The following is a 288,358-nucleotide window of genomic DNA, read 5'->3' as shown; positions in this document are numbered from 1 at the left end:
GCATTATCCTATTTGATTGACTTTAGATTCAACAAAAGTTGTCTCTACATACCGGTGCACACATCAAATGATGCATCCTCCTTTATCATCCGGTAAGCAGCATTTACCACTACAACAGATACAGAGTTAATTCTGTTGGCTGAGAAAGTTTGGTATCCAATCACCATGCATGCATACTTCACTAGATCATCCTTGATAGAATTTACAGTCATGCCTCGTGAGTCGCTCACTGAACCGGTGAGCTTGGACATTTCAGTTTTTCTTACCATCCTCAGGGCTGGCACTTCCCCTGTGTTGTAGAATCTGGTGACTGCATGAATTTCCTGCGGTGTGATATCATGTGTTCTCTCCAAGTACATCTTATCACCATGGACTCTGGTCAGAATGATCCTTATATGATCCTCTATGAAATCCTCCAGGAAGTAAACAACATTGTGGAGCTTTTTCTTCTCCAAAATATTAAACTCCAGTTTGATCTTCTTATCTTTTCCACAAAATAAACCTAATTGGCTGTGGATCGCTAGAGACTTTAGGTCTTCAATCTTGCAATCTATGTAGTCACAAATTCCCTCTTCTACTATCACACCAGCTGAAACTTGTGATAGGGCATTATACTTAGACTTCCATTGAATAAAACTTGCAGACTCGACAGATGCACTAGAACTGGTAAGAGATGCGAAAGCCATGAAAGAAAATTGAAGAACTCGAGAAATACCTTTTGAAACACGTGAAATTAGGGCTTGCAAATTCTCCTTCACTTCACACTCCGTCAGTTGTTGAATCACCACTTTGTGTTCTCCACTTAACTGTTTCCTCTTTGAATTTCAATGTCCTTCGTGGTTTCTCAATTTCTCAAAATCTCTGCTCAAATCGCCATTTCGTCGCTTTGCTCTTTGAAAAAAATTTATTCGCTTGACAATTGATAGTGAGAAATGATTTGAAAAATGCTTTTAAACATATTCCTCACTTACCATCATTAATGCTCCTCCATTAGGGCATAAACCCTAATTTTCCTTTTTTGCCATTTCTGGTCTTTTGCCAAACGACAGGTATAACATACCGGTTAAGGTCTTTTACCGGTGTAAACTGGGGGTTTGAAATATTTCGCCATTTGCTCCCCCTAAGCTTTTTGAAGCTTAGTTTGTTAGTTCCGTGATTTCCACACTAGGTGTAGAAACCGGTTCCTCTTGTAGCAGCGCTGGTTTCTCCTTCCTGATTTTGTTCATGTCCACTTGTACAGTGTCAACATCAATGTTTCCTTTCGGAGTGACCGGTATAACATCAGATATGTTCTTTCTTGATCTATAGAATTTGGCAATGTGACCCGGTTTGTTGCAGTTATAGCAGACCAATCCAGTTGCTCTCCAAGGTTCATTATTCATGTTTCCATTCTTCCTTTTGCATGTTATAGCAATGTAACCAAGACCATGACAGATCATACAATTTTCTCTCCATTCGATTGCTGCTTGATAACCACTGCTTCTTGGCTAATGATTGAAGGCATTAAACCGGTTGTGATTCCGGTTCATAAAAGGTTCAGGACCAACTCCATGGGTCCTCTAGGGATATCTTCCAATGTTATTCATAACAGACCTGCATTCAGATGCTCTATGCCCATACTTGTTGCATGCATAATAGTTACCATCAAATCTATAGGATCTAGGCTTATCATTTAGGAAATAAGAAAAATTGTTGTAAGCCTTACTCCTACACACATTTGCAGTATGTCCTTCTTTAAGATAGTTAAAGAAAATAGGTTTAAACTTTTGCTTACCTTTATGCTTTGATGTTGGTTGTTTATTTGATGTTCCATCATTTGTACTAGAGGTCTCACCTTCCTCATGACTGGAATAGCCAAGTCCATTAGTATTCTTGACCGATTTGGCAGATTCAAGCTTTTGCTCTAGCTTGACAGTACTCTTGTTGAACTTAGCAAGTATTTCCTTTGACTCAAAGAGTTCTTTGGAAATAGCAGCATTTGTTTCCAATAGGTTCTCATTCTCAGAGATGGCAGTGTTCAGTTCTCATTGCATGTCTTCCTTTTCCACTTTGCTTGCATGGAGTTGAGCATTTAGGGCACTCATCTCTTGTTTCAGCTTAGAGATCTCATGATCTATTTCTTTCACTCAATCTTTAGCTTTCCTCTGGTTCTCAAGCTCTTGACACATCCAGATAGTCAGTCTTTCCAACTCCTTTCTCAGGTTGGAGTTTGATTCATTCAACTTATTTACTTCAGCAATTAGGGCTTCCATGTCTGCTTCATCTAAAGAACTATTTTCATATAGTTCCATCAGCTTTTCTGCATGTTCTCTCCTTTTTGCTTGAGATGCCTTGTATTTGACCATAAGATCATCATAGGCTTGCTCAAACTGAGTGAGCTAGTGGGTAAGTTCCCTCAATGTGTATTCCCCCATATCTCTTTCAAAGTAGTTAAACTTATAGAAAGGTAGGCTCTGATACCAATTGTTGAATACTAAGAGGGGGGGTGAATTAGTAAGCCAAAAATCTTTGCACTTAAACACATTGCAAGATTGACAGTAAACTGGTAAAGCAGTTTAGCAGATAAACCGGTTAACAAATATGCAAACCAAATATCTAATAATTCATTCACCCATAGAAGCACAAACACCATAACACAAGAGATTTTGATGTGAAAACCCAAATGGGAAAAACCACGGTGAGACTGAACTCACAAGTAACTATTTGTAGAATAGGAACCAGACCGGTTAAGGTCTTACAATGTTCTTTACCAGAACATATCCTGTTAGGAATCTCATCTCTATTAGGAGATAAGTCCGATTAAAGACTACCTTGCTAGAGGATTTTAGATCCACAGATGTGAACCAACTTATTAGAGGATTTACAAAAGGCTTTTGGGCCTACCTGGTTAAGGGCTACAGACTTGTCAAAGATGTGAGTAATCAACGTGTTTGATCTAGCTAGTTGCACAGACTGCTTGGTTAGATCCTTAGTAGCTCATTTCTAATGCACTTCAGCATTACTTTAGTCTTCTACACATTCATATTCTCTCCAACACCTCAACCACCTTCAACCCTATCAACAACATAAACTTTTTCTATATCCACATCAACAACCTAAAACCCTAGACATGATGTCCTTATAAAGGAATCTGATTTCATGTTGGTCCAATAGGATTACATTACAATTTCCTAGGTTCAATGAACCTGGACATACTTGGTACCACGACACAAAAAGCACCCTAAATGTGTCAGCACTGTGAAATAATCGGTGGATGGTAACTCATCACAAAATGCCAGTTGGTAACTCATCACAGAGTATTACCGGTTCATACAAAATGCCGGTTGTCAGTTTGACAAAAATAAAGACTGGTAAAAATGTGTTATGCCGCTTTAATCCCCTAAACCGCTTGGAGTCAACATGCCGCTTCAGACCGAGAAACGCAGTCTGCAAAACATCAATAGTCTAAAGACTATAATACAATATACCAGTTGGAACAAATACCAGTTGTGCTCTAACTCATACATATAAAGAGGATCTCAATGCAAGTGTGTGCCCATCAATGACAATCATAACATAAACATAAAAAATGCCAACAATCTTCCCCTTTGGCATCGATGGCAACACTTAGGAAAATAAAAATTTTGACATCTAAGTGTTTTACAACAAAATCATGCCACTAGCAAAATTGCTCCCCCTAAGCATATACACTATCCCTTTAACAATACAATGTATAGCACTTTTGCTTATAGAGCATAAACATTGAGATATTCAGAGCATATAATCAAAATTTTGATTACCAAATACTTCTCCAAATAGAATTCTTCTCCCCCTTTGCCAACAATGACAAAGTACAGCGTAACAACCCTGTTTTCATTTGATATTGAAAAATAATAAAAGTTTATGACAACAAGGAATGATACTTGTCAAAAATAGATATAAAGTCTTGCAAGAATTGTTTCATCGACAAAGACCAGGACTCAAGTAGGGAGGTGGCTACTTCTTTCTCTATCTGCATCTGGGAGGCCTGTTCTTCTATGGCATCAATTGTGCTCATCTCCTGTGTAACTGTTAAGGCATCCAGGTTAATATAGCACTTCTGAAGAATTTGGAATCATGGGAGTAGAACCAGTTGTAGCTCCTACAAATCTCTAGACCGAGTGTTGATCTCTTGCTCCATTTTTGCTGACTGGATGCGAAACCGGTGAACGTTTTGCCCATAAGTTGTAAAGGAATCATAAGGCATCTTGAATTTGCTCAAGTAGGACTACAAGTCCATTTCATGTTTTTTCTTTTGACCTAGTACATCATCATAGAATAGATGGGGTTGGCAGACCTTACTGACAAGTAGATTCCCCTCATCTAGAGCATCCCTTATATCCTTTTGTTCTTTCTTCAGTTCAGTCTAGAGCTCATTCAACTTCTTCACGAGAGTTATATTAAGAGCTTTTTCATGCTCTTTCTTGACATTATCCTCTGCCACCTCTTCAAGGCTCTGCACCTGATCATCCACTGCTATGCATAGGAGTTTGAGTCTAGCTAGTGATGAATCAGTGTTGGGAAGATTTGTACCAGGTATCAAACAGGTAAGCGTATCCACAGCCGTTTGAATTATATCTTGCTCCTTCTTTTGTCAAATGATTTCAAGGCACTCTTGAGCAACCTTGATGCTCTGCATTAGCTACATTTCACTTGCAGACTGGAGATTGATAAGACTGGAGAGATTAGTTGGTTTGGCTTGATTCTTGGTTGTCTTCGGAGTCTCCATCTGGGTGCTCTTCTCCACTTCTCCTGCCTTGTCGTCTTCCACTTTCTTCTTCTCTACTTCTCTCCTCTTCTCCGCTTCCTTATTCTCATCTTCCTTCTTCTTTTTCTCTGCTTCTCTCCTATTTTTCTCTTCTTTTTCTTCCTCTTCCTTCTTCTTCTTCTCTGCTTCCTTCTTCTTGTCCTATTCCTTATCTTCTTCTTCCTTCTTTTTCCTTTCATCTTCTTGCTTCTTTTTCTCTTCTTCATCCTTCTTCTTATTCTTCTCTTCATCTTTCTTCTTCTTCTCTTCTTCATCCTTCTTCTTTCTCTCCTCTTCATCTTTCTTTTTCTTCTCCTCTTCATCCTTCTTCTTTCTCTCCTCTTCATTTTTATTCTTCTTCTCTTCTTCATCCTTTTTTCGCTTCTCTTCTTCATCATTTTCCCTCTGCTCTACCTCTTCCTTTGCTGCTTCCTGATTGTCCTTGGCTTGCTTACCAACCTGTTTAGCCTATTACTTCTATCCTGTTGCCTTAGATGGTGTTTCCTGAGTAACATCCTCAACATCCAAAGCATCGATATCAATGGTGTCGATCAGTTCAACGACCAGATTTCCTTTATCATCAAATACTTCATCCGGTTTGGATATAACCGGTTCTTTTTCAGCTTGCTAGTTGGCTAGATGCGCTTTGTGAGTCTGGATAGTAGTTCTCATATAAAAATGAGTGTCTTTTTTGACATCATCAACTCTACCTTCTAATAGCTAGAGTCTTCTCCTTCTAGTGAAAAAGCGTCCGTTATTTTGGTCAATAACATATAACAATTCAGAATTTGATAGGTTGGGAAAGTACTGTGCAAAAACTTTCTCCCTAATTTCTTGTTCCTTTTCTATGGCAATGCGCCATCTATTGTCTAATGATATATATAAAGAATATGGTGTCTAAGACTTAATCTCTGAGGGTGACCGGTCATTAACACATAAATATTGAATTATTTCCTTTTCAACTACTTCCTTTTCATCATCATTAAAGTCATCAAAACACTCAATTAAGTCATTTAGCACTTTTCTCCTAACATTCTTTATTGCTCTTTGACAATGTGTCAAAGGTTTATAGGAAGGTATATCTATATTTACCAGTGTAGATGATGTCGATTCATTCTTTGTCTTCCTCTTTGCTTGACGTGTTTTTTTTGGCTTTTCCTCAAACATAGTTTCTTCTGAGTCTGGAGAGGTATTCCTTGTCCTCCTCTTTCTCTTGAACACTTTAGCTGGTGCTGCTTCTAGTTTCTTCTTGGCTGGTGACCGCTTGGTCACTTTTGAAGTTACAGTAGTAACCAGTGCTAATGCTGCAGGCACTGCCTTCGCCTTCTTTATTGCTGGTTCTTTTTCTTTCATTGTTGGTGGTTCCTCAACTGGTGCTATCCTCTCTAGGTAGGTGTCAGTTCTCTTTGCCTTAGGATCAAGCAGTGAGGCAATAAGAGTAGAGGCATACCCTTCCAGCATATCATACATCACCTCATAGCCCATTGGCTCCACTTCTTTCTGTCTAGGCTCAACAGCCTCCATTATGCATTTATCTACTTGGATGGTGAAGCAGATATTGTATTCATATTTCTTGATGATGTCACGTGATATCCTCACTCTTTGGCTCATTTTCCTTCTGAACAAATCAAAGTACTTGTTCAGAACATTACGGTAGCTAGTTCCAAATTCTTCAATGCTTTCCTTGATTTGCTTGGTCACCGGTTGGTCACCAGACCATTGAACATCTCCTACTCTTGGAAAATAGCCTTGAAAATAAAAGAACAACCCAACCAGTAGTTGTCCATACTTGAACCTAAGTGCATTATCTTGTTTGATCGACTTTAGATTCAACAGAAGTTGTCTTTGCATACCGGTGCATAGATCAAATGATGCATCCTCCTTTATCATTTGGTAAGCATCATTTACTGCTGCAACAGATACAGAGTTAATTCTACTAGCTGAGAATGTTCGGTATCCAATCACCATGCATGCATACTTCACCAGATCATCCTTGATAGAATTTATTGTCATTCCTGGTGAGTCGCACACTGAACCGGTGAGCTTGGACATTTTAGTTTTGCTTACCATCCTCAGGGTTGGCACTTCCCTTGTGTTGTATAATCCAGTGACTGGATGAGTTTCCTGCGGCGTGATATCATGTGTTCTCTCCAAGTACATCTTATCACAATGGACTCTGCTCAGAATGATCCTTATATGATCCTCTATGAAATCCTCCAGGAAGTAAACAACATTGTGGAGCTTTTTCTTCTCAAAACTATTAAACTCCAGTTTGATCTTCTTATCTTTTGCACAAAATAAACCTAATTGGGTGTGGATAGCTAGAGACCCTAAGTCTTCAATCTTGCAATCTATGTAGTCAGAAATTCCCTCCTCTACTATCACACCAACCATAACTTGTGATAGGGCATTATACTTGGACTTTCATTGAATAAAACTTGTAGACTTGACAGATGCACTAGAACTGGTATGAGATGCGGAAGCCGTGATAGAAATCTTAAGAACTCGTGAAATACCTTTTGAAACACGTGAAATTAGGGCTTGTTGATTCTCCTTCACTTCACACTCCGTCGGTTGCTGAATCACTGCTTTGTGTTCTTCACTTGACCGTTTCCAGTTTGAATTTGAATGTCCTTCGCGGTTTCTCAATTTCTCAAAATCTCTGCTCAAATTGCCTTTTTGTTGCTCTGCTCTTTGAAAAACTATTCTTCACTCAAAAATTGATAGAAAGAAATGATTTGAAAAATGATTTTAAACATATTCCTCACCTACTATCATTAATGGTTCTCCATTAGGGCATAAACCCTAATTTGTCTTTTTTAACATTTTCGGTCTTCTACAAAATGACAGGTATAACATACCGGTTAAGGTCTTTTACCAGTGTAAACTGGGGGTTTTAAATATTTCTCCGTTTTCTCCCCCTAAGCTTTTTGAAGCTTAGTTTGCTGGTTCTGTGATTTCCACAGTAAGTGCAGAAACTGGTTCCTCTTGTAGCACTGCTGGTTTCTCCTTCCAGATTTTGTTCATGTCTGCTTGAACAGTGTCAACATCAGTGTTTCCTTCCGGAGTGACTAGTATATCATCTGATATGTTCTTTCTTGATCTACAGAATCTAGCAATGTGACCCAGTTTGTTGCAGTGATAGCAGACCAATCCAAGTGCTCTCCAAGGTCTATTGTTCATGTTTCCATTCTTCCTTTTGCATGTTGCAGCAGTGTGACCATGACCATGATAGATCATACAATTTTCTCTCCATCCGGTCGCCACTTGATAACCACCGCTTCTTGGCTGATGATTGAAGGTATTAAATTGGTTGTGATTTCGATTCACAAAAGGTTCAGGACCAACTCCTTGGGTCCTCTGAGGATATCTTCCAGTGCTATTCATAACAGACCTGCATTCAGATGCTCTATGCCCATACTTGTTGCATGCATAACAGTTACCATCAAATCTATAGGATCTAGGCTTATCATTTAGGAAATAAGGAAAATTGTTGTAGGCCTTACTCCTACACACATTTGCAGTATGTCCTTCTTTGAGACAGTTAAAGCAAACAGGTTTAAACTTTTGCTTACCTTTATCCTTTGATGTCAGTTGTTTATTTGATGTTCCATCATTTGTACTAGAGGTCTCACCTTCCTCATGACCGGAATAGCCAAGTCCATTAGTATTCTTGACTGATTTTGCAGATTCAAGCTTTTTCTCTAGCTTGATAGTACTCTTGTTGAACTTAGCAAGTATTTCCTTTGACTCAAAGAGTTCTTTGGAAATAGCAGCATTTGTTTCCAACAGGTTCTCATTCTCAGAGATGGCAGTGTTCAGTTCTCATTGCATGTCTTCCTTTTCCACTTTGCTTGCATGGAGTTGAGCATTTAGGGCACTCATCTCTTGTTTCAGCTTGGAGATCTCATGATCTATTTCATTCACTCAATCTTTAGCTTTCCTCTGGTTCTCAAGCTCTTGACACATCCAGATAGTCAGTCTTTCCAACTCCTTTCTTAGGTTGGAGTTTGATTCATTCAACTTATTTACTTCAGCAATTAGGGCTTCCATGTCTGCTTCATCTGAAGAACTATTTTCATATAGCTCCATCAGCTTTTCTGCATGTTCTCTCCTTTTTGCTTGAGATGCCTTGTATTTGACCATAAGATCATCATAGGCTTGCTCAAACTGAGTGAGCCAGTGGGTAAGTTCCCTCAATGTGTATTCCCCCATATCTCTTTCCAAGTGGTTAAACTTATAGAAAGGTAGGCTCTGATACCAATTGTTGAATACTAAGAGGGGGGGTGAATTAGTAAGCCAAAAACATTTGCACTTAAACACTTTGCAAGACTGACAGTAAACTGGTAAAGGAGTTTAGCAGATAAACCGGTTAACAAATATGCAAACCAAATAGCTAATAATGCATTCACCCATAGAAGCACAAACACAATAACACAAGAGATTTTGATGTGAAAACCCAAATGGGAAAAACCACGGTGAGATTGAACTCACAAGTAACTATTTGTAGAATAGGAACCAGACCGGTTAAGGTCTTACAATGTTCTTTACCAGAACATATCCTGTTAGGAATCTCAATCTCTGTTAGGAGATAAGTCTGATTAAAGACTACCTTGCTAGAGGATTTTAGATCCACAAATGTGAACCAACTTGTTAGAGGATTTACAAAAGGCTTTTGGGCCTACCCGGTTAAGGGCTACAGACTTTTCAAAGATGTGAGTAATCAACGTGTTTGATGTAGCTAGTTGCGCAAACTGCTTGGTTAGATCCTCAGTAGCTCATTTCTAATGCACTCCAGTATTACTTTAGTCTTCTACACATTCATATTCTCTCCAACACCTCAACCACCTTCAACCCTATCAACAACATAAACTTTTGCTATATCCACATCAACAACCTAAAACCCTAGACATGATGTCCTTATAAAGGAATCTGATTTCATGTTGGTCCAATAGGATTACATTACAATTAACTAGAATCAATGAACCTAGACATACTTGGTACCATGACACAAAAAGCACCGTTAATGTGTCAGCACCGTCAAATAATTGGTGGATGGTAACTCATCACAAAATGCCAGTTGGTAACTCATCACAGAGTATTACCGGTTCATACAAAATGCCAGTTATCGGTTTGACAAAAATGAAGACTAGTAAAAATGTGTTATGCCGCTTTAATCCCCTAAACCGCTTGGAGTCTCAGACCGAGAAACGCATTCTACAAAACATCAATAGTCTAAAGACTATAATACATCATACCAGTTGTTCTCTAACTCATACATATAAAGAGGATCTCAATGCAAGTGTGTGCCCATCAATGACAATCATAACATAAACATAAAAAATGCCAACAATCTTCCCCTTTGGCCTTGATGGCAACACTTAGGAAAATAAAAATTTTGACATCTAAGTGATTTACAACAAAATCATGCCATTAGCAAAATTGCTCCCCCTAAGCATATACACTATCCCTTTAACAATACAATGTATAGCACTTTTGCTTATAGAGCATAAACATTGAGATATTCAGAGCATATAATCAAAATTTTGATTATCAGATACTTCTCCAAATAGAATTCTTCTCCCCCTTTGCCAACAATGACAAAGTATAGTTGAACAACCCTGTTTTCATTTGATATAGAAAAATAATAAAAGTTTATGACAACAAGGAATGATACTTGTCAAAAAGAGATTTAAAGTCTTGCAAGAATTGTTTCATTGACAAAGACCAGGACTCAAGTAGGGAGGTGGCTACTTCTTTCTCTATCTGCATCTGGGAGACCTGTTCTTCTATGACATCAATTGTGCTCATCTCCTGTGTAACTGTTAAGGCATCCAGGTTCAGATAGCAATTCTGAAGAATTTGGAATCATGGGAGTAGAACCAGTTGTAGCTCCTACAAATCTCTAGACTGAGTGTTGATCTCTTGCTCCATTTTTGTTGACTTGATTTGAAACCGGTGAATGGTTTGCCCATAAGTTGTAAAGGGGCATCTTAAATGTGCTCAAGTACGACTACAAGTCCGTTTCAAGGTTTTTCTTTTGAGCTAGCACATCACAATAGAATATATGGGGTTGGCAGACCTTGCTGAGAAGTAGATTCCCCTCATCTAGAGCATCCCTTATATCATTTTGTTCTTTCTTCAGTTCAGTCCAGAGCTCATTCAACTTCTTCACCAGAGTTATATTAAGAGCTTTTTCATGCTCTTTCTTGATATTATCCTCTACCACCTCTTCAAGGCTCTGCACCTAATCATCCATTGTTGTGCATAGGAGTTTGAGTCTAGCTAGTGATGAATCAGTGTTGGGAAGATTTGTACCAGGTATCAAACAGGTAAGCGTATCCAAAGCCGCTTGAATTACATCCTACTCCTTCTTTTGTCAACTGATTTCAAGGCGCTCTTGAGCTACCTTGATGCTCTGCATTAGCTACATTTCACTTGCAGACTGGAGATTGATAAGACTGGAGAGATTAGCTGGTTTGGCTTGATTCTTGGTTGTCTTCGGAGTCTCCATCTGGGTGCTCTTCTCCGCTTCTCCTGCCTTGTCCTCTTCCACTTTCTTCTTCTCTACTTCTCTCCTCTTCTCCACTTCCGTATCCTCATCTTCCTTCTTCTTTTTCTTTGCTTCTCTCGTATTTTTCTCTTCTTTTTCTTCCTCTTCCTTCTTCTTCTTCTCTGCTTCCTTCTTCTTCTCTTGTTCCTTATCTTCTTCTTCCTTCTTTTTCCTTTCATCTTCTTGCTTCTTTTTCTCTTCTTCATCCTTCTTCTTATTCTTCTCTTCATCTTTCTTCTTCTTCTCTTCTTCATCCTTCTTCTTTCTCTCCTCTTCATCTTTCTTTTTCTTCTCCTCTTCATCCTTCTTCTTTCTCTCCTCTTCATTTTTATTCTTGTTCTCTTCTTCATCCTTTTTTCGCTTCTCTTCTTCATCATTTTTCCTCTACTCTACCTCTTCCTTTGCCGCTTCCTGATTGTCCTCGGCTTGCTTATCAACCTGTTTAGCCTATTACTTCTATCCTGTTGCCTTAGATGGTGTGTCCTGAGTAACATCCTCAACATCCAGAGCATCGATATCAATGGTGTCAATCAGTTCAATGACCAGATTTCCTTTATCATCAAATACTTCATCGGGTTTGGATATAACCAGTTCTTTTTCAGCTTGCTAGTTGGCTAGATGCGCTTTGTGAGTCTGGATAGAAGTTCTCATATAAAAATGAGTGTCTTTTTTGACATCATCAACTCTACCTTCTAATAGCTAGAGTCTTCTTCTTCTAGTGAAAAAGAGTCCTTTATTTTGGTCAATAACATATAACGATTCAGAATTTGATAGGTTGGGAAAGTACTGTGCAAAAAATTTCTCCCTAATTTCTTGTTCCTTTTCTATGGCAATGTGCCATCTATTGTCTAATGATATATATAAAGAATATGGTGTCTAAGACTTAATCTCTGAGGGTGACCGGTCATTAACACATAAATATTGAATTATTTCCTTTTCAACTACTTCCTTTTCAGCATCATTAAAGTCATCAAAACACTCAATTAAGTCATTTAGCACTTTTCTCCTAACATTCTTAATTGCTCTTTGACAATGTGTCAAAGGTTTATAGGAAGGTATATCTATATTTACCAGTGCAGATGATGTCGATTCATTCTTTGTCTTCCTCTTTGCTTGACGTGTTTTTTTTGGCTTTTCCTCAGACATAGTTTCTTCTGAGTCTGGAGAGGTATTCCTTGTCCTCCTCTTTCTCTCGAACACTTTAGCCGATGCTACTTCTAGTTTCTTCTTGGCTGGTGACCGCTTGGTCACTTTTGAAGTTACAGTAGTAACCAGTGCTAATGCTGCAGGCACTGCCTTTGCCTTCTTTATTGCTGGTTCTTTTTCTTTCATTGTTGGTGGTTCCTCAACTGGTGCTATCCTCTCTAGGTAGGTGTTAGTTCTCTTTGCCTTAGGATCAAGCAGTGAGGCAATAAGAGTAGAGGCATACCCTTCCAGCATATCATACATCACCTCATAGCCCATTGGCTCCACTTCTTTCTGTCTAGGCTCAACAGCCTCCATTATGCATTTATCTACTTGGATGGTGAAGCAGATATTGTATTCATATTTCTTGATGATGTCACGTGATATCCTCACTCTTTGGCTCATTTTCCTTCTGAACAAATCAAAGTACTTGTTCAGAACATTACGGTAGCTAGTTCCAAATTCTTCAATGCTTTCCTTGATTTGCTTGGTCACCGGTTGGTCACCAGACCATTGAACATCTCCTACTCTTGGAAAGTAGCCTTGAAAATAGAAGAACAACCCAACCAGTAGTTGTCCATACTTGAACCTAAGTGCATTATCCTGTTTGATCGACTTTAGATTCAACAGATGTTGTCTTTGCATACCGGTGCATAGATCAAATGATGCATCCTCCTTTATCATTTGGTAAGCATCATTTACTGCTACAACAGATACAGAGTTAATTCTACTACCTGAGAATGTCCGGTATCCAATCACCATGCATGTATACTTCACCAGATCATCCTTGATAGAATTTACTGTCATGCCTCGTGAGTCGCTCACTGAACCGGTGAGCTTGGACATTTTAGTTTTGCTTACCGTCCTCAGGGTTGGCACTTCCCCTGAGTTGTATAATCCAGTGACTGCATGAGTTTCCTGCGGTGTGATATCATGTGTTCTCTCCAAGTACATCTTATCACCATGGACTCTGCTCAGAATGATCCTTATATGATCCTCTATGAAATCCTCCAAGAAGTAAACAACATTGTCGAGCTTTTTCTTCTCAAAACTATTAAACTCCAGTTTGATCTTCTTATCTTTTGCACAAAATAAACCTGATTGGGTGTGGATAGCTAGAGACCCTAAGTCTTCAATCTTGCAATCTATGTAGTCATAAATTCCCTCCTCTACTATCACACCAACCATAACTTGTGATAGGGCATTATACTTAGACTTTCATTGAATAAACCTTGCAGACTTGACAGATGCACTAGAACTGGTATGAGATGCAGAAGCCATGATAGAAATCTTAAGAACTCATGAAATACCTTTTGACACACGTGAAATTAGGGCTTGTTGATTCTCCTTCACTTCACACTCCATCGGTTGCTGAATCACTACTTTGTGTTCTTCACTTGACCGTTTCCAATTTGAATTTGAATGTCCTTCGCGGTTTCTCAATTTCTCAAAATCTCTGCTCAAATTGCCTTTTTGTCGCTCTGCTCTTTGAAAAACTATTCTTCACTCAAAAATTGATAGTGAGAAATGATTTGAAAAATGATTTTAAACATATTCCTCACCTACTATCATTAATGGTTCTCCATTAGGGCATAAACCCTAATTTGTCTTTTTTAACATTTCCGGTCTTCTGCAAAATGACAGGTATAACATACTGGTTAAGGTCTTTTACCAGTGTAAACTAGGGGTTTTAAATATTTTGTCGTTTTCTCCTCCTAAGCTTTTTGAAGCTTAGTTTGTTGGTTCTGTGATTTCCACAGTAGGTGCAGAAACTTGTTCCTCTTGTAGCACCACTGGTTTCTCCTTCCAGATTTTGTTCATGTCTGCTTGAATAGTGTCAACATCAATGTTTCCTTCTGGAGTGACTAGTATATCATCCGATATGTTCTTTCTTGATCTACAGAATCTAGCAATGTGACCCAGTTTGTTGCAGTGATAGCAGACCAATCCAGGTGCTCTCCAAGGTCTATTGTTCATGTTTCCATTCTTCCTTTTGCATGTTGCAGCAGTGTGACCATGACCATGACAGATCATACAATTTTCTCTCTATCCGGTCGCCACTTGATAAACACCGCTTCTTGGCTGATGATTGAAGGCATTAAACCGGTTGTGATTTCAATTCACAAAAGGTTCAGGACCAACTCCTTGGGTCCTCTGAGGATATCTTCCAGTGTTATTCATAACAGACCTGCATTCAGATGCTCTATGCCCATACTTGTTGCATGCATAACAGTTACCATCAAATCTATAGGATCTAGGCTTATCATTTAGGAAATAACGAAAATTGTTGTAGGCCTTACTCCTACACACATTTGCAGTATGTCCTTCTTTAAGATAGATAAAGCAAATAGGTTTAAACTTTTTCTTACCTTTATCCTTTGATGTCAGTTGTTTATTTGATGTTCCATCATTTGTACCAGAGGTCTCACCTTCCTCATGACTGGAATAGCCAAGTCCATTGGTATTCTTGACCGATTTGGCAGATTCAAGCTTTTGCTCTAGCTTGACAGTACTCTTGTTGAACTTAGCAAGTATTTCCTTTGACTCAAAGAGTTCTTTGGAAATAGCAGCATTTGTTTCCAACAGGTTCTCATTCTCAGAGATGGCAGTGTTCAGTTCTCATTGCATGTCTTCCTTTTCCACTTTGCTTGCATGGAGTTGAGCATTTAGGGCACTCATCTCTTGTTTCAGCTTGGAGATCTCATGATCTCTTCTTTCAACAGATCTTCGGCTTTCCTTTGATTCTCAAGCTCTTGACACATTTGGATAGTCAGTCCTTCCAACTCCTTTCTCAGGTTGGAGTTTGATTCATTCAACTTATTTACTTCAGCAATTAGGACTTCCATGTCTGCTTTATCTGAAGAACTATTTTTAGATAGCTCGATCACCTTTTTTTTATTTTCTCTCCTTTTTGCTTGAGATGCCTTGTATTTGACCATAAGATCATCATAGGCTTTCTCAAACTGAGTGAGCCGGTGGATAAGTTCCCTCAATGTGTATTCCCCCATATCTCTTTCCAAGTGGTTAAACTTATAGAAAGTTAGGCTCTGATACCAATTGTTGAATACTAAGAGGGGGGTGAATTAGTATGCCAAAAATCTTTGCACTTAAACACTTTGCAAGACTAATAGTAAACTGGTAAAACAATTTAGCAGACAAACCGGTTAACAAGTATGCAAACCAAATAGCTAATAATGCATTCACCCATAGAAGCACAAACACCATAACAAAAGAGATTTTGACGTGAAAACCCAAATTGGAAAAACCATGGTGAGATGGAACTCACAAGTAACTTCTGGCAGAATTGGAACCAGACCGGTTAAGATCTTACAATGTTCTTTACCAGAATAGATCCTGTTAGGAAACTCAATCTCTGTGAGGAGATAAGTCCAATTAAAGACTACCTTACTACAGGATTTTAGATCCACAGATGTGAACCACCTTGTTAGAGGATTTACAAAAGGCTTTTGGGCCTACCTGGTTAAGGGCTACAAACTTGTCAAAGATGTGAGTAATCAACGTTTTTGATCTAGCTAGTTGCACAGACTGCTTGGTTAGATCCTTGTTAGCTTGTTCCTAATGTACTCCAGCATTACTTCAATCTTCTACACATTCATATTCTCTCCACCACCTCAATCACCTTCAACCCTAGCTACAACATAAACTTTCACTATATCCACATCAACAACCTAAAACCCTAGACATGATGTCCTTATAAAGGAATCTGATTTCATGTCGGTCCAATAGGATTACATTACAATTTCCTAGGTTCAATGAACGTAGACATACTTGGTACCACGACACAAAAAGGACTGCTAATGTGTCGACACTGTCAAACAATCGATGGATGGTAACTCATCACAAAATGTCGGTTGGTAACTCATCACAGAGTATTACCAGTTCATACAAAATGTCAGTTGCTGGTTTGACAAAAATGAAGACTGGTAATCCCTCAAACCGCTTGGAGTCAACATGCCACTTTAGACCGGGAAACACATTCTTCAAAATATCAATAGTCTAAAGACTATAATACAACATACCGGTTGGAACAAATACTAGTTATGCTCTAACTCATACATATAAAGAGGATCGCAATGCAAGTGTGCATCCATCAATGACAATCACAACATAAACATTAAAAATGGCAACAATTGTCACTTTACAAATAGGTCTCTCATTCCAAATAAATGAGGATTTTCAAAGAATAATAATTACATTTAAAAATATTTTTCTACAACAAATAACTCCAACCACATTTACATGTCCTATTCTTTTCTTCCAACAACCTACAATAAATCAAAAGCTTTGACCATGGAGTGCTCACCTCCCAGCCTAGGCTAGTGGCCACCCCTGAGCTTGGAGAACCAAGCCCTATATAGGTTACACACATGAAAACAAAATAAACAAGAGAAAACATTTCACAAACACATTCCCAACCTAGGGCTACACTGCACCACACATTGTGATGTCTTTTCAAGGGTGGTAGTGGACCAAGTACCCTGAGGAGACTGCAAGTATGGTAAAACACAAAGCCACCTCATGGCAAACCAAATATATCATAAGTATAACAACCCCACATTTTTATGCCCCCCAAGGCATTCATGCCTTATTTCCCTCCTTATGACCCCCAAATGCATAAACAAGCCATGCAGCAAGGGTCACATAAATATCCATTATGATCACTCTCATAACGAGAGCCTCTCACTTGAGGGTTATCAAACTTCTACCACCCACAAGACCATCCTCTCTCCGAAGAGTAGGAGGCCTTGGTTACCTTGAAGCACATAAAATGCATACAATAAGTAAAACAAACAACACAAATAATTTTCTAAGGAAAACATACAAGAAACTAGCCTTTTTACACAAGCAATTATTTTCTACATAACATGCAATATGAAAAACATTACAAGAAAGTCAAACCAACCTTCAAACTACCCAAAGGTATGCTAGATTAGTTGAGGATGAGCAACCCAAATCCATAATCCCTTGCTTCTCTACACTTAGCCAAATTCCCAAAACCAAATCTATCTTTTTTTTTTCAAAAACTCTTGTCTCCAAAAATGGAGAGTGGATGATTATCCACAAAATCTCTCATTCTTGCCTAAAAACGTCTCCATGAGAGTTCTCATAGGTTTCTAAAATTGGAAAAGGAAAAGTCAGAAAAAGATCCAAAAAGATCTCTCATCAAAAAGGAAAGTTAACAACTTAGGTGATGCCTTCTAATTTTCAATTTTCGCTCAACTTAGGAAACCCACTTTTTAGGGTGTCTAAATGGTCACATGGGTGTTGAAACATGCCTAAAATTACTCCTAACCCTTAGGTAGACCTTATGGGCTTTAGGAAACACTCTTAAATTACCCCTAGGTGTCCATTTAACCCCTTTTAAACCCCTCTGAAGTTGATTTTCGGGTCAAACTTAAGTTGACCACCCCAAAGATTCTCTTCCCAAGGGAATTATGGAATCACATTAAATTAATTAAAAAAGCTATGGTTAAACAACTCCCTCCAAGAGACAATTTAAAAAAAATCAAAACATAAATCAACACGTGTCAAGTGACACAATAAAAATACTTTTACAAAATTATACATGAAATTTTGTCTCTTGTTGGATTTATACAAATACATAAATTCAATCTAACACACATGCAATATCCACTTTCACAAATAAAATACTATATAAATGGGGTGTTGTCTCTCCAAATAGAGAAACCCTGGTTTTACGAGCGTACATAGGTCTAGGTTTGGTTCTCCATAATATTTCCATGGTCACATGGATAATTTTCCTGTGCATCTCAATTACACATTAGTAATTCCAAATAACCTTTTATAATATAAAACACATGAATAAGAATACACATCAAACACTCTACATACAATATACATTTAAACAAATCAATACATCTTACATCCAAACAACTCCACATAAGCAATTATCATAATTCTCATAATTTTGATCCACACATAAAACATGCATCCTATTTCTATCATCATAGTAAAGTCCTGCAAATCCAATAATGACATATATCATCTCAAGTTTATCCTATTCTAGGATCATGTAGAGTTCTATATCATAAAGCATATAAATGAAGCATCAACATATAGCAATGTTATCCAAATCATGGAATCATATGAGTTCTAAATCCCTAATGCATAAAAATAAAGCATCCATAATAGTCTCAACATAAAAATCCCTAAAATGCTAGACTTAGTCGGGGTAGGGCCTCACAAAGCACACATCTGGTATAGTTTTTGGCAAGATTTTTGGACTTTAATTTTTGTATACAATTTTGAATTTTTCTCATGGGTGTTGCCATCAATGCCAAAGGGGGAGATTGTTGGCATTGCACACTCCAATGAGAAATTGTGGGTGATTGAAGGTATTGTCATTGATGGCAACCTTGCAATCCTATGGCACCGACAGACACCGACACTGATAGACTCTACACCGGCAGATAGTTTACCAGCAGCGACAATGATGATTACTGCCACCCCAGCTGACAAGATTTTATTTATTGCATATTGTATTTAATTCTAATATGTTTTTGTAAGCCAACAAGGTGTATTTTAATATGACTCTTATATAAGTATGAGATCTTGTAGATCATTTATGCAAAGTGTGAATAGGTAGATGCGAATATGGGAAGATTATTATGTGAATATTAAGGCAGATTTTGGAGTAAGGTTTATGGTTACTATATGAGCTTAAACCGGTACTGAACCTGGCATAGCAGATGCTAAACTAAATCGGTACATTATATTGGATTTATATAATCCATTCTACAAGTCAGTGAGACTTCCCTTTTTGTAATTAAGTAGTGAGCTTTAGGCAGTTGGCCTTCCTACATGTGCAGACCCCTTATTGTAAGTAATATCCATTCATTGGCCAGTGAGTGAATATTGTGGGTCACAAATCCCTTCGAGGTTTTTCCCACACTGGGTTTCCTTGTTAAAAATGTTGTGTTATGGTGTGCTTTCTATGTTGTGCTTATTTTTCTTATTTACTGCATTAATTCTGGTTTACCGGTACACTATTTTGAAATACAATTTATTTAATAAGATCAAAAAATCTATTAACTGGCAAGATATTGATCACCTCCCCCCTCTCAGTATCTTTGGGAATCCTAACACTTCTGACATGTTTGGATCAATGGAGTATGTTTGATTTTATGTGTTACATGTTCCTTGAGCATGTTTTGGTCATTTGGTATTGACTTGGTAATCGGATGCTATCATACACTCTTGTAAACCCTTACCGACATTGGTTTAAGGTTTAACTACCAGAGCTTTTACTAAGGAATCTTGATAGGATGCATACGTGGTGTTGTGCGGCTTCTAGATGGATTTTAGGATGCTGAAGATGTTCTTTGATCATGCTTCAACTACTTGAATACATTACTTTGGCATGGTGGACCCAGAATAGTTTGGGTTCCTATCTAGGTTATGGACCAGTATCGTGTTAACACATATTCTACACATTACTGCGATGTTTCAGGATGTTCTATGGATTGGTTATTTTTGTTTTGATCTTAAGCCAACATGGAATATCATTGTAATATGGATTTATGTAATGATCTTATTGTAATATATTTCAGGTGGCCAACCTAATTGGTTTAGGCCTTAGGGTTGGTATAAAATGATGTAAGATCTCATTGTAAAAGATAGGATGGAAATGGGAAGAGATGTTCATGGTCTTGAAATGCAATATCATATGTGAAGGAGATTTGGTTGATCATAGGTGATCGATTTGGGATTAAGGAAGAGGTCAAAGGCCTCTGGTATTGAGCTTAACTGAGACCGTAATGAGGCATGGTAGATGCTATCTCTAATAGTTCATTATTCTGGATTGTTGTCCATCTATCTTGAGGTGGTTATAACCTCTCTATAGTAAGTGAGACTCTTTTGTAATGAGCAGTACGCTCTAGGTAGTGTTCCTTCCTACATGTGAAGGTCCCTCATTATATCACATACTTTTCGTAGAAGTATCATCTGACTGTAGGTAGGCTTCCCACCGTGGTTTTCCCCTTTCCAAGTTTTCCATGTTCAAATCATGGTGTTATGTGGTATGTTTGCTTTGCATTGATTATATGTTTAATTGTTAAGTTATATTGTTTACCGGTATCTATTTTTGCTTTACTGATATTTAATCTGGTTAAAAGTTATTAAGTGGATTAAATGTTATAATCTATTTGTAGACACTTGAAAATAATTATTTTAATTATTTTTAAATTCCTAACATAATTAATCTATTAATTATATCAATTTTTAATTCTCCTCAATATTAATTAATTATAATTAATATTGTCACTATAGTCTATTGATTGATTTATTTAATAAATCAACCCCCTTTTTTTCTTCTAAAAATCCTCAATATTAAATCTTCTCAAATTCCTCCTCTTAACTAATTAATTTCAATTAATTAGTTAACCTAAGTGATTCTTATAAATCACCTTTTCCTAATCCATCATTAACCTAATAAATTCTTCTAGAAACTCCCTAAGCTCACTTAGCATTATTCCTCTAACTTTTAATTCCCTCCGCTCATTCTCTCTCCTAGTCAAATCCTCCTACAAATCTTATCTACCCTAATCTCACCTATTCTTTCGTCTAATCCTCTCCTAATGAGTTGCTAGTGGCTAATCATCATGATTAGCCACAAAGTCAATTCATTTTCCCTTCCATCCAACCACTCTCCTAAAATGCCCTTTTCCTAGGTGAATGTGAGATTTTCAAAATCTCTCATTCCTCTAGGCATCTCATCTTCCAAGGATTTTTTATTCCTCCTTATTCCTCCAATTCCCATGAGCATCCCTTTTGAAGAACTTTTAATTCTTCCTTTCCATCCCTCTAGATATATCTTATCCCTTTCTCTTCTCAAGGCACATTGGGAAGCATACACTTCCCACACTTTACGTTGGGGCATCTATTTCTTCTTCTTCTTCTATCTTCTACCCATCGCCAAATTTGTCACTGCATAAAAGAGGGGCAAAATGCAGACACTTAAAATAATTATTTTAATTATTTTTAAATTCCTGACATAATTTATTTATTAATTATTCCAATTTTTAATTCTCCTCAATATTAATTAATTATAATTAATATTATCACTATAGTTTGTTGATTGATTTATTTAATAAATCAACCCCCTTTTATTCTTCTAAAAATCCTCAATATTAAATGTTCTCAAATTCCTCCTCTTAACTAATTAATTTCAATTAATTAGTTAACCTAAGTGATTCCTACAAATAACCTTTTCCTAATCCATCATTAACCTAATAAATTCTTCTAGAAACTCCCTAAGATCACTTAGCATTATTCTTCTAATTTTTAATTCCCTCCACTCATTCTCTCTCCTAGTCAAATCCTCCTACAAATCTTATCTACCCTAATCTCACCTAATATTTCCTCTAATCCCTCTCCTAATGAGATGCTAGTGGATAATCATCATGATTAGCCACAAAGTCAACTCCTTGTCCCTTCCATCCAACCACTCTCCTTAAATGCCCTTTTCCTAGGTGAATGTGAGATTTTGAAAATCTCACATTCCTCTAGGCATCTCATCTTCCAAGGAATTTTTAATTCCTCCTTATTCCTCCAATCCACATGAGCATCCCTTTTGAAGAACTTTTAATTCTTCCTTTCCATCCCTCAAGAAATATCCTATCCCTTGCTCTTCTCAAGGCACATTAGGAAGCATACACCTCCCACACTTTACGCTGGGGCATCTATTTCTTCTTCTTCTTCTATCTTCTACCCATCACCAAATTTACTGCTTCGTAAAAGAGGAGCAAAATGTAGACACTTAAAAATAATTATTTTAATTATTTTTAAATTCCTGACATAATTAATATATTAATTATGCCAATTTTTAATTCTCTTCAATATTCATTAATTATAATTAATATTATCACTATAGTCTGTTGATTGATTTATTTAATAAATCAACCCCCTTTTATTCTTCTAAAAATCCTCAATATTAAATGTTCTCAAATTCCTCCTCTTAACTAATTCATTTCAATTAATCAGTTAACCTAAGTGATTCCTACAAATCACCTTTTCCTAATCTATCATTAACTTAATAAATTCTTCTAGAAACTCCCTAAGCTCACTTAGCATTATTCTTCTAATTTTTAATTCCCTCCACTCATTCTCTCTACTAGTCAAATCCTCCTACAAATCTTATCTACCCTAATCTCACCTAATATTTCCTCTAATCCCTCTCCTAATGAGTTGCTAGTGGCTAATCATCATGATTAGCCACAAAGTCAACTCCTTGTCTCTTCGATCCAACCACTCTCCTTAAATGCCCTTTTCCTAGATGAATGTGAGATTTTAAAAATCTCACATTCCTCTAGGCATCTCATCTGCCAAGGAATTTTTTAATTCCTCCTTATTCCTCCAATCCCCATGAGAATCCCTTTTGAAGAATTTTTAATTCTTCCTTTTCATCCCTCAAGAAATATCCTATCCCTTGCTCTTCTCAAGGAACATTGGGAAGTATTCCTAATGTACCTTAAGGAGTGTGGAGACAAGAAATGCCTTTAAGACATATCTCTTGGTCTCCACACCTCTTCTTGGGCCTTGTGTGGGCTCACAAGGAATCCTGACCCTCCATCTTGTGTCAATCCTAGCCCTTCATTTCTCCTCCTCTCTCCCTATAAATTGGGGTCTCCATTCCCTCACATTTCATCTCCAATTTTAGCAAGTTCATGCTACGAGTTTGTGCCTAGGAAATCCATCTTTGCATCCTTATCATGCCAAAGTTACTCTTCATCCATACTTAGCCATATTATCTATCTCATCCTTCAAATCCATCACATCCATTTGTGCACAATGTTGGATAGCCAACCACATCAAACCATCTAGAAGAAAATTGACATCATGTTGGAGGCATTTGGGCGCACTTCGACTTCATTTGAGCTTCATCCAAGGGAGAAGGTAAAGGTTTGCAAGGTAAAATCATTTGTCTTCATCTTTTTTATGTGATTTGACTTATGCTTCATGTTTTTTTATATATTTTAGTGTTTTGATTTGTATGCTAACCATCCAAATCCACCTTTCTTCTTTTTCCTATATTCATTCTGGCATGCCCAGTGGGACCCACGTCCCTAAAAACTAATGTTTTTTGAGTTTTTTGTGAGTTTGCAAGTTGCAGGTATCAGAATAGTGTGAGAGACTGCAAATCAGCACGAGCGATTCGGGTTCAGCATGACAAACACACCTCTTCAACGTGTGCACAAACGCATCAAAGCGAGCACAAGCACACCAATGCGACCGTTCTTAAACTTCAAAAAACTTCCCACTTTCTATTTTAAAAAAAAAATTACTCTCTATTTGTCTGTTCGATGCATGTGCAGGCATGTCAGTGCAGGCAGACGCATTTCGGTGCGAGGTAAAATTAACCAGCGTGACCGTTTTCAAAAATTCCCGCCCTCAGCATAAATTTTGTTTTTGAAATTTGAATTTCAAAATTTAAACTACTAACCCTTTTTCTTTGTTTTCAGGATTTCAACGTGGGCACAGGTGTTTCAACGTGACAGACATGTATAAAATCACAATTCTATTTGTTTTAATTTCTTTTTTTTTTTATTATTATTTTTAGTTTTTGTCATCTACAGCGCGTACGCAGGCATTTTGGTGCATGCGCAGGTGCTTCAGCACGACTGACTGCATTTTAGCATGCGCGCTATATGTGCAGACCAATGACTACCGATTTTCCTTTTTTTGAGTGCTGCATCTTTTCTCGATCATCCAAGACCTAAGAAACACAAAATAAACTACTAATCTGAACTGTTTTGCAGGTTGCCTAGGAGTCCCAGCCAAATATTGTATCTTTTCTTAACTAGGCACCTAGATTTAATTAAAGGATAAATGAACCATTGTCTTGTGTGTTTTGTGAAAAGTGTAAAGGTAGGAGAGTATGCTCTCATCTAGCTAGACGATCAAAAATCGAGACCCTCCAAGTTTTTCATGTTTGTTGCATGCTTACCTTTAGTGGGCCTGCCCTCCCAAATTTCTCTTTGAGAAGGTAAGAGGGGAATGGCTCAAGTGAGTACACCCAGACCTGGGGTTCCCAACTCACTATAATAAATAAGTCATTGATGATGAAAGGGTCAATGGTTGGGGCTATATGAGAGTTCACTCTCATATTGGGTTCTTAGTAGGATCCTAGAGATCTCAATCACGCTTCTGTGACTACTAAGTTCTTGGTGCTTCTTTCGGCTATAGGCCTCAATTGAACTTGCGCAACTGCGAAGGGTAGCTCCTAATGGGAAGACATATTCAACACCTTGTGCATAGTGGCCAAAAACCTTCTAGTCATTGGTGCAGGAGGTTAGACCTCCGAAGCCACCCATATTTTTATGGCCCTTAGTAGAGACACAAAGTTCACCATGAGGATTTTTCATGGGAATTGATGCTTGGCTGCCCTAGAGAAGTGAGTGTCATGCAGGGGAGCCAGTGGGGTCAAGCATTTAAGTGTTCGCTCTAGGTAAGCATAGCTGGAAAACCGATTGGGATCCAATGACTATTGTCCTTGCGAGCCTTAAGAATGTTGTACATGAGCATGAGTGTCTTTGAGCTGAAATTCATTTGATCATTGTGTTTTCTTTGCTTAATACTTGCTTGCCAAGAGTAAACTAAAAACACATCATTACACTCAAACACTTTGCAAAATCATTTGTCTAAAAGTAAACAATCATCCTAGTCACTATCCACACAAAGTCCTAATTGCATCAAAATTTTGTCTATTTCATGTTTCATAAACCTAAGTTGTATAAGAATCTTAAGTCAATCCACTGACCTATCAAGAAGAAGAAGCTCACACAAGCACAACTCATTAGATGTCAGAAATTTTGGTATACAAACCGCAAACACTTTCTTAAACATAGGACATTCTTGCATCATTACCATGACTACGTCCATCGTCATAAAAATGAGTTTGATGCCAGTGATGAACTAAGAGTCTGTGCCCTCCATCAAGGTTTAGGTTTGTCTTTCAACACCAACTATCATTAAAATTAGGGTGGTCATGTCCCTTCATACAACTTGCCATCCGAACCGATCATCTATTGAGTCATGTTCATGCCAAGGATAGCCTAGTCACCAAATTTCTTCTAATAATCACTATCATCCCTCTTCAATCAATCATCCTCAATCTTTTCCTAAGGACTTAGCACATCAATCAATCACAAAATCAATCACCTTCAATTATCAAATCAATTCTCAAAATCCAAATCAAATCATCCTTTAATCCAATTTAACCTCACATTAAGGTTGCATGCCTTGTGAGGTTTCATTTAGACCTCATCCTTAATCACTTGGCTTTTTGTGCTTGAAGAAGAATCCTCTCCAAGTACCTTTGACTTATCCTTTGAGTCAATCAAGACCCTTAACTTATGCCTTTTCTTTTCTTAGGGTCATTAGTCAACCTTTAGTTAAAAAAAAAGGCTTTTTAATCATCATTCTAAGGTCTAAATTATACCCTACTTGGTCATTACCTCGCTTGTGGTTTCATCTACCACCTAAGATCCTCATCCAAGGACTAAGGTGTCAGTCCTAATCAAATCTAGGTTCTAATCCAAGGACCCTAACAATCAGCAAAATCCTTTTTCATCAAAGACAAATCCAAAAATCCAAAATTTTCACTAAGTCCTCTCATGAAAAATTTCCTCCTCCAATCTTTTCTAAGGTTATTCTTGTATGGTCACAACTCGATCTCAAAAGAAAAAGATAGCTAAACAACAATATGGTATTCCAGACATTAGTGTCCTATATGAAGATCCTACACAAGATCCTACACAAAGTGTGCAACCTAGCACTCAAAATCAAACGCAAAATCGTAATATGGTTGACCAAGATGAACTCTCTCCAGAAGTGCAAACTTTCCTAGCAGACTCTTATAATCAAGAGATGATTGATAAATTTATCTAGCACAATCCTACTATGCTTCTAAAGACCCTCCTTGAAAATGGAGCTCAACTCCCACCAAATTTTGATAAATCCACCCTTGGTCAACAACCACAACGAGACCTCGCTCCCACGTAGAATGATGCACCTGTTATTCAAAATCAATCAATTACGACCCCGCCAATCATTCAAATTCAATCAATAACACCCGCAACACCTCCCCCGTGGTCTCCATTCCACCTTCTTCCTCCTTACCATCTATACCACTATCAAATCTGATCTTATCTATTCTCCAACATGCCTCTATACCATCTTCTTATACTCAACCATATATTTCTATTCCACAAACTTCACTTCCTATCAACAATGTCACTGACCTCATTTAGGCTACACTTAATCCCGTCACAACAATTTGTGGGCCACAACCAAGTGTCACTCAAGTCCCTGCGACATTGGTCATCACATCTCACAATCCCACTTCCTCATCATATCAATATATTAGTGGTGGTGCACCTTCCATGACTCATCCAATTCTAGGGGCAAAAACAATCCATCATTTGTAAAATCCACAACAAGACCTCATTAAAGAAATTCAAGACATGAAAAACATCATCAAGGACATGAAAGAAGGGACTAATAAGAGGAAACCTTACTCATTTGAGGAATTTTTTCCTTGTCCTTATGACCCGTCTATATCAGTTGCACCCTACCTCCTAGGGTTTGAGATCCCTAAATTCACCAAGTATGAAGGCAAAGGGGACCCCCGTGACCATGTCCAGGAATTTCATATCCTATGCCAAGAAGTCTCCTATAATGACCTATACTGTCGAAGGCTCTTCCCTAAGAGTCTCACAACAGATGCCCTGGCATGGTTCACAGCCTTACCATGACGTTTCATTATCTCCCTTCCAGACTTGGCAAAAAATTTTGTGGCTCACTATGCCTACAACATGGCTAATGATGTTTCCATGATGGACTTGTGTAACACAAAGAAAAGGCCTGGAGAGACTTTTGCCAACTTCTCGCAAAGACGGAGACACCTCATCAAGAAATTCCAATGGGACATGCTAGAACAACACCAAATTGAATTATTTCAAAAGAACCTGGTGCTCGAACTTTCAAGACCTTTGACATCTCAATGTATCAAATCTTTCCAAAAATTGACTGATAAGGGCCCAACCCTCGAACGTGTCTTGTTAGAGGAAGGAACCTTGAAACACTACCAAAGATCAACTCAAAATTCTTCCTCTTATCATAATGATAAACCAAAATTCTGGTCCAAGAATAAGAACATGGTTAATGATGGTGTAACTGATGCAAAATAGGTCTAGACCGTGGCCACTCCTCCAAAACCCACCACCACTAATTATCAATTCAACAATCAAAATAATCAAAATCAATCCCAAAAGCATCACAACAATGTCTCAATCCAGGGGCAACCACCTTGATCCAATAACAGGACTCCAAGAGACTTCACTCCTCTTGCTAAGCCTATTGAAGTGGTGTTTCAAAAGCTTGTTCAAGTAGGCATAGTGGTTTTCCTGATCACTCGCCTGTTTGATCCCAATAAACCCAAACCTAGGTGGTATAATGAGAATGAATATTGTGAGTATCATCGTATCAAGGGACATGATACACGAAAATTCATGAAGCTTAAAATCTACATACAAGATCTCATTGATAGGGGTGAAGTTGAAGTATCAAATGCAAAACGTGGTAATAACAATGACAAAATCATAATGTACCAAGAACCCTTCTAGAAACATGATAAGGGAAAAGGCTCATCATCTAACATAGTGAACTATGACTACACTAATCACATAACCAACTTTGACTCTTTAGTGGGTTGCATTGAGCCTGCAGATAATCATGTTAATGTCATAACTATCCAAAGAGTTAATCCCCCCCCTTCCCAAAGCAGACCTAATCCTGCTAGGATAGTCATTCAAGGTGCTACACCTTCCACCCCCTGCTCTTAGAATGACTGCAATGTAACCATGCGCTGAGGTAAAGTCACTGTCCAAGGAGCTCCTCCCCCACCAAACCCTCCGCCCATGTCTTCCACCTGCCAATATGACCTCCTTGACCAACTTGGGAAGACCCTCACACAGATCTCCATTCTAGAACTTCTCAAGACTTCCCCTATCCATAAAGAATTTTTGAAACAAGCCCTCCTAGAGTCTCATGTTCCTGATAATATCAATGCTACCTAATTCCAAGATCTCATTGGAAACCTTGTTTCCCAACAACACCTTGTGTTTACTTCCAATAATTCTCCTACAAATGAAGGCCATAATAAAACTTTGCACATCGAAGCCCTTATCCAATAGCACAAGGTCAAATGTATCCTGATAGACGGTGGGTCCGGACTCAATCTGTGTACATACAAGTTAATAAACCAATTGGGACTTTTTGAGGACCTGGTAGACACATTGGGAAGGATCACAATAAAAGCATATGATGATGCAGAAAGAGTTTCAAAGGGCATGATCACCTTACCTCTTCAAGTGGCCCCTATCACAATTGAAACCCCTTGCCAAGTACTAGATCTTGATCTCCCCTACAACATCCTTCTCGGTGGGCCATGGATTCACTCCTTGCAATCGGTACCCTCCACCTATCACCAATGCATACAATTCCCCTTCAATGGAAGAGAGATCACTATCAAAGGTGATCCACAACCTTTCCAATATCGCAATCTCTTAGAGGGGAAACATCCATACTATTGCACATTAAATATACCCTCACCAACTCCTCCATCTGACACATCAAATATTGCCTCCACCTCATCCCAACCAGACACACAAATCAAGATCTTGGATAATGGCTATGGAGAATACAAATTGGAGGATGTCTTATTAAAAGGCAACCTCCCCCTGTCTTCTAAGTCATTTGGCAAACCAAAAGAGCTCAAAAGAGATCAGAAACTGGTCATACAATGCAAAGATACCACCTTCCAGCAATGGGGCCCACTTGAAGAGGAGAGCCTCAATATAGATGTCTCTTCATGGCTGTACCAGGAAGAAGATGAAGATCCAACAAAATATCTAAAAAAATGTATCCAAAAGCATCAATTATAGTTGAAAAAATGGGTTACAAAGGACACAGCTTGGGACCAGAGGAGAAAGGAAGAAAAGAACCCATAAATCCTATCTCCTACAAGTTCAACAGAGGCTTGGGGTACACCCCAGTGCTTAAGATTACTATTGTTGGTGCCCCTTCAAGTCCTTCCTTGGATATCGAAAACTCTGATGAAGAGGAGTTCCATGAAATGCCTTATGAATATGAAAATGATATCTTCTTTGACACTCATGTCAATGACATCACCCCCATAACCTCTCCCATTTCACATGAGCTACATCTTGTCCATCCTGAACTCATAGAATGGGGCCAACAAGACAAACCCACTTTAGATATCTACATCGATGATAATGCTATCATTACTCACCTAACTATGCAAAATTTGGAAGATTGCAACTGAGTAGATGGTATTCAACTACATGAAAAGGGATACTTTGGTAGTTAGGTCAATGCCCTTAGCCACAAAAAAGATAATCAAAGGAAAAACATGATTCCCTAGGTGAAAACCTCTCCAAGGCACCTTTGGATGAGCAAAAAATAAAAACAAAGGGTGTATCCAAAAGTGAAAACCTGGAAAAGGCACTTGATGATGAGGGACTTGACCTCCCTACCATTGGTTACCTTCCACAAGACAAGTCAAATTTGTCGATAGAAGAAACAAATAATATCAACATGGGCACCGAAGACATTCCAAAAAATATGCTCATTGCCAAGTCCCTCACAGAAAAAGAGAAACAAGACTTCATCAATTTCCTTAAAGAGGTAAAAATCAATTTCGCATGGTCCTATGCCAATATGCAAAGTTTAAATCTTGACTTGGTGGTTCATAATCTCATTGTCCACCCAGATACAAAACTTGTAAAACATAAGATGCGCAAAATGCATCTGCATATTGCACTCTTGGTCAAGGTAGAACTCCAAAAGATGTTGGATGCATAATTCATCAAACCAATAGACTATGCTGAATGAGTCTCCAACATTGTACCAGTCGGCAAACCCGTTGGGGGCATCCGCATCTGTACTAATTTTTGAGATCTAAATAAGGCTTATTCTAAAGATGATTTCCCACTCCCCAACATAGATATAATTGTGGACCTTACAATAGGGCATGAGATGCTATCACTTATGGATGGATTTTATGGATATAATCAAATTAGGATTGCAGATGAAGATCAACATAAAACTGCATTCACAACACCATGGGGTACTTTCTATTACCGGGTCATGCCTTTTAGCCTCAAAAATGTTGGAGCCATATATCAATGGCATGACAATGATTTTTCATGACCTCTTGCATAAAATTATGGAGGACTATGTGGATGATCTGCAAGGCAAATCAAAGACAAGACAAGAACACATCTCTATCTTAAAGTAGGTCTTTGAAAGATTGGAAAAATAAAAATTGTGCCTAAATCCTAAGAAGTGTGTTTTTGTTGTCACATCAAGAAAACTACTAGGTTTCATTGTTTCTCGCAGAGGCATCAAGGTCGATCCTGCAAAGGTAAAAGCCATCATGGAAATGCCTCCACCAAAAACTCTCAGACAGTTGTGCAGCCTCCAAGGGAAACTCCAATTTGTTAGATGTTTTATTTCACAACTGACAGATAAGTGTCATCCATTTGCACACCTATTGCACAAAGACACAAAATATTTTTCAAAAACTAAAAGAATATTTGGCATCACCTCCAGTGCTTATGCCTCCTACTCCTAGAAAACCTCTTATTTTGTACATATGTGCTACTGCAGTGGCATTGGGGGAGACAGATGATCAAGGGAAGGAACATGCCATTTACTACATCAGTCAGACACTAGTCAGGTATGAACTCAATTATACCCCCATTGAAGGAGCATGCCTAGCACTGGTGTTTAGCACACAAAAACTTCGACACTATATGCAGAACAACAAAACAAAACTGATTGCTAAGATTGACCCACTTAAATATCTCTTGTCAAAAGCTATCCTCACTAGCAGAACCACTAAATGGGTCATGCTATTAAGCGAGTTTGACATTGAATATGTAGATAGAAAAGCAATCAAGGGACAAGTCATCGCAGACTAGTTGGCTGACACTCCACTTCCAAGTGACCATCCTATTTTCACAAAATTAGCAGATGAATTCATTATGAGTGTCACCACATCCTCCACATGGCAATTATACTTTGATGGCTCTTGCACCAAAAATGGATTGGGGGTAGGAATACTACTGATCACATCTCAAGGAGATTGCATCCCAAAGTCATACAAGATAGCTTTTGCATGTACCAACAACATCCCAAAATATGAGGCACTCATTACAGGATTATGCTTGGCTATCTAGTAGAAGATACGAGAATTACAAGTCTATGATGATTCCCAACTTGTCCTAAAACAAGTCAATGATGAATACCAAACAAAAGATGACAAACTCCTTCCCTATCATAGCATGGTTGAAGATCTTAATCAGCACTTAACAATAATCAAGTTTGATCAAGGCCCGTGAACAAATAATAGGGTTGCAGATGCAATGGCCACCATTGGCTCCCTCCTTCAAAGGCAAACACATAGTCAGAAATGCGAGTTACTGGTCGAGCAACTATTTATACCAGCATACGATCTACTAGAATCTGAAATGGTGTGTGTACTCGTTGGTCCCGAGTCCCCCTAGTACTAAGAAACCTTCGCTTTCCTAAAAGACAACACCATTCCCCCACACCTTACCAAAACCCAACAACAAACCTTCATTCATTGATGTGCTCATTACACCATCCTTGGAGACACCCTATTCAGAAGGCATTTTTATGTTTCCCCCTAAGGTATTTAGATAAACAAGAGGCAAAATGGGCATTACATGAAGTACATGAAGGCATCTATGGGGCACACTCAAGTGGGCTCACTTTGGCTAAAAAGATTTTGAGAATGGGATATTATTGGCCTAAAATGGAAGTAGATGCATATAACTATATGAAGAAATGCATCCCTTGCCAGCAACACGGTGATAAGATTCATGCGCCATCACAAGAATTGCAGTAGTTCATTACACCTTGGGCCTTCTCACAATGGGGGCTCAATCTCATTGGGAAAATCCACCCCTCATCCTCCAACGGGCATAAATTCATTATCACTTCCACCAAGTATTTCACCAAGTGGGTAGAGGCTATCCCTCTTACTTTTACCACTGGTAAGCAGATATCCAAATTCATCCTGAACTACTTGATCTATCGATATGGCATTCCAAAAGTTATCATTACAGATAATGGCAGACAATTTAAAAACTAGGATGTCAAAGAACTCTGCCAGAAATTCAACATCCAACATCGCTTCTCCACCCCATATTACCCCCAAGGTAATGGTCAAGTTGAGGCTTCTAATAAAACCCTAATCAAAATCCTCAAAAACATAGTCAATTAAGTTGGTTGTGATTGGCACCTCCAACTTCATCCTACTTTGTGGGCCTATCGCACCTCCATCCGCACACCCATAGGTGCCACCCCTTATTCCCTTGTCTTTGGCTTCTAAGTTGTCCTCCACCTTGAGATCGAGATCCCCTCTCTAAGGGTATCTCTGCAAAATATCCTACCAGATGAATAATACAGAATTGCCTGCCTACAAGACCAAGAATTATTAGATGAGAGGCACCTCAAGGCCTTGAACCATCTCCAGGTATATCAAAACCATTTACGCATGAGTTATCACAAGAAAGTTAGAACCCAAGAATTCCAAATTGGTGATCTTGTCCTCATGGAGAATCAGAAAATCCTTTAGGAAAGAAAAAAGAAAGGCAAGTTCGAGCCTAATTGGCTTGGACCATATGTAATCACAACAAAATATGGATCAGGGGCCTATCAGTTGGCTACTCCTGAAGGCATTCCTCTAGATGATCCAATAAATATCATGCACCTCAAAAGATTCTATGCCTAGTCCTCAGAAAGTCTTAAATTGTCAAAAAAAATAAAAAAAATAATGAAAAATACATAAAAATAAGAAAAAGATCTTGAAAAAATCACCACTCTAGTGAAAACCTGGCAAACAGGCACCCAAAAAAAAAACATCAATTTTTCGATCAATGAAAACCACTTTGTGGCACTATGGACAAGTACCTTGGTGAAAACCTCCATGTAGGTGCCAAGGTAAATAAACCGGATCCATTGTCTATCAAATCGGTGCTCCAATCACCCTCCAATCCAATCCACCCATCACAACATTCCTTCTCTTCCACCTCTTAATAAATCACGCGTATGATGATGAGTCTATGCCTAAATCATGAATAAGGAATGTCCCATCAACTGAGCTTGTTTGCCTCTATGTGAGCTTCATGAAGTCTTCAGAATAGTCCTAAGTCCACAAGTTAATCTTCAAGGCCATATGATCACTTGCCTAATCCAAAAAACCCACCTACTCTATGCTTTTCCCTAGGGATAAATCCTTCCCTCGCCTAACAACTTAATCCTCCACCCTAATCCTACTCTTGACAAGAGGTGTCAGTTGGTCATGAGTGAATGACTTGTTTGATTTCTTAGATTTTTCATTTTAGACTTGCATTTTTTACCCTACGATTGCATCTATTTATGACTGCCCGGATTTTCCATATCCAAGTATGTTTACAATAGGTGCATACTGGGGCATATTTTCATAGCATGGCATATTTTGGATCTCTCTTGTATTAACTGGTGACCTGGTACTAGTGTTTATCAACACTTACCCTCTCATGTACAAGAGGTATTGATGTGTTTGAGGGTTTCCTTGCACGTACCCACAACTTTGTATTATTTCTCAACACTTACATAGCTGTGTGTAAGTAATTCCCATTTGATTGTGACTTAGTCCATGCCTTGGGTTTCCCATGGGATCCCATTTCCTATAATCAGTGTTGCAAGTCACCTGGGGCAATATCAAACTAGGTTGGCTCTCCATATTTTTGTGCACAACTTTCACCATCATTCCGTAAAGTCCTAATCTAAGAATCCCATGGAGTCCTCAATTTACCCCATTCCCCATCTATTCCATATTCTTCTATTTTCTATCTAAGATCATTGTATTATTATTGGCATATTCCCTCTTTGGATTATTCATTCACTTTATCCATGTAGGTGGCATTATTCATATAGATTTCATTACTTATTCATTTCATTACACTACTCTTTTCGATTGTCATTTTTTCACAAACATTTATCACATAGGTTGCACTTAGATTTATCACATACATCATTTACATATCATGATATTACATTCATTCCTCATATAGATTGCATCATAAATCATTTACATCTACATATCCATCATCATTTACATATCATGACATTACATTCATTCCTCAGATAGATTGCATCATAAATTATTTACATCTACATATCCATCATACATTTGCATATGCATCATATATACACATCAAAAAGCATGATCACTTATCCTACATCCATAAACATGTAAGTAGCATATCATAGGCATACATATATAAGCATCCACACTGCATCACAAATAGGTCAGCACAACATATCTATAATTACATCCATACATCACATCACAAGAAAATAAAGGGAATCCATCATAATAAAGTACACGCATCATCCATCATCACAAAATCATATATATATATATATATATATATATATAAACTCAAAAGGGATGAATATGTCTATCATAATACAATGATCACCTCAAAGGGTCAAAAGATGATACACAAGCCAAAATGGAGCTAGATCTCCCTTCCTATCTCCCCACCCCCCTTCGTTGTACCTCCTCCACCTGAACCTCCTGCCTCCCCTCCTCTCAGTGGTCTAAAACCCATCAATCCACCTGTCTGTTGGCTCTGTGTGGGCTGCTAACTCTATGTCCTATGAGATCGCACACTCTCAGTGTACGAGGCTTCTCATTGTGCCACATGTATTGCTCCATGATATAATCCCCTATAGTACTCTACCTCCCAAAATGCCCTCGCCACCCTATCCCATTGTTGCATAATATCAGCGTATATTTGCCCAAGCCATGTAGGAACCAACACCTGGTGAGTTGCATCCCTCTCCCTTGTAGGCATATCACATCTGCCTCAGCCCTCTACACTCTACTCCATAGCCCCTCTAGCTCATCATCTTGCTAACGGATAACATCCTGAAAGGCCCCTATAGATGTCCCTATTCATGCTTCCTCTAGCATCTGCTCAGAATCCTCCCTCTCCTACCTCAGGGAATCCACCTCTGTCCTTGTTGTATAAAGGCTCTCTATCAAATCTACTATCTCCCACGTTAGCCGCTCCACCTCTACCTCCAGACTCTCCCGCCCAGCTCTCTCTATTTGTAGCTCATCCTCAAGAGAATGGAGCCTCACTCAGGTAGTATCTTGCTCCTACTGCACTCTGTCAAAGTCAGCCTGTGATACCCCTCCCCTCTCCTCTTCTTGTGCCTCAGGAACATCCATAGGTACATCATCCTCTCCCCCACCACCCACGGCCTCTGTGGCCTCTCCTATTGGTGCTCCCTCTCTATCTCCCTCTCCCTCCTCTGGATCCCTCCTCCATACCACCCTGACTCTCCTCTGTTGTCTGCCAACACCATGCCCTGCACCAACCACAACTCTCTCCCCTGGGCCATCATCCTCCCCATCAACTACCTGGTCCATAGCCGGTTGTAGCTCATCATCCTCCAAAACCCTAGGAATAGTAAGATGTACTGGCAAGTGCCCCTCCCACCAGCTCCTATATCCTCCTGTTGTCCCTGGATCCTCCCCTATCCCCATTCGCTCATCCTAGACCAAATGAGATACTGTCTAAAAATTGGTTCTGCCATCCAATGGACTTGTCGTTGAGCCCCAATATCTCACCTCCCGCATAATCCGAGGATACATTGGGATGTCCCCCACTATATCCTAAACCTATCCAAGTTGTCTCGCCACCCTGAATGGTGCATAATACTCCATAATATACACTGATCTGCCAAACATCCACATCTCCACCCCAACCTAGTGTAGCTGCCAATCACCCCTCCATCTCTCACACCCCAAAAAAGGCCACCATGTAAACTACATAATCTCATCCAAAATCTAGTGCCAAAACCATACATATCCTACCTGAGTATAGTGCAGCAGGCCCCTTTACCTATCCACATATGGCTATCAAGTCTGCCTGTCCTATACACCCAGCGGTCGAGTAACCGCAATGTGCTCCCAAGCCCAGATGTGGAGAAGTGTCACCCCTGTGGACAAACTAGCATACTCCCTATACAGCACTAGATGCATTTCATGATATAACTGAGCTAACATCGTAGCTGCCCATGCATACTGTATGCCATCATGAACCATGAAATAAAGACACCTGCTCCATCCAACAGGAAATCCATGCCTGCCTAGATCAGGTATAATCTGTCCACTCAAGAACCCACAAATCACAAGTACCAAGCGAGGAATCCACCGAATACCCATTGCCCTACCCAAGTGCATCCTACTCCTATCCAGCATTGGTGGGGTCTCATACTCACAAACCTCTTAAAGATAAAAATTCGCTGCATCCAAGTGGTACTTTGGGATGACGCCACGAATGGGGATCTTCAAGATCCTCCATACATCCAAAAGGGTCACTATCGCCTCGCCAGTAGGAAGATGGAAGGTGTTATACCTACTATCCCACCTCTCAACTAAAGCTATCATCATCATAGTATGAGCCCAAATCCTTGGCCACCTGCCCACATAGTGCAATCCTAGAGTAGCTAGCACCTTCAACTCATCACGCCCCAACTCCTGATATAAACTTATAGTAGCAGGCCAATGCTCCCTCGAAGCCAATGACCCCATGTTCGCCTGCATCCAACAAACCAATTCATTATTTCCATGGCCCCAAGTCCTATTCTACCCTTTGGAATCAACCCTACCCTCACCCTATCCCAAAAATTCTAAACCTACGCCTAACCTCCCCCCTCCCGAGAGCACATGCTAATTTGTCTAGCACTTGCACCAAAACTGTGGTGCTCACACCAATCTGTAGGCGCTCGCACTAACAGAGAAACCAAACCCTCCCAAACCCTCTCTACAGCCCCTGTCAACATGAGTGCCTATGCACCAACACAAGCGCCCACGTAAAACCTTGAGCGCCCGCATTAAACTTTTCCCCTTGCTCGAAAAACCAATTCTACCCACCTCCTCCCAGCAAGTGCCCGCACTATTAGCTAGTGCTCACACTACCCCAATGCCGCATGTTGAAAAAGTGATCAACACATGCACCTCGCCAAGTCTATGCCCTAAATTTAGCCCTAATTCTTCCCCTACCTAAAAAGATTCAAAAGGGGGGATGATCTTACATACCGGTGGTCCATAGGTAGTGGGTTTGTCATACCATCGGATCCTCTCAGCACGATGATCACGTGTAGGAATGCGATCCATCTCTCCTTCTCCCCTTCTAGGCTCTGAGTGGCTCCAAGGCTTGTGTGTAACAATGACTCCTCATTGGGCCCTTTGTGGCTTATATGGGCTCCCTCAAGGGCCGAGTTCCTCCGCGGTCTCGCATCTTCTACTTTTTCTTCTAGATTTCCTACATCTACTTCCTATTTCTTTTCCACTTATCTCCTCCACTCAAATTCTTTCTTCTTTCTTTCAAGAATTTTTCGTCAATTTTCTTTTGACAAAATTCTCAAGGGGGCATACACCTCCCATGCTTTATGCTGGGGTATCTATTTCTTCTTCTTCTATCTTCTGCCCATTGCCAAATTTCCCACTACATAAAAGAGGGGCAAAATGTAGACACTTAAAAATAATCATTTTAATTATTTTTAAATTCCTCACATAATTAATTTATTAATTATGCCAATTTTTAATCCTTAATATTAATTAATAATAATTAATATTGTCACTATAGTCTGTTGATTGATTTATTAAATAAATCAACCCCCTTTTATTCTTCTAAAAATCCTCAATATTAAATCTTCTCAAATTCATCTTCTTAACTAATTAATTTCAATTAATTAGTTAACCTAAGTGATTGCTACAAATCACCTTTTCCTAATCCATCATTAACCTAATAAATTCTTCTAGAAATTCCCTAAGCTCACTTAGCATTATTCTTCTAATTTTTAATTCTCTCCACTCATTCTCTCTCCTAGTCAAATCCTCCTACAAATCTTATCTACCCTAATCTCACCTAATCTTTCCTCTAATCTCTCTCCTAATGAGTTGCTAGTGGCTAATCATCATGATTAGCCACAAAGTCAACTCCTTGTCCCTTCCATCCAACCACTCTCCTTAAATGCCCTTTTCCTAGGTAAATTGAGATTTTCAAAATCCCACATTCCTCTAGGCATCTCATCTTCCAAGGAATTTGTATTTCCTCCTTATTTCTCCAATCCCCATGAGCATCCCTTTTGAAGAATTTTTAATTCTTCCTTTTCATCCCTCAAGAAATATCCTATCCTTTGCTCTTCTTAAGGCACATTGGGAAGTCTTCCCAATGTACCTTGAGGAGTGTGGAGACAAGAAATGCCTTTAAGGCATATCTCTTGATCTCCACACCTCCTCTTGGGCCTTGCGTGGGTTCACAAGGAATCTTGACCCTCCATCTTGGGTCAATCCTATCCCTTCATTTCTCTTCCTCTCTACCTATAAATTGAGGACTCCATTCCCTCACATTTCATCTCCAATTTTAGCAAGTTCATGCTGCTAGTTTGTGCCTAGGAAATCCATCTTTGCATCCTTATCATGCCAAAGTTACTCCTCATCCATACTTAGCCATATTATCCATCTCATCCTTCAAATCCATCACATCCATTTGTTCACAATGTTGGAGATCCAACCACATCAAGCCATCTAGGATAAAATCGACATCACGTTGGAGGTATTTGGGTGCACTTTGACTTCATCCAAGCTCCATCTGAGGGAGAAGGTAAAGGTTTGCAAGGTAAAAGCATTTGTCTTCATGTTTTTTATGTGATTTGACTTATGCTTCATGTTTTTACTATGTTTTAGTGTTTTGATTTGTATGCTAACCATCCAAATCCACCTTGCTTATTTTTCCCATCTTCACTATTAACAACTGATTCACCCCCTCCTCTTAGTTGTTCACCAGTTATCCTAACATTTTAGTCATTTGTATTCATCTTATTTATATAGTTCCACATCCTCTCATATTTTTCACATTCCCTTTCATAACAAGAAATGAATAGAAACCCTAAAATTATTCCCTGACTCTCTTTCACAAGGGTTAGTCAAAGAGAATCACTCCTTTAGGTTGTTTTATATTCCAATGTATGAATGAAAGTGGAGTTAGGTCTTAATACTAGCCAATTTCATTTTGATCCATCATAGATTGGTAAGATAACCCCATTACTAATATAGATGTAATAAAATTTTTGTATTATTCACCATGATAAAATATTTGTAGGTAGTAACATTGGATATTTTTGTAAACATAAGCATTTGTATCTCAACTTGGGTTGGAGGAGCATAAGTAAACCAGTTTCACAACTACCTAAGTTCATAGTGTTTTCATCCACTATGTTAGATATGCTACATAGGGTATCTACACCATCTTCATCATCTTGAATTAACTTCCTTAAACTCTCAATAAAGGGGACTACCTCTTCATCCAAGTATTCTTCACAAATTGTCAAGAAGATTTTTCAATTACTTGCCAATCTTCATGAATTCTTAATTTGACACTTGTATTAAAGAGTCATCCTCATAATGAGAAACATTAGGGAAAGGAATTTCAGTAGTGTTAGGCAAGATAGGTGTTGGATTAAGAAAAGATGATTCAAAAAAACCCTTAGGTGGGAATGAGTTAACACTCAACTTAGGCTCAACATTGATAGCATTTAAACCATAAGTTTATAACTTCTTCTCATATAAACATTGGATTTACAAAAATAGGGTATGAAACTCATAAATAAGTATAGGCTCTAACAACACATAATTTCTAAATTACGAAATAAAGAAGGAAAGCTAGAGACAAGGGTAAAGGAATTGGTTTATGCTTCCAATGCCCTTAATTAATTGAAATAATTTATTATAATTCATATTAATTATAATGTAATAAACCAACCAATAATATGAGATGATAGCAATGATGCATGAATAATTAAATAAGTACTTGAATTATGTGATATAGAAACGAAATGATTAATTAACCACCTATTAATATAACGAGAGCTAAAAATATGATGATTAATCTGTTAGAATCTTTGATACTGGAGGAAAACTGAGAGGGGGGGGGGGGGTGAATCAGTTTTACACAAGTTAAATAATTAATGCAGTTTATAAACAATTTACTGGAGCACAATTTAAACAACACAGTGAAAGATAAAGCATGAAAGCACAGAACACACAACACCAATATTTTGAAATGGAAAATCCAATAAAGGGAAAAACCATAGTGGGAAACCCTACCCATAGTCAGATAATACTTCTACAATAGTATGTAAAATAATTACAATGGGGATTGTACTTGCAATTAGGCCAACTACCTGGAGTTCATTGCTCATCACAAAAGGGAAGTCTCACTGACACATAAACATCATACTACAATCCAGAGAAAATGAACTGTGGAAATAGCATCTCCTAATGCTTGATACAGTTTCGGTTAAGCACATATGTATGCCCTACAACTCTAAAACCTTCACAATCCTTTGATGAATGATATATCTCTATCACACAATTACCTCTCTTAGATAATGAAAACATAACCATACTATACCATCCTATACAAATTACATGAATAAGTTGCCTAAAAATATAGATCATCAACCTTGACAACAAGGTCAGCTAAACCCTAAGCCCATAAACCATAATTAAAAAAAATTCATCACACAATACCACCAGACCAATATTATGATTTACATTACATAGAATGGACCTATTTCAAATTCCCAAACAATTATATCCACTGGAAATTACGCTAAGACCAATTCCAACATGTTTCACTAACCAATTGAAACCCTTAGTGCAAATAACACAGAATAACCAACCAGATCCAAATAGGATCACCAAATCATCACAATAGCCAATGCGAAGCCACCAAACAATTAGGATAGATCAGGAACATCTTCAACACGTTAGGAACCATTTCTATAAGCTAGGCCAAAATCCCTTAACCAAATCATCGAATATCACCAAGCGATACCAAGAAATATCAACCGGTAATCCAAAACATAAGTGATATCTTCCGAAGGGCCAAATCATGAACCAAATGAATGTGAAACATAAGTGAAAAAAAAAAAAAAAAAAAAAAAAAACAAAACCAAAGGATCAACATATATCAATTCAAGGGGTTCCAAGGGTCACTAAAAGCCCTGAAATTCAAAACTTATTAGTCATAATGGTAATGGCATAATAAGACCCCAAAGGCTACAAAAATTTCCAATTATATATATTTATAAAAATATTTTTGAAGTTTAATAATGGTATTTAGATCATTAGTACATATGAGGTTGCCATTCAATTGGAACCTAAATGCAACAGTTTCCCTAATCAAATCAAGTATGAGGAGTTAACTAAAAGTATGATAGGATACCTCTGATGCTAACTAAGACAATACTATTTGTCGGGGTATATTATTGATGAGGCAAGTCAAGCAAGCTAGTTAGACATGAGATGAAGGTGCAATAAACAAGAAAATTGAGATAGAGACAACTCAAGTTAACTTTTTAAGCTATGCAAAATTACAGTGGTTCGAGAACTAGGACCACCATTTGAGGCACCAATGAAGAAGAGTTAAGAGGCACTCTTGCAAATCTCAAAAAGAAACATTAACCTATCCTAATGAATAGGTACCTTAAGAATGTGGTCATGCTAGGTTGCTTATTAAGAACATTATTAGGGAATTCTCCTACCAATGCAAGAAGCTAGTGTTGGATAACCTTGAAGATAAGGACTGAAATGGTGAATGACAATCTCCTTGATAAGTGAACCCTAGTAATAATATAGATGAATTAAATAAGAAGAAAGGAGACACAAATCTCTTGAGTTAAAACACGTAATTGCAATAAACCCTAAGTTCTTCCATAAGTTAGATAATTGGGGAAACAAGCAAAGTATAGTCACAACTAGTTTCTTTATGGGAAGATCATTTTGAGAGGACTAAGTAAATGGCGAAAAGGGTAGAGATGATTTGGGAACCATGCAAAATCCCTATTAAAGTACAAAGAGTTTAGAAGAATCATGATCTAATAATCAAGGAGTGATTACCTTATATCCATTCAGAACCTAAGGAGAAAAGTGCAAACCAATCATGTCTAGTAGCTAGACACAAGACAATATGGAACACACTTTATCTACCTGGCAACCAAAGTAGGTTTGTGAAAAAAAAATAAAATTATGGCACTCAAGTGTGGAAATATGTGAAACATTAAGTATGGATGGGACAACATGCAATTGGATAAGGCTTATCGAAGGATAGCATAAGTAATATTATAATACCAAAGTTTTAATTAGAATTAGTTGGCAATGTAAAATGTTTATTAAGAACAATGATAAGGATCCAAATTATGTGGTTAGCTAAGGGAGAACTTGGAAATTATGGGAGTCTTAAGACATTGATAATTATTGGACACCTTTATGTTATGTCGTAAGTGGGTAACTTGATATTATGATGATAAGGTGGTTTATTTGGATTGAAGATAAACAAAAGTTTTGATATTCCGGAATTGCCTAGCAAGTAAATATAAAATAAGTAATATGGAAAGAGATAATTTCTTTTAAAATTTAAATTAAAAGGTGAGTGTTGGTTTCTATGTTAGTCACTTCTCGAGTGTAGAGCCCCTTGTTTTCATAGTTGCATAAGTGGAGTAGGAGAGAATAAGTCAACTCTCTGCATCATTTGAAATAGTCATAGTGTGTAGGGAGTAGGAATTAGTTGCCGAGTGTTATTATTCCACCCTTATTTGTTCTTAACCATAAGTGTTAATAACTTGGCAACATGCTCCTTCTTGATGGGAACAAATGGATGATTAGAAATGAAAATACAAGAGCTAACGAAAGGTGCTAAGAGAACAGATGATGTCCCTAGTGAAATTATATGATTACATTATACGAAATCCTAAGTGGTTCTAAGTATACAAGTATCGATTTTGTACCCAACTATCAACCTCATGAGTAAGAAAGACATAAAAGTGTCGATGCATGAGTTACCATGTATCATTGAACCAAGATTTAGCATATTGAGATGTTTAATGGAAAACCTAGAAGAATTGACGAAGAATGGTAGAGTTAGTACAATCACCTGTTAGGATATAATTATGGATGTTAATAACCCTAAATAGATAGTGGATTATATCAAAAAGTGTTGCTTGTAATAGTAAACATGTGAAGGTTAAAGGGAACATGATCTATAAAATGATTGCAATCTCTTGTGTATAAGATATTTCATAATAATAAAGGAATATAAATGATCTAAAAAACTTATGAGTCTAATAATCACTTCCTAATGCACTCAAGACGTCTGATCTTGGGTGATGTGTTGTGGTTACTCCCTATAGTGTGGCTAAAATGGTCACCTTGTTTTGATTTGATTCAACAGTGTTTTCGACTTTCTTTGAATAGTATATTGTGACCTTGGGGCTACTAATTTCTTTTATATTTATTTAATTTTGATGGAAGGACCACTAAATTTATGGTTCTTTTCATTGGAGCTATGGTGCTTGCCATGTTGCTAACTTTAAAACTTTTTAATTGCCGACATTTTTCTTCTTTTGATTGGACTTGGCAAAGGTAACTTTTATTTTGATCTTTTAAAGTGTCAAGTGGTCATTTTGAATGTTGATATAGCTAGCCCTAGTGATGTGAATTGTGTAATGTCTATCATGTTCGTTGAACCACTGATAGTGTGTCAAGGGAGAATACCACAAGGAGTGAAATTAGGAACAAGGAACAAATAGAGAGTATTATATCAAATTAAGATAAAGGAAGGAATATCCTCTTAAATGAAAATCTTTTTACGAGTAATCTAAGCAAGAAAATTAATGACAAAAGTGTGATCTAGACCTAATAAATTGTGAAAGTGTTGATAATTGTAGACCTGCTAATTTGGCATGTGTATGGAGATGACTGCATGGATGATATCTAAATTAAGTATAATTATTTTTCATTACTCCCTTAGAATGGGATTTTTATATACCTTAATATTCGGGTTTGCGATTAATGTAACCTGTGTGACTTAAACCTTGGTGCCTAGAAGTCTAAACAATGTAAGCCTTGAGGTAGAAAACTACCCTATTTATGGGCAGATTGGAAGAACTTAAACTTGGATATACCTTGTTGCCTTATGATGTGGAAAGAAATCATGCACCTAGGGTGGTCGAACAAATATGTAATTAACACCCTTATGAGGCACCTTGATATAAAATAAGAAGATTCACTTTGGATAAAGTAAGTTATGAGGTCAATTATCTTGGTAACATGCAATGGTTGAAAATTGCAGGGGGATAAACATGTTTTTAACAAATCCTTAACAAAGTATGACTCCTAGAAAATTTAATATGTAAACTAATATGTGTAGCCTAGATCATGGAAGATGATGATGTGTTGTATTGATATGTTTTGGATGGTGTAGTAACTTAAAGTAAGTATGGAATGTGTAAAGTAGAACTTAGGGAAATGTAATAAAAAAATGCTAAGAATTGTACCTTATGAAGGTAGTAGGCTATTACATCAGTAAATTGGTTTTAGTATTGCATCATTCTAGTAGGCAAGATAAGATTTAGAGTAATCTAGTGAAATTGTGGGAAATGTTATATTTAGTATCCTAGTCATGCGACTTCTAGGAGTAAGTCGAACTCTAGGGGAGGAGGATGTAGAGCCCCACCCCGATCAAGCTCTAGTTAACTTAGTTGACCATGGTTGACCATATTATTAAATGCTATAATTCAATAGGATGGGCTATGATAGACGGGTAGATTAGTGGGAAAACTAATTGAACTAGGTTATGATATCATTTTATTGTAGTGCCCCTACCCTAGTCAACTTTGTAAAACTGATTTGACCTTGGTTGACTTTTTATAAGGCATTCTTGGATGGTTGTTTTACCATTATGTAATGTTGTAGTCAGATATTATGATTATTGTGCGTACCTATTAATGTGCTTCCACATTGATCCTTATGTAAGTTTAATTGTTCTTCTAATTCTTATTATTAATTTCGAGCTAACACCTTCATTATATATATATATATATGTATGCTTGTGTGACTCCTGGTTGCAGGAGATTGCAGGTACAGTACCACCTAGGTGCGAGGTTCGTCTTCACCTGGATTCGCAGGGTTGGGTATACCTCTTTCCTCCTTAGAATTTGGATAGGTGGTCGTAAAACCTTCATTTTACCCTAGTCGTGCTCAAGTAAGTGTCATCGGTGGTCCGTCAGTTTTCCTTTTTGTTTGGGTTTGCAGGTTGTGTATTTGGTTGGATTTCTTGGGTTGCGTACTTTGCATGTGTTAAAACTAAGTATTTAATCCTAAGTAATTATTTTGATTTAATGTGGTTCATTTACGCATTAGTAATTAAGAAACTAAAGTAAATATGTTTCTTTTATAAAATTAATCATTAATTAAAAATTTCTCTATTCATGTTTGTAGCAAGTTTAATTTAATGGTTAATTTTAAATAATGAATTTATTTAGTTTATGCATTTTGAAAGGAAAGATTTAAATTTATTTGAAGTAGAAATAATTTAATCTCTTTTGCATTTTGGAATAGAAAGGTTAATTTTAATTATTTAAGAAAATCAATTTTGATTAGAAAAGCAAGTATATATATATATATATATATATATATATATATATATATATATATATATATTTGATATAGTGTGAAAGATTGATTTTGGGATCTTATTTTAATTAAAAATATTTTACCCTCATTAATAGTTTGAAATATAAATGTTAGCTTTGTTAATATTGAGAAAATTAAAATTAAATGAGGGAGAGAAGCATTTTGATTTTTAATTAGAAAAGCAAGTTTAGAATATTTGAATAGTTGAAAATAATGATTTATTTTATTTTATTTAAAAGATGTTTAAATTCAAAAATAAGGGATTAGGTCAAATATTCTTCTATTTACCCTAGGTTTAAAAATATTTTTGGGGAGCATTTTTGAAAATATTTTTGGAGAAGGATTTTTGGAGGAGATTTGGGCATTTTGGGAAGGAAGGTTTTCTTGAGTTGCAGGTTGGGCTTTTCATCAGATCTTGCTAGGAATGCAAAATGAGGTAGGATTCAAATGCATCTCTTTGATTCCTTGTGTTATTGGGTTTGTCTTTCAAAAAAAAAAAAAATATTGGGGAATGGTTGTTCTTGATGATTCTTGCTTAAAATCTCCATGAATGTTCTTAAATTTAAGTTTAAGTTTTAGGAATATTGGTTGTTTTTGGGTCAAGATTGGTTAAATGGAGTAGATAAATGGGTGTAAATCCATCTGAGGTTGCCAAATATGGTTTTGTGGCTGAGAAAATTGGCCTATTTGAAATTTATTCAACAAAGTTTGTGTTTTTTGAAAACCAAGATTATTTTGGAAAAATTTTCAATATTGTTTTTTTTTTTTTTCAGTAAAAGGTCGAGGCCAAGAATTTATTAATCATTTAGAATTATACACTACTCCACTCATGCGGGTGTCGGTAGGAAAGAGTGGAGGCAAGAAAATCTCCGGCCTTGTCCGGGACCATAGTCCAGCAAAATATTTATACTAGTTTCAGATTTAATACATCTTCACCCCGAGCTAGGGTGATCAGGTGAGGAGTATTTTATTTCCTCCCCTTACAAGCCCAAAAGTATAATTTTTGAAAATCAGTTAATGCTTCCATCAACTTCTGTCGGTTAGGCTCAGAGGTTGATCTTTGATTGTTTATGCTCTCTCCTTAATTATCCCAGATATCTTGTTTGTCCTACATTGTTATATCTCAAATGCTTGGCAGATCTGTTAGTGCAATTCAATCATTTATATCATATGAAAATTCATTTGTAAAGTTAGACTCTGCCTATCATGCAATTTCCTGTGAAAACCAATCTTTTCAGACCATACAATAAAGAATTTTAACAAAAATAGAATGGAGATTCTGATTGCGATTAGGCTGGAGCAAGATTTGACCATTATGTTAGCCAACCAAATAATCTTAATGCTACCAACTTTTGTTTATGCTCCTGGATTTGGCCTTCGTAAAGGATCAAACCCAGGCTACAAAAATCAAGAGTAGGTGCAGGATATTCAGGCAAACCAATCCTCCCAGCCTAGTAATTTATTAGTATCATCATAAGCCAACTTTCATAATGTAAAACTGTTGATCTATTCTTCAAACAATTATTGTAGCCCTGTATAGCTCTTATTTTGATATCGCATTGTTATGACTATACTAAGGTAAGAGACTATCCAGGCTACAATAAATGAAGTTAAGCCATTTCTTATAATTTGAAATTCTTGCCGGCCACTTTCGGACTGGGATTTTTGAATATAAGGATGTAGGAAAACACTTCAAAATCTTACCATGTTTGCACTGTCCCAATTTACTTGGTTGATGAAGCCTTAATTCTACCAACACTGCATTTGCCTCTTTTGAATTCTTAGCCTTCAAACCTAGACTTTATGTTCCAACTACTGTTTCCCAGGGCCATTACAACCGTGGATATCTCAAAAGGAGTGTTAGCTGATCAAAAAAGGAAAATAAGCAGATACTAAAAATGTCATTCATAAACCCTTGCTCTTCTTACTACGACATTTAGGACAGCTCATAAGCAGTATGTAAACCATCCTTATGTTACTATATGTATATGTCTATATACATGAAGATATAGGTATGCGTTCGATCAAAAAATTCAACCATATAATCTAGTAAAGTCGAAAGAGTGTATTAAAAGCATAGCCTATTCTAATTTTATGTCTTAACTTAGGACTATATTTGCATACCTATTCACATATTAAGTCATCTTGTAGATATATTAGAGAGTGTTTGCCTAAATTCAGCCTTAACCCATATTAACAAGAACCACTGGTTCCGCATATACAGTGATATTTTATGCTACCAGATAATTATCAAACCAATCCTCCTTTGTTGGAGGCTTCACATGCATTAAGCAGCATAGAAAATCCATGCTTCGCCTAATCTCTTCCTGTCGAGATCCAAAATTGTCTTCCTCCCCTAGCTTTAAGATGGGGAACCTCGGTGGTGGTCTGTTATTTCTTATGAGAACGTCATAGTGTCTGGGCCAAGGGATTGTGAGATTGTCATCTATATTGAACAGAACCATGTCTAGTTCTTCCAGAATGGATGGAATAAAGATGTTTCTACATAAATTCCTTATATTATCTCTGTTGTTGTTGAAATGCATGGCTACTGCGAGGAACATTGCATCAATGTCACTATTTCCCCTATATCTGTCTTCATTCTGAAGGAAATCCTTTCCTAGCACCTTCTTTACTGCATAAATGACTACTTCATGTGGGAGTAAGATAATCTCATTTAGGCATTTTTTTGAAATTTCCCCACAGAAGGCCATTTGCCTCTTATCACTCTTGAGTCTGATGATTGTATCCATTTTCTAGTTTGAGTTTGAGGGATATGGGTCTATGTTTTAATATAAACGCGAGCCAAACTAAATATCAAGTTGTAATCATTATTCAAAATGGCAACATGTGTTTTCGTGCCATTTCAGTTATTGATAATCCAAGTTAACTTTTTGTTAATTGTAAAGATCTAGATCGTATCTAAAAATCTCTTTGATGTCGTATTTCCTTTTAATGATTATCAGATGTTTCGTAGATTGAGATCATGCTTAATTTATCATTAATTGATTCATTTGAGATGACATGCTTCAGAGGTCATATCAGTCCTATCCTTCACATGTTTCAATAATAATTTTGGATATCAAAATCATCGGAACTAATGAATAATCTTCCTTCTTAATTATGCTATTAAGTCTGTATAGAGGATCAAGCCTTTTAAGGAGCATCCATGTCGATCTCCATAAATTTAGCCAGTCTGGATCAATGCTTTATATTGCTCAGCTATAATAAATTCTACTAGAGAGTGAGCTAGGTATATAAATGCATTTTTATGAATATTCAAATATATAATAGTATATGTATACCCAAATGTTTATGAAAATATATATCTATTTGTATATATATTTGTATGTATGTAGGTATATACAAATATATCTATATATATGTGTGTGTGTGTGTGTGTGTGTGTGTGTGTATGTATACATATGTATATATCAAGATATACCATTAAACAAAGATATATATTTATATACATATATATATATATATACATATATATATATATATATATATATGTATATATATATATATATGTATATATATATATATATGTATATATATATATATATGTATATATATATATATATGTATATATATATATATGTATACATATACATATATATATATGTGTGTGTGTGTGTATATACATATATGTATATATGTATATATATATAAATGGATAGGATATACTTATATATATGTATATATATAAATATATATATAGATAGGTATGATGTACATATATATCTACCATATATATATGTGTGTGTGTGTGTGTGTATATATATATGTATATACATATATATATATGTATGTATGTATGTATGTATACATATATATCAATCTATATAAGAATATATTCAAATATATATGCATATATATATATATATATATATATATATATATATATATATATATATATATATATATATATATATATATATATATCCGTGGGCATCTTTGTATGTGTATATTTTGACTGGGTCTGAGCAAATATGTAGACCATTTTGTCTATGCCTTATCTATAAATGTATAGCTATATAAAGTTTACTTATCCAACTTGTTCCTTAATGGTAGAGTCTGATATATTAATTGTTGTCTTAGTTATCCCGTCTGCCCCTAAATTGGTTAGAGCATCAACAGCCAGGTTTGCCTCTCTGTATGTGTGGTTGATAGTGAAATCTAAGAGATAATTGAGTAATTCTAATGCTTTATCAAGCATACCTTTGAGTTTCCAATTTGACATTCCTTTAGTCCTAATTGAATTAATTATTAATGCTGAGTCACCTTCAATTTCTAATTTACTTATCCTTAGTTCTCTACACATCTTTAATCCTTCTATGAGGCTTAGGAATTCAACAGTATTGTTGGTGGTTTGTCCTAAGTGAATGGATTTAGATCCAATACTCTTCTCTTTATCTGAATGTATTATACATCCTTCCCCTGCAGTACTAGGGTTTCCTCTAGATGCTCCATCAAAATTTAATTTGAACCATCCATGCTTTGGAGGTTGTCACTTGCATGATTTCCTTATTTCTTCTTTGTTTGTTCCCATTTTCCAAGTAAAAGGAGGGATTTTTATTCCTCTCCATTGCTTTCTAATAAAGTTGTCCCATTCTATGAATGACTTTCCATGTAATGGAATGTTCATATTCCTATTATTGGAGGTTTTAGTTATAGCCACTTCTATTTTAATTATGATTTTTTCTACTTGCATTTCCTTTTCTTGAAATATTCTTCTATTTCTTTCTTTCTAGATCTCCCATATTACTATGGATGGGCTGCAGATCCATAAATTATGAAATAGACTTTTTTTCTTGATAATTGGCCAGTATGAACACCATTCTATCAAGGAGGAGCTAATAGCCCCTGACCATCCCAGCTGTGCCATTAACTAGTACCAACATTTTTGGGTATATTTGCATGTCATGAAAATATGATCACTTGTTTCATCATCTTCCTTACATAATAGACAGATTGATGGTCCTTCATATCCCCTACGTCTGAATTGATCGGCAATAAGTACTTTCCTTTGAATTGCCGCCCAGGCAAAGAAGCCTGCCTTTGGAAGACACAATTTTTTCCTACACAGTTCGATTGGGATGTGATCTTTGGTGACTTTTGCCTTATTGTATATGCTCCTGAAGCCATCTCTGCAGTTATAGTGCTCGTCTTTAGATTTTTCCCATACTAAAATATCATCCCCTTCTCTAAATGAAATCATTCGATGATTAAGTATCTTTTGCATTTCTTGGAATTTGATTTTAGGCATAAATGGATGCATGTTTTTCTATTTCCATCCGAGTGCCAATTTTGGTTTAGGAATTGTGTAATCCTTTACATAATTCCCCCAAAGGTTCTTTATTTGATGCTTGATGTTGGATGTATCCATCAATACATCTATTGGAGGTTGATCCCCCCAGGAGTCCTCCCAAAACAATGCCAATTTGCCATTGTGGATGTCCCAAGCCAGATGATTTGTTATGATGGGGCGACAATCTTTCATAAAACTCTAGATTTGTGAACCCTTCTGCAAGTGTTTTTCCCTGAATATTGCCTCCTTATGGCTGCTTGCCAGATACTTATTTCTTAGGATTCTATCCCATTTGGCATCGGATGAGACATATGTTCTCCAAATTAATTTTGCCCCTAAGGCCTTGTTTTGCCATATTAAGTTCCTTATACTCGTGCCCCCATCGCTTATGTCTCTGCAAATTTTATCCCAGGATATCAGTTTTATTTTGTTTTTGTATTCTGTTCCCTGCTAATAAAAATTTCTAATAATCTGGGATATGTTCTTATAAACTCCTAATGATATAGGAATGCAAGATAGAAGGTAAATGGGTAGTGCCGATAAGACTGATTTTATCAATGTTATTCTACTTGCCCCTGTCAACCAAAGGCCTTTCCAAGACGAGAGTCTTTTCTTGATGCACTCAATGAGGTGGTCCCAAAGCTTGCTGGATCTTGTTCCTTTATCTATTGGTATTCCTAAATATGTGCATGGTAATTGTCCAACTCTATACCCAAGCCAACTAGCTATTTTCTTTTCCTCATGTGTGGACATATTAAAGCAAAAAATTTCTGATTTTTGGATATTTACTAATTCTCTCGATGCTTTCCCATATGTGGTTAGGATTCTTTTGATTTCCTTAGCCTCTTGAAGATTGCCCTTTCCCAATATCATTGTATCATCTACAAATTGTTGATGTGTACAAGGGTCTGCCCCTGTTGTTATCTAAATGCCTTGTAGCCTACCTCCTAATCTTGAGGCATTGAAGGCTCTACCTAAGGCTTCGGACATTATAATAAATAAGAAGGGTGAGAGCAGATCCCTTTATCTTAAGCCCCTTGTTGCTTCAAAATATCCTTCTGGTTTTCCATTTATCAAGACCGAGTAACTGGGGCTTGAAATAGATCTATATACCCAGTTAATCCATTGTTTATTAAAGTTGAAGGCTTTCATACAGCTACATATGAAATACCAGCCTACTTTATCATATGCTTTCTTGATATCAAGTTTTATTAGCATATTTGGTTGTCTTTGGTTTTGTATGGAATGAATAGCCTCTTGTACAATAATTATCCCATCCAGGATTGATTTGTTAGGAACAAATCCTATCTGTTCTTTAGAGAAGATAACTAGTATGACCTTTTTTAATCTATTAGCCATGATTTTAGTTAATAATTTATATGTCATGTTGCATAAGGATATGGGTCTGAATTCTTCCCATTTTGAGGGATTTTATTTTTTTGGTATAAGTGCTAAGATTGTGTTGTTTATCTCCTTCAAAAAATTGCCTACATTTCTAGTTGCTTCTAAGGCATCTAACACTTCATCACCTATAATATGCCAACATTTCTGATAAAAGCCAGCAGGGTATCCATCTAGTCCAGGGTCCTTGTCCCTTGAAAATTGAAATAGAGCCTGTTTTACTTCTTCCTTGGTAATTTTAGCATTAAGCATCTTATTATCCTCTTTTGATAGTAATTTAGGAATGTTTTTAATCAAATCTCGATTGTGTGGGAGATCTGAGTATTCCCAATTATTCAACAAGTTTCTAAAGTATTGGGTTTCATCCTTCACAATCATCTTTTGATCTATGATAATCTGGTTTTCCTCATTGGTTATTTGCGAGATCCTATTTTTGGCTCTCCTCAGCGTAACACTATTATGAAAAAATTTAGTATTCTTATCTCCATCACTCAACCAAACTTCTTTGGATTTTTGTTTCCAGAAAATTTATTCCTTGGCTAGAGTGTCCTCATACTCACCTAGGAGCCTTTTCTTTGTTTCGTATAAGACTTGATCCATCCCATGTTGAATTACTTTTGTTTTCACATTCTCCAATTCTTTTTCAATTCATAATTTTTCCTCGAAGATGTTCTTAAATCTTTCCTTGTTCCAATCTAGTAATTTATGCTTAATTTCTTTTAATTTTGAATTTAAACAGAACATTTTGGAACCCTGAAAATTACTTTCTGTCCACCATTTTTGCATGTTGGGGAAAAAATCCTCATGCTTAAACCATATGAGTTCAAACTTGAATGGTCTCCCACAGGTTCTCAGTTCTCCCATCAGTTCCAGCATTACTGGAAAGTGATCAGATCCTGACCATGGCAAAACAGAGGCTTTCATCTTGGTTTGGAAAGAAGTTAGGTCCCCTTTGAAGAAGAACCTATCCAATATTTTGGAGATGTTAGAGAAACCTGATCTCCTGTTATTCCATGTGTGTGAATCTTTGTCAGTTTTAATTTCTAAAAGGTAATTATTATTAATCCATTCCATAAAATCTTTTTGATGTTGCCTTATGATTTTTGATCCTCCACGTTTCTCTGATTGGTGGAGAATGGTGTTGAAATCTCCACCTATAATGTAGTGTGGAGCCATTTGATTTGTTAAGAATTGACCAATTTCTAGCCAAACTGACTTTTTCTTCTCCGTAGTAATCGGGTCATAGATATATATGATGATAAATTTTGTATCTCTATTAAGTGCTTTAATTTTACCCACCATCGAGTGTTGCATCTTGATATATCCTGTATAATTTATTGTGTTTTTCCTCCATAATAATGCCAATCCACCTAATGCCCCAATGGATTCTATTGCCTCTATCTACCATTGGTAGAGGTTCTTACAAAATTTGGACACATCTTCCTAGTTTAGTTTAGTTTCTTGCATCATGACTATATCCATATCAGATCTTTTTAAGCTATGCTCAATCAAGCGCTGCTTACTAGGGGTGCCTAGGCCCCTTACATTCCATGTCAATATTTTTATACCAGCTTGGGGGCTGGCGGGCTCTTTCCTGGGCAAAATAGGGTTGTTATTTTGGTCTACCCCTCTGCTTGCCCATCCAATTTCATTTTGTCTAAAAAAGACTTTTGACCTCTCTTATTGTTGCTAGGTTTGCCACAATTTGGGTTCTCTTTGTTTCCTTCTATCGGCATTATACCCATGTTGGGTGTGTCCTCGAGATTGACATTTGATTCCCAGTTTCTTTCCTCCTCTTGCATGTTAATTAATTCCTTGATTATAAAGTTTCTTTCTTCTAATTGATTCATCCCTTTGACCACCAGAGAGGGGTTATCCATGTATTGAGTCTCAGGAACCACTTCTTCTTGTTCATTTATATTAACTATTTCCTGAGGCATATCTACAATGTGATCATAGTCTTTTGAGGGGATGTTATTTTCTACTATCTTGGCTTCCTGAAACAGTTTGTCTACTATTTCTTTTGCAAATTTCTCCATTAGATTGTCAATGACATCTCCCAATTCTTTTTGGATTTTTCCCTCATTCGGCGTTATATGGGTCTCATTTTTATTGGCAAATTTGGGTGTATTATTTCTAATCTGGGTGTTAGGTGGTGACCCCTGTTTATCCCCAATCTGTGAATCCGTAATGATAAAGCCTCCAATGTCATTGTTGAATTGGATGTTAACCTTGTTAGTTGGTTTCATTAGGTTCCCTGTATTTCTATTCTGGGTCTTTCTAACATTAGGGTTTAAACCACATATCTCCTCCGCAATCTCACCATTAAACCATTTGGGAATTAAGTTATAATTCCCATCCATCGTGTTGATGGATATATTCCTTAAGTGATTAGTGCTTCTTTCTACATCTATTAGTATTTTAATGTCGGATTTGTTCGACCAGTTTTTTTCTAGGGCAATGAATTTACCTATGTTGTTGCCAATGTCAATAAGAATCTTGACATGCATCAGTTCCATAGGTAGGCTGTGAATAATTATCCATCTAGACTCTATGCTAAATTCATGTCTATTCGAGTCAAATTTAGGTTTCCAATCAAGAAATTTAAAATTCATTCCTTTGAAAAACACCTGTTCACCCTCTAGTAATCTAGATTTTAATGATTCCTTAATGCATTCAATGAAGATGAAATTATTGGTTAAAGATATTATACTTACCTAGTTGTGGAACGTTTCTCTCCACCAATTCACTATTTCTAATGAGGATTGCCCACTGCCTTCCCATTTTGCAAATAATTCGTGCTTAATGCAGTAATTTCTTAACTTCGTGGTGGTATTTGGGGCCGAGATTTGGATGGGCTCCGACCTAAGGTTTTTTGAATTTGTGGATATCTATTTTCTAATAGGGATTTTTGGCTCCTTCCATGTTTTTTGCATTACATGAGTGTTATTAATATTGGTATGATGTGTGGGTTTTCTGAATCTGGATGGTTTTATTAAACTCTCTGCCTGGATTCTTCGAGGTTCAGGTTGAGACCATTTTGGTTCTGCCTTTGAACCTAATGGCACCCTGTTTGCTTTCGTAGCGAAGGAGGGAATTTGTGCAGTAATGGGGACTGCCCAAATATGGGCTATGTCCAATGTGGCCCTAGCCATGCTTTTTTCTGTATTAATGGTTCTCCTGCTTCGAACCACTTGCCATGGTTGGTCCTGCAGAGGGGGAGCCCTTCCAGATGTCGACGGAGCCCCATTATCATGCGTTTTGTTGTCTCTATTTCAAAAATTCGCACTATCAAGGATTCGTAGAGCCATCTTATTATCCAATATTACAGAGACTGTGAATAAATGAAAATTGGGGGTGTAGACACCTAAAATTGTCCAATCTAATTAAATAAATATTTTATTTATTTAATTATTTTAAGCCTAATTCTTCTATTAATTAAATAAATATTTATTTATTTAATTAATTCATTTACCCTCTTCTAGCCTTATTTCTCATTTAAATAAATATTTTTATTTATTTAAACTATCCTTTTCCTAAATTAAATAAATATCTTATTTATTTAATTAATTCCACTTCTTTTATTACTTAAATAAATCTTTATTTATTTAATTAATTCATTAACCTTTTCTACCTATGACACACGTCATTCATCTCTTAATTCCTACACTACCTACCCTCTCATTATTTTCTTATTTCCTCCACCTACCCTCTAATCATAGCCGACCATTTATCTTTTACACCTCTCAATCTTATCCCTCCATTTCTTATAGTGTCTTCTATATAAGGAGATGCTTCCTTCATTATCAACAATACACATTCTATGCATTCAACCCCTAGACATACACATTTTATTCAAACATCCTAGCATTCGATCTTTCATATGCGATCAAGCCTACTTGCAACCACATTCCATTCTTTGTTGAGCTCTTGCGCACATATAAAATCTGAGAGCAAATATATCAAGCAAGATCAATGGAGATAGGAAGAATGGAGATTCAAGCCCTATTAGACATGTGATGGTATAATCTTTGTGATTTCATTTGATTTGCATTGTCTTAGGTAATCTTCATATGTTATGGTGGATCTTTGTTGTTGTTAAGCTAGGGTTTTGTGGTTGAATCTATTTAGTCTTTCAATATTGTTGTTATCCATTTTCACCATATACATTTTGGCATGCCCCGTGGGACTAGGATTTTTGTTAGATCTGTGTTTTTTGGAGGTTTTCCTAACCATTTATTGTTGTTTTGTAAAACAATTTGGAGAATAACATTGTGCAGCTAGGGTTTTGAACATAAAATCAAGATCTTGGAGAGATTCGATCATATCTCACAAACGGCTTGGAAATTTTGCACCAAATTGTTTTTGCAAGTTGAAGATGGTATCAAGAGATCTCAAAGAAAAATTCAGATCTATTGGAGCATATTTTTATTTTCTATGAATTTTTTTATGAATTTTCATTAAAAAATTATTTTGAGAGCAAATGAGAGAATTCTTTGGATTTTCTTAAATTTTTGGAAATCTCTCATAATTATACATAGGATCTGTTCTTTGTGATTTTAATTTTGATGCAAAATATTTCCTAAAAAAATGGATCTTTAAAAATTAGGGTTTTTCATTGTTTTGATCAGATCTCACAAAAGGCTTTGAATTTTGGCATCAAATATTTTTTGCAAGTCAAGAACATTCTCAGAGATTGATAGTAAAAAATTCAGAGTCTTTGGTGCATATTTGAAATTTATATGAATTTTTTTATGTATTTTCATGAAAAATTCATTTTGAGAGAAAATTAGCAAAGTTTTCGGATTTTCTTATATTTTTGGAAAGCTCTCTGATTTATACATAGACTGTTGGTATTTTGGTATGATTTTGTCATTGATGTGAACACCTACTAAAATACTAGCACTTTGGAGATCCAGCAGCATTCACCGACAAGCAAGTAACTATTGCACAGTTACTGATATAATGTTCACCGGCAAGATATAATGTTCACCGACAGGATATAATGATCACAGACACTTGGTAATGTCAAAGACATTGTGTGGGCACTTTGTTTTGAAGAATTAAATCACTGGTATAATCATATTTACATATTTGCTATTACCGACAAATAGGGCCAAGATTACCTAGGGTTACACTGGCAGGTTTATCTTTTCTAGATCAGCATGGTACGCTATGAAGATGATTTATTATTGTTGTAAATGCATTAAGTCGACATGTTTAATCATTTATTGCATCAGATATTATATTGTTTGTAAAATGTTTTTATTGTAATATCTTGTAGAGCCGACCTACTAAAATTGGTCTTAGGTTATGGTATAAATGTAAGATCTTATTTGTAAGATCGAATGTGCAATGCGAAAAAGAATTGTGTGAAGGTATATGAGAGATTAAGCAGAGGTATACATGAAGAAATCATTTGAAGGTGAAGCTAGGTTTTTGTAGAAGCATATCAACATTACACCGGTACTGAATCCAGCATATGAAGATGCTATTTTGAGCAGTACATTCTTATTGGATTTAACCATCCAACTGTAGTCAGTGTGACTCCAATTTTGTGATTGAGCAGTGACCTCGAGGCTGTTGGCCTTTCTGCATGTGCAGACCCCATTTATGTACACTTAATATCTGCAATAGTATCATCTGATTATGGGTAAGGTTTCCCACCGTGGTTTTTCCCCTTACAAGGTTTCCACGTACAAATTTTGGTGTTATGTGTTGTGGATGACTTTGTATTTATGTTTCATTCATTAATCTTTACTGGTATTATAATTTACTGTTAACACTGTCTACTGGCATACTTAACTGGTTTACCGGTATTAAGCATTAAGTTGGTTAAGTGGTTTTTGGTTTGAATTTATTAAACAACTGATTCACCCCCCCCCTCTAAGTTGTCTCTGGGACCTAACAATTGGTATGAGAGCTCAGTCCTCTTTTTATAGAAGTTTAACAACTTGAGGAGATCCAATGTCTACTAATTATTTCAAGAAGGATAGTCCTAAACTTGATGGAACCAACTATGGGATATGGAAGTTCAGAATGGAGACACATCTGAATTGCATTGGTAAGGACATCTGGGAAGTTACAAAGAATGGTTATACTACTACTGTAGCTGGTCAGACTACTCCAACTACCTTAGCTAAAGATGAGGAGAATGATTGCAAAGAAAGAGAAGCACTTTTAAGCGCATTATCAGATCAACAAATCATGGGATTATCATATAGGTCTACTACTAAAGCTATTTGGGATCATTTGGAAACATTGAATGAAGTAGATTCCACAGTCAAGATTGCAAAACATGAAAGCTTCCGAGTTAGGTATGAACAACTGAAAATGGAAGAAGATGAAAGAATTTCTACTTTTATGGAAAGAGTAAATGAAATTGTTTTGGGTATTAAATGTTGTGGAGGAACCTTGAGTGAGGATGAAATTGTTTCAAAAATCTTAAGAGGATTACCACCGGCATATAAAATGAAGGTTACTACTATAAATGAGTTGAGAATAATGCTTAATACATTAGTAACTAGGGATACATTGATTGGAAAACTTTTAGCTTTTGAAACTGAGGAATTTGGTCCTGTTGTTACTATAAAGATAGATTTGGCCTTTTAAGCATCAACATCATCTACTCCATCATTTGACAAATCAGATTGGAAATCCTTTTATGCAAGAGAACTTGAAGAAACTAGGAAGGAGAATGAAGAGCTTGAAGAACTTGAAGCACTATTTGCAAGGGAAATGCCAAAAGGTCCAGTTGGAAGCAAGTATGAAGGTAAAGCACCCTTTAAATGTTTTAACTACAATTAGATTGGTCATATGGCTTCGAGATTCCTTGATAGACATGTTAGGCTAAGAGAAGAAGCTATAAGAACCTACAAGCCTAATCCTGAATATCAAAGATACATATTTAAGAAGAACAAAGACAAATCTTGTTACATTGCTGATGAAGGTGTGACTGATGATTCTGATGAGGATCCAATAGACAATGGATGGGTTTTTGTTGCTATAATAGAAGATCAACCGACACCTACTGCTCAACCGGTAGAACAAGCCCTGGAAGCTAAAGTTGAAGCAAAGGATGAATCGATCATTGACTTGGGATGATCACATCATATGATAGGAGACAAAGGTAAATTCTTGAACCTTCAAGAATACAACGGAGGTTTAGTAAGATTTGGAGATGACAAAACCTGTTCAATCAAAGGGAAGGGTACAATATCTCTTGATGGTAAGCATAACACTGACAATGTCTACTATGTTGAAGGATTAAAGGATAATCTTTTAAGTGTTGGTCAATTGGTTGAGAAAGGATTTCAGTTACAATTTAAGAATAGAAAATGCAAAATCATGAATAGAACTAGTTTGGAAATTGCAACCGGTAATTAGACTAGAGGTAATATCTTTCATTTGAATAACAGTGAAAAGACATGCTTGATTGCACATATAGATGAAAGTTGGTTATGGCATAAGAGACTCTGTCATGTAAACTTTGATTGCATTGTGAAGATTAGTACTTCTAAGGTAGTTAGAGATCTACCTAAAATTGTGAAACCTCATAATACAATTTGTAAGGAATGTCAATTTGGTAAACAAGTTAGTGCTAGTTTCAAAAGTATTCCAGAAAAATCCAATAATTTTCTTGATTTGATTCACACTGATTTATGTGGTCCAGCTAGAACTAAAAGCTTACATGGTGATAGATATTTCATGCTAATTATTGATGATTATTCTAGAATGTGTTGGGTTACTTTTCTTAGAGAAAAATCAGAAGCACTTGGAAAGTTCAAACTGTTCAAAGCAATGGTTGAAAATGAAACTGGTAAGAAAATCAAATGGTTAAGATCAGATCAAGGAGGAGAATTCACATCCAAGGACTTTAATACATTCTGTGAAGTAAATGGAATCAGAAGACAATTATCAGCATCTCGGACACCACAACAGAATGAAGTTGTTGAAAGGAAAAACAAAACTATCTTGGATGCAGCAAGAAGCATGTTATCAGAAGAAAATCTACCACATGTGTATTGGAGAGAAGCAGTCAACACAACCCTCTATACATTCAACAAAGTTCACATCAAATGTGAAACCGGTAAGACCCCTCATGAACTATGGTTTGGTAATACTCCTAATCTTAAGTAATGATCCTAGAAGTGATGAAGGAATATTTCTTGGTTATTCATCTAAGAGCAAGGCATATAGATGTTTTAACAAGAGATTGCAAAAAATTGTTGAGAGTACAAATGTAAAGATTGATGAACAATTCAAAGGAACTTCAAGGTATATAGACTCTGAACCGGCAACAGAAGTTGTGACAAATGAACCTACACTAAATCCATCAGTATAGAATGAAGATCCAGTTACCTCGATACCATCTAAGGATTCCACAATAATTGAAGAACAACAACAAAATAAGACACCTTGGTATGTAAGATTAAATCATTCTGAAGATCAGATAACTGGAAACAAATTTAAAGGAGTTATGACAAGAGGAAGATTGGCAAATGAAGAGGTATGTCTTATTTCTCAAATTGAACCATCATTTGTTAATGAGGCATGTGAAGATAAATTTTGGATTAAAGCTATGGAAGAAGAATTAGGACAAATTGAGAAAAATAATACTTGGACATTAGTTCCCCAGCCTAAAGATAAAAATGTAATTGGAACCAAATGGGTATTTAGAAACAAACTTAATGAAGATGGTAAGGTTGTCAGAAATAAAGCAAGATTAGTGTGTAAGGGATATTCTCAGAAAGAAGGAGTTGATTACAATGAAACCTTTGCACCGGTAGCTAGAATTGAGGCAGTTAGATTATTCTTGGCTTTTGCAGCTCACAAGAACTACAAAGTTTATCAAATGGATATTAAATGTGCATTCTTGAATGGAGATCTTGAAGAGGAAGTCTATATTGAACAACCTGATGGATTTTCTTTGACAGATGACTATGATATGGTTTGTAGGTTAAGAAAATCTCTGTATGGATTAAAAGAAGCCCCAAGAGCTTGGTATGCAAGGTTGGATAAGTATCTTTTAAAGACTGGTTTTACTAAAGGAAATGCAGACAACAATTTATATTACAAAATAACTAATGATGACATCTTGATTATAGAAGTATTCATTGATGATATAATCTTTGGAGGAGAAGATGGATTATGTAAGGAATTTTCTGTTAAAATGCAGCAAGAATTTGAAATGTCTATGATTGGAGAAATAAAATTCTTTTTAGGATTGCAGATTTCACAAACTGATAAAGGTATATTTTTGAGTCAATCCAAGTACTTATAAGATTTAGTAAAGAAATTTGGGATGGAGAACTCTAAACCGGTAAGCACACCTATGACTATAAATGACAAATTATCTCAAAGGGATGAATCTACACATGTTAATCCAACTAGATACAAATCTATGATAGGAGGTTTACTATATTTGACACAAATCAGACCTGATATTATGAATGCAGTATGTATTGTTTCTACATTTCAAAGTAATCCTAAGGAAAATCATGAATCGACAGTAAATAGGATTTTTCGGTACTTACAAGGCACTGTAAATCTTGGATGATAGAAAAAGAACCACCGGCGCAGCATTCTTTCTTGGAAAGAGATTAGTTTCTTGGTTAAGTAAGAAACAGAGTTGTACATCTTTATCAACAACAGAATCAGAATATGTTGCAGCAACAACTAACTGTACATAGGTACTATGGCTTAAGCAAATGTTGAAAGACATAAAGTAAAATGCAAGGAACCTATCACTATATATTGTGATAACACTGCAGCAATTGATATATCTAAGAATCTGGTATTACATTCTAAAACAAAACATATTTCTATCAAACTGAATTTTCTAAGGGAAAAAGTTTAAGAAAAAGAGATAAAACTGGTTTATGTGAATACTAAAGAATAGCTTGCAGATATTTTCACAAAACCTTTGCCTAAGGAGACTTTTGAATATCTCAGAGATTAGCTTGGAGTCATACCACCACCGGTAGAAACCTAGAAAGTTGATGATTATCATCAACCGGTAGAATTGAAAGACAAATCTTTTACTCCATTCTCTGATGAGGAAGCTACTTCTCAAGGGGAGTAGTTGGTATATTGAATTGATTGGTATTTTGTATATGAACTTGGTTTTATTATAACTTTGGCATTTGATTTCAAAGGGGGAGAGATATCTATGGAAAAACACATTATCTTTTTATCTTTTAAGAGACTGGTATTGAAAATCCTTAGATAAATAGATGTTACTCCTAGGGGGAGAGATTGTTGTTTAAGGGAGATTGTTGGTTTTTGGTATTTGGCATTTCTGTTTAGGCACTTTGATGGTTTTTCCATCTTATGTTGCCATAAATGCCAAAGGGGGAGATTGTTGGTATTTTGGTATGGTTTTGTCATTGATGTCAATACCTACTAAAACACTAGCACTTTGAAGATCCAGTAGCATTCACCAGCAAGCAAGTAACTATTGCACAGTTACTGATATAATGTTCACCAACATGATATAATGTTCAACGGTAGGATATAATGATCACCGACACTTGGAATGATATGGAAGACACTTGGTAATGTCAAAGACATTGTGTGGACACTTTGTTTTGAAGAATTAAATCATTGGTATCTTTTCCAGATCAACGTGGTACGCTATGAAGATGATCTATTATTGTTGTAAATGCATTAAGCTGACATGTTTAATTGGTTATTGCATTGGATATTATATTGTTTGTAAAATGTTTTTATTATAATTTCTTGTAGAGCCGACCTACTAAAATTGGTCTTAGGTTATGGTATAAATGTAAGATCTTATTTGTAAGATCGAATGTGGAATGCGAAAAAGAATTGTGTGAAGGTATATGCGAGATTAAGTAGAGGTATACACGAAGACATCATTTGAAGGTGAAGCTAGGTTTTTGTAGAAGCATATCAGCATTACACTAATACTGAATCCAGCATATGAAGATGCTATTTTGAGTAGTACATTCTTATTGGATTTAACCATCCAACTGTAGTCAGCATGACTCCCATTTTGTGATTGAGTAGTGAGCTCTAGGCTGTTGACCTTTTTGCATGTGCAGACCCCATTTATGTACACTTACTATTTGCAGCAATATCATCTGATTGTGGGTAAGGTTTCCCACCATGGTTTTTCCCCTTACAGTGTTTCCACATACAAATATTGGTGTTATGTGTTGTGGATGACTTTGTATTTATATTTTATGCATTAATCTTTACCGGTATAACAATTTATTGTTAACACTGTCTACCGACATACTTAACTTGTTTACCAGTATCAAGCATTAAGTTGGTTAAGTGGTTTTTGGTTTCAATTTATTAGATAACTGATTCACCCCCCCCCCTCTTAGTTGTCTCTGGGGCCTAACATAGACTCTATTTTTTGTGATTTTAAATCTGATGCAAAATCATTCCTAAAAAATCGGATCTTTGAAAATTAGGGTTTTGCATTATTTTGCTCATATCTCACAAGCTTCTCAGATTTGTTGCAGGAATTTTTTTATGCGAGTTTGGAAGACCATCAAGACTGTCTAGTAAAAATTTCATATTTTTTGGATCAATTTTGCATTTTATATGATTTTTTTATGATTTTTCATAAAAAATTAATTTTTGGAGCAAATTAGCAAATGTTTTGGATTTTCTTACATTTCTGGAAATTTTACAGGTGGTCTTCTTTTATGACGAATCAGATCTTTGAATTGGTAAAAAAAAATGCATTGTTGAAGGCCCCTATTTCAGAAAGTCTTTTGGATCTAAAATTTACCTAACTTGTGTGCTTGCGGGAGGGGTATTATTGCAAAACTACTAACAAATCTTTGTTGCAGAATTTTGGCAAGGGTTTTTGATCTTTATTGTGTGCCTTATTTCCATAGACTAGCAAACACTTCAATTGATGCACTAAAATTGAACTAGTGTCTTTTGTGTCTTGAGCAATAGGCTCTTTTCGTTTAATCTTTAGAGGGCCTGTCTCCTTGTGTGGTCATTAAGACTACTAGTGAGGAGAGAATGACCCAAGTGGTATTGAGGAAAACCCACCTCTTCTGAACCACTATAAACAACTATATTCATGGTGAAAAATATGGATAATGTGTGCTGATTAGTTCATACCGACACTATGTCTCCCCATAAACCCGTTTGATCAAATTTATTTGATCAATTGTAGGGCATAACCCCTACCAACTGGGAGCCTTCTATATTTATAGAGCTGAAAGTGCCGCATATATGGCCACACGAGCGGATGGACTTACTAGCACCTTTTTGTTTTAGAAGCCAAAATCCTTCTAGTTGTTGGGGTGGGAGGTCGGACCTCTGGAGCGACCCACACACATACGGTTCTTAGTAGAGATACAAAGTTCACCACGGGGAGTTTTCGTGGGGATTGATGCTTGGCTGCCCTGAGAAGTGAGTGCCGAGGGTGGAGCTAGTGGATTCAAGCATCTAAGTATCCACTTTGAATAGTGTAGCCTCATGTGGGAATCAACAACTATTGTCCTGGTCAGCCATAAGAATTGTGCTTGTCTTATTTTGAACATTCAAACATTCAAGACCAAACATCAAAACATCGTGTCTTTTGTGTCTTCAAGTGTATGCAAAACAATTTTACATCAAACAACACACTTTTCTTGGGGTCATTTTGATTCTAAACACTTGAAAACACTGAGTCCTCATCAACATTGTGTCCTCTTGTCACGAAAAATAGTAAAAAATTCAGATTTGGTCACAACAAGTCACTTCACAGATTGGAAAAATTGCACAACATCTCAGAAACACATCTATGTCTAATAGAACCATGTTTATGTCATTTAAGCACGTCTGTGTCTGACAAAATATCATCTGTGTCATTTAAGAGCATGTGTGAAGTAGACAGACATGTCTGTGTTCAGAATTGAAAAACTTTTACAGTCCAACAAACAAGAACAGTCAGTTTCAGACTTATTGAGCTTCCTAGGTATCTCTCTGGGTTTTCATCTAGAATTCAACCTGTCTTTGGGTCTCACAAAGTCCATCATTTTTCTACACCTTACATTACATTCACATTTGTCTAAACTTGAGTCAAAAGGTTACTTGCTTGTCCTCATCATACTTTGTCAACACATTACATACAACAACATTTTGCTAAGTGGTCCCTCATCAAGGTCTATCACCTTTAGGTCTCATTTGGTCTTACTTAGAGTCAAGGTCAACTTACCTCATCAAGAGAAACTATCATCTCTTTGGAAGTCACATCTACTCTACTACATACATACTTGGTCTTACACTTTGGACATTGCAAGTAAACTTTAGATTCATTTACATTCCATCCAACTCTTGGTCTTCCATACTCTTTTCATTTTCATCTAGTCTCACACATCTTGGTCAATACCTAGTTCATGGTTGAAAACCATTCCCAAAAATCTAGGAGAGAAACTAAAGAGGCTCAAGAGTCCGCAAACATGAGTTCCTATGGATATGACAATGATATCTTTTTCAATTCTGATCATACTACATTACCTAACATGGATGCTTATAGAAACATTCCAAATGTTGAGCACATGGACACTACAAACAAGAATGATACACACAATGACAATATGGACAACTTTTCAGTACATTCAATAGAAGTGGAAGACACCATTATAGGTCCCCGTTTCAATCGATTGGTTGAAGAAATAATGAGGAGAGATAGACAATATTTCTTACAAGTGATGACACAAAGTGGAGCCAAGATCCCTCATGATTTTGACATGTCTCAAATAATGGAAAATTGACCTTTGCAACAAAATCACTCCAAAATGGATCAAAGGAGGCCTAATAGTGGAGGCAATAGAGGACTACATCTTATGCTTGTATCACCATCATCTTTGTTTCAAAAACCAGAGGTCCCATACACACATGGTCAACCATATGATACTCACCTTCGTAGACCATTATGGAAGTCTTATGCAGAAAAATATGCTCAATCACATACCAATGCTAAGGATCAACAACCAAAGCAATTGGATATCCAAAGGCATGCTCAAAATTTGGACACAAGGAAACCTCGCATCCAATTTGGGGGCAACACATTAGAACAAACTCATGACATGCTTGTAGAGTATGGTATACATGGACAAAACAGATATTCCATTCCTCATCATGACTCTATACCAAGTGGTCCTTATACACAACATCACTATAGACCTGCTCCATATGAACATGTGTATGATCAATACCATCCATATATGCAACATGATCCTCCTCCACCCGGTCCTTCAGGCTTGGGATATGGTCTAAGAAGTCGGTCTCCACCTAAAAACAATTTGGAACAACAAATTAAGGACTTACAAAAGAAAATGGAGGACATAAATACACTGAAGCCAACTTACACAATGAGAGACATATGTCCCTATCCATTTGACAAAATCATTCCAATGCCTCCATTTAATACACACTTTGTGACACCTAAGTTTGATAAGTAGAGAGGAAAAGGGGATCCTAAGGCACATATAAGACAGTTTTTCATAGCTTGCATTGAGGCAGTAGCAGAAGAGACATATTTGATGAGATTATTCCCACAGAGCTTAGGTGATCAAGTTATGGAATGGTTCTCCCAACTTCCACCCGGAATTAAGTCATGGGGTGACTTAGCAGAGACATTTATCCAACATTTCTCATACAACATAGAGACAAATATATCAGTCACTACATTGTGCAACACCAAGCAAAGGGATGGAGAGTCTTTTTCATCATTTTTACAAAGATGGAGGAATCTAGCCAGCAAATGCTCCTATGAAATTCCCCAAAAACAAATGGTAGAGATGTTCACCCAAAATGTTAACAAAGACATTGGTTATGACCTAAGAAAAGCTTGCTTGACCACCTTCAAGGACATCATTGAAAAGGGCTTAGTGACAGAAAAGGTCCTAATTGAACAAGGAGTCATTAAGATATTGAAAGAAAATAAAGATGACTTTAAAGGAAAAGATAAGCCAAGATTTTGGAATAAAAACAAGAACATAGTCAATGATGGTGTTGTGGATGCCAATACAGTATGACCTAAAATCATTTTTTTTCGATCAAGCTCTACAAACAATCAAGTGAATACTCAAACAACTTCCAAATCGCAAAGGAAGTACACTCCATTGGGAGAACCACTTGAGTCAGTTTTCAAGAAGCTAGTGGCAAACAAAATAATAACAATACCAGATTTGCCTCCATATGAGCCAAAGTTTAAACCAAATTGGTGGAATGATGATGAGTATTGTGAATTTCATAAGAGCAAGGGTCATAAGACAGGAAATTGTCATCGGTTGAAGAACATCATACAAGACCTTATTGATAGAGGTGACATTGAGATTGAAGGGCATTCATCCAATCAAGAACATGAAATGTTTAAAGAACCATTCCCAACACATGACAAGGGAAAAGGCAAAGCCACAGATGAGTAGACCAACTATACTAGAGCATCCTATAACTATGATTCAACTGTCAATCACATTTTGATGGATAATTATGTCTCTACCATTATCATCAAGGACAAAACACCTGAAAATTCTACTCAAAGACATAAAGTTGTCCTAAAAGGCATTGGATCTTCTTCTGAACCTACCTCTGAATGTAATGTTACAACTCATCGAGGTAAATTCACCTTGCAAGGTGCTCCAACCAAAAACATAGCTTCCACATCAACCAAACCTGTGTATGACCTTGTAGAATAGTTGGGGAAGACACCCGCGCTTATCTCCATCCTTGAGCTTTTATGCATATCCCCCACACATAAAGCTATTCTTGACAAAATTTTGAGAGACACCTCTGTCCCTACTGATCTGAATGTGGACCAGTTTCAAGCCATGGTAGGATACCTTTCCATTCCACACTCCCTTACATTCACAGAAGTCAATGACACCTCCGTGAGTCAACCACATAATGCACCTTTACACATTGAAGCCTTCATACACAAACATCGAATAAAACGAGTCTTGATAGATGGAGGAGCAGGTCTAAACATTTGTACATTGAGCACTATTAAACAATTGGGATATTCAGATAAAGCTATGAATTCTACAAACAAAATTACCATCAAGGCATATGATGATGAAGAGCATTCATCCAAAGGCGTAGTCACCTTGCCTCTCAGAGTTGGGCCAGTTACAAAGGATGTGGTTTGTCAAGTCTTAGACCTAGATCTCACATACAACATATTGCTAGGACGTCTATGGATTCATGAGATGAGAGCAGTCCCATCTACATACCATCAATGCATTAAGTTTCCACACAATGGAGGTGAAGTGACCGTCAAAGTTGATCCAAATCCATTCATATATTGCAACAATCTCTGACCTAGATCAGAAATAACAATACCAATCAATCAGGAGGCTATTCCTTCTTCAGCGTATGTTAATCTAGAATCCCTGAAAGCTTCTACATCAAAACAAGTAGAGATCAAAGAAAAGATCAAGATTAAAGACTTGGGATGTGGTGAGTATATCTTTCATGTTGATCAACTCCCACTATCTCCTAAGGTATTCAGTCAATAGGAACAATCTATAAACAATTTGCAATATCAAGGAATTGGGTGTGAACCACATAGTGTTGTGGCTACTAAGTCTAAATGCAAATCTCCTCTAGTGGTACAAACACCTCTTGATATCAATATTTCTAAGAGTGGTTCCAACAAAGAATCTATTGACTGTATCACCAACCCTCTTGAGAATTCACATAGCCTTACCATTTCATTCACTCATTCCATTTTCACTCCTCTCCTAGACTTGGATCAACAAGAATCACAAAAGCCCTTACTAATTGGGGATCAAAAATTAAGCTTTGAAAAGAAAAATCTAAAAGTCAATAATAAAGAAAAGTCCTTTAGTCCAAATCAAAATCAAAAGCTACTGGACTCCACAAAAATCAAAGTCAATGATAAAACTCCTATGAAGCAAAAAGAACAAGAGTTGATCTCCCCTAATATCAAAATAACTGGGGGCAAAATTTCTAAAATTTTAAGTCAAAAAGAACACTTGTTGATCCTAAGTCTCCATCATGCTATCCTACTTTCACTTCTTTTCACAATAATAAGCCTTCATAACTCATCCAATTGTTCCACACATCCTTTCCCCTATGGCGATACATCATGGACCTATAATGGAGCTTCCTCGAAGGACTTTGTTATCAAGGATGCCCAAACTTCTTCAGGTGACACACATATGGGCCTGTGTAGTCCACACACTAGTAATTCTATCTCAGTTCCTTTATCAAGGAAGACAGTCACTCAAGCTACATATCATTCAGTCAAGGAATGTTGCAGTTACAATCATAAAGTCAAGCTCGCACATTTGAGGTAAGTGACTTAGTTCTCAGAGAAAATCCTAAAAATTAGCAAGATAGAGAGAAGAAGGGCAAGTTTGAACCAAATTGGCTTGGTCCTTACATCATTACAACGACCTTTGGATCTGGTGCATATCAGCTCTCAACTCCAGATGGCAAACCTTTGGAGGATCCTATCAACAACATGCACCTTCGCAGGTTTTACACATAGATCTTCAGAGTATCCTAATTCAAAAATACAAAAAATATATTAAAAAAAATTCAAAATACAAAAAAAAAAAAAAAATATCAAAAAAACAAAAAAATCATAAAAATAAAAAAATCGTTACCTAGTGAAAACCAGGCAAATAGGCACCTTGTAACACAAAAAATAAATTGAAAAAAAATAAATTTGAAAAACAGAGAAATAAATTCGTCCAACGATGAAAACCACTTTGGTGGTGCCCTGGGCAAGTACCATGGTGAAAACTGGGTCACCAACGCCATGCGTAGAGACATTGCTCCTCCCTCCTTCAGGATTCCATTTCATCCTTTCACTTTGCACACACTCACAACCTCTTCATCCATAATAAACACCCATTCCCATCATGGCTTGTTATTGATCTACCTAAGATTGGTTAGCCATTCATAATAAACCTTCATTTTCACCCTTCCCATCCATAATAAATCAGCTCTTATCTGTGGCTAAGGCAAATCCTACATCTAGTGATGGGTGTGGAACTGAGAGCATCACACATTTCGAGGAGTACAGTTTCTTCCAATTTTCTCCAGTCTATCCATGCACAATCCACAATAAAGCAACATTTGCATCACGATCCACAATAAATTTTTGTCTTCTCCACAATAAAGTATCGATTTCATGATTTCAGTCAGTTTTAGATGAGACACAACAACAACAATGGGCTTCAACAAATCAAATCTTTCAATAGACTCAAATAGCATTATGGTTCAGTGCCATCTATCCTTTTGTGAAAGTAAACATTATGACCACAATCAACTGGATTTATACAAGTGACAAGTGACACTAAACTTGAGGACTACAGTGGAGGTTGGTGTTAAGTCTTGGTTTTCTTTTGATTTTATCTTTCTAGTGATATGTCTTTTAGCTCTTCCAGGATGTCTCTGACTAGAGATTTTATCTCCAGGATGTCTTTGACTAGAAAAGCGAGGATGGGGTATCGTCACCTATTTTTCTTTATTGTCTGTGGATTGTCTCTTAGTAATGCTATGAATTGTCCAAGGATATGAGGACACTGTAGCTCTAGTTTGAACAGGGGCATTCCTTGTTTGTGACTTTCTTATCTCCATGCAAACAGGTACAATGATTTTCTGGGTTGAACATATGCCTAGATTGTCATAACCTATCTTGCCATAATAAAACTCAATGACAATAACGCACAAGAAGCTCTTTCACTTTCATATCTTCTATCTTCCATCCCCCTTTCTTGATTGACCTCCATCGTCCTTCTTAAGTCTGTGTAGCCTGCTATCACATGACTGAGTATAATGACACACCAAAAATATTTGCATTTCATGTAGCTGCACCTGCATTACCACATATTAAGCATTTCATACATACATATAGATATCACAATTGCATCACATCCTACACAAAACACATGTTAGCACATTTTACATTTTCATCATGTAAATAATCATTTGCATTCTCATATTCATCTGCATTTCATACATTCACATTTGCATTGGCATAACATCTAAAACATAAAAAAACAAAAATATTGCATTTCATCATATACATATTTACATCCACATCATATGCATCACATAGAAACATACATCGTGAAACATCTCATCACATAGGTACACATGCATATAGCTTCCACAAGAATGAATCTCATATATATATATAATCATAAGTGTCATGATACAATGATGTCAAAATACATATGGCTACATTGCCAACCCTCGTGTCACCCTATCCAGATAGAGGAATCCACTGATCACTCCTGCTAGTACCACTGGTAGAGCCAATCCTGTCACTGTCATGGTGTCCCAAGCCACATGTCCAGCCCTCATCTCCAGTCTTGGATCCTGAAACACTCATCTCAGTGCATCCCTATCTCCATCTCAATGGTAAGGAACTAACTCCCCATCGATCAATATCCTCAGTATCCTATACACATCCTCTAAGGTGACTGTCATCTCACCCATCAACAAATGGAGCATGCATGTCTCAGAGTGCCATCTCTTAGCAAGTGCAGTCAGCAATCCCATGTTCACCCAAAACTTAGGCACATACAAAATATGTCGCAGGTCCATATCCTGAACCATTGCTCTCTCCTCAACTGTCAGCTTTGCTCGCAAACTTTGAGTCGACGGGAATATCTCTTGTGACTCCAACATAGGTAGGTCCTCCTACAAGTCAAGCAAATCAATCATGTTAGTCATAGTGGCATTCCCTATTCATCACAAAATGCTTCTTTTTATCTCAGTACTTATGATACTCTATCCTAGTGACACTCACTGTTCATCACAAAGTGTTGCTTCTATCCTAGTGGTACTCCCTGTTCATCACAAAGTACTACATGTTTTGCACTCCCTGTTCATCACAAAGTGCTGCTCATTTTTTTTTGCACTCCCTGTACATAACAAAGTGCTTCTCATACTAGTACTCCCTATTCATCACAAAGTACTATGTCTTGGTACTCATTGTTCATCACAAAGTGCCTCGATCTATCTTATCCTAGGGCCTCTGCTTGAGTGTATCCTCTTGAGTAGTTTCCTAATTGGCAACGTATGTTCTATCACAGAATTGTCAATCTTAGCCCTATCTGCTATCCTAGTCTTCCTTAGAGGACCTGCTTGAGTGTATCCTCTCAGCAACTTATCCAATCGACAGTGTATGTTCATCATAGAACTGTCGATTTAACCTAGAAGACATAAATGCACATTTTTAATACAAATGTGCCTTCATGACATAAACGCACTTACATATTGCACAAACGCATCTGCTCTGCACAGATGCACCTAAAATACATAGACATGCCTATGCTCTGCACAGACATCCCTGCTCTGCACAAACGTGCCCACACAACACAAACACACCTGAACAATGCAGATGCACTCACATTTGACATAGATGCCTTTTCCTGTACAAACGCGCCTAGCACAAACACAGATGTGCCTAGCAAACCTAGATGCGCCTGGCACCAACACAGACATGCCTCACCATTTTTTGACTTTGTTTGACATACCTAAACATGCATTTATTTCTCTACCTGGCATGCATTAATGACAACATTTATTGTGGCAAAGTACAAGGAGGTTTTGTGGTACTTATCAATTCTCCTGCATCTATTGGCCTCTAAAATCGGCAAACGCGATTGAATCTATGAACCAATGTCATTGCTACTAACTACTGCTATTCTATTCTCTCTCTACACTCTAATCTCTTGGATGTGTGGATGACAATGAGGATGTATTCCCCTCATGGTCTATTTTATAGACTGCCCTATCCCTAGTCCTAGCCCTAGCCCTAGCCCTAGTTTCCCAAGTCAGTCTTCATTATCCCGTGACTCTGTCACTCTATCTGGTCAGTCCATTCTAGCCTTTCTTTTTTATTGAGAGATTGTCTATGATCTTTCCAAACATTTTCATCCAATCTCTTGAGGGGGCATATCTTTCCCATCTTGGGGCAACTTTGTATCAGTTCATCTTATCTTCTTTGAAACAACGCGACAAGCTGCATTGTCTCAAAGAGGGGCAAAATGTAGACACCTAAAATTGTCCAATCTAATTAAATAAATATTTTATTTATTTAATTATTTTAAGCCTAATTCTTCTATTAATTAAATAAATCTTTATTTATTTAATTAATTCATTTATCCTCTTCTAGCCTTATTTCTCATTTAAATAAATACTTTTATTTATTTAAACTATCCTTTTCCTAAATTAAATAAATATCTTATTTATTTAATTAATCCCACTTCTTCTATTAATTAAATAAATCTTTATTTATTTAATTAATTCATTAACCTTTTCTACCTATGACACATGTCATTCATCTCTTAATTCCTACACTACCTACCCTCTCATTATTTTCTTATTTCCTCTACCTACCCTCTAATCATAGCCGACCATTTATCTTTTACACCTCTCAATCTTATCCCTCCCTTTCTTATAGTGTCTTCTATATAAGGAGATGCTTCCTTCATTATCAACACTACACATTCTATGCATTCAACCCCTGGACATACATATTTTATTCAAGCATCCTAGCATTCAATCTTTCATATGCGATCAAGCCTACTTGCAACCACATTCCGTTCTTTGTTGAGCTCTTGTGCACATATAAAATATGAGAGCAAATATATCAAGCAAGATCAATGGAGATAGGAAGAATGGAGATCAAAACCCTATTGGACATGTGATGGTATAATCTTTGTGGTTTCATTTCGTTTGCATTGTCTTAGGTAATCTTCATATGTTATGGTGGATCTTTGTTGTTGTTAGGCTAGGGTTTTGTGGTTGAATTCATTTAGTCTTTCAACATTGTTGTTTCCACTTTCACCATATATAGGGGGTTTTAGTTTATTTTTGTTTTATTTTATGGGGTTATTGATTAAATTGAAAATCAAAATTTATTTCTAGGTTGGAGGGCGGGGAACCGAGGCTCAACCCGTGCCTCCTCCCCTGCGCGGATCGTAGCTCGCGGGGTTTGCGACCATGTTGGTGGCCGTAGAGCCCTGCGACCATAGGGTGGCTGCAGCGAACTGCACCCACCGTGTGGCCACAGGCCCTTGTGACCCAGCGGTGACCGCAGGTTTCCTCGCGTCCACTGTGTGGATGCCGTGGGACCTGCGTCCGTCGTGGTGGCCACAGCCCTGTGGCTAGGACACGGCCGCCCCACTCCCGTGGATGGGAGGTGGGCCTGCGATTGTGCTCATCTCTTTATTTATTTTTTTAGTTTTTTTTTGTTTTATAGTTTTTAAATATTGATTAATTATTATTAATATATATTTTATTAATGAGGATTAATATATATATATATATATATATATATATATATATTAATTAATATTTAATTTGAAAATTGTGTATTGTTAAATTATTAATTGTTTATATTTTATTAATCAGGGATTAATAAATATATAATAATTAATATTTAATTTTGGTATCTGTCTTAATAAGGAAGTATCTTTTTGGAGATAGATAGAATATTATTTTAAATGGAGAATTTTTGAAATAAAATATATTTATTATTTGGTAATTTTTAAATAATATATTATTCAGGAATATATTATTTCTTGATTTGAATGATAATAGGTCATCTGGGAATTTTAGAAATGGAATACTAAAGTATACGAGTAAATTGAAAAAAGAAATATTTATCATTGGATATTTTAAAAATTTAAATGATATGTTATTAGAATTATTGGAAATTTAATAATGTATCAATTGGAAAAGTATTGGTAAGTTAATGATATTTTCATTTAGTGAAATAAATGGTTTAGTTATATTTTTCCTTTGTATTGAGAAATAGAGAAATGGTAATAATGCAATTGTGGTATTGTATTCACCTTGTAATGGTGGTTTTTCTGTTAATGTATTTTTGAAAGCTTAGATCATTTAGAAAACTTGATCGACTTTTATTGTTTAAATCAATAGGAGAGAAGATTGTCTTTTCCGGTTGTTGCCTAGGCAAGTTTAATTTTTGTATTCATTTTTGCTTAAGCAATGGCTAGACCTTGATTTGTTTGATTGGACTTTGTCGTATGGATTGAATTGGGGTACATGTGTCTGTCCTTGGTCTCGAGTTTGACTGTTGCTTGTGATGGTGTTATAACTGGTCATGTCCTTTATGTGGGTGTCGAATGTTGATTTGTGGTTGACTATAGTTGGTCAGGTCTCTAGTTAGAGTACCATCAGGAAATGTACCTTTGTATTTACTTTTATTATGTTCAGTTGGATCCTTTCCTATTCAGAGATCATTTATGTATTTATTGACCGATGTGGTCATTTGTATATTGGCTATGTTTGCCTTGATGGCAGGATTGTAAATGATGTGAACCCTATGTATTATTAACTTATTTAAATGATTAGAGGGGTCTTGCAGTTGAGAAAACCAAGAGATGTAGCCCCTTTAGGGGTGAACTCCGATATCAATTTGGTGTTATGTGATGCTTATGTTCTTGTATTTCCTGTTTTAGTTTTAGGATGCATGGATGGCCTTATGATAGAATGTATAAAGTGGATAAGATGAAATTTATCGTAAATGCATGTATTCAGTCGTCTTTTAAGTGCAGTAATGTGGATCATGAAAGAGTGTAGTTTTGATTAGCAGAATGTATTCAGTTATTATTAATGAAAATAAGTATGGATGAAAAGATCACATTAGTTTATGATGAAATTAAAGTACGTTTTGGAACTAGATGCATGGCATGTGTTTGATGTAAAATTGAATGTAATGAATAGTTAAAAATTATTGGATGAACTCACCATGGTATCTATATTATTAACCTTAATGGATGAACTCGTCATGTTATCTAAATTGTAACTCTAATGGATGAACTTCATTATGTTATCTACATTTTAACCTTAATAAATGAACTTCATCATATTAGCTATATTTTAACTATAATGGATGAACTCATCAAGTTATCTATATTTTAACCTTAATGGATGAATTCATATGTTATCTATGTTTTAACTTTAATGGGTAAATTTCCTCATGTTAGCCTCATCTTCAACCATAATGGATGATTGTGTCCTATTATCTATAATTTTAATTTACTCAACAAATTATATCCTTGTTTAAAACAATAACATGAAATTAAGTTAACCTGCTTAATTGGATCAAATGTCGTGAATAGAGTTAGATGTTAAAATAAGTAATCACATTGGGAAACTCCTTAGGTTTTGTTTAGTCTTCTGTTGTGTTATCTAAGCTTTTGATAACTCATTGTATCATTATGTTGTGTCTCATTTTAAAAAAATATATATTTGCACTCCATTTGTGTGTTTTAGCTTTATCCCTTCGGGGTTTCCTGGCGGGGTATTACATTTACCTTGCGGTGCATATTGTGATGCATTATGGACATAGATTTATATGATCTAGTGTTTGGATAACATTGATATGATTATGTCATTAACTTTGATTTGCAGTACTTTATTTTGATGCTTGAAATTATGGATGCATTCTCTATAAATGATTTAATTCCATGTTATGATGATGATGCCATTTAGCAGATTGTTGTATGTGGATGTTATCAGATAATTGGATACTTGATTTTTATAATTAAATTTTTATGTGATGTCTGAATTGTATCCATTTTGATAATATTATATGTGATTTTTGGAATTACTAATGTGCAAGTGAGATGTGCAGGAAAATTATTCCATGTGATCATGGAAACTATTCGGAGAATCAAGCCTAGGCCTATGTGCGAATGGGAAGCTAGGGGTTGTCTATTTGGAAAAACAACCCCTCATTTGTAAATGTGTTTTAATTTGTACATGTTATGCTTGGATGTGTGTTTAATTTGGAAAATGATTAATTTATAAATTCCAAGAAAAGGGACATTTTCCATGTGTGTTTTAGTGATGTTCAATTCTTTTTATAGTGTCACTTGACACGTGTTGTAGGATGAGTTGGCATTGACATGTCTCTTTTAAGGAAATCTATTTTACCAATGCATATATTTTCAATTATCCTAAAAAGGTCCCAAGAATGTCTTGTTTAGGGTGCCATAAGTAAGGTCAACTCAGGGTTGACCCGTAGGTAAACTTTGGGTGTGCTTTCAAGGGGTTAAACCAACTCCTAGAGTCAGTTTAGGAGCCTTTTTAGTGGTCCATATGATGTACCTATGGATGAAGGTAAAATTTAGCCATGTGTCCACTCCCTAGGGCCTGTTTAACCTCCCCAAAAATTGAGTTTCCTAAGTTGGCCAAATTTCATCTTTGGAAGAGCCTTCCTAGGTTAAATAACCCTCCTCATGAGTGGGATTTCTCTTCCCCATTCTTTTTACCCTTTTTGAGGTGCCTTGGTTAGGAAGTGTGTAAAGTGTTGGGAAGACCAACCAATGGACATCCTTCACCCTTCCCAAGTGGGTTGGAAAGAGTGAGGAGTGTCTTCATAGGGAATAGTTTGGGAGGGAGAAGTTTGATCACCAACTCTCCTTTTTGGAAGTTTTTGGTAGAGGATTTTGGCTAAGTCTTGAAGGAGGAAGATAGGGGATTTGAGTAGCTCATTTCCAAAGGATTCATCACCCTTTTGTTGGAAGATTTGAGGTTGGTTATTTTCTAATTCTTGTATGTTTTTGTGTTGTTGAAAGTTTTTGTTATAAGATGATTTCAATGTGGTTACTTGGTGTGTGGGAAGATTGTTGAAGTTCTTCCCTATGATTTTTTCCTCCTTTTTGTTATTGTGTTTCTTTGAGTTTTGTTTTTGGGAGTTTTCAAGGCCAAACTCACCCTTGGGAGGGTAGAGTGGCCTTGGGGTGAAGGGTTGTTTGACAACCTATGAGTGAGAGGCTTTCTTTGGAAGATAGTGAATCACAAGGAATTTTTGTGACCCTTGCTGCATAGTGATTTGTTTATGCAATGGGGGTCATAAGGGGAGTTTTGCTGGCTTGAATGCCTTGGGGGACATAAGGGATTATAGGGGCAATTTTGGAACATGGATGTTTTTATTTGCATCCTTGTTATGGTATTATGTTCTCTACTTGCAGAATTCTCATCGAGGTACTTAGTCCACCTTCACCCCACTTGAAAAGTCACATATGTGATGTTGTTTAGCCTTCGGTTGGGAGTGTGAAAGTTGTGAAGTTTTCTTTCTTGTATGTGTTTGAATGTTTGTTTCCCATCTAGCCTTGGTTCTCCTAGCTCAGGGGTGGCTTCTTGTAAGCCTAGGTTGGGAGGTGAGCCTCCATGGTCACAACCCTAAAGTTTTTTTTTATTGTAGGTTGCTTGGAAAAAAATTTGGCTTGGGAAAAAGATTTGGAAGAGAAAGCTTTGATATAATCCTATGTCCTAATGTATTTAGTTGCAAAAATAAATGAAATGGATAAGTCCTCAATTGGTAGAAATGAAGAGGCTTGATTTTTTTGTAACTTTCCTATTTGTGTAAAGGAAATGATAAAGAAGCAAATGTATTTAATTTGACTAGTTTATTTTTAAAAAAATAAAGAGAAGAGAAAGGCTTTTGAGTTATTTCATTGTATTTGTTATTGCTTGAAAGATGGAAGAAATATGTTTTTGTTTTATTTAGTTAACAAAGGATGAATATATTGGAAATGGAAGAAAAAAATAGTTGTATAATTAAGTAGTTTCATTTTACCTATTAATGTTAATCTGCAAAACGAAATAAGTGTTAGAGATGTAGTTAAACAAAAAAAAATAGATACTATTTATGTCTATAGTTTTGGAAAGGAAATGTAGGAGGAAAAATAATTTTAAATGTAGTTTTATTTCAATATTCTTAAAGTTTGTATCTGGTTTTTTTATTTATCAAATGAATGTGGAAGAAATAATGTAGTTGTTAAATAATTTACTTCTGTTATTTGTACTTTTTTCTAAATATGTGTAACAGAAAGTAAATGTGTAGATTTAGAAATATTAATACATTTAAATAAATATATTTGCATGTAGGATCAATTAATCTAAAAATCTACAATTTTGTATCTATCAAATATGCTATAATAAGAAAATTAAATAAAACAGGTGTTGCATCTAAGACAAAAAAAGGATTTCATATACATTTAAACTAGAATCTTCATACACTTAATATTTTGATTAAAAAGATAGATTATTTAAATCTGAACAGATATATTGGTGCATGGACATGTATATATATTTGCATATATATATATATATATAAAGTTGAAGTAAAAAAAATTTAAAAGAAAAAATTTATGTGAAAAACGTTGAAGCACGGGGATGGGGGAGCCGAGCGCTCAAACCCCACCCCCCGCTGCCACTGTGGTCCTATCCACAGTGAGCGACACCATCACTGTGGGTAACCACAGTGCGTGACATGGCCGCCACTGTGGGTATCCACAGTGAGTGGCACCGCCATTGTGGGTAACCACAGTGCACGGCATAGCCGCCGTTGTGGGTTTCCACAGTGGTATGGTTAAGCCGCCCTCCTATCCTCCTCTCACCTTCGGCTGCCATCCTTTGGGCTTCGCCATCCCTCTGCCATGGCCGTATACCCTACAACAAAAGAAAAGAGAGCAAAATAAAAGTAGACCCTAATCCCAATTTCGGGTTAGGGTTATGAAATAAGGAAGTTAAGGTAGGAGTAAGTTGGTTTTGTTTGGAAAAGAGAGAAAACCCTAAATAGGGTTAAATGAATAAAACTATATTATATTAAGAGAGGATTTGAAATTTGAATTTAAGTGATTAGGAAAAGCCCTCATTTTAAATAAGGATTTTTAATGTAGAGGGGTTTTGTATTATAGGATAATTGATTTTTCCTTTTTTTTAAGAGTATAATTGAAGTTATATTTCTTTATGTAGATACACACACACACATATGTGCAAGTATATATCTACCCATATATATATATATATATATATATATATATATATAATTTTGATTAACTTTTATTAATGGGTATTTCAATTACAATGAACATTTAATTCTCTAGAGGGGGGTAATTTAATTGGATATGACTAAATTATATTTTAAGGGGTTGATAAACAAAAAAAAAACAAAAAAAGAATATAATTTTGAATAGGGTTGTATTTTAAAAATGAAGTTAAATGGGGAAACCCTTTTCAAATAAAGGAGAATTATAAGGAATTAATGTGATCACTTTTATCTTAGGGGGTTTTAAAATATAATGAGGCATAGATATATTCTTCATGGAGGAATTCATAAAAACTTGGTTTAAGTTATATAAATATATTTTTTTGGGAATTTTAATGGAATATATAATTAGATGGGATATTTTAACAAAGGTTATCAAATGATTATTTTGTTTGTAAGGGGGTATTGTAGAGGAGTAATATATTTGTAAAATAAATCAATGGACTTGATCTTTTGGATTTATTTAACCCAAGTGGAACCTTTTAGTAAACAATTTAATTAATATAATGGCATTAGACACTCTAGTTTTTTTTACTCAATTAATTAATGCTAATGCACCGATTTTGTATTATTATTGATTTAATAGATTTGTTGGCATTCTACACTCTAGTGAGAAATGAAGGTGTTGTCATTGATGGCAACCTACCGGCAACCTTTAGGAAACCACCCAACATTCATTTGGTAAAGACACCGGCAGACACCGACACCGACAAACACTTACCGACAACGACAACAATGTATACTGGCACCCCAACTGACATGAATAAAGTTTTGTTTATTGTATTTAATTGTAAATATCTTTTGTAAAGCTGACATGGCATGTTGTAATACACTCATATATGTATGAGATCTTGTAAATCATTTAGATGGATAGATAGATGTAAAAGATGGATATGGCAAAAGTGATGAGCGAATATTAAGGCATATTTTGTATAAGGTTATGGTTATAGTATGAGCTTAAACCAGTACTGAACTTGGCATAGTAGATGCTGAATTGTAGAACTACATTATATTGGATTCTCATAATCCATTTTGTAAGTCAGTGAGACTTCCATTTTGTAGATTGAGCAATGAGCTCTAGGCAGTTGGCCTTCCTGCATGTGTAGGCCCCTCATTGTAAGTAATATCCATTCATTGGCCAGTGAGTGAATATTGTGGGTCACAAATCCCACCGAGGTTTTTCCCACACCTCATTAAACATCTTGTGTTATGGTGTGTTTTCTATGTTGTCTTTACTGTTCCTCTTTACTACATTAATTCTTATTTATCGGTACACTATTTTGGAATGCAAAACACTTAATAAGGTTAAAGAATCTATTAATCGGTTAGATACTGTTTCACCCCCACCTCTCACTATTTTTGGGACTATCATTATTCCTAACAATTGGTATCAGAGCTTGGTCCTCTATTTTCAAAAGCCTAACAACTTGAGGAAGATTCTGACATTGGTACAAATGGAGAACTTAAGAAAGCAATTGGAAGGAGCTCTTGTGGACTATTATTCAGAGAAGTTGAAGAATATCAAACTTGAAGATGATCTGAGGACTGCACAAGAATTCATTCAAGGACTTCAGGAGTATCTCACTATTGCAAGAAATAATAGAAAAGAACTTCATGAGAAGATGCAGAGTGATGATGATGAAAAGGAAACTCTTAACGAGCTTGTGAACAAATTGAGGCAAGAAAACATGACTATGATAAATGAAATGCAAGACATGACTATGAGATTTTGTAAAGACATTGAAGACAGAAAGAAGAATGAAAATGACTTGACTAGGAGACTCAATGATGCCAGAAAAGAAAATCTAAGAATCGGTCATGAAAATGATATGTTAAAGACAAATTTGATTCACATGGAACATGATAAAACTAAACTGATGAGATAGATGGAAATTTTGGAAAATGAGTTGGCTATTATGAATCAACATAAAGAGAAATTCAAGAAAAGTTCAGAAGAACTTGATGATATGCTGAAAAGTCAGAAACCTAATGTAGGTACTAACGGACTTGGATTTGAAGTTGGAGAAAGTTTTGGTACTACAAACAATCAGGGTCACAACAAACTAGTAAGAAAACCTAATGCTTACAAATTTAATGGGAAATGCTTTAACTATAACAAGTATGGTCATAGAGAAAATCAGTGTAGATCTAGAAACAATCAGAACATTAATACACCCACCGGTCAATGTTCCAAATGCAACAAAGTTGGTCACAATTTAGAAAACTGCAGAATGAATGTAAGATGTTATGTTTGTGGAAAATGTGGACACTTATCTAATCAATGTAGAACACAAAATGGCATAGGATATGGAAAGGCTATTCAAAAGAATAATGTGACTTGTTATGTTTGTAACAAGATTGGACATATTACAAAATTTTGTAGAAGCAAGACTTCATTGGCAAACAATAAAGGACTCAGTTTGAAAGGCAAAGAGAAGGTAGATGAGGTAAAGTAGGAATTTTCAAGACAATGGATTAGAAAGAGAGATCAAAATGTTGATGAGACTATTCCATCACCGGTAGAACAGAGTATTACTCCATCGACAGGCAATTCTTCATCCAACTTAGAACTAACCCTTTGGGGGTATTTTAGCAAGTTGAATATCATGCAAATTGCCCTCGGTAGATGGTGAGAAGATAGATTTCTTCTTTACTGATAGATTTGTTAAGTTTCACTTAACCTACAAGCATTTAATGCAGTTGTTGGAAGAAAAGATATTATAAAACATTAGTTATCCCTCTTTTTCAATTCACGGAGCATTCAAACTTTCAGAGAGAATGAAATCCGGGCAAAGGCATCCAAGGCGAAGAAGTGAAGAAATTTCTTTCAAACACTCAACCATTATCAAACAGATTAAGGTATTTTTCAATGGCTTCCTCCTCTGCTCTAGAATTTATTGCAAACCCCACTATTGTGGAAGTTGTGAAATGCCCTAGGCCCGTTTTTAAGATCATTTCCGAGATAGAGAAACAAGATGATTCCATGGGTGCTTTTTCTAAAATTCCAAAAGGTGTTGCTTATGTTGAAGACCCTAGAGTTTATATTCATTGCAATATTGAGGAATTAGGTTATGAGGAAATATTGAAAATGTTTAAAACTATTATCTATGATAAAAATGGAAATGTAAAACCCAAACACAAGGTAATTGAAACTTTAGGTTTTGTGAAAATCTTGGACATCCTTGAATTTCCTAAGGAGGTAGTAAGAATTGTCCTTAGTAGAGTTCATGGAGAATTTCTTTGGCTAGATTCAGTTTGCAAAATCACTAAGGAAGCAATTACGGTAGTGACAGGTTTACCCTCCACCAGTAACAGGCCAAATAAGACTAAGAAGGTTCCTAATAACACTATCATGACATTAACAGGAGCAACATATGACAGTAGATCCCTGAGAGTAAATGATGTCAAGGATGAAAATGTCAGATTCATAAGCATGATCCTAGGTTATAAGACCACACATGCAAACCGACTCAACTTGGTATCTAGTCTTTGCATTAAAAGTGCTTATGATATGGTGAATAATGATGCAAAAATAGATATATGTGAGTGGCTAAAGGATGAAATAATAGACAACCTGAAAAAGATAAAAGGAGATAAGAAAGGAACATTTCATTTTGGCAATCTTTTGGTATGTCTTATATTATATTTCATAAAAGAAGTTCCCAATAGTGGAAAGAAAGATTTTGGACATGATATACCAGTACGCAAACAATCGCTAGAAATCTTCACCGGCATGGGCACTGACAAGGAAAACAATATAATAGCATACTTCAAAACCTTCAAAGAAAAAATGAAAACAAGGGAGAGACTACCACAAAGTATAGTAAACAAGTATAGCAAAGAAATATGTTTTATGATTAAGAAGGATGAAATATGGATGGAGGCAGTTCTTCCTAGAACTGTATGGGTAAATGAAATGGGGTATGAGGCAGATGTAAATATCATTTAAACTTATGCTAAAGCCCTATTAGAGGCACCTAGAGAACCAGAAGAAAAGGTTTTTGGTAATGCAGAATCAATTGAGAGTGATGTACAAACTTTGAAACAAAGGAAGAAAAGAGAAAAGTACATAAGAAGTGCAACAAAACAAGCAAAGGAAATAAAGAAAAATGTCTTGAACATAACTGGAATTAAGGAAAGTGACCTAGAAGGATGACAACTAGAGGCACATCTCTCACTGGTTGGTACATCATCAGAAAGTGAAATACCTACAGAGTTTAAAAAAGTTGATAGGAAGAGAAAACCTTCACTGGTACCCTCTCCTCCACCCAAGAAAACAAGAACACCAAGGCAGAAGCAACAGGCAGTGAGAACACCGGCAAAGAAGTTGAGACCAAAGAAGAGGAAACAAAAGCAGGTTATACCACCTTTGGATAACTTATTGAATGAAATCACTGATGCCGACAATTTATCAAATGTTATCAAACTGTATAATACATTCACTGATGCAGAAAAAGAAAGTGTTGAGAACAATATAATTCTACATCTAGACATATATAAGAAAGTGTTAATAGAAGTTGTATATGAATTACCTAATGAATTGTACAGAAGGTTAGATGCTATAAGGATTGTAGTTATGGAGCTAGATAAGAAACTAAAGATTGGATAACTTTTGGTTGTTCATCTGGTTAACTCTATAGAAGAGATTGATGAACTAATTAGTGAAGCTAACAGATTAGTTTTCTCAAGTGGTCACTGGCATGTGAGCCTAATGGCTAGTAGAGTCAATGAAATTGTAGAAGAAATAATAGACAAATGGGATGTATTTTTTGTTGAGAAGGAAAAAGATAAAGAGTTGAACCGAGCTAAGAAAAATTTCAAAGTTTATCAGAAGGACATAGACAAGGGGAAAGGTAAAATTGGTGGATTGCCAAACATAAATGTGACTGACCACCTACCACCACCACCTTTGGTTACTACACCGACAAACACTGAGGACACACCGACTACTGAAGATGTTAACACAACACATGAGGACACTAACCCCGAGTCAGAAATTTTATACACAATGAACATTGATACTCCAGAGGTGAACATTACTGTGGATAAGGATAACACAGAGGCACAGGATAATATTGCTAACACTGAAAACATTGAGTAACCGACAAAAAATATTGAGGTTGGAATACAAGCAGAGAAAATAGTGCATACAGAACAACCTTTGGATAGTGAAATGAATACTGGTAATATAGATACTGGCATGGAGAAACCAACAAAGTCAGAGATACCAGTAGTGGATAACACAAAGATATCGAAAGTAGATAATACAGAGAAACCAATAGAGAAACTGGTAGATACATAGGTACACATTGAGATAGTAGAAACGGTAATCACTAAGAAGCCTAAACCATTGCTAGTTGAAACACAAGCTCAAACTGATCCACTAGCGGTTGAAACAAGCAAATTGGTTGCTAGTACTAGAAGCACTAAGATAGTAAAGGGAGTTGGTCAAACATCTAGTATTGCATTGAGCGAATTCAGACTTACAAATGTGACTAAAGTACTTCTGGACTCAATAAAGAAAATAACGGATTGTAATGCATTGGCCTATAAGGGAATTGATGACACCATACCTATTCTTAAGATGATTGCACCAAAATACAATTTAGATCAAGTAAAGGATTCTTTAGGTCAGCTAGACACATTGTCTAAATTCATTTCTGGAAATATACTGATAGTTGATCAAATAAATGAGGAAACATTCAAGGAGAAAATGGAAAAGGAAAAAGAAAAATTCTTTGAGGAAACAATAAAGAAGTGCATGGAATACATTAACACACTTTTACCGGCACTAAATAAAATAATTTTGGAATACAAGGAACTGTGCAAAGATACATGCAAGACAGATCTATTAATAGTGAACATTGAGAAGGAAATAAGCAAAGTTCAAAAGGAGATAGATGATATAGCTGATAATATCATTGGTTTATCTGAACCTATATCAGTTATTGAACAAAAGATAGTAGGATTTGAAGAAAAGATGGAGAAGTTAGAGAATGAGAAATAAAGGATCAAGGAAAAAGCCAGAGAGCTTAAGCACAAACTTAGTCCTAAATTAGACAACCTTATCTCTCTGAGGAAAGAGATCTCTGATGCATTAATTCAAGGTCAAAAGTCACCAGAGGAGCATATGCATCATCTCACAGGTATAATCCAAAGCACTGAGGCAACCATGAAGGATAGTAGCAGGTTCATGCAGAGCTTAAACTTGGTCTTGGTAGACATATTTCAGATTGTAAGCAACCGGTTACAAACATGAAGATGAAATTCTATACTCATTTGACAATTTTTGACAACCTTTGTCATTGATGTCAAAGGGGAAGTAGTAGATAGAGAAAAATGGCTAAACAAAGGAAATCATCTACTCAGGGGTAGCACAATTTTTTGGCAAAATTTTTGGACTTCATTTTTGGAAACAGATTTTTGGATTTTTCTCATGAGTGTTGCCATCAATGCCAAAGGGGGAGATTGTTGGCATTCTACACTCTAGTGAGAAATAAAGGTGTTGTCATTGATGACAACCTACCGATAACCTTCAGACAAAGACTTGACATTCATCTGGTAAAGACACCGATAGGCATAGGCACCAACAAACACTTCATCGGCAATGACAACAATGTATACCGACACCCCAGCCGATATGAATAAAGTTTTGTATATTGTATTTAATTGTAAATATCTTTTGTAAAGCCGACATAGCATATTGTAATAGACTCATATATGTATGAGATCTTGTAAATCATTTAGATGGATAGATAAATATAAGAGATGGATATGGCAGAAGTGATGAGCGAATATTAAGGCAAATTTTGTATAAGGTTATGGTTATATTATGAGATTAAACTAGTACTTGCAAAGACGTCAATCTAGGATCTAACCCTAAACTACTCTTTATTCATAAATAAACTTAAAATTTCAATCTCTAAGCATATTTTATACAAGATATAAGCAAACATTGAATATATCATAATAATGCACATGAATAATACAATATCCAATACTAAGAAGTTCTTATTTCCTACTTAGGCTTCCAAATTGCCTTGAGAATATATAAGAAGATGCATCTGTCGATCTTTAGTTTGAGTCAATTCCTTCTATCTTTTGAATGCAGACGAGAACAAGAATTAGGCACTTTTTCCGCCCAACCTTGAAGCTTACGCTTCCCCAGAATTCTTGATCAATCAATAATACCCGACCCTGCACGAATTGGTTTAACCAAAGAATTCGAAAGCAAGAGGGAATCTGGTGCGTGCCTAGATAATATATGCATTTTCATTTTTCCTACTTCATTCTAAGAAACAAGTATTCACTATCATACTAGGATGTGGTAGAGAGTATAAATAAGGAATTTCCATCTTTTTCTACGGATAATTCAAACAATAACTCGGTCGAGTATATGCCATGCACATCAAAATAAAAGTTGGAAAAAACAACTATTCTCCCTAAAACATCCACATTCGGCACCCGTCCCGAAAGGTAAATTTTCTAACTCAAGCTTAACCCTAGCTTGATTCCCTCAAACACAAATTCTATTGAGAATACAATCTTTCTTTTAAAACAAAAATAGAGATATCATTTTTCCTTACTAATCATTACTTCTCTAATATATCTATTGAAGACAATCTTTCACATTTTTGAAAACGATAAACTTTTATAAGCAATAATCTTAAAATCAATCTTTCATCTAAAATAAAGTACATACAAAAGAAGGTGTTATACATGTATGAAATTAATCTCATATATAACCTAAAGTATGCAAACACATTCTTAAAATAGAATTAGAACTAATTATTTTTATGCAAAATACACTATTAACAACATCTTTTCTCCAAATTCTTTTCTTTTATTCCACAATGGTTTACAAAGCATTTCAAATAAGATAATAATAATTGCTACCCATTTGGACGAACATACCTACTATCTAAACTTCCATTTCTACACATTTTATACCAAATATAACAAATAAAATAAAACATAACAAAGGATTCTAACCTCTTGGAAGAGACTTAGAGTGGATTGTAAGATTTTGACCTTGTTGTTCTTCGTCAAATGATTCCACGCCTTGGTCACAAGTCTCTCTCTCTCTCCAAATATTCTTATCTCTATCCAACTATTCTTCTCCTCTATATCCAACTATTCTAACCTTCCCTTCAAGAAATTATCGCTCTTCTAATCTCGTGTGAGAAAGAATGCCCAATGTGTGTGTTTATACATCTATTTATTCTAATCTTTAGCTATGTTTGCTGCTATCCTTTGGGTCTTATTTACTGTTCCACTATTTCTATTGTCATTTGGTTGTAACTATAATCTCCACGTAGTTCTATGAATTAAATACCACCCTTGTTTTGTGGCAAGCTCGAGTCTTTTATTGTTAAAAACCTCCAACCATTTCAGTTGGAGCTTGATTGTTGCATCAGTCGAACATGGAATCTGTCGACTTCTCAGCTTATCCATTGAAGAGTCACGTTGCATGCCAACTCATGTTGCATTCCAAGTCACCCACAAAGGGGTCATGGGAGTGTTTAAGTCTCCATCGTGCTCTGGCCTCCATAATTGCTTTGACAATGGCTACCGTGGGTGGAGGGAGTCTGCTAACAAACTGACCAAAGCGGCTCTTCCTTCGGCCTCAAACGGTCGACTACCTTAACCCACCACCTTTTACTATTAATATGTTTAATATTATATATATATTAAATGGATTTTCATTAATATTAAACATTAAACTTTGTTTAATAAATTCTTTGATAAACCCCCCCTTTTTTTTAGTAAAATATATAAATTGGATTTTCATTACATAATTTAATTTCAAAAATACATATACAATATTTACATACATGTTTACAAGTACATAATCAAATTATTATTAGAATTCACACACACACACACACACACACACACACACACACACACACACACACACACACACACACACACACACACACACACACACACACACACACACATATATATAATGCGTATATATTTTTAATCTCAAATGATTACGTATGTATAGACAAAATTCTTGACGAAGTCAAATTTCACGATAATTGGATAATGATATATGTATATGATTGAATAAATTTCTCATATATATATATTATACTATTATTCAATTTACAAAGGTAAACTCATAAAGTACAATTTTCATACATTTATACATATCTAAAAAGAACATTAAACCTAGGGTCAATATTCATTTTTTTTTGAATCGTTTATACATTTTATCTCTTTTAACAATAAAGCATAATATTTCACAATTACTCACACAACTTAGATTTAATTCAAACACTACTCACATCATGCAATTAATGCACATGTATAAACATTTAAATCAATCTACTTCTCATTCCAAATTCATCATTTCAATTTGAGCAAACACTCAAATAAGGTCATTTAAATCATTCATATTTTCAAGATGCAAATTATAAATCCTAATGTGGTGTGTGAGAGATTCCCTTTTCCATCGAAGTCATTTAGTTAAAAGCAATTCTACCTGATTCATGTTCTCACCTTCGACCTCCTTCAATTCATCATGCATTACTTGCACTCAAAAATTTATCAGTATTGACAAACCCAAAAGAATATTAAATGTCGAATTTCATATGAATTGCAGGAGTAAAAAGCATACTATATTTCCTCATACTAGATTATGAGTGATCTAATCTATTTTAAATTTCAAAATCACATTACATCTTTAAATTCTACATTATTAAATAAAATGATTCGTGACATCCTTCCCCTCTTGGAAGAGACATCGTCTTGATGTCTTGCCACTCATTAATAATCATAAAACCATAATATCTCACAAAATATCAATCTTACCTCAAATTCAAATAATAATACCAAGAGCACACAGGCTATTTAAGTTTACATCATAAAATAATAATAATTGTTTCAAAATATCCAAAATTAAATAGCAGTTATTTCCTAAGAAAGCAAATGAGGAAAGTGACGGTCAATCGTCTCAGCATCCTCCTGTGTAGCACTATCCTCAGAATATTGGTCCCACTTAACCTTATACTGAGTGAAATCTCTACTACATAGCTTCACACTACGCTGATCTAGGATTTGGATGGGCTCCACTAGCACCACCCCTGGATCCTGAACCTATAAGGATTGCCAATCAAGAATATGAGATGCATCAGCATTGTAAGGTTTCAATAAAGACACATGAAACACATTATGGATTTGACCTATAGCAGGGGTAAAGCTAATCTATAAGAAACTGGATTGATAACCTCCAATACATCAAAGGGTCCCACATATCTTGGAGCCAATTTTGATGATTTTCCAAATGAGATAGAGCCCTTATGAGGTTTGACTCTCAAAAAGACTTTATCTCCTGCAGTGAATTGTTTAAAAGTTCTATTTTGGTCTGCATAACTCTTTTGTCGGTCAGCTGCTTCCTTCAATCTACTCTTAATTAACACCATCTACTCATCCATTTCCTTGAGTAAATCTGGACCAATAATGATCCTATCCTCTAGTCTGTCCCAGCTGATAGGTATGTGACATTTTCGTCCATAGAGTGCTTCAAAAGGTGCCAAACCTAATGATGCATGAAAGGAGTTGTTATTAGCAAATTCAACTAAGGAAAAGTACTCCTCCCATTTGTACTATTGATCCATGCAATACATTCTCAAAAGATCCTCCACTACTTGATTAACCCTTTCTGTTTGGCCGTCAGTCTAAGGATGATATGCTGAGCTAAAATTTAGCCTTGTTCCCAATGTTGCATTCAATGTTGTCCAAAATCTGGAAGTCATCCTGGTATCCCTATCAGATATTATAGTTTCTGGAACTCCATGTAACCGAAAAATTTCTTGCACAAATTTCTTAGCAAGAACAAATGACCCATCTTTTAGATTACCATGTATAAAATGTGAAACTTTAGTCAACTTCTCTACCACTACTAAGATAGTGTCATGCTTATTCTTACTCATTAGTAATCCTTGGATGAAATCCATACTGATTACCTGCCACTTGTATTTTGGTATAACATGTTGAAATAGAAGTCCTGCTGGATGAACATGTTTAGCTTTTACTCTTTGACATTCTAGACATTGTGCTACATACTCAACCACTTCTTTCCAGAGTTTAGGCCAGAAATACAATGTTTTCAAATCAGCTACCATCTTTGTTATTCTAGGGTGTCCTGAATAAGGTGTATTGTGCATCTCATGTAAGATCAACTTTCTCAACTCTCCTCCTTTTGGTATATACATCCTTCCTTGGTATCTCAAAATACCCTCTGGTTCTATCTCATATCCATCATAGCGATGGTCTGAAGAGTCTCTTTCCAAGGCTTGTTTAACTCTTATATAATTTTCATCTTCGAAAAGATTCTGCATCACTTGTTGCTTCAAATTTGTCCTTGTTGTAACCATTGTAGATAGGTGTCTTCTTCTGCTGAGAGCATCAGCTAATCTATTTTCCTTCCCTTGGATATATTCGATACCAAAGTCATACTCACTTAGAAATTCAAGCCACCTTCTTTGTCTTGCATTTAGGTTAGGTTGTGTAAAAATATACTTCAATCCTAAATGATCCGTTTTAAGCTCAAAAGGCTTCCCTAAAAGATAATGCCTCCACATTTGTAATGCATGCACAATAGCTAGTAGTTCTAAATCATGCAGAGCATAATTCATCTCATATTGCTTTAGCTTTCATGATTCATATGCAACCACCTTTCCTTCTTGCATCAATACTACTCCCACACCTTCACCCGAGGCATCTGTAATTACTACAAAATGTCTGTTGGGATTTGGTATTGTTAATATTGGTGTTGTTGTCAATTTCTACTTCAGGAGTTGAAATGATTCCTCACACTTCTCAGTCCATTCAAACCTTTTTTCCTTTTTCCGAAGTGAGGTAATTGGTGCCGCTATCCTAGAAAATCCTTCCACATATTTTCTGTAATATCCAACAAGTCTCATAAAACTTCAAACTTCTAAAACATTCTGGGGTGTTGGCCAATCTACTATTGCTTCTATCTTTGCAGGATCAACTAAAATTCCTTCAGCGGATATGACATGACCTAAGTATTGCACCTTTTCTTGAAAGAAGGCACACTTAGAGAATTTTCCATAAAGTTTACGATCTCTCAATCGTTGCAAAACTATCCTCAGGTGCTTCTTATGTTCTTCTTCATCCTTAGAATAGATCAATATGTCATCAATGAAGATTAAAACAAAGTCATCCAAGTATTCTCTAAAAATACTATTCATGAGGTTCATGAATGCTGCTGGGGCATTAGCTAAACCAAATGGTACAACTATGAATTCATAGTGCCCATACCTTGTTCAGAATGCAGTCTTAGGAATGTCTTCATCTTTAATCCTTAACTAATGATATCTGGATTGAAGATCAATCTTGGAGAATACAGATGCACCTTTCATTTGATCAAATAATTCATCTATCCTTGATAGAGGATATCTATTTTTGATGGTTACTTTATTCAACATCCTATAATCAATACATAACCTCAAAGTACCATCTTTCTTCTTTACAAAGATCACTGGTGCACCCCACGGGGATACACTTGGTCTAATAAAACCTTGCCTAAGCAATTATTCTAATTGAACCTTAAGCTCATACAGTTCTATTGTTGTCATTCTATATGGAGCCTTAGATTGTGGCTCCATTCTAGGTAAGAGTTCTATTGAAAAATCGAACTCTCTCTTAGGTGGTAACTTGGTAAGATCTTCTGGAAAGACATCTAGAAATTCTGCAAGGACAGGATAATCTGTAGGACTTTTCTCTACATTATTCAAATCATTAACCATGACGGAAATGATGGAACATCCTTTTCTTTGGGCCTTCTTGAGTTGCATTGCCGAAATGTATCTCAATTCAAGAGGATTTTGAGACCCGAAAATTTCAACGAAATTCCCAAAATCATCCATGCAACTAATGACCTTATCTTCATAGTTCACTATGGCCTTATGTTCAATCAACCAATTAATACCTAAGATCACATCATATGATCCTAGTGGTGCAACATAAAGGTTAACTTGGGTTTGGAAACTAGGAAGTTCTAATTCACTGCAAAATAGACAAGTATCTACCCTCTTTTTTGCTCAATTTCCATACTGAACCACCCATGAATTTGAAATATAACCAAGTTTAACAAATATTCTAGAAACTACTTGTGGATCAATAAAATATTCAGTAGCTCCCATATCTATTAAAATAGAAACTGTTTGTCCAAAGAGCTTACCCATAATCTGGATAGGTGCGGCTTGGAAATTAGCTTGATGATTGTTGACAACAACATGAATTTGATGTTGAGGGGCTCCTTGCTAATATGCTCCTCTCTATGCTGGGGTACGTTGTGGACAATTGGAGGCGTAATGACTCCCTCCACAATTATAACACCCATCCCTAGGACCAGGATGGCCACCTGACCTTCCTCTGTCCATATTCTATTGAGCATTGGTGTTATTGTTTTCTTTCTTATTTCCATCTTGATTCACTCTTCCTTTTTCCTGGGTGTTAGGTCCCCTCTTAAGATTTCTTATTTGCCGATTGTTTCCATTGTGGTTCCTTTGAAAATTTCTATTCCCAAAATTCGGTTGGTTGTTCTCATTCTTTCGAAGGTTCCCCAACTGCTGTAACTTCTGCTCTTGCTTAGTTGCCTTTTCAAATACCTCCACCATAGTTAATGGATTATGGATATCCACCTCCACTCCTAGATGGGTTCTTAAACCCAAAATGAACTTCTTAATGTGGAACCGTTCATCCATCTGGTATTGCAGAACATACTTAAGGAGATTAGTAAATTTCTCCCAATACTATGTTACCATCATACTACCTTGAGTAAGGTTTTAAAATTCTGTCATCTTCTTGTCGAAGAATAACTGTGGAAGCCACCTTTTCCTGAAGGATTGTAAAAACAAATCCCAAGTGATCTCTCTTGGTTGTAGTTTCCTTTTTGACTTTTCATTGTCCCACCAAGTAGCAGCTTCACCAGACAACTGATAAGCAGCCCAAACTGCCTTGGTTTCATTTGACATGTTGTGGAGACCAAAATATTTCTCCATTTCAATTACCCATGCTTCTACACCATCGCCAATTGTTTTTCCATCAAACTTTGGCGGGGCTATCCTTTTCAAATCCTTTGCCAGCTCTTCTTCTATTCTGGCTTGGTTGTCGGGTTGCTCCTCAACCCTTGGGACTTCTTGTTGGACTTCTCCGACCCTTTGAACCTCTTGTTCGAGATCATTCATTCTTGCACTTTGCTAATTGAGCAGATCAAGAATTTGATCTAACCTTTCATTCCCATTACTTGACCCTGCCCTTGTGGTTCTTGAGGCCATTTCTATTTATTAATTCTGCAACAGGGAGATGTTGATAATTCTTAGTGATAAGAGACATATTTGCAATGTTATGTCTTTCATAACTTTTATAATATTCCCTAACTTATGGCTTTATAAAACAACTAGAGAGTTTTAATACTCCTATTGAATATTTAAGGAAAACAATATAAATTTAAAATATAACAATATCAAATAATTTCACTCTACTTCATTTCCATTTACAATATAAGTTAGGTTCAAAGTATATATAAATATCATTAAGAAATACACAATTTTTAACTCAAAATACAAAAAAAAAACATCTTTATTTGATAATAGAAGAGAATACATCTTTATTTTATAGTAGAAGGGATTACATCCTTATTCGGTAATAGAAGGAAAGACATTTTTATTGAAGTGTTGTAACACGTTACATCACTCATCGAGAGGAGTCAAGGAAGTGGATTCTTTCAACTCATTAGGACTTAATGGGGTATATCCTATTGATTCAGTCTCACTTAGAGGGGTATAGTCCTCAGATTCTTCAGAACTGATCACTATTGGCCTGATAGGTGAATATTACAACTCAGGCTCTTTTTCTTTTTCAGGGATATTCTTCTCAATATGATATTCGGTAGGGTCCTTTCCTATTACAACACTCTCTTCTAGGACTTGTTTCACTTTAAAAGGGGCGTCATCCATAACCAGCTTGACAGGTGATTGAGGATCCTTTTTAGCCCTCAAGTAATGGGCATACCCTACTACTGACTTTCAGGCTGTCTGCTTGGTACGAACCATTTCTAAAATGTTTAAACAAAAAGCTATTAATTTCCAGATTTTTCTTAGCGAAGTGACTCATATAGGTCCTAGTGTTATAAACTTAGGCTTTGATACCAAAATGTAAAGACGTCAATCTAGGATCTAACCCTAAACTACTCTTTATTCATAAATAAACTTAAAATTTCAATCTCTAAGCATATTTTATACAAGATATAAGCAAACATCGAATATATCATAATAATGCACATGAATAATACAATATCCAATACTAAGAAGTTCTTATTTCCTACTTAGGATTCCAAATTGCCTTAAGAATATACAAGAAGATGCATCCATCGATCTTTAGTTTGAGTCGCTTCCTTCTGTCTTTTGAATGCAGATGAGAACATGAATTAGGTTCTTTTTCTGCCCAACCTTGAAGCTTACGCTTCCCCAGAATTCTTGATCAATCAATAATACCCGACCCTGCACGAATTGGTTTAACCAAAGAATTTGAAAGCAAGAGGGAATCTGGTGCGTGCCTAGATAATATATGCATTTTCATTTTTCCTAATTCATTCTAAGAAACAAGCATTCGCTATCATACTAGGATGTGGTAGAGAGTATAAATAAGGAATTTCCATCTTTTTCTACAGATAATTCAAACAATAACTCGGCCGAGTATATGCCATGCACAGCAAAATAATAGTTGGAAAAAGCAACTATTTTCCCTAAAACATCCACATTCGGCACCCGTCCCGAAAGGTAAATTTTCTAACTCAAGCTTAACCCTAGCTTGATTCCCTCAAACACAAATTCTATTGAGAATACAATCTTTCTTTTAAAACAAAAATAGAGATATCATTTTTCCTTACTAATCATTACTTCTCTAATATATCTATTGAAGACAATCTTTCACATTTTTGAAAACGATAAACTTTTATAAGCAATAATCTTAAAATCAATCTTTCGTCTAAAATAAAGTACATACAAAAGAAGGTGTTATACATGTATGAAATTAATCTCATATATAACCTAAAGTACGCAAACACATTCTTAAAATAGAATTAGAACTAATTATTTTTATGCAAAATATGATATTAACAACATCTTTTCTCCAAATTCTTTTCTTCTATTCCACAATGGTTTACAAAGCATTTCAAATAAGATAATAATAATTGCTACCCGTTTGGACAAACATACCTATTATCTAAACTTCCATTTCTACACATTTTATACCAAATATAACAAATAAAATAAAACATAACAAAGGATTCTAACCTCTTGGAAGAGACTTAGAGTGGATTGTAAGATTTTGTCCTTGTCGTTCTTCATCAAATGATTCCACGCCTTGATCGCAAGTCTCTCTCTCTCTCCAAATATTCTTATCTCTATCCAACTATTCTTCTCCTCTATATCCAACTATTCTAACCTTCCCTTCAAGAAATTATCGCTCTTCTAATCTCGTGTGAGAAAGAATGCCCAATGTGTGTGTTTATACATCTATTTATTCTAATCTTTAGCTATGTTTGCTGCTATCCTTTGGGTCTTATTTACTGTTCCACTATTTCTATTGTCATGTGGTTATAACTATAATCTCCACGCAGTTCTATGAATTAAATACCACCCTTATTTTGTGGCAAGCTCGAGTCTTTTATTGTTAAAAACTTCCAACCGTTTCAGTTGGAGCTTGATTGTTGCATCAGTCGAACATGGAATCTATCAACTTCTCAACTTATCCACCGAAGAGTCACGTTGCATGCCAACTCATGTTGCATTCCAAGTCACCCACAGAGGGGTCATGGGAGTGTTTAAGTCTCCATCGTGCTCTGGCCTGCATAATTGCTTTGACAGCGGCTACCATGGGTGGAGGGAGTCTGCTAACAAACTGACCAAAGCGGCTCTTCCTTCGGCCTCAAACGGTCGACTACCTTAACCCGCCACCTTTTACTATTAATATGTTTAATATTATATATATATATATATTAAATGACTTTTCATTAATATTAAACATTAAACTTTGTTTAATAAATTCTTTGATAAACCCCCCCTTTTTTTTAATAAAATATATAAATTGGATTTTCATTACATAATTTAATTTCAAAAATACATATACAATATTTACATACATGTTTACAAGTACATAATCAAATTATTATTAGAATTCATACACACACACACACACACACAGATATATATATATATATATATAATGTGTATATATTTTTAATCTCAAATGATTACGTATGTATATACAAAATTCTTGACGAAGTCAAATTTCATGATAATTGGATAATGATATATGTATATGATTGAATAAATTTCTCATATATATATTATACTATTGTTCAATTTACAAAGGTAAACTCATAAGTACAATTTTCATACATTTATACATATCTAAAAAGAACATTAAACCTAGGGTCAATATTCTTTTTTTTTTGAATCGTTTATACATTTTATCTTTTTTAACAATAAAGCATAATATTTCACAATTACTCACACAACTTAGATTTAATTCAAACACTACTCACATCATGCAATTAATTCACATGTATAAACATTTAAATCAATATACTTCTCATTCCAAATTCATCATTTCAATTTGAACAAACGCTCAAATAAGGTCATTTAAATCATCCATATTTTCAAGATGCAAATTATAAATCCTAATGTGGTGAGTGAGAGGTTCGCTTTTCCATCGAAGTCATTTAGTTAAAAGCAATTCTACCTGATTCATGTTCTCTCCTTCGACCTCCTTCACCTCATCCTGCATTACTTGCACTCAAAAATTTATCAGTATTGACAAACCCAAAAGAATATTAAATGTCGAATTTCATATCAATTGCAGGAGTAAAAACCATATTATATTTCCTCATACTAGATTATGAATGATCTAATCTATTTTAAATTTCAAAATCACATTACATCTTTAAATTGCACATTATTAAATAAAATGATTCGTGACAGTACTGAACTTGGCATAGCAGATGCTGAATTGTAGCAGTACATTATATTGGATTCTGATAATCCATTTTGTAAGTTAGTGAGACTTCCATTTTGTAGATTGAGCAATGAGCTCTTAACAATTGGCCTTCCTGCATGTGCAAACCCCTCATTGTAAGTAATATCCATTCATTGGCCAATGAGTGAATATTGTGGGTCACAAATCCCACTGAGGTTTTTCCCACACCAGGTTTCCTCATTAAACATCTTGTGTTATGGTGTGTTTTCTATGTTGTCTTTACTGTTCCTCTTTATAGCATTAATTCTTATTTACCAGTACACTATTTTGGAATGCAAAATACTTAATAAGGTTAAAGAATCTGTTAACCGGTTAGATACTGATTCACCCCCCCTCTCAGTATCTTTGGGACTATCATTGGTCCTAACAAGTTTCAAGAATTAATTAAGTTATAATGAAGAGATTATAAAATTTATCAATGATTTGGGGTAATTTGATATCCCTTTTCTTAAATAAATAATTGATATTAATTCGAGAAATTGTATTAATATCAATTTAGTAGAATTGGGCCATTTAAATATGATAAAATGTAATCAAAATTCAAGAGGGGCTTTTGAGCGAATTTATTTAATATCTAAAAGGATATTGTCCTTATAAATTCAATTTATTATGTTCGGTTAATAGGAGTTATCGTAATTGTTGCGTAAGTGAAAAATCTTATTCTATAGCTTAGGAGTTAAAGTTGAAGCCTAAGACTTCTAGTTAAATTTTAATTCATCAATCACTTTAGAAAACCATTTTTATATATCAATTAAGATTTTGTTTGGTACAACTTGTTAAGTTGTCACATCTAATTAAGTGTTATAAAAAAAAAAGTGTCTAACAACATTATATTAATTAAATTGTTTACCAAAAGATCAAGTCCATTGATTTGTTTTACAAATATATTACTCCTCTACAATACCCCCTTACAAACAAAATAATCATTTGATAACCTTTGTTAAACTATCTCATCTAAATATATATTCCATTAAAATTCCCAAAAAATATATTTATATAACTTAAACCAAGTTTTTATGAATTCCTCCGTGAAGAATATATCTATGGCTCATTATATTTTAAAACCCCCTAAGATAAAATTGATCACATTAATTCATTATAAATTCTCCTTTATTTGAAAAGGGTTTCCCCGTTTAACTTCATTTTTAAAATAAAACCCTATTCACAATTTTATATATGTGTGTGTGTGTGTGTGTGGGTGTAAATAGAAACATACACAATTACACACACACATATATACAGAAACAATATATATATATATATATATATATATATATATATATATATATATATATATATATATATATATATATATATATATATATATATATATATATATTGTTTATCAACCCCTTAAAATATAATTTAGTCATATCCAATTAAATTACCCCCCCTTAGGGAATTAAATGTTCATTGTAATTGAAATACCCATTAATAAAGTTAATCAAAATTAAATATATATATATATATATGGGTAAATATACTTGCATATACTTATATATATATGATTATCTACATAAAGAAATATAACTTCAATTATACTCTTAAAAAAAAGGAAAAATCAATTATCCTATAATACAAAACCCCTCTACATTAAAAATCCTTATTTAAAATGAGGGCTTGCCCCAATCACTTAAATTCAAATTTCAAATCCTCTCTTAATATAATATAGTTTTATTCATTTAACCCTATTTAGGGTTTTCTCTCTTTTCCAAACAAAACCAACTTACTCCTACCTTAACTTCCTTATTTCATAACCCTAACCCGAAATTGGGATTAGGGTCTACTTTTATTTTTCTCTTTTTTTTTTTTTGTTGCAGGGTATACGACCATGGGAGAGGGATGGCGAAGGTTGAAGGATGGCGGCTGAAGGTGAGAGGAGGAGAGGAGGGTGGCTTAGCCATACCACTGTGGTTACCCACAATGATGACAACACCACTCATTGTGGTTACCCACAGTGACAACATCCCTCACTGTGGATAGGACCATAGTGGTGGTAGGGGGTGGGGTTTGAGCACTCGGCTCCCCCATCCTCGTGCTTCAACGTTTTTCACATAATTTAAAAAAAAAAAAATTATTTTAGCTTTATATATATATATATATATGCAATCAATAGGAATATGTCTATTTTTGAATTTATTCAAATATATGTATATTTTGTATATGTTTATATATATATATATATATATATATATATATATTTATATATATGTATATATTTATATATATGTATATATTTATATACATATATATATTTATATACATATATATATTTATATAAATATATATACATGTTCATGCACCAATATATCTGTTCAGATTTAAATAATCTGAACTGTTTAACTAGAATAGAAAAAGTTACAAATATAATTGTACAGGTTTAAATAATCTATCTTTTTAATCAGAATATTAAGTGTATGAAGATTCTGGTTTAAATGTATATGAAATCTTTTTTTTTGTCTTAGATGCAGCACATTTTTTATTTAATTTTCTTATTATAGCATATTTGATAGATGCAAAATAGTAGATTTTTAGATTAATTGATCCTACATGAAAATATATTTATTTAATTGTATTAATATTTCTAAATTTGCACTTTTACTTTCTGTTACACAAATTTAGAAATAAGTACAAATAAGAGAAGTAAATTATTTAACAACTACATTATTTCTTCCACATTTATTTGATAAATAAAAAAACCACATACAAACTTTAAGAATATTTAAATAAAACTATATTTAAAAGTATTGTTCCTCCTACATTTCCTTCCCAAAACTATAGACATAAATAGTATCTCTTTTTTTTAGTTTAACTACATCTCTAACACTTATTTCTTTTTGTAGATTAATATAAATAGCCAAAATGAAACTACTTAATTATACAACTATTTTTCTCTTCCATTTCCAATATATTCATCCTTTATTAACTAAATAAAACAGAAACAATTTCTTCCATTTTTTCAAGCAATAACAAATACAATGAAATAACTCAAAAGCCTTTCTCTTCTCTTTATTTTTTTTGAATAAACTAGTCAAATTAAATACATTTGCTTCTTTATCATTTCCTTTACACAAATAGGAAAGCTACAAAAAAATCAAGCCTCTTCATTTCTACCAGTTGAGGACTTATCCATTTCATTTATTTTTGCAACTAAATACATTAGGACATAGGATCATCTCAAAGCTTTCCCTTCCAAATCTTTTTCCCAAGCCAAATCTTTTCCCAAGCAACCTGCAATAAAAAAAAACTTTAGGGTTGTGACCATGGAGGCTCACCTCCCAACCTAGGCTTACAAGAAGCCACCCCCGAGATAGGAGAATCAAGGCTAGATGGGAAACACACATTCAAACACACACAAGAAAAAAAAATTCACAACTTTCATACTCCCAACCCAAGGCTAAACAACATCACATATGTGACTTTTCAAGTGGGGTGAATGTGGACTAAGTACCTCAAGGAGAATTCTGCAAGTAGAGAACATAATGCCATAACAAGGCAGCAAATAAAAACATCCACAAGTTCCAAACTTGTCCCTATAATTCCTTATGTCCCCTAAGGCATTCAAGCTAACGAAAATCCCCTTATGACCCCCATTGCATAAAGAAATCACTATGCAGCAAGGGTCACAAAAATCCCTTGTGATTCACTCTCTTCCAAAGAGAGCCTCTCACTCATAGGTTATCAAACAACCCTTCACCCCAAGGCCACTCTACCCTCCCAAGGGTGAGTTTGGCTTTGAAAAATCCCATAAACAAAACTCAAGGAAACACAATAACAAAAAGAAGGAAAAACTCATAGGGAAGAACTTCAACAATCTTCTCACACACCAAGTAATCACATTGAAATCATCTTATAATCAAAAATTTCAACAACACAAAAACATACAAGAATTAGAAAATAACCAACCTCAAATCTTCCAACAAAAGGGTGATGAATCCTTTGGAGATGAGCTACCCAAATCCCCTATCTTCTTCCTTCAAGAATTAGCCAAAATCCTCTACCAAAAACTTCCAAAAATTACTCAAAAATCTCCAAAAATGAAGAGTGGGTGATCAAACTTCTCCCTCCCAAACTATTACTTATGAAGACACTCCTCACTCTTTCCAACCCACTTGGGAAGGGTGAAGGATGTTCATTGGTTGGTCTTCCCAACACCTTACACACTCCCTAACCAAGGCACCTCAAAAAGGGTAAAAGGAATGGGGAAGAGCAATTCCACTCATGAGGAGGGTTATCTAACCTAGGAAGGCTCTTCTAAAGATGAAATTTGGCCAACTTGGGAAACTCAATTTTTGGGGAGGTTAAACAGGCCCTAGGGAGTGCACACATGGTGAAATTTGGTCTTCATACATAGGTACATCATATGGTCCACTAAAAATGCTCCTAAACTGACTCCAGGAGTTGGTTTAACCCCTTGAAAGCCCACCCAAAGTTTACCTACGGGTCAACCCTAAGTTGACCTTACTTATGGCACCCTAATCAAGACATTCTTGGGACCTTTTTAGGATAATTGAGAATATATGCATTGGTAAAATAGATTTTCTCAAAAGAGACATGTCAATGCCAACTCATCCTACAACACATGTGTCAAGTGACACTATAAAAAGAATTACACATCACTAAAACACACATGGCAAATGTCCCTTTTTTTGAAATTTATAAATGAATCATTTTCCAAATAAACACACATCCAAGCATAAAATTTACAAATTAGAACACATTTACAAATGAGGGCTCGTCTCTCCAAATAGACAACCCCTGGCTTCACATTCGCACATAGGCCTAGGCTTGATTCTCCGAATAGTTTCCATAGTTACATGGAATAATTTTCCTACATATCTCACTTGCACATTAGTAATTCTAAAAATCACATATAATATTATCAAAATGGATACAATTTAGACATTGCACAAAATTTCAATTATAAAAAGCAAGTATCCAGTTATCTGGTAACATCCACATACAACAATTTGCTAAATGGCATCATCGTCATAAACATGGAATTAAATCATTTATATAGTATACATCCATAATTTCAAGCATCAAAATAAAGTATTGCAAATCAAAGTAAATGACATAATCATATCAATGTTATCCAAACACTGGATGATATAAAATCTATGTCCATAATGCATCACAATATGCACCACAAGGTAAAATGATACTATAGCCTGGTTCAATTACTTTTCCCACTAATCTACCCATCTATCATAGCCCATCCTATTGAATTATAACATTTAATAATACGATCAACATGGTCAACTAAGTTAACCAGAGCTTGATTGGGGTGGGGCTCTACATATACATTTCGAATTTTTTCTAAATCAAACTTTTATAAAAATGACTTGTAGAGTATGAAACTAGGTGTTGCCTAATTGTAATGCCCCAAGCTTTTATTTGAAGCAGTAATAGATAAGAATCAAGCGAATAAATTTGCTACATTGCAAGTGTGATATTTATGTGTCACATTGCACAATTTCACGTGCACAAGGTGTTGTAACAAAGCACAATGACACGTGAAAAAAATGAATGCACTAGAGAAAAAGAGTCTATATCGAGATGATATAATTATTTTTTAATTTGGATAAATAATTAAGAAAAAAATTGATGCTGAATGAAAAGAGTAATATTTTAGTACACACAAATTTTCCTTTTTAGTGAAAAATATTATACATCAAAAATAGTTAAAAATATGTTTTTGCACGAAAGTTTCAAGCTAGAAATATACACAAAAAAATGAAAAAAGGTAAAATTTACTATATAAAGTGTGATGTCTTGTGTAACTTCAATTTTAGCATTTTATCAACAACTAAATTATACTGTTTACTTTATAAGAAAGTATGTTCAAATAATTTTTTAAATATTTTGAAAAATTACAAACATAAAAATCACAAAAAATAATATATTTTGTTAGTTTTGTTAGGCCCAATATGGAAAGCTAATGTACTGAGAGGGGAGGGGTGAATCAGTACTTCAAAACTTTTCTTCAACAATAACTTTACTGTTATGCATAAACCGAATAGTGCAGTAACATAATATAAAGCTAAAACAAATAGATAACAATCATACATGATTCACTCCATAACACATATATTTTGGTTATGCAGAAAATCTTGGTTAGAGAGAAAAACTGCGGTGGGGATGGCACCCACAACTTCACTACTGCAATAATAAAGGTTGCTCGGTTAGAGCTACATGTTTAGCTATTTCTGATAGCTTACCCTATTAGGAGTATCAAGATCTGTTAGATCTACCTTGCTAAAGGATTTTACAACACTTAATCTAAATGTTGCACCTAGTTAGAGGCTTTACAATTTATAGACTTGATTAGAGTCTTTTACCCTGTTAAAGGTTTCTATTACAACTTCAAAATGTTACAATAAATCATTACAAATATCTGCAGCTTTACATCTGGAATTTTAAAGCAGATTGTATGTGCTCAGAATAAGATTACCTTGCTTATAGCATACCTCGGTAACCCATATAGTAACTCGGTAAACCCTTCTATTTACTCTGTTCATTGACTATTCTTTGAAATCCTTCTCAGTGACCTCTGTGTCTCTGTAATAGTCATAACACTTAGTGCTTTCACATGTCTTGCTTCATATATTTCTATATCTTCCTTTCTATCATGCTACATGTATATATCTGATCTTAATCTATGTTGTATAAATAGATCTCTTATGTCGGTGATCCATTCATTGCTTCGATCTTACAAACATGTTTTATCGAATGAATAACCATGCAAAATATTTCATTGGTTAGATGACCTCAAAATCATACACAATCTTTAAGTGCAATTTCCAATGTGATAATGGTTAGATGTTCCTTGAGCTTGTAACACATTTTCATATGTATGTCCAGGTTCAATAAATCTGGTAACACGTTTCACTCTGTGTATATCAACTCGGTGTGTCATCTTTGCTTCTTGGTAGACATGGAATGATATCAGTAGACAGCTCGATGTATACTACGCTCTGAGACTACTTTCTTCTATAACCGACTAGACTGTGCATACAGACTGAATATTTCGATAGAGATAACCAACTAGAGTATATAGAATAACTTTGAACATAAAACTAATGGCAACTTGATAAGTAGTAACAATCTCCCCTTTTGACATTAGTTGAGATGTTTGACAAAAACTACTTTCAAAGTTATGACTCAATAATATATATACTTGCAAAATTTGACCATACTGACAATATATACAATAGTCAATGAAATAGTAAATCCAGATAACTCTCCTTATCGTTATACTGTACAAAACTCTGATTTTGCATGCTCAGTGATCAATGTTTTGTGTGCACTTGTTCTTTGCTTACTGTTATGGTCACTGCTCGGTACATTGCTCTTGGATACTCTGCTCACTTGGCTCGGTAAACTCCCCCTGTATACTATACTCCTTTTGTTTGATATTATACTTTGATGCTTTGAATACTATATCACTCCCTCTTTTTGACAAACATCAAGACTTAGTTACCATTTGGTGGAGGCAACTGGTCAAAAATGGATTTGTACTTTGTCTATGCTTCGGTGAGAGCGACAGAGAGGGCATCCTTTACATTGTCCATTAAAGAATTCTACGCTTGAATATCAGCCAATAATGATATTAAGCCATCTAAAGTGCTTACCTCTTGTGTAGTAGATAAGGAGGTGGCTCGGTTGATCTATTCTTGGATGGATGAAAGATGAGGAAGGAATAATGTCTTAAGTGTCATTATGTCCATCCTGATCTTGTGTTCTTCATTTCTTAGGTCCAATTGTTGAGCCATGAGCTGTTGTAACTTTGTATAGAAATTCTGAACTGAATTTGGCTCTGTGGTCAACTTATTTGAGATATCGGTGATCTCTTTCTCAATTGCTTTTGTTTTATTTTTTATGTCTTTGATGAATAAAGAAAATGTATAGAGTTTCTAAAATAAATAAAGAATGTGCTTGAGTTGAGGGGACAACTCAGCAATAAATTTGACAAGTTTAACTTTGCCAATAGCTATAGCTTTCTATACCTCTTCTATTATTTTTGCAGTGAGCTCCTTGTCTTTTAACTTGCTCAAATATTCTGATGCATCTACTCCAGATGTCTCTATCTTTGTTAGGAGTTCATCCAATTGAATGTGGATGGCTGCATCTATTGACACTGTAGCTTCAGGTAGCATATCTATTAAGAGTGCTTTCACCTTTTGAAGTACTTTATTTTTCTTTTGAATCGCCATTTGCTTCTCTTGTTCAACCTTTTCTTTGCATAGTTCACCGAAATCAATGAGTGCTTGCCCCTTTAATTTTGATATGTCTACATTGGGCAACACTATTGGTTTTGACAAATCAACTTTAAAACTATGCTTTTTCATCTTCTTTTCTTTACCTTTCACCGATTGAACTAAGACAATGGCTTGTGAGGCTTGATGACCCTTGATAGGTTGCTCGGTAGAGGCAACACTTTGATAGGTTTCTTTAGCCTCTATAGAGTCCTTTGGTGTCTTGGTACTCGGTGTCTTAGTTACAACATTTTCAGTGCTAGAAGGTGCTTGAGATGTCTGTTCTTGAGTAGTACCTTCTCCTGTTGTAGACTTGTGACCTTTGGTGCCTTTATCTGTATCTTGAGGGACTTCGATTGAGATAGGTTGATTAACCAGTGGATAAGGCTGAACTTGTTCCAAGACTGATTCACTGGATACAAGTTTTGCATATGCACTGCCTTCTATCATTTCCTATTTCAGTGCCTCTGTATCCATAATATCTTCATCTATTTGAATGGTGTCAGCAGGGTCTTGCTCAGTAACATCAGGATCTTGCTCGATGACATCAACAATTTCAAGTGTAGCTTTCTCACCAGCATCCTTGATTTTAAATATTTCCTACCACTTTGCTTTTGTCTCATTTTCCACTTCAATATATAGACCATTCATCAATTTTAAGGCTCTTTGTTTGATGAGAAACTTTGTATTGTAGGTAGTCAGATGTTCTTTTATTTCAGCTACCGACATGTCTGGAAAGAGATGTACCAGACTTCTTTCTTGGATCTATTTCTCCAAGTCCATTGCATACTTCCACCTATTGTCAATATGTAAATATAATTCATTTGGAAGTGACTTAGATAGTTCCAATGGAGCCAACCAGAATTTTAGAAGTGTGCAGATGACAACTTCTTCAATTTGTCTCTTTTCATCATCATTTCTGGTTTGATACTTAACATATCTGAATCCTCCAAATCCACCATATTCTTTTAGATTAGCACAAAAGTTTTCAACACTATGTACATTTACCTTCTTGCTCTTAACAATCTGAAATTTGCTTGCATCCTCAGATTCGGTGTCACTAGACTCTTTTGCCAAAATGAGTCTCAGAGTAGATTTCTTGTAGGTCTTTATTACCTTGGGAATAGTAACACTCTTTGTTTCCTTACTTGGTGAAGCTATAGATGCTCTAGTGTTAGGTCGCTTTACTGGAGGAGTTGGTGAGGCCTTTGATGAATCTAGTTTCTTTCTTTTCAACACTTTTCCCTTAGGCAATTCAGTGCTTAGTGTTATAGCTGCCTCTTGGGCTTCAGATTCCTCTTCAGTAATGGTTATAGTGCCTTTGATAGGTTTGGAGGAAGAATCTTCTTTGAATTTCTCTAATAATGCCTTTATCATCTTTGTTGCCTTTCTTGTAGCTTTGGGTACTACAATGCTCATTTTTACCTTTTCCTTTACTTCTTCATAGGTTCCATACCTCAGCTTGGTAGAATGCCTTGGTAATGTGAGAAATGCATCAATTTGCTGTTGTGTGATGTCAAAATCAATCTCGTAACCCATAGGTGACAAAGATTGAGTTCTCAATTCCACAACATTCACATAATAGTAATCAATGTCTACTTCAAAACATATGTCGTTTTTGTATTTCTCCACTAGCTGGGGTGGAATTCTATACCTGTTATGCATTTTCTCTTGAAACTTATTGAAGTAATCATCCATAATATCATTGAAATTATCTCCTAGCTTCTTAATGAAGTCATTGATCTGATGGGTGATTGGTCAGTGTAGTTCCCAAACAACTTTACTGACTGATGGAAAGAATTTTTTAAAATAGAAAAACATACATACAAGTAGTGATCCAAACTTTAGTGTATTAGCCAAGTTGTTCTTCTTCGGCTTCCTGATGGTGTTCAGATTCTCAAATAGGTTTTTTAGCAACACCTCACATAGATCAATTTTCATGTCCTTTTTCACAATTTTGTATGCTAGGTCTACTGCTGCACAGGGTACACTATTTTCCCTTGTCGATTGGAAGAAACAGTAACCTATTACTCTAATGGAAAATTTTAGTTCTACATCAGTGAAATTGTTCAATTTTAATCCTCTACAATTTGATTCCACTCTGATTAAACTGATCAATTCCTTCTATGATATCATCTTTTGAGCTCAAGCATGATCATAAATAGGGTAACCGGTAATTAGATGAATGATTTCCTTGGTAATCTTAAACGGTTGCTCTTCTAGCCACATGAAATCATCGTGAACTCTACTCAGAACAAACTTGACCCACTAGGGTTTGAACACACGGGGATAGGTTAGGGCTTTAGTTAATCCCTTGATCTTAATATGCTCATATTTGCTATTCAATTTATCATCTGTGCACAATTCATCATAGGTGTCTTTGATTTCAACATGACCGAGTTCTTCAACATGACATTTGGTGAAGAATCTCACATCCTCAACTAATAACACTCTATCCGAGATGAGTGAAAATGCGGTTTTGTCATCCGGTTCTGATGCAACTTTGGGAGTTAAAGAGTATTTTAGTGAGGGCTTTTCAACATTCTTGACAATGATGGGATCTTGGATCTTAGGTGCCATTAGTAGATTTTAGATAAAAACTAACAAAAGATCCTTAGGGTTTTAGGATTTCCAAACGGCAGATGCTTCACACTTAGTAGATAATAGCAGCTTGATAAGATCGGTAAACCAGCTTAACAATATATTGAGATTGATGTAAATACCTTGAATTTTGCTTTGTAGGAGGTTTGATCACCTTAGATTCACTTTTCTCTGCTCTCTCAAAAACTTGGTAAGTAAAAATGACCGCAAAAATGCTTTAAGTACATAATATACCTTATTAGGCTCTGTACGGGTTAGGTCAAAAAACATTAAATGCACTCAGTTCCACTAAACTTTCTTTCCTTTTGTGCTTTAACCAAGTAACCAAACTTCCTTCATTTACCGACTTGACAGGTTTCCTGTATAATGCTCCAAAAGACTTTGATAGAATTTCAATACTTACTAATACATCTTTAACTATGTAGATTTTGACTTAAGTACATAATAAAATAGGAACTGTTAAGATTTAACCTTGAGAGAATGCAGTCCCTTCATACCTTTACCGATTAATTTGGAATAGGTGCACCTAACTTGGTAGGTAAGGTGCTTTCTTCATTTGACACAATTTCCTTCTTTTTCCAAATCATCCTTAATTTGTCTTTTATTTCTTCAATGTCTTTTCTAGGTTGATCTTTGCAATCTCCAGCTAAGTGTCCAGCTTTGTGACGATGAAAACATGCCATACCAGAATTTCTCCATGATCTTCAATTGTTCATTGATGTCAACACCTACTGGAACACTAGCACTTTGGAGATCCAGCAACATTCACCAACAAGCAAGTAACTATTGCACAGTTACTGGTATATAGTTCACCGATAGGATATAATGTTCACCGACACTTGGAATGATATGGAAGACACTTGGTAATGTCAAAAACATCATGTGGACACTTTGTTTTGAAGAATTAATCATTGGTATATTCATATTTGCATATTTTCTTTTACCAGCAAATAGGTCTAGGGTTACACCAGCAGGTTTATCTTTTCTAGATCAGCATGGCATGCTATGGAGATAATTTATTATTATTGTAAATGCATTAAGCCGACATGTTCAATTGGTTATTGCATCAAATATTATATTGTTTGTAAAATGCTTTTTTTGTAATATCTTGTAGAGCCAACCTACTAAAATTGGTCTTAGGTTATGGTATAAATGTAAGATCTTATTTGTAAGATCGAATGTGGAATGCGAAAAAGATTTGTGAGAAGGTATATGCGAGATTAAGCAGAGGTATACATGAAGACATCATTTGAAGGTGAAGCTAGGTTTTTGTAGAAGCATATCAACATTACACTAGTACTGAATCCAGCATATGAAGATGCTATTCTATGTAGTACATTCTCATTGGATTTAACCATCCAACTGTAGTTAGTGTGACTCCCATTTTGTGATTGAGCAGTGAGCTCTAGGTTGTTGGCCTTTCTGCATGTGTAGACCCCATTTATGTACACTTACTATCTACAGTAGTATCATCTGATTGTGGGTAAGGTTTCCCACCATGGTTTTTCCCCTTATAGGGTTTCCACCTACAAATATTGGTCTTATGTGTTGTGGATGACTTTATGTTTATGTTTCATGCATTAATCGTTACCAGTATAGCAATTTTCTGTTAACACTATCTACCGACATACTTAACTGGTTTACCAATATTAAGCATTAAGCTGGTTAAATGGTTTTTGGTTTGAATTTACTAGACAACTGATTCACCCCCCCCCCTCTCAGTTGTCTCTGGGACCTAGCAATTGGTATTAAAGCTCAGTCCTCTTTTGCAGAAGTTTAACAACTTGAGGAGATCCAATGTCTACTAATTATTTCAGGAAGGACAGTCCTAAACTTGATGGAACCAACTATGGAATATGGAAGATTAGGATGGAGACACATCTAAATTGCATTGGTAAAGACATTTGGGAAGTTACAAAGAATGGTTATAGTGCTATTGTAGCTGGTCAGACTGCTCCAACTACCTTAGCTAAAGATGAGGAGAATGATTGTAAAGCAAGAGAAGCATTTCTGAGCACATTATCAGATCAACAAATCATGGGATTATCAGATAGGTCTACTGCTAAAGCTATTTGGGATCATTTGGAAACACTGAATGAAGGAGATTCCACAGTCAAAATTGCAAAACTTGAAAGCTTCCGAGTCAAGTATGAACATCTAAAAATGGAAGAAGATGAAAGGATTTCTTGTTTTATGGAAAGAGTAAATGAAATTGTTTTGGGTATTAAATGTTGTGGAGGAACCTTAAGTGAGGATGAAATTATTTCAAAAATCTTAAGAGGATTGCCACTGGCATATAAAATGAAGGTTACTGCTATAAATGAGTTGAGAACAATGCCTAATACATCAGTAACTAGGGATACATTGATTGGAAAACTTTCAGCCTTTGAAATTGAGGAATTAGGTCCTGTTGCTACTATAAAGATAGATTTGGCCTTTAAAGCATCAACATCATCTACTCCATCATTTGACAAATCTGACTAGAAAGCCTTTTATGCAAGAGAACTTGAAGAAACTAGGAAGGAGAATGAAGAGCTTGAATAACTTGTAGCACTATTTGCAAGGAAAATGCCAAAAGGTTTTGTTGGAAGTAAGTATGAAGGTAAAGAACCTTTTAAATGTTTCAACTGCAATAAGATTGGTCATATGGCTTCGAGATGCCCTGATAGACATGCTAGACTAAGAGAAGAAGCTAGAAGAACATACAAGCCTAATCTTGAATATTAGAGATACAGATTTAAGAAGAAAAAAGACAAATCTTGTTACATTGCTGATGAAGGTGTGACTGATGATTTTGATGAGGATCTTGTAGACAATGGATGGGTTTTTGTTGCTATAACAGAAGATCAACCGGCACCTACTGCTCAACTGGTAGAACAAGCCTTAGCAGCTAAAGTTGAAGTAAAGGATGAATGGATCATTGACTCAGGATGCTCACATCATATTATAGGAGACAAAGGTAAATTCTTGAACTTTCAAGAATACAATGGAGGTTTACTAAGATTTGGAGATGACAAAGCCTGTTCAATCAAAGGTAAGGGTTCAATATCTCTTGATGGTAAGCATAACACTAACAATGTCTACTATGTTGAAGGATTAAAGCATAATCTTTTAAGTGTTGGTCAATTAGTTGAGAAGGGATTTCTGTTACAATTTAAAAATGCAAAAATGCAAAATCGTGAATAGAAGTGGGTTGGAAATTGCAACCGGTAATCAGATTAGAGGTAATATCTTTCATTTGAATAATAGTGAAAAGACATGCTTGATTGCACATATAGATGAAAGTTGGTTATGACATAAGAGACTATGTCATGTAAACTTTGATTGCATGGTAAAAATCAGTACTTCCAAGGTAGTTAGAGATCTACCTAAAATTGTGAAACCTCAGAATACAATTTGTAAGGAATGTTAATTTGGAAAACAAGTTAGAGCTAGTTTCAAAAGTATTCCAGAAAAATGCAATAATGCTCTTGATTTAATTCACACTGATTTATGTGGTCTAGCTAGAACTAAAAGCCTACAAGGTGATAGATATTTCATGCTAATCATTGATGACTATTCTAGAATGTGTTGGGTTACTTTTCTCAAGGAAAAATCAGAAGCACTTGGAAAGTTCAAACTGTTCAAAGCAATGGTTGAAAATGAAACCGGTAAGAAAATCAAATGTTTAAGATCAGATCAAGGAGGAGAATTCACACCTAAGGACTTTAATACATTCTATGAAGTGAATGGAATCAGAAGACAATTATCAGCACCTTGGACACCACAGCAGAATGGAGTTGTTGAAAGGAAAAATAGAACTATCTTGGATGCACCAAGAAGTATGTTATCTGAAGCAAATTTACCACATGTGTATTGGAGAGAAGTAGTTAGAACTGCTGTCTATACATTCAACAAAGTTCACATCAAAGGTGAAACTGGTAAGACCCCTCATGAACTATGGTTTGGTAATACTCCTACTCTTAAGTATTTCATAATTTTTTGAAGTAAATGTTATATTAGAAGAGATGAGTATATTGGCAAACTTGATTCTAGAAGTGATGAAGGAATATTTCTTGGTTATTCATCTAAGAGCAAGGCATAAAAATGTTTTAATAAGAGATTGCAGAAAATTGTTGAGAGTACAAATGTAAAGATTGATTAACAATTCAAAGGAACTTCAAGGTATATAGACTCTGAACTGGCAACAGAAATTGTGATAAATGAACCTACACTAAATCCACCAGTATAGAATGAAGATCCAGTTACCCCGGTACCATTAGAGGATTCCACCGTAATTGAAGAACAATAGCAAACTAAGACACCTCGGTATGTAAGATTGAATCATTCTGAAGATCAGATAATTTGAAACAAATTTAAAGGAGTTATGACAAGAGGAAGATTGGTAAATGAAGAGGTATGTCTTATTTCTCAAATTGAACCATCATCTATCAATGGGGCATGTGAAGATAAATTTTGGATTAAAGCTATGGAAGAAGAATTAGGACAAATTGAGAAAAATAATACTTGGACATTAGTTCCCCGGCCTAAAGATAAAAATGTAATTGGAACCAAATGGGTATTTAGAAACAAACTTAATGAAGATGGTAAGGCTGTCAGAAATAAATCAAGACTAGTGTGTAAGGGATATTCTTAGAAAGAAGGAGTTGATTACAATGAAACCTTTGCACCGTTAGCTAGAATTGAGCTAGTCAGATCATTCTTGGCTTTTGCAGCTCACAAGAACTACAAAGTTTATCAAATGGATATTAAAAACGCATTCTTGAATGGAGATCTTGAAGAGGAAGTCTATATTGAACAACTTAATGGATTTTCTTTGATAGATGGCAATGATATGGTTTGCAAGTTAAGAAAAGCTCTGTATGGATTGAAACAAGCCCCAAGAGCTTGGTATGCAAGGTTGGATAAGTATCTTTTAAAGATTGGTTTTACTAAAGGAAATGCAAACATCAATTTATATTACAAAATAACTAATGATGACATCTTGATTAGAGAAGTATTCGTTGATGATATAATCTTTGGAGGAGAAGATGGATTATGTAAGGAATTTTCTATTAAAATGCAACAAGAATTTGAAATGTCTATGATTGGAGAAATAAATTTCTTTTTAGGATTGAAGATTTCACAGACTGATAAAGGTATATTTTTGAGTCAATCCAAGTACTTGAAAGAATTACTAAAGAAATTTGGGATGGATAACTCTAAACCGGTAAGCACACCTATAACTAAAAATGACAAATTATCTCAAAGGGATGAATCTACACCTATTAATCCAACTAGGTACAAATCTATGATAGGAGGTTTACTGTATTTGACACAAACCAGGCCTGATATTATGAATGCAGTATGTATTGTTTTTAGATTTCAAAGTAATCCTAGGGAAAATGATGAATCAGCAGTAAAAGGGATTTTCTAGTACTTAGAAGGCACTACAAATCTTGGATTATGATATCCTAGAGATGAAAATTTTGATCTATGTGCATGCACAGATGCAAATTGGGCAGGAGATGTGGTGTTACTACTTATCAAATTTCCTTTAGTTTTATATACAAAGTCATTCTATATACTCTAGTCGGTTACCACTACCGAAATATTTAGTCGGTGTGAACAACCTAGTTGGTTACATAAGGGAATCGGTCACAAAGCTCAGTATACACCGAGCTGTCTACCGAGTGTTATTTCATGTCTACCGAGCAGTAAAGATAATACATCGAGTTGATATACACCGAGTGAAACATGTTACTGGATTCATTGAACCTGGACACATATGAAAATGTGTTACAAGATCAAGGCACATAGAGCCGTTATCACATTGGAAATTGCACATACAGATTTTGTATAATTTTGAGGTCATCTAACCAATGAAATATTTTGCATGGTTATTTATTCGAGAAATCATGTTTGTAAGATCGAAGCAATGAATCAGATCACCGACATAAGAATTCTATTTATATAGCATGAATTTAGGGTTAGAAAGTGGTGTGAATGTGAGAAATGTGTGTGCATATGTGTATGAAGCAAGACTTATGTGATACATGAGAAAACACAAAGTATTATGACTGTTACAGAGACACAGAGGTCACCAAGAAGGTTATCAGAGAACAGTCAAGGAACAGAGTAAACAGAAGGGTTTACCGAGTTACTTTATGAGTTACTGAGGTATGCTATAGGCAAGGTAATCTTATTTTGAGCACATAGAATCTACTATAGCATTTCAGATGTAAAGTTGCAGATATTTGTAAAGTCTTATTGTAATATTTTGAAGTTGTAAGAGAAACCTTTAACAGGGTAAAAGACTCTAACCAAGTCTATAAATTGTAAATCCTTTAACCAGGTGCTACACTTATAAAGTGTTGTATAAATCCTTTAGTAAGGTAGATCTAACTAATCTTAATACTCCTAACAGGGTAAGCTATCAGAAATAGCTAAATGTAGCTCTAACCGAGCACTCTTTATTATTGCAATAGTGAAGTTGTGGGTGCCATCCCCACCGCAGGTTTTCTCTCTAACCAAGAGTTTCTATGTAACCAAAATATGTGTTATGGAGTGAATCATGTATGATTGTTACTCATTTGTTTTAGCTTTATGTTATGTTACAGTAGTTTTTGGTTTATACATAATAGTAAAGATATTGTTGAGAAAAGGATTTGAAGTACTGATTCACCCCTCCCCTCTCATTACATTAGCTTTCCATATTGGGCCTAACAATTGGTATTAGAGCTTGAATCTTGGAAAAGGGTTTAACTACCTAAAGAGAAAGATCTTATCAATGGAAGGCTATAAACAATCTAAGAGGATTGTGTATCTACAAGAAGAGCTGGATAATGCAAATCAAGTGATTTCAGACATGCAAAGGCAAATGAAAAAATCTCTGAAAGTAAGGAGAATATTATCTGATGACTTGCAGGATTCTCAAGAGTTAGTGGAACAAATTGAGACATCATCTGAGAACAGTATATCTGAAAAAACTGAAGAAATGATTGGAATGTTGAAAGAAAAGAACAAAGCATTGGCTGATCAACTAAAAGCAATGAAAAGAGAACATGAACATTTCAGTACATAGATGACTGAAAATCTAGATGCATTAAGGATAGCCGAGGATAAAGCAATAGATCTATAAAGAGAGAAACAACAACTTGAAGTCTTAGTATCTGATAAGAATGATGAAATCATAAGGCTAACTGGTATTCAACAAAATCTGACAAATCAACTAGGTTATACACATCATGAAGCAAATCTGAAAAATGATGAGAATTAAGCATTGAAACTTGAAGTATCAAGGTTGAGCAATGAACTTGAAATAGAGAAGAAATCCAAGGAAACACTGAAAAAGAGTTATGAAACATCAAAGATGTTGGATGAGCAACTGAACACAAGATGACCCTACAAAGAAGGAGGACTCAGTTACAAAGGAAAAGACTCTACCAAGAAGGAAATTTGGTTACTCGGTTAAAGCACAAAAAAAGGGAAAGAAAGTTAAGTGAACCGAGTGCATTTAATGTCTTTGACCTAACTTGCACGGAGCCCAATAAGGTATTTTTGAGTACTTAAAAGGTTTTTCGCAGTCATTTTCATTCACTAAGTTTTTGAGAAGTAGAGTAGAGCGAATCAAGGCAATCAAACCATCTTCAAAGCAAAATCTAAGGTATTTACATCAAATCTCATCACATTGCTAAGCTGGTTTACCGAACTCATTAAGTTGTTATTATCTGCTGAGTGTGAAGCATCTGCTATTTGTTTAGTTCTCAAACCCTAAGGTTCCTGTGTTAATTTTTATCTAAAATCAAAATGGCATCTAAGATCCAAGACCCCATTGTTGTCACAAATGTAGAAAAGCCCTCACTAAAATACTCTTTGACTCCCAAAATTGCATCTACACCAGATGACAAAACTACTTTTTCACTCATCCCGGATCGAGTCTTGTTAGTCGAGGATGTGAGATTCTTCACAAAATGTCATGTTGAAGAACTCAGTCATGTTGAGATCAAAGATGCATATGATGAATTGTGCACAGATGGTAAAATGGATAGCAAGTATGAGCATATCAAAATCAAGGGATTGACTGAAGCCCTAACCTATCCCCGTGTGTTCAAACCCCAGTGGGTCAAGTTTGTACTAAGCCGAGTGCATGATGATTTCATGTGGCTACAAAAGCAACTGTTTAAGATCACTAAAGAAATCATTCATCTGATCACCGATTATCCTATCTATGATCATGCCCGAGCACAAAAAATGATATCATAGAAGGAATTGATCAGTTTGATTGGAGTTGAATCAGATTACAGAGGTCTAAAGTTGAACAATGTCACTGATCCTGAACTCAAATTTGCCATTAGAGTAATTGGTTACTGTTTCTTCCAATCGGCAAGGGAAAATAGTGTACCCTGTGTAGTAGTGGACTTAGCATACAAAATTGTTAAGAAAGGCATGAAAATTGACTTGTGTGAAGTATTGCTGAAGGACTTGTTTGAAAATCTGAACACAATCAGGAAGTCGAAGAAGATCAACTCAGCAAATACTCTAAAATTTGGATCACTACTTGTATGTATGTTTTTCTACTTTGAGAAGTTTTTTCCAACAGTCGGTAAAGTTGTTTGGGAACTACACCGACCAATCACCCATCAGATCAATGACTTCATCAAGAAGTTAGGTGATAACTTTAATGATATAATGGATGATTACTTCAGCAAGTTCCAAGAGAAAATGCATAGCAGGTACCGGATTCCACCACAACTGGTAGAAAAATACAGAGATGAAATATGTTTTGAGGTTGACATTGATTACTATTATGTGAATGTTGTGGAACCGAGGACTCAATCTTTGTCACCTATGGGTTACAAGATTGATTTTGATATCACACAATAGCAAATTGATGCCTATCTATCATTGCCAAGGCATACTACCGAGCTGAGGTATGGAACCTATGAAGAGATGAAGGAGAAAGTAAAAATGAGCATTGTAGTACCTAAGGCTACAAGAAAAGCTACAAAGATGATTAAGGCATTAACTGAGAAATTTGGAGAAGAGTCTTCCTCCACACCTGTCAAAGGAGTTCTAGCCATCACTGAAGAGGAAACAGAAGCCCAAGAAGTAGCCATAACACTTAGCACCAAATTGCCTAAGGGAAAAGTGTTGAAGAGAAAGAAACAGGACACTTCAATGGCCCTACCGACCCCTCCAACAAAGAGACCTAACACAAGGGCATCTGCTGCATCACCAAGTAAGAAACAAAAGCCTATTGTCGTTCCTGAGGTAACTAGAACCTACAAGAAATCTACTCGGAGACTCATTTTGCCAAAAGAGGCGAGTGATACCGAATCAAAAGATGCAAATAAATTTCAGATTGTGAAAAGCAAGAAGGTAGATGTACATAGTGTAGAAATTTTTTGTAATAATCTAAAGGACTATGGTGGATTTGGTGGATTCAGATTTGTCAAATATGAATCTAGATCTGCTGATGAAAAGAGGCAAATTGAAGAAGCTGTCATTTGCACACTTCTCAAATTCTGAGTTGTCCCATTAGAAATATGTAATTCTATTCCTACGAAATTATATGCACATATTGAAACTAGATGGCAATATGCCCTAGACTCAGAGAAACAAATCAGAGAAAGAAGTTTGGTGCATCTCTTTCCTGATATGTCAGTTGATGAAATAAAAGAACATTTGACAAATAGCCAAACTCAATTTACAGTAAAACAAAAGGCCTTGAAACTGATGAATGGCCTGTATATAGAAGTGGAGAAGGAAACAAAAGAGCAATGGAAGACCATATTTCAAAGAAAGAATGCTGGTGAACAATCTACAGTGGAAATAGTCGATGTCACCAAACAAGACCTTGATGTCACCGAGCAAGACCCTGCTGTCACCATTCAAATAGATGAAGATATCATGGATGCAGAGGCACCTGAACAAGAAATGATAGAAGGCAATGGTTATGCAAAACTTGTCTCTAGTGAATCTATTTTGGAACAAGTTCAGCCTTACCCATTGATCAATCAACTTGCTACAACCAAAGCTCCTCGGGCTACAAGTGAAGGCACCGAAGGTCAAAAGTCTACAGCAGAAGGTACTTCACAAGAACAAAACTCTCAAGCACCTTCTAGCACGAAAAATGTTACAGCTGAGACACCAAGCACTGAGACATCGAAGGACACTACCAAGGCTAAAGAAACCAACAAAAGTGTTGTCTCTACCAAGCAACCTACCGAGGGTTCTCAGGCCTCTCAAGCTATTGTAGTGGTTCACCCGATGAAAGGTAAAGAGAAGAAGTTGAAAAAGCATAGTTTCAAAATTGATTTATCAAAACCGATAGTGTTTCCCAATGTAGACATCTCCATATTGAAAGGGCAAACACTCAATGAATTCAGTGAACTGTGCAAAGCAAAGGCCAAACAAGAGAAGCAATTGGCCATACAAAAGAAGAATAAAGTACTTCAGAAGGTAAAGACCTTACTATCAGATATGCTACCATTAGCTACAGTATCAACTGATGTAGCCATCCATATTCAATTAGATGAACTCCTAAATCAGATTGAGACATCTGGAGTAGATGCATCTAAATAATTGAGCAAACTAAAAGACAAGGAGCTAACTGCTAAAATGATAGAGGAAGTATAGAGATCCATTGCTATTGGCAAGGTAAAACTTGTCAAATTTATTGTTGAGTTGTCCCCTCAACTCAAGCACATTCTTTCATTATTTCAGAAACTCTGCACATTTTCTTTATTTCTTAAAGACATTAAGAATAAAACATAAGCAATTGAGAAAGAGATCACTGATCTCTCAAATAAGTTGACCCCCGACCCCAATTCAGTTCAGAATTTTTATACTAAGCTACAACAGCTCATGGTTCAACAATTGGAATTGAGGAATGAAGAACACAAGATTAGGATGGACATAATGACACTTCAAACATTATTCCTTCCTAATCTTTCATCCGTTCAAGAACAGCTAAACCAAGCCACTTATCTCTCTACTACACAAGAGGGAAGCACTTTAGATGGCTTAATTTCATTATTGGCTAATATTAATGCACATAATTCTTTAATGGATAGTGTAAAGGATGCACTCTCTATCGCTCTCACCGAAGACAAGACAAAGTACAAATCCATTTTTGATCAGTTGCCACCTCCCAATGGTAACTAAATTTTGATGTTTGTCAAAAAGGGGGAGTATATCAGAGTATATCATCAAGAGTGTATAGTATTCAAAGTATCAAACAACCGGAGTGTAGTATACAGGGGGAGTATACCGAGTAGAGAATGAGTAGAATAAGCAGAGTATCCAAGAGCAGTGAACAAAGGAAAGAATAGTGATTACAGCGTATTTATCATTGAGCACACATTACAGAGTTTTGAACAACATATTGATAAGGGGAGTATATTTGATTATACTATTTCAATGACCAATGTATATACTGCATGTTTAGTCAAATTTTGTAAAGTATACAGATTTTTGAGTAATGACTTTGAAAGTAGTTTTGTCAAACATCTCAACTAATGTCAAAAGGGGAGATTGTTACTACTTATCAAATTGCCATTAGTTTTATATACAAAGTCATTCTATATACTCTAGTCGGTTACCACTTGTTGTCTTCAAAATCTGATTCCCTTTAACATCCTTAAAATAACATGGCTTAAAGCTTGGTTCTGAAGAGACATCAAAGATAGGGAAATTCTCAAGACAACATATGACAAGATTTGATTAGACCTTCTACACTTCGGGCTTACTCAGAGCCCAGGTGGGTATACCTTTGTGAATTTAAATTCACACTTTCAAACATAAATCCACAGCAAACCAGTCCAGAAAACTAGTGAATCTATTCACCTTGAAATCAACTGAAAACAAAGAATGAAAATTGTACTTAAGTTCAGCATTTCGATCAACAAAGCATGCAATAAACAACTTCAATTAATACCAGTGCCTTATCCAAGGTTAAGAGTCATCTAAACTCAAATAAGACTCCTCAAACAAAACATCTTTATGCTTCCCGTCGGCTTGGTTTCTATCAATCCTTGTATATGCCTGACACCTACAAGAAACTCAAGCATTCTAAACCAAGCTATGGTCATCAAAATTCAAAGTTCCTTCCAGAGAGTCTACTGCTTTGAGTGGTCCCCGCCTCTTTAATTTCCCTCCTAGAGAGAAAAGCTAATGAACACTTCTACTAAAATTGCTTTGCAATTCCATTCAAACAGAACAACCCTGGATTATTCAGAATGAAAACAGTAAACAAATTTGTGAACAAACTTGAAGACAACACAGAGCTTTACTCAAAACCGATGGTCTGTATATTGATATTTAGTTCAAAAAATATTACAAGAAATTTTGATTCTCCATTAGACTTAGAAAAGCTCAGATAAATTTCTACAGCGTTTTCTTACAGTTTTTTGCGATTCCCCATCCTCTAGTCCTAGTATCCATTTATAACAACATGGATGCACAAAGCTTCGGACTTCTCGAGGAGAGTTTGTTACAATCATTTCTTTCAGAGTAAAGAGGTTACAAAATTTTCGCAAAAGCAGTTACAAACTCTTTTCAGCCTCTGCAGTTTCTTCAACAGTTTGTTCAGTTGCAACCTCTTCTATCTTTTCAGGGGCGCTCTCTAACTGTTCTAGATCATGGGTGGCATATTTAATCATCCACTCATTATACACTTCTTCTGTTAGCCGTGAGAAATTAATCGCTTTATCTTTAGTCTTAGTCAACCTTTTCCAAGAATTTCTCATTTTGTTGACTTTTGAATTGAGAAAAGCATAATGCGACTTAATTTTTTCTATCTCCTGTATTGTCACAACAAAGAAAGAAGCATCATCAAGATCAATGATTCCTTTAATTCTTGCTGACAATTTAGCTTCTATCTCCTTGAGCCACATTTGTTTGTCTTTTTACTAATCCGGGCTAGCAAAAACTCTTGGGAGTAACTCAAAAACTTGGTTAGTGTATTCCTTCTTGCACAGATTAACCTTCCTATCCACATTATCCACCTTTGCTACTAGTTGTATTAAAATTTTAGCAACATCAAAAGTGGATTTAATGATGGGATTGGCCCTTTCCTCATCACAGGATACACACATAAACTCTAAATCTTGCTCCCTAGGCCTCCATCTGTCAAAAATAGGCATCAAAATAGGCTTGTCTCTCCTGAGCTCATTCCATATTTCCATAATTTTACCTACATTGTTGTAGAGCAATGAGGCATTTATTTTATCTGCAAAACTGGAAATTGTAGCCCTTACTCTCTCCTCATACTTCTTTGCATACAAGGCCTGGGCCTGTTTCAAATTTCTAATTCTTGGGAAGTGATTTCAATCATTTGAGAGCTGGAGGGTGCTGGAGATGGTGGAAACTCAATGATAGGGCTAGTAGGTGGAGGTCTTGCAGGAGAAGAGGAAATCATCAGTGTTGAAGACTCACCTTGATGGTATTGTCCAGTCAACTAGCTCTGCAGCTTGGCAATGATGCTATCCTTACCTCTTATCTCCTCCTTGGCATTTTTATAGGCCTTTAAAACTATTTCCAACTTGATTTGGAGGGCCTCTTTCTCTTTGGCTTCCTTCTCTGCTACTGCAACACTGAATTTTGCAGTCTCCAACACAGTGCTAGCAGCCTCCACTACCCCTGTACTCTGCACTCTCTTCACCATCATTCCACCAAGCTAACTTGACCCTGGGGTGATGAAAAGGGTCAGGGGTTTTAGGTAATTTCAAGAAAATATGTTTTCAAATGCTTCACACTCCTTGCAGTTACCTAGTGTTTCCAAGGCACCTTAATGGTTTTAAAAGGGCAAATCTCAATCCACTCTCCACAATGACTCCTAAGGTTGTTAAACACCTATTCCAACCCAATCCAACAAGATTAAACTAGTTTCAAAGGTTCAAGTCTTCACCATACTCTTAAACCCCACTATGTCTGCTACTAGCCCTAGAGCCTCAATTAGGCCACCTGAGGCTGAAATAAATTGTTTTCTCCAACTTTTCCCAAATAAATCCAAAAAAAAAAATATTTTTAGACACCCTTTTCAGCTTACTACAACATATCAAAGATTGAGGGTAGGTTGTTTTGGACCGTACCTTTGATGTCCTAAGACTCAGACAAATTTGCTTGCCAAAAACCCAAGTTTTACAAAGCAAGTGTAAGAAATAATTCTTCCCCAATATTGAAACTCTCAACAGTGTTTAGTTATGCCTCAAAACTAAGTAATATCCAATAAAATTGGTTCTATGTGCTCTTTTAATGTGCAAACCCCAAAACCCTCACCATTAGGCTCCAAAACTGAGGATTTTCTAATTAAGACCTTTCCAATCACTTTCAGGGCTCATTCAAAGTCCCTAAACCATCTCCTTGGTCATATTAACCAACTTAAATCATCAAACTACCCTCTCCAAGAGGTAGATCTTCTGCTGCTATAAGTTTGCTATGCTTCCTACTCACTTCTCCCTCATCAAACTCATGGTGTACACCTGTTAAAACACACTTCCTACAAATGTTTTGGTTAGGATCATAATGTACATGTTAGATAGAGCCTTCTCTATGAGAAACATGACCTTACATCCATAGAAGGGCTCCAAATTGCATTTTGGGCCTTCAATGCCAATGACACAACTCAGAAAATTTTAGGACAGTCAGCACAAATGAAAAAATATGAGAAAAACCTGCTACAAAATCATTCCAAATCACTTATTACAATGTTTAATGACTTCCCAAGGCTTATACCATGAAAGATCAATCACTTTCAAGCAACAAAACACAAGAAATTGCAAGAAAATGAAGGTTTTATTCACTTTTTCTGTTAAATCCGTACAACATCCGTACTGTAGCATCCAACCCCACCAAAATGGAATTACAAGGTTTTATAATACCTTCCCCTAACTTCCCAAACCGAAATCCATCAATTATTCATGATTAAAATGCTTAACAAACAAGTTTTTAGCTTTTCCCCCCAAAATGACACTAGCCACTATTTTCAAATTTTTGAATTTAAAACTCTTATGAAATGGACTTCTACCCCAACCTAATGACTTCTAAAGCATCAAAATGATTTATCAAATAGTTCTAAACACCTTTGAGACCCTTACCAATTCTATACCCATGAAATCCTATATTTGGTCCTATGGCCTTATTAGGTCCATTAGGACAATTAATCATTACATTAGGATCATTACAATAAAATGCCATAATTGGCTTCAAGACATCATAATTGAGTTTATTAGACCCATACACCTCCTTGTCATGCTTCCATGGTGTCCTCCAAGTTGTCTTCATGCCTAGTGCCCCTGCACCATGGGGTGTCTTTGCTTTTCTTGCTCTCATTTCTCTTGAGAGACCACATGACAAGTGCAGCATTGTCCTTATTGAAAGTAACCCCTTCCATAGGCTTAGTCTCTTTTCTTACTGCATCTAGTACTAGGGCATTTGCAATATCCCATTCAGGTAATATAAGCACTCCAGTTTGTGCTACCATGTCTCTTCCCTACTCAGGGGTGATGGTTTTGAATTCTTCCATCATCTCTTGCTTTATTTCCTCTTCCACCAGGACTGGATCTTTATTGGGCTACTCAACCTTTCTTGTTTAACATCTAGCATTATATACATCTATGTGCTATTTCCATATAAACTGCATAAATGCTTCTGATGTGACAAAATTGTTATCAGCTAGAAAGGCACTACTTGCCTGCTTTATCTCAGGATCCCACTCCTAGCCTTTAAGTTCAGTGGAGGTAATATCTATTCCAGCAGCAATAGTTTCTTCTGGCATCCCTTCCTCCACTTCATCATAGGTGTATGCAATTTCCCCCAGACTACCCAATTGTATGAGTTGCTCAGCTGCTGCTTGCTCATTCCCTATATGGATAGGGGATTGGGATGGGGAATACAAAGGTGTATCTGACTGTATTTCTTTCCCCACACTTTGCTTCTTTGGGCTCTCTTGGATGTCAATGACATCTTGTATCTTCCTCTTTCCTTTAGAGGTAGAGGGCTCCCCTGTTGTGGGCACTAGCACACTATAACCTGATTTCTTATGCAGTGTGTAATCACAAGGAGGGATTGGCTTGCTAGAAGGTGTCCTACTAAGGATCATTCTTACCTTCTTAGGGTTACTCTTAATTACAGCTTCCCTTTTCTCCTTCAGTGTCTGCATGACGTCTTCAAAACAAACAATCAAAAACTTAATTTTTTCTTCCAGTGGGAAAAAGCTAGACAATGGGTCATAGCTAGCATCAAATTGATGCACAAAATCCAGGGCTTTTTTATAAGCCACCCACTTTTCTTTCCTTAGCTCCTGCTCATCTAAATAAAATTCATTTCTGACGAGGTCTTCAGGAAACTAGAATTGATGAGGCCTACCTCTGGATGCTACCTTCTTCCTAAACATACTGTTGAAGAAGTTCTCTGGATCGGCACACCTGGACACTACAATGGATAAATGATAAGGGTTGAGGAAATCCTGAAAGCAATTCCAGCCTCCCTTTGTTATTACAAATTGGTGGGCTATGGTAGCTGTAGGGAAAATAGTCCATTTACCCCTGCCTGTCAACTCTGCCTCTTGCAAGCCACCAATTTGTCTAAGGATCTCCGCGATTCCTACTTTGAGAGGGACCTGGTAAGGTAACAAAAATGGGGTGCCCCTGAACCGAAAAACTCTGAAAACTATGGAGACTGGATATAAATAAATGTCACCCCAGTTATGAACAATTTTTATGTTCTCTGCAAATTCTTTTGGTCTTACGAATTCTAGAAGAACCTTGGGGATTCTTGGGTTATCAGAGCAGAGGAGAGTCCTTATTTTGAATGCAAAATATTTATCAAACTTCAAAAAACTAGCATCCTCTCTATCCCATGACAACATAGCACTCCATAATTGTACTGACATTTTCTGTCCTTCCTTCTCCTTAACCAGGTCTAGTCCACTGGCAAAATAATCACCTCCTTTAAAGAGAAAAAGATGCATTAAGAGTGAGTACCATCCGAAAGGCCTATCCACCTTTCCATTCTTGATTCCTATCAATCCTCCATGGATAGCATCAGCAATAAAAGAGGCATAATCAAATGTGATTGCAAGAGAAGGATTCAAAATCTTGGCAATCATCAACAAGTAATGATTTGGCATATTGGCTTCAGCATCTTCTCCCAAAACTTGGAAAAGTGCCCAATACATTCCTTTAGCCCTCAGGGTGAACATACTTAATGAGAAGGGCTCTCGTGTGTTGGGTCCCACAACTGTTAACCCTCCTATTTTCACAAAAAATTCCTTGAGAGGCCCATTCCTGAGATGACTCTTCTGTGCACCGTAAACCTAGGCTAATGCTGTGAAGTTTATAGGTTCTAGAAAGTTTCTAAACTCATTAAGCCCAAATGCTATCCTAAACTCTTTAGCATTAATTTCAACAAGGGTTTTCCTATTTACATCCTGAATGCTCCTTATGACTAGATCATAGTTGAGCGCAATTTGGGTTAGCAAATCTGTGTCGATAAATACTCCTGGGACAACTAATTTCCCAACATCTAGTTCCCAGATACAGTTTTGCGGCGTAGGAGAATTTCTCATCCCGAATCCAACTTTAAACAACCCCAACCCAGACAATCCAACCTGTAGGTCTCTCAACCAATTACCCTTGTGATATAATCCTTCTCCTATCTTTAGATGGGGAGCCTTGGGCACTAACTCTTTTGCCTTTACTGCCTGATTGGTTGACATGATCAACTGTTCTAAAAAATCATCACAAACACTCCTCTCTAAATAGTTAACCTTACCAGAAAATTCTCTTTTAGGAGCCATTTTGAAAATGCAAGAAATAAAAAAAATCTGCGACGAATCAATTATCTTATTTAGAACACTGCACAAGAATTGCTACACAAAAATATGGGAGAACCTATTCTTTGCTTGAGGGAATTTGCTCTGCAAATGAACTGACTTGCTCTGTATTTGAGGAAAATAACTCTGCGTCTGCTCTTCTACAAAATCCTTTAAAAGATATCTTTACTTGGTTGTTAGGATATCAAATATTTATACTCAGGGCCTTAACTACAACATTGATCCTGCATGCTTCGGCGGTCCCTTCAAAATTGAATTCCTACAAGAATTTATATTTTCGCTCCAACGGGTCACAACATTCTTGCAAGTGTTTCATTCTGCTCTTTCGCAACTTCGCGAAGCATAACTATCGGGCAACTTAGTCTTGCAAAATAGCGCCGACCATCCGATCAAAAGAAACTTGATCGAACGTTAGATTAACTAACAACTTTGGCTCCGCACCAAGTCCTACTTTTCTACTGGCTACATGATACCACATGGCATCCAACCATTGGCCTTGAAGTTCCCTTCGCTTTCCACTTGATACTGGCCACGTGTCTTTCTTTCATACCGCTGGTTCCACCTTGGCGGGCCCACACTTTCTTCTTAGACCACGTGTTATCATGACACGTGGACGGCTCGCATTCACTCTCGCTATTTCATGGGGTATAAAGGACGGGCATCTTACCCTTGCAAAATAGCACGGGCCATCAGATCATCTCTTAAGCTGATCGGCTTTTAATCCTCTGAAAAGGCTCTCAAGAGGGGTGGGCCCGCTGACTCATCGTGAACACCTAGCGCCCGGTCACTTTCGGAGCTGACTTGTCACCTTCTTATTTGCCAAAAGGAAACCATGGGGCCCCACCTTTCTCATAACAGCTATATCCTCCAGGTCATCATCACTTGTGACCTGACTCAGTTCTGGGGCCTGCCTTTTAGCCTTTAATCCTGACCCGCTGACTGTTGTGACTTGTGCCACATGCTGCCAACTTACTCGCTATCAACTACTAGTTGGACCGTCTATGTGGCATGCCATGTGTTTTTTGCAACTTCCTTGGTTTTAAACTATGCGCAACTTCGCCTAGCGAAATAACGCGAGCCATGGATCCATCCGCGAGATGCGCACTAGTTACTGGACCCAACAACTTTAGAAGAAGAAAAATATATAAGGCATAAAATTTTTGATTAATTAACATAACCGCCTAGGCAAACAACAAGGGGGGACACTTCTTGCGACCCCATGACCCATTACTTAAGTAAATAAAGTAACAAAAGATTAGAAACTAGAGGGTTTAGAATGAAACACAAGAGGGTTTAAAATCAAAAACCCTTAAACCCTTGAGGTCTAGAACAAAGTTGAAGCATTCGGAACTACACCTTATTCAAAAAACCAACAAAACCATAGCCAATCATGAAAAAAGAAAAACCCATTTTAATCAGTGATAATAGTGGCTCTGACTGGGGATGGTTGATCGCAAGGTCAACACAAGAAAACTCAGAAAACTCTGGAGAAACAGTCCAAAACACAGACTAAAATAGAAAAGTAGGAAAGAAACAAAATATGTACAAACAAAGGACCTACCATGCATGGACTTTTAAGAGAAATAATGCTTCAGGAATTGTCCATGCACTGGAAATTCCTGCATTTCATCATCCATATTCTTCAAAAAATATGAATCCTTACCATTTAAGTTGCAAACCACAAAAGGGCCAATCCATAATGATTCAAATTTCTTATGCTTTCCTTTGTCCTATCCTTTTGCATTCCATTGAAGAACCATGTCATCAATTTGAAACTTCCTTAGTGATGTCCTTTTATCAAAAAGATACTTTGATTGCAACTAGATCTTCTGATTTCTCTTATGGGCAGAAGCCCTAAGCTCCTCCATTTCTACAATTTGGATCATTCTGTTTTCCATTGGTTCAAATACCTCCATATCTTCATTCCACAAAAACTTATACACTGGAAGAAGGTTATTTACCGACAATCTGGCTTGAGCACCATAAACTAATTCAAAAGGTGACATTCCAATGGATTTCTTAACTGTCATTCTATCTGCCCACAGAGCTAACTTCAACTTTTGATTCCAAGATTTTTTATTTTCTTCTAGGATTTTCTTGATGATATTCAACAAGCTTTTATTGCTGGATTCTACTTGTCCATTCCCCTGAGGGTGATAAGGTGAAGAATATGACATGAGTATACCATGACTAGTACAAAAGCCTACAAATTCTTCTGATCTAAAACATATGGCATTATCCATCACCAATTTTGCAGGTGTCCCAAATCTAGTTACAATATTATCCATCAGGAGATCTATGACAATTTTACTAGTAGCTCTTCTTGTAGGGATAGCTTCTATCCATTTGGTGAAATAATCAGTGGCCACTATGATCCATCCATGACCTCTCCCTGACTTCTCAACAATTTCTCCAATAAAATCAATACCCCACTGAACAAAAGGAGCTTCTACAAAGACTGGATTTAGGGGTAAGGCTCCTTCATACTTGAGCTTGGATGAGAATCTTTGACATGGATCACATCTCCGAACGTATGCATGGGTATCTTTAAATAAGGTGGGCCAATAATACCCAGCCTGTATTATCTTACCAGCAATAGTCTTAGCAGAATAGTGACCTCCACATACTCCATCATGCATTTCAGTCAACACCTGTTTAGCTTGAAATTCATCCAAACACATCAGTAACTCTCCATCTCTTTTTCTCTAGAAAAGATCACCCTGAATGAGCACATATTTTTGGGACTTGAGTTTCAAAGTTCTTTTCTGATTATATGTCATTTCTTCTGGGAGTGTATCACCTCTCAAAACTTGGATTATCTCTATGTACCAGGGTTGCCTCTCAATACTAGTGACCAAAGTATCTCTAACCTCAACATTGTGCATTTCTACATTCATGAGTTTCAACTCAGTCATGAGCTTAGCCAAACCTAAACCTCTCACCAATTTGGTGATTTTTATCTCCAAGTTGAATTCTTGAATTCTATTAATCCACCGGCATCTCTTTCTAGTAACTTCAGACTGAGACAAAATATCTTTAACTGCAGCATGTGGGACATAAGCAATGATATTTGCATTCACTAAATATGGCCTAAAAGCCTTTACAGCTTTAACTAGGGCATAAGCTTGTTTTTCCATGATTTCATATTTTAGTTCTGCTACCTATAAAGATTTACTATAGAAGGCTATGGGATGTTCATATCCTTCATTATCCTTTTATAGTAATACTGCAGCCACCGTATTATATGAAGCAAAAGAAAACAGAGAAAAAGACTTACTATAATCAGGAGATTTCAACACTGGTGCCCCCTGGATTGACTTCTTAATCTTAGGAAAAGCTTTTGAAGCTTCTTGATCCCAATGAAACTTTGTGTCCTTCTTAAGTAATTTGATGATAGGCTTCACTATCTCTATGAAGTTTGCAATGAATCTCCTGACAAAATTTACTTTACCTAAAAAGGACTGGATACCTTTCACATTTTTAGGTTCAGACACCTTATTGATTGCTTCAATTCTTTTAGGGTCTATTCTCACCCCCTCCTTAGAGACTATGTGTCCTAGTAGCTTTCCTTCAGTGGCCACAAAATGACATTTCTTGGGATTCAGTGGCACTGCAAACTCCAAGGCTTTATTGAACACTTTCTCTAGATGCCCACAATGATCATCAGCTTTCTTAGAGAAACAAGTTAAATCATCTTGATAAACCACCATGATGATGTTTATGAATTCTTTGAAAGCTACATCCATAGCTCTCTGAAATGTAGCTCTTGCATTTTTTAATCCAAATGGCATTCTCACATATACATAAGTTCCCCATGGAGTAGTGAAAGTTGTTTTAAACTATTCAGACTCCTTTACCAACACCTGATTATATCCTGAGAAACCATCCATCATGGATAAAAGATCACATCTTGTCACTCTTTGTAGCATAGCTTCCATATTTGGGGATGAGTAATTATCTTTCAAGGAAGCAACATTTAGATTCCTAAACTCTACACACAATCTGATGTCTCTATTCTTCTTCCTCACCGGGACCAAATTGGAAACCCATGAAGAATGCCTTATTGGTTTGATAATCCCCCCTTCTCTCAACTTGGTCAACTCTTATTGCATTTTAGTTTCTAGCAAGGGATTAATAGGCTTTTGTTTCTGTCTGAAAGGCTTAGCATCTGGAAGTAAAGGAACTTCATGCTGAAAAAGATCTTGTCTATACACCTTTAGGTCTTCATAAGACCAAGCAAAGACATGCTTATACCTTTTCAATAAATTAATAAGGTTATTCTTGACATGAGGGGGTAATTTCTTTCCAATATATACTAACTTAGGGGATGATTCTGTCCCCAGGTTTACCTCCTCTAACTCTTCCAACTTGGTGGTAGACTGCTGATGTAAATGACTATCATTATAACTAAACATGCTCTCCAGCTCTACTAGCCCTTTAGGTATTTCATTTGTCTCCAATTGGACAACATCATTTCCAAACACTGTCTCTCTATTGTCTACCACTTCCACTAATGCATTACAATCAATTTTTTGTCCATCATAATCATCAACACATTGGATAAACCTGAGAATGTCTTCATCATTAGCAAAAACTTGCCAATTATACACATTATTAGGAATAGAAGGCCTAGATTTTATTTCCACAGTGGAAATACCGGTTAGTGTTGCATCATCATTCTTCAAAGCAACATTAGCTAGGAAATCTGCCATAATATTTTTTGCTCACTCTATCCAGTTAATAGAAAATGCATCAAAATGCTCAATAACATCCCAAACAGCATGCTTATACTGCTTCAATCTATCATTTTTGGATGCGTATTTAGATTTCACTTGAGAAACAACCAATTCTGAATCCCTCATTACTTTCAACAATCGGATTCCATGCCTTTTTGCAACCTCAAGTCCTAGTAATAGGGCTTCATACTCTGCAGTATTATTTATGCACTGGAATGCCAATAAAAATGAGCATTTAAAAGTTATACCTGACGGGGACACAAAAAGAATCCCTGCTCCAGATCCTTCTTTGGAGCAAGCTCCATCAAAATACATCTGCCACAACCCATACTGTTGTGCTTGTAGCTTGACTACAATGGGGTCAGTATTCTTCAATTGAGGTGAAATTGGTTGAAGTCTAAAATTATCTAAATCTACATCAATCATACAATTAAGCATACTAGGGTCTACATTTTCAATTACTCTAGGAGCTCGTGGCTCTCTATATAATTTGACCTGATTACCACCCATAGGAATCCTACTGCTGCTACCCATTGTCTAGAAAGTAACATACCATAGTGGGGCTTAGTGTCAATAACAATAACATCCATTTTGTAAGTGGCTTCAGGAAATGCTGCTATTTTTACTTCTACATCTTTCATTGTACCTGTCACAGGTACTTCTCTGTTATCTATGGCATAGCATTTCCCATACACAGTGGTTACTGATAACCCTAATTCTTTCATAACACCATAGGGCATTACATTAGCAGCAGCTCCTAAATCTATCGTGCAGTTTTTAATCAACCGGTTATTGACTAACAAAGTAACATAGAAGGGATCTAACTGAGAAGGCTCCTGAGTGATAGTGATTCCAACATAAACCTCTGGGGTTTGGAACTCTTGATCCTTTCCAACTTTAGCTAAACCAGTAGGTAATACTGTGTCACTATCAGATATACTAGATAATAAAGACAAAGCTACATCCTTATGTTCTTTAATCTTTAGCAATTCTACTAATGAAACAGTGACTTTCATTTGAGTTAAAGCTTGGGCCATATCAAATGTAGGATTATTGCATTTTTCAGTATTAACCCTAACTTTTTCTGTTTTGAATTGACTTGCCCTTTTTACTATCTCTGCTCCTTGTACATCACCAACATTTTTATCATCTATGCCTTTAGGTACATGCTTAAGTTGTTCCTCTTTTTCTTGACTGACCTTAGGAAAAGTAGCAACATTGCTTGATGCCCCCCTTTTTGTGACTTCTTTTACAAACATAGAACCTAGCTCACCTTGATCAGTGTCTCTCTTGGTGCTTCTCAGATTATAGTTATGTTTTGCTTTGGCAATTGCAGCCTTAGTGAGATTTCTAACTTCTTCCTCACTGAGCCTTCTAAGATGAACCTCTTCATCTTCAATTGTTACCACATTCAATGTAGGATGCCAACCTAAGGCTAACTATCCTTGCACTAACTTTTCATTATCTAGCACATCACTGTATTCACTTTGCATGGATTCCTCATCACTTTCTACAATGGTTTCAAACATATTAATGTCAGGCTCTGCTTCTGGTCTCATAGATTCTTCCAGAGCTTGAGCCACTGCACACTGATGAGGGGAATGTGGTCCATCACAAGCAATACACCAAGGAGTATTTTCTATATTGTGAATAGTTTTCCCTTTCAAGGGATCCGATGTGTCTTGACTTTGGGTAATTTTGGGCTTCTCAATTTGGGGTTTACCAACCTTCCAATTTGTATTATAGGGCATATCATGTAATCTAGGGGGTCTATCTTGCTAGTTATAATGAGGTTTATCATTTTTGTTAACCTTAGCAATCAGATCTTTCATAGCAGTAACCAATTTCTCTATTTTATCATCCTCTTTAGTGACTTTATTAGGTTGTTGTTTGGTTTCTTGCCATAATCTACCATTTGTCGTTCTCCCTAATTTTCTAGATGCTTTTCTATTACTCTCTACATTTATGGCAATTCTAAAAGCATCTCTCAAATTATGGGGGTTTTTATCTCTTAAGATATAAGCCATCTTGGAATCAAATGCATTGTAATATGTATTAAGACACATGTTGTCATCTAGCCTCATCACTTGATACAATCTATGCATAGCTTTCTGGAATCTAGCATTGAAATCAGTGACCATTTCATTTTCAGATTTTCTAATGTTATTGAACTCATTCTGCATGAAACTCACATTAGTCTTGTCACCATACTGCTCTTGAAAGCAATTCTTAAAATCTTCCCATGAACCTATGCTATTTACTAGAAGACCTCTGTACCAATCTCTTGCATCATCAACCAGGGATTGAATAAATAGTTTCATAATAACATCTTCATCTGCTATCTCATAATCATTTATTAAATCCCCAAAAGATTTCAGATGTTCCTCAGCACTAATTGCATTGTTCCAAGCAAATTTATGGAGTCTGTCTCTTAGCTCAGTGGGAACATGATTTGGATATCTTGGGATCCCATCAAAAAATAATTGTCTATATTGTTCCAGATTGATGGGCCTTCTTTGAAAAGGGGTAATAGCACTATTATTTCCCATGGTCATTCTAGCTTTTGGGATTGGAGATTGAGGTCTTGGGGTGTACTGTTTATTCACAGGTAGTTGGTTTACTGAGGCAATATTGGCCTGTACTGCAGGTTGAACATTAATCTGAGGAAATGAAATGTGTTGGGGATTAGGCTTGCTAAAATATTCTGATGGGAATGCAATAGGGGGAGCCTTTAAGTAGTTAATCTTTCTTTTTACTTCTTGATTCACTGCTTCTAACTCAGCCTTTTCCATTTCCATTTGGAGATCTTCCTTTTCCCTCCTCATCCTTTCCATCTCTCTCTCATGTGCTAGAATCCTATGAGAGATATCTTCTGCACTTTTAGACTCTATTCCATCATCTACCCATTTCTATTTTCTTTTATCTAAATTAGCTTTAGGAGGCTGGGAGTCATTTAATACTTCCTTAATTGGCTGGGCTACTGACTTACAAGCTTGACTAGTTTTAGGGATTAGGATTTCCCTAATCACAGGGCCTTCCTCATCACTCTTTTCTTTCTCTTTTGCAAGTACTTCAAGATCAGCTATTTGTCTAAGAAGCCTATCTCTTTCCATTAATTTGGCTTTAACATCCTTCTCCTTATTTGCCTCCTTTTGGACTCTTAGGGAGATTAAATGATGGACTCTTTTATTTAAATCTTCAATCTCTTGAGACACTTTATCCTCATTAGGGAAGTTTTCTTCAGAGTCTGATGCATTAACTTGATCTATGTCAATCAGACTAATGTTCCCATCAATTGTCCTAGGAATAGAGTGCCTAATTACATTTGAACTAGTTCTATCTTTTGCAGAAACACTAGCATGAGATAGATCTTGATTTAAAATAGATGCATCATCAATATTTCCAAACAATCCTGAATGAAAACCTAAGATATCATGCTTTGAATCTCTAGAAGATGAATTAGACTTTGCATAAACAGGTCGGTCAAGCATCTTACTAGTAGTATTGTTTTTCTGCACCCAAGCAGCATTTGATGGCTCATGCAACACGGATCTCTTCTGGCCTCTCCATGACTGTTCTGGGACCTTCTTGCAAAGTTTCATGAGGATGTTTCTTCATGATCTTGTGTTTTTTGCTCCTTGCATCTTGCTTGTCTTCCTTTCAGAAAGACTTGTATCTCACAAGGACTGGTTCAAAGTAACAGAGTCGCCACCCACAAAACTATGGGAAAAATGGAAACAAGCAATATTATCCGCAAACACACACAATAATTTTCTTTACAAACCTCAACACAGATCTATGCTTATATTTTTATTGTAACTGTCCCCAGCAGAGTCGCCACTTTTGTTGTCTTCAAAATCTGATTCCCTTTAACATCCTTAAAATAACATGGCTTAAAGCTTGGTTCTGAAGAGACATCAAAGATAGGGAAATTCTCAAGACAACATATGACAAGGTTTGATTAGACCTTCTACACTTCAGGCTTACTCAGAGCCCAGGTGGGTATACCTTTGTGAATTTAAATTCACACTTTCAAACATAAATCCACAGCAAACCAGTCCAAAAAACCAGTGGATCTATTAACCTTGAAATCAACTGAAAACAAAGAATGAAAATTGTACTTAAGTTCAGCATTTCGATCAACAAAGCATGTAATAAACAACTTCAATTAATACCAGTGCCTTATCCAAGGTTAAGAGTCATCTAAACTCAAATAAGACTCCTCAAACAAAACATCTTTATGCTTCCCGTCGGCTTGGTTTCTATCAATCCTTGTATATGCCTGACACCTACAAGAAACTCAAGCATTCTAAACCAAGCTATGGTCATCAAAATTCAAAGTTCCTTCCAGAGAGTCTACTGGTATGAGTGGTCCCCACCTCTTTAATTTCCCTCCTAGAGAGAAAAGCTAACGAACACTTCTACTAAAATTGCTTTACAATTCCATTCAAATAGAACAACCCTAGATTATTCAGAATGAAAATAGTAAACAAATTTGTGAACAAACTTGAAGACAACAGAGAGCTTTACTCAAAACCGATGGTTTGTATACTGATATTTAGTTCAAAAAATATTACAAGAAATTTTGATTCTCCATTAGACTTAGAAAAGCTGAGATAAATTTCTGCAGCGTTTTCTTACAATTTTTTGTGATTCCCCATCCTCTAGTCCTAGTATCCATTTATAACAAAATGGATACACAAAGCTTTGGAATTCTCGAGGAGAGTTTGTTACAATCATTTCTTTCAGAGTAAAGAGGTTACAAACTTTTTGCAAAAGCAGTTACAAACTCTTTTCAACCTCTGCAGTTTCTTCAACAGTTTGTTCAGTTGCAACATCTTCTATCTTTTCAGGGGCGCTCTCTAACTGTTCCGGATCATGGGTGGCATATTTAATCATCCAATCATTATACACTTCTTCTGTCGGCCATGAGAAATTAATCTCTTTATATTTAGTCTTAGTCAACCTTTTCCAAGAATTTCTCATTTTGTTGACTTTTGAATTGAGAAAAGCATAATGTGACTTAATTTTTTCTATCTCCTGTATTGTCACAACAAAAAAAGAAGCATCATCAAGATCAATGATTCTTTTAATTCTTGCTGGCAATTTAGCTTCTATCTCCTTGAGCCACATTTGTTTGTGTTTTAATTGATCCGAGCTAGCAAAAACTCCTGGGAGCAACTCAAAAACTTGGTTAGTGTATTCCTTCTTGCATATATTAACCTTCCTATCCACATTATCCACCTCTGCTACTAGTTGTATTAAAATTTTAGCAACATCAGAAGTGGATTTAATGATGGGATTGGCCCTTGCCTCATCACAGGATACACACATAAACTCTAAATCTTTCTCCCTAGGCCTCCATCTATCAAAAATAGACATCAAAATAGCCTTGTCTCTCCTGAGCTCATTCCATATTTCCATAATTTTACCTACATTGTTGTAGAGCAATAAGGCATTTATTGTATCTGCAAAACTGGAAATTGTAGCCCTTACTCTCTCCTCATACTTCTTTGCATACAAGGCCTGGGCCTGTTTCAAAATTTCTAATTCTTGGGAAGTGATTTCAATCATTTGAGAGCTGGATGGTGCTGGAGTTGGTGGAAACTCAATGATAGGGCTAGCACGTGGAGGTCTTGCAGGAGAAGAGGAAATCATCAGTGTTGAAGACTCACCTTGATGGTATTGTCCAGTCAATTGGCTCTGCAGCTTGGCAATGATGCTATCCTTACATCTTATCTCCTCCTTGGTATTGTTATAGGCCTTTAAAACTATTTCCAACTTGATTTGGAGGGCCTCTTTCTCTTTGGCTTCCTTCTCTACTACTGCAACACTGAATTTTGCAGTCTCCAACATAGTGCTAGCAGCCTCCACTACCCCTATATTCTGCACTCTCTTCACCATCATTCCACCAAGCTAACTTGACCCTGGGGTGTCTTTGCTTTTCCTGCTCTCATTTCTCTTGAGAGACCACATGATAAGTGCAGCATTGTCCTTATTGAAAGTAACCCCTTCCATAGGCTTAGTCTCTTTTCTTATTGCATCTAGTACCAGGGCATCTGCAATATCCCATTCAGGTAATATAAGCACTCCAGCTTGTGCTACCATGTCTCTTCCCTGCTCGGGGGTGATGGTTTTGAATTCTTCCATCATCTCTTGCTTTATTTCCTCTTCCACCAGGACTGGATCTTTATTAGGCTGCTCAGCCTTTCTTGTTTCACATCTAGCATTATATACATCTATGTGTTATTTCCATATAAACTGCATAAATGCTTCTGATGTGACAAAATTGTTATCAGCTAGAAAGGCACTACTTGCCTGCTTTATCTCAGGATCCCACTCCTGGCCTTTAAGTTCAGTGGAGGTAATATCCATTCCAGCAGCAATAGATTCTTCCGGCATCCCTTCCTCCACTTCATCATAGGTGTATGCAATTTTTCCCAGACTACCCAATTGTATGAGATGCTCAGCTGCTACTTGCTCATTCCCTATATGGATAGGGGATTGGGATGGGAAATAAAAAGGTGTATCTGACTGTATTTCTTTCCCCACCCTTTTCTTCTTTGGGCTCTCTTGGATGTCGATGACATCTTGTATCTTCCTCTTTCCTTTGGAGGTAGAGAGCTCCCCTGTTGTAGGCACCAGCACACTATAACCTGATTTCTTATGCAGTGTGTAATCACAAGGAGGGATTGGCTTGCTAGAAGGTGACCTACTAAGGATCATTCTTGCCTTCTCAGGGTTACTCTTAATTACAGCTTCCCTTTTCTTCTTCAGTGTCTGCATGACATCTTCAAAACAAACAATCAAAAGCTTAATTTTTTCTTCCAGTGGGAAAAAGCAAGACAATGGGTCATAGCTAGCATCAAATTGATGCACAAAATCCAGGGCTTTTTTATAAGCCACCCACTTTTCTTTCTTTATCTCCTGCTTATCTAAATCAAATTCATTTCTGATGAGGTCTTTAGGAAGCTGGAATTGATGAGGCCTACCTCTGCATGCTACCTTCTTCCTAAACATACCATTGAAGAAGTCCTCTGGATCGACACACCTAGACACTAGAGTGGATAAATGATTAGGTTTGAGGAAATCCTCAAAGCAATTCCAGCCTCCCTTTATTATTACAAATTGGTGGGCTATGGTAGCTGCAGGGAAAATAGTCCCTTTACCCCTGCCTGTCAACTCTGCCTCTTGCAAGCCACCAATTTGTTTGAGGATCTCCGCGATTCCTACTTTGAGAGGGACCTGGTAAGGTAACAAAAATGGGGTGCCCCTAAACCCAAAAACTTTGAAAACTATGGAGACTGGATATAAATAAATGTCACCCCAGTTATGAACAATTTTTATGTTCTCTGCGAATTCTTTTGGTCTTACGAATTCTAGAAGAACCTTGGGGATTCTTGGGTTATCAGAGCAGAGGAGAGTCCTTATTTTGGATGCAAAATTTTTATCAAACTTAAAAAAACTAGCATCCTCTCTATCCCATGCCAACACAGCACTCCATAATTGTACTGGCATTTTCTCTCCTTCCTTGTCCTTAACCAAGTCTAGTCCACTGGCAAAATAATCACGTCCTTTAAAGAGAAAAAGATGTATTAAGAGTGAGTACCATCCAAAAGGCCTATCCACCTTTCCATTTTTGATTCCTAGCAATCCTCCATGAATAGCATCAACAATAAAAGAGGCATAATCAAATGTGATTGCAAGAGAAGGATTCAGAATCTGGGCAATCATCAACAAGTAATGATTCAGCATATTGGCTTCAGCATCTTCTACCAAAACTTGGCAAAGTGTCCAATACATTCCTTTAGCCCTCAGGGTGAACATACTTAATGAGAAGGGCTCTTGTGTGTTGGGTCCTACAACTGTTAACCCTCCTATTTTCACAAAAAATTCCTTGAGAGGCCCATTCCTGAGATGACTCCTCTGTGCACCGTAAACCTGGGCTAATGCTGTGAAGTTTATAGGTTCTAGAAAGTTTGTAAACTCATTAAGCCCAAATGCTGTCCTAAACTCTTCAGCATTAATTTCAACAAGGGTTTTCCCATTTACATCCCGAATGCTCCTTGTGATTGGATCATAGTTGAGCACAATTTGGGTTAGCAAATCTGTGTCCATAAATACTCCTGGGACAACTAATTTCCCGACATCTAGTTCCCAGATACAATTTTGCGGGGCAGGATAATTTCTCATCCCGAATCCAACTTTAAACAACCCCAACCCAGACAATCCAACTTGTGGGTCTCTCAACCAATTACCCTTGTCATATAATCCTTCTCCTATCTTTAGACAGGGAGCCTTGGGCACTAACTCTTTTTCCTTTGATGCCTGATTGGTTGACAACGTCAACTGTTCTAAAAAATCATCACAAACACTCCTCTCTGAATAGTTAACCTTACCACAAAATTCTCTTTTAGGAGCCATTTTGAAAATGCAAGAAATAAAAAAAAATCTGCGACGAATCAATTATCTTATTTAGAACACTGCACAAGAATTGCTACACAAAAATATGGGAGAACCTGTTCTTTTCTTGAGGGAATTTGCTCTGCAACTGAACCAACTTGCTCTATATCTGAGGAAAATACCTCTGCGTCTGCTCTTCTACAAAATCCTTTAAAAGATATCTTTACCCGGTTGTTAGGAAATCAAATATTTGTAGTCAGGGCCTTAACTACAACATTGATCCCACATGCTTCGGCTGTCCCTTCAAAATTGAATTCCTACAAGAATTCGTATTTTCGCTCCAATGGGTCACAACGTTCCTACAAGTGTTTCATTCTGCTCTTTCGCAACTTCTCGAAGCATAACTATTGGGCAACTTAGTCTTGCGAAATAGCACCGACCGTTCGATCAAAAGAAACTTGATCAAACGTTAGATTAACTAACAACTTTGGCTCTGAATCGGGTCCCGCTTTTCTATTGGCTACATGATACCACGTGGCATCCAACCATTGGCCTTGAAGTTCCCTTCGCTTTCCATTTGATATTGGCCACGTGTCTTTCTTTCATACCGCTAGTTCCACCTTGGCGGGCCCACACTTTCTTCTTAGACCACGTGTTATCATGACACATGGATGGCTCGCATTCACTCTCACTATTTCGCGAGGTATAAAGGATGAGCATCTTACCCTTGTGAAATAGCATGAGCCATCGGATCATCTCTTAAGCTGATCGACTTTTAATCCTCTAAAAAGGCTCTCAGGAGGGGTGGGCCCGCTGACTCATCATGAACACCTGGCGCCCGATCACTTTTGGAGCTGACTTGTCACCTTCTTATTTGCCAAAAGGAAACCACGGGGCCCCACCTTTTTTATAACAGCTATATCCTCCAGGTCATCATCACCTGCGACCTGACTCACCTCTGGGGCCCGCCTTTTAGCCTTTAATCCTGACCCACTGACTGTTGTGACTTGTGCCACGTGCCACCAACTTACTCATTGTCAACCACCAGTTGGACCGTCTATGTGTCATGCCATGTGTTTTTTGCAACTTCACTGGTTTTAAACTACGCACAACTTCACCTAGCAAAATAACGTGAGCCATGGATCCATTAGCGAGATGCGCACTAGTTACTGGGCCCAACAACTTTAGAAGAAGAAAAATATATAAGGCATTAAATTTTTGATTAATTAACATAACCGCCTAGGAAAACAACAAGGGGGGACACTTCTTACAACCCCATGACCCATTACTGAAGTGAATAAAGTAACGAAAGATTAGAAACCAGAGGTTTTAGAAAGAAACACAAGAGGGTTTAAAATCAAAAACCCTTAAACCCTTGAGGTCTAGAACAAAGCTGAAGCATTTGGAACTACACCTTATTCAAAAAGCCAACAAAACCATAGCCAATCATGGAAAAAGAAAAACCCATTTTAATCAGTGATAACACCACTACCGAAATATTTAGTCGGTATGAACAGCCTAGTCGGTTATAGAAGGAAATCAGTCACAAAGCCCAGTATACACCGAGCTATCTACCGAGTGTTATTTCATGTCTACCGAGCAGTAAAGATAATACACTGAGTTGATATACACCGAGTGAAATGTGTTACCAAATTCATTGAACCTAGACACACATATGAAAACGTGTTACAAGATCGAGGCACATAGAACTGTTATCACATTGGAAATTGCACATACAGATTTTGTATAATTTTGAGGTCATCTAGCCAATGAAATATTTTGCATGGTTATTTATTTGAGAAATAATGTTTGTAAGATCGAAGCAATGAATCAGATGACTGACATAAGAAGTCTATTTATATAGCATGAATTTAGGGTTAGAAAGTGGTGTGAATGTGAGAAATGTGTGTGCATATGTGTATGAAGCAAGACTTATGTGATACATGAGAAATCATAGAGTATTATGACTGTTACAGAGACACAGAGGTCACCAAGAAGGTTATCAAAGAACAGTCGAGGAACAGAGTAAACAGAAGGGTTTACTGAATTACTTTATGAGTTACTGAGGTATGTTATCGGCAAGGTAATCTTATTTTGAGCACATAGAATCTGCTACAGCATTTCAGTTGTAAAGTTGCAGATATTTGTAAAGTCTTATAGTAATATTTTGAAGTTGCAAGAGAAACCTTTAATAGGGTAAAAGACTCTAACCAAGTCTATAAATTGTAAATCCTTTAACCAGGCGCTACACTTATATAGTGTTGTATAAATCCTTTAGTAAGGTAGATCTAACTGATCTTAATACTCCTAACAGGGTAAGCTATCAGAAATAGCTAAATGTAGCTCTAACCAAGCACTCTTTATTATTGTAGTAGTGAAGTTGTGGGTGCCATCCCCACCACAGTTTTTCTCTCTAACCAAGAGTTTCTGCGTAACCAAAATATATGTGTTATGGAGTGAATCATGTATGATTGTTACTCATTTGTTTTAACTTTATGTGATGTTACAGTAGTTTTTGGTTTATGCATAACAGTAAAGATATTGTTGAGAAAAGGATTTGAAGTACTGATTCATCCCTCCCCTCTCAGTACATTAGCTTTCCATATTGGGCCTAACATGTGGATGATAGAAAAAGAACCATTGGAGGATAATTCTTTCTTGGAAAGAGATTAGTTTCTTGGTTGAGTAAGAAACAGAGTTGTACATCTTTATCAACAGCAGAATCAGAATATGTTGCAGCAACAACTAACTGTACAGAGGTACTATGGCTTAAGAAAATGTTGAAAGACATAAAGGTAAAATGCAAGGAACCTATTACTATATATTGTGATAACATTGTAGCAATTGATATATCTAAGAATCCGGTATTACACTCTAAAACTAAACATGTTTCTATCAAACAGAATTTTCTAAGGGAAAAAGTTGAAGAAAAGGAGATAAAACTGGTTTATGTGAATACTAAAGAACAACTTGCAAATATTTTCACAAAACCTTTGCCTAAGGAGACTTTTGAATATCTCAAAGATCGGCTTGGAGTCATACCACCACCGGTAGAAACTTAGATAGTTGATGATTGTCATCAACTGGCAGAATTGAAAGATAAATCTTTTACTCTAGTCTTTGATGAGGAAGCTACTTCTTAGGGGGAGTAGTTGGTATATTGAATTGATTGGTATTTTGTATATGAACTTTGACATTTGATGTCAAAGGGGGAGAGATATCTATGGAAAAACACATTATTTTTTAGGAAAGATTGATAGAAAGATTGGTATTGAAAATAAATCTTTGGATAAACACATGTTGCTCCCAAGGGGAGAGATTGTTGTTTAGGAGAGATTGTTTATTTTTGGTATTTGGCATTTCTGTTTTGGCACTTTGATGGTTTTTCCATCTTGTGTTGCCATCAATGCCAAAGGGGGAGATTGTTGGTATTATGGTATGGTTTTGTCATTGATGTCAACACTTACTGGAACACTAGCACTTTGGAGATCCAACAACATTCACCAGCAAGTAACTATTGCACAGTTACTGGTATATGGTTCACTAACAGGATATAATGTTCACCGGCACTTGGAATGATATGGAAGACACTTGGTAATGTTGAAAACATCATGTGGACACTTTGTTTTGAATAATTAATCATTGGTATATTCATATTTGCATATTTGCTTTTACCAGCAAATAGGTCTAGGGTTACACCGGCATGTTTATCTTTTCCAGATCAGCATGGCATGCTATGGAGATGATTTATTATTATTGTAAATGCATTAAGCTGACATGTTCAATCGATTATTGCATCGGCTATTATATCATTTGTAAAATGCTTTTTTTGTAATATCTTGTAGAGCCGACCTACTAAAATTGGTCTTAGGTTATGGCATAAATGTAAGATCTTATTTGTAAGATCGAATGTGGAATGTGAAAAAGATTTGTGAGAAGGTATATGCAAGATTAAGCAGAGGTATACACGAAGAAATTATTTGAAGGTGAAGCTAGGTTTTTGTAGAAGCATATTAGCATTACACCAGTACTGAATCCAGCATATGAAGATGCTATTCTGTGCAGTATATTCTCATTGAATTTAACCATCCAACTGTAGTCAGTGTGACTCCCGTTTTTGTGATTGAATAGTGAGCTCTAGGCTATTGGCCTTTCTGCATGTGCAGACCCCATTTATGTACACTTACTATCTCCAGTAGTATCATCTAATTGTGGGTAAGGTTTCCCACTGTGGTTTTTCCCCTTACAGGGTTTCCACGTACAAATATTGGTGTTATGTGTTGTGGATGACTTTATGTTTATTTTTCATGCATTAATCTTTACCCATATAGCAATTTACTGTTAACACTATCTACCGATATACTTAACTGGTTTATTGGTATTAAGCATTAAGTTGGGTAAATGGTTTTTGGTTTGAATTGACTAGACAATTTATTCACCCCTCCCCTCTTAGTTGTCTTTGGGACCTAACATAACAATCATACATGATTCACTCCATAACACATATATTTTGGTTACGCAGAAACTCTTGGTTAGAGAGAAAAACTGCGGTGGGGATGGCACCCACAACTTCACTACTACAATAATAAAGGTTGCTCGGTTAGAGCTACTTGTTTAGCTATTTCTGATAGCTTACCCTGTTAGGAGTATCAAGATCTATTAGATCTACCTTGCTAAAGGATTTTACAACACTTAATCTAAATGTTGCACCTGGATAGAGGCTTTACAATTTATAGACTTGATTAGAGTCTTTTACCCTGTTAAAGGTTTCTCTTACAACTTCAAATTATTACAATAAATCATTACAAATATCTACAACTTTACATCTGGAATGTTATAGCAGATTCTATGTGCTCAAAATAAGATTACCTTGCTTATAGCATACCTCTGTAACCCATATAGTAACTCGGTAAACCCTTCTGTTTACTCTGTTCATTGACTGTTCTCTGAAATCCTTCTCGACGACCTCTGTGTCTCTATAAAAGTCATAACACTTAGTGCTTTCACATGTCTTGCTTCATTTATTTCTATATCTTCCTTTCTATCATGCTACATGTATATATCTGATCTTAATCTATGTTGTATAAATAGATCTCTTATGTCGGTGATCCATTCATTGCTTTCATCTTACAAACATGTTTTATCAAATGAATAACCATGCAAAATATTTCATTGGTTGGATGACCTCAAAATCATACACAATCTTTAAGTGCAATTTCCAATGTGATAACAGTTAGATGTTCCTCGATCTTATAACACGTTTTCATATGTATGTCCAGGTTCAATGAATCTGGTAATACGTTTCACTCGGTGTATATCAACTCAGTGTGTCATCTTTGCTACTCGGTAGACATGGAATGATACTCGGTAGACAGCTCGATGTATACTACGCTCTGAGACTACTTTCTTCTATAACCGACTAGACTGTGCATACTGACTGAATATTTCGGTAGAGATAACCGACTAGAGTATATAGAATAACTTTGAACATAAAACTAATGGCAACTTGATAAGGAGTAATAAGTTTACATCATTTCAAATTTCAAAACATATATTTTACTTTCTATTTATTCAATTTAAAAATTTGAATCAACATTGGCCATTTCCTTTATAAAAGTGTGACACAACTTTGTGCTTTTACCCAAAGGAGAAAAAGCAAAGGAAAAACATCAGTAGGCAGAGAAAGTCATTCTCAAGATATGAGAAATTTGTAAGTGTTACAAAATTCATGTGTAACGAGGCTTTGTCAATTGCACTATAAACTTGGTCTATCATTGTAAATCTCTGAGTGGGTGCTTAGAGCAAGGGTATGTGCTCCTTTGAGTAGGTGCTCATAAAATTAGGGGTTGGTGCTCCTTGTGTTGGTGTCCTAAACATTGTCAGCTATTATTTACTATGAGGCTGGATTGGAGTAGTAAACTCCAGCAGCTATTCTCACCAAGGTTTTTCTCACATTGGGTTTTTCTCGTATATTATGTGTTGTGGTTTGATTTGTGTACATGTGTGTTCTCAATTAATTTGCAGGTTCAGTACTTACACACATAGTTAAAAGTTTTAAAATACACTATTTCACCCCCCCCCCCCTCTCAGTGTTCATTTGTGTTCTTTGATTGGTATTAGAGCCTAGGTTCCCTTATAGTAATATCTTTCTCTAGCTTGGATAGATTTTGCTTTGTGAACACAATGGATAGGAATGAATCCTCATCTTATAAAGCACCTATGTTTGATGGCACCAACTATGCCTTCTAGAGTAGAAGAATGGAGACATATTTGTATTCCCTTTGGTTTGATGTCTGGATGTTACTAAAAAATGGATATACTATTCCTCAAGTTCTTCCTACCGATCCTGATGCCAAAAGGGAACATGAGAACAATCTGAAAGCTAACAATGCAATCTTAAGTGGTCTATCAGATATAGAGTTTGTTAAAGTCATGCATTGCATATTAGCTAAGGAAACTTGGGACAAGTTGCAAAATATATATGAAGGAGATACTATTGGTATTAACCAGTGACTGAGAGGGGGAGGTGAATCAGTAAAAATAGTTTATAAACAATAATATTCCAAACTGACCGATTTGCAACTACCCTTTTTAAATTAACTTAAAATATTGCATTAATCATGAAGGTAAGAATATTGAAGGAAAGAGATTTGTATGCATCAAATAAACATCACATAACACCAACAATTATACGTGGAAACCCTCGGTGGGAATAACCCACAATCTCTTTTATTGCAGTAAAAAGAGTACTCAGTTAAGAGCTTACAATCCTGTTCCTTCTGAGAACATCACCCTATTAAAAATTACTGGTATCCTATTGAGAATACCTTAGAATATGTTAGGATTTTACACCTCCTTCATGGAGCAACCCTATTAGGGGATTTTACAAATAGGGCCGATTAAGTTTCACCCTATTAAGGCATTTAATCTTCTGCATTGATTAGAGAGCAACAAATCATTGATCTGATGATGACACTTTTCTATCAAATAGATCCGCTCTATATATGCTTCAATCTCTGCTCGGTGATGAATTAACTGATTCATTAAGGAATCCTTCTGCCCTTAGCTTGTTCTTCACCTTACTCTGATTTTCAATCTCTGCTCACTCAAAACTCCCATGACACATGCAGATACAAAATGAAGATGAAAAAACATTTTTATAGCTATATTCAATCTTGGCACTAAATTTCCCTCCCAAATTTGAACTAAAAAATCATTCTATGTGCCAATCTATTCATTCCACAAATCTCGTTGATTTTATTAGTGAGACTATCCAGTCATGTCACAAATCTTGTCAGTTCTCTAGCAAGCACTTCGGATTCCACTAGCTCTTTCTAAATTTGTTGGATTTACATGTTAGCAAGCCAAACATGTTGATGACTTTGTGTGATTATCCTTTTCACTTCGCATGCTTATCAATCACTGTTATGATCTACTACTAGTTGCTTCCTTTATATCGGTGAACTTACTTCACACAAATCAACTACTGGTTGCTTCCTGTAAACCGGTCTCTGTTGGGATCCAAGAACACTGAGAGGGGGGGTGAATCAATGTTCTACTGGAATGAAGAAATTTAACCTTATTAATACAACAACTCAGCAACTGGTAAACATAAAAGAATATAACTATAAGTAGCAATGCAACCATAGAGATGAACACCATAACACCACAAATTTATACGTGGAAAACCTCAAAGAGGAAAAACTACAATGGGATTGGAGACCCACAATATCTATCCACTGATCAGATGAATAAATATTACAATAAGGGGCCTACACATGAAGGAAGGCCAACAACCTAGAGCACACTTCTCAACACAAAATGAGTCTCATTGACTACAAAAAACATTAGACAATAATCCAGAATGAAGATTGAACTGCAAGTATAGCATCTCACATGCCTGAGTACAATTCTGGTTAAGCTCAATACTAGACACCTTAAACCTCTTCCACAAACCCAATTTGATCACCTATGATCTACCAAAACCTCAACATATGATTACAACATTATTCACATACAAATTATCCCATAACCCTGACAACTCAACGATGAATAGTAACTACCAAATCAGTACTGAGAGGGGGGGTGAATCAGTACAGGCACAAAAACTTTACCTGTACCGGTTTGATTGTAGACTGAAAACTACTAGCAATCCCAAACATTGGTCCAAACCAAACAACTACCGGTTAAACACAGTGCAATGGTGAAATAAATGAACTGGTCAATCTTCTTAGCTTTTTCATACAACCTACTCCCCCATTTCCACTTTGTCCTTATGCATAAATAGATAATCTATTAGTAGAGATATAATAACTTGCTAGATCAACATGATTCACCGCTTGACAGAAAACAACAAAGCATCACATGAAAAAGACATCACATATGACACACATATTTTTCACGTGGAAACCCAATTGGGAAAAACCATGATGGGGGTGAATACCAACAAGCTATTTTGAACACTTTAGAAGTCTGCTCTGTTAGAAGCCTAGTCTAGTTAAAGACTATTACATCAGATTTTGTTAAGAACCGATCCTGTTAGGGATCACCCGGTTAAGAGATGGCTAGAATACCTGGTTAAGGATTAAACCTTGTTACAAATTACCTTGTTAGAGGATTTTATGAACTCAATGGCTTTGAGTCACCCTGTTAAAGGATTTACAGCAAGCTAGTTAAAGCTACCCTGTTAAGGGATTTTCCAACTGTTAAAGTGATTAGAGATCAATAGGTATTACAATGAACTAGTAATAGCACTCAATGCCAATGTAGATCCGCTTTAGTTTCTTCCTTCTGCATACAAACTATGCATGTATCAATCCTCTCAACTGGTCTGACAAGAATCACGTATCTGTGCACATAGATACACACACAACATTTGCCAACAACCTCAGCATGAAACACAACATCGGTCTTATAGGAAACAGATAGGTCGGTAGCAAAAACCCTAAACCCTAATCATTTAGGTTGAGAAATTTAGGCAGCTCAATCTTGATCATTGAACACTTTGCATTTGAATACAACGGTCTTGAACAAATCTCAAGACAATCTCCATCATTCATTCTTCACCGCTTCATGGAGGCAATAAGCCATCATATGTTCTCCAGCATTTGCAGAGACTTCGCACATTCCTGAGGTAGATAGGATCAATCCCCTTCATGCAAGATCCTTCACACGCATGAGGCTGATGTGGCAACATGATCTGATCTCTATCATAATGCTACCTCATCGCATAATGTCATCAGTTGAGTCACATAGGCTCAAGACACTCTAACCGGAAACCATGAGGCTAAGACTACCAACTGGTAGTCATACCATATTAAACCTTAATAGAGAACATTCCATATGTTGGTTCACATTACATCATACTGGTTCACCTGAACAAGCATATCACTTCTTCTTTTGCACATATACCGGTTCACAACATTATACTAGTTCACTTTTCTAGTTGCTTAACTGGTAGTTGCCTAACTGGTTCACTCTTCAGCATATTGTCGGTTCACTCTCCAACATATTGACATCAATGACAACATAATATCATCATGTCAACATACTATGCACAAATGCCAACAATCTCCCCCTTTGGCATTGATGACAATATACAAAGATATCTCTCTTTTTGCATCACATCTTCTCCTTAGTACTTCTCCCCCTTTGACAACAATGCCAAAGTGGAGGTACAAGCTTCCCTGTTCGACTATGCTGCTCCCCTGAGGAGTAGCATTCTACAACACATCAATCTTGAAAAGATATAGGAAAGTAAGATCTAATTGATGTGGAGCACAAACCTTTATATTACCTCTTGAAGGGGTAGCACCCCTAACTCACCTCTCAGATAGGAAAAAGTAGCCTTTGATAGAGGCTTGGTGAATATGTCTGCTAACTGCTCCTTACTGGAAACATGTTCCAATACCACCTCTTTGTTCTAAACCTTTTCCCTCAAGAAATGATACTTGAGCTCAAAATGCTTGGTTCTAGTATGTAAAACTGGATTCTTGAAAATGTTAATTACACTTGTATTGCCATAGAATATACTTACCAGTTCAGATATAGGAACTTTGAAGCCATTAAATACATGCTTCATCCAAATAGTATGGGTGCAATTCATAAAAGCTGCAACATACTCCGCTTTTGCTGTAGACTGAGAGATACAACTCTTCTTTTTACTCATCCATGAGACTAGTCTACCACCGAGAAAGAATGCACCACTGGTTGTGCTCTTTCGGTCATCCACATTACCAACCCAATCAACATCTATGAACACCTGCAGGTTGAAATCATCACTGTATGGATACCGTAATCCATAGTCAATAGTTCCCTTTAGATATCTAAGAATCCACTTGACTGCCACTAAGCGGGATTCTCTTGGACTTTTCTGAAACCAGGTGGTAATACCCACTTCATGTGCAATGTCTAGTCTGCTATGCTCTACATAATGCAACTTACCAATCATTGATCGGTATTCTTTCACATTTACCAATGCTGAGTCATCCTCCTTTGATAGTTTACAACTGGTTATCATTGGTGTACCAACCAGTTTGTTGTCTTCCATGCCAAAGGTCTTCAATACCTCTTTGACATACTTGGACTGAGTAATAAAGATTCCATCTTTCATTTGCTGAATCTGCAGTCCAATGAAGAACTTAATCTCCCCTATGAGTGACATTTCAAACTCCTTTTTCATCACATCAGTAAATTCATGACTGATCTTGTCATCACCACCAAAGATTATGTCATCAACAAATACTTCACAGATTAGAATCTGATCTCCTTCTAATTTCAAGTAGATATTTCTATCTTCACTTGTTCTTTCAAATCCAATCTTCACAAGATGGAAGTGCAAGCATTCATACCATGCTCTAGGTGCCTGCTTCAGTCCATACAAGGCTTTATGTAGCCTACACACTATGTCATTGTCTTCTGATAGGGCAAACCCATCTGGTTTCTCCATATATACCTCCTCTTCAGGTATTCCATTCAGGAATGCAGATTTTACATCTATTTGGTATACCCTGAATCCTTTAAAAGCTGCATATGTAAGAAGAATACGAACTCCTTCCAATCTTGCTACTGGAGCAAAGGTTTCTCCATAGTCTTCTCCTTCTTCTTGGGCATATCCTTTACATACTAGTCTGGCTTTGTTCCTTACCACTGTACCATCCTCATTTAGCTTGTTTCTGAAAACCCATTTGGTTCCAATGACATTTTTATGCTCCGGTCTGGGTACCAAAGACCATGTGCCATTATTTTCTATTTGGTCAAGCTCCTCCTCCATTGCCTTGATCCAGTCTTCATCTTTATGTGCCTCTTTGAATGATTTAGGCTCAAATTCAGAGATCATACATAAGCTTTCTCTTACCTTTCTTCTTGTAAGAATTCCTGCATCTTTGTCTCCTATGATCTTCTTTGGATCATGATTGAGTTTGACATACCTAGGTATGTTCTTAATAGCTTCCTCTTGCTTTTCTTCACCATCCTCATCTTCATCAGCATCTATCGGTGTAGGAGCACAATTGCTGGTATTGGGTTGATTTGCAACCAGTTCCCAGAAGGTTACTACCGGTTCAAATCCTACATGCTCTTTGCCAGTTTCCTCTGACTTCTCAGAGTCATCAACCCTAACATTGATGCTTTCAACAATTCTCTGAGTCCTATTGTTGAAACAGTTTAGAGCTTTGCTTTTAGTGGAATACCCTAGGAATATTCCCTCATCACATTTAGCATCAAACTTGCTCTGATGTTCACTCCTCTTGATATAACATTTACTATCAAACACTCTGAAGTAGCTTACCACTAGTGTCTTACCAGTCTAGTGCTCATAAGGAGTCTTATCCTTTCCTTTCTTGATGAGTACCCAGTTCATTGTGTAGACTGCAGTTCTCACCACTTCTCTCCAAAAGGTGTGAGCGACCTTTCCTTGGATCAACATAGTTCTAGCCACTTCAACCACAGTCCAGTTTTTTCTCTCTGCTAACCCATTCTGCTTTGGAGTCTAGGGGGTAGATAGTTGTTTCTTGATGCCATACTCTTTACATTATTTGTTGAATTCACCGGAAGTGAATTCCCCTCCTTGATTAGTTCTAAGGCATTTGATTCTTCTACCACTTTCCTTTTCTACCAGTGCTTTGAAAGCTTTGAACTTTCCAAAGGCTTCAGACTTGTCCTTCAAGAATGTAACCCACATCATTCTTGAGCAATCATTTATAATAATCATAAAATATCTATCTCCCTGCACACTCCTAGTTTTCATAGGACCACACAAATCAGTATGCACAAGATCAAGTAAGTTGTCAGCAATGAAAGATTTACCTTTGAAGGTTGAGGAAGATATTTTCCCTAGTTGACATTCTCTACACAAAGGATTTTCTAGTTTTCTCAGCATCAGCAGTCCTCTAACTGCCTTGATCTTACTGGCCTTTACTATGTTATCAAAGTTTACATGGCAGAGTCTCCTATGCCATATCTAGGTATCATCAAACTTAGCCATATATATTTTTATTCAGCTGAAATAAATTACCTTTGTTTTGCATACCGGTGGCCATCAGTTCACCACTCTTTCCTTTGATTTTGCAAACTCCATTTTTGAATTCCAATGTGAGTCCATTGTTATTCAGCTAGGCAACACTCAATAGATTGTGTCTGAGACCTTCCACCCAATACACATTGTTAGCACTGCTCTTTCCATTTAGAGAGATGGGCCCTCTGCCTTTGACCATACATGGTGCATCATTACCAAAATCAACCACCCCACCATCATACTCTTCCAGAGATATAAACTTGCTCCGGTCACCAGTCATATGGTGAGAACAACCACTATCAATAATCTACTTAATGGAATTATCAAAGCGGGAAACAAGAGCCTTCTTGTCTGACACATCTTCCTTTACTGCAACAAATACAATATCTTCATTTTCTTCATCTTCTGATTCCTCATCTGTGACACCTTCATCAACTACTACAAAATAGTTTCTCCAGTTTCCTCCTTTGAATTTCTTGAACCTTTTTGGTTTGTCCTTGTTGTCACCATTAGGACAGTTTATAGTGATGTGTCCTTTCCGGTTACAAGAGAAGCATTTCAAAGGAAGTTTACCTCTGTATTTGTCGGTTCCCTTAGGATGTCTCTTAGCAAGAAGAGCTTCAAATTCCATCAGAATCTCCTCATCATCTATTTCTCTGCTCTCTCTTGGTTCACCACTGGTGCTTGCTTCTTTAACTTTCCCAGATGGTGCAGTAGATGCTCTAAAAGCTGATTTAGTCTTCTGAACACTGCCATCAAAACTATTTAGCTCATAGGCTGTTAATTTTGTAGTGATGGAGTTTAGGGATACCTTAGTCTTGTCTATTTATCTTAACTCTTGAATAGCAGCAACCCTTATTGCATAGACCAGTAATAAGGACCTCAAGACTTTACTAATAATAGTAGAATCTTCCAGTCTCCCTCCTACACTCTTGATGTACCCAACAATAGTCTTGATTCTTATTCCATATTGTTGAATGGTCTCACCTTCAACCATCTACATGTCTTCAAACTTCCCTCTAAGGCTTTCTTCCTTAGCTTGTTTTACATGCTCATCACCGCCATAGATATTCTCAAGAGTATCCCATACTTCTTTGGGATTTTCTTTATCTTGGACATCAATAAACTCAATGTCAGATAAGCTACTGAGTAGGGCTATGACTTGCCCATTCTCCTAGATCTCTCTCTTTTGATCATCTGTGAGAGTACTAGTAGGAATAACATAAGCATTCTCAATATAGCTCCAGTGTTGAGCACCCATGCTTCTGATGTATATCTTCATTCTATCCTTCCATATTTTGAAATTATCTCTATTGAACTTTGGACCTTCCCTCTTCATCATTACAATAGGATCTTTCCCTCAAGCGGTTAAGCTTACAACACAGAGGACTTGGAGGATGTTGTGATACCAATTGATAACTCAATGATGAATAGTAAGTACCAAACCGATACTGAGAGGGGGGTGAATCAGTACAGGCACAAAAACTTTACCTGAACCGATTTGATTGCAGTCTGAAAACTACTAGCAATCCCAAACACTAGTCCAAATTAGACAACTACCAGTTAAACACAATGCAATGGTGAAAGACATGAACCAGTCAATCTTCTTAGCTTTTTCATATAGCCCACTCCCCCATTTCCACTTTGTCCTTATGCATAAACAAATAATCTATCATCAGAGATATAATAACTTGCTAGATCAACATATTTCACTGCTTGACAAAAAACAACAAAGCATCACATGAAAAAGACATCACATATGACACACATATTTTTCATGTGGAAACCCAACTGGGAAAAAGCATGGTGGGGATGAATACCCACAAGCTATTTTGAACTCTTTAGAAGTCCGCTCTGTTAGAAGCCTAGTCTGGTTAAAGATTGTTACATCAGATTCTATTAAGAACCGATCTTGTTAGGGATCACCCTGTTAAGGGATGGCTAGAATACCCGGTTAAGAGTTAAACCCTGTTATAGGTTACCTTGTTAGAGGATTTTATGAACTCAATGGCTTTGAGTCACCCTATTAAAGTATTTACAACAAGTTGGTTAAAGCTACCCTGTTAAGGGATTTTCCAATTGTTGAAGTGATTAGAGATCAACAGGTATTACAATGATCTAGTAATAGCACTCAATGCCAAAGTAGATCTGCTTTAGTTTCTTCCTTCTGCATACACACTATGGAGGTATCAATCCTCTCAACTGGTCTGACAAGAATCATGTATCTCTGCACATAGATACACAAAACATTTTCCCACAACCTCAGCATGAAACACAACATTGACCTTATAGGAAACAAATAGGTCGGTAGCAAAAACCCTAAACCCTAATCATTTAGGTTGAGCACTTTAGGTGGTTCAATCCTAACTATTGAACACTTTGCATTTGAATACAATGGTCTTGAATATATCTCAAGACAATCTCCATCGATCATTCTTCACCCCTTCACGGAGGTGATAACCCATCACACGTTCTCCACCATTTGCAGAGACTTCACACATTCTTAAGGTAGATAGGATCAATCCCCTTCATGCAAGATCTTTCATGCGCATGAGGATGACATGGCAACATGATCTAATCTCTATCATAATGCTACCTCATTGCATAATATCATCGGTTGAGTCACATAGGCTCAAGAAACTCTAACCGAAAACCTTGAGGCTAAGACTACCAACCAGTAGTCATACCATATTAAACCTTATTAGAGAACATTCCATATGCTGGTTCACATTACATCATACCGGTTCACCTGAACAAGCATACCGCTTCTCCTTTTGCACATATACCGGTTCACAACATTATACTGGTCCACTTCGCTAGTTGCTTAACCGATAGTTGCCTATTTGGTTCACTCTTCAGCATATTTCCGGTTCACTCTCCAACATATTGACATCAATGACAACATAATATCATCATGTCAACATACTCTATATAAATGCCAACAAACCCATATACATACATGATCTCATTTCTCAATCTACAAAGAGATCTTACATCATATTTATACCAACCCATGACCTAAACAATTAGGTTGGCCACCTAAAAGATAATACAATACATTCATAACTTAAACCTACAATCGAATGATCAACCAAGTCAGCCTAACACCGAAACAACATAATCAAATCAATGAATCCAATTGGTTAGGCATCAAGAGCATCAACACACACGTTACATAAACTGGTCCATAACCTAGCAGAATAATCACTAGACCTATAATAGGCCGTCATAAGCTAAATGAAACACCATGAACAACTAGAACACATACATGATAACCATCACCATCTAGATAAGCTTCTAGAAGCCACACCAACACCACTTATGCATAATATCAAAAGATTCTCAACAAAGCTCTATCGATAAAACCCTTACTGGTAAGCAAAAGGCTTAATAGAATGAGTGATAGCTTCCAAATCATCAAATTTTGAACCAACTGAATGTGATACACATTAGGAACACATGAATAACCAATCCAAACCAATTTTATAGACCAAAGCATACCGAAGAATACTGGATCAACATGATCTTACCAACTAGAAACCAATCATCCTATCGGGACCAATCGGATATTGGTAAACAACCAAAGCAGCTAGAGCAGTCGGTGTTTTCATCAATGACAAACATCAATGCAACACATAATCAATTCCTCCAAATTTCCAACAATCTCCCCCTTTGTCATTGATGGCAACACTAGATGTGAAAAACATCCAAGTGCCAAGAAATGTGAAACAAGTCTCCCCCAATGGAAGACAACCAACAATCTCCCACAAAATGATATGACAATGAGGTTTAGAACCAATTAACCATCCATAGACCTAAACCAAACTCCCTCAATGGGATACAACCAATCTGAAATTTTGTTCCTCCCCCTTGTGCCAATAATCTCCCCTTTAGACTGATATCTATATTAAGCTATGTTTTACACATAAATATCTCCCCCCCTAATGTATATAACTCCTTAAGTTTTTCACATGAATATCTCTCCCCTTTTGACATCAATGACAAAGATTTGACATAGATATTAAAGCAAAATCATAAACCACTGAATCACAAGACTAACTACTCCCTCTGAGTAGTAGCATCACCACATCAATCTTGAATGAATAATAGCTCTGATAATGCATACCGGAATGATGCCAAATAGCATCATTAAGTTCTCTATCGGAGGGGCAGAAAATCTTAACTTGTCTCTCAAATACTCAAATGATTCCTCAAACCAATTTGACTTCATTTGCTTCCACCTACTCCTTCAAAAAATTATACTTGATAGAAATACCAGATTAATTCATATGTCAATACAACAGAGTTATCACAGTGAATAACTACCACTACATTACAATCCAACTTTATATCCTTCAACATTTGCTTCATCCATAGAACTTGTGTATAGTTAGTAGCATCAACAACATACTCAACTTCAGCAGTAAATAAGGAAGTACATGACTATTTCTTGCTAATCCATGAAACAAGTTTCTTTCCAAGAAAGAAAGATTCATTGGATAAGCCTATCCAGTTACCTATATCTCTATCGCAATCTACATCTGAACATGTTCAAGGTGTAAGCTCATCATAAAACAAAACCATACCAGAAAATCCTTGAAAATATCTAAAAATCTTAGCTACCGGAGCAAGGATTCAACATAATCAATTCCTTCCTTCTAAGAATATCCATTGCAAACCAATCAAGCCTAGTTCCAATAACATCCAAGTCCATGTGTTGTCCTTTTCTAACTGATCCAATTCCTCTTCCATAGCTTTCATCCAACATTCATCCTTACAAGCTTCAATTACTGATGCTGATACAATTAAAGAAATTAAGCATGCCTCATCAGTTGCCAACTTTCTTCTTGTCCAATTATCTAAACTTTTGAATGATTCAACCTTACATACCTAGGAGTCTTCTGACTTTCTGTTCTTCCATGATCTTTAGTTACTATGTTCACTTTATTTTCAAATTTATTTTAATTATCTCTCAATATTTTCTTTTAATATCTAAAACTATTGAATATGGAACAAATAGATAAAGTTAAACTTGCTAGCACATCTCACATCGTTAGAAACAATGACCCTGAAAGACCCCTTATTTTGATAAATAAAGTTCCCTTACATATTCACACATTACAACAAGAACCAACGTGAAGTCTGTCGAACTGCACGAGTTCTTTACGAACCAATTATTTAATTTGTATTAAATACATAATATTCTTTTATGAATTTCTGTGTTAAGTCATAGACAAAACATTGAATTAATATTATAAATGATAATGAATCATTCGGGAGGGGAGAGAAGTGATTAATAAATTGACAATAAATAGAAGAATTTGATCTATTTAAACATGAATCTATTTATGTTTCTATTTTCTGAATATGATACTTTTTGGATATATTTATCCATATCCAGTCTTATTCTGATTCTGGCATTCTCAATTTCAAGAAGTTTGGCTCCAATAAGTAAAGGGGTGGAGAAAGCCACTAGTTATGAATTAGGTATAAATCCAATGGGAGATACCTGGATCCAATTTAGTATTCGTTAATATATGTTTTCTTTAGTTTTCATTGTTTTCGATGTGGAAACAGTCTTTCTCTATCCGTGGGCCATGAGTTTTGATATTTTGGGTCTATTTAATGATTTGGCACATGAATGATTTGGCCTCAACCAATCAATCATAAATACCAATCAATAGCAGACCCTACTATCTATAGGCGATCTAAACTTTCCTCCCATGACTACTATAAGAGAACCTCCCACCCCCCTTTCAATATAGGGCAATAGGTATTCCCGTAACTGAATAGTAAGGCATTTAGGAGAGTAACTATAAGAGAACCGACCCATAACCTTCACTATCATTAAGGAGAGGCAGGCTAGCAGGCTGATGCCATAAAGAACTATTGCCCACTTGTTATATTGCAATGAATTGATGGTCTATTTTCATGACAATCCACTTGACCCACCTGTTGATTGGGCCCAAACTAGGGCGACCAGGGTTCGAAGGCAGCAGACTCAACATCTATAGAAGGGGGGTGGGAAGCATAGCATGTTAGGACTTCCCCACATTGATGAGAGGAGCGATCACATTTCGGTAGGGATAGTCCACTGCCAACAAGGATAGTACGGATACGTAGATAGGGTGGATAGGAGCCCTCGATCTTCAATTCAAGCCCCTCTACATGCATGCATGGGAATATTATTGTACTCGGAGAGATGACTTCCAGATTAGAGATAATGAATGAAATAGGAACCAATGAGATAATATACAAGAGAAATCTCAAAATCAAAATATCGAAATAAATATAGCTCCGTAGCTTCAACTTCCTTGTGGACTACAGTCAACAAAGGCACTTCATAGTATTTTTGAAAGGATTTAATATTATCCAGATCATTCATTAGACGAGGGCTAGGGATCCATTAGGAGAAACAACTGGTCTGCATCTTGACACAATGGGCATCTATCGGGGAAGGAACCATATCAAAGAAAGCATCTGCGCCATCTACGTCTATATATTGCAAAACATCTGCACCATCGACATTGCGAAAGGAAAAACATCTGGATACACACTAGTTGCGCCAGAAAGAAAAACATGGGTATCTATATTTGTTCAAGGTCCATCACCAGAGGGAATGCTATTTGTATCTGCATCTGTGTAGCATGAGATCATATTAATAAGCCAATGATGGGACAAACACATACATTAGGATTTGTACCTGCACAGGGATCAATCCATTGGAGAAGAAACAACATTTTGGGAGGGATCTCTGTATCCACGGCTCACAACTCCATTCTGTCTATTGTGTTGTTTTGGGGAAACCCCCCACCCACCGAAGAAAGGCGGGGTTTACAGTAGCAGACATGCATATGTCATAGACTGGTTCATCATTTTATTCTAGTAAAGGTGTTACCAGTTCAATTAAGACCATTTCCACTATAGGTTCTCGCTCTGATTTGACTTCTATTATGCTCATCCACCTTGACATTAGTGCTTTCCACAATTCTCTACAATCTTTTTTTATAACATCTATACGCTTTTCTTTTATTAGAGTAACCAAGAAATATCCCTTCATCGCATCTAGGATCAAACTTCCAATTCATTATCAAAGATTCTGAAATACTTAACTATAGATGTATGACCAAACCATAACTTATAAAGTGTCTTGTTGGTAAACCAAACTAGATCCAAGATCCAACAAATCTTTGTTGATTAACCTTCAAACTGACTTCTCCAAAGATCTAAAATAGGCTTTTAGACCACTACCAAGGGTAATGCAAGATTTTCCATTAATTTGCCTCCCCTAAGGTGAATGCCTTAGTTACCGGATAAGTTTTCTACCGGTGCAGGAACATTCTTCTCTGTCGGTTGAGTAACCGGGGTATATCCTTCAGACAAATGAATATCTAGGGCAATTGATTTTGTTGGTTGAGCCTCAAACTTCATAACCCACTTCTTCTCATGTTCCTTGTGAATGTCATGAACCTTCTGCTTTCCCTTCTCATTAGATTTATCACTTCTTGCCAGTAGGTTCTTGCTTATGCAAAATTTATCAATATGTCCTACTTTGTTGCATATATAACAAGTGACATTATTCTTCTGAATTGTCTTACTATAACCTTGACCATTCCTTGACCTTCATTGATTAGCCATATGTCCGAACTTTCCACATGTATAACATTTCACTTTTATTCTACAATATTTTGTCCTATGACCATACTTCTTATAATTTGAAGACTGACCGATAAGTGCATTATTATTCTAATTTTCTTTATTTCTACAATGTCTTTCCCTATGACCAAGTTCTGATACTTAATATAAGTACAGATCCAATAGGCAACAAGATGAGAGGGGAGGGGGGGGTGAATCATACAAACTTAATCATCCATAAAACATCAGATTCAACCTCGGTAACATATATATCAATCATATAACCAAAACTGTCAAACATGCAAACTCAAAAGCATATGAACAATATAAACCTCATAACACCAGATTTAACATGGAAAACCAAATAGGGAAAAACCAATGTGGGATTTTGGACCCACTAAGAAATATACTCTTCTAGAGTATGCTCGGTTAAAAGCAAATCCTATTAAAGATTACAAACACATTGCTAGATGTGACCCGGTTAAGGGATTTCCCTCAAATCTGTTAGGATCTTCACCTTGTTAGAAGTGACCTTGTTAAAGGATTTCAAACACTCAATAAGAATGTCACCTTGCTAGAGGATTTTTTAAATAAGACTATTAAGTACACTCAGTTAAGAGATTTTCTACTACTTCTCAAAATAACAGTAATAAAAATATGTCTGCAACTTCACATCTAAAAATGCTAAAGTAGATTCCTATTTGTTTAATACAATCTAGACATAGAACTAATCTTGTCTATCTGTTGGGCTCTATACTCTGTTATCAAAATAGGTCTTCAAGCTTCTGTGCTCAGTAATCACTATGTAGCATCCCTATGCATACACTTGCCCGCATGCATTGTTTATCAACAGTTTCCTATTTATAAACAATCTTCCAACCACTTAATCTCCTTGATCACATTTCCCATGATCAATCATAGCCATCAGATCTTCAATCTTGTCCAGGTTCAATGTATCCTTCGATCTGAAAATGTTTTACCCCACCTTGGAACTTGTGTTAGGGTATTGCGGTTCAATTTGAGCTGTAGATCTTCCTATTGAATTTCCATTGCCTTAGATTCATTAACAAACTTCTTCCACAACTTACCAATCATTGATCTACTCCAGCTCATCAACTTTCTTCATTAAATATCACATGTAAACATTTAATGCATTCTGTTATAGCTCAGTTGTAACTCGATAAATACTAAACTTCACTCGGTAGACATTTTGCCTTCATTAACTGATAGCGATAACCTTAGGGTTTAACAACTAGGTTCTTTAGGGTTTATCGACTAGGTTCTTTGCTCGGTAATATAGTATAGTATTAACCTTTCAAACAATAGCATATGTAGGATATCAAAACAATATAAACATCATGATCTCATCATTGTCTAACTTGGTAATAGTTGCCCATTGAATAACTTATCCCCTTATTCGTCATATTCTTTTTGTATCTTTTACCAACATCTTTATACTCATCAAATCATACTTCTTAAGATATGGCAACATCATACTGAATTAGAAAATCAATTTCTTGACATCAATGACAAAATAATAATATTAAGACAGTAATGATCCTTAATCAATTATATCCATAGTCATCAACAACCTTCTCAATATCCTTATTGAAATGCCAACAATCTCTCATTGTCTGTTATAATGCAATATTGCCAACAGGTTCTTGCTTCTGCAAAATTTATCAATATGTCCTACTTTGTTGCATGCATAACAAGTGACATTATTCTTTTGAATTGTCTTACTGTAACCTTGACCATTCCTTGACCTTCATTGATTAGCCATATGTCTAAACTTTCCACATGTATAACATTTCACTTTTATTCTAAATATTTTGTCCTATGACCATACTTCTTATAATTTGAACACTGACCGAGAACTGCATTATTATTCTGATTTTCTTTATTTCTACAATTTCTTGCCCTATGACCAAATTTATTACAAACAAAGCATCTACCATTAAATTTATGTGCATTGAGCTTCCTTACCAATGACCTCTGATTTTGGTTGACCTTCTGATTGGATTTGTTATCCGTATTTGCAGTACCAAAGCTTTCTCCATGCTCAAATCCAAGACCTCTAGTGTCCCTTTAATCCTTCAATAATTCATCAAGCTTAGAAGAAATAACCTTGAACTTATCTTTGTATTCATTTGCAACAGCTAGATCATCTCATAGGATTGTTACCATTCTTTCCAATTCTTGCTTATTGTTCTGTGATTGCACCAATTCAGTTCTCAACACATCATTCTCATGTGCCAACCTCATGCATTCCTCAGATCCGTCTTTCAGAGATATAGAAAGATTTTCTTCATTCTTCTTCTAGTCTTCAATCTCCTTGGACATCCTCATAGTTAGGGTTTTCATTTCATTCTTCATGATAATCTTCTCCTGACTTAGCTTTTGACATTGTTCCTTAAGGGTATTCTTCTCTTCATCATCCTGATTTTGTAAAAGTTCATTTCTTTTAGCTTGAATAGATGACAATCACTCCTATAGGATAAGAATGAATTCCTTTGCAAAATTAAATTCATCTTGTAACTTCAACCTCTTCAATCTTTCAGCATCATAATCTTCAAGAGATACTTGAAGTTCCTTCCTTAAACTTATCTCCATAGATTCCAGATATAGGATCTTCCTCAAGCTGTTAGACTTACTCCAAGGCACAAAGCTCTAATACCAATTGTTGGGATCCAAGAACACTGAGAGGGGGAAGTGAATTAGTGTTCTACCAGAATGGAGAAATTTAACCTTATTAATATAACAACTTAGCAACCAATAAACATAAAAGCATATAACAATAAGCAACAATAAAACCACAAAGATGAACACCATAACACCATAGATTTATATGTGGAAAACCTCAAAGAGGAAAAACCATAGTGGGATTGGAGACCCACAATATCTATCCTCTGATCAAATGAATAAATATTACAATAAGGGGCATGCACATGTAGGAAGGCCAACAACCTAGAGCACACTGCTAATCATAAAAGGAGTCTCACTGACTACAAAAAACATTGGACAACAATCCAGAATGAAGATTGAACTGCAAGTATAGCATCTCCCATGCCTGAGTACAGTTCTAGTTAAGCTCAATACTAGAGGCCTTAAATCTATTCCACAAACCCAATTCAATCACCTATGATAGACCAAAACCTCTGCATATGATTACAACATTGTTCACATACAGATAATCGCATAACCCATATACATACATGATATCATCTCTCAATCTACAAAGAGATATTACATCATATTTATACCAACTCAGGACCAAAACAATTAGGTCAGCCACCTAAAAGATAATACAATAAATTCATAACTTAAACCCACAATCTAATGATCAACCAAGTTGGCCTAAGACTGAAACAACATAATGAAATCAATGAATCCAACTGGTAATGCATCGGAAGCATCAACCCACATGTTACATAAATTGGTTCATAGCCTGGTAGAATAGCCATTGGACCTATAATAGGTCACCATAAGCCAAATAAAACACCACGAATAACTAGAACATGCAAATGATAACCATCAGCATCTAGATAACCTTCTAGAAGCCGCACCAACACCAGTTATGCATAATATTGAAAGATCTTCAACTAAGCTCTGTCGGTAAAACCCTTACCAGTAAGAAAAAGGCTTACTAGAATAAGTGATAGCTTCTGGATCATCAAATCCCAAACCAAATGAATCTGATACACATTAGGAACACATGAATAACCAATCCAAACCAATTCCATAGACCAAAGCATAACAGAGCATACCAGATCAACATGATCTTACCAATGAGAAACCAATCATCCTACAGGGACCAATCAGATACCGGTAAACAACAAAAGCAACTAGAGCAGCTGGTGTTGCCATGAATGACAAACATCAATGCAACACATAATTAATTCCTCCAAATTGCAAACAATCTCTACTCACCGGTGGAAATCTTCAATCACCTATTTCTTACCAATCCACTATAGCCCTTTCCTGATTGGTTGTGATGATATTAGAGCCAGTATTTGCCATCAATGACAACCTCTAAGTACCTAAAACTTAATCATGCTCACCATGAGGCCAAAAATCTCTCCCTTTGGAATTGGTGGAAAAACATCTAGCTGAATTGAATAGGAATTTTCCCCCTATTCCAGTTCTTCCCCTGTTCTTTGCCTTCTCTACCTCCACCAGTACTACTCTACCTCTACCAGTGGTTCTCTACATTCTCTGCCTCTACTTGTGTTAGGATTAATGATAGTCCCAAAGATACTGAGAGGGTGGGTGAATCAGTATCTAACCGGTTAACAAATTCTTTAACCTTATTAAGTATCTTGCATTCCAAAACAATGTACTAGTACATAAGACTTAATGCAGTAAATAGGAACAATAAAGACAACATAGAAAAAACAAAAAAATACAAGATGTTTAATGAGGAAACTCGGTGTGGGAAAAACCTCGGTGGGATTTGTGACCCACAATATTCACTCACTGGCCAATGAATGTATATTACTTATAATGTGGTGCCTGGACATGCAGGAAGGGCAACTACCTAGAGCTCACTGCTCAATCTACAAAATGGAAGTCTCACTGACTTACAAAATGGATTATGAGAATCCAATATAATGTACTGCTACAATTCAACATCTTCTATGCCAGGTTCAGTACCGGTTTAAACTCATACTATAACCATAAACCTTATACAAAATCTGCCTTAATATTCACACATCACTTCTACCATATCCATCATATGTCCATCTCTCATATAAATGATTTACAAGATCTCATACATATATGAGTCTATTACAATATACCATGTCGGCTTTACAAAAGATATTTATAATTATATACAATAAACAAAAGTTTATTCCTGTCGGCTGGGGTGCCAGTATACATTGTTGTCACTATCAGTGAAGTGTCTGTCAGTGCTGGTGCCTTTATTAGATGAATTTCAAGTGGTTTTGATAGTTCTGATACTTAAAGATAAGTACAGATGACAAGCTAATAAGATGAGAGGGGGGTGAATCATAAAAACTTAATCTTCCATAAAAACATCAAATTCAACCTCAGTAACATATGCTTTAGTAATATAACCAAAATTGCTAAACATGCAAACTCAAAAGCATATAAACACCATAATACTCATAACACTAGATTTAACGTGGAAACCCAAATAGGGAAAAACCATTGTGGGATTTCGGACCCACTAAGAAATATACTCTTCTAGAGTATGCTCGATTAAAAGAAAATCCTGTTAAAGATTACAAACACATTGCTAGATGTGACCCGGTTAAGGGATTTCCCTCAGATCTGTTAGGATCTTCACCTTGTTAGAAGTGACCTTGTTAAAGGATTTCAAACACTCAATTAGAATGTCACCTTGCTAGAGGGTTTTACAAATAAGACTGTTAAGTCCACTCGGTTAAGAGATTTTCTGTCACTTCACAAAATAACAGTAATAAAAATCTATCTGCAACTTCACATCTAAAATGCTAAAGCAGATTCTTATTTGCTCAATACAATTTAGGACTTATTTTGTCCATCTGTTGGGCTCTATACTCTGTTATTCAAATAGGTTTTCAAGCTTCTATGCTCGGTAATTACTATGTAGCATTCCTGCGCATACACTTGCCCACATGCATTGTTTATCAATAGTTCCTTATTTATAAACAATAGCTAACTGCTTAATCTCCTTGATCACATTTCCCATGATCAATCATAGCCATCAGATCTTCAAACTTTGAGCAGGTTCAATGTATCCTTTGATATGAAATTTTTTTACCTTGACTTGGAACTTGCATACATTTCTTGGAACTTGTGCTAGGGTATTGCGGTTCAATCTAAGCTGTAGATCTTCCTGACGATTTTCCTTTGCCATAGATTTTTTAACAAACTTCATTCAAGACATACCAATCATTTAATCATATCTAGCTCATCAGCTTCCTTCATTAAATAATGCATGTAATCATTTAATGCATTTTGTTATTACTCGGTTGCAACTCGGTAAATACTAAACTTCACTCAGTAGACATTCCGCCTTCATTAACCGATAGTGATAACCTTAGGGTTTACTAACTAGGTTCCTTAGGGTTTACCGACTAGGTTCTTTGCTTGGTAACATAGTATAGTATTAACCTTACAATCAATAACATATGTATGATATCAAAACAATCTAAACATCATGATCTCATCATTGTCTAACTCGATAATAGTTTCCCATTGAATAACTTATTTCTCCCCTTATTCATCATATTCTTTCTATGTCTTTTACTGACATCTTTATACTTATCAAGTCATACTTCTCAAGATATGGCAACATCATACTGAATTAGAAAATCAATATCTTGACATCAATGACAAAATAATAATATTAAGATAGTAAAATATCCTTAATCAGTTATATCCATAATCATCAACAACCTTCTCAATATCCTTATTGAAATGCTAACAATCTCCCCTTGCTTGTTATAATGCCAACAATCTCCCCCTTTGGCATTGATGGCAAAACCAATTGATTTGACCTAATTGATTCGGATTGCTGTGAGATTCTGAAATACTGAAATTCTCTCCTTCTGTCATCAGAATTCTCCCCCATACATTAGTCTTCTCTTCTTTTCTCTTCAGTCTTCTCCAATCTTCTCCACCTTTGACAACAATGCCAAAAAGTAAAGAACTAAAACATAATTTCATCCTGTATGAAGTGATTTCCTACTGTTATGTATCAACTTAGTCTCGGCCAGAGCATTTATGTCTTCAATTCCTATTCCCTGTATTGTTTCCTGCACACCTTTAGAAAACCTCCTAAAGTGTGTAAATCAGCATCAACTCCTAAAAGATATTCTGTAGAGTCATCGAATTGATGCCTTCACCGAACTCGGTCAGTGAGTAGAAGATAGGGGTAGGACCCCTAACTTACTTCTGAGACACTGAAAAGTGTCCCTTGGCAATGGCTTGGTGAAGATATCTATTATTTGTTCCTTTGTTCTAACATACTCCAACACTACTTTCTTCTCTTGAGCTTCTTCTCTAAGATAATGATATTTGATAGAGATGTGCTTTGTCTTAGAGTGCATAACATGATTCTTTGGAATGTTAATGGCACTAGTATTGTCAAAGAATATAGTTACTGGCTTGGTAACTTTCTCATTTATACCTTCCAACAGTTGTGTGATAAATGCTATGTTGGTACAATTCAATGCTGCAACAACGTATTCAGCTTCTGTTGTTGACTGTGAAACACATCCTTGTTTCTTGTTAAGCCAACTCACTAGTCTTTCTCCTAAAAAGAAAGCTCCTCCACTTGTGCTTTTTCTATCATCAATGTTGCCTGTCCAATTAGCATCAGTATAAACTTTTAAATCAAAATTATTTCTTTTCTAATATACTAAGCCATAATCTTCAGTGCCTTTCAAGTATCTGAAAATTCTCTTGATTGCTGTCATGTGTGTTTCCGTAGGATCTACAAAGAATCTTGCAACTATACCTACTACATGTGCTATGTCTGGCCTGCTTTGAACAACATATTGCAACTTTCCAATCATGGATCAGTAAAGTGTCTCATCAACAGATGCAGATTCATCATTCTTTGATAGTTTACAATTGGTAGTCATAGGAGTACTTACTGGTTTTGAATCCTACATTCCAAATTTCTTCAAGATTTCCTTTATGTACTTGGATTGAGTAATGAAAATCTTATCTTTCATTTGTAGTATCTGCAAACTTATAAAATACTTTATCTCACCCATTAATGACATCTCAAATTCTTTGCTCATTTCATTTCCAAAGTTCTTACATAGAGAGTCATTTCCACAGAATATAATGTCATCAACAAATATGGCTGAGATCAGTATTCCATTTTCATCATTCTTCATGTAAATATTATTGTTTTTACTTGTCCTTATAAAACCAATCTTGATTAAATAAGAGTGCAATTTTTCATACCATGCTCTAGGTGCTTGTTTCAGACCATATAAAGCTTTGTTCAATTTACATACCTGATCTTTATTCTTGTCTTCAACAAATCCTTCAGGTTGTTCAATAAAAACTTCTTCTTCTAATATACCATTCAGAAATGCAGATTTGACATCCATTTGATATACCTTGAAATTATTGTAAGCAGCATATGCCAACAATGTTCTTACTCCTTCTAGTCTAGCCACAGGTGCAAAAGTCTCACCATAATCAATTCCTTCTTCTTGGGCATAGCCTTTGCAAACTAGTCTAGTTTTATTTCGAATGACCTCACCTTTTTCATTCAGCTTTTTTATGAAAATCTACTTTGTACCAATTACATTTTTGTCCTTTGGTCTAGGGATTAGTGTCCATGTGCCAATCTTCTTGATTTGATCAATCTCTTTTGTCATAGCATTTATCCAATCTTCACTATTAAATGCCTCTTTCACTATTCTCGGTTCAAATTTAGATATCATACATGTGTTCTATCTCAGTTTGTTCCTTGTCATCACTGGATCATCCTTATCTCTTATAATCTGACTTGGTGCATGATGTCTTCTGACATACTTGGCTAATATAGGCTTGGTAGGCTCTATATGATCTTCTTCATCACTCGGTAACTAAATATTCTCTTCATTTCCTTATGCATTTTTCTCGGTAGGACTTGTCAGTTGAACATAGACAAATTCATCATAATCTTCTGGTTCTTTGGAATTTCCTTCATCATTTCTTTCTGCAAATTCATCAATTTTCACATTTGCACTTTCTACTATTTTGTTAGACGATTTGATCAGACATTTAAATGCTTTACTTCTAGAAGAATAACCAAGAAATGTTCCTTCTTCACTTTTCTGATCAAACTTGCCATTTCTATCATCCTTGTGTACATAGCATCTACTTCCAAAGATTTTAAAATAACTCACATTAGGTTTCTTGTCATACCAAATTTCATAAGGTGTCTTCAAAGTACCTTTCTTCAGTTGTACTTGGTTCAGGGTGTAAACTACTATGCTTATTGCTTCTCTCCAAAATGTTTGTGGCACTTTATTTTCAATCATCAGGGTTTTGGCACAATCTACAATAGATTTGTTTCTTCTCTCAGCTATTCCATTTTGTTGTGGAGTTCTCAGTGCAGAGACTTGTCTTTTTATACCATGAACATTGCAGAATAAGTTGAACTCATTAGATGTGAACTCTCCTCCTCTATCTAATCTAAGACATTTCAGATGTCTTCCTGTTTCATTTTCAACTCTTGCCTTGTACCATTTAAACATTTGAAAAGCTTCTAATTTTTCTTTTAAAAACATTACTGACATCATCCTTGAGTAATCATCCACAAATAATATGAAATATTTATCACCATAATAACTTTGAACTTTCATAGGACCACAAAGATCAGTGTGCACAAGATCTAAAATTCCCTTAGAAGTATAAGACTTACTTGTAAAGCTTGATCTTGTCATTTTGCCCATCTGGCATCCTCGACACATAGAATTCTCAGGTTTTTCAAGACTCGGTAGACATCTTACTCGGTGCTTCTTGCTTATTTTGATCAAATTATCAAAATTTACATGACACAACCTTTTGTGCCATAACCAGGTATCATCTATCTTTGCATACAGCCACTTATTCCAAGTTGAGTCAAGGTGAAATGTGTTACCTTTTTTTTGTGTCCCGGTAGCAGCTAACTTTCCATTCTTATCATGAACTTTGACAATTCCTTTTTGAAATTCTATTTGGTATCCTATATTGTTTAGTTATGCTACACTCAACAAATTGTATTTCAAACCTTCAACCCAATAAACATCATTGCATCTTGCATTATCAAGAAGTATTATAGATCCTTTACCTTTTACCGGACATGGTGCATCATTACCAAATCTTACATAGCCTCCATCATAGTCTTCTAACATAACAAACTTGTGTTTATCACCTGTCATGTGATGTGAGCATCCACTATCTATGATCCAAGAATCATTAGTATTTATGTGAGATATAAGGGCTTTTTCTTCATACCTTTCTTCATCTAATCCATCTTTGATAGCCACATAAACTACTTCCTCTGTATTAGTTTCATCTGATTTATCATCATTGGATTCCTCATCGGCTATTAAGCATGACTTTCTATCTCTTCTTCTAAAGTCTTGGTGTCCTCTGTAATGATTATCTTTCTGTCTATCATCTCAGTAATCTCTCTTTTCAGTAGAATTTTTGTCAGGATAGTTAGAAGCCATATGTCCTATCTTATCACAATTGAAACATTTCAAAGGTAGTTTTCCTTTATACTTAACTTTGCCTCTCGGTAACCTTCTGGCTAATAGTGCTTCAAACTCTTCTTGCTTTCTGATTTCCTCATACAGTTTGTCTACTTCCTCTATGTTCTTACAAAATCTTTCACTTGCTCTACTATGATCTCCTTTAGAGTACTTATACTTTCTTTCATTGTAATCATTAGATTCATCAAGATGAAAAGAACCAAATGTAGATTCAACTTTATTTACCGATGACCCACTGTTATCAAAGTTACTTAACTCAAATGCATGTAGCCTACCAATAGTAGCATCTAAAGAAACTGGCATATTAGGTACATACCTCAATTCATTGATTGTAGAGACTCGGATTGCATAAGCTAGTAGAAGGGTTCTTAACAACTTACTTGTTATATCCTTTTCTTCAATAGTTCCACCCGCTTCTTTGATTTGATTGACAATCTCCTTTAGTCTTGTACTATACTGGGTTATGTTCTCACCTTCATTCATCCTCATAGATCCAAGTTGTCCTCTTAGACTATCCACTTTTTCTCTTTGAACATGTTCATCTCCACCATACACAGATATGAGCTTGTCCCACATTGCCTTTGCATCATTGCAGCCTTCTAGATCATTAAACTTTGAATCGGTCAATGCAGATGTTATTTCAATCATTGATTCTTGCTTTGCCTTTGTCTCTTCCATTGTCAATGGATAGGTGCTCGGTGTGATGAAATCATTTTCCAGGTAATATACAACATATTCTCCAATTCCTGATAGGTGCAGCTTCATCCTTTTCTGCCATGTAGAGAAACTTGACTTGTTCAGCTTTGATGCATCCCTCTTATACATCTTTGGATCTTTGCCTCAAGTACCTTTAAACTTTTTCTTCCGAAGTCCAAAGCTCTGATACCAATTGATAGTTCTAATACTTAAAGATAAGTATAGATACCAAGCTAATAAGATGAGAGGGGGGTGAATCATACAAACTTAATCTTCCATAAAAACATCAGATTCAACCTCGGTAACATATGCTTCAGTAATATAACAAAAACTGCTAAACATGCAAACTCAAAAGCATATAAACACCATAATACTCATAACACTAGATTTAACGTGGAAACCCAAATAGAGAAAAACCACTTTGGGATTTCAAACCCACTAAGAAATATACTCTTCTAGAGTATGCTCGGTTAAAAGAAAATCCTGTTAAAGATTACAAACACATTGCTAGATGTGACCCAGTTAAGGCATTTCCCTCAGATCTGTTAGGATCTTCACCTTGTTAGAAGTGACCTTGTTAAAGGATTTCAAACACTCAATTAGAATGTCACCTTGCTAGAGGGTTTTACAAATAAGACTGTTAAGTCCACTTGATTAAGACATTTTCTGTCACTTCACAAAATAACAATAATAAAAATCTATCTACAACTCCACATCTAAAATGCTAAAGCAGATTCTTATTTGCTCAATACAATTTAGGACTTATCTTGTCCATTTGCTGGGCGCTATACTCTATTATTCAAACAAGTCTTCAAGCTTCTATGCTCGGTAATTACTATGTAGCATCCCTATACATACACTTGCCCACATGCATTGTTTATCAACAGTTCCTTATTTATAAACAATAGCTAACCGCTTAATCTCCCTGATCACATTTCCCATGATCAATCATAGCCATCAGATATTCAAACTTTGACTAGGTTCAATGTATCCTTTGATCTGAAAACATTTTACCTCACCTTGGAACTTGCATACATTTCTTGGATCTTGTGCTAGGGTATTATAGTTCAATCTGAGCTGTAGATCTTCCTACCAATTTTCCTTTGCCATAGATTCTTTAACAAACTTCATTCATGACATACCAATCATTTAATCATAGCCATCTCATCAACTTCCTTCATTAAATAATGCATGTAATCATTTAATGCATTCTATTATTACTCGGTTGCAACTCGGTAAATACTAAACTTCACTCAGTAGACATTCAACCTTCATTAACCGATAGCGATAACCTTAGGGTTTACCGACTAGGTTCCTTAGGGTTTACCGACTAGGTTCTTTGCTCGGTACATAGTATAGTATTAACCTTACAATCAATAACATATGTATGATGTCAAAACAATCTAAACATCATGATCTCATCATTGTCTAACTCGGTAATAGTTGCCCATTGAATAACTTATTTCTCCCCTTATTCATCATATTCTTTCTATGTCTTTTACTAACATCTTTATACTTATCAAATCATACTTCTCAAGATATGGCAACATCACACTGAATTAGAAAATCAATTTTTTGACATCAATGACAAAATAATAATATTAAGATAGTAAAACATCCTTAATTAGTTATATCCATAATCATCAACAACCTTCCTGATATCCTTATTGAAATGCCAACAATCTCCCCTTGCTTGTTATAATGCCAACAATACAAAATCTGCCTTAATATTCGCATATCACTTCTACCATATACATCATATGTCCATCTCTCATATAAAAGATTTATAAGATCTCATACATATATGAGTCTATTACAATATACCATGTCAGCTTTACAAAAGATATTTATAATTATATACAATAAACAAAAGTTTATTCCTATCGGCTGGGGTGCCAGTATACATTGTTGTCATTGTTGGTGAAGTGTCTGCTGTTGTCAGTGCCTTTATCGGATGAATTCTGAGTGGTTTCTTGAAGGTTTCCGATAAGTTGCCATCAATGAAAACACCATCAGTGTAGAATTCCAACAATCTCCCCCTTTGGCATTGATGGCAACACTCATGAGAAAAATCCAAAACTGTTTCCAAAAATGAAATCCAAAACTTTACCAAAAATGTGTGCTCTCCCTGAGTATATGATCTCCTCTGATTAGTCATTTTTCTCTATCCACTACTCCCCCTTTGACATCAATGACAAATGTTGTCAAAAGTTGCCAAATGGGTGCATAATTTCACCTTGAAGTTTGTAACCGGTTGGTTACAATCTGAAATATGTTGGCCAAAACCAAGTTTAAACTCTATATGAATCTATTGCTGTCCTTCATGGTTGGCTCAATTCTTTGGATTGTACCTGTGAGATGATGCATATGCTCCTCTGGTGATTTTTCTCCTTGAATTAGTGTCTTTGAGATCTCATTTCTTAGAGAGATAAGAGTATCCAACTTAGGACTAAGTTTATACTTCAACTCTCTAGCATTTGTCTTGATCCTTTTTTTCTCTTTCTCTAATTTCTCCATCTTTTCCTTAAATCCTATTATCTCTTGCTCAATAACTGATATAGGTTCAGATGAACCAATGATATTATCAACTATATCATCTATCTCCTTTTGTACTTTTCTAATTTTCTTTTCAATATCCTGTGTTAACAGATGTGGCTTGCATGTGTCTCTGTATAGTTCCTTATACTCCAAAATTGTTTTATTCAGTGCTGGTAAAAGTGTGTTAATGTATTATGTGCACTTCTTTATTGTTTCCTCAAAAGAATTTTTCTTTTTCGTTTTCCATTTTCTCCTTGAATGTTTCCTCATTTATTTGATCAACTATTAAAATATTTCTAGAAATGAATTTAGACAGTGTGCCTAACTGACTTAAAGAATCTTTTACTTGATCTAAATTTCATTTTGGTGCAATCATCTTAAGAATAGGAATAGTGTCATCAATTGCCTTATAGGCTAATGCATTACAATCCATTATCTTCTTTATTGAGTCCAAAAGTACCTCTATCACATTTGTAGGTCTAAATTTGCTCAGTGAAGTACCCGATGTCTGACCAACTACCTTCACTATCTCAATACTTGTAGTATTAGCAACCAATTTTCTTGTTTCAACCTCTAGTGGATCAGTCTGAGTTTGTATTTCAACTAGAAATGGTTTGGGTTTCTCAGTGATTACCGTTTGTACTATCTCAATGTGTCCCTATGTATTCGTTAGTTTCTCTATTGGTTTCTCCATGTTATCCACTATCGGTATCTCTATCTCTGTCTATTTCTCTGTGCCATCATCTACACTACCAGTATTTGTTTCACTATTCAAAGGTTGTTCTGTATGCATTGTTTTCTCTACTTGCTCTGCTTCTATTCCAACCTCAATGTTTTCTGTTGGTTGCTCAATGTTTCAATGTTACAAATATTATCTTGTGCCTCTATGCTATCCTTATCCACAATAATGTTCACTTCCTAAGTTTCAATGTTCATGGTGAATAAAATTTCTGACTCAAGGTTAGTGTCCTCATGTGGTGTGTCAACTTTTTCAATAGTCGGTATGTCCTCAGTATTTGTCGGTGTAGTAACCAAAAGTGGTGGTAGGTTGTTAGTCACCTTTATGTTTGGTAATCCACTAACTTTACCTTTTCCTTTGTCTCTGTCCTTTTGATAAACCTTGAAAGTTTTCTTAGGTTTGATCAACTCTTCCTATTTTTCCTTCTCTACAAAAAAGATATCCCACTTTTCTATTGTTTCCTCTACAATTTTATTGACTCTACCTACCATTAGGCTTACATGTCGGTGACCACTTGAAAAAAATGATCTGTTAGCTTCACTAATTAGTTCATTAATATCTTCTACAGAGTTAACCGGATGTACCACTATAAGTTCTTCAATCTTGAGTTTCTTATCTAGCTCCATAACTACAATCCTCTTAGCATCTAACCTTCTGTATAATTCGTTAGGTAAATCATCTACAACTTCTATTAACACTTTCTTATATATGTCTAGATGTAGAATTATGTTGTTCTCAATAATTTCCTTCTTAGAATCAGAGAATGTATTATACAGTTTGATCACATTTGATAAAGTGTCATCATCAGTGATTTAACTCAATAAGTTATCCAAAGGTGGTATAACCTATTTTTGTTTCTTCTTTGGTGTCAACTTCTTTTCCGGTTGTCCTACAACATGTTGCTTCTGCCTTGTTTTCTTTGGTGGAGGAGAGGGTACCAGTGAGGTTTTTCTCTTCCTATCAACTCTCTTAAACTTAGCAGGTATTTCACTTTCAGATGATGTACCAACCGGTGAGATATGTGCCTCTGGTTGTAATCCTTCTAGGTCACTTTCCTTAATTCCAGTTATGTTCAAGACATTTTCCTTTATTTTCTTTGCTTGTTTAGATGCACTTCTTATATACTTTTCTCTTTTCTTTCTTTGTTTCAGTGTCTGTACATCACTCTCAATTGATTCTACATTACCAAACACTTTTTCTATGGGTTCTCTAGGTGCGTCTAATAGGGCTTTAGCATAAGTTTCAATAATGTTTACATCTGCCTCATACCCCATTTCAGTTACCCATATAGTTCTAGGAAGAACTACTTCCATCCATATTTCATCCTTTTTAATCACAAAACATATTTCTTTGTTGTACTTGTCTACTACACTCTGTGGCAGTCTCTCTCTATTTTTCATTTTTTCTTGGAAGGTTTTAAAATACTCAGTTATTTTGTTTTCTTTATCAGTGCCCATGTCGGTGAATATTTCTAGTAGTTGTTTGCCTACTGATATATCATATCAAAAATCTTTTTGTCCAATACCGGGAACTTCTTTTGTGAAATATAACATAAGGCATACCAAAAGATTTCCAAAACAAAATGTTCCTTTCTTATCTCCTTTTATCTTTTTCAGGTTGTCTATTAATTCATCCTTTAGCCACTCACATACATCTATTTTTGTATCATTATTCACCATATCATAAGCACTTGTAATGCAAAGATTGGATATTGAGTTAGTTTGGTTTGCATGTGTGGTCTTGTAGCCTAAGGTCATGCTTATGAATCTGACATTTACATCCTTGATGTCATTTACTCTCAGGGATCTGCTATCATATGTTGCTCCTGTTAAGGTCATGACTGTGTTATTAGGTACCTTCTTAGTTTTATCTGGCCTGCTACAGGTGGAGGGTTAACCTGTCACTGCCCTAATTGCTTCCTTAGTGATTTTGCAAACTGAATCTAGCCAAAGAAATTCTCCATGAACTCTGCTAAGGACAATTCTCACTACCTCAGGAAATTTCGGGATGTCCAAAATTTCCACAAATCCTAAAGTTTCAATTACCTTGTGTTCAGGTTTGACATTTTCATTTTCATCACAGATAATAGTTTTAAACATCTTCAACACTTCGTCAGAACCTAATTCCTCAATATTGCAGTGAATATAAATTCTAGGGTCTTCAGCATAAGCAACACTTCTAGGAATTTTTGAAAATGTGCCTATAGAATCATCTTGCTTAGCTATTTCGGAGATAATCTTAAAAAGGTGCCTAGGGCATTTCACAACTTCCACAATAGTAGGGTTTGCAATAAATTCTGGAGTAGAAGAGGAAGCCATTGAAAAATACCTTAAGCTACCTGATAAAGGTTGAGTGCTTGAGAGAAATTGCTTCACTTCTTTGTGCTCTCTGAAAGTTTGAATGCTCATTGAATTTAAAAAGAGGGAAAACCGATGATTTATAATGTCTTTTCTTTCAACAACCACATTGAATGCTTGCCGGTTAAGTGAAACTTAACACATCTATCAGTAGAGAAGAAATCCATCTTCTCACCATCAATCGAGGGTAAATAGTATGATATTCAACTTGTTGCAATACCCCCAAGGGTTATTTCTCAATTGGATGAAGAATCTCCTACCGGTGGTGTAATACTCTATTCTACTGGTGAAGGAATAGTCTCATCAACATTTTGATTCTTTCTAATCCATTATTTTGAAAATTCTTTCTTTACCTCATCAACCTTCTCTTTGCCTTTCAAACTGGGTCCTTTATATTTTCTAGTGAATTCTTACTTCTATAAAATCTTGCAATGTGTCCAATCTTGTTACAAGCATAACAAGTCACATTATTCTTCTGAATAGCCTATCCATATCCTATGTTGGTTTGTGTTCTGCATTGATTAGATAAGTGCCCAAATCTTCCACAAACATAACATCTTACATTCATTCTATAGTTTTCTAAATTATGACCAACTTTGTTGCATTTGGAACATTTCCCAGTGGGTGCATTAGTGTTCTGATTGTTTCTAGGTCTACATTGATTTTCTCTATGACCATACTTGTTACAATTAAATTATTGCCCATTAAATTTGTAAGCATTAGGTTGTCTTACTAATTTACTGTGATCATGATTGTTTGCAGTACCAGAACTTTCTCCAACTTCAAATCCAAGTCCATTAGTATCTCCATTAGGTTTCTGACTTTTTCAGCATATTATCAAGTTCTTCTGAACTTTTCTTGAATTTCTCTTTATGTTGATTTGTAGTAGCCAACTCATTTTCCAGAATTCCCATCTATCTCATAAGTTCAGTTTTATCATGTTGCATGTGAATCAGATCTATCTTTAACATATCATTTTCATGACTAAGTCTTAGATTTTCATTTCCAGCATCATTGAGTCTCCTAGTCAAGTCATCTTTATTATTATTTCTTTCTTCAATGTCTCTACAAAATCCCATAGTCGTATCTTGCATTTCATTCCTCATAGTCATGTGTTCTTGCCTTAATTTTTTCATAAGCTCATTAAGTGTTTCCTTTTCATCATCATCACTCTGCATCTTCTCATGTAGTTCTTTTCTATTATTTCTATCAATAGTAAGATTCTCCTAAAGTCCTTGAATGAATTCTTGTATAGTCCTCAAATCATCTTCAAGTTTGATATTCTTCAACTTCTCTAAATCATAGTCTACAAGAGCTCCTTCTAATTGCTTTCTTAAGTTCTCCATCTGTACCAGTGTTAGAATCTTCCTCAAGCTATTCGGCTTTTGAAAATAGAGGACCAGACTCTAATACCAATTGTTAGGATTAATGATAGTCCCAAAGATACTGAGGGGGGGGGGGGGTGAATTAGTATCTAACTGGTTAACAAATTATTTAACCTTATTAAGTATTTTGCATTCCAAAAAAATGTACCAGTAAATAAGAATTAATGCAGTAAATAGGAACAATAAAGACAACATAGAAAACACACCATAACACAAGATGTTTAACGAGGAAACCCGGTGTGGGAAAAACCTCGATGGGATTTGTGACCCACAATATTCACTCACTAGCCAATGAATGGATATTACTTACAATGTGATGCCTGGACATGTAGGAAGGCTAACAGCCTAGAGCTCACTACTCAGTCTACAAAATGGAAGTCTCACTGACTTACAAAATGAATTATGAGAATCCAATATAATGTACTCCTACAATTCAACATCTTCTATGTTAGGTTCAGTACCGGTTTAAGCTCATACTCTAACCATTAACCTTATACAAAATCTGCCTTAATATTTGCACATCACTTCTACCATATCCATCATATGTCTGTCTCTCATCTAAAAGATTTAAAAGATCTCATACATATATGAGTCTATTACAATATACCATGTCTTTACAAAAGATATTTACAATTAAATACAATAAACAAAAGTTTGTTCCTGTTGGCTGGGGTGTCAGTATACATTGTTGTCGTTGCCGGTGCCGGTGCCTTTACCAGATGAATGTCAGGTGGTTGCCTGAAGGTTGTTGGTAGGTTGCCATCAATGATAACACCATCATTTCTCACTAGAGTGTAGAATGCCAACAACTAGTACCTGCCTCTACCAGTGGTTCTCTACAATCTCTACCTCTACCGATACTACTTTGCATCTATCGGTGGTATTCTGACTATTTACATTCTTTTTCTTTGTACACATAGTCATTCCTCCTCATATGTACAATCCACATTCAGTTATTCTCCCCCTTTTTTCAACAATGACAATGGATAAAAGAATCAAAGTATACAAAAGAATTCATAAGGGTGAGAGAAGATAAAAAATATCTTTGAAATTGACCTTAGCAGCCTTCAAAGTAGATTCCCATGAAGGCTTCACCTATTTCATAGTGTGGATTTGTCCATGCAGATTTGTGAGAAAAACCTTCATATCATCTACTATCTTATAGTCAGGTGAACTAATGAGGCTTTTTACTTCTTTCACATTCCCTTGCATTAAATCAATGATGGGTGCAAGATAAAACTATATCTCTAATAGGTTGAGAGCTCATTTGTCCTGTTCCTCTTTCAGAAAGTTGATTTCATGAGTCAATTATTTGTCTTTTCCACTAAACGTTGCTACAGAGCTTGTAAGAGGATCAAAAGTATCTATCAAATCTTGGATGTCCTTTTGAGTTTGTACTCTTTTATCTTCAAGATCTTTGATGAAATAGGTGAATTTTGATAATTTGACCAATAATTGGCCAACTTCCATTAAGATAGATTTCACCTCTTTAGTGATGTTAGAGAGAGCAACTTTGTCAACTGATATTTGTTCCATTAATTTGTCAGCTCTCCTAGTCTCATGTTGCCTAGGTGCAACCTTCTCCAGATCGGTTGCCTTTGAACCAATTTCTTTGAAAAGAGTACCTAATTGATCAATGATGGATGCATTCTCATCAACAATAATGTCAGGAATGAGATCTGATAGAATTGTCTTTGTAGTATTAAGAATTCTTGCCTTCTTTCTCTTTTCTCTAACTTTGGCCTTTTTCAACTTGAATCCTCAGTTTTTCTGAAACTTTCATTAACTATTTTGGGGTCATCTTCTTGGTATCTATTACTAGGTCTTCATCTTCTTCCTCCTCTTTTTCTTCTTGTTCTTCTTCAACCTCTACCTCAGAGCTGGCTAAGATGGTGAGTTTAGCTTTCTTCTTCTCACTTTCCTTTTTTAAATCTAACTTCCTTTTCACCAGAGGAGTGTGTTTTCTTATTGCCTTTAGGTTGACCAGATGGGGAATCTTCTTTCTTCTTGTCCTGTTCCAGTTCCTTGGTCTCCTCTGGACCAGTATTGGTTGTTTCTATTTCCTTTCTTTCTATTTTCTTTTCTTCTATTTCCTTCTTCTCTTCTTCCTTCTTTTCTGCTTCCTTCTTTTCAGCTTCATCAATAGATGGTATTGATGAATCTATCACCTTTGGGGTTTCTTCCCATGCACCTTTCTCTAGAAAATGAGGTTCGTTATCAGTAGGATTTTCTATGGGAGTATTTATTGTCACTAGATTTCTTTGAGGTCTTTCCTCATAAGGGATCTCCTCAATTATGACTTCATCTTCTCTGGGATTCTTAGTTTGATTGGTCCCTTTGTCGGTGTAACATCAATATCAATAGTTTCAACAGTTGATTTTTGTTCAAATGGTGGCTCTGCATCTTTTGTCAGATTAGGAATATATGAAACAACATTACCTATGATATCTTCAACTGTAACTACATAAAAATCATCGATGGTGTCCTTGTCTTTTCTTTTGCCCTTTTCTTGAGCACGTATATCTTGTCCTTGTTTTACTTCTTTTTCTATTTCCTCCTTAGCTTCCTTTTGCTAGCTCAAATTTGTTTTCCATAGGAAAATACCCTCATCATGCATGCCTTTAATATCTCCTATGGCCACTCTCCCTGTTCTGTTCTTTATTTTGAAATGTTATACACAAGCTCCGACCACTACAGATGCTTGATCATAATCTAATTCATATTTCACTTCCATGAGTGCCTTAATTCTTCATTCCTTCTCAATTGCTAGGGCAATTTTCCATCTCCCTTCAATGAGATTTTGTATATATGATAGAATAATTCCATGTAGTTTGTTAGATAGTTCAGATAACTAGAAGACAACTAAGAGGGGAGGGTGAATCGGTTGTCATAGATTACCAGAAGCATTAGCAATTTAAAACAGCAATATCAAAACCCAAAACAATAATAATGGAATAACAGTTAATCCAATTAAGCATAAAACATAATCACAAAATAAAATCCATCCACACAACACCAAAATTTGTACATGCAAAACCCAGTAAAGGCAAAAACCATGGTAGGAAGCCTACCTAGAGTTAGATAATACTTTTGTAGTAAGTATGTGAATTACAATGAAGGGGCCTAAATTTGTAGGAAGGCCAACAACCTAGAGCACATTGCTCATCATAAAAGGAATCTCACTGATTACATACAAATCTAGACTATAATCCAGAGAAGCATTGAACTGCAAAAGATAGCATCTCCTATGCCTGAGTACAGTTCCGGTTAAGCTCAATACTGGAGGACCAAATCCTCTTACAAACCCAATTAGATTTCCAATGATCAACCAACTCCTTTTACTGAATGATATTACATTATTCACATGTTACATTCCTTGATCATGACCTCCTACAATAACCATGATGATCTACAATGAGATCTTACATCCATATATACAAACCCTCGACCATAAACAATCAGGTCAGCCACTAGACAATAAACTAATTACATAATTATAGATCATGTCAGCCTTAGACCAAAACAAATAATATTCACACGTAAGACATCTTGAAAATACAACAATAGGTCATATCCACATGTTACTTTAATGTCGCTCCATAACCTAGATCAACTGGAACCAAGTATAGGTCCACATGCTTCAACAATGATCTCCAAATGCCAAGTCTCAAACATAATTACCAATAACATCCTGAAACTCCATCAGAAGATGCACCAACACCAATTATGCAATGCATCAAAGATCTCCACCAAAAGCTCTACCGGTGAAACCCTCGCCGGAACAAGAAACCAATCTTTATAGCAAGCAGGATAGCATCCAATCACCAGACCAAAATCAATTGATCAAATATGAGTATAAGTATTATGAACAAGTCAATTCCATCACCAGATTATACCAGAGTCAACCGGATCATGCTAGATCCAGGTTAACCAAAAACCACTCAAGCTACTAGGACCAAAAGGGTGCCAATAAAGCATCTAAATAGATAGAGTTGACATAAATGAGAAATCATCAATGCAACACATAATCTATTCCCCCAAATGGCCAACATAGTTCATTGGGAGTTTTGCAGAAATTATGTAAGTTCCTGATAAGTGCATCTTCAATTTTCCTTTTGTCTTCCTCATTGTGGAGGGGATACTTTCTCCCAACACCAGCTAAACCTCCATACTCCTTGATCCAAGGACCAATTCATCAACAGTTGGAGTTACATTCCTAGCACTTCTTCTAACTTATTTTACTATAATATCGGATTGGGTGTCAGAGATATCACCCTCCTTTTCATCCTTCTTGGGCTTCTTTTTGGCCTTTGTGTCAATTATCCTTTCATTCCTTTTCTTTCTTACATATGTGACTCCTATCGGTCTACCTTTATCTTGGGAAGATGTAGGAGTATCTAAATCCTTTTCTTTCATATATGCTTCTGGTTCATTGGATGCAACACCCTTGGGTTTTGTCTTGGACATTTTCTTCCTTTCTTCTAGGTTTTCTCAATCTTTGCTTGATTTAACCCCTATTTTTTCACTTGTACTAGTGGAAGCAATGGTACCAGATGTTTCACCTCCATACTTCTTATCTAAGGTGTCAATCATTTTCCTTACTTTCTTTTGTATGATAGGCTCCTTGAGTTCCCTCTTTATTTTGGAGCTTGCCTCTTGATAAGTTCCAAAACTCTTTGCATTTCTATCTACCAGTTTAGAAAGCAACATGTTTGCATATAATTTGGCAGTGTCTGCCCCAATCTCATAACCCATAGCGGATACCCAGAAGGTTCTAGGTTGAACCACTTGAATAATACAACAATCTGTATCAACAAGAAAACAAATGGTTTCCTTAAACTTTTGGTCTATATCGGTTGGGATTCTCTCTTGTTGATGCATTCTAGTTTGGAAATCTTTAAAATAACCCTAGATTGTCTCTCCAAACTTATCACCTAAGTCTCTAATCATTTCACCTTTCTAAACTATGAAAGGTTTATCTGCAAACCACATGACATTGCCCTTACCGGGAAAGAAATTTTGCACATAGAAGAAGATACATACCAGTATTGAACCATACTTGAATGATTGCCTTTTTTCCTTTCTTGATTCAACCCACTAGGAATTGACTTCTTATCATCTCACAAATGTCATATGTTGGATCCTTCTTGATGATTTGGTAATTTGCATGGATAGCACTACTTGATACACTATTCATGCGGCTTGATTGATAAACCCTATAGGCTATCATTGCAGATGCAAGCCTCACTTCTGCGTCCTCAATGTGAGTGATTGTCATTTCTCTTTTGTCATTTCAAGATTGAGTCAACCAGGTGACATCAATTCATGATATTGTCCTTAGGGTTAGTGCTTCACCTATTGCATTGAATCTTGTTACTCTTTGGATAGCCTCCTTTGTGATTTAGATTGGTTCTTCATTTCCCAACCATAGAAACAGGTCATGCACTCTACTTAGCACATACCAGATCCAATCAACATGGAATTGGTTAGGAATATCAACATCATACAAAAAACCCTTGGTCTTCAGATGAATATGTTCTGCCTTCAACAAATCATTGTCACAGAACCTTTTGAATTCATTTTGACTGAATTTGACTCCAAGTTCTTCAAGCTTACAGTGGATAAAAGAATGGATATCTTCAACTAGTGACAAATTAGAGGGCACAGATGATAGGGCACCAATCATAGCGATCTTTGTGGAATTAATAGGATGCAACTTGAACTTGGGTGGTGGTTCCTTAACTACCTCAACCAACATAGGTGTCGACACAGAAGCTACCATGATGAATTAGAACAAAATTCATAGATTGACTTCTTCTACTGTTTCTGCTAGGGCTTTCAATCATCAAAACTTCACCACTTGATCTCCAAACTAACTTTGCACGTAATGCACTTAACATATTTAGAAAGCATTTGATTGCACTAGGAGCTCACAAATGCACAAATGAAAACAAGGTAAACAAAATGAGTTTCATTTCCTTATTTATTTGTTAAGTTGTTCGATGGGCTTTTACAACGGTTATGTTGTACGACCTCAAATGGTAATATTTTATAATTTACCAATGTTACTTCCCTACCAGTAACAATACAACCTTTAACACCTATACTCTTAATTATTCACTGATGAAGAATTACAAACAGTATGCCAATTTTTGTGCATCTAAACAAGAGTTACCTTACTTTGGTTTCGGGGAATCAACCATGATTTTCCTTTTTGTTTTAAAAGGCTCCCCCTACGCATCGATATGCTTAGTTTGAAGAAGAAATATCATCATTGGTGGATGATGACTTAGTTTTAGAATGCTTCTCTCATTCTTTGCTTGATTCCTTCTTAGTCAATGTATTTTTCATTTCATTCTTCACTTCTTCAACTCTCTTTTTTTCTTTCAATTCATTTGACCCTTTCTTCTTGCCAAACTGGTTCATGTCTTTAGACCGGTTATAGGATCGGTTCCTACACTCTCTAGCTAAATGATTGATCTTATGGCAAATGAAACATGCCATACCAGTTGTTTTCCATGGTCATACATTGTTTCTCTGACCCATTCTCATCCTGCAATTTGCTGCAACATGACCAAAATTTCCACAAGTGGAACAGGTGATATTGAGTTGATTACTCCTTCTATTAGGGCTAACCAATTTGGGTGGAGATCTTGATGCATTTGTCTTGAGCATGCATTCTTAAGCTTTGTGTCCATATTTATTGCATGTACAACAATATCCATTAAAGCTTCTTCTATTGGACATGCTACTTGATCAAGATTTACACTCATAAGCAACATGTCCATACTTGTGACAGTTATAGCAATAACCATCAAAGGTGAATGACTTCTTGTGACTAACCGATCGATATTTACAAGCATCAGACATATGACCTTGTTTACCACAATAATTGCAAGAAGATTTAGAAAACTTCATACCTTTTATTCTTGATTTGTCCCTTTTATCATCCTTCATCTTCTTGGGATTAGATGATTCTCCTATTTCCTATGGACCTATATCAAAGTAGCCAAGACCGGTTGTCAAATTTGTTCTCCTCTGAGATTTTAATTATTCATCTATCTTCTCAGAGCTTTCATCAAATTTTCTCATCTTTTCATTTCTCTCATTTGTAGTTTTCAACTCATTTTTGAGTTGTTCAATCTCCTTCATCATCTTCTCCTTTTCCTCTGCTTTGTCATGTAGATGCTCTTGCATGACTATGTTCTCTTGACTAAGAATCCATATTTCTTCATCCTTTTCAATGATGATTGTATCATTATCTCTTAGGGCTTCTTCAGTAAGCCTTTTGGCTCTTTCAGCTTTTGATTGTACTTCTTCTGCATTTCTCTTTCTTTCCTCTACTATCCTGCTGGCTTGTAATATTTCAGTCATTCTAAGGTCCTGACTTTCATGCTCTCTTTTTAGATTTGTGATTTCTTCAATTTGCTTCTTGTTCTTTTTCATCAGCTCTGAGACTACCTCTTCTACTTCCTCAGATCCACTCTATTAAGAGATTTCATCTATTATATACTAACTCTCATTAAGTTGTAGAGCGAGTTCTTTCCTTTTAGTAAGTGATTTTTTCACTCTATCCTTCAACTGAGCAATCATCTTATTAGCTTCATCAAGCTGCTTCTGATACCGATATTCTTCCATGATCATTTCCTCAAGCTATTAAACTTTTCTTCAGAGGACCTATGCTTTGATACCAATTGTTGTTTTTAACCAGTGACTGAGAGGGGGGGTGAATCAGTAAAATAGTTTATAAACAATAATATTCTGAATTGATCGGTTTGGAACTACCCTTTTCAAATTAAATTAAAATATTGCATTAATCATGAAGGTGAGAATATTGAAGGAAAGAGATTTGCATGCATCAAATAAACATCACATAACACCAGCAATTGTACATGGAAACCCTTAGTTAAAGGGAGAAAAACACGGTGGGGATAACCCACAATCTCTTTTACTACAGTAAAAAGAGTGTCCAATTAACAACTTACAATCTTGTTCCTTCTAAGAACATCACTCTATTAAAGATGACTGGTATCCTATTAAGAATACCTTAGAATCTATCAAGATTCACCTTGCAAAAGGATTTTAAACTTCCTTCATGGAGCGACCCTGTTAGAGGATTTTACAAACAGAACTAGTTAAGGTTCACCCTATTAAGGGATTTAATCTGCTGCAATGATTATAGAGCAAAAAATAATTGATTTGATGATGACACTTTTCTATCAAATAGATCTTCTTTGTATCTTCTTCAATCCCTGCTCGATGATGACTCCACCGATTCATTAAGGAACCCTTCTGCCCTTAGCTCATTTTTCACCTTACTCTGATTTTCAATCTCTACTCACTAACAACTTCCATGACACATGCACATAGAAAATCAAGATGAAAAAACATGTATATAGCTATATTCAATCTTGGCACTAGCTTTCCCTCCAAAATTCGAACTCAAAAATCATTCTATGTGCCAATCTGTTTGTTCCACAAATATCGCCGATTGTATCGGTGAGACTATCCATTCATGTCACAAATCTCACCAATTCTCTAGTAAGCACTCCAAATTCAACTATCTCTTTCTAATTTGTTGGATCCACATGTTAGTAAGCCAAACATGTTGATGACAATGTGTGCTTGTCCTTTTCACTTCACATGCTTATCAATCACCGTTATGATCTGCTACTGGTTGCTTCCTTTATATCGGTGAACCTACTTCACTCAGCTCAACTATTGCTTGCTTCCTATAAACTAGTCTCTGCTCACCTGTGGAAGTCTTCAGTTCTGTATTTCTTGCCAATTCATTATAGCCCTTTTCCGATCAATTGTGATGACATTTGAGTTGATATTTGTGATCAATGACAACCTCTAAGTACCTCAAACTTCATCATGCTCACCATGATGCCAACAGATAGCAAAGTGAAAGAAGCTAAACTGCAAAATCTAAGAGCTCAATTTGGAAACCTAAAAATGAAAGAAGATAACATAGCCAACTATCTGCAAACAGTGGATGAGATTGTGAGTGCTATAATAGGACTTGGAGAGGATGTCAAAGATGAAGTTACTATCAAGAAGGTTCTGAGATCATTAACTTCAAAGTATGACAAAAAGGTCTCTATTATTGAGGAAGCTAAAGATTTAAATACATTCTCTATGGATGAATTATTTAGCTCCTTATCAGCTTATGAAATGAAAACAATAGGAAGAGAAACGTCAAAGAGAGAGGCTTCCTTCAATACCACACAGAAAGAAAAAGAACAAGCTACAAATGAGGATGAAAATGACTCTGATGTTGTTGTAGAAAACTTTGTAAGGAGGCTCAAAAGAGGTTCAATAAAGTATGAAGGTAAATTACCTTTCAAATGTTTCAACCATGACAAGATTGGACACTTTGCTTCTAAGTGCCCTTATGGAGAAAAGGATGAATATGAAAAGAAAAACATGAAGGCTCTTGACAAAGAAAAGGTGAATAATTCTTATATATCAAGGAGAAGAAATTTTAGGAAAAAATCAGTCTTTACACAATTGAAGATGATGCCTCTGATGAAGAAAGTGTCTCTGAAGGCCATTGCCGTGATGGTGAAAGAGAAGTAAATCTCTTTATGGCACAAGAAGAGTTATTTGTTGATGATGAAGAAGAGGACATTGAAGGTGTAGTAGACATTGAAGGTGAGCTTGTGAGTGTACTAGAAGAACTTCGAAAGGTAAGAATATAATATAAAAAGTACAAGAATGTTGTTGTTGAAGAACAAGACCTGCTAAATAAATCTCTTGAAGAATCAAAGAGAACAGTTTCTGATTTGAAGATTCAGTTCAAAGAAGAAAAAAGGATGTATGAAGTAACAAAATCAGACTTAGAAAGAAAGGATAAGGAGTGTCAAAAATTGGAAGAAGACCTTTTAAATCTAAGAAAGGAATTGGAAAAGATTAAGGATGAACTCAACATGAGAATTAAGTATGGTGGCAACAACGAAGCTTTAACAAAATGTTAAGTAACTAGAAGCCCAACAAGGACATCAATGGTGTTGGATTTGAAATTGGACAATATTCTAACAATAAAGATTCATTAGGGAAGGAGATACATTTCACCTCTTCAAGTGAAAGTGACATCAAATAAACATTCACTGTCAGCAAGCCAAATGAGAAGAGGACATATGTTGCTGGTACAAAGAATCAATCAATGAACCAACATACTGATCTTAAAAGAAAAACCTAGATAAATGATGGAGGCTTCACTAGAGTCAAGGATACAAAAGGGAAGATCTCAAGAAAACTGTACTATGCTTCTCCAAGGAGACAAATGAGAAACAACTTCAAGAATGAGTGGTATGTACCTCAATTCCATGGCTACTGCTATAAATGTAATACTTATGGTCATAAGATTATTGATTGTAAGATTATGCATAAGTCTCCTCCTAGTTTTGAAAGTAGAAATCAATTTTCTGCTCTTAGGAATATGAATGTTATTTGTTATCATTGTAATGGGCATGGTCATAGAAGTTATGAATGTAAGAGAAATGTATCTCATTTGTACAATAGATTTTCAAATTCACCATTAAATGTAAATGTAAAATGCTATCATTGTCAAAAATTGGGCCACATTGTAAAATTAGGATAGCTAAGTAAAAGAAGATAGTGCCAACATCTGAACCTAATGCAAAATCAAAACACAATGTGACAATGGAAAGGAAGAAAGAAACCAACAAGTTTGGGCAGAAAAGGATAAAGATAAGATTGAGTCAAGTTTGATTATTCAAACTGGCCTACATGCTGAAAGGAAAAACTTGTGGGTAGTTGATAGTGGGTGTTCCAACCACATGATTGGTGATAAGAAGAAATTCATTAAGCTTGAACATTGGAATGGTGGCTTAGTGAGGTTTGGAGATAATTCATCAATTAAAATCAAGGGCAGAGGCACACTACAAATTGATGGCAAGACGAAAGCACATGATGTATATTATGTGGAATGTTTGAAGCACAATCCGCTAACTGTGAGTCAAATGTGTGATAAAGGATATGAGTTTACATTTGATTCCAAGGGTTGTGAAATTAGAAAAGGGGGCAGTGGTCACCTTTTTGTAAAAGGAAAAATGATTGATGGAAATGTATATAATCTTAAGGAATGCTTTGAGTCTGAATGTATGATGGGAGAAGTTGATGAGAGTTGGTTATGGTATAGAAGACTAGGTCAAATCAATTTTGATAACCTTGTTAATGTAAGAAAGAAAGGGTATGAAAGACACATACCTCAACTTATTAAGCCAACAAGAACCTTTTTTGATGAGTGTCAAAGAGGGAAGCAAACTAAAGCAAGATTCAAGACTAAAGAATACTCAACTACAAGGCCACTCTAGAACTTGCTCATACTGACTTATGTGGACCTACAAGGACAAGAGCCCTTAATTGATAAGGATACTTAAAGATGCTTATAAATGATTTATCAAGGATGAAATGGGTCACATTCTTGAAAGACAAGTCACAAGCCTTTGGAAGGTTCAAAATATGCAGAAAAAATGGCTGGAAAAGAAAGTGAATAAAAGATGAAATGTCTAAGATCAGACTATGGAGGTAAGTTCACATCAAATGAGTTTGAAGTTTACTGTGAGAGACATGGAATTAGAAGACAATATTTAGTCCGTAGGACACCACAACAAAATAGTGTTGTGGAAAGGAAGAATAAAACAATCAAGGAAATGGCAAGGACAATGTTAAATGAAGTCAATTTGCCTGATGTCTATTGGAAAGAGGCAGTTCACACTATTGTATACACCTTAAATAGAGTACAACTAAGGGTAAACAACAATGAACTATGGTATGATAGGAGACCCTCAATCAAGTATTTCAAAGTGTTTGGAAGCAAATGCTTCATCAAAAGGGATGAAGATGGACTAGGTAGCTTTGAATCAATATGTGATAAAGGTATCTTTTTAGGCTACTCTGCTCACATCAAGGCCTGTAAGTGTTTCAACAAAAGGCTCAAGAAAGTGGTTGAAAGTGTGCATGTGAGAATTAATGAGGATATACCTAAAGTTAAAAAGACTCCAATAAATTAGATTGAAGAATCACACAGTGAAGATGAAGATCAATTTGAGAGTGAACAAGAAGAAGAAGCATCAAGAAAAACCCCTAAAAGATATGTGCAAAAGAATCACCTAGAGGATTAGATCATAGAAAATAAGAATGATGGTGTGCAAACTAGAAGGAGAAAAAGGAACATTGAGAAAGTAAACTTTTTCCTTATGACTGAGGTTGAACCCAAAACATATGACGAGGCCACTAAGTGTGAGAAGTGGATGAAGGCTACGGAAGAAGAGTTGCAACAAATAGAGAAGAACAAGACTTCGGATTTGGTTCCTAGGCTAGCAGAAAAGAATGTTATTGGCACTAAATGGGTCTACAGGAACAAGATGAATGAAGAAGGCAAGGTAATAAGGAACAAGGAAAGGCTTGTGTGCAAAGGATATGCTTAGGTAGAGGGCATATACTTTGAAGAAACATTTGCACTAGTTGCAAGGCTTGAAGCAATCAGAATGTTCTTGGCATTCTCAGCCTATATAGGATACAAAGTATATCAGATGGATGTCAAATCCGTATTCTTGAATGGAAATCTTGAAGAAGAGGTCTACATAGAGAAACTCCAAGGGTTTTACTTGCATGATGATGAAAAATTTGCGTGTAGATTGAAGAAAGAATTATATGGTCTAAAGCGCCAGGCACCTAGAGCGTGGTATTCTAGACCGAATAAGTACTTAAATTAGCAAGGTTTTAGAAAAGGAAATGCTGACAATAAATTATATATTAAGGTTGATGGAAACCATATGATCATAGTTGTGGTATATGTAGATGACATCATCTTTAGAGGCAACAAGGATGTTCTATGCAAATAATTTACTTATCTGATGCAGTCAGAGTTTGAAATGTCCATGCCTAGAGAGTTATCATATTTTCTTGGGTTGCAAATATCACAACAGAATAAGGGCAAATTCATTTCTCAAACCAGGTATGCTAAAGACATGTTGAAGAAATTTCAGATGGAAGACAACAAACCGGCTAACACCCTCATGGTGATGGGATGGAAATTAGGCAAAGATGATTTGTCACCTAGTGTAGATCAAACCTTGTATAGATCCATGATTGGAAGCCTGATGTATCTTACAACATCAAGGCTTGATATAGTTCAAGTTGTGTGCATGGTTTCCATATTCCAAGTAGCTCCTAAACAAACATATGCCAATTTTGTTATGAGGATATTCAAGTATCTGCACGGGACACTTACTTAAGGCTTATGGTATCGAAAGAAAGGAGATTTCATTTTGCAAGCCTATACTGTAGATTGGGCAAGATGTGTAGATGATAGGAAGAGCACCAGTGGTGTAGCTTTCTTCCTTGGAGACAAATTGGTGTCATGGCATAGCAAGAAGCAAGATTCCATTTCATTATCAAGTGATGAAGCAAATTATAGTGCAGCTGCTACATGTTGTTCTCAATTTTTGTATATGAAGCAAACTCAAGGATATCTAGGTAGAGTTTTTGGATCCTATTCCCATCATGTGTGACAACTCAAGTGCAATCAATATATCCAAGAACCTTGTTATGCACTCTAGGAAAAAGCACATTGTAATCAAATATCTTTTTCTCGGGGAAAAGGTCGTAGAGAAATAATTCAAAGTTGAGTATGTGTGCACCAGTGAGAAAATAACCGATATCTTTACTAAGCCACTATCTACAGATAGCTTTAAGTACTTGAGACAAAAAATGGGTCTTTTTTCACCCTCCTTCTACACTTAAAGCATTGATTTAAGGTCTATGGTTAAGGGGGAGCATACTGTTTCTACACTTTTCACCTTGAATCTCATGTACAGTCTTAGGGGGAGATCTGAATTTTTGTAGGTAGTATTGGCACTACTCCTTATATTGTAATAATGGTTCATCTAGCTCTAGGAAAGAGAGGTCAAGAAGTTGTAAAGGAAATTTCTAATGTATTTCAGATGTGTCATGATCAAAATTGGAAGTTTCATTCATTTCTATCTAAAATCAATGGGGCATTAATGCACAGGTGACAGTTGGTTGTTACACCCTTTGCCATTATTGTCAAAGGGGGAGAGCTTGGTTAGAGTATGGTCTGCAAGTGTGTTAACATCAATGCCAAACGGGGATATTTTTGGCATTGATGTCATTGATGTAAAAAGGATGTCAAGAGAGGTTGTAGAGATGTAGGTAGCAGTCATGCATAACATGCAGGTTATGCAATGTTATTGCGCATAACACGTCATGTTATGTCATAGGGGTTTCGACCAGATTCATCATCTCCACATGTCATCCATGTCAGCAACAATAATCGAGTTTCAAGTAGGGGTTGAGAGTCATAATTTCCACATGGCAGCAATTGTTGTTTGGTTCACGTGTGTCGCTAGGTCCCGCAGTGTGTTTGAATGAAGGAAAGAGGTAATGAATGATAAAAATGTCATAAAGGTCGAAGACCCCCCCGCTATCCTACAACATGTTTATTGAGCCTTGGTTGGCAATGCGTTACAAGAAAATTCAAAGGGAAATGTGTTCCCCCACTATCCCGCACCATGAAAAGTATGTGCATGGTGTCAGTGCAAGATAACTCCAAGTTGGGCATAATGACTCCCGCTATCCAACGACTTGTGTTAGACAGTTCAGATAACTAGAAGACAACTAAGAGGGGGGGTGAATTAGTTGTCACAGATTACTAGAAGTATTAGAAATTAAATCTTTAATACCGGAAACCAAAACATTAATACCACAATAGTAGATAAACCAATTAAGCATAAACAATAATCATAGAATAAAATCCATCCACACAATACCAAGATTTGTATGTAGAAAACCTAGTAAAGGGAAAAACAACAGTGGGAAGCCTACCCACATTCAGATAATACTTCTCTAGTAAGTATGTGTTTTAGAATGAAGGGGCCTCCACTTGCAAAAAGGCCAACAACCTAGAGCACACTTCTCATTACAAAATGAGTCTCACTGACTACATAGAAATAGACACTACAATCCGAAGAAGTGTTGAATTGCAAAAGATAGCATATCCTATGCTAGAGTACAGTTCCAGTTAAGCTCAATACCAGAGAACTAAATCATCTTACAAAAACCCAATTTGATCTCTAGTGATTGACCAACTCCTCTACCTGAATGATATTACATTATTCGCACATTACATTCCTTGACCATGATCTCTTAAATTAACCATGATGATATACAATGAGATCTTACATCTTATTTATACAAACCCTTGACCATAAACAATCAGGTCGCCTACTAGACAATAAAACAATTACATAATTACAAACCATGTCAGACTTAGACCAAATAAGTAATATCAACACATAAGATATCCCAAAAATACATCAATAGGTCCTATCCACACATTACATTAATGTCAGTCCATAACCTAGATCAACTGGGACCAAGTATAGGTCCACATGCTTCAACAATGATCTCTGAATGCCAAGTCTCAACCACGATCACCAACAGGATCTTGAAATTCCATTAGAAGTTGCACCAACACCACTTATCCAATTCATCAAAGATCTCCATCAAAATCTCTACTGATGAAACCCTTGCCAGAACCAGAAACCAATCTTCTACGCAAGAAGGATAGCATCCAATCACTAGACCGACATCGACTGATCAAATAAGAGTATAGTTATCATGAATAAGCCAATTCTGTTGGTATTTTGGTATGGTTTTGTCATTGATGTCAACACCTACTAACACTTATCAACTCTAGCACTTTGGAGAATCAACAACATTCACCGCCAAGCAAGTGACTTATGCACAGTCACTGGTATCTGGTACACTAGCAGGATATAACGTTCACCGACACTTGGAATGGCATGGAAAACACTTGGTTATGTCGAAGACATCATTTGGACACTTTGTCTTGATGATTTTTTCAATGGCATATTCGTATTTGCATATTTGTTGTTATCGACAAATAGGTCTAGGTTATACACCGGTAGGTTTATCTTTTCCAAACCAGTAGGACACGCTATGGAGATGTTTTATTATTGATGTAAATGCATTGTAATGCCCCGCCAGGAAACCCCGAAGGGATTAAGCCAAAACACAAGAATAGAGTGCAATTTTTTTTTATTTTTTTTATTTTAGGTTACAACACATAAGATGCAACAAGATATCAAAGATTCAGATTACATAGCGGAAGACTTCAACTAACACCTAGAGAGTTTCCCAACGAGATTACTTAAATTTCACCATTCACTTAACTCACACAATTAATCCAAAAGCTGAATATCTTAATAACTAGATAATTCATAATCAGAATAATTCCTTTCAAAAGAGGGAAATATAAATCACAAGCGAAGATTCATCATTAAGATCCATTCATAATCTTCACTCAAGCTTTTCATTTAGAATTACAAACCATACATTTAACATTCTAATACACTAGGATTTCATCATAACATAAGAGATCTTTCCAAGCATATTTAAATTCCTTAACAACAACTGAGTCTAATTCATTACTCTAAGTTACATTCTTTCATATTCCAACTCATTGCATTTTAAAGGACGATCACACATGCATCTACGATAAATCTCATCTAAACTACTTATGCATTCGATCAACATGGCATTCAAGAAAGAACTGAATATAAGTATTTAAAGTTAATTCCATTTATCCACTTAACCATTCTAATATAAGCTAATCATACATGATAAAGCTGAATAAAGGAAACATAAGAGAATACATCACATAACACCATACTGATCTCGGAGTTCACCCCTAAAGGGCTACATCTCTGGGTCTGCGCAACTACAAGACCCCTCTGATAAATAATAAAGTTAAGAATACGAGAGGTAACACTATACAATCCAACCATCAAGGCGATACATAAACAATATACAAGCGACCGCACCGGTCAATTAATACATAAACGATCCTTGAAAAGAACAGGATCCAGCTGAACATAATCAAAGCTAAAACAAGAGGTCCATGAGAGCATCCATAAAACTGAGCCATCACCACCCAAGGTCTAACATGAAGCTGACACTCACAAGGGCAGAGACAAAAGGATGACTCACAAAGGTACTCCTAACAGGACAAAACAACAACACACTAGCGAACGTAGGGACAAGTGTCATCACACAACCTGGTATGGATACCATGGCAAGTCTTCATAGGTTCCGGCCCCATACACTGGGTCACCCTGGCACCCTAATCCGAACTTCCGGCCCATCCAAGCCTTATGTGGACCCACACATCCTCTCGCGGAGACAAGGAAGATGGTTTGCCATTTCAGGCCTTCTCACAGCATGTCGAATCTATGATAGCACTCGTCTCATGTGTGAGGCACATTTATCTTATTTAGAGATTACATTCTAATCTACTTAGGTTATCACTTATTAGACTCACTTTCAACGGGTTACCCAGCAGCCACTTTGGGCGCGGCCCCCAATCGAAAGCCACTTTCCCATACGACACTAGACTAAACTCCACGAACTCAAAACCAAGGAATACACATGGTCAGACAAACGGAGCTCAAGAAGAGAGAAACAATCATCTGGTTAAACACGACTCAAGGATGAACACTTACTGACTGTACTCTAACAAGAGACCTGACAAACTAAGGTCAACCATGAATCATCATTCGACTCACACAACGAGGATATGACCAAATACGACACTACCACAATACAACAGTCAACTCGAAACCGAGGACTGAAACAGGTACCCCAAGTCATTTCATACGACAAGGACCCAACAAACAAGCACTCTTGCCATCTCATAATTAAAAGCGAATACAACAATTAAACTCGCAAGGCAATAATCAGAAAAGACAATATTTCCTCAAAATTGATTTAATCATTACAAGACGATCAAGTTTCTACAAGATCTAAATCAGCTTACAGTTATCTATCTCATCAAGGGTTAAGTTATTCTTGGTTTTCTAACTCTCTAAGGTTCAAACATCGAACAGACAATTTAAGCCATAATGAGTTTTTAACCAATTCATATTAATAAATCTCCGACAACCATTGATCAACTAAAATAAGGTATTTAATCTCCAACAAACATCCATTAGTAATTCCATCGTATTACAACGATTTCCCAATAACATAATATTCTATTTCGTTTTAAAACAATACTACCTCAATTAGCCAACTTCCCTAATTAGCTAGAAGGTAAGATCTAGATTTATAAATCCAAGATCAATAAGAATATAAACAGCAATAATCAATTGCGAAAATTCATAGTTTCAGAACTTAATCAGGAAAGTGCATAGTCCACAAAATGAAATTGAATAGTAAATAACTTATAAATTCCATTATAGAATTAATTAATATCCAAATTAACATTTATCCAGATATTGCCTTCTTAACCATAATTAAGAACAATTAAGAACTTAACATTAAAAAAATAACTTTCATCAACATGATACTAAAATTCATATGCATTTTTTTTTTTTAAATACTAAAAAAATACATTAAAAAAAATGATATTATAAACTATGTTTTCTTTTATACAAAAAAACGAATTTAAAAACTAATTTAAAAAAAACATTTTACCAAGGGCTAGGCGGGCCGTGCCCAACCCTAGCCGCAGGCACGGGGGATGCTCGTGGGTGGCGCCCGCAGGTGCCGCGGCGCCCTGCGGCCACCGCCGTGAGCCGCAGCCAAGCGGTTTGCAAGCAAAAGGGGACGCGTGGGGGGAGAGGGGAGGAGGAGCGGGTGGAGCTCCGCTCCCCGCCTCCAAACCCCAACCACTGTTTTTTTTTTTTTAAAAAACCAACACGCACGGTGGTAAAAAAATAATATATGCATTTTTGATTCAATACACAGTTCGGAAATAAGCACAAACGCCCAGTGCGATGAGAAAATTAAATGTTTTCTTTTCCCCCTTTTTTATTAAACACAGTTCGAGCTTGGCTAAAAACGCCATACCCAAATACCTATTTATAAATTTCGATTTGCTATGAACTTGGTTTAAACGAACTGCGTTGAAAACATATTTTCTTGCTGGTTTTTCATTCATCTTATACATCCATCCAAGGGTTTCAAATGCCCAAAAGCAAAGAGGAATTAATCAATACCTCAAAAACACTTCCAGCCAAGCTGGTTAATTTACTAAATCAATCAAAAGCATGGCATTCAATGGAGAATCCAAAGCCCAGATAAAACCCCCATTTCCATTTCATACAACAACTAAACTTGAGAATTAGATCCTACCTTCATTCGCAATCCTGGTATGGCTGAGGGAGAGCCCACCTATCAGATCCAGAAACATTCCTTCCCCAAACCTCCAAATTTTCTTCCAAAATTCTCTCCAACCAAAGGTTTTTCCAAATTTGTCCCCTCCTCTCCCATTTTCCCCAAATTGGGTTAAATGGAAGAGTTGACCCAAAAAAAAATTCTATTTTTGGAATAAAAGTTTTTATTTAAAAATAATTCACAAAAATTAATTCTTTCTAACTAGCAACAAATTAACTTGCTTTATCAATTCCAAAATCGATTTCCTCAATTAATTGAAATTTAATCTTTCTAATTTAATAATCCAACAGAATGCAATTACGTCTATTGCGATAAAATACAAAAATTTCCTTTTTCGACAGCATATATAAAATGCATTAAATATTTAAAATCAATCATTAAATCGAATTTACTTCCAATTTAAAATAAGCAATTCATTAACAACGAAAATCGCATAACGAATACCCGATTAATTGAATCCATTAATCATCAATGCACAAACTCATATATTTAATAAAGAAAATTACTAAAGACTAATTAATCATTTAACCAAACACACCAGGCACGCAAATCGAGAAAGCCAACCCAACAGACGACTCGCAAACCCAAACAGGAAGGGGATTACCGACGACGACTGGCGATGCTCACTGGAGTACGACTAAGGTCAACTAGGGTCTTACGACCACCTAATCCAACTCTAAGGATTAAAAAGGGTACACTCAAACCTGCACATCCAGGTGAAGACGAACCTCGCACTCAAGCGGCATTGTACCTGAAATTTCCTGCAACCAAAGATCATACATGCATACATATATAATAACTTAATGAGAACGTTAGCTCAATATTGATACCACGAAATAGGTACACTAACAACTTGCATACAACTAGTGTGAAAACCACATCATTAGCTATGCGTAAATCAAACATCTGACTATAATCATTATATTAAGATAACTAATCAAGATTAAACCAATGTTAGAGATCGATTATGGTAGGGGTACTACATTCTCCCCCCCTAGGTTCCGACTTACTCCTGGAAGTCGTAAGGCTAGATGGAGAATATGTCGTACGCATCAGCCCTGAAACTCATTCAACAAAGATCAAATTGCACATAGAAATCTTTCCATAAATAAATGAAATGTGATTGCAAAATCCTTTACAAACGCCATTATCCATTGGCAAGATACATCTAAAACCATACATTCCTTTAAAATATTCTAGGAATTATCCACAATCATAGCAAGGAAACAAGAAATTTCTTCCTTTCATTTCACCAAATTAAAGCATTACAAGGAGGTAAACAACAATTACCATAATCATCGACCAAAAATGACAAGAAAACATGCCATAATGATCAATTTCCTTTACCAGTCCATCTTTCTCATAAAATTTTAATAACATAGAACTGGCTCAAGATATCAATTTCTACCACCAAATTAACTTTCATGAAATAAGAGCAACAAAATAACTCAATTGATTACACTTGCCAGGCATAAGAAAACCTTTCCAAAGACTATGTCCCATAACATAGCGACAAGTTAACACAATTTACTCCATGATACAAATAATAACCATCCACATAACTGGAATGCATAACATAAAAGGCCACATGTGAGCATGTCTAATGCTCGGTCAAGGATAACATGCACGATCAGCATCTCTATGCCTAATCTCAGAACAACAATATGATCATAAAAAAATCCAATATCTCACTCAAGGACTCGATGGTGCTAGGCACACCATAGCGGTGCTACCTTCCATACAAGACCTTTGTGAACATCCCTTGTTGAACAAGGTGGTTAGCCTCCAAGAGATAGTCACCACACATAGGTAGGTAGTGGGTACTAGCTGCGTCACAGCCTCACATACCCCCTATCCTCACGGTTCCCTATATCAACTTCCTCGCACACACTCTACCAATTCCGTATTATACGTCCTTGGAGAGGAATTTCACATTTCGACACAAGACCAGCATTCGAAAACAATAATGATAAACCAGTTTAGCCACCAAAGTACAGATGAATAAAGATAATAAATCATCAATTCCAACAATAAGGTAAGAAAATAATCCGGAATTTCAACACCAAATCAAAGTGCAAAAGATCACAAGATCGTGGCCAAACCTTCAAAGTCAAGGTAAAATAAGTTGCTGATCCCCAAAGAAATATAAAGAATATCACAACTGCACATAACAGCACTGTGTGACTAGCATCTAGCCACCAACGAGGAAGGAAGGAACAACTGACTAGCTATTGCAGTAGCTCATCATGTGGTGCGACATAGTCACACTATCCACATGGCATGGCGGTGTGCACCTCGACATCACCCCGCATCACGTCGTCACGTGGCATGGCAATACCCCAAGTGGAGAAAACACACAATGGACGTATCCCGCATGGTAGTGCACCTCGCGGAAAAAGCACGCGCAAGTCACATCCCGCATAGCGACGTATCTAGAAGGATACTCGTCGTAAGTCAGAGGTATACATGACTATGGTCCACCCACATGCCCACCAACACAAACTAACTGGCAGCACAAGTGAATAAACCTACCTTGCATGAAGACAAGGCAAAGGATCCTCCAAATCATACCATCACTATACACAAGAATCACCATCCAAACAACTCAAATAAGGAAGAGGAATAGGCTGACACACATAAACCTATAAATAGGTTCATCAAAGGGAAAGTATTGAGTACACTTTGATACAGTTTAGTAGTACAACTATATCATTCCTCGAAGTAGAGAAGCTAAAGTCGCTTCGCGCCGACATTACTCGTACGCCAATCCATACTATTCAAGGAACGGTCGCTTCGAATACTACCCCTTAACATACTGAGTTACCCACAACCCAAGGTTTGGTACTCAGTAGGGAACAATTAAGCAACATCACATAAACAATATGGTTTCCCATACTCATAAGCAACATATCCTCCATGGTTGATTACTTCACCAATCCATGGGCACATATAATAAGCACTGGCTTCTTACAATACACACAATGCACCAGTACTGGTTTAGTCACATTTACGAGGAGTACTTTTCAGTACGCTAACATCTATACAAGGAAGATTCCAATTATGCTTTCTATATAAATAACTGAATCAAGTTTACTCTAGATTCAAGTACTGAAATTATTAACAATTCACAATTACATAAGGAAATAACATTATTCCTACATCTTTCTTGAATCTCACTAAGCATTCATAATCAAATTACTAGCTAAGCAAATTCATTTCTAAAGCTTAAGACTTTCATCTATCACTATGAAGCCAAAAGCAAACACACAATTTACATGTTTTATAAACATTCTATTTAAATCAGTGCACTCTTAATACCATTTCTAAAAATCTTATGATTAGGCAAAGAGAAGGGAAAGAGAGTTTGATAACCAAACCATTTCCTACAAAACACGCAAGATCAAACAAGATCATGCTGCATAATATATTTTCTGACTATAAGCCTATCACTTAAATTACACGGTTTTCATTTCACTACCGTTTTAGAAGGATGACAGTCAATCTCACAAAACATTTCCAATAATTATAGTTGCAACAGGAGGTTCTAGTTTTCCAAACAAAACAGAGATCAAGAGAGGCAATCTTTTTGATAATGCAAGACCTCATAAGAACACTCATTTATAATAATACAATATAGACACATGTCATAATTTGCAACCTATAAGAAATCACATTACGATCAAAGATAAGCAAGGAGCTATTACCCAAATAAAACATATTAATGCATGCACATCAAACAAGCTTTTCATTCGCACTTTCTAAACACATTAAGGTAATTACATATACCCAAAAGCGAGTTCAATGGAGCATTTGCTAAAATAAATCTTCAATCAAACTGGTTTAACGAAACACATAAGAAAATCTTTCAGAAAACACATAAAACAATCTTTCAGGGAACACATTAATACTCTCCCGAAGCTACCATAACATGCTCTTTTTAACACTTCTTCAAACCAAGCAGTTTCACATAATTCAACTATTCGCATAGCAATGCACCTTACTAAGATAGGATTTAATCATGCTACTCCTACAAGATACACATGGAGAATTATTTAAACGTACACATACAGTTTTCTCCCATTCACCCAAAATAAATTTTCAAACCCATAGCCCTTTAATAATCTAAAACATAAGCTTCATAAGGCTCGCACCAGGGTTCAAGAAGTCACACCCTTTTCTCTCTTGCAAACAAGGAAACTTGAGTCAAAGATAATTACTCATATCCTAATCATTTTAATTTCCAAAAAGAGAGAGAGGAGTGGTGATACTCATGTAATTTTCTACAAAATAAGCATACAATAATTGCCATACTAGTCCTTCAAGTGGACAACATTAAGCTATAACATAATCTTTAAACAAACACATTTCGCACTTTCAAATTCAAGACAAGCACGGACCAACCAAATGGGTTAGTCTAAAGAGTACAACACTCAAAAAGGAAAGGTACATACGACTCTCTTTCAGAATAAGAGTAATCATAGACCAAGACATCAATAAGCACCCAATGCACATATAAGCACTCAAACACCAACATCAAGAAGGCGAAAACAAGGTGTGAACACACACGTTACACACCAGACAAGGTTTGCTCAATCACTCACATGCAAAAGGAGGACAAGCATACACATAAGGTCGATACACCTCACACAAATAGAGGGCACACGCGACACCAGAGATCCCAATGTTTGCAACATGGGCTCTGATACCAAATGTAATGCCCCGCCAGGAAACCCCGAAGGGATTAAGCCAAAACACAAGAATAGAGTGCAAATTTTTTTTATTTTTTTTATTTTAGGTTACAACACATAAGATGCAACAAGATATCAAAGATTCAGATTACATAGCGGAAGACTTCAACTAACACCTAGAGAGTTTCCCAACGAGATTACTTAAATTTCACCATTCACTTAACTCACACAATTAATCCAAAAGCTGAATATCTTAATAACTAGATAATTCATAATCAGAATAATTCCTTTCAAAAGAGGGAAATATAAATCACAAGCGAAGATTCATCATTAAGATCCATTCATAATCTTCACTCAAGCTTTTCATTTAGAATTACAAACCATACATTTAACATTCTAATACACTAGGATTTCATCATAACATAAGAGATCTTTCCAAGCATATTTAAATTCCTTAACAACAACTGAGTCTAATTCATTACTCTAAGTTACATTCTTTCATATTCCAACTCATTGCATTTTAAAGGACGATCACACATGCATCTACGATAAATCTCATCTAAACTACTTATGCATTCGATCAACATGGCATTCAAGAAAGAACTGAATATAAGTATTTAAAGTTAATTCCATTTATCCACTTAACCATTCTAACATAAGCTAATCATACATGATAAAGCTGAATAAAGGAAACATAAGAGAATACATCACATAACACCATACTGATCTCGGAGTTCACCCCTAAAGGGCTACATCTCCGGGTCTGCGCAACTGCAAGACCCCTCTGATAAATAATAAAGTTAAGAATACGAGAGGTTACACTATACAATCCAGCCATCAAGGCGATACATAAACAATATACAAGCGACCGCACCGGTCAATTAATACATAAACGATCCTTGAAAAGAACAGGATCCAGCTGAACATAATCAAAGCTAAAACAAGAGGTCCATGAGGGCATCCATAAAACTGAGCCATCACCACCCAAGGTCTAACATGAAGCCGACACTCACAAGGGCAGAGACAAAAGGACGACTCACAAAGGTACTCCTAACAGGACAAAACAACAACACACTAGCGAACGTAGGGACAAGTGTCATCACACAACCTGGTATGGATACCATGGCAAGTCTTCATAGGTTCCGGCCCCATACACTGGGTCACCCTGGCACCCTAATCCGAACTTCTGGCCCATCCAAGCCTTATGTGGACCCACACATCCTCTCGCGGAGACAAGGAAGATGGTTTGCCATTTCAGGCCTTCTCACAGCATGTCGAATCTATGATAGCACTCGTCTCATGTGTGAGGCACATTTATCTTATTTAGAGATTACATTCTAATCTACTTAGGTTATCACTTATTAGACTCACTTTTGACGGGTTACCCAGCAGCCACTTTGGGCGTGGCCCCCAATCGAAAGCCACTTTCCCATACGACACTAGACTAAACTCCATGAACTCAAAACCAAGGAATACACATGGTCAGACAAACGGAGCTCAAGAAGAGAGAAACAATCATCTGGTTAAACACTACTCAAGGATGAACACTTACTGACGGTACTCTAACAAGAGACCTGACAAACTAAGGTCAACCATGAATCATCATTCGACTCACACAACGAGGATATGACCAAATACGACACTACCACAATACAACAGTCAACTCGAAACCGAGGACTGAAACAGGTACCCCAAGTCATTTCATACGACAGGGACCCAACAAACAAGCACTCTTGCCATCTCATAATTAAAAGCGACTACAGCAATTAAACTCGCAAGGCAATAATCAGAAAAGACAATATTTCCTCAAAATTGATTTAATCATTACAAGACGATCAAGTTTCTACAAGATCTAAATCAGCTTACAGTTATCTATCTCATCAAGGGTTAAGTTATTCTTGGTTTTCTAACTCTCTAAGGTTCAAACATCGAACAGACAATTTAAGCCATAATGAGTTTTTAACCAATTCATATTAATAAATCTCCCACCGCAGGGGCCGCAGCCGAGCGGTTTGCAAGCAAAAGGGGACGCGTGGGGGGAGAGGGGAGGAGGAGCGGGTGGAGCTCCGCTCCCCGCCTCAAAACCCCAATCACTGTTTTTTTTTTTTAAAAAAAACCAACACGCACGGTGGTAAAAAAATAATATATGCATTTTTTATTCAATACACAGTTCGGAAATAAGCACAAACGCCCAGTGCGATGAGAAAATTAAATGTTTTCTTTTCCCCCTTTTTTATTAAACACAGTTCGAGCTTGGCTAAAAATGCCATACCCAAATACCTATTTATAAATTTCGATTTGCTATGAACTTGGTTTAAACGAACTGCATTGAAAACATATTTTCTTGCTGGTTTTTCATTCATCTTATACATCCACCCAAGGGTTTCAAACGCCCAAAAGCAAAGAGGAATTAATCAATACCTCAAAAACACTTCCAGCCAAGCTGGTTAATTTACTAAATCAATCAAAAGCATGGCATTCAATGGAGAATCCAAAGCCCAGATAAAACCCCCATTTCCATTTCATACAACAACTAAACTTGAGAATTAGATCCTACCTTCATTCGCAATCCTGGTATGGTTGAGGGAGAGCCCACCTGTCAGATCCAGAAACATTCCTTCCCCAAACCTCCAAATTTTCTTCCAAAATTCTCTCCAACCAAAGGTTTTTCCAAATTTGTCCCCTCCTCTCCCATTTTCCCCAAATTGGGTTAAATGGAAGAGTTTACCCAAAAAAAAATTCTATTTTTGGAATAAAAGTTTTTATTTAAAAATAATTCACAAAAATTAATTCTTTCTAACTAGCAACAAATTAACTTGCTTTATCAATTCCAAAATCGATTTCCTCAATTAATTGAAATTTAATCTTTCTAATTTAATAATCCAACAGAATGCAATTACGTCTATTGCGATAAAATACAAAAATTTCCTTTTTCGACAGCATATATAAAATGCATTAAATATTTAAAATCAATCATTAAATCGAATTTACTTCCAATTTAAAATAAGCAATTCATTAACAACGAAAATCGCATAACGAATACCCGATTAATTTAATCCATTAATCATCAATGCACAAACTCATATATTTAATAAAGAAAATTACTAAAGACTAATTAATCATTTAACCAAACACACCGGGCACGCAAATCGAGAAAGCCAACCCAACAGACGACTCGCAAACCCAAACAGGAAGGGGATTACCGACGACGACTGGCGATGCTCACTGGAGTACGACTAAGGTCAACTAGGGTCTTACGACCACCTAATCCAACTCTAAGGATTAAAAAGGGTACACTCAAACCTGCACATCCAGGTGAAGACGAACCTCGCACTCAAGCGGCATTGTACCTGAAATTTCCTGCAACCAAAGATCATACATGCATACATATATAATAACTTAATGAGAACGTTAGCTCAATATTGATACCACGAAATAGGTACACTAACAACTTGCATACAACTAGTGTGAAAACCACATCATTAGCTATGCGTAAATCAAACATCTGACTATAATCATTATATTAAGATAACTAATCAAGATTAAACCAATGTTGGAGATCGATTACGGTAGGGGTACTACATGCATCAAGCCAACATGTTGAGTCGGTTATTGCATCGGATATTTTTTTATTTGTAAATCAATTTTATTATAATATCCTTTAGAGCTGACCTACTAAAATTGGTCTTAGGTTATGATATAAATGTAAGATCTAATTTGTAAGATCGAATGTGGAATGCGAAAAAGAATTGTTTGAAGTTATATGCGAGAATAAGAAAAGCTATACACGCAAACATCATTTGTAGGTTGAAGGAGGGTTTTTGTGAAGACAATCAGAACTACATCAATACTAAATCCAGCATAGAAAGATGCTAATTTGAGCAGTACATCCTTATTGGATTTAACCATCCAATTATAGTCAATGTGACTCCTATTTTGTGTTTGAATAGTGAGCTCTAGGCGCTTGGCCTTTTTGCATGTGCAGACCCCATTTGTATACACTTACTATCTATAGTAGTATCATCTGATTGTGGGTAAGGTTTCCAATCGTTGTTTTTCCCCTTACAGGGTTTCCACATACAAATATTGGTGTTATGTGTTGTGGTGACTTTTTCTTTTAGTTTCATGCATTAATCCTTATCGGTATTGCAATTAACTGATAAAATTGTCTACCGGTATAAAAGACTAGTTTACCGATATTAAGCATTAAGTTGATTAAGTTGTTTTAATTTAAATTTATTTGACAACTGATTCACCCCCCCTCTCAGTTGTCTCCGGGACCTAACAATTGGTATCAGAGCCTAATCCTCTTTTGTAGAAGTTTAACAGCTTGAGGAGATCTAATGTCTACTAACTATTTTAGGAAGGACAATCCTAAACTTGATGGAACCAACTATGGCATATGGAAGATCAAAATGGAGACACATCTAAATTGCATTGGAAAGGACATCTGGGATGTTACAAAGAATGGCTATACTTCTCCTACTCAGAATCAGCCTAATCCACCTAACTTGGCTAAAGATGAGGAAAATGATTGCAAAGCAAGAGAACCACTTTTGAGCGCATTATCAAAATCAGCAAATCATGGGATTATCAGATAGGTCTACAACTAAAGACATTTGGGATCATTTGGAAACACTGAATGAAGGAGATTCCACAATCAAAATTGCAAAACTTGAAAGCTTCTGGGTCAGGTATGAAAATCTGAAAATGGAAGAAGATGAAAGGATTTTTGCTTTTATGGAAAGAGTTAATGAAATTGTTTTGGGTATAAAATATTATGGAGGAACCTTAAGTGAAGATGAAATTGTTTCAAAAGTTTTAAGAGGATTGCCACCGACATATAAAATGAAAGTTACTACTATAAATGAGTTAAGAACAATGCTTAATACATCAGTAACTAGGGATACATTGATTGGAAAACTTTCAACTTTTGAAATTGAGGAATTTGGTCCAATTGCTACTATAAAGACAGATTTAGCTTTTAAAGCATCAACATCATCTGCACCATCATTTGACAAGTCTGATTGGAAAGCCTTTTATGCAAGAGAACTTGAAGAAAGCAGGAGAGAAAATGAAGAACTTGAAGAACTTAAAGCACTATCTGCAAGAAAAATGCCTAAAGGTCCAATTGGAAGTAAGTATGAAGGTAAAGAACCCTTTAAATGTTTCAAATGTAATAAGATTGGTCATATGGCTTCTAGATGCATTGATAGACATGCTAGACAAAGAGAAGAAGCTAGAAAAACATACAAGCCTAACCCTGAATATTAGAGATATAGATTTAAGAAGAACAAAGACAAATCTTGTTATCTTGTTGATGAAGGAGTGATTGATGATTCTAATGAAGATCTGACAGAAAATGGATGGGTTTTTGTTTCTATAACAGAAGATCAACTGTCACCTACTGTTCAACTAGTACAATAGGCCTTGACAGCTAAAATTGAAGTTATATATGAATGGATCATTGATTCAGGATGCTCACATCATATGACTGGTGATAAAAGTAAACTCTTAACTTTTTAGGAATATAATGGAGGCCTAGTGAGATTTGAAGATGATAAAGCTTGTTTCATCAAAGGTAAAGGTACAATATCTCTTGATGGTAAGCATAATACTGACAATGTTAACTATGTTGAAGGTTTAAAGCATAATCTTTTGAGTGTTGGTCAATTAGTTGAGAAAGGATTTCAGTTACAATTCAAGAATGGAAAATGCAAAATCATGAATAGAACTGGTTTGGAAATTGCAACCGGTAATCAAACTAGAGGTAATATCTTTCATTTGAATAATAGTGAAAAGACATGCTTGATTGCACACATTGATGAAAGTTGGCTATGGCATAAGAGACTCTGTCATGTAAATTTTGATTGCATAGTAAAAATCAGTGCCACTAAGGCATTTAGAGATTTGGCTAAGATTGTTAAGCCTCACAATCTGGCATGTGAGGAATGTCAATTTGGAAAACAAGTTAGAGATACTTTTTAAAGTTTCCAAAAAATCCAATAATTCTCTTGGACTTAATTCATACTGATTTATGTGGTCTAGCTAGAACTAAAAGTTTACAAGGTGATAGATATTTTAGGCTAATCATTGATGACTACTCTAGAATGTGTTGCATTACTTTTCTCAGAGAAAAATCAAAAGCACTTTGGAAGTTCAAACTGTTCAAAGCAATAGTAGAAAATGAAACTGGTAAGAAAATCAAATGTCTAAGATCAGATCAAGGAGGATAATTTACATCTAAGGAATTTAATGCATTATGTGAAGTGAATGGAACCAGAAGACATCTATCAGCACCTCAGACACCATAGCAGAATGGAGTTGTAGAAAGGAAAAATAGAACTATCTTGGATGTAGCTAGAAGTATGTTATCAGAAGAAAATCTACCACATGTATATTAGAGAGAAGCAATAAGTACAACGGTCTATACATTCAACAAAGTTCACATCAAAGGTGAAACCGGTAAGACCCCTCATGAACTATGGTTTGGTATTACTCCTACTCTTAAATATTTTAGAATATTTGGAAGTAAATGCTATATTAGAAGAGATGAGTATATTGGCAAATTTCATCCTAGAAGTGATGGAGGAATATTTCTTGGTTATTCATCTAAGAGTAAGGCATATAGATGTTTTAACAAAAGATTGCAGAAAATTATTGAGATTACAAATGTGAAGATTGATGAACAATTTAGAGAAACTTCAAGGTATATAGACTCTGAACCGGCAACAAAAATACTAACAAATGAACCTACATTAAACCCACTAGTATAGAATGAAGATCCAGTTACACCGGTAACATCTAAAAATTCCACTGTAACTGAGGAATAGCCACAAATGAAGACACCTTGGTATGTAAGACTGAAGCACTCTGAAGATCAAATAATTGGAAACAAGTATAAAGGAGTTATGACAAGAGGAAGATTGACAAATGAAGAGGTATGTCTTATTTCTCAAATTGAGCCATCATTAGTTAATGATGCATGTGAAGATAAACACTGGATTAAAGCTATGGAAGAAGAATTAGAGCAAATTGAGAAGAATAACACTTGGACATTAGTTCCCTGGCCTAAAGACAAAAATGTGATTGGAACAAAATGGGTATTCAGAAACAAACTTAATGAAGATGGTAAGGTAATCAGAAATAAAGCAATCCTAGTGTGTAAGGGATATTCTAAGAAAGAAGGAATTGATTATAATGAGACCTTTGCACTGGTAGCTAGAATTGAGGCAGTTAGATTATTCTTGGCTTTTGCAGCATGCAAGAACTAAAAAGTATATCAAATGGATATTAAATGTGCATTTCTGAATGGGGATCTTGAAGAAGTTTACATTGAACAACCTAATGGATTTTCTTTAACAGATAACAAATATATGGTTTGCAGGTTAAGAAAAGCTTTGTATGGGCTGAAGCAAGCTCCAAGAGCTTGGTATGCAAGATTGGATAAGTATCTTTTGAAGATTGGTTTTTCTAAAGGTAATGCTGATAGCAACTTATATTTTAAAGTGACTAATGGTGACAACTTAGCTATAGAAGTTTTTGTTGATGATGTAATCTTTGGAGGAGAAGATGGATTATGTAAAGACTTTTCTATTGAAATGCAGCAAGAATTTGAAATGTCTATGATTGGAGAAATAAAATTCTTTTTAGGATTACAGATTTCACAGGCTAATAAAGGTATATTCTTGAGTCAATCAAAGTACTTGAAGGAGTTACTAAAGAAATTTGGGATGGAGAACTCTAAATTGGTACGCACACCTATGACTACAAATGACAAATTATCACTAAGGGATGAATCTACACCTGTTAATCCGACGAGGTACAAATCTATGATAGGAGGTTTACTATATTTAACACAAACCAAACCTAATATCATGAATGCAGTATGTATTGTTTCAAGATTTTAGAGTAATCCTAGAGAAAATCATGAATCAGCTGTAAAAAGGATTTTCTGGTACTTACAAGACACTACAAATATTGGATTATGGTATCCTAGAGATGAATACTTTGAATTATGTGCATACACAGATGCAAATTGGGCAAGAGATGTGGATGATAAAAAAAGCACCACTGGTAGAGCATTTTTTCTTGGAAGCAAATTAATTTCTTGGTTGAGTAAGAAACAAAGTTGTACATCTTTATCGACAGCAGAATCAAAATATTTTGTAGTAGCAACTAACTATACACAAGTACTATGGCTTAAGAAAATGTTGAAGGACATAAAGGTAAAATGCAAGGAACCTATTACTATCTATTGTGACAACACTGCAGCAATTGATATGTCTAAGAATCCGGTATTACATTCTAAAACCAAACATGTTTCTATCAAAATGAATTTTCTAAGGGAAAATGTTGAAGCAAAAGAAATAAAATTGGTTTATGTGAATACTAAAGAGCAGATTGCAGATATTTTCACTAAGCCTCTGCCTAAGGAGTCTTTTGAATATCTCAGAGACTAGCTTGGGGTCATACCCCCACCGGTAGAGACTTAGAAAGTTGATTTTTTTCATCAACCAACAAAATTAATAGAGAAATCTTTTTCTCTAGCTTTGATGAGGAATCTACTTCTCAGGGGGAGTAGTTGGTATACTGAATTGGTTGGTATTTTGTATCTAAAAAATGGTTCTTATATTACTTTGGTATTTGATGTCAAAGGGGGAGAGATTGGTATGGAAAAACATAAGAAAAACACATGTTACTCCCAGGGGGAGAGATTGTTATTTTGGGAGAGACTGATTACTCTCTGTATCTGTATTTTGATTTCTAGTTATGATCTCTTTTGGGAGATTGTTGGTTTTTGGTATTTGGCATTTCTGTTTTGGAACTTTGATGGTTTTTGCATCTTGTGTTTCCATCAATGCCAAAGGCAGAGATTTTTGGTATTTTGGTATGGTTTTGTCATTGATGTCAACACCTACTAACACTTATCAACTCTGGCACTTTGGAGAATCAACAACATTCAGCGGCAAGCAAGTGACTTATGAACAGTCACCGATATCTGGTACACCGACATGATATAATGTTACCAGCACTTGGAATGGCATGGAAAATTCCTGGTTATGTCGAAGACATCATTTGGACACTTTTTCTTGGAGCTTTGTTCATTGGCATATTCGTATCTACATTTTTGTTGTTACCGGCAAATAGGTCTAGGTTATACACCGACAGGTTTATCTTTTCTAGATCAACACGACACGCTATGGAGATGTTTTATTATTGTTGTAAATGCATCAAGTCGACATGTTGAATAGGTTATTGCATCGAATATTATTTTATTTGTAAATTGATTGTATTATAATATCCTTTATAGACAACCTACTAAAATTGGTCTTAGGTTATGATATAAATGTAAGATCTTATTTGTAAGATCGAATGTGGAATGTGAAAAAGAATTATGTGAAGGTATTGTTAGGTCCCAGAGACAACTAAGAAGGGGGGGGGTGAATCAGTTGTCCAATAAATTCAAATCAAAAACCAATTAACCAACTTAATGCTTAATATCGGTAAACCAGTTAAGTGTGTTGGTAGACAGTGTTAACAGTAAATTGCTATACCAGTAAAGATTAATACATGAAACACAAACATAGAGTCATCCACAACACATAACACCAATATTTTGTATGTGGAAACCCTGTAAGGGGAAAAACCACGGTGGGAAACCTTACCCACAATCAGATGATACTATTGCAGATAGTAACTCTACATAAATGGGGTCTGCACATGCAGAAAGGCCAACAGCCTAGAGCTCACTACTCAATCACAAAATGGGAGTCACACTAACTACCGTTGGATGGTTAAATCCAATAAGAATGTACTGCATAAAATAGAATCTTCATATGTTGGATTCAGTACCGGTGTAATGCTGATATGCTTCTACAAAACCCTATCTTCACCTTCAAATGATGTCTTCATGTATACCTCTGCTTAATCTCGCATATACCTTCACACAATTCTTTTTCACATTCCACATTTGATCTTACAAATAAGATCTTCCATTTATACCATAACCTAAGACCAATTTTAGTAGGTCGGCCCTACAAGATATTACAATAAATTTTTTTTATATACAATATAATATCTGATACAATAATCGATTAAACATGTTGGCTTAATGCATTTACATCAATAATAAATCATCTCCACAGCGTGCCATGCTGATCTGGAAAAGATAAACTTGCTGGTGTAACCCTAGATAACCCTGGACCTATTTGCCGGTAAAAACAAATATGTAAATATGAATATACCAATGATCAATTCTTGAAATCAAAGTGTCCACATGATGTCTTCGACATTACCAAGTGTCTTCCATATCATTCCAAGTGCCAGTGAACATTATATCCTGTCGATGAACCATATACCAGTAACTGTGCAATAGTTACTTACTTGCCAGTGAATGTTGCTAGATCTCCAAAGTGCTAGCTTTCAGTAGGTGTTGACATCAATGACAAAACCATACCAAAATACCAACAATCTCCCCCTTTGGCATTGATGGCAACACAAGATGGAAAAACCATCAAAGTGCCAAAATGAAAATGCCAAATACCGAAAACCAACAATCTCCTAAACAACAATTTCTCCCCTTGGGAGCAACATGTGTTTATCGAAAGATTTATTTTTCAATACCAATCTCTCCTCAAAAGATAATGTGTTTTTCCATAGATATCTCTCCCCCTTTGATATCAAATGCAAAAGTTACAAAAATCAAGTTCATACAAAATACCAACTACTCCCCCTAAGAAGTAGCTTCCTCATCAAAGACCGTAGTACAAGATTTGTCTTTCTATTATGCCAGTTGATGACAATCATCAACTGTCTAAGTCTCTACTAGTGGTGGTATGACTCCAAGCTGATATCTGAGATATTCAAAAGTCTCCTTAGGCAAAGGTTTTGTGAAAATATCTGCAAGTTGTTTTTTAGTATTCACAGAAACCAGTTTTATCTCTTTTTCTTCAACTTTTTCCCTTAGAAAATTTAGTTTGATAGAAACATGTTTTGTTTTAGAATGTAATACTGGATTCCTAGATATATCAATTGTTGTTGTGTTATCACAATATATAGTAATAGGTTCCTTGCATTTTACCTTTATATCTTTCAACATTTGCTTAAGTCATAGTACCTATGTATAGTTAGTTGCTGCTGCAACATATTCTGATTCTGCTGTTGATCAAGATGTACAACTCTGTTTCTTACTCAACCAAGAAACTAATCTTTTTCCAAGAAAGAATGCTCCTCCAGTGGTGCTTTTTCTATCATCCACATCTCCTGCCCAATTTGCATCTATGTATGCACATAGGTAAAAGTTTTCATCTCTAGGATACCATAATCTAAGATTTGCTATGCCTTGTAAGTATCAAAAAATTCTTTTTACTACTGATTCACGATTTTCCTTAGGATTATTTTGAAATCTAGAAACAATACATACTACATTCATAATATTAGGCCTGGTTTGTGTCAAATACAGTAAACCTCCTATCATAGATTTATATCTAATTGGATTAATAGGAGTAGATTCATCCCTTTGAGATAATTTGTCATTTGTAGTCATAGGTGTGCTTACCAGTTTAGAGTTCTCCATCCCAAATTTCTTTAGTAATTCTTTCAAATACTTGGATTGACTAGAAAATATACCTTTATCAGTCTGTGAAATCTGCAATCCTAAAAAGAATTTTATTTCTCCAATCATAGACATTTCAAATTCTTGCTGCATTTTAATAGAAAATTCCTTACATAATCCATCTTCTCCTCCAAATATTATATCATCAACAAATACTTAAATAATCAAGATGTCATCATTAGTTATTTTGTAATATAAATTGCTATATGCATTTCCTTTAGTAAAACCAATCTTTAAAAGATACTTATCCAACCTTGTATACCAAGCTCTTGGGGCTTGTTTTAATCCATACAGAGCTTTCCTTAACCTGCAAACCATATCATTGTCCTCTGTCAAGGAAAATCCATCAGGTTGTTCAATATATACTTCCTCTTCAAGATCTCCATTCAAAAATGCACATTTAATATCCATTTGATAAACTTTGTAGTCCTTGTGAGCTGCAAAAGCCAAGAATAATATGACTGCCTCAATTCTGGCTATCGGTGCAAAGGTTTCATTGTAATCAACTCCTTCTTTCTAAGAATATCCCTTACACACTAGTCTTGCTTTATTTTTGATAACCTTACCATCTTCATTAAGTTTGTTTCTAAATACCCATTTGGTTCCAATTACATTTTTATCTTTAGGCCGGGGAACTAATGTCCAAGTATTATTTTTCTCAATTTGTCCTAATTCTTCTTCCATAGCTTTAATCCAAAATTTATCTTCACATGCCTCATTGATAGATGATGGTTCAATTTGAGAAATAAGACATACCTCTTAATTTGCCAATCTTCCTCTTGTCATAACTCCTTTAAATTTGTTTCCAATTATCCGATCTTCTGAATGATTCAATCTTACATATCGAGATGTCTTAGTTTGCTATTGTTCTTCAATTACTATGGAATCCTCTGATGATACTGGGGTAACTGGATCTTCATTGTGTACTGGTGGATTTAGTGTAGGTTCATTTGTCACAATTTCTGTTGCCAGTTCAGAGTCTATATACCTTGAAGTTCCTCTAAATTGTTCATCAATCTTTACATTTGTACTCTCAACAATTTTCTGCAATCTCTTATTAAAACATCTATATGCCTTTCTCTTAGATGAATAACCAAGAAATATTCCTTCATCACGTCTAGGATCAAATTTTCCAATATACTCATCTCTTCTAATATAACATTTACTTCCAAAAATTCTGAAATACTTAAGAGTAGGAGTATTACTAAACCATAGTTCATGAGGGGTCTTACCGGTTTCACCTTTGATGTGAACTTTGTTGAATGTATATATAGTAGTGCTAATTGCCTCTCTCCAATATACATGTGGTAGATTTGCTTCTGATAACATACTTCTTGCTGCATCCAAGATAGTTCTATTTTTCCTTTCAACAACTCCATTCTGCTATGGTGTCCGAGGTGTCGATAACTATCTTCTAATTCCATTCACTTCACAAAATGTATTAAAGTCCTTAGATGTGAATTCTCCTCCTTGATCTGATCTTAAACATTTGATTTATTTACCAGTTTCATTCTCAACCATTGCTTTGAATAATTTGAACTTTCCAAGTGCTTCTGATTTTTCTCTGAGAAAAGTAACCCAACACATTCTAGAATAATCATCAATAATTAGCATGAAATATCTATCACCATGTAAGCTTTTAGTTCTAGCTGGACCGCATAAATCAGTGTGAATTAAATCAAGAGCATTATTGGATTTTTCTGGAACACTTTTGAAACTAGCTCTAACTTGTTTTCCAAATTGACATTCCTTACAAATTGTATTCTGAGGTTTGACAATTTTAGGTAGATCTCTAACTACCTTAGAAGTACTGATTTTTACCATGCAATCAAAGTTTACATGACATAGTCTCTTATGCCATAACCAACTTTCATCTATATGTGCAATCAAGCATGCCTTTTCACTGTTATTCAAATGAAAGATATTACCTCTAGTCTGATTACCGATTGCAATTTCCAAACCAGTTCTATTCATGATTTTACATTTTCCATTTTTAAATTGTAACTGAAATCCTTTCTCAACTAATTGACCAACACTTAAAATATTATGCTTTAATCTTTCAACATAATAGACATTGTCAGTGTTATGCTTACCATCAAGAGATATTGAACCCTTACCTTTGATTGAACAGGCTTTGTCATCTCCAAATCTTACTAAACCTCCATTGTATTCTTGAAAGTTCAAGAATTTACCTTTGTCTCCTGTCATATGATGTGAGCATCCTGAGTCAATTATCCATTCATCCTTTGATTCAACTTTAGTTTCTAGGGCTTGTTCTACCGGTTGAGCAGTAGGTGCTGATTGATCCTCTGTTATAGCAGCATAAACCCATCCATTGTCTACTAGATCCTCATCAGAATCACCAGTCACACCTTCATCAACAATGTAACAGGATTTGTCTTTGTTCTTCTTAAATATGTATCTCTGATATTCAGGATTAGGCTTGTATGTTCTTCTAGCTTCTTCTCTTAGTCTAGAATGTCTATCAGGGTATCTCGAAGCCATATGACCAATCTTATTATAGTTAAAACATTTAAAGGGTGCTTTACCTTCGTACTTACTTCCAACTAGACCTTTTGGCATTTCTCTTGCAAATAGTGCTTCAAGTTCTTCAAGCTCTTCATTCTCCTTCCTGGTTTCTTCAAGTTCTCTTGCATAAAAGACTTTCCAGTCTAATTTGTCAAATGATGGAGCAGATAATGTTGATGCTTTAAAGGCCAAATCAGTTTTTATAGTAGCAACAAGACCAAATTCCTCAATTTCAAAGGGGAAAAGTTTTCCAATCAATGTATCCCTAGTTACTGATGTATTAGGCATTGTTCTCAACTCATTTATAGCAGTAACCTTCATTTTATATGCTGGTGGAAATCCTCTTAAGATTTATGAAACAATTTTATCCTCACTCAAGGTTCCTCCGCAACATTTAATACCCAAAACAATTTTATTTAGTCTTTCCATAAAAGCAGAAATCCTTTCATCTTCTTCCATTTTCAGATGTTCATACCTGACTTGGAAGCTTTCAATTTTTGCAATCTCGACTGTGGAATCTCCTTCATTTAGTCTTTCCAAATGATCCCAAATAGATTTAGCAGTAGACCTATCTGATAATCCCATGATTTGTTGATCTGATAATGCGCTCAAAAGTGCTTCTCTTGCTTTGCAATCATTTTCTTCATCTTTAGCTAAGGTAGTTGGAGCATTCTGACCAGCTACAACAACAGTATAACCATTCTTTGTAACTTCCCAGATGTCTTTACTGATGCAATTCAGATGTGTCTCCATCCTGATCTTCCATATCCCATAGTTGGTTCCATCAAGTTTAGGATTGTCCTTCCTGAAATAATTAGTAGACATTGGATCTCCTCAAGTTGTTAAACTTCTACAAAAGAGGACGAGGCTCAGATACCAATTGTTAGGTCCCGGAGACAACTAAGAGGGGAGGGGGGTGGATCAGTTGTCTAATAAAATCAAACTAAAAACCAATTAACCAACTTAATGTTTAATACTGGTAAACCAATTAAGTGTGTCGGTAGATAGTGTTAATAGTAAATTGTTATACCGATAAATATTAATACATGAAACATAATCATAGATTCATACACAACACATAACACCAATATTTTGTACGTGGAAACCCTGTAAGGGGAAAAACCATAGTGGGAAACCTTACCCACAATCAGATGATACTACTGCAGGTAGTAATTGTACATAAATGGGGTCTGCACATGCAAAAAGGCTAATAGCCTAGAGCTCACTGCTCAATCACAAAATGGGAGTCACACTGACTACAGTTGGATGGTTAAGTCCAATAAGAATGTACTGCACAAAATAGCATCTTCATATGCTAGATTCAGTACCAGTGTAATGCTGATATGATTCTACAAAAACCTAACTTCACCATCAAATGATGTCTTCGTGTATACCTCTACTCAATCTTGCATATACCTTCACACAATTCTTTTTAACATTCCACATTTGATCTTACAAATAAGATCTTCCATTTATACCATAACCTACGACCAATTTTAGTAGGTTGGCTCTACAAGATATTACAATAAAAAAAATTTACATACAATATAATATCCGATGCAATAACCAATTAAACATGTTGGCTTAATGCATTTACATCAATAATAAATCATCTCCACAGTGTGTCATGCTGATCTGGAAAAGATAAACTTGTCGGTGTAACCCTAGATAACCCTGGACCTATTTGCCGGTAAAAGCAAATATGTAAATATGAATATAACAATGATCAATTCTTCAAATCAAAGTGTCCACACGATGTCTTCGACATTACCATGTGTCTTCCATATCATTCCAAGTGTTGGTGAACATTATATCCTGCTGGTGAACCATATACCAGTAACTGTGCAATAGTTACTTGCTTGCCGGTGAATGTTGCTGGATCTCCAAAGTGCTAGTGTTCGAGTAGGTGTTGACATCAATGAAAAAACCATATGAAAATACCAATAGGTATATGTTAGAATAAGTAGAGCTATACACGCAGACATCATTTGAAGGTTGAAGAAGGGTTTTTGCGAAGACAATCTGAACTACATCAGTACTGAATCCAGCATAGAAAGATGCTAATTTGAGTAGTACATCTGTAATGGATTTAACCATCCAATTGTATTCAGTGTGACTCCTATTTTGTGTTTGAGCAGTGATCTCTAGGCGCTTGGCCTTTCTGCATGTGTAGACCCCATTTGTATACACTTACTATCTGCAGTAGTATCATCTGATTGTGCGTAAGGTTTCCCACCATGATTTTTCCCCTTACAGGGTTTCCACGTACAAATATTGGTGTTATGTGTTGTGGATGACTTTGTCTTTTTGTTTCATTCATTAATCCTTACCGGTATTGTAATTAACTGATAAAACTATCTACCGGCATAAAAGACTGGTTTACCTGTATTAAGCATTAAGTTGATTAAGTTGTTTTGGTTTGAATTTATTTGACAATTGATTCACCCCCCCTCTTAGTTGTCTCTGGGACCTAACAAATTCCATCACCAAATTGTACTAGAGTCTACCAGATCATGTCGGATCCAAGTTAACCAGAAACCACTCATCCTACCGGGACTAGAAGGGTGTCGGTAAAGAATCCAAACAACTAGTTTTGACATCAATGAAAAAACATCAATGCAACACATAATCAATTCCACCAAATGGCCAATAGTCTCCCCCTTTGGCATCGATGGCAACACTAGATGTGAAAAAAATCTAAGTAGCAAGAAATTCCAAACAAGTCTCCCCCCATGGAAGACAACCAACAATAATTTGCATATAGCTCTAAATATCAATATCTCTCCCTTTGACATTTTCTTTTTCACATCACTACCTCTCCCCCTTTGACATCAATGCTAGAAATCTGATAGAAATATCAAAGCAAAAACATAAGCCTCTGAATCTCAAAGTTGACTACTCCCCCTGACCAATAGCATCCCACATCAGTGCCAGAATGAATAGTATCTCTCATAATGGATGTCGGACTGATGCCAAACCACATCAATCAAGTCTCTACCAGAGGGGCAGAAACTCCCAATCTGTCTCTCAGGTACTCAAATGATTCCTTGGGCAAAGGTTTAGTGAAAATATCTGCAATCTTCTCTTTAGTGTTCACATAAACCAGTTTAACTTCATTTTCTTCCACCTTCTCCTTCAAAAAGTTATACTTGATAGATATGTGCTTTGTCTTAGAATGAAATACCAGTTTCTTTGATATATCAATAGTAGCAGAGTTATCGCAATGAATAACTACCAGTGCATCATAATCCACCTTTATATCCTTCAATATTTGCTTCATCCATAAAAATTGTATATAGTTAGTAGCAGCACCAACATACTCAGCTTCAAGAGTAGATAGAGACGTACATGACTGTTTCTTGCTGATCCATGAAACCAACTTATTTCCAAGAAAGAAAGCTCCACTAGAAGTACTTTTCCAGTCATCAACATCTCCAACCCAATCAAAATCTGTATATGCACATAAAGTGAAGTTATCATCCTTAGGGTACCATAAGCCATATTGTGATGTGCCTTGCAAGTATCCAAAAATTCTTTTCACCACCATCTCATGATTTTCTCTAGGATCACTCTGAAATCTTGAAACAATACAAACAACATTCATAATGTCAGGCCTAGTCTGAGTCAAATAAAGTAGACCTCCAATCATAAATTTGTATCTTGTAGGATTTATCGATGTAGAAACATCTTTTCTTGTCAATTTCTCACTTGTAACTATAGGTTTACTTACTGGTTTAGAATCTCCCATACCAAATTTCTTCAACAATTCCTTAGCATATTTAGTTTGATAGATAAAAATGCCTTTGTCAGTCTGTGTAATCTGCAAACCTAAGAAAAATTTCATCTCACCAATCATAGACATCTCAAATTCTTTCTCCATATTCTTAGAAAATTCTATGCATAATTTATCTTCACCTCCAAAAATAATGTCATCAAAAAATACTTCAACAATTAGTATATCATCAGTTACTTTATAATATAAATTAATGTCAGTACTTCCCTTAGTAAAACCAAGCTTCAAAATATATTTATCTAACCTTGCATACCAAGCTCTAGGTGCTTGTTTCAATCCATATAAAGCTTTCCTTAACCTGCAAACCATATCATTATCATTTGATAGTGAAAAACCATCAGGTTTCTCAATATAAACTTCCTCATCAAGATCCCCATTCAAGAATGCATATTTAACATCCATCTGAAAAACCTTGTAGTTTTTTATAAGCAGCATAGGCAAGAAATAATCTTATAGCTTCAATCCTATCTATCGGTGCAAAAGTCTCCCCATATTTAATTCCTTCCTTCTGAGAATATCCTTTACAAACCAATATAACCTTATTCCTTATAACTTGTCCATCCTCATTCAATGTATTCCTAAAAACTGATTTAGTTCCAATAACATTTTTATTTTTAGGTCGGGGAACCAAATCTCATGTGTTATTTTTCTCAATCTGATCTAATTCTTCTTCCATAGATTTTAACCAAAATTCATTTTGCATGCCTTAATTACTGATACTGCTTCAACTTGTGAAATTAAACATACCTCATTAATTCCTAGTCTTCTTCTTGTCATCACTCCATTGCTCTTATCCCCAATGATTTGATCTTCAAAATGATTCAGTCTCACATACCTAGGAGTCTTCTAACTCTCTATTCCTCTTCCCTATTCTTCAGTTACTGTAGAATTCTCTGATGTTGCTGGAGTAATTGGTTCAACTCTCTATTCCACTAAAGGTAGTACCGATTCAGATATAATCATTTCTACTATCGGTTCATTCTCATAAACTCTGATTTGACTTTTATTTAGCTCATCTACTTTGACATTAGCAGTCTCCACAATTCTCTACAATCTCTTGTTATAACATCTATATGCTTTGCTTTCATTAGAGTAACCAATAAATATGCCTTCATCACTTTTAGGATCAAATTTCCCAATAGTATCATCTCTTTGGATATACCATTTACTACCAAAAATTCTGAAATACTTAAATGTAAGTGTATTGCCAAACCATAATGCATAAGGTGTCTTACTAGTTTCTCCTTTGATATGTACTCTATTGAATGTATAAACCATTGTACTCACTACTTCTCTCCACTAGATATGAGATAGATTATCTTCCATCACCATTGTTCTAGAAACATCCAAAATAGTTCTATTTTTCCTCTCCACAACTCCATTCTGCTGAGGTGTCCAAGGAGTAAAAATTGTCCTCTTATACATGCTTGTCACTGTTGTCACTGCGGATTGCACCCGTGATGCTAAGTTCGAAAACAAGCAATCCTATTAAACATGGAAACACCTTCGAGCCTGTGGGTTGCTCAAAGTGAAGGTGAACCTCTGGAGATTAGGTCGACTTCCTGTTTGGTGAATCTCTTGTAAATACCATTGATAAGAAAAGGGATAGAGAGGGATAGAAAGCTTGCATGTAATGAAAATCTATTCTAATGAAGGCGATGCACCAAATATCTTATTTGAGATCTTCAACCTGCTTAACTCACAAAACCTTCAACAAATAACCCTAATTGCTTCACAACTCAACTGAACATGTAGATGCATAAACATTTCCTATAAAGGGATGAATTTAATGCATGCACAAAGGAAAACAACAAGTTTTCAAAACTTCAAGCAATTAAAATCAACTAACACAAACTAGAACCTGCAACTAACATGTATCTCCTTGCACCACAAATTGACTGAATGAGATAGATTAGAGGATAAAAATCACAAGAAATCATCAAATCATTCATTCACTAGATAATACAAGAAGTACCAAGAAGGAAATCTGTTGTTATATTACTCAAAATAAAGGAGTGTTGTTGTTACAAAAACTCAAATACTGATGAGCTACAATTCTTTTATGCAAAAATGTGTATGAAAAAAAGAAAGAACCATAGGGAAAAAAGGAGAGAAGGAATATATAAAAATTATAATGAATCCCCTTCAAAACCCTAAAAAGACTGCATGAGAAAAGCCTTAGGCGAATCTGCCCCAAAAATGGCATAAAAACTCATGGATAATACTGTAAAATAATCATCTTTACTACTCAAAAGGACTGCCACTGATCTTGCATGAAGAGAAAATCTGCATGTCTAAATGTGAAAAAATAGCTATCTCCATGTCAAAGTTGCATGATGAACTGAACTATGACTATATTAAAAAGAAATCCTACTGAGAAAATCTTATGCATTCTATAGCAACTGCTCTTCATATTGAAACTTCTATTAAAAATGGTTGTGGAAATGATCTCCCTATTTCATGAGCTTTCCAACAGTATGCAACACTTGCATATTCAAACAATCAATAAGCATCATCATTAATCTTTCATGTAGAAATTCATTTCCTTCTTGGTGGGCTTTTCACCATTCAAACAACCAGTTCTAAGTCCACCGTGCAATTTTTATTATTGCCAGCCACTGGATCACCTGCATTGACCATGGCCTCTTGCATTAACTATTTCGCTTACTTCCTAGCAGGCCCCACAATTTTCTTTTATCTTTACTTGTTTGATTTCTTCATCCTCGGCCCACGGGAATGAGTGATGATAATGAACTTTGAACCATTAAACCACTTTGAAGCATTGAACAACTTTGAACCAGTTCAAAGTTCAAGTTCAAAGTTGACTTAAAAAATATAGACATCTACTCATTTGTAGTATTTTTCCTTGTGTCAGCCCCTGGTTTTCTTGGGGGTCCACTTTGTCTGCTATCTAGACGTGGACCCACCTTGTCGCCAAGTCGCGATGGTAACCTGGTGTGCAACATTCCATTGTGCCTTAGCGACCACCATCGGAGCCTTCGAACTTGCACAATCTCTAGCCTCTCTTAGAACTTTCTCTTATACCACAGTGTCACCACGTGTCACCCCTAATTGGATCCAACTGGGCATCACCTTAACCACCACATCATCAATTGCTATGTTGTAGGGGATAATCATCAAGCATCTTCATCATGCGGTATAGCGATGACTGTTGATTTTCCCTCAAACTGCTTGATCTTTAGCACCTTAGCCGCTCACCTTTTCCACATGAGCTTTGTCACCAAGTCGCAGAGGTAATTGGTCAGCTTCTTTCTATAGTGGTATAGCGATAGCCCTTAGATTTTTTGGACTACTGTTGACCTTCTCTTAATTTTTTCCAATTTTAACCCTGGCTGATCTTCTCTCTTGTGCCACGTATCAACATGTGTCACCTCTTGATTGGCTCCGGAGATCTGCCTAGGCACCACCTGTCTATCAGGCCTGTCACGCGTCTTGCTCTATCAGATATCCTTCTTTTGGCCAAACTATACCCTTGGTGAGCCGTTTACTAGTTTCATCGAACCTGCAGTTTTATCAATATTATTATGTCGATGAAATTGAGCCTTCGATAAAACATTTTTGGGATTCATCGCGGCCAAGGTATACTCGATGTCGATGGAACTAAGCTTTCGATGAAACCTTTTCGAGACTCATCGCAACCAAGATATGCTTGATTAGTCATCCATCTGTGCCATGTCACCAGCCACTGGACCGCCACCTATCTACCACTTGTCCTTGGTCTTATACTCTCTATTCCACCATGTCATCAGTCGTGATGATATCTTGGTGTGCAGCTTTCCATTGCGCCTTAGCAACCACCATCTGATCTTTTTGCCTGACCGTTGGATGTGATCAATCTTCTCAATCTTTACTCTTGGTCTTTTCAGTCTGATGTAAAATTTGGGTCACCTTAAGATGCATGTGTGCAGGGTGCACCAAGCCATGAGCCTCTTATTGCCAAAAGCTTGTAAGCTTTGACACTATAGTTATATGTGACTTTATTTTTATATACCAAAAAGCTCTTCCCCGCGATCAATGTGGGATAAATGTTCTTCATGCCTGGTGACTAAAAACCCTTGGAATTTCTCTGGCCTTTTAAAAACCCTCTTTGGCACCCAAGTAAAAACTTTACATCGCCCGATTGCATTTTCACTGAGTTTCTTTTGTCCTTACTTCATCAGGGGGCAGAGTGAATTCAACATTCTTAAATCAGCATGCTGAGCTCAACCTCTTCGAGAGCCCATTTTAACCCACATGTTGCATTGCATATTTCTGATTTTTTTCTCATGATTTGGCCTTTTCAATATGAATGAATGCAAGGCTTCATTAGGGCACCAAATTTGGCATGTGCAAAATTTTAGTAATAGTCACAAAAGTTATTAACCTTACCGGATGTGAATTATCCACCATGATCTTATCTCAAACATTTAATCTTCAATCTCGTCTCAGTTTCTACTTTAGCCTTAAATATTTTTAATTTTTCAAATGCTTCAGATTTTTCTCTCAAAAAAGTAACCCACATAATTCTAGAATAATCATCAATGATTAGCATGAAATATCTATCACCATGAAAACTTTTAACTCGAGTAGGGCCACACAAATCAGTATGAATAAGATCAAGAGAATCATTTGATTTATCTTGTATACTCCTAAAAGAGGTTCTGACCTATTTACCCATTTGATATTCTTTACATACCGGATTATGGGGCTTCAAAATCTTAGATATATCTCTAACAACCTTAGTTGAAGTGATCTTCATAATGTAATCAAAATTCACATGACACAGCCTTTTATGCCATAGCCAACTCTCATCAATCTCTATAATCAAACATGTCTTCTCACTAGAGTTCAAATGAAATATTATACCTTTTGTTTGTGTACCAGTTGCAATCTCCAAGACAGATCTAGTAATGATTTTGCATTTTCCATCCTTGAACTATAATTGAAATCTCTTATCTACCAATTGTCCTACACTCCAAAGATTATGCTTCATAACTTTAACATAATAAACATTGTCAATATTGTTCTTACCATCCAATGATATAGTTCTTTTTCTTTTAATCATACATGCCTTGTCATCTCCAAATCTAACTAGTCCACCATCAAATTCTTGCAAAGACAAAAACTTCCCTTTATCTCTAGTCATATGATGTGAACAACCACTATCAATTACCCATTCATCCTTGTCCTCAATTTTAGCTTCAAGTGCCTTCTGTTTAGGTACATTCTCTTCTAGTGCTAGATCTTCTTCCTTGATATCCAAGAACATCCATTCCTTCCCATTGTCGGATCCACTAGTAGAGTCTTCTGCCGGTTCATCATCTGAATCAGTAATGGCTTCCTCATTCACTATGTAGCATGATTTGTCTTTGTTTTTCATGAATCTATACTTGTTTTGATATCCAGGGTTAGGCTTAAATGATCTTTTAACTCTTTCTTCAAATCTTGAATTTCTTTCAGGACATCTAGATGCAAACTGACCAATCTTATTACATGCAAAACATTTAAAAGGTGCTTTTCCTTCATACTTATTTCCTACCAGTCCTTTCAATACTCTTCTAGCAAATAGTGCTTCAAGTTGCTCAAACTCATCATCTTATCTCTTCATATCTTCTAATTCTTTTTCATATAAAGCTTTCTAATCTTTCTTACCGGTTGTAGATGTAGATGCATGAAATGCAGGTTCAGTCTTCATAGCTCCAGAAGGTCCAAATTCCTCAAGCTTAAAAGAAGATAGTTTCTCAACCAAAGTATCTTTGTTAACAGATGTATTAGCCATTTTTCTCAACTCATTAAAAGTAGTAGCCTTTATTTTGTAAGCCGGTGGTAGGGCTCTCAAGACTTTAGAAACAATTTCACCTTCGCTCAGAGTTCCACCACAACATTGAATTCCCATAACAATCTCATTTACCCTTTCCATGAATGCAGTAATTCTTTCATCTTCTTCTATCTTTAGGTTTTCATATCTCACCCAGTAACCATCAAGTTTAGCAATCTTCACTATAGGGTCACCTTCATTAAGAATCTACAACTTATCCCATATAGCCTTTCTAGATGATTTGTTTGTTAATCCCAATATTGGCTGATCAGAAAGTGCACACAAGAGGGCTTCTCTTGCTCTACAATCATTCTCAAGCTCCTTGTCTAGGTTTTCCAAAGGAGGATTGCCAGATCCTGGATTATAGGGTGTGACACCATTCTGTGTGATCTCCCAAATCTCCTTGCCCAGATATCTCAGATGAGTTTCCATCCAAATCTTCAATACTATATAGTTTGTTCCTTTAGGCCTTGGTATACCCCTTCGAAATATAGCTCCAGAAGAACTAGATGAACTTCAACTGTTAGTCACCATAGGATCTTCCTCAAGTGGTTAAGCTTTCCGCAAAGAGGACCAAACCTCTGATACCATTTGTTAGATAGTTCAAATAATTGGAAGATAAATGAGAGGGGGGTGGGATGGATCAATTGTTGCAGATTTCCAGAAGTATTAGCAATTAAAACTTTAATACCAGAACCCAAAACATTAATGTCGGAATAGCAGATAAGCCAATTAAGCATAAACAATAATCACAGAATAAAATCCATCTACACAACACCAAGATTTGTACGTGGAAAAATTGGTAAAGGGAAAAACCATGGTGGGAAGCCTCCACAATCAGATAATACTTCTATAGTAAGTATGTGAATTACAATGAAGAGGCCTGCACTTGCAAGAAGGCCAAAAAGCTAGAGCACACTGCTCATCACAAAAGGAGTCTCACTGACTACATATAAATCCAAACTACAATCCAGAGAAGTGTTGAACTACAAAAGATAACATCTCCTATGCCTGAGTACAGTTTCAGTTAAGCTCAATACTAGAGGACTAAATTCTCTTACACAAACCCAATTTGATCTCCAATGATTGACCAACTCCTCTTCCTGAATGGTATTACATTATTCGCACATTGCATTCCTTGACCATGACCTCTTACACTAACCATGATGATCTACAATGAGATCTTACATCTTATTTATACAAACCCTCGACCATAAACAATCAGGTCGAGTAGCAGACAATAAACCATTTATATAATTACAAACCATGTCAACCTTAGACAAAATAAGTAATATCAACACATAAGACATCCCAAAAATACATCAATATGTCCTATCCACATGTTAAATTAATGCCGGTCTATAACCTAGATCAACCATGACCAAGTATAGGTCCACATGCTTCAACAATGATCTCCAAATGCCAAGTCTTGAACATGATCACCAACAACATCTTGAAAATCCATCAAAAGTTGCACCAACACCACTTATGCAATTCATCAAAGATCTCCATCAAAAGCTCTTTCGGTGAAACCCTCGCCGAAATGAGAAACCAAACTTCTAAGAAAGCAGGATAGCATCCAATCACCAGACCAAAACCAACTGATCAAATAAGAGTATAGGTATCATGAATAAGCCAATTCCATCACCAGATTGTACTGGAGTCTACTAGATCATGTCATATCCAAGTTAACTAGAAACCACTCATCCTACCGGGACTAGAAGGGTGTTGGTAAAGCATCCCAACAACTAGTGTTGACATGAATGATACAAAATTAATGCAACACATAATCAATTTGACCAAATAGCCAACAACTTGTTCGAGTTGAGATTGATGGTCTCACGGGGTGAAAAAAGATGAAGAAAGAGATGCTTCCCGCCATCCCTTGGGATGCTGGATGTGTGAAAGGTGACAATGTAGGGTTAAGAAAGAAAAGGCTGAAATTGAGCTTCTCGTTATCTTGCATCATCAAAACATGAGGAGTGAAATTCATGTGAGGCAACGCAAGGTGGAGCAATATATCTATCCTAGTGTCCCATAGTGCTAAGGAAGACAAGATGATGGTTGTGTGGGGTAACATGAAGAAAGAAGTGTATGGTTCTCGCTACCCCGCACCATTCAAGATGGATAAGGGATGTTCGTGTGGGAAAAGATAGTACAGCGAGAGAAGGTTCTTTTTATCCTACACCCTACAAAAGGATGGAAAGTGCATCCCGTGGGGTAAGTTAAGAAAGAAAGATGGTGTATCCTGCCATCCTGTAGTGACAGAGGTTAAGGTCATCAAAGATATTTTTTTGTCAACACTATGGCAACCTGATAAGCTAGATAGTCCATGTGGCGGTCTGACTATGGTTGACGAGGTGACTCTAGGATATCATTTGATGACACCTACGTATGTGGATGGGCACAAGGGTTTTACGTGGAAGTTGACTGACCTTGACCATCTAATCTGGATGAAGAATATGAAGACATGAGGTTCCTTGATGAATTGAGAACAAATCAGATACGCAGAATTCGGTGATGAAGAATTCTAGTGTGGTAGTTGTCAATCTTTTTAGAGTTGGTCGATAGAGGATGGAAAACATATTAATGGCGACTGAGTTGCAGGAAGGTTGTGTGGCTTGAGGAAGGTTTCTGGATCATTTTGGCCAGAGGAAGATTACTAAACTTAGTAATCCAACTATAGAGAATGATCTGAAGACAAACATGATGCATTTAATTTAGGCAACCAATCTAAGAACAGATTGAAGACAAAATAAAAACACCTACAGTAGAGATCTCCAAGATAGCTGACTTGAATAAAATATTAAAATCCTACATTGGAGAAATGTGAGTGATGTACAGGGAAGATTGATTTAAGTAGCTAGTCTGATGGGATTTGACATTGGTAGGTGTGTCTACCAAGATAGAGATTGAGGTGATAATTTAGATATCCTAATAAGTCAAAAAATAAATTTGTGAGTATGAGTAGAGAGGGAGACAAAGTGTGTTGCTGCCAAGTGAAAACAAAGCAAATTTGCAGAAGAAGAAAGTGTCACGATAGAGAAAGAACAGAGTATTTTGGAGAGAAATGTTGTAGTACAGAGAAGAAGATAAACAGATAGAGGAAGGAGAAGAAGCGTATGAAATACATCAGTAGGAAGAGAAAGTCATTCTCAAGATATGAGAAATTTGTAAGTGTTACAAAACTCATATATAACTAGGCTTTGCCATTTGCATTTTAAACTTGATCAATCACTGTAAATCTCTGAGTGGGTGCTCAAAGCAGGGGTATGTGCTCATAAAATCATTGGTTCATGCCCTAAAGTTTCAGGGGTTAGTACTCCTTGGGTTGGTTCCCTAAACATTGTAAACTGTTATTTACTATGAGGCTAGATTGGAGCAATAGAATCCAACAGCTATTCTTAGCAAGGTTTTTCCCATATTGGGTTTTCCTCGTATATTCTATGTTGTGGTTTGATTTGTGTGTGTGTGTGTTCTTAATTAATTTGTAGGTTCAGTACTTACACACATAGTTAAAAATTTTAAACCACATTGATACCACCCCCACTCCCCCCCGCCCTCTCAGTGTCCATTTGTGTTCTTCACACTTACACCTTTTCGATTTAATTTTTGAAGGCTAATGTCATGGAGCACTTTCCCACTACTCAAAATCCTGACCATTTTAATTTTAAATTTTGTCCCAAAATGGTTGGACCATGGCACTAGGTGTCATAGTCTAGAGTGTTATGATGCTAGGTGCCATAGTTGTGCCATTTTGGGCTAAAATTCAGGTCAATGAGTAGATGACTGTGTTGAGATTTTGGGTTAAGCACAATTAAGCATGAAATAGGGACATGAAGCGCAATCACAATAGTGAGTGCAAAATGAGTGTGAATTTATAGAGGGATACAATTTACAACACTACACTTTGGTGGACGATTACACTATTATCATTTTTTGTGTGATTAAAAATTGGTTCTCTTTAAGATTTAAAAAACCATTAACCTATTGTAATTTTAAAATATTTTATTCAAATGTAGAATTTTTTTCTTAAATTACATTACAATGTTCAAGGATGCTACTATAATAATGACTTCACACATATGCTATCTCTATTTTTTAAAATACCTAGGATGTAGAATGAGAATATAACAACTAAGTATGCAAAAGTAGTACCAATATTAGATTAGTCAAGTCAACCATAGATAATCACTTGTCTATGATAGTGCAATGCATAAAATCCATATTGTTATATATGACTTGCTCTTTATTTAAAAGTCCTTATTAATCTTTACATCCTTAATATTTAAGGTCAAATTATGCTTAAAAATATTGCAATAATAAGAAATTATTAAATATTCAAACACATTGAAAAAATTTCTATTACATACCTATATGTTAATACAAAGAATAAATTAATCTGTACATTTTATTTACTTTTAATAAGTAGACAACTGAAATATTTATACCTCTATATTTAAAATTAATAATATTTTTATAATTTAAATTATGTTTAACAACTTTAATATTTAGTCGATAGGAAGTTTTCCAAGGAACCTTCCCTGAGATTTTTATGCTTACGGGGAAAAGGTGTGGTTTGTCAGGAAATTTGTGTAGTAGTTAGAATTGACAGGCCATTGTGTAACATGTTTACAAGACATCAACTACCCCATTATTCCATATGATAGGAAGGCCGAAACAAAGATTCTGTTAAAACTTCAACAGAAATAGGTGCAAAGATTATATTTCAATTATTATTCTTGGGCTTACTAAATGTGTTTGTTTGATTTTTTTTTTTCCTTACATATTGACTAATCTACGTGACATCTATTGTAGTGACTAGAGACCCTTCGACACACAAAGAAGCTTCTAGGTATGTCTGATATCTATCTACAAAAATTGCTTAATGTTGGTGAAGATTTTTTCAAATTGAAAATCATTCATGTATGCCATCTTAAAGAATGTCTCATTGTATTTTTAAGCACGTCAAGGAACGAGTCAGTTTTGTAAATATTGCATCAACAAAGAACTACACTAGTAGCAAAGCTCTATACATAATTTTTTCACATCTTCTCAAATTTCATGTACATCCCACTTCTAGATTATTAGATAAATTAGGACTAATTGAAAAACAATGCCCACAATTTTTGTTACATCATTGCAAATTATTGGCTAAAACAACGACATATCTCAAAGAGAAATCATTGTTTTCTATAGTATGAAATTGGAGCCCTTCGAGATACCAAATCATCTCTAACATCAAACTTATCTCATTTTAGAGAAACTAGTGTCAAAATTCTACCACATCTAAAAAGATTCTCCAATCTTTAAATAATTGATATTATTCCTCCCATCACCAATATTGCAATATCAAACTCCTCTGATTTCTAATATCATAATATTAGAATACATTTTTTCATATATTAATAAGAAGCTCAAAATTGGGATATCACAAAATGGCAAATCTCAAGAATTAAGAATCCATGATATCAAACTATTCCCAATTATTATAAGCTGCCATGTCCAATATCTTAATAAGAAGTTCAAAAGTAGGATATCACAATGTAGCATCCTAAATTGTACTCCCTTACAATTTTAACCACATTTGGGCTTTCATCTTGGCATTCATGTCTTGAGGCTTGATTGGAGACTTGATTTTATTTATACCATGCATATTTGCCATATTTTTTACCTTGCACTTCATTCCCCTTCATATTTTGGTTCCCAGTGCCCTGGTCCTCCCAATTAGGACCCATTTTTGGGCCCCTTAACAGTCACAAGATTTGTGTGGGAGTCTTGACATCGTGTCGCCTCATGTTGGAAAATTAAGTTGTTATTCAATGGGAAAGTATAAAAGGAAACCTACCCCTCTTATTTTAATATACACTCAATACAATTGGACATACACAGACATCAATTCAAGCAATCAAGAATTCAAGTTCAAGTGAGCAACCAATCAATCTTCTTTCAAGCATTGGAGAAGAGATAGAGTCAAGATTCGAGCAATGGAGTTGACATTCATGTTCTATGTTATTGATGACTTCATGAAACCCTAATTTTGTGTAGAGACAAACAAAACTTCACAAGGAGGTATAGCATTTATGTTTTAGTCATTATCCAAGATCTCCATCAATAGGAGAATATTTTCATTACTACAATTCCCATCATATTTCATTTCTATTTCATGGTTAATTCCAAAATGGGGGGTTGACCTAAGGAAAACCCCTATTCCAAATCTATTTCCCTTATCTATTATGTGTAGGATTAGGTAAGGAGTTGTGATCTTCAAAATTGGCTTTATTTACAGGGACGAATTGATCCCCCATCGGAGTGAAAAAAGTGTGGAGGACTAGAGCAATCGTCACTATGGTTTTGATAAATTAGGAGCTCCTTCTAGGAATAGATCTGAATAAATTTACATTTCCTAGATCCACGTTTGTGGCTCGATCCGATGACTATAGCTCAATTTTTATGCATTTTTACATCAATTCTTGCACATTTACCCTAATTTTAGCATTTTCACAATTCAAGTTAAAAGAGGGCACTCAATCTAAACCCTATAAATACAATAGAACTCTAAGCCCTTATCCTTGTTGATTTGTGGCTAGATCCATTGAGTTTACCTCCCTATTTTAATGTAATGGTACCTAAGTAAAAATTGGCAATTTTCATCCTTCTTATGGTAGAAACTCTAATTTTTCATCATTACATTTTGGTGAACCTAACTCCTCACATCTATAATTATAATTTATGTTCTTATATATGAGTGTTTATGCAATTTCAAATTCAAATTAATAATTGCAAGTTTAATTTTTCATTGAATTTCGAAAGTTTAGAGGTTAAATTCACAAAAACCCTAATTTTTTATTCTAAAATTGAGCTTTTGGGTTGTCTAATTTTGATTTATTATAATTTCAAATTTGTTTATTCATTTAGTTTAAAATTCAATTTTTCTCTCCTAGATCTCATTTTCAAATTGAATTACATAAATTTAGTAGTTAAATTTATAAAAACCCTAACTTATAATTCTAAAATTTATCATGTGGATTGCATAAGTTTTCAAATTAATTTTTAGATCTGATCTTTATGAATTTTATTCTATGATGTAGGTGCATTTATTTTTCACATTCACAAATAAAATTTCTCAATTAATTGGTTAATAAATCATTTTTCATAGAAATTTCTATTGCTTAATCATAATTTTCAAATTTAAATTCTTTTTTCTCTCTTTTGTGCAAGAGTTTTACTACCATTAGTCTTACCTACAATATTACCATGATAAGGAGTTGTAGAATTAAGGCTCCCCAAAGTTTAATTACTAAGCATATGGAGACTGATTCGGATAACTTGTTTCATGAGAATGTGGGTGGTTATTCTATTCCAACAATCGATATTATTTATGTTGGAATCCAAGAACACTGAGAGGGGGGGGGGGTGAATCAGTGTTCTACCGGTAAAAGAATTTTCTGAACTTATTACTGATTAACTGGATGACATAATATAAAATTAAAGTGCATAACCAAATGAACACATAAAGCAATACCATAACACTAGTATATATACGTGAAAAACCCTATAAAGGGAAAAACCATGGTGGGGATGATACCGACAATATCTATATACTTGATCAAGGTTTACAAATATTACATAGAGGTGTATGCACATGCATACAAGCTTACTGCATAGAGGTCACTACTCAAATGGAAGTCTCACTAACTTACACAACATTACATAATGATTTCAAACAGAAATGAACTTAAATAACACATTTGACCATGCTGGATAAGTTCTAGTTTTAGCTCTGAGAACCTTCACTAAACTGGTGTTTTTGATACTCTGTTCTGCTACCTAACCATCATGTCAACCTCATAAAGAAAATAAGCCTATCGGCTTCCTCCTAGATCATAAAATATATTAAGAGTTATCCTAATGATCTAATTTGATTTCGGTATTGCATGCTACCTTCAATTCCTCCAATGACTTAACCAGGTCCCATAATATGAATTACCAATACCAAGAATAAGTGGTTGACAAGAGTAAACCATAAGGTATATACCGCTTGGCCTTTATTAGACAAAATGATAGAGTGATAAATTTGGATGAAGAAATACCATCACCTAAAGATGAATTGCCATCAATGTCAACCCAAAATGTAATTTACCTCAGAAGGTGACTACCGGATTAGTGTCAATTTCCAAAAATCTCCCCCTTTGGTATTGATGGCAACACTCATGTGAAAAATGGTATTACCTTTGAGTGCTCCCCCTATCCTGTACATCCATGCAGCTATTTACATCTATACTGTCCCCCTATGATATACATTCATTTTTCACTGTACTCCTCCCCCTTTGACATCAATGACAAAGCAGGGTGTCCACCAAAATTGTTGTACACATATATTCACATACCGATTCATATACATGTTTCAAAATGTCTACATACAAAGTCTTAAAAAATGAAAAATAAGTACCCAACCTTTCTTGAGAGAATCTAGAATGTGTTACAAGCTAGGGTTGTCGTTGCACCTAAAGATCCACCTGTTAATGCCCGATACAACCACTAGACTTATAGAATCCACAGGAGGCTGTTAAACCATGTCGTGAATCTTTGTGAGGGACACTAGCCCATTGCTAATAATCCCCCTCCCAACATCATTCATCACAGCCTACATGATTCGAACATGTGACCAAGCTCTGATACCACTTGTTACAAGCTAGGGTCGTCATTGCACCAAAAGATCAACCTGTCAATTCCCGATACAACCACTAGACTTATAGAATCCATATGAGGTCATTAAACCATGTCATGAATCCCCGTGAGGAACACTGGCCCATTGCTAACAGAATGGAGTTGAATCCATTCAAGAGACTAGCATAGTACTCAATGGCTTGGGATTCAGTCAAATCCTCCTATTGCATATTAGTTATACACTCTATTTTATGGCATAGAAAGTTATCTAACCGAAGACCTATAAAATTTCAGAGCTTTGTAGCTCGCCTATTATATTGTCCCTTTCCTTTTCCAATCTTAAAATCTGATCCATAACCACCAAAACTGTACCTTCTAAAGAACTGGTTAAATTTTCTGTCAGATTATAATAATTAGAAATTTGTAGCAACTAGCCTTTGTAATCCCAAATCTACTTATCTATGGATGTTGTGAGCTTTGAAAACTCTAGACAAGTCTTATACACTTTACCTCCTTATGCTAATGTTGCATCAATAGACTATTAAAAAGTTTGAAATTTAGCCTTTTCTAATGTAGTCAACTACGAAAATGTCTACTTCCTAGCCTCAACAAATTTATCCTTAGCTTCAAGTGCTGAAATCTTTACCAAAGAATCATACTGCTTAGGGATGTATTAATGATTTCCTACAGTTTAGTGGAAGATCTTGAGCTCTCCTTAGCCTGAAATTCTAGTACAAGCCCGTTCAAAACATCAAAAGTATTTTGTATCATCTCCTTGTCCTTAGATTCCTCCTGTGCTAATTCTTGAGTCGCCTAAGTCTGAAGTGTTGCTACAGCCAAAACCTTTTCACCCGATGACATTAGGTGATAGGGCTTTTCAAAACTGATTGTAAATTCCAACGAGTTCTCTTTAGCTTTTGATAGAGAAGTGTCAATTGCCAAACTAGAAGGGAAATCTATCACTATCCTTTAACCTTGGTCTGCTGTTGGTTCCCTATCCATAGAGGTATGCTCGTCATGTGCACTGATGGCTTCGACACTTGGTGCTTTACTCTCTTTTGGTGCCTCTCCTGAAACCTTCTCATATGTACCTTTATCTTTCTCAACCTCTACTTCAATATCATGTACATGTGATTCCAAAGGATTCTGTGTATCCTCAACTTCAAAATTGAACTCATGTGTAACTAGTGGAGTGCTAACTGGCAGATTAGTATCCACATGCTACCCATCTTTCTTCATCGGTTCCTCATTTGCTGGTAATTTAATGTTCTATGATTATACACAATAGAGACTTAACACATAACCATAACTCAAAATAATTCTTACCCATATGTCAATTATCTCCTTTTGGATCTCTTCATATTTTTCTAAAATTAAGTTATTAATCTAGTGTTTGGGTTTAAATTCCGTCACACCTATCTTATTTATTAAATCTATAATCTCTACCGGAGTGATTGATGGACAAAGATTAACCAATTTTTTTTCTTTCATTTGTTTATGCAGATTTTGTGCATGTAATTTCCTAGTTTCTAATCTATCATACAATTCTTTGGGCAAAATTTTCTCCAACTCTATCAATGTTTTGCTAAATGAATCGAGATATAAAAATATAGCCTCTTCTAACTGTTTCTTATCCTTCTCATCAAATTCATCATAAAATGCAGGAATATTATCCAAATTTCCATCATTAATAATTTAATCTATAATATCCTGAGCATATAACTTTTTCTTCTTACTGGTTCTCTTCTTTTCTTCTAGTTTAGATTTCTCATCTACTTTAGGTTTTCTCTTATGTACAATAGTAAACTTGGGATTCCTTTGAGGTGGCTCCTTCTCTAGTTCCTTCTTCTCTCTAACAACTCTAGCAAAAACACCTTTCTTCTTTGGAGCATGTCAGATCTCTTCTTCTGATTTTGTCTCCTCTGAAGATACTATTATATATTTTCTTATTAGTTTTTGTTTTCTTTTCACTGATTCCTCAGACTTGGGGCTAGCAGGCTTGCCAGATTGTCCTTCCTTTTGTTTTGGTGGATCAATTGTAACTAGGACAACATTCGGTGTGGCCTGAGCTGCTTTTTTTCCTCTCTCTCCTCTTTTCTCTTTTGTTTCTGTTCTTCCTTCCTCCAGGCTTCAAGGATTTTAGCCTTCTGATCTATCTCTACCCTATCATGTCCTTCACTGATTAATTGTTCAGTTGCAACGCTTATCATTTCCTTTCTAATGGCAGGTGCAACTTGTTCCTGGTGAACCTTCAGACCCTTCTCCTGAGTTGTGCAAAAATTTTCTTCCTTCTCATCAACCAGAGCTTTGAGTAGATGTTGTGCATATGCATCCAATGTGGCCTAATCTACCTCATAGCCCATCGACATAATTCAAATGGTTCTAGTCTGGACTGCCTCCATCATACATTCATCCTTGTTAACCAAAAAATAGATTGTGTCCTTATATTTTTCAATAATTTATTTAGGTATCCTAACCCTATTCTTCATTTCCTCGTTTTAAAAAAGGCCCACAAGTTAGCCTTCTGCTGCTGGTCATCTTGTTGATCTAGTATTTGTTTTATTTGTGTTACACCTGGTCTATAAAAATCCCATTGAATATTCCCATAACCAAGTACCATGTTCAGAAAAAAAGAGGTTAAGCATATAATAAAAGACCCATACCAGAATGTATTATTTTTGTCTTGTTTAATATTCTAGAGATTGGTCATTTGTTCTTTCAGCATCACCATACATAGGTCATAATGTGCATCTTCTTTCACCATCTAATAGGCAATGTGAATGGTGGTTCCAAAAATTGAGTTTAGCCCGTTTGATTGATACCATTCATAGCCAAACGCCATCACTACAAATTTTACATCAATATCCATAATATCATCAACCTGCATGGATCTGTCGTCATGTGTAGCACTAATGAGTTTGCATAGATATGTGTTTGAAATTGATCAAAGCCCTGGAAAACATTGGACCTTGTATAGGCATGTGATATTCTTGATCACTTCTTTTGCTATCTTATATGGTCAGTCCAACCATAAAAATTCTCCTTAAATATGGCTAAGAATGTATCCTACCCATTCATCTTTGTCAAAAGATGGAAAATCCATGAACTGGTAAAAACCCTTCCTCCTCAATTGCACATATTTCGGTTTGAGTTGATTGTCAATGATAAGATGATCTGTGAATACATAGGACATCTCATAATTCCTGATTTCTTTGATATTGCATTGGATATATGCCCTAATGTCTTCAATGTGAAGATCACGATGACATACATTAGAAAATATTCCCAAAGGATCATCCAAAAGTGATTTGAAAGAATGTTTCTTGAATTCTGGATGGGGGTAGTTCTAGATTTCCACTACCAAAGGAGTGTCAACTTTTGATGATGATGCCATGATAAATTTTGAGGGTTTTAGCAAATGGTAAAGACCTTGATAACTTTGTCGGATGATGAAATGCTCTTCGGATATAGATGCTCGTACAAATTTCCTTAGGACTCTTGAATGCATTTGAAATTTCTCTTCAGAATACTCGATCATTCTGTGAAGAAATGATTTAACTTTTGCCCTTATATTGCCATTAACCCTAATTTTCCATTGTCATAAATGCTATCAAAGAATCTGACCGGATCACATAATCTACATGTAGGTTCCAGTAAACACTTGAATTTTCTCGAGTGTCCATCCGCAATCAGAATTCTCTGACTACAGACCCAATCCGAGATGTTTGTAGGATCTTCAATGATTTTCCTACCCATAAGGCAGAATGCTTGAGTTATCAGTTGAAGTTCCTGCTTCTAATGTAGGACCTGCTGGTTCTACTGGTTAATATGTCGATTGTGTATCTGATTTTTTATCCCATCTTTTCTCATGTTGTTTTCTGATATCTTCAACCTTTGTCTTTCCTTTCTCATCTGAATTTTCATTAGCTATGGGTGAATTCTTACTTTTGCAATACTTAGCAATATGTCCAATCTTGTTGCATGCGTAATAGATAACATTGTTCTTTTGAATTGCTTTTTTATACCCTTGATTTCCTTTAGATCTGCATTGGTTAGCCATATCTCCAAATATACTGCAAGCATGACATCTGACATTTCCAAGACTGGTGAATGATACATTGTTCTGATTATTCCTATTTCTACACTGATTTGCAATATGATGATATTTATTGCAAACAAAGCACGTACCATTGAATTTTTGAGCATTAGGTTGTCTTACTAGTGATTTCTAGTTCCGGTTGGCATGATTTTGCTTCTGACCGGATGATTGATCTTGTTGTGTAGTACTAGAGATTTCTCCTAATTCATATCCAAGACCTCTCTTGTCATTAACATCTCTTTGTATTTTCAGTAATTCATCAGGTCTTGCAGAGCTATCTTTGAACTTGTCTTTGTACTCATTTGCAACTTGGCCAAATCATCTCTCATGATTATGATATGTCTTTTATGTTCATGTTCATTATTCCGAGACTAAATCAATTCAAGTTTCAACCAATCATTCTCATGTATTAGTCTGTTGTATTCATCTGATCTATCCTTCAATGCCTGAGCTAAGTTTTCTTCATTCTTCTTTCTATCTTCAATCTCCTTGCACATTCTCACAGTTAGGGCTTGCATTTCATTCTTCAAGGTAGTATTCTCCTGAGTGATTTTCTGACATTGATCTTTAAAAGCATCATCTTCATCACTACTCTGATTTCACTGTTGATCACAAAGATCTTTCCTCTTAGCTTGAGCAGCTGATAGCTTTCCTTGTAATGAAATAATGTATTCTCTATCTTGCCTCAGTTCATTCTTAAATTTATTGCTTTTCTCCTTCTCATTATCAAGATCCTCGAGAGCAAGTTGAAATTTTTGCTGCAAACCAGTTTCCATTGATTCCAATTTCTGGATTATCCTCAAGTTGTTAAAATTCTTTTGAGGAACTGGGATCTAATACCGATTGTTGGAATCCAAGAACACTGAGAGGGGGGGGGATGAATCAGTGTTCTACTGGTAAAAGAATTTCTTAACTTATTACTGATTAACTAGATGACAAAAAATAAATTTAAACTGCATAACCAAATGAACACATAAAGAAATACCATAACACCAGTATTTATACGTGGAAAACCTCGTAAAAGGAAAGTTCATGATGGGGCTGATACCCACAATATCTATATACTTGATCAAGGTATACAAATATTACATAGAGGGGTATTGTATTGTCCACCCTTGACTTGACATGTTTTAATTAGAGTTGACTTTTATTCTATGCATGATAGACTTATCTTGACTATTTATGATGATATGGATGATGATTATTCATGTCATTTGATGGATACTATGTGCTTGCTATGTGATAGATTATCGAAAGATTATATTGATCATGGATTTGATGTTGATTATGATTACACTAACCTTATTTCATGATTACATTTGATGAGATACTTATGAGATGTGTTTAACTATTATTTGACTGTCTTCATGGAGAATATGATGAATACTAAGAGGGGGGGTGAATTAGTATACCCAAAAACTTAACCAAACTCTTAAGCAGTTTTACTATAGTCAGGTATAGTAGTTTAACAACAAATCGATTAAAACATAGATAAGACAAATATCAAATAAAGAATTCACCCACAAAAGCACAATCACCATAACAAAAGATATTTTGATGTGAAAATCCAAATGGGAAAAACCACAGTGAGTAAAATTCACAAGTCAATTATCTGCAGAATAGTAACTAGACTGGTTAAGGTCAGGCTGGTTAAGGTCAGGCCGGTTAAGGCCTTACAATGTTCTCCACCAGAACAAATCCTGTTAGGAATCCAGATCTCTATTAGGAGATAAGTCTTGTTAAAGACTACCTTATTAAAGGATTTTAGAACAACAACTATGAACCACCTTGTTAGAGGATTTACAATAGGCTTGACTGGGCCTACCCAGTTAAGGGTTTTAGCCTTGTCAAAGAGATTAGTAATCAATAAGTGAGTGATCTAGAAAGTAGCACAAAATGCTTCATTAGATCCTTGACTGCTCCTTGTTAATGCATTGCAACATTACTTTAGTCTTCTATCCTTTGCATGTTCAATCTCTATTGTATGATGCTTCTATAACAACTTTGCACTTCAACACACATGTACACACATTAAAACCCTAGACATGATGCCCTTAAATAGGAAGTTGATTTCATGTCGGTCCAATGAGATTGGATTAAAATTTCCTAGGTTCAAAGCATCTAGACACATTTGGTAACACAACACAGAAACACCATCAAAGTGTCGGTGGATGATAACTCATCACACTTTACAAGTTTTCTGATTGAATCAATGCATCAATGTTGGTGGATGACAACTCATCACACTTTACAAGTTTATTGGTCTAACACACAAAGATTGGCAAACTGGAACATAGTGTTCCAATCAAAAAGATTAACTACCACTAGGGGTCCTCGTTCCACTTGAGGTCTTTATATTGCTTGATGTCTTTATACTGCTTGAGGTCTTCAGTCATGCTTTGACTGGTAAGCTTCTTCTTCAAAACACTGATAGTCTTCTACAAACAAAGACTATACATACAATGGCATATAATACCAGTGTGAACAATACAACACATACTACCGGTGGAGAATAATTCATACATAAAATAAGTGTGTGTCCATCAATGATATTCACAACTAAACATGCCAACAACCACCTCAACTAAGTACAAACATTATCAAAATGTCAACAATCTCCCCCTTTGGCATTGATGGCAACACTTAGGAAATTTTTGACATCTAAGTGCTTCCAAAACAAAAACATATTTCATAATCAAAATTACTCCCCCTAAGCATATACACTACTCCCTTTGTAAAAAATTATAAGCAAGTGCAAGCTCAATACCATTCTCCATAAAAAATTTCATACTACTCCCCCTTTGCCAACAATGACAAAGTAATGAAAAGTCATATTACATTAGCATGAAAATAGAGTATAAGGTTATGACAATAAGGAATAAAACTTCTCAAAAATAAATTTGAAGTCTTTCAGGAATGCCTTCATGTCTATGGACCAGGTGTCTAGGAGTGACGTCATAGTTTCACTCTGAGCCTTCATCTGAAAGGCTGGCTCCTCCATGGAATCCATAATACTCGTCTCCTGAGTAACAATGATAGCTTCCATGTTCATAAAGTACTTATGAAGAATCTACAACTTTAGTAGCAACAACATCTGTAACTCCTACAGATCATGATTCCTCTTGTAGATCTCAGATTCAATCGAGGATATCTGTTGATTGGAAGATTTTACTGTCTGCCCATACACAATGAAGGAATCATAAGGAACTTTGAAAGTATCCACATAATTCTTTAGTTCTGATTGGAGTTGACCTTTCTTTTTCAGAGCATCCTCACAAAATAGGTGAGGCTGGCAGATTTTGCTCAAGAGTATGTTACCTTGACCCATAGCTAAACTTAGATCATCTTTATGCTTAATTAGGTTTTCTCTATATTCATCCATTTGCTTTACTAATGCAACTTTCAGAGCTTTTTCATGCTTCTCTGCAAAAACCTGGGCAACATCTTCTGAAGATTGCACTTGATCACCTACTATAGTGCAGAGGAGTTTTAGCTGGGCCATTGAAGGATCGGTACTGGGAAGAGTGGAATCAGGGACTAAGTTCGAGAGAGTATCAACAAAAAATTGGATAGCATCCTTTTCTTTCTTCTTCCTCAGTTCCTCCAATCTTTCTTGAGCTAGTTGAATTTTTTGGAGTAGCTCATTTTCATCTTCTGATCTAGTGAAACATGCAAGAGTTAGATCACTGCGACTGGTGGATAAAACCTACTTTTTCTGAACTTGATCTTTGGTTGCTATGGGAATCTGACCTCCTTCATTTCCCTTGAGGTCTTCTTGTTTCTTCTTCTCTTGATCTTCTTTCGCCTTGGCCTCCTTGTCAGCCTTTTCTTTTTCCTCTTTCTCCTTCTCATGTTTCTCCTTCTCCTCCTTCTCCTTCTCCAGTTTCTCCTTCTCCTCTTTTTGTCGTTTCTCCTTCTCCTCTTTCTCCTATTTCTCCTTCTCCTGTCTCTCTGACTTCTCCTTCTCCATTTTTTCTTTCTCAAGTTTTTCTATTTCTGCCTTTTCCTTCTCTTCTTTCTCCTTCTTTGCTTGCTCTTTTTTCACTTTCTTTTTCTTCACTTTCTCTTTCTGAGATTTCTCTTTGTCAGCGTTCTCTTTTGCTGCTTTCTTAATTTTTTATTTTTCCGCTCTCTCCTCTTCAACTTTCTCCTTCTCTATAGTAATTCCCTCAACACATAGTGAATCAACATCAATGGGGTCATTTTGTTCTACTATTCTTTCACCATTGAAGACTTCATCCGGTTTGGATTTAGCAAGAACAATTGCTAGCTCAACCTATCAATTTGCTTCAGCTACCTGTTCTGTTTTGACAGCTTCTTTAGCTCATAGATGGGTGTCCTTTTCTACTTCAGAGGTTTTGCCTCCAAGTAAATGAAGTCTTCTCCTTCTCAAGAAAAAGGTACCTTTGTACCAATTAAGAATCTCAAACAATTCTGAATTAGAAGCATCAGGAAAATATTGAGCAAAAATTTCTTTCCTAATTGCTTGTTCTTTTTCAATGACAATGTGCCATTTGTTATCCACAGAATCATATAAAGAATTAAAAATAATAGACTTAATATTGGTTGGTGACCAATTATTATCACACAAATATTTAATAAGTTCTTTCTCTACTTCCTACTTTTCAATATCGCTAAAATCATCAAAATAATCTTTTAGATCATCAAGAATTTTCCTTCTAATATTCTTCATAATCCTTTGAAAATGTGTCATAGGCTTGAAAGAAGGCACATGTATATTTATCGGTGCACAGGTTGTGGGTACATTACTAGTTGACTTTGTCTTCTTACTCAATTGCCTCACCTTCTTTATTTCTTCTTCCGATTTGGTGTCTACTGAATCCTGTGCTTCATTCTTATTTCTCTTCTTCCTCTCAAATACCTTTGGCGTAATAGCCTCCAGTTTCTTATTTGCTGGTGACCTCTTGGTCACTCTAGGACTAGCAATAGATGCAACCGGTGTCTATGCTGATGGCACACCTTTCCTCTTTTTCTGTTTCGGTACTTTAGTAGGTTTGATCTTCTCTAAGTAAGTACCCGTCCTCTTCTTCTTTGGATCAAGTGGCAAAGCAAGTAGGTTAGAGGCATACCCTATGAGTATATCATTTACCACTTCATAGCCCATAAGCTCAACTTCTTCTTCCCTTGGCTCAACCACTTCCATTATGCATTGATCCACTTTGATTGTAAAATAGATATCATCTTCACACTTTTTAACCAGATCACCTGATATTCTTGTTCTCTGGTTCATCTTCAATTTGAACTCATCAAAATACCTTTTTAGAGTCTCCAGATAAGTAGATCCTATTGCTTGCAGACTCTTCATTTGTCTTGTAACCAGTAGGTCACTTGACCATTGAACGTCACCAACACCCAGAAAATACCCTTGAAAGTAGAAAAATAACCCGACAAGAAGTTGTATGAATTTGAACCTTAGAGTCTTGTCCTCTTTGATGGACTTCATATTCTCCATGAGTTGTTTTTGCATACAGGTACACAAGTCATACTCAGCATCATTTTTGATCATCCTATAAGTGGCATGCACCACAGCTGTAGGAACATAATTCATTCTGCTAGCATAGAATACTCTATACCTGATCACCATGCATGCATACTTCACCAAGTCATCTTTAATGGGGTTGACAGTCATTTCCCTCTTGTCTCTCATAGAACCGGTGAGCTCTGTCACTTTGGTTTTAGTGATCTTACAAAGAACAAGAACTTCTCTAGTATTGCAGAAACTAGTCACAACATGGATTACCTCTAGTGTAATATCATGGGTTTGCTCAAGATACATCTTGTCACCATGAACCCTACTAAGAATAATTCTTATATGATCTTTTGTGAATTCCTCGAGAAAATATACTGCATTGTCGAGTTTCATCTTCTCGATCTGTTGTACTCTGGTTTAATCTTCTTATCTTTTTCACAAAACAAACTCAACTAGGAGTGAATTACTAGAGACCCTATGTCTTCCAGTCTGCAATCAATATAACTAGAAACATCCCCTTTGACAATTACTCCGGCAGGAATTTGAGATAGGGCATTATATTTCACCTTCTTCCTAAGGGATTCAGATGACTCTTCAGGTGCAAAAGAACTAGAAGAGGCTTTGGATGCAAAAGCCATGCCTACATAATTTTGAATGATGAGAGTGATTCGACGAAAAATACCTTTTCACTCTAAACTAGGGTTCGCCGATGTTGAGCACAACACACTTCTCCAAGAGATTACTTTACCGATCTGACTTCCACACTGATAGCTTGCAATGATTGCAAAATTTTGTGCAAGATTTCTTTCTGGATTCTTTCGAATGCAAGATGAAACACTCTTGTTGCATTGCTCAAGCTAGAAAAATTCTTCTTCAAAAAATAGGCAAGTAAAAATGATGACAAGAGTCACTTTTAAACATGCTCCTACCTACCATAATAAATACATCAGCAATAGGGTACAAACCCTAACTTTACCAATTCATTTCTTCTGTCAGTTGATAGGTAATCGATACTGATAAAGACACTTTACTGATATACACTGGGGGTCCGAAACATTGTTACCAATATGTTCTCCCTTAAGATTTTCAAAGCTTAATTTGTCGGTTCAGAGGTCTCCACACTAGGTGCAGAAACTAGTGCATTTTGTGGCTTCTCTTCAGATTTATTTCTCCAAATTTTATTCATATTAGTCTGAACGGTTTCAGCATCGACCTTTCCTTATGGGTCGACTGGTTTATCTCCCAATGGATTTTGTCTAAGTCTGCATTATCTAGCAATATGTCCTAGTTTGTTACAATGATAGCATACCATATCAAGTGCTCTTCATGGTTTGGTGTTCACATTCCCATTCTTTCTCCTACATGTTGCAGTAGTGTGACCACTACCACGATAGATCACATAGGTTGCTCTCCAACCATTCGTTGCTCCATAACCATTTGACCTATGGTCATAGGTTCTATATTGGTTTGGGTTCTGGTTCATAAGAGGTTCTAGGACAACTCGTTTTGATCTTGATGCATAACCTCCAGAGTTGTTCATAATAGACCTGCACTCAAAAGATCTATGCCCAAACTTGTTGCATGCATAACAATGACCATTAAATCTACTAGTTCTAGCCTTGTGGTTATACACATTATTTTGCATGTAAGGGAAATTATTATAAGCCTTTCTCCTACATACATTGGCAGTATGTGCTTCCTTATGACGGTTAAAGCATACAGGTTTGAACTTTGGCTTACCTTTGCTTTTACTGTTGTTCTTAGGTACCAGTTGCTCTTTTAGTGCATTGGTCTTGGTTCCAGAGGATTCACCTTCCTCATATGCAGAGAAACCAAGTCCAGTGGTATCCTTTGATGGCTTCATTGATTCTAGCTTTTGGTCCAACTTCGCAGCACTCCAATTGAACTTTACAAGTATCTCCTTTATCTCAGCAAGTTCCTTGGAAAGAGCTTCATTGGTCTTCATTAGGGTTTCATTATGAGAAATGGCTACATTCAGATCTTCTTTCTCTTCCTTACCCTCTTGCAAATAAGTGGTAATGGTACCAATTTCTTGTTTCAACTTAGAAATCTCGTGCTCCTTATCCTTCACTAGATCTTCAACTTTTCTTCAGTTTTCCAGTTCCTAACTCATCCTAATGGTCAGTCCTTCCAACTCCCTCCTTAGGTTAGTTTTGGACTCATTCAGTTTCTCCACTTCTTCAACTAGGGCATCCATGTCCGCTAAAATCATAAGAGCTATTTTCAGTAATCTCCAGCATTTGCTCAGCAAGTTCTCTTCTTTTGGCTAAAGAGGCTTTATACTTGACCTTAAGTTCATCATAGGCTTTCTCAGATTCAGCCAGATGGTGAGTGAGTTCCCTTATGCTATATTCCCCCATATCTCCTTTCAAGTGGTTAGACTTAAAGAAAGGTTGGCTCTGATACCAATTGATGAATACTAAGAGGGGGGTGAATTAGTATGCCCAAAAACTTAACCAAACTCTTAAGCAATTTTACTGTAGACCGGTATAGTAGTTTAAACAATAAACCGGTTAAAACATAGATAAGACAAATAAAAAATTAAGCATTCACCCACAAAAGCACAATCACCATAAGACAAGATATTTTGACGTGGAAACTTAAATGGGAAAAACCACGGTGAGTAAAACTCACAAGTCAACTATCTGTAGAATAGTAACCAGACCGGTTAAGGCCTTACAATGTTCTTCACTAGAATAGATCCTGTTAGGAATCCAGATCCCTATTAGGAATCCAGATCTCTGTTAGGAGATAAGTGCTATTAAAGACTACCCTATTAAAGGATTTCAGATCCACAATTGTGAACCACCTTGTTAGATGATTTACAATAGGCTTGATTGGGCCTACCTGATTAAGGGTTTTAGCCTTGTCGAAGAGATTAGTAATCAACAAGTGAGTGATCTAGAAAGTAGCACAAAATGCTTGATTAGATCCTTCAATACTCCCTATTAATGTGTTGTAGCATTACTTCAGTCTTCTATCCTTTGCATGTTCAATCTCTATCATACGATGCTTCTATAACAACTTCACACTTCAACACACATACACACATTAAAACCCTAGACATGCAGATGTCCTTAAATAGGAAGCTGATTTCATGTCGGTTCAATGAGATTGGATTACAATTTCCTAGGTTCAAAGAATCTAGACACAATTGGTAACACGACATAGAAACATCGTCAAAGTGTTGGTGGATGATAACTCATCACACTTTACAAGTTTATTGGTTGAATCACTGCATCAATGTCGGTGGATGATAACTCATCACACTTTACAAGTTTATCGGTTTAACACACAAAGACTGGTAAAATGGAATATAGTGTTCCGATCAAAAAGATTAACTGCTGCCAGGGGTCCTCGTTCCACTTGAGGTATTCATATTGCTTGATGTCTTCATACCGCTTGAGGTCTTTAGTCATGCTTTGACTGGTAAACTTCTTCTACAAAATACCGATATTCTTCTATAAACAAAGACTATACATACAATAGCATATACTACCAGTGTGAACAATACAACACATACTATAGGTGGAGAATAACTCGAACATAAAATAAGTATGTGTCCATCAATGACAATCACAATAAACATGCCAACAACCACCTCAACTAAGTACAAACATGATCAAAATGCCAATAGAATCAACATCATATCACTCATTGAGAGCGAGATGTGTCGTTGCATAATTCTACCACTTGTCTGTTATATATGTATATATACATGTATCATTGTTGATGGTTGCAGGACTTGCAATTATTGGACATTTATTCCTCCTAGAACCCCCAGGTGCGAGTGTGTCCTTATCCCATGGTAATATGTGGTTTTAGAGTTGACATGGGTTTCATTCGCATACTCTAGGTTTAAGTTGTCAGTAGGCGCAATTGGTCATGTTAGTTGTTAGCTTGACTCTTTTAGTATGAGGATTATTTATGTTGTGGTTTGTCATGTGGTTATTAATGTGGTGGATTATTTGTCTATATGTTGAGAGATTTGATAGTTAGTATTATTTGTTTTTAATTATTTGATTTAATCTATTTGAGCTTTTGATTATTTGATTTATGATTTTTAGAATTATAGTATTTATTTAATTAATAATTTTGTAAAGATTATTTAATTAATTATTTATTATTGCTTAGTCTAATTATTAATTAATATTTAATATTGGAAGTAATAAATTATTTAATGGTTGATTTATTTAATTATGTTCTTTATTGGTGAAGTATTTAATTAAAAATAACTTTAGTTCATAATTTATTAAATGATAATTCATATAGGGCTATAGTTTAAATAGTAATATTTATTCGGTGGTATGGTAATCATACCTTTGGATATTAAAATATATTTATCCCACCTACTTATAATATATGTTGGTATTTCCTACCTACCCTATTCTCCTATTGGAGGATTTTATTTTTGGGAAACCATAGGATATGGGAAAAATATTCCAAAATGGAATTACCCTATTGGTTGGTTTTCTAGGGTTTCTTTATTATTATTTCCTTTTAATGGATTCTTTGTGACTGTTCATGAGTTCCATTCTTTGGCTTTGGATTCTCGGTGGATTTCTTCGACTCGGTTTGGAAGATATTTTGGTTTGGATTTGGATTGCAAAACTTGTGGGCTCTCCTTCAATGACCTACAATCACACGGGTTGCAGGTTGGAGGCCATACCATTGCTATTTATCTTTGTTTTCACTATCTACAAGTGTTTACTCCGTGAATGTTTTTTGTGGGGAATAAAGAAATAGTTTATTTCAATCTCTCTATTCTTAATGGAAATGATTGGGAATCCCATGGGTTATGAGATCTATATTTGGATGAAAGTTTGGAAGTTATATTTTTTGTGGTTGTCGTGAATGCACGACATGGGATTTATATGTATTCAGATTTCTTCCATTTATGATGTGATTGTATTTGATTATTGTTGTTTTTAAGATTTATTTCATGTTATTAAATATTTAAGAGAGTTTGTGGAGTTGAGAGGAGAGAGCCTTGTGAGCTTCCAATCTAGCCTTGTCGTGAGGAAGACTCATAGGACTCATCTCCTTCTAAGACATTTTATATATTTCCCTTGTTTTAATGTACTTTTATGTTTGGAATAAGTTATTGTTTGTATTTATATATGTGTTGAGTCTATTTCATGATTTAGATTCAAGATTTGGAATAAGTTATTGTTTGTATTTATATACTTGTTGGAGATGTTTTTCCCTCCTGAAGGCTGCATTATGTTTTCAATTGGCATTCCTTGGGTGAATATTATTATTTTTATTTTGTTCACATATCCTTATATTTCATTTTGTGCCGATTCCAATGAGTATAAATACGTCATATTTGGCTCATTATGTTTCAAGCAGTTTTGATCCCGCACTTAAGCAATTTTTTGCCAAAATTTACATTTTTTTCCTATACACTATGTTGTTAACCAAATCTAGTTAACGCAAGAACACTTGCAATCCTTCTATGAAATAACCAATTTCAGTCTACAAAACACATCAAGGCTTGGACAACATAACATAGGACCCTAATTGATCCTCCTGCACTTTAGGTTTTGCTAGACCTAGGGGGACACCCTTTTGATGCATTAAATACAACAATCACAAACATATGACTACATCAACAATAAGCAAATAGATCATTCCACAAACTCACCCAATTTAGAAACACACTACAGATTGGCTAGATCTATATAAATCATAGATGAAAATAGAGCTTGGAATGAAAAAAACACACCCCTAAACATAAAGGGAAATGGATTTGTCTTTAATTTGAATTAATTTGAAACTATCCCCAAATCTGCAAGACCAGTGCCTTGTTCATTGGGCAACAGAGTCACACACAGAACTGTAAATGTGCATCCTATTCACAAATTGGTTCTCCTTAAATGATATTCCTACATTAATACCATATACTAATGCATTACTCAATCAATTCACAAGATCATAAAATCTGGGACACATTCCATTATTCATGACTAATCATAGAGTTTAAAACCTTCATTGAAGGATACCCACAAGCAATCACACAACCTCCTTGAAATTGACAAATTTCATCCTCCTTTAGGATTGAATTCATAATAATGAAATACATTCACAAAGACAATACTGTGAGAAGTTACTCATGACTGACACAAGTAAGGTTTGCAACTAGAAAACAATCTACTATCTTGCAATGTAATCTCTATACCTTGAAAAGATCCGTAGAATTGTACACATTTGGGTCAAGAATTTTATAAAATGGAAGCCATAAAAATTGGAGCACTTCCTCACAAAATTTTGGAACCATTACAATTGAGAAGAAATTGGAATAAGAAGGAGAGGAAAAAAGATCAAATCTGCATAACACACTGCCAAGTGTCTTCTCTTCCAACTGAAATTCATTTTCTTCTTCTTTCCCATGGAAATTGCTCCCAAAATATACCACATTTGTTGAAACTAACTCCATAACTGCCTTCCTCATCTTGAGAGCTTTCAGGCAATACATAATACTTCATATTTTGAGTAAAAATAGACCTATGGGTGAATTAGATCCTTCATATGCCTCCATCATTTAAATTTTTGAATTTTTTATATAGTTTACACTATATAATTAACTTTTATTTTTCACCCATTTCATATGCTGACATCCTACCACGTTGCGACCTATGATTCATCGATGGGATCCACTGGGCACCACCTCCGATGACACTTCATCACTTCGCCACGTGTCCACCTCGTCACTACCATTGGATTGCTTGTTCATCGCCACATCATCGCCATGTGTCTTTCACCTGTGCGCCACCTCAAAGCCATGTCAGCGCCACTGGACAGGACCCACAAGCTAGACTGCCATGTCATCCTGCCACCTGTCTTTCACCATTTCGTAGAGGGTAACAGACGAGCATCTTTGGCTTGCGAAATCATGTGCGTTGTCGATCTTCATCAAACTTGCATGCTCTTTAACCAGCTAATTTTTCCAGAATGCTTTTCGCCATTTCACAGAGGGTAACGAAAGAGCATCTATGGCTTGAAAAATCATGTGCGTCATCAATCTTCTTGGAACCTACTCACCGGTTAAGCCACCCTCCATCTGAAAAACTCGCCTACCTCAGGATCTGTGCCTATGTGGGGTCCACCTGTCACCATTTGTCAGCCTCCTTGGTCACCTTGGGAAGCGAGCCCACACATGTGGGGTTCACTTGGGTGCCCATCAGGCACCATTCGTCAAAAGCCTCTTGAGGATTTGACATATTACTTGTGTAAAGCCTTAGTTATAAATATCAAAAATCACACCCGCCCAGCCAATGTGGGATAATGCATTTTAGCCTGGGAATGCATTTTAAAGATTTATCCTGAGCTTTTAATGGTTGATTGCATCTGCCTGGAGGTTTCATTTGCTGAAAGGCTTCTTAATGCCCCTCTACCACTCACATGGAGGGAGAAATCTAGCATTTACATCTATCAATCACATTTTAATTGGAAACTTCCTCTTGGCCTTTCAACCACGCAGAGGCTTTGAATCTGGCATACACCTATTAATACATATGCTGAAGACTTCTAAAATGTTTTTCATTTGCACATCGCAGGGGAGAAACTGGGCATTTAACTTGCCCCTTTTGCATTTAATTCAATTCCAATTGGCCATTCCCAGCTACCACATAGAAGGAGGGATGCTCTTACTATTTGCATTTTTCTCAGAGTTCTGCATATTGCTTCTCCTCCACCATCCACATAGGAGGAATTCAAATGGTGTTGGCAACCAAATTGCATTTGTTTTAAACAAAAGCTTCAATGCTGCCCACTACCATGTAGAGGGGAGGGATTTTGCATTAACTCCTCCAATCACGTGAACGAAGGATGCTGGCATTACAACACCTTTCCCATTCTCCACGTTCCACATAGGAGAGGGATTTAGGGAGGCATCATCGAATTGGAGGGTGACTGGCAGGGTCGTGGAGTTTGCTGTTCACACCTGCCATATTTGCATTTGTTTGAAAGTTCCATGATGCTTCTCCCACGCCAAAGACCCTCAACAAACACCACCTCCCAGCTTACGGCAAGGAGAAATGCTGGAGAGTAAATTTATAAAAACTTCCAATAGCATTTGGTGCTTGTTTCAAACAACCTCTTCAATGCCTCCATCTCACCACCCACATTGCCTATTGCACATTGGATTTGGGGATATACCCAACAGCCATGCCATCTGCCATTTGCATTGGCCTGAAGTTTTAATGGCCTCCTCTATCTACAGCCACATCTTCCTGTCGATTGAGTTACTTGAAGGATTCTTTTTATTTGAAACCTCAATATTAGGACACTGGACCTCATTCTCAAAACTTCTTTCCCTCTTGGTTTTGGAAGATACATGCTTTTCTTTTAGACCATTTTGCCATAAAACTAATGCATGGGGAGGAGCCAGGTCTAGCCCCAAAGTGGGCTCGACTAAGTTTTTTTTTGTTTTCATGCAACTAACCTTCGAAATTCTTCAGGAACCTTAAACTTACCTCTGGAAATGATCGAAATCATTTTCGGATCATCAGACTAAGTTTTGCAACTTTCAGGCGCTTGCGCCACATTTTCGCATTTAATTGTGAAGATGTAATTTTCAAAGTGGTCAAAACACCTTTCTGGACATCGCCATCTGACAAGCGTGTACTTTGATATACAAGGATGAACTCTACCAAGTGGATTCTAAAGATGAATCCTGAGCAAAGAGATATTAATTGTCGAAAATGACCAACTGGCTTTGTCGACACTACGGACCTGATGAAGTCAATGTTCTGGCAACACATGATGCCTTTCTCAAAAATATCAAACGACCTCCGTAGACCCAATTTTGAAACACAGGTACCTTGAAGTACATATTAAATATTTGAATTCTCAGTTTGATCAAAAGACTTACTGGGTGCAAATGATGCCTTCATGAAAATGGCTACTTTAACTGATGCGGCAACAAAAGTATGGATAACTAAAAAATATGGCTCAATAGACCTTTTTGAAAACCGATCAAACGGATTGACGGAGGCTTGAAATGTGAAACATGACTCATCATTTATACCAACAATAGCCCAGAACAAACATTCTGGCATAACACTCACTAAGGCAAATTTTACACTTATGCGAAACAGGGCTCCAACTAGTTGTCGAAACAAGGACTTGTCAAACCATTCAAACTGCAAATAGTTCGAGCTTGGTAACCTGAGAAAATGGATTCATGAAGACTTAAAATTTTGCATGATGACTCACATTTATACCAACAATTTAATCCATTTTTAAATTCTTCATGATGATCAACAGGGCAAAAGATATAAGCACTCAAAGTAGGCTACTCAATAAAATCTGCATTTATGCCTAAAGTGCACTTTCAGCTCACCCCTCGAAATGGGTACCTAGTAAACTTATCCAAATTGAATTCTGAAAGTTGCACATCACTACATAGGCCAAATGAAAGGTGTAGGACATGTTTCCTGAGCCTTATCCCTTGAAAAACAACTGGCTCCATTTTTCCCTCTCTCTAACTAGGCCATTCAAACTGACTCATTTGGAAATGCAGAGCAAAATTTTGAAATGGGCCTCTAAACTTGACTCAAATTTAATGAGTCCCAACAACGGCTCTAACTGGGGATGGTTGATTGCAAGATCAACACAAGAATCCAGATATCTATGGTGAAGCAGACCACCCAAAAATGGATCATATCTCTTCTCTTCTAAAAAATAGGGCTTCCTTATTCAACCCAAACAGTAGGGCACTTTATTGAAAACCACACAACTGAAGCAAAGCAACTCTACAAGATATACAAACATATTGACAACTGAATATAAACTACTCAAACAATCTTCAATATTTACCTTTGTCAAAAATTTGATTCTCATCATCTAACACCATGATCCAAACAAAGGCACCTTTCAATAACAACTGAGCAAAATCATCATAATCCACCTCTTTCATCTCATTACTATAACAATTGGTGTGCATACCTTTGGCCTGATTTTGAACTTTTTAATCACACACTATCTCAACAAAAGTAAAACCATGAGACAACTCACTATAGAGGCCTTCCCACAAGCTGCAATACACTTCACTATCCCAATCAATTCTACCATTTGCAAAGGCATCATCATGTTGAATCTCAAAAATAAAACATTCATTTTCAACATTGTTGTTCTTATCAGCACATGCCTTAGTACCATTTTCATTCATAGAATGAGGGACATTCATAACCAATTGATGCAAACAAGGAACATAAACATTTTGGTCCAGATGTGATACTTCACTATGCTGATCACATTCCATACTATCCTTGTTTATCAAACTCAACACATCCGCATCCTCAATATCCCATTCATGGAAAAGAATGCATACCTCTAGCTGAAGCAAATCCTCAGCTAAATCTTCTTCATTCAAACTTATATCCACCCAAAAAAATTCCATTTGTGGTCTGAAGAGGTCATCACATAACCCATGCCTCTTATCTTCCTCATGAAGTAAATTCTTACAACACATGCTACCATTGTTCGGAACTTCATCAACATTACAATTTTTTTCAAAACAAGGGAAAAGTTCAGCATTTACCTCTTTGAGATTAGCACTATAAACATTAATATCAAAGGCAAAGAACTCCATATACGGTTCAAGCATACTATTAACATTCACATTCTCTTCATGGTACTTCAAATTCTGAAAGCATTCAAACACTGGTTCATTTAAATCTGAAACTAGAACATTATCAGCACTTTCACATATGTTCTTATCTTCAAAGACACTTTCATTTTCAGATTTCTGATTGAGGTATATAACTTGGTCTCCTCCTATATCATCTTCACAAGATGAATAATAAGAATTCTCATAACCATCATCAGTTGCATAACTGGTATTCATTTGCTAATCATAAGAAAGTGAATAACTCGTGCCAAGATCACTCTTATTCTGAAATTGATCTTCATTATTCATTTGTATACCTTCAAGGTGCTGGGAATAGAACTCAATGTCCTCATAATCAGCAGCACCACTCCATTCTGAAACACATTCATCACTAGGTATACTTGTATTGAAAACACTATTAGCATCATCCGCAATTTCATTTTCAGATTTATCAGACTTAATCAAAATCTGATTTTCATCATATTGCACATTTTCACTTACATAATCAGCAACATTTAGTGATCCTTCAATATTTGGTATTGCAACATTAAACACATCAGCAGTATGTAAAGACCAATGGTCATCACCATCATTGTTTTCATTTTTATTATCCTTGAGAGATACATAATTAATTTCAGAGTTTGCAGTCACATAATCAACATAACGGACATACAAATCAAATGGTACATATCCCTTATATATGTCTATCTCTGTATCAACATTATCACAACAATTCCCACTGATCATTCCATCATTACTATGAGAGACAACTGGCATTAACAATAGAGATTCTTGACTCTCATCTAAATTTGAATCACATATATCAGCAGAACTACTTGGAACAACAGGGCTTGACATATTTGGACACGGCATGTTTTGATCAGTTTCAAATGGTATTTCACCATTGGAGGTGCTTTGACAAAAAACAACAGCAGACACAAACCTCTTAAAGATCCCAAATTTCAAATTATGTTCGATGTCCCTAGCTGTGTTAAAAGCTTCATACAAGGTTTTGGGTTCTTTGTTTCTCAATAAGAAACCCATCTTCTCATCAAATGCACTCATATAAACATCTAGACATACTTTATCATCAAGTTTATACTTTCTGGAAATTTTAGACAAAGCTTGTGAAAATCTGATATTAAATGTTGGTACCAATTCATCTTCCCTGATTTGTATATACGTGAACTCTTTCAGCAAATCACAATCACTCACCTTTTCATCAAATTGGTCTATGAAATCTAAAATCATTTCTTCCCATGAGGAAATACAATCTACTGGCAGAAAGGAGAACCAATCCCTTGAATCCTCTTTTAGTGATTGGACGAATAGCTTCATGCACACATCTTCTTGATAGATTTCAAACTCTCCTATCAAATCTAAAAATCTTTTCACATGTTGACATGCTGATTTTGATTTCTTCCCATTGAATATGGCCAAATATTTTCTGATTTCTATGGGTATGGGATTTGGGTAACCTGAAATACCTTCAAAGTTTAGAGCAGCATAATACTTCATACTGAAACTTTTCCTATTACATGGTTGTGACATTTCACTAGGCATGGCTCTATGTGGAAATACACAAGGCTGAAAAACTTCACTATCCTAATCCTTCTTACACCCACAAATGATTATACAATCTTGGGTTGAATAATAAAACACTTCAAGCACATATCCTTTTCGAATCTTTTCATAACATTGCTTGACACAAAGCTTTCCAAATTTGCATACTACGGAAGAACATATACATGGGACATTTCAGCAGAATAGATATGCAAATAAATTTTTTAATTCCTCTCTTTCCCTCTTTACTAGTGTTGTTCACTTAATAGGAAAACTACATTACACATTCAAATTTTTAGAACAAATTGTTTTGCATTTGAAACCTTTGAAAATACCTAGAGATTTGTAGCTGTAGGACTTCAGATCTGAACATTTATTTCAACTTTCAGCATGGTCTTTTACCTCAGAGTCGCCACCTCTTGCGTAGAGGACATTTTGAACAACACAATACCATTCAACACTTATTTTAATTCTCTATTTACTCCTTCAATCTCGCTGCAACAAACACTCTGCTAGGCCACAAACATATAGATCTGGGAAAAACAACACCAAATCTATGTGTATCTTGCTACTACACTTTCTTATCAAGCTTTTATGATGAAGAATTCATGTCTAAGCCTACAACTAATTTAATCATCTGCATCTCAATATGATTTATCAAATCATCCACTAATCCCTTCAACCATAAAAGACATCTTCTACTCTGTGCAATCTCAATGGATTGACTAACTAGATGAAATTGGGCAATTTCTATTCAGTGTCCCCAGCAGAGTTGCCATTTTTGTTGTTCACCAAATCTGGTTAACCCAAAAACACCTGCAATCCTTCTATGAAATAACCAATTTCAATCTACAAAACACATCAGGGCTTGGACAACATAACATAGGACCCTAATTGATCCTCCTGCACTTTAGGTTCTGCTAAACGTAGGAGGGGACACCCTTTTGATGCATTAAATACAACAATCACAAATATATGACTGCATCAACAATAAGCAGATAGCTCATTCCACAAACTCACCCAATTTAGAAACACACTATAGATTGGCTAGATCTGTATAAATCATAAATGAAAACAGAGCTTGAAATGAAAAAAACACACCCCTAAACATAAAGGGAAATAGATTTGTCTTTAATTTGAATTAATCTGAAACTATCCCCAAATCTGCAAGACCAGTGCCTTGTTCATTGCGCAACAGAGTCAGACACAGAACTATAAATGTGCATCCTTGTCACAAATTGGTTCTCCTTAAATGATATTCCTACATTAATACCTTATAGTAATGCATTACGCAATCCATTCACAAGATCATTAGATCTGGGACACATTCCATTATTCATGACTGATCATAGAGTTTAAAACCTTCATTGAAGGATACCCACAAACAATCACACAACCTCCTTGAAATTGACAAATTTCATCCTCCTTGAGGATTGAATTCATAATAATGAAATACATACACAAAGACAATACTGTGAGAAGTTACTCATGCTTGACACAAGTAAGGTCTGCAACTAGAAAACAATCTACTATCCTGCAATGTAATCTCTATACCCTAAAAAGATCCATAGAATTGTACACATTTGGGTCAAGAATTTTAGAAAATGGAAGCCATGAAAATTGGAGCACTTCCTCACAAAATTCTGGAACCATTACAATTGAGAATAAATTTGAATAAGAAGGAGAGGGAAAAAGATCAGATCTGCATAACACACTGCCAAGTGTCTTCTCTTCCAACTGAAATTCATTTTATTCTTCTTTCTCATGAAAACTGCTCCCAAAATATCCCACATTTGTTGAAACTAACTCCATAACTGCCTTCCTCATATTGAGAGCTTTCCAGCAATATATAATACTTCATATTTTGAGTAAAATAAACCTCTGGGCGAATTAAATCCTTCATATGCCTCCATCATTTAAATTTTTGAATTTTTTATATAGTTTACACTATATAATTAACTTTGATTTTTCACCCATTTCATATGCTGACGTCTTGTCGCGTGGTGACCTGTGATTCGTTGATGGGATTCACTAGGTGCCACCTTGGATGACACTTCATCACTTTGCCACGTGTCCACCTCGTCACTGCCACCGGGTTGCTTGTTCATCGCCACATCATCGCCATGTGTCTTTCACCTATGCACCATGTCAGTGCCACTGGATAGGTTCAGCGAGCTGGACCGCCATGTCATCTTGCCACATGTCTTTCACCATTTCGCAAAGGGTAACAAATGAGCATCTTTGGCTTGCGAAATAATGTGCGTCGTCGATCTTCATCAAACTTGCATGCTCTTTAACCTGCTCATTTTCGCAGAATGCTTTTCGCCATTTCGCAGAGGGTAACAAATGAGCATCTTTGGCTTGTGAAATCACGCACACCATTGATCTTGTTGGAACCTACTCACCGGTTAAGCCACCCTTTGTCTACAAAACTCACCTACCTCAGGATCTGTGCCTACGTGGGGTCCACGTTTTGCCATTTGGATGCCCATCAGGTACCATTCATCAAAAGCCTCTTGAGGCTTTGACATATTACTTGTGTAAAGCCTTAGTTATAAATATCAAAAATCATGCCCGCCCAGCCAATGTGGGATAAAGCATTTTAGCCTGGGAATGCATTTTAAAGCATTTGCTTGAGCTTTTAATGGCTGATTGCATCTGCCTGGACATTTCATTTATTGAAATTCTTCTTAATGCCCCTCTACCACTCACATGGAGGGAGAAAGCTAGCATTTACATCTATCAATCACATTTTAATTGGAAACATCCTCTTGGCCTTTCAACCACATAGAGGGTTTGAATCTGGCATACACCTGTTAATACATATGCTGAAGACTTCTAAAACATTTTTCATTTGCACATTGCAGGGGAGAAATTGGGCATTAAACTTTCCCCTTTTGCATTTAATTCAATTCCAACTAGCCATTCCCAGCTACCATGCAGAAGGAGGGATGCTCTTACTGTTTGCATTTTTTCTCAGAGTTCTGCATATTGCTTCTCATCCACCATCCACGCAAGAGGAATTGAAATGGTGTTGGCAACCAAATTGCATTTGTTTAAAAAAAAAAACTTCAATGCTGCCCACTGCCACGTAGAGGGGAGAGATTCTGCATTGTCTCCTCCAATCACGTGAAGGGAGGATGCTGCCATTACAACACCTTTCCCATTCTCCACGTTCCACACAGGAGAGGGATTTAGGGAGGAATCATCAAATTGGAGGGGTGACTAGTAGGGTCATGGAGTTTTCTGTTCACACCTACCACATTTGCATTTGTTTGGAAGTTCCATGATGCTTCTCCCATGCCAAAGACCCACAACAAACACCACCTCCTAGCTTACGGTAAGGAGAAATGTTGGAGAGTAAATTTATAAAAACTTCCAATAGCATTTGGTGCTTGTTTCAAACAACCTCTTCAATGCCTCCATCTCACCACCCACATTGCCTACTGCACGTTGGATTTCGGGATATACCCAACAACTATGCCATCTGCCATTTGCATTGGCCTGAAGTTTTAATGGCCTCCTCTGTCCGCAGCCACATCTTCCTGTCGATTGAGTTACTTGAAGGATTCTTTTTATTTGAAACCTTAATATTAGGACGCTGGACCTCATTCTCAAAACTTCTTTCCCTCTTGGTTTTGGAAGATACATGCTTTTCTTTTAGACCATTTTGCCATAAAACTAATGCACGGGTAGGAGCCAGGTCGGGCCCCAAAGTGGGCCCAACTAAAAAAAAATTTGCTTTCATGCAAATGACCTTCAAAATGCTCCAGGAACCTTAAACTTACCTCTGGAAAGGATCGGCATCATTTTCGGATCATCAGATTGAGTTTTGCAACTTTGAGGCGCTTGCGCTAGATTTTCACATTTAATCGCGAAGATGTAATTTTCAAAGTGGTCAAAACACCTTTCTGGACCTCTCCATCTGATAGGCGTGTACTCTGATATACAACAATGAACTCTGCCAAGCGGTTTCTGAAGACGAATCCCAAGCGAAGAGATATTAATTTTCGAAAATGACCAACTGGCTTTGTCAACACTAAGGACCTGATGAAGTCAATGTTCTGGCAACACATGATGCCTTTCTCAAAAATATCAAACGACCTCCGTAGACCCTCAAATTTGAAACATAGGTACCTTGAAGTACATATTAAATCTTTGAATTCTCAGTTCTATCAAAAGACTGACTGGGTGCAAATGATGCCTTCATGAAAATGGCTACTTTAACTGATGCGGCAACACAAGTATGGATAACTGAAAAAGATGGCTCAATAGACTTTTTTGAAAACCGATCAAACGGATTGGCGGAGGCTTGAAATGTGAAACATGAATCATCATTTATACCAACAAAAACCTAGAACAAACATTCTGGCATAACACTCACTGAGGCAACTTTTACACTTATGCGAAACAGGGCTCCGACTAGTTGTCGAAATGGGGACTTGTCAAACCATTCAAACTACAAACAGTTTGAGCTTGGTAAACTGAGCAAATGGATACATGAAGACTTGAAATTTTGCATGTTTACTCAAATTTATACCAAAAATTCAATCCATTTTTAAATTCTTCATGATGATCAACAGGGAAAAAGATATAAGCACTCAAAGTAGGCTACTCAATAAAATCTGCATTTGTGCCTAAAATGCACTTTGAGCTCATCCCTCGAAATGGGTACCTGGTAAACTTATCCAAATTAAATTCTAAAAGTTTCACATTACTGCATAGGCCAAATGAAAGGTGTAGGACATTTTTCCCGAGCCTTACCCCTTGAAAAACAACTGGCTCGATTTTGTCCTCTCTAACTAGGCCATTCAGACTGACTCATTTGGAAATGCAGAGCAAAATTTTGTAATGGGCCTCTAAACTTGACTCAAATTTAATGAGTCCCAACATGTTAAAAGAATGACCATATGCGATAAACTAATCACCACATGTGCTAAAATATCTCTTAGATGCACTAAAGTATCAATCAAATGTGGCACTTTAGAGAATGTGTGTGCCATTCTATGTATTTTTAGGGTTTTGTCCAGTTTGAAGTTTGTTTGATGTCGGTTGGATTTTGGGTCATACCAGAGGCTTTTTGAGGGAATTTATGATGTTGTATAATGTTGATTTATTATTGGTGATGTCTTCATATATTTTATTTGTTATTTTTGTATGCATTTTAATCCATTTGAGTTGTTTGTGCTTCCTCCCTTGTTGATGTGCCAAGAGACAGATTGCGATTCTTGTGATTATGTGCTAGCAAGTGGATAGGCCTTGCTGAGATTATTTGATGATTCATTTCAGATTTGATGGTATTTCTTATGGCCTTGATATGTTGATTTGGCCAAAAGGCTCATTGATTTTTGGTTCTCATGATGTTACTTTTCACATATTTCATGATTATGAGATGAGATTGTTGGTTGCATATGAATTGTTTATGATTCAAATTTATGTAGGTTCTTAGATTTAATTATGATTCTAGAGCCTCTCGTTTTGTCATGTTTGAGACTATGTTAGGGGGGAGTGGGCTTCCTTGTGATGACCGGGGTCACGAGAGCTAGACTTGCATAAGGTTTCTTGTAAGGATGCATGAAGTCTAGATCACCAGGACACATTGGGAGTTTATCATGGTTTGTAAATAAGTGATAACCTAATAATTAATGGGTTGGGTAGTTGGATTCACTAGTAAAGATAAAACTAATGTGAGCATCACGACTTGATCCTAGGGAGGATGTTTTAGGATAAGCATGAGAAGGTCGTGAAGATGGTAAACCAAACTCTCTTGATCTCTCATAGGTTGAGTTGGTTCTGCATGTGTGTCACTTACCAAGAGGTTCTTTGAAAGGATTCTTGGGGGCCTAAATCTAACAAGAGGTTCCTTGAAAGGATGCTTGTAACATGAGATGACACTCCACTCCTACATGTGTTCCCTTTGTTGTTCTTATGACTATGCCTTGTTGATTTATAAGCCTCTGGGAGTTTCTTATTATGGTTGTTTTTGTTGGTTGTATTTGCTCCATGCTTGAGAGAGATGTTGTAATATTGTCTTTTGGTTTTAAGTGTCAACCTAGATGTAGAGTGTGTGTTGGGACCCTGTGTCATCTCCTAGCACTGGGGGTGGTTCCTTTGGTTCCACATGGTCGGGTGGTTGGTGCTTTTTACAATTGGGTTTTTCCCCTTATTGGTGTTCTTCATGCATGGATGTGGATTCTCCTTCTTGATGGATTATGGATGTACTTTGTAGCAAATTTATGTAATGAATATGATGGAATACATGTATGTAGTATCTTGTATGTGGTAGATGGAACCATGTAAAAGGAAGAGCTATGTTCATGATGTATTATTATGTAAATGTATTTGTAATTAGTTCATAATTGGTAGTCAAGGTATGTCATGATTTGTAAATGTGGCAATGAGATGTATGGATATGTTCTTGTTAAATTAAGGGAATGATTTTATGTACCCAAATTTGGTAATGGAGTTGCAATTTAAATAGATGTGATTTATAATATGATCTGCTTGTATTAGTTAGAAAGGAATTCTATGGTTATTCTTTAGATTGTGATTTAATATGTGAAAGAACCTTGAGAAATGGAATAATGTTAAATATCAGTATTGAAGATGTTAGATAATATTTATAAGGTTTAGATAATTATGTCTCTATGTGTACGCTTGGAAATTAGGAAAAGTATGCATAGAATGCAAAAGGATTATGGAAGGAAAATATTAGGATTCTTGTGTTATGCATTGGGGTTATTGTCAAATTGGGAAAGTGGTTGCATGTGTAGTTGGATTAGGAAAGGAAACTATTGCTATTGGATTCGTGGATATGCTTTTGGTGCTATGTGAAAACTAAGATGTTATGAAGGAATTAGATATGTGAATAGATCATGTTGCTAATTGGTAAATGATGATGGAGGAGACATATATGACCATGTGAGAATTCGAATGTAAAAGAAAATTGGGATTAAAAGGTATTGAGGCTTTAGAATGAAGCTAATATGAAATGGATTGATTTTCATAGTAATGGAATGTATATCATGCTAGATAAATAGTAAATGACTTGTATATGATGTATGACATATACTTATAATGAAGTTAATGGATTTATATTGTTATATGTTTTTAAGTCAATAAATGAACTTTATGATTGAAGGATTAGGGTGATGTTGTTCTTGAGTAAAGGAATAAGGGAATTAGTTTATCATATGTATTGAAGAATGAATAATAGTTTATACTTTATGAGGAGATAATCATAATAAATGGAATGAGATCATGTTAGTATTAGAAACAATTGAAGTATGTTTAAATAGATTATCAAAGATGGATTTTACCTATGCATTAGGATTGCATCATCATAAAACAAGAAAATATCATTTACATAGGAGATGTGGGGATAAGACACATTTGGATTTGATGCATAAAATGAATGTAGGATTTTGGGTTTGTCTTGCATTTAAAAAAGAATGTAATATGCTAGTAGAATGGTATAAGGGTATGCATTTCATAATGCATAGATAAGCTAGTGGGTTGCATATCTCATGATTAAGAAATTTAATATGATGCATTAATTAAAGATGGAATATGTTTATCATGTGAGTAGGTTGTCATTATGGAAGTTAAATGACTAATGACATTGAAGTACCCTAGGTAAAGGTTAATGATGTTATGTTATTTCCGCTTGCGTAAATTAGTGAAATGTGAGTGTTGGTCTCAATTTTTGATTGCTGTGTTTTCTCCATAAGAATTTCTAGCCTCTGTCACATATGGAGAGAACAACAAGAAAAAAAGAAATATAAGACAACAATTAACAAGGTTTATACAGAAACCTTCTACACTTCAAGCAAGCTTCGACTTAGCTTAGGTGGGTATACCGTTGTGATCACTCTTTCACAGATGCCATTGAAGGCTTACAGAAGACCAGTGCCAACTTCTGCAAACCCTATCACTTTAAACATAACTGAACATAAAAGAAGGACTCGTATTCATTTTTATTGATCATGAAGAAGGACATGAACTTCAACAAGCTATACCAGTGCCTTATTTGGGCCTCAGAGTCATTTAGAATGGGTAAGAACTGACAGAAGAAACTTACATAAATGCCTTTACATTTTCTTAACTAAATATATATATATATATATATATATATATATATATATATATATATATATATATATATATATATATATATATATATGCCTGACATATATAAAATCTCACCATATGCTAAACCCAACCATCAAATTCAAGCGAAATCACTGATTACCAACGAAAAGGAGTTAAGTATATTTGATTTCCCTCCTTGAGGGAACAACCTAAACATATTCTCGTAAATTGCTTTGGAAATCATTCAATTAAACAATCCTAGATCATCTATTCAAAATGGTAACCAATCAAGCAGTCATGAAGACAACAGGAATCAAGACTCAAAATATTATGGTCTATATATTAATTTTCTCCATCAAATTCTACTTAACTCATAATGATTTTCCAAAAAGCCAGAAAAACCTAAATACATTTTGCCAAAGCTTTCTTATAGAATTCTTGTGATCCTTTTCTAAGTAGTCCTGGTATCCATTTATAGAGATATGGATGCGACAAGCTTCAGACTTCCCTAGAAATATTTTGTTCTAACCTTAATTCCCCCTCAAAAGGGGTTACATTATTTACTAAAGAAAACAAGAGCAAAACTAATTAGTTAACCAACTGGAGAAAGGCCAAATGACTTCTCAATATTCACAAGTTGAGTGCCAGGTGTTCTCAATTCTTCAAAAATCCGATTAGCCCAAAATAATCTGTTACAAGAGCTAACCGCTTCCAATTTCCTGAGAGTTGTCACATGTTGCAGCGTCGGTTGACTCTTCCTGAGCCTCTGCTTCTTGCATCACATATTTATCTTCCCATTCTTTGAATATGTCATTACTAGGCCAAGAAAAGTTAACCATTTTCTTCTTCAACTTATTTAATCTTTTCCATGTATTCCTTAACTGCTTAACTTCCACTTCCAAAAACCCAAAATGTGACTTTATTTTTTCAATCTCCTCAATAGTTTGAATGAAAAAAGGGGTATTATCAGAATTTATGATGTCATTTATTCATTGTGACAATTTATGGCCTAATTCACCAAGCCATTCCTCTTTGTCTTTCAATTTGTCATTATTAACAAAACCTCCAGGGAACAGTTCAAGCTTTTGACCTACATATTCTTTTCTATATAAGTTTGCCTTTCTTTTTATATGAACCCTACCTTCTACTAACCTGGACATATTTTTTACCAGCTCATAAGTGGCTTTAATAGTGGCATCAACATTTTCCACCTTTTGGGATAAGTATATGAGCTCTAAATCAGCTTCCCCAACAATCCATTTATCCAAAATTGGCTCCAAAATAGCCTCATCTTCTTTCAATGAATTCAAAAGGTTCACAATTCTATTCATATTTATGTACACAATTGAAGCCCCAACTGTATCAACAAATTTCAAAATTGTTCCCCCGATCTTCTCCTCATATTTACTTGCAAAAATGGCCTAAGATTACTTCAATCTTTCCATCTCATCTTGGATACTTTCAGCAGATTGAGAACCAAGAATCTCAGGAGAAGGAGGAAATTCAATAATTGGGCTAGTAGGAGGAGGTCTGGCCAAAGAAGAGGCAATCATCAAATTAGAGGATTCACCTTTTTGTTGTTGTCCTACCATCTGGCTCTTCAACTTGGCAATAGTGTTGTCCTTATGAGCTATCTCAAGTTTAGTTTCATTATAGGCTTCAAGACTACTTCTAACTTCACCTGGAGATCAACTTTCTCCTTGGCTTCTTTCTCAGCCACTACCATACTGAATTTTACAGATTCTAAAGTTGTATTGGCAACCTCTATCACCCATGTGTCCTTCACTATCTTGACAATCATGCCTCCTAAATAACTAGATTCTAAGGAGACTTTCCTCTTTTTTCTTTCCTCTCTTCTTAATGACCACATAACTAAGGCCGCATGGTCATTGTTGTAAGTTACTCCTTCTAGAGGCTTAGTCTCTTTTCTAACTACATCAAGAATCAATGCATCAGCTATATCCCACTCAAGAAGAATCAAAACTCTAGCTTCTGCAATCATTTTCCTCCCCTGCTCAGGGGTAATTGCCTCAAATTCTGCTAGCATCTCTTGCTTTACTTCTGCCTCAACAACAGATGTATCTTTGTGGGAATGTTAAACCTTCCCCTTCTCACATCTCTCCTTGAATTTCTCTATATTCTTTCTCCAAACAAACTGTAAAAATGCTCCTATTTTAACAAAATTGTTGTCCGCCGAAAATTCCTCACTAGCCTACTTAATGACAAGGTCCAATTCCTTACCTTTAAACTCTTCAATAGTCAAGTCCATTTTGGCACTTGGTGGCACTTCTAGCATTCCTTCTTGCAGCTCTCCATATGTGCAGGCAATTTCTCAATGACTCCCTAATTGCAACAACTACTCAGCTACTGCATGGTCATCTCCTATGTGTATTGGGGATTTGGAAGGAGAATATAAGGGCTCATCTATCTACACTTCTTTCCCTACCCTTTACCTTTTTGGAGAGTCTTGGATTTCAGTGACATCTTCTAGTGGCCTTTTTCCTTTTGAAGTGGAGGGATCATCCCTTTTGGACATTACTATATTATACCTTGATTTTTTGTACATCACATATTCACCAGGGGGAACCACCTTGGCATAAGAGGGCTTAGTTAAAACAAGTTTAGCTTTCTTAGGATTAGCTCCTATTACAACCTCCCTTTTCTCTTTTAAAGTCTGCATTAGATCCTCAAAATAGACCACCAAAAACTTAATCTTTTCTTCAAAAGGATTAAAACTAGCCAAAGGATCATAGTTTCTATCAAAATTTTGAATGAAATATAGAGTTTTCTTGAATACTATTCATATGTCCTTCCTTACTTCTTGTTCATATGATTAAATTCATTCCTTATTAGGTCTTCAGGGAAATGAAATTGATGAGATTTACCCCCACATCTAACTTTCTTCCTAAACATACCATTGAAGAAGTCCTCTAGATCAACAAACCTAGCAACTACAATGGGTAACCTATATGGCTGAAGAAATTTGTCAAAATGTACCCAACCACCCTTGGTGATTACAAACTGATGTGCCACTATGACTGTTGGGAAAATGGTCCCCCTTCCTTTGTTTGTCAACTCTAATTCCTATAGGTCTCAATTTGCCTCAAGATCTCAGCTATGCCTACCTTCAAAGGGACCTGGCAGGGGAGAAAATATGGAGTTCCCCTAAAACCATACACTCTGAAATCAGTAGAAATAGGGTACAAAATTATATCCCCCCAGTTATGCACAATTTTAATACCTTCAACAAACTCTTTGGGTCTAATGAATTCCACGAGAGCCTTAGGAATCCTAGTGTTTTCTTGACATAAAAGGATTCTGAGCCTGGATGCGAAGTATCTGTCAAATTTCAAATAACTTGCATCCTCTCTGTCCCAAGACAAAATGGTGCTCCATAACTGAACATGCATTTCCTCTCCCTCTCTTTCTTGTAACAAGTCCATCTCAGTTGCAAAATATTACGCACCTTTAAATAAGAACATGTGCATAAGAAGGGAATACCATCCAAAAGGTCTATCTACTTTAGCATTTTTTATTCCAATTAGGCCTTCATAAATGGCATCAGTAAGGTAGGGTGTGAAATCAAAGGTCACTGCCACAAACGGATTCAAAATATGTGCCATCATAAGCATGTAGTGGGTTGGCATGGTGCTTTTTGCATCTTCCCTAAGAATCTGACATAAAGACTAGTATACTCCCCTAGCCCTCAAAGTAAATAAATTCAAAGGGAAAGGCTCCATTGTGCTTGGGCCTACTAATGTCAATCCTCCTATTTTTGCAAATAAATCTTTCAATGCCCACTCCTAAGATGATCCTTATGTGCATCATAGACCTTCTTAAGAATGTCAAAATCAATAGGCTCCAAATAGTTTGAGGCATCACTTAGCCGAAAGAATTTCCTGAATTCATCACCATTGATTTCAATTAAAACTCCTTCATTTATATTTATCACAGTTTTAGTGATGGGGTCATAGTTTTTGGCAATCTGAATCAGTAGGTCAACATCCATGAATACTTTGGGCACCACAAGTTTTCCAACATCCAACTCCCATCTACTGTTAATTGGGGAAGGTGAATTTCACTGACTAAATCCTACTCTGAATAGTCCTAAACCTACCATGCCTGTCTGAGCATCCCTCAACCAACAACCTTTATCATATACCCCATCACCAATTTTCAGATGGGGAGCTTTAGGCACAAGTTCTTTTATTTTGGCTACACTATTGGTAGATTGAGCCAATTGCTCCAAGAAATCATCACAGATAGCTCATTCTTGGTAATCCACCTTTCCTCTGGGTTCCTTTCACGGTGCCATCTTAAAAATTATCCCTACCACAAAAACTATTTCTGATAATTCTTTATAAATTTTGAGCACCACAAGAGAAAGAGATATAGAACAGATTCACAAAAAAAATTACTTGTAGCTTGAGAGAACTCAGATAGTGCACCTATTTTCCACAAAATTTCTTTGAATGCCCTTTTGCTATGTTGAATTTTGAACATTGTCTTATCAATGAGTATTAACAATAACTGGGCATTGATTACCAATTCATAAAGCCACACACTTCTACAGTTAAACCTTTTGATATTTCAAAAATTTGGCTCCAATGACCTAGAAGGGCGCCCTCTGAATATTTCTCCTTTGGTCATCAACCCGTAATGTTTAAAGTTCAGATGTATTTCCACTGCAGTACAACAACCACCATCAAATCCTACCAAACTAACACACTCATTAACAACAAGAGCTTCCTTAGTGGGCCCATCAGTTGGTCACTTATCCGCCCTTTGTCGCTATGTCACAATGGTGATTAGTCGAGCAACTTTTCTTTGCGGTATAGCGACCATCATAGATCTTTTCTTATCTTACCGAATCTTTAACATGCCTTGGCCACTCTTTTCTCACGGGCCTCACCGTTTGTCGCCATGTCGCAATGAATATCCACTGTGCAACTTTTTATTGCGGTATAGCGACAGCCATGAGATCTTCTCAAAACTGCTTGACCTTTATGATTCATTATCACTTAACTGCCATCAATTTATTGTTCACCATAACCACTTGCCTTGACCATTGGCCTTAACCGCTCCCGCTAGTGGTTTGGTGCCATGTCACTACAAATATCCATCATGCAACTTTTTGTTGTGGTATAGCGACAGCCATGAGATTAAGCAAGAACTTACCCGATCTTTAAGGACCCGACACATACATAAGCAAAGACATAGGACTTAGGAAAATATGTGAAATATTTCAAGATTAATAGAACCTGCCTAAGCCTAAAACACCAAGCAGCCCCCTTTTCAACGATAGGATGACCCTTCCACTTAAGTGGAAAAAGCAATGGGCTGAAATAAAAGATTTGGAGAGAAAGCAACACGAAGGTTTGTGTTTTGAAATATTTTGAAATTTAATATAAAAACCCTAAAATCTTTTGGCCATGGACTCGCAGACAAGGACCAAAATCTGAATTTTTGACAGATTTTAAAAAATAAAAGGCAAGACTTCCAACAAATTTAAAACAGTGATAATAGTGAGATGATGTATGTTCATAATGTTTAAATGGTTAATGAATATAGTTATATGGAGACGTTATGTATTACATTAGTTGTTATTAAAAGTAAGTTAAAAAAAAAATCTCAATTAGTATGATAGATGATTAGTTTTCTCTGGGGTATTGTGGCGGGTATTACAATGCACATGCATATAGGATTACCGCTTAGAGCTCACTGCTCAAATGGAAGTCTCACTAACTTACACAACATTACATAATGATTTCAAACATAAATGAACTTAAATAGTGCATCTGACCATGCTGGATAAGTTTCAGTTTTAGCTTTGAAAACCTTCACTGAACCGATGTTTCTAATACTTTATTCTTCTACTGGTTAGGATTGTGCACTTGTAATTGTGTGTTTAAGCTATCACTCACACACCAATTCACACACTATCAGTCTCTTCCTTATTCGCATCTCAAATCTCATCACAACCATCATATCCATATATATATCCAATCCATCGCTAAGTCATTTCCCTTATATACCCTTTTTAACTTTTTCATCATGTCGGCCTCATAAAGAAAATAAGCATGTTGGCTTCCTCCTGGATCATAAAATATATTAAAAATTATCTTGATGATCTGAATTGATGTTGGTCTTGCACACTACCTCCAATTCCTCCAATGACTTAACCGGGTCCCATAATATGAATTACCGGTACAAAGAATAAGCAGTTGACAAGAGTAAACCATAGGGTGTATACCGGCTAGCCTTAACTAGACAAAATGATAGATTGATAAATCCAGATGAAGAAATATCATCACCTAAAGATGAGTTCCCATCAATGACAACCCAAAATGCAATATCTCAGAAGGTGACTACCAAATGAGTGTGAATTGCCAACAATTTATCCCCATTCTTTACATAATTCTCATGATGAGGGTGAATCACTAACTAGGGTTTCCATTGAACAATTGGAGAAGATTGACAAGGAATTTGAAAATATTTAACAATGGGTGAGTCAACAATACCCAAAAAGTGAGGCTATCCCATTGATTGATGGATTAAAAAGAATGGTTCAAAGTGATAAAATTGGCAGTGATTTGTTGTGTGGCCTTGCTCATATTGTTGACACTAATATCATCCCTATGAAAATTTGTGTTGAAGTCCTTGGTTACTCTCAATCTCCTATTCAGGTTAATAATTCTATTCCTATGACTACTTCTATGACTCGTGTTACTACTTGTACATCTAACATCATGGCTACTTCCACACAAAATGTTGTTCCTACATATGTCAGTCAATGGGGCAACATTGCTAATCAAAATTCTTTTATCCCTCCTTTCATGAGTCTTTCATTTGTCACCCAATCATCTCCCATACCTACCTATCATAGTGCTCCACCTCCTTATTCTCAACCTCATCCTTCATCTAACAATTTAACTCCATCCCAATCCAACATGTCTAATTTCAAACCATCCACCGATGCAACCATTAATAGCATTTCTCAAACCATCTCATCCTTACAATAACAATCAGCTTCCATGAACCAATCCAAGTTTAATGTGCCCACATTTGAAGTAGCAAGCCCATTATCTAATGACATTGTTCATGTTGTCCCTCCTAAACATGTAGAGGTCCCTCAATTGGATCTTTATTATGTAAAAGGTGACCCCTTGATTCATGTGAAAATATTTCAAACTTTGTGTAGTGATTTTTCTCATGATCAAGGACTTTTGGCTAAGTTGTTTACTAAAACATTTAGAGATAAAGATTTGCAATGGTATTTTTATTTGCCTCCTTATTCAGTTACATCATTTCAACAATTAGCCAATACTTTCATTCAAAAATATCACAATAATATTGGTCCTAATATTACTTTGATTGATTTGATTAATTGTAAACAAGGTGTTAAAGAAAAAGTGACTAGTTTTATTAGTAAATATAAACATTTATATTCCCAATTCTTTTATTATATGCCTGATCTAGACATTCAAAGAATTTTTATTTCTAATTTGCAAAAATACATTGGGCATAAGCTTCTCTTTTCTAAGTTTACTTCCTTTATGTAGATGTGCACAATGCTTCATAACTATCAACTTCAAGTGAGTCAATTTGAACAATCTTCTTCAATGGCTCCAGTTGATAAGAATGAAAGTTCTCAACAACCTTTTTCTAAGTTTAAACTAAGCAAGGGATTCATCAAGTTAAATGACAACAACAATACTCAGGTAATAGCCATGACAACAAGTGTGCCTCCTTTATCCAAATATTTTAGAAAAGAATTCACTCCTTCTAAATCTTTGTATAGCATTATGACACAATTGTTGAACAAAAATATGTTCAAACCTCCTCCCATCAAACAAATTGACACATCCAAACCTTTACCACCTTCTCATGATTCCAAATCTTTTTGCCAATATCATCGTCAACCCAGTCATGACATTGAAAAGTGTTATTCCCTAAGGAATAGGATTAAAGATCTTATTGATAACAATACCATATCTGTAGCTGTGTAAATGGAAAAGGAAACAAATCCATTGCTCCTCCAAATAAAAACCTCCAAATATATACTAATCCTTTTCCTTCTCATTCTACTAATGTGATTGAGACTAAGTATCTTGCCTTTTCTCCTAATGATCTTGGCCTTATGTCTAATAATGTGGTGAATCTTATTAATAAACCTACACCTCCTAAGGACCTAAGCATTACCTTTGATCCTAGAGATACTATTGAAGCACCTGATGACCCACTATATATTGCTACAAAGATCAAAGATATAGTCTCATGAGGGGTGGTCAATGATCTCATGTGTATGGTAAATGTGTTATTGAAGAATATCTTTATACCTTACAATTACACCATGTAATATATCATAAATCTGATGTGGTGATTAAGATATTTGATGGTTTCTCTTCTCCCTCTATTGGATCTATTACTCTTCCCATTGATGTTGGTACTAAGTGCTTAGATATAATTTTTTCTATCATTCCTACATTGAATCAATTTTCTATGAAGTTGGGACATCCTTGGCTCTCTTCCATGAAAGCGATTCCTTATATTGTTCATAAATGTTTGAAATTCCCTCTTAATAAAAAAATCATAATGATTAATCAGAGCATGTACCAACCCACATTGAGGCATAAAGATGCTAATCTTAATTACTTTAGGTCTAAACAATTTTCAGCCTCTTAAGCCTAATAGTGATGCTCTTTTTCAATCCTATCAAAAGTGGAAGAATGATATGATCTTATTTTTTAGTAAGCCTAGAGATCCTAAACCCATTCCTCTTCTTCATGACAGACTAGTTCCACCTCTCCATGATGGAATTTTTCTCCTTCCTACATCCTCCATTCCTCTTTCATATGCTACAATTATGCATCCTACATCTTACAAAGGAAAGCACACAACATCTCTTATCTTTCAATCCAAAAAACCCTCTCCTGGATGCATCCTTTAAAGGAAGAGAATAAACCTATGCTAGTTGATCCTAAACCTTCACAACCCTTAGCTAAACTAGAATAAATTGTTGTAAAAGATAACATTGACAAAGACGTCATGCTGAGGCTCATGAACTTGCTTCTCAACCCATTTCTTCCCCGAAGACTCCAGATGTTGATATGATCCCATTTGTCCAACCTTTGCCTAACTCTAGGGAGGAAGTTCAACCTAAATCTCCAAATTATAAAATGCTCAATAAAAATGATGGTTCATGTTTTATTCCTATTCAGTATCCTATTTTTATTAATCTTGATGAAGAGATGGATAAAAATAATGTTCATGAAAACAATATTGATGATAATGATGATAAATATGAATATGTTGATGTTGACAATGATTTATCTAAACAATTTTCACAAGCATTAATTCTAGCTCCTAGTAAGAGACAAAGTGATCCATCATTAGAGCATGGTCCTTGTTTGGAACTTGTCGTATCTCCATCTACAATGCATGGAGTTGCTCCTATTGCATATATTCTACCTTCCCAAAACAATGTTGAGCAAGATTGGGAGGTAGATTACTTGCTTAATTAGCTTCATTCTTGTCGTAGATTCTCTCTCTCCTCCTGCTTGTTTGTAATATTCTTTTATTTGTTTCTCAATTCTTCTATTTTATGTCCATAGTGTTTTCTACTTGAGGAAGATGCAAAACATTGAGATCTCCTTTGGTCTCTTCCATGTTGATGCAAAATACACATGTTCCCTTCTTCCATCGTGGTTCTACTTTCTTTGGGGGATGAGGATAATTCAATGCAAATATAATTCATGATATACATTATTTATCATATGAGCATATTGACCCCACAGTTAAGTAGAACCCTTATGTGTTTTGTATTTTGTGATCATTATCCTTTGATTATCTCTTCTTGTGGGCATGTCATTGTGATATTGTTCTTGTCTTTGGTTGCATGTATCCTACCTTAAATAAATTGCACCCTTTGTTGGCATTTTTGATGATTATGTTGTGATTGTAATTGATGGACACACACTTGCTTTGAGAGCACTTTTTGTATGTATGAGTTATGCTCAACCGGTATTTGTTCCAAACTGGTACTATGTATTATAGTCTTTAGGCTATCGGTGTTTTGCAGAAAGTGTTTACCGACCTCAAGCGGTTCGAGGATCTCAAGCAGAGTGAAGAAACTAAAGCGGTAGTTATCATTTTCCTAGTCTTCATTTTTGACAACTAGTAATCGGTAAAGTTATATGAACCGGTATTACTCTGTGATGAGTTACCAACTGGTAATCGGTAAAGTTGTATGATCCGGTAATACTCTGTGATGAGTTACCAACTGGTATTTTTGTGATGATTTACCATCCATCAACACTTTGACGGTGATTTTGTGCCATGTTACCAAATGTGTCTAGATGTAATGAACCTAGGAACTTTCAATGTAATCCTATTGAACCGACATGAAATTAGATTCCTTTATAAGGACATCATGTCTAGGGTTTAAGAAGTTGGTAGCTGTTAGGGTTTTTGGTGGTTGATGAGTTTTTTGTATGTCCAATCTTAGAAGAGAAGATCAAGTCTGTGTGCTATAAGAGAGTGTGGATTTACTGAAGACTGAAGTAATGTTGAAACACATTAACAATGAGCTATCAAGGATCTAACCAAGCATACTATGCTGATATTTAGATCATTCACTTGTTGATTACTCACATCTTCGACAAGTCTGAAATCCTTAATCGAGTAGGCTTGGCAAAGCCTTTGTAAATCCTTTAACAAGGTGGTTCACAACTGTGGATCTGAAATCCTCTCACAAGGTAGTCTTTAATTGGACTTATCTCCTAACAGAGATTGAGATTCCTAACAGGATCTATTCTGGTGAAGAACATTGTATGACCTTAACCAGTCTGGTTACTATTCTGCAGATAGTTACTTGTGAGTTTCATCTCATTGTGGTTTTTCCCATTTGGGTTTCCATGTCAAAATCTCTTGTGTTATGGTGATTGTGCTTCTATGGGTGAATGCCTTATTTGTTGTTTGGTTTGCATTTGTGTTAACTCGTTTGTTAGTAAAACTATTGTACTAGTTTACTGCTAAACTGTTTAAGTGTTTGAGTTCAATATTTTTTGGTATACTAATTCACCCCCCTCTTAGTATTCATCAATTGGTATCAGAGCCAACCTTTCTATAAGTTTAACCACTTGGAAAGAGATATGGGGGAATACACTGTGAGGGAACTTACTCATCGGCTCACTCAGATTGAGAAAGCCTACGATGAACTCAAAGTCAAAAATAAGGCCTCTCTGGCAAAAAGAAGAGGGCATGCTGAGAAACTGATGGAGCTAACTAAAAACAATTCCTCTGATGAAGCGGACATGGAAGCCCTAGTTGAAGAAGTTGAAAAACTAAATGAGTCTAATGCCAACCTAAGAAGGGAATTGGAAGGACTGACTATCAGGATGTGTCAAGAGCTTGAGAACCGGAGGAAAGCTAAAGATCTCGTAAACGACAAAGATCATGAGATCTCCAAAAAACAAGAAATCACTGCACTTACCTCTCATCTCCAAGAGAGTAGTGGAAAAAGAGGAAATGCAAGGTGAACTAAACTTGGCTATTTTTGAGAATGTAACTCTGAAGGAGTCCAATGCTCAATTACCAAAGAACTCACTAAATCAAAGGAGATACTTGCCAAATTTAATAAGAGCACTGTTAAGCTAGAACAAAAGCTTGAATCAGCAAAACCGGTAAAGAATACCACTGGACTTGGTTTTTTTGGTTATGAGGAAGGTGAGACCTCTGGAGAAAAAGATGTAGCATCAAAGAAGCAACCGACATCAAAGGATAAAGGTAAGAAAAAGTTCATACCTATTTTCTTTAATTGTCTCAAGGAAGGACACACTGCTAATGTATGTAGAAACAAGGCTTACAATAATTTTCCTTACTTTCTAAACAATAAGCCTAGATCCAATAGATTCAATGGAAATTGTTATGCATGCAACAAGTTTGGGCATAGAGCATTTGAAGGCAGGTCTGTCATGCACAACACCGGAAGGTATCCTCAAAGGAGTCAAGGAGTTTTTCTTGAACCCTCTGGGAACCGAAATCCTAAACCAGTTTAATACCTATAATCATCAGTCAGGTAGCGGTGGCTATCAAGCGGCAATCGGATGGAGAGAAACCTATTTGATTTGTCATGGTAGTGGTCACACTACTGCAACATGCAGAAGGAATAATGGAAACATGAATAATGGAGCTTGGAAAGCACCTGGAATGGTTTGCTATCATTGCAACAAACTGGGTCATACAACAAGATTCTGCAGGATGAGAAAGAATATATCAGATGATATACCAATCACTCTAGAACAAAACATTGATGTTGAAACTGTTCAAGCAGATATGAAGAAAAATTGTAAAAAGAAGCCAGAAGAAGTGTTTCAAGAAGAACCGGTTTTTGCACCTAGTGTGGAAGTCACTGAACTGGCAAACTAAGCTATAGAAAAGCTTAGGGGAAACAAATAGGTGAAATGTTTCAAACCCCTAATTTACACTGGTAAAAGACCTTAACCGGTATGTGATACCTGTCAATTGGCAGAAGACCAAAAATAGTAAAAGGAAAATTAGGGTTTACGCCCTAATAGTGGAGCATTTATTATGGTAGGTGAAGAATTCATTTAAAAGGGATTTTCAAGTCATTTTCACTTATCAGTTTTTGAGTGAAGAAGTTTTCAAGTGCAAAGCGACAAAAGGCAATTTGTCTTGCGATTCAGAAAGATTTCAAAACCTTGAAGAAGAATTAGAAGATAACATCAATCGGTCAAGTGTAGAACTCAAAGCGGTAATCCAGCAACTGAAGTAGTGTGTGGCGAAGTGGAATTTGCAAGTCCTAATTCTTGACTTTCGAAGGTATTTTTGAGTTTCCCTATTTATCATGGCTTCTGCATCGCACTCTAGTTCTAGTGCACCTGTTGATTCAGTATATTTCATCCAACGGAAAGCAAAATATAATGCCCTATCCCAAATACCCGCTGGTGTTATAGTTGAGGAAGGTATTTCAGATTATATTGATTGCAAAATTGAAGACCTATGATCTCTAGTGATCCATTCTCAATTGAGTTTTTTCTGTGGGAAGGACAAGAAGATCAAACCAGAATTCAACATCTTGGAAAAGAAGAAGCTTCATAATGTGGTCTATTTCCTTGAAGAATTCATAGATGATCACATCCACATCATTCTAAGCAGAGTGCATGGTGACAAAATGTATTTAGAGAGGACACATGACATCACACCAGAAGCGATTCATGCCATCACTGGTTTTTGTAACATTGGAGAAGTGCCAACCCTAAGGAAGATCATCAAGACCAAAATGACCGAGCTCACCAATTCTATGAGCGACCAACAAGGAATGACAGTCAATACCATCAAGGATGATCTGGTCAAGTATGCCTACATGGTGATAGGTTACTGGACGTTCTATGCTAGCAGGATCAACTTTGTCTCTGCTGCAGTGGTAAATGCTGCCTACAGGATGATCATGGAAGATCCCTCATTTGATCTATCCACCTATATGCAAAGGCAACTTCTGGTGAACCTAAAGTCAATTAAACAGGATAATTCCTTGAAATTTAAATTCGGACAACTATTGGTAAGATTATTCTTCTACTTCCAAGGCTATTTTCGAAGAGCCGGTGATATTCAGTGGTCTGCTGACCAAAAAGTTACAAAGAAAATTAGGGAAAGTCTTCAAGTGGTTGGAACTGGTTATCCTAAAGTCCTAAAAAATACTTTGGTGAGTTCAGATGCAAGATGAGCCAAAGGGTGAGACTATCTTGTGATATTGTCAAGAAATATGAAGAGGACATCTGCTTCACCATCAGAGTAGATGAGTGTATAATGGAGGTGGTTGAGCCTAGAAAAAAAGGTGGAACCTATGGGATATGAGGTAATGTATGACATGCGAGATGGGTATGCTTCTACCCTACTTGCCTCACCGCTTGATCCTGAGAAGAAGAGAACCAACACCTATCTAGAAAGGGTTACACTGGTTGAAGAGCCCTTAGTGAAGAAGGGAAAGGCAGTGCCATCAGTATTAGCACTGGTTACTTTAGCAAGTCCTAAAGTGACCAAGTGGTCACCAGCAAGGAAGAAACCGGAAGTTGCACTCGCCAAGGTATTTGAGAGAAAGCGGAAGACAAAAGGAAACACACCGGACTCAAAGGACACAAAATCTAAAGAACAAGCTAAGAAGACTAGGCAAACAAGGAAGAAGACAAAGACAACCAACAATGAACCAACATCATCAACACCGGTAAATATTGACATCTCCTCTTACAAACCTTTGACACATTGTCAAAGAACTATTAAGAATATTAGGAGAAAAGTGTTGAGTGATTTAGTAGATTATTTTGATGATTTCAATGATAGTGAGAAAGAGGAAGTTGAACAGGAAATTATTAAATATTTATGTATTAATGACCGGTTGCCATCAGAAATTAAATTTGTGACACTGGATTCCTTATACAATTCTTTAGACAACAAATGGCGCATTGCCATAGAAAAGGAACATGAAATAAGAGAGGAAATATTTGCACAATATTTTCCTGATGTGTCTAATTTTGAACTTTATGAAGTTATGGAAAAATATAAAGGTCTCTTCTTCATGAGAAGAATGAGACACTTGTTGCTAGAAGGGAAAGTCCCTGAAGTGGTAACTGATACCCACTCTCATGCCAGTCAGCTCTGAGATTGCACCAAGTGTCAGAAGTCATCAGGAAGGCTAAACAAGAACCAAAAACTGCAAAACCGGATGAGGTGTATAACAATGAAGGAGAATAGGTCATTGAGCAAATGGACCCTATTGGTGTTGATGCCTTGAACGATGAAGATGTTACTCTGGATACACCAATAGAAATGGCAGGACAGGAGAAACAAGACAAGGAAAAGGTTGACAAGGAGCAAGCGGAGAAAAGGAAAAAGAATCAAGAGGAAGAAATGAGGAAGCAGGCGGAGGAAGAGAAGAGGAAATAGGTAGAAGAAGAGAAGAAGCAACATGAAGAGGAGAAGAGAAAAGAGGAGGAGAAGAGAAAAGAGGAAGAGAAGAGAAAAGAAGAGGAAAATAAGAAACAGGAGGAAGTGAAGAAGAAAGAAGAAGAGAAAAAGAAATAGGAAGAGGATAAGAGAAAAGAGGAAGAGAAAAGGAAACAAGAGGAAGAGAAAAAGAAAAAGGAAGAGGAGAAGGAGAAAGAAGAGAAGTGGAAAGAAGAAGAAAGAAAGAAGGAAGAAGAGAAAAGAAAGAAATAAGCAGAGGAGCAAAAGAAGGCAGAAGAAGAAAAACAAAAAGCCAAGGAGAAGGAGGAAGTGGCAAAGAGAACACAAGTGGAGACCCCTAAGGCAACCGGTGATCAAGCCAAACTGGATGACATCACCAGTCCCATTGACCTCCAATCCGCAAATGAATCGGAGTTGTTGCAAAGCATTAAGCTTTCCCAAGAGTGAATGGAATCGCTAAGGAGGAAGGAGCAAGATGTCATTCAAACTGCAGTGGAAACTCTTACCAGTTTGATTCCCGGTACCAACCTGCCATGTACCGATTCCTCTCTAGCTCAATTGAAACTCTTATGTATAGTTGTAGAGGACCAAGTGCAATGTCTGGAAGATGTTGCTGAAGCCAATGCACAAAAGAAGCATCAAAATGCTCTGAACACTACCTTGGTGAAGAAGTTAAATGTGCTCTAGTCCAAACTATAGAAAGCACAAAAGGACATAAAAGATGTTTTGGATGAGTGGAATCTATTGCTTAGTAAGATATGCCAACCCCATCTATTTTGTGATGATGTGCTTACTCAGAAAGACAAACTACAAACTGATTTGCAGACATACATAAGCACCTTCAAGACGCCTTATGATTCCTTCACTGCATATGGGCAAACCGTTCACCGGTTTCAATTTCAGTCTACAAGAATAGAGTTAGAAATCAGCAACCAGACCAGAGATTTGCAGGAACTTCAACTAGTTCTACTACCAAGACAGTAAATACTTCAGAAATGCTATCTCAATCTGGATGCCTTAACGATCACTCAAGAGATGAGTACCTTAGACGCCATGGAGGAACAAGTATCCCAGATGCAAATGGAGAGTGAGGTTGCTACCTCATTGCTTGAGTTATGGTCTGTATCCATGAAGACATTTATGGAAGACTTTCAATCAGTTTTTGACAAGTTTCACTCTTTTTTATCATAAACACTTATTATTTTATTGGAAACAGGGGTTATTCAGCTGTACTTTGTCATTGTTGGCAAAGGGGGAGTAGTACTTTGTATTCAAAATTTTGATGCATGCTATGTATACTTTCATGTTTATCTTTGTAAGGAAGTAGTATACATTGTATTTTCTGCAAAAGGGATAGTGTATATGCTTAGGGGGAGTAATTTTGATTATGGCATATTTTTGTTGTAAAACACTTAGATGTCAAAATTTTCCTAAGTATTGCCATCAATGCCAAAGGGGGAGATTGTTGGTATTTTTTATGATTATGTTGTGATTGTCATTGATGGACACATGCTTGCTTTGAGATCACTTTTTGTATGTATGAGTTATGCTCAACCGGTATTTGTTCCAAACAGGTATTATGTATTATAGTCTTTAGGCTATTGGTGTTTTGTAGAAAGTGTTTATCGACCTTAAGCAGTTCGAGGATCTCACGCGGAGAGAAGAAACTAAAGCGGTAGTTATCATTTTCCCAATCTTCATTTTTGACAACCGGTAATCGGTAAAGTTATATGAACCAGTATTACTCTGTGATGAGTTACCAACCGATAATCGGTAAAGTTGTATGAACTGGTAATACTCTGTGATGAGTTACCAACTGGTATTTTTGTGATGAGTTACCATCCACCGACACTTTGACGGTGATTTTGTGTCATGTTACCAAATGTGTCTAGATGCAATGAACCTAGAAACTTGCAATGTAATCCTATTGGACCGACATGAAATTAGATTCCTTTATAAGGACATCATGTCTAGGGTTTTAGAAGTTGGTAGCTGTTAGGGTTTTGGTTATTGATGAGTTTTTTGTATGTGCGATCTTAGAAGAGAAGATAGAGTCTATGTGTTGTAATAGAGTGTGGATTTACTGAAGATTGAAGTAATGCCGAAATACATTAACAATGAGCTATCAAGGATCTAACCAAGCATACTGTGCTAATATTTAGATCATTCACTTGTTGATTACTCACATCTTCGAAAAGTCTGAAACCCTTAACTGGGTAGGCTTGGCAAAGCCTTTGTAAATCCTCTAACAAGGTGGTTCATAGTTGTGGATCTGAAATCCTCTCACAAGGTAGTCTTTAATCTGACTTATCTCCTAATAGAGATTGGGATTCCTAACAGGATGTATTCTGGTGAAGAACATTGTATGACCTTAACCGGTCTGGTTACTATTCTGTAGATAGTTACTTGTGAGTTTCATCTCACCGTGGTTTTTCCCATTTGGGTTTCCACGTTAAAATCTCTTGTGTTATGGCGATTGTGCTTATGTGGGTGAATGCCTTATTTTATGTTTGGTTTGCATTTGTGTTAACCGGTTTGTTAGTAAAACTGTTATACCAGTTTATTGCTAAACTATTTAAGTGTTTGAGTTCAAAATTTTTTATCTTTGGTTGCATGTATCCTACCTTAAATAAATTGCACCCTTTGTGGCATACACAGCCATTTTAATGTGGGGGAATACACTCTACTCAATGTTTCTCTCTTTGCATGTATCCTAATGCTCAAGTTACTTTGCAAACTTAGTTTTTTTCTTTCTAATTTTGGTATTTTTATTTTCATGAGTCATGGTAAGTGAACGTTACTAGCTTTGTATTCATGGTTCTCTTTCTCTTTCTCTTATGAGGTGAACTCACAATACTGGTTCCCGCTTTTTGGCACATCCTGATTTTTGCAGAAATCATACATTTTTTAGAAAATATAATTATTTAAGCTTTAAGAGGTCCCATTTGAAGTTATTAATTAAAGAGAGTTAAATCAAAGGCTCTTAGATCAAAATTTATTGGATATAACCTCTCTACTTCTAAATCATATTTGCAATGGAGTCTCCTTTGCACCTATCAAATGCTGATAAAAAACCAATTTTACATTAGCTTTTGGGGGGTCAAATGAATTCATTTAGAAGTTTTATTTTTTTAAGTATTTAGTCCCTATTATAATGTTTCCAAATCGTATATTTTTTAATAATTTTAATTTCATTAATATTTTTTTATTTTATTTCTTCTGAATGTAGGTTTTTCACCAAACACATGAACTTCTTTGTTCAATGCATTGGGAAAAATAGTAAAATAATTTAAAACAATTCTGACAAATATCTATGCTCTAGGTATTGATGTCTTCTTTTTAACAGAAAAAATAAAATTGAATTTTGATATATATAGAACAAGTTATGTGTTCAAACCTATACCTATATCTAAATTATAATTAGTCGGACTTCAAAAATTATTAAAATGAAAAATATTCAACATATCACTATCAAACCAATTGCATGCATGCTCTAGGTATTGATGCTACAAACCAAAATTCAAAAGAATTAAGTTTTTATCATTTATAAAAAAAAAGTTATGCATTTCGGGATGCACATCACTCTTAAAAAATGTTGTTTGCTATAAAAAACTACTTTTTGAGGGAGATGGGAAAATTAAAAAAAAATAATTCAAAAAAATTTAAAAAATATATTTAGATTCTATAAACAAGATGTTAAAAATCACTAGTTTACATCATCTTCAAATTATTAACGTTTTAAAAGTTACAGGTGTCGAAAGGTGAAGGTTTTCTTCAAACTGTTCATCTAAGTGTGAAAGTTGGTCAAAAAGTGTGAACCAGTATTGTGAATTCACCCTAATATGGTGTCCCTTTTATCTTGATTTTGAAGTCGTAAGATACCTAAAGTCCATTAGGGGATTGGTGTGTCTTGCCTCTTTGACATCTTGATAAAAGATTTTCAATGTGAACATTAGTACTTTACCAAGAGTATGCTTAGTCTCATGCTCCGAGTAAAGTTGGGGCTAAATACAGTGTCCCAAATTGTACTCCCTTACAGTTTTGTCCTCATTTGGGCCGTCACATTGGCATTTGTATCCCAAGGTTGGATTGGAGACTTGATTTTGCTCATATCATGCATATTTACCATATTTTTGACCCTGTACTTCATTCCCCTTCATTTTTTGGTGCCTAAATTGTTAAGACCAAGGCACTAGCACCTTTCTTCCCTCAAGACAAAAACACCCATCACCCTAGTCCTCCAAATTAGGACCCGTTTTTGGGCCCCTTAATAGTCACGAGATTTGAGTAGGAATCCTGACCTTATGTCGACTCATGTTGTAAAATTAAGTTGTTTTTTGACGGGCATGTATAAAAGAAGATCTACCCCTCTCATTTTGATATACATTCAATACAATTGGACATACATGCACATCAATTCAAGGAGTCAAGAATTCAAGTTCAAGTGAGAAAGCAATCAATTTTCTTTCAAGCATTAGAGTAGAGATAGAGTCAAGAATGAAGCATTGGAGTTGACATTCATGCTCTATGTTATTGTAAGGCTCCATGAAACCCTATTTAAGTGTGGAGACAAATAGAAATTCACAAGGACATATAGCATTTGTGTTTCAGTCATTATTCAACATCTCCCTCAAAAGGAGAACATTTTCATCATTGCAATTCCATCATATTTGATTTCTATTTCAATGTGGTTAATTACAAAATAAGGTTTGACCCCTATTCCCAAACTATTTCCCTTCTCTATTGTGCACATGAATAAGTACGGAGCTACGATCTTCATAATTGGCTTTATTTATAGTGACAATTCAATCCCCCATTGAAGTATAAAAAGTGTGGAGGATCATAGCGACTGTCACTACGACCCTGACAAATCAGGAGCTCCTTCTAGGAAAAGATCTGAATATATTTACATTTCCCAGATCTAGTTTTGTAGCTCAATTCAACAAGTGTAGCTCACTTTTTATGTGTTTTTACATCAATTCCTTCACATTTACCCTAATTTCAGCATTTTCATAATTCAAATTAAAAGGGGGCAATCAATTCAAACCCATTAAATCCAATAGAATTCTCTGTCCTTATCCTTGTTGATTTGTGGCTAGATCCATTGGTTTTACCTCCCTCTTTTAATGTAATGGTACCTAAATAAAAATTAGTGGTTTTTATCCTTCTTGTGGTAGAAACCCTAATTTTTCACCATTACACACAATATGACAAATCTCAAGAATTTAGAATCCATGATATCAAACTACTCCCAATTATGATAAGTTGCCATGTCCAATAATTTGATAAGTCCTTTCTTCTTTGCAATCCTTTGTTATCGTTTCAACTCATTTAAAATTAAAAAAAAATCTAAACTTATAAAAGTAATTTTTAAATTATATTATCCTTATTTTTCAATATTTAATTTTCATAATTTTTTATGCAGATTGAATATCTAAATATATATGTATTAATATATATAAGAAAATTATTAAAGTTTACATACATGAATAGACATACATGAATATTAACTTCTAATTTATAAATTTTTCAATATTAACTTTTAATCTATAATTTTTTATTTTAATATTTTTTTTTAACGAGGATTGAATATTCAAAAATTTATATATTAATAGATACATAAGTAATTTTTCAAACTTCAGATACATGACTATTAATTCCTGATCTATGAATATTAACTTCTAATTTGTAAGTAAATTTTCAAATTTTGAAAGTATTATGTAATGATGTTGAATGAAATAAAAATAATTTAAAAGAGGATTACTATCTCTTATTTTGATATTTACTTGTATTAAAAACAAAATAACTTTCAAAACTTTTTTAAACGTTTTCTTTTGTGGCACCAATAAAAATATGGAGAGAAACAAACAAACAAAAACACCTCAACATACAACTATTTTGTAGTGCCTACCCTTTTGTCTAAACATCACAAATAGGGCCTAAGCTACACGCTATCCCATGGCCCTCATTTTTTCCTTCCTCTTTAAATATAACAAACAAAAGAGTTAGAAAATACAAAAAATTTATAGGTTATCAACCAATATTGTCTTCCATTGAAAATTTGGCGCTACAATTTAACTTATTCTCTTCAAGCTATATAGCAAGTAAGGTCAAACTTGTCTACAAGAGTATCAAAATTATAGCAATTCATATCTTTACATATACCATACAATGTCATCTTCAAGAGGGTCAAACTTGTCTACAAGAGTATCAAAATTATAGCGATTCATATCTTTACATATACCATGCAATGTCATCTTCAAGACAATGGCACTTACATCAACAAAGATATTTCACCATCCAAAAACAAAAATATTTAATATAGTCAACTGAAAGAACATAATGATTTACATCTTGTACAAATATCTTATATTATATCTAAAATTACAAAAAATTTAATATATATTACTATAGACATTACCATTGCACTTACCATTGCACCTCCATCTGATGGAACCCCCGATGGAACCCTAGTAAATATGGTAAGGAGGAATATTTCTTTTAATAGATATACTAATCTTCTAGTTGTCTGATTGGTCTTGTCACATTTGTGTGGGGCTCAGTACCTTTAAAATGTGGGGCTGAGTAGACAAGTACTTACATCTACTCGTCTGCTTGTCTGAGTCGTCGACTTGTCACATTTGTGTGGGGCTCACTATACAACTGGCTTTCATTCCTCTCCACACACTTTAATAATTCAGATCTAAATAATTTGTCCGTCTTCAAAATCTCTTTCTTCGACTAAGATTGATCAATACGTGTCGGTGGAATATCACGTATATTCGGTGGATTACAGCAGAGTCAAGAATCCTAATGTTACGCCTCAGCACAAGGGAATTCACATAATAATACAAGAAACAAATTAGGTAGAAGGAAAAAATTAATTCCAAGTTTCGCTTCAATTGGAAAAGTTAGACAAGGCACCGTCGCTGGAGGCCAGCTTTGAGTATGTAAGACTTCCTTTTAACTTCTCTATCGCCTTCCTATTTCCTTAATAGCCTGTGTAATAATATTTTTACTCTCTTGTTTTTATGGATGTGTGAATGTATATATTTAATGATTTTTTAATATAATCAATTATATGCTATTCTTATAATAAATTTAATTATATGGATCTCAATTTTTATTTTTATCATTTTTCTGTATTGAATTATAAATCATGTTGTAATTTAATAATTAGAATATATGTTTTGTGTAAAACAATCTAACTTTTTAATTTCAGATTCCAAATTTCAAATCTCCCACCTAATATCTCACGGTAAACTTGTTTTGAAGTTCTATATGAGCGTGTACTTAAAGATTCACTAGAAACTTAGTTGCACTCGCATCAACTTTTTATATCATCAAACACAAAATTCTCACAATCAAAAAATGTACTGATATTTTATACATCATTTTATATTATGAACAATAATTTTTGATCAATTAAAGTAGCAAATGTTCATCATTTAATAATCTCAAATAAATCATAATCATTAAATTTTTTGCATTAGTTAAATCTTATGATTGGTTGTTGATAAAATGTTGAAAACCTTGCTTAGATTATGTATAAAATGTGCCACTCATGAAAACTTTGGGTTCACAATTGAAAAGGTTTTGAATTGTTATTGGAATTAACTTTTCCACTTAGAACGTATATACAAGATTATCTATGATGTGAATATTATTTTACAATTTAAATTCTCCTTTGATAATTAATTTGGTCACTTAGACTACATATGTAAGAGTATTTATGGTGTGGAAATTATATAACAATATAAACTATGGTGTAAGAGCTATAGTAAAAGAATCATAAGAGAATCTATGATGTGGAAGTTAAAATTTAAGAACATACTTGATGTGAGAATTAAAAAGTCATTTCTAAGTATTATTTTGGTGATATTCCATGCACTTAATGGGGTGTTTATATTACAATCTTGATTTCACATTTTTAGAGGTACGGGTTCTCTCTACATAGGGTGATGGAATTTGATAAGAAACTTTACATGTCTTGTACGTGAAGGTTAAGTTTGCATGAGTGCATTCTCATCCATGATTTGTTGATGATCATATTTATTATCAATTTTTTATATTGAGTAAGAATTATAATTATACATTCAAGAACTTACATCTTTTTATTTTTGAGCTAGTAGATTTGTGGTTGAGTATCGAAACATCTAAGTGAAGGTGAAAAATGTAGAGTTGAAGTATGAATTGATTAAACATGATTAACACATCATAATTTTATTTTATTGTTAATAATATATTGAGTGATGTTATAAATATCTTGTTAGATTTTTTTCTAAATATATTTCTTAAGGTAAATCTTGTGTTAGTTATGTGTATTTAAATTATATAATTATATTATATGTATTCAATTTTTTAGCATAATCTTTTGTATAATTTTATTAGAATTTATTTAT

The sequence above is a fragment of the Cryptomeria japonica genome, chromosome 2 (assembly GCF_030272615.1).
Source record: "Cryptomeria japonica chromosome 2, Sugi_1.0, whole genome shotgun sequence".
Lineage (NCBI taxonomy): Eukaryota > Viridiplantae > Streptophyta > Pinopsida > Cupressales > Cupressaceae > Cryptomeria > Cryptomeria japonica.
This window is presented reverse-complemented; position numbering follows the sequence as displayed.